Consider the following 284,953-nt stretch of genomic DNA (forward strand, 5'->3'; position numbering starts at 1 on the left):
AAGGGGAAGGGATGTCTTTCCTTTGTGATGCCCTCACACACCCCGAAGGATGTCCTGCTTCATCATTGGGCCAAGCTCATTGTCGGGCCGGCGCTGCAATGCCTGACTGGCTTCCGTAAACAGGGCTCTTCGGTGGAGATCTTTTGAAGAAGCCTTGCGGTGAGTGCGAGTGTGAGGGCAGGGCAGTGCACAGTGTAGTGGGTTAAAATAAGTGTAGAGCTGTCCTATTCTTGTAGTATGTAGAAGGGGCCCAGTGCGGGGTAGGATTGACGCAGTCCGGCTGCTATCCTCTTCTACAGAGCAACAACGTGCTTTGCCTCCCCTGTCCGCTGTAGACTAATTTACCTCAGCAGGTTTCCGACCCCGGTAATAGTCTACTAGGGTATCTTCTACCTTGTCTGGTTATCACCCTCAATTAGGGGTTCCAGACACTTTAGTTAATGCACCACTCCACTTTAATTTCTATGGTCCTTATGAAGTGCCACCTGACCCGTTAGGGGCAATACAGGCACTAAACATGTCGACCCACTACACCTTGACAGCCCTTAAGTTACATTAAACCCAGATAGGGCTTCAATACCTTTTAATTGAGCATGTGCTACCACATCAATAAAGACAAACAAGAATAGGACAGCTCTAGACTTATTTTAACCCACTACCCTGTGCACTGCCCTGCCCTCACACACTCACCCCACGGCTTCTTCAAAAGATCTCCGCCAAAGAGACCCATTTACAGGAGCTCGTCTGGCATTGCAGCCCGGCCCGACTAGGACCTTGGCCAAATGATGAAGCATGACATCCTTCGAGGTGTGTGAGGGCATCACAAAGAAAATACCTCCCTTTCCCCTTTAGGAACTGCACACCTTTTTGTTATACACTCTCACCCATGTGCCACTGCAAATATTATTGAGTCTCTGAATACGAGATGGTTAAGTGTCAAAAGCCTCAAGAAGCTAACATGAGAAATGTCAAGACCAACGTCAGGTCGTATTGTGGCATAACAAACTGGGAGGAAATACACAAGTGAACTTTGCACAAAACGTATGACAACTGGTGACTTAAACAAAGACTGTTAGTCATGAAAACACAGAAATACCAAAAGGGCAGACAGATAACTTTTCACTGTACCCCAAGAACAAATAAAAGGATATCCTAAAGTGTAGCTTATAAGTTGTTGGTGTTTCTGGTACCACATCAGGTGAAAAATGTGTCCCTGCGCCCAGCACAGATGGACTTCACTTAAGGATGCCATCAACCACCCTGTTCAGCAATTCATATGGTTTCAGCTGCCACTGCTTGAAAATCTCCATGCATGGAGGTGCTAGTTGTGGGGAGACTGATGCAGGATCCTGCCCTGTTGCCCCAGAAGGCTGATAGGAGAACAAATGCTCAGGAGCATGAATACTTATCCAGTATTAGGGGTTTCTTTCATAGATTCACATGCCTGAATCATTCCCCGTCGTCGAGACGGGAGCCTCCGGTACATAGAAAAGTAATGTCCTATAGACATACATAGAGAAAAATAGGCCTAAGGGCCTCACCTTAGTAGCCTATCCGTGTCCTTATGTAAAAAGGACCAAACTCTTAGAGCCAGCCAATCAGCTATCACCTCCCTCTAGAACCTTCCTGACAGGAGCCCCAGTCTCTCAGATTTTCTACCGCACGTTGTGCTAGGGAGTCTCCAGCCTGAGTTCTCCTCAGGATCTCTTCAAAACCAACTTGTTCACTTTAAAAAGTGAGTTCTTTCTTCAAATTCTCGTACAGGACTACTTCTAGACACTTATCACTGCAGTAAGTGATTTATTTCTTCAAACTTCTGGCATGTCTGAATCCCAGAAGAAAGCCCTTTTCAGGGCCTGCTCTTCATGTGGGAAGAAAAGGCTACATGTTGAAGACACGCATGCCCTATGCTTATATTGCCTTTATCCAGACCACGTCCCTAAAGACTGTAAGATCTGTAGGTCCTTCCCTAACAAGACCTTGAGGGACAGAGAAGGTCGCCTGCTCATCTGGCTGGACAGGCTTAAAGAGAGGGAAAATGTGGAATCTTCAGAGGGGAGCATTTCTATGACCTCAGAAGTCTCCCTGAAGAGACCAAGGGTGGCTTCCCCTGGACCCTCAGACACTCCTCCTATGAAGGCACAAAAGAAGTCTTCAGAGGCAAGATCAACAAAATCTTCAGTGTCTGTAAAGGATTCTCAGACTTTTAAGAAGCCTACACCGTCGTCCAGCAAACTTGCGACATCCTCCTCGGCGCAAAAAAGAGTTGTGGCGCCAGTTTACGTCTCCACAGCGACGACGACTGTGTCGACGACAACAGCGTCGTCGGTTTTCTCGTCGACGACGACCACTCCTTCATCGTCGTCAGCAGGTAAACCTATTCCATCTATAATACTGCTGAAACCGTCGTCGACATCCAAAACCTCGTCGACGACGAAGATTGTCCCGTCGACGACGACATCGTCGATGAAGAGCCCCCCGTCGACAGGAATGTTGAAGACGTCGACGACCAAACCACCGTCGACGAGGAATGAATCGTCGACGAGCGCATCGTCGACGAGCGCATCGTCGACGATGAAAATATCGTCTACGGAGGCACCGTCGACGAAGGTCATGCCGTCGACGAGGGTACCGTCGACGGGGGAATCGTCGTCGACAGTGGTCATTACTGAGCTGTGGAAGAAATCCAAGCTGGTAGAAACGTCGTCTCTGACCCTGCCACCGTCGACAACACCAGAAACAACGGCAGGGGCTCCTGCAAAAGGTTCTGCGTCTGGCAAACCGACCAAGAAGCAGATTACACCAGAAACAACGTCACCAAGTAAGGTGCAAACTCATTTGCCTACGGACATTCTCCAGAGTGAGGAATCTGAGGAAGAAGAACTCCTGGATCAGGCTACTTCCATTTCAGACCTTCACGTGAAATGTCAGAGCACGGACGAGGAACAGGATGAAATGAGCTACCAGGAACACTCTTTCCAAGCTCATGTTCGCACAGAGGTCACCCCGATGGTATGCCTTCCTGCTTCAATCGTAAATGACCTTAAATACCTTATCCAGGACTACAAACAACGTTTCCCTGAAACACCGGCAACTGAGACAGGGGGCCCAACGCCTGCTACAAATACATCAGCGGCAGCCCCAAAACAGACACGGCCAGCTACTCAGGTCCGCCATGAGAAAGTGCCACCTCAGGTGATAGAATCATCAGATGAGGAGGAAGAACTGGAAGAGGGGGAAGTCCAAGAAATCCAGTCGGACCACGAAGAGGAAGAAGAGTATGTGGCATCTTCCCCAGCTTCACCCCAACCACGCCAAGCAGATTCACCACCAGTGGACATTGGCGGTTTCCATAGAATAGTGGAAAGAGCAGCAAAGCGATTTCATATGGTGAATGAATCCACTGAGTCCGAGTGCTTCTTACATGACTTCAAGGAGCAAACAAAGAAGACAACGAAGTCTATCCCAATAATAGAATTTCTCTGGGACCAGTGAAAGAAACTGATGCTGACGCGGCCTCTATACCTGCGGTTGTTCCACGCCTGGATAAAAATACAAGGCTCCAACCACAGCGCCAGCTTGCCTCAATGGGCACCCGAAACCGGATTCGGTTGTGACCCAGGCGGCCCAAAAGAATTCTCGCAACCCTTCCTCTCCTCTGTCAGCCCCACCGGACAAGGAAGGCAGGAAGTTGGACACAATCGGTAAAAGGTTTACAACGACATCGGCCATGACCATCAAGGTGGCCAACTCCATAGCCCTGTTGGGGCGTTATAACCGCCAGCTCTGGGAAGATATAGTCCCATATTTAGCGGAACTGCCAGACACAGTTCAGGAGGAGGTCAAGGCACTGCTTACGGAGGGTCAAACCTCGGCAGCTGAAATCGTTGATTGTGCCATAGATGTAGCCATGACGGGCTTTCGACAACTAGCCGGGGCAGCAGTCCTGCACCGTCAGGGATGGCTTAAGGCAACATCATTCAGACAAGAGGTGCAGACGAAGGTGCTGGACATGCCCTTCGACGGCCAACACCTTTTTGGGGACAAGATTGACGAGGCACTCCAAGCGATCAAGAAAGACACTGATACTGCTAGAGCACTTGGTACTTTGCAGGCAAGGAACCAGTCCTTTCGAGGCAACAAATCCAGGGGCCAGTCCTCCTACAGGGGATCCTATCAAAATAGGTCCTCTTATTCCTACCAGAATAAATCCCAATACCAACAGAAGCAGCAACAAGGTCGTCAGACTTCTTATGGGAGGTCAAACTTCAGGGGCAAAAACCAGAGGAAGGGCACTGGCGGACGCCAGTGACCAATTACTCCAGCCAGTCCAGCAACTATATCCCTCATTAAAAATTGGAGGAAAATTGACCCATTTCCTAGACAATTGGCATCTCATCACCACAGATCGGTGGGTACTTCAATTAATAAAATTCGGACATTCCCTAGAATTCACCACCATCCCAGCTGCAACCCCTCCCCGCAGGCTTCCACACAAACATCTACGCCTCCTGCTCCAGGAAATATCTGCGATGTTGAAGAAAGGAGCGATCAAACGAGTTCCATAGTCTCTAAAAGGGAAAGGATTCTATTCCCGCTTCTTTCTTATACGCAAGAAGGAGAAAAAGTGGAGGCCCATTCTAGACCTAGGGGCACTCAACTCTTTCCTGAAGAGTCAGTCGTTCAGGATGGTGACGATCCAGGAAATACTAGGCATACTGGAAAAAGGAGATTTTATGACATCTTTGGATCTCCAAGATGCCTACTAGCACATCCCGATCCTCAAGGGTCACAGAAAATTCCTGAGATTCGAGGTAGCAGGACAGCACTACCAATTCAAAGTCCTACCGTTTGGCCTCAAATCCGCACCGCGGATTTTCACCAAGTGCCTTTCACCTGTGGCAGCTTTCCTGCGTCAAATGGGTCACCAAGTCTTCCCCTACCTCGACGACTGGCTGGTAAAGGCACCTTCAGCTGCAGGCGCAACCGAATCCTCCAACGCCTGCACCAATCTTTTTCAGCAGCTAGGATTGACTCTCAATCACGAGAAATCCTGCATGACCCCAACAAGAAACATCACCTTCCTCGGGGCGACCTTGAACACGGAATGCGCAAGGGCATTTCCTTCGAAGGAGAGGAAGAACAAAATAATATCTCTGGCCACGGCTGTGGCATCAAAGAAGTCCCTAAGAGTTCGAACCTACAAATCACTCCTAGGAATGATGTCTTCTTGTATACTCCTCATCCCTCACTGCAGACTCAGGATGCGCCCATTGCAAGAAGCCCTCACGAACCAATGGACACAGAGTACAGGTTCTTTCGAGGACATTGTGAAGATAACACCACAAATATCCAAAAGTCTGGAATGGTGGAGAAATCACAAGAATTTGTCTATAGGACTGCCATTCCTACTTCCAGCAGCACCTCTGGTGATCAGCACGGATGCATCCCTGGAAGGCTGGGGAGCTGTCCTCCAGGACCTCCGAATAAGCGGCAAATGGACAAATCAGGAGAAGCAACTCCATATCAATCTTCTGGAACTGAGGGCTGTGTATCTGGCACTACAAGCCTTTTTACCACGCATCCAGAACTCCCATGTGCTCGTCAGAACGGACAACACCACGACGATGCACTATCTCAACAAACAGGGAGGAACGCGTTCGCTCACTCTATCACGCGAATCGCAAAAGGTCTGGAACTGGCTTGTACTCCATGGGATCACGCTCAGGGCGGACTATGTCCCGGGCAAGGACAACACCTTTGCGGACGCCCTAAGCATACAGAAATCCCTCTCCCACGAATGGGAGCTCGACAAGAGTACGCTGGATCTCATATTCTCAGAATGGGGAGTCCCAGGAATCGACCTGTTTGCCACCAAGGAGAACGCCAAATGCCCAAACTACGCAAGCTGGCGTCCCCAACAAAGGTCACTCGGAAATGCTTTTTCCATCGGTTGGTTCAGCGTATTTGCGTACGCTTTTCCACCATTTCCGATGATTCCCAGGGTCCTCAGGAAGATGAAGGCGGAGCCTTTTACCCTGATCCTAATTGCTCCGTTCTGGCCGAGGCAGCACTGGTTCTCGGATCTTCATCGCCTCTCCATCAGGTCACCGATTCGTCTGAAGCAGCACCCGAACCTGCTGACAATGTCCAACGGGTAGGTGCAACACCCGAACCTGCAATCACTCAGGTTATCGGCCTGGCTCCTGAGCACAGAGAGCTCTATCATCTAAACATCCCGCAGGAATGCAGGGACGTGCTGGCAAAAGCAAGAGCTGACAGTACCAACAAAACATACTCTCTAAAATGGAAACGATTCTGCATATGGTGTTTAGAGAAAGGCCTGAAACCACTCCATATCACACCCGAACAGATATTGCCATATCTACTGCACTTGGCACAGTCAGGATTGGCGCATGCATCCATAAAGGTGCATTTTGCGGCCATTTCACGATTCACCAGGACTTACAGGGGACCGTCTCTTTGGTCCAATAGGCTTATCAAGCCGTTCCTAAAGGGACTATATAGATCCTTCCCAAGACCTAGAAGGGTCCCACCGACATGGCACCTCAATTTAGTCCTCAACCAACTCATGAAGCACCCTTTTGAGCCCATTCATCGAGCTTCCATCAAGTACATCTCATGGAAGACGGCTCTGCTGCTCGCTCTAACATCTGCCAGGAGAGTCAGCGAGCTACAGGCTCTATCCATTCAGGAACCCTTCATGCAGTTCAAACAGGACAGGGTGGTGCTGAGAACAAATCCCAAGTTCATACCGAAAGTGCCTTCAGACTTTCACCTTAATGAACCGATGGTTCTACGTTCCTTCTTTGCAAACCCTACAATCGCAGCAGAAAGGACGCTACACTCCTTGGACCTCAAAAGGTGTCTAAAGTTTTACATAGACAAAACAAAGAGCTTCAGGAAGTCATCACAGCTATTTGTGGCCTACAGTAGGCCAAGGATGGGTATGCCTCTAACGAAACAGAGCATCTCAAGGTGGATCTCCTCAGCTATAGCATTCTGCCATGACAGGGCCGGACGGCCTTTGAGTGCTAATGTTAAAGCGCATTCCACCAGAGCGATGTCCACATCAGCAGCGCTGTTCGCTGGAGTGCCGATTTTGGACATATGCAGAGCGGCGACGTGGAAGTCACCGCACACCTTCTCCAGACACTACTGCCTGGATGCTGAATTTATGAAGGATGCAGCAGTGGGCCAGGCGGTGCTTCGCCATCTATTCCAGTGAGGTGAGCCTTCCAACATCCCGCCATCCGGGTATGCACATCTCTTGCTGTTATGATATATTAATGTATGCTAATGTTTCAAAGTCGCATGGTAATATGTGTATTATCTGAAATGACTATATAGCATGATTACATCAGAAATGTGCATAATGTATTGCTGACTACTCTGATTCAATTCAGAAAAGGGGGTGGTGATGGACAGAGTATCTGAATTAAGCAGAACACTCCTACCCAGTCCAAAGATCAGGGCTTGATCCATCACCGTTTTTTAGCTCACTGCACCATCCCAGCTCAGAACCTGGCTACATGCAAATTAGTCTGTCCCTGGCCCAGTGCATCATGGGAACAGGGCAGACCAAACTACCAAGCCAATTCTTATACTGGGAAGGAAACAAGCTTCCGGGGACCGGTTTCTGGCATTTCAGCCGTCTTAGGCCCGTCTTGCTTGAATCCTGATGGTGCAGTGAGCAAGGGACTCACATCTGAGTATACCCTTCCCCGCTTATGGTGGACAAAACAATTCAGAAAAGGGGGTGGTGATGGACAGAGTATCTGAATTAAGCAGAACACTCCTACCCAGTCCAAAGATCAGGGCTTGATCCATCACCGTTTTTTAGCTCACTGCACCATCCCAGCTCAGCTCAGAACCTGTCTACATGCAAATTAGTCTGTCCCAGGCCCAGTGCATCATGGGAACAGGGCAGACCAAACTACCAAGCCAATTCTTATACTGGGAAGGAAACAAGCTTCCGGGGACCGGTTTCTGGCATTTCAACCGTCTTCGGCCCGTCTTGCTTGAATCCTGATGGTGCAGTGAGCAAGGGACTCACATCTGAGTATACCCTTCCACGCTTATGGTGGACAAAACAATTCAGAAAAGGGGGTGGTGATGGACAGAATATCTGAATTAAGCAGAGCACTCCTACCCAGTCCAAAGATCAGGGCTTGATCCATCACCGTTTTTTAGCTCACTGCACCATCCCAATGGTGGACAAAACAATTCAGAAAAGGGGGTGGTGATGGACAGAGTATCTGAATTAAGCAGAACACTCCTACCCAGTCCAAAGATCAGGGCTTGATCCATCACCGTTTTTTAGCTCACTGCACCATCAGGATTCAAGCAAGCCGGGCCGAAGACGGCTAAAATGCCAGAAACCGGTCCCCGGTAGCTTGTCTCCTTTCTGGTGAAGAATTGGCTTGGTAGTTTAGTCTGCCCTGTTCCCATGATGCACTGGGCCAGGGACAGACTGATTTGCATATAGCCAGGTTCTGAGCTGGGATGGTGCAGTGAGATAAATAACGGTGATGGATCAAGCCCTGATCTTTGGACTGGGTAAGAGTGGTCTGCTTAATTCAGACACTCTGTTCATCACCACCCCCTTTTCTGAATCGTTTTTGGCCACTATAGGTGTGGCAGGGTATACTCAGACATGAGTCCCTTTCTCACTGCACCATCAGGATTCAAGCAAGCCGGGCCGAAGACGGCTGAAATGCCAGAAACCGGTCCCCGGTAGCTTGTCTCCTTTCTGGTGAAGAATTGGCTTGGTAGTTTAGTCTGCCCTGTTCCCATGATGCACTGGGCCAGGGACAGACTGATTTGCATATAGCCAGGTTCTGAGCTGGGATGGTGCAGTGAGATAAATAACGGTGATGGATCAAGCCCTGATCTTTGGACTGGGTAAGAGTGGTCTGCTTAATTCAGACACTCTGTTCATCACCACCCCCTTTTCTGAATCGTTTTTGGCCACTATAGGTGTGGCAGGGTATACTCAGACATGAGTCCCTTTCTCACTGCTCCATCACGATTCAAGCAAGCCGGGCCGAAGACGGCTGAAATGCCAGAAACCGGTCCCCGGTAGCTTGTCTCCTTTCTGGTGAAGAATTGGCTTGGTAGTTTAGTCTGCCCTGTTCCCATGATGCACTGGGCCAGGGACAGACTGATTTGCATATAGCCAGGTTCTGAGCTGGGATGGTGCAGTGAGATAAATAACGGTGATGGATCAAGCCCTGATCTTTGGACTGGGTAAGAGTGGTCTGCTTAATTCAGACACTCTGTTCATCACCACCCCCTTTTCTGAATTGACTACTCTGATTCAGGCATGTGAATCTATGAAAGACACCCCTAATACTGGATAAGAAACGCGTTGCTTACCTGTAACAGCAGTTATCCAGTATTGGTGTCTTTCATAGATTCACATGCAACCCTCCCGCCTCCCCTGGAAGGACTCACGTTTCTCTCTAACTGTATTGCGCCTACCTAGCTTGGTGCGTACGAAAATCTGAGAGACTGGGGCTCCTGTCAGGAAGGTTCTAGAGGGAGGTGATAGCTGATTGGCTGGCTCTAAGAGTTTGGTCCTTTTTACATAAGGACAAGGATAGGCTACTAAGGTGAGGCCCTTAGGCCTATTTTTCTCTATGTATGTCTATAGGACATTACTTTTCTATGTACCGGAGGCTCCCGTCTCGACGATGGGGAATGATTCAGGCATGTGAATCTATGAAAGACACCAGTACTGGATAACTGCTGTTACAGGTAAGTAACGCGTTTCTACCCTCTCCTGGCACAATCCAGGGCAGTGAGAATGACTTGGGCTCAGTCCAGTTTGATTTTCTTTACAACCCAAGACAGGAAAGGTAGCATTGGAAATGTGTACAGGGGTTCTGCATGCCATTCCAGCTGCAATGTGACTTCAAACTAATACCTAGGAGGAAACTCCAATGATGAGAATTATTGAGACGACATATTCTCTACTGTGGACAGTAGGTCTAACCAGGAAATAACTGCATTGATTGAAAAAGCCCCACACCACTTTGGGTTGGACACCACTCATGCCAGCTCAGTTCGTCCACTTTGGCATTCAGGGAGTTGTCCTCCTGCTCTAGACACTCCCAGAGGCACAGGGTCTCCTGGCACTGGATCTACTCTGCACTGCTTGTTGCAGTACCACATAGTGCTTCTGTTGTCCATGAGGACCTGCACTAGTGTCCCTTTGAGCATGGCAAGAAGGCTTTCAGGGATGACCTTCCAGAAGGTTGATATGGAGAGGACTTCCCTGGCGAAGAATAGAGACCTCTGATCTCCATCTCCTCTAAATGCCCCTCCTAACCCAGCAGAGGTTTGGATGAGGAAGTGAGAGTGGCCTTCTGTGGGCCAGTTTGGCAGCCACCAGTGCAGATCCTCAGACGTCTCTTTTGAGATATGACTGGAGTCAGAGAGGCAGTGCTGATGCTGAACTGACTGAGACCTGAGGGCCTGCATATGCCATGTGGCATTTAGGAGAAGGAGGATGCACTAGGCCAGAAGACCAGGATGCCTTAGAACCTTCCTCATTGAGACCCAGGACTGATCATGAAACATCGGGGTCATAGCCTGAATGTCACAGACTCACTAGGTTGGAATGCCACAGTGCTCAGAAGTGTTTCAAAGGATATAATTCTGTGCATGGGGCTCAGGTTAGTCTTTGGGTCATTGATGTTGATATCCAACGATATCAGAATGTTGGGCTGTCATCCAAAAGTGATCTACGACTGAATGCAGCGAGCCCACCTATAACAGCAGACGTGGGAATGTGTACCAATGACCGCAGTTGATGTGCAGCAGCCCCTGACATCACTTATGTGAACACTTTAGGGGCAAGGGTGAAGTGCAGTACAGGAAATTGGAAGTGTTCCTGGCCTACCATGAGCCACCGGTATTGCCTGTGGCACCAAAGGACAGGTATATGGAAATATATGTTGTTCAATTCTAATGATGCCATCTAGTCTTCTGGGGCCTCAGTTGACATAATCTGTGCCAGAGAGAGCATTTTGAACCTGTCCTTCTTCAGAAGTTATTCAGTGGGTAGTGATCCAAAATAGGTCTGAGGACTTTCTTCTTTGGAAGTAACTTCTGCCGCTGCACACCCATTCTCTTATTCCGGTACCCATTGGATGTCACTTTGCACAGCAAAAGGTTGGCTTCCTGTATCATTGTGGAGAGATATTCCAAAAGTTACTGCACAAAATAAGGGACCCCCTCTATGGGAAATACTTTAGAGACTAGGGAGAAGAGGGAAGAGAACCAGCACACTGTAAATATACTCCCTCATAGTCTATATATTCTGTACAATCAGACGTAGTTCTTATTAATCATTAGCATATGGAATCACACAGCAGTAAGAATTATTTTACCCATTGTATGTATTTATTGCACACAGTCCAGGGATTATAATAGTGTTGATTGTGCTTTTTGTATAGGATTGTTTAAATAATATTGAATGGAAATGATTATATATATCTTTTGTATCTGTTACATTTTTGACTTTGAAAAAATAGAAAAAAGATAAAAACAAAGAATAAGAAATGAAATAAAAGGAAATAGAATAATGAAGTGACATGAAAAAAATAAAAAGACAATGGGTAAAAGAATTCTTACTATTGTGTGATTCCATATGCTAATGATTACACAGAGATATTCCAAAAGTCGCTTCGGTGTGGAAGGAAGGTAGAGTGGAGTGGAGTGGAGTGGAGAGGAGAGGAGAGGAGAGGAAATGGTGGGGCAGGGCATAGTCCCGCTTTACAACCTGTAATCTCCATCTGTCTGATGGTCCGATGTGATGGATCTCCAGATGGGAGGAAATGTAAAATCCTGTCTTGAACTAGCCAGGCATGAGCCTGAGGGCAACTGAAGTATCTTGAAAGCCCATGCTGCAAGGGAGGAAGAACTGGAGAAGTAATGTCCCGGCTGGTGCCACATCCTCAGCCTTAAAAGTACTGCCGGGCTGGTTGTAGTACAGGCAGGGAACACTGTCATTTCCAGAAGCTAGCACCCTGGAATAGAATCTGAATATTCTATATTGATGTTAAATTGCTTAGACATGACAAGAGCCCTAAAGAGCTGTGGCATGACTAGCCTTGAATTGTTCTAGTGCCGAATCAGCCTTTTCTCTAAACAGGCTGGAGCTATTGAAAGTAATGTCCATTAAGTACACTTGCACATCACTAAAAACCCTGTAGACTGTATACAAATGTGCCTTCTGAGCACAAAACTGGTACCAGTAGCTCTCACAATGCAGTCTGTAGTGTTCATTTGGCTGGATAACTACTGGTTGTGCTTTTGTGATTTCAAAGCGCAAAATAGGTCTGGATCAGGCTGATGTCAGCTCGAAATAGAGATCCACATTGAATTGATAGTCGACTGGTGCTGTTGAAGTCTGTGTCAGCATGGAAGGATTCAGTGTGAACAGTGATACTGGAGTAAATGTTAACTATGTAGTCCGCACAGGCCTAGTAACTGGTTCTGCGGGGGTAGAACCCTGGCAGAAGTGCAACTGGAGACCCCTTCACTCTATGTAGAAAGAAAAGTATATAACGTGTTGGATGGAATGCTTGAATTAATCTCAGGTATAGGTAAATACTCGGGCTGCATCCCCGCCCATCGTTCTTTTGCACTTAATACCAACTCAGTTTGGTCCCAGCCATATGCAATTCAGTCTTTACCCTGCTCCAGTTGGAACAGTCCAGCCCAAACTGCCAGGCCATGTCAACCCTGAACAAGAACACCCATTAGAGGAGTGTGATCCCCATCTCAGTGCTCTTGTCTTTAAGGATGGAGATCTAGTCGTGCTTGACCTTCATACGCTTATGTATAGACTTCGTATTGGACTAGAAGACTTCAATGGGCAAGTGGAGTTTTCATGTGAGCAGTATCTAGATTCGAACTACAAGTTGGAGTGGGACCTCAATCAATCAATCAGGGAGTTTTAAGCACACTACTCACCCATGAGGGTCTCAAGGCACTGGATAGCAGTTCCGTTAAGTCGAAAAGCCAGGTCTTGAGAGCCTTCCTGAAGGTGTTCAGGGAGGGGGCGCGTCTGATGTTGATAGGGAGCTCATTCCAGGACTTGGCCGCGATATAGGAGAAGGCTCTTCCCTCTGTTCTGGCTCTGTAGATGTGCGGGGTTTCGGTGAGCGGAGGTTTCTTTTGGGTATGTGGAAGGTGATTCTTTCGTAGAGGTATTGGGGTCCTGTGTTATGGAGGCATTTGTAGGCGTTGGTGAGTATCTTAAAAATGACTCTATTCTTGACGGAGAGCCAGTGGAGTTTTCAATAGGTGTTGGCTGATGTGCTCATGTCGGGGATGCCGAGGATGAGTCTGGCTGCAGTGTTCTGTATCATCTGGAGCTTGCAGAGTAGATACCTGTTGATGCCGGTGTAGAGAGCATTTCCATAGTCCACTCTGCTGGTTATGAGTGTGTGGGTGACTGTCTTGCTTGACTCAGGGGATCCATTTGTAGTTCTTTCAGAGTATGCCGAGGGTGTTTAAGCAGATTGATTTAACGGCGTTGACCTGCTTGTTCATGGAGAGGGAGGAGTCTAGTACGATGCCGAAGTTTCTGGTGTTGTCCATGGAAGATGGAGGGCTGCTGAGTGCGGTGGGCCACCAGGTGTTGTTCCATGTTGATGGGGTGGTTCTGAGTACGAGGACTTCTGTCTTCTCCGAATAGAGCTAGAGACAGCTGTTGCTCATCCAGGATGCAACGTCCTGCATTCCTTCTTGGAAGTCTGGTGGGTGTGGGGTCCTTGGTGAGGGAGAGGATGAGCTGGGTGTCTTAGGATACTCTGCTGAGGTTGTGCTGTCTGACGGTGGCGGCGAGGGGGGGCATGTAGATGTTGAAGAGGGTTGGGCTGAGTGATGATCCGTGGAGTACTCCTGGGTTCGGAAAGGAAGGGTGGAAGTCTGATTCTTTAGCTTCTGCCTGTGAGGAACGAGCAGATCCAGTCGAGGGCAGTTCCTTGTATGCCGGCATTGTGTAGTCTGGTGGCGAGTGTGCGGTGGGAGACGGTGTTGAATGCTGCTGACAAGTCAGGTAGTATAAGGGCTGTGACTTGGCCTTGGTTGAGGAGGGTACGGATGTCGTCTGTGATGGCTGGTAAGGCGGTCTCAGTGCTGTGGTTGCTGCAGAATCTGGATTGTAAGGGGTCGGGATGGAGTTGTCTTCAATGAACTTTGTTAGCTGTGCGTTAACGGTCTTCTCAGCGATCTTTATCATGAAGGAGAGGAGAGAGCTGGCCCGATAGTTCTTGAGAACGGTGGGACCTGCTGAGGGTTTCTTAAGCAGGGGTATGACTTCCGTGTGTTTCCAGTCGTCGGTGAAATTGCCCGTCATGAAGGTGGCAGGTGTTGTAATTCTGGTGCAACTGCGGTGGCGGCTTTGTGGTAGATGTGCGGTTGGCATGGTCTGTGGTGGCACCTGAGTGTATGACTTTCATGGTCGAGGTGGTCTCTTCGGTCTTGACCGGTGTCCAGGAGGCGATGGTGGGCTGGCTGGTGTTGGAGGGCGCGGTGGTTGCGCAGTCAGGTGTTTGGTCGTTGAAGTTGTCGTAGAGGTCCTTGATTTTCAGGTGGAAGTACATTCCAAGCTTGTTGCAGAGGTCCTGGGAGTGGGTGATGTCCTTGGTTTCACTGGCGGGTTAGGTGAATTCCTGGATGACACTGAAGAGCTCCTTGGAGTTGCTTGCGTTAGAGAGGATTTTGTTGTGGATTAAGGTTCTTTTTGTGTTTCTGATGTGTTGATGGTATTCTGTCATGGTGTTTTTGTAGGAGGGGTGTTTTTCGGGCATCTTGTTTTTTCGCCTATTCTTCATGAGGTGTCTGCAGGTGCATCTGGCTTCTTGGAGGTCGGTGGTGAACCAGGTGGCTTTCCTGTTAAGTGTGAAGGTTGGTGTCGGTTGTGGCAGTGGGGGTGTCACAGTTGAGAGAGGAGTTGAGCTGCTCCTCTATGACTCTGCCCCAATTTCTTCGCAGAGGGCACGGAACAGGTTTGGGTGGCCTGGGTTTGTTGACGAAGAAGTCTACGCAGTGGTGGTCAGTCCACTGGGATTGCATGGTGTGGCTGAAGTGGATTCTGTTTCCCCCTGCGAAGATGGGGTCGAGGTTGTGTCCTGCATTGTGGGTTGGCGTGGTGACGAGTTGTTTCAGTCTGATTTTGGCGAGGTTGTAAAGGAGGGTGGTGGAGTTGTGGTCGCTGGGGTTGTCTAGGTGGAAGTTCAGGTTTCCGATGAGTATGTAGTGCATGGAGGTGATGGCATGGGGTGTGATGAGGTCAGTGATGGTGAAGGCGAAGGGGGCGCGGGGACCGGGGGGGTCTGTGGTGAGGGTGCCGCGGAGTGTGGAGTTGGGGCTGGTCTGGACCTGGAAGTGCAGGTGTTCAGCAGCGGAGAAAGCATCACTGGAGGTGGAAAGGCAGAGGGAGTATTTTTGCACGATGGAGTGTCTTCCTCCCGGTGGTCCTTCCCCTGAATCTTGCATCCGTCCAGGATGGCGATGTCGGGGGTGGAGGAGGCATTAGTCCACATTTCTGTAAAGAAGGCAACGTCCGGTAAAATGGTTTCAGGGAGGTTCTAGATCTCAAAGGTGTGTCCGTGCATGGAGCGCACCTTGAGGTGGATGCACTTCAGGGCATCGGCGGTGTTTGCGGCAGGGGCGGTGGTGAAGGTCTGGCCGCAGTGGTGGCTGGAGAGTTGGCTGTGGGTAATTATCAGGGTGGACTGCTGGCAGTTGTTGTTTCTTCTGGGGTTGAGTGTGAGGAGTACGGCTGCGTCATAGCAGTAGACGGTGGGAGACCCAGGGGTTCTGGCACTGGTCTGGTAGCGGATGGGTGGAGACGGGCTTCAGTTTGGCGCACCAGCAGCGAGACCGCGCAGCAGCCGCCATTAAATAGGGGAGGGGAAAATTCAGACTACAAAAGGCACAAACAACAATGACTGGCACAATCGCAGCAAGTGGAGAAACTAGGCACGATCAGTAAAACTGGCCCAATTACATTTAAGCACCTATGCTTCAAACACATTCTATTCTTGTGCTTGGTGCATGAGGGCCAACTTTTCCCAAGACGAAGAGTTGTGCCTGGAGCTCAAGCACCATAGACACACCTTGTGTGGGTCTGTGACCCACATCTGCTTTTTGCAATCCGGCATGGTTTGAATCCTGTTGTCTTTGGTAAGGATGTTGTTCCAGAACACACTGGTTGCAAATTTGAGTCTTTGGATGGCCCCTGAAGTTGAGAGTGGAAGTCCGGATCTGTATCGAAGGATGGAGAAAGAAAGGAACTGATGTCAGCATGCACTGTGGTCGATATATACAGCTTCACTCCCTGACTTCCTTGGTAGTATAGAGTCCTTGGGGAGCCACACACCTATGAGTTCGCAAGACAATTTCTGTCACATTCTCTGGATTTAGTTTGGTGTGTGGGAGTATTCTAAAGGTGAGGAATCTAGGGTCTGAAGTATTTATCAGAAAAACTGGGTACAAAATACTCCATTCTTTACTATATTACTTATGCACAGTGAATTATATAGTATTTCTTTATTAATTATACTGTACAATTTCACGTACAAGTTATTAAAACACTGTGCAATAGAATATGGTGAAAGAGGAGAGGTAGGCAAACCTGAATAAACATTAAACAACATTTTAAGGTGATAGGAGCTGGAAGTTGGTTTTAAAATATGTTGAGAAAGAGATAAGTGCGACACAGCAGAGGTCTTCAGAATATTGAAACACAAAGGAATTGGGTAAAGTGTCTACTTCCTAGATTTGGATCTGTGCGATCACTTGAGCGTTTAATTTCAAATGGTGCAGACTTTGCATGAGAGGGAGCCCTGACAATGTGGCGGCTTATTATGTAGGGAGGCGATAAATAACGCAAAGCGAGCCTAGCGCTTTTTTATATATCGCCGTTTATCGCTGGAATTTATCGCCGTGGTAGCTCGTTATTAACAACGCGTTTCCCCAGGGTGATAAAAATACCAGCGATAGAGGGGAAATCACAGTTTTGCAGGGAACATCGCTGGTTTTCCAGCGATGTTCCCTGCAAAAGGGCAATAACCTTGCTGATACGACCCTGTGGTCGTATCAGCATAATCCACCCCCTATGTTAGGGATAGCTAAGTCCCTATTGTAGCAGACGTTAGATTTTGGCGAAAAACGCTGTTTTTGCCAAAATCTAACGTGTGCAAAAATCTTGTGGGCTGCCTTGTAAATTTTGCGATGTAAACATCAGCGATATTTTACAAGGTAGTCCATTGGGGTATACGCCCAGTGACGCCCACTTTGCATCTCATTAGAGATGCAAAGGGAGGCGTCAGGAAAAAAGATGCTAACATGCGATTATGCATGTTAGCACCCTCTTGTAAATAGGGCGATAGTTTTATCTCTGTTTTTTGGCTTTTTAAGCCGAAGAAGCAGAGATAAAGCCCTTGTTAATATGCTCCGTGGTTTTGAGGGGAACTCAGGCTAGTATGATGATAATGGGGTTACGTGGTGTTTGTTTTAATCCTTATGATGAGTTAGTGGCATTCCCTCCATCGCTGTGGTAGGCGACCAATAAATGGCCATTGGTGCAAAAGACAATGGGAAGTATTAACGATTTTACATTGAGAAAGTATTACAGATTTTTTCATTATAGATAGAGCACAATTGTTAGTAAGTGTTTTAGGTCACTTAAAAAAGATGTACTCGTATTAAAAGTTAGGAATTTTGCATTAGAGACAAGTATTGCAGTTATCCCAATCAGGGTAAATTGTGTTGGGCATCTGTAGATGGGTAAAGTGTTCTATTGGGTCCAGAGGGGGCTATCTGAGCAGCATGTTCTTCAGTTTTTTGTGTATTTAAGAGTGAGACAATGTTTTTTCCAGTGTCATTCTTGTGTACCATGATGCCCGGTCTTCTTTCCTACCAGTGGCCATACTTCGCATATCCATGTTGGTAGATAAATATGGTTATATCTCAGTAAGTCTAGAAAATACTTGAAATGTGTTGAAATATCCAAATAGTCAAACACGATTTGTTGAAACAATATATGCAATACATTTAAAATTAATTTTATTCATCCTACAGTACTATACATGAATAAGTACTGATGGTGGTCCATACAAATGCAACTGTTTACATAATTCGTATCTTTTGCATACGTTTGATCCTAAAATATTTATACTTAATGTCTTATAACATTCCTATATTGTAATACAATGGAATTCAGTTTTTATTACTACTGTGATAAATAAGAGTGTCTTTATAATATAATTTCACATACTGTAAGGTCAAAGACAAAGTATATACAAAATGGTAATATCTCAAGAGTGGTTACTAAATTACCAGTGATGAGTTCAGGAATTAGGTAGAAACAAAGTATTTATCAAGAGGTGATAACTTAAAATGTAAACAGTGGTTTTTTATGATCAATCTTTCTTGTACATTCCGTGAAAGGTGACGGGAATGTTTGTGTCGACCTCTGCTCTAGCAATTTCGCTCATGTCTTTTGCATTCAATATTAGGAGGAATGCAGGCTTCTGTCCTGGTCCAGGGTTGATGACTACACTCAGCACCACTCCTGTGAAATTAAAAGGGAACACGTTTAATTAATTACCGACATAATAAAATGGTATTCGATTAAACAGTGGTACAAATAACTCCCCAAAACATTAAATACTTTTCATTACCGCTTGTTAGCTTAATGTATATTTATTTATCCACATATTTTTATTCTTTGGTTAAGTGCTCAATATCAACTTTGGAAAGCATGAGTACTCCAGGAGGAGATGCAAGGAAGGGAGAAAGGAGAGTATCACTCCAAGAGTATAGTCAGTCAGTAGTAGTCGAGACCGCATCCTTGTAAAAAGATGACCTTTGTCAAAGATTTTGCTGGTGCAGAAGACAAGTTCACATAATTTGTATAGGATGATGAGGCCCTAATCGGTCTTTGGTGTCTCACCATTAGGTGAGGAAGTGTTCAGAATCCTGGAAGGCCCTAAAGCTGCCCGTTGGCCATTTTAAGGTATACACGAATAGTGGATACCAATGGCCCTCAATGAAGCAGTGAGTTTTAGGGAATTCCTGAATTTGAAGAAATCATTGTCCAGCTTCAGAGATGATGGTAAAGTATTCCATAGAGAGGAGCCTTGAGTATGTAGAGATTGTCTGCCAAATCTATGGTCTGTCCGATGGAGATCATTTATATTTGGCAGCCTTACCTTCTTATAGGTTGGTAACGAGTAAACATCTTGGCAAGTTAATGTGGGGAGAGCCCATGTACAGTTTTATGGACCATACAAAGGGTTCGGAATTGTGACCTCTGCTTTACAAAAAGTGATGGATGGAAAGCTTCAAGAAATCTCAGCCACTGGCAATTACTCAGAGTCCAATCCCAACCCCATTGTTATTTTGCACACCATGGCACCTCAGTTTGGATCCAGCTATACGCAAATCAGTCTTGACCCTGCGCCAATGGGAACAGTTCAGCCCAAACTGCCAAGCCAGGTTCTATCTGATCCGAAACACAAACAACACCTGACAGGTTTTGCCCTTGTTATGGGCTCATCAACGGGGTATAGCTTGGTTCCAGTGATACTGTGTGCACGGGACTCACAACTGGGCATACCTGTCGAACTTACGGCGGCATACAAAAGTATTCACAAAGTGATGGATGGAATGCTTAGATATCTCCTTTATCTGTAGCCAATGGAGAACATTTATTGGTGTAATATGTTCTCTCAGTTTTAAGCTGAATATTAGTGGAGCAGGATGATTCTGAACTTTTGTAATTTAGAGAAAAGTTACATGGGAGTCCTGTTTAGATGCCATTGCCGTAGTCCAAGAAGGACAGGATTACTTGCGAGACTGCATTTTGGTTTCTGGAAGTGCTTGCTGATAAACTTTATTTCAATTTTGTGCTACCAGGCCATGGGGAGCAGAAGGGGATGGGGAGCTTGTGCTCAGAGCAAGCTTATCTGTGTCCAGAGCTGAACCTGTAACAGGTTCATCATCAAGTCTGAGATGGAGCTGCATGTCGCAACCATTTGTTTGGTAACCAATGTTGCGGGTGTCAAAAATCAGTGAGTGGTGCCAAGTAATTATTCAATAGCGTAGGTGACAAAACTAATCCTTGAGTTATTCTAGTTTAGACACTGGCCTTCTAGAAAGGAAGGTCAAGTTTGACTTGATGCATGTGGTTCAGGAAGTAACTATTTTAACACCATTCTGACTGTTGCAACCCTTTTGAGGAGTGGTTCGTGATCAATGGTACAAAATGTAGTTCAGGTCTTACCAAATTAAGGCACTGATTTGCCTTTTCCGGGTGAAAAAGTAACATCTCCATATTGTTGAGGAGCATAGTCTCAGTTACTCATTAGGGTCTACAACCAGACTGAAAGTCATTTAGCAGGCCACTAGACTTGAGACGAAGTGAAGGTTGGTGGGTAATGACCATTTAAGGGCTTGTTGGCACAGGGAAGCCCTGAGATTGGGTCTGTAGTAGGAAAGGTTTTCTGGGTCAGCAAAGGATTCCATCAGGTGAAGACTAAAGAATGCATGCTTAATGGCAATGAGAAATGTCTCATGTGGTGATTAGGTTTCATTAGGCAAAAGCAACAAATAGATTTTTGATTGTCCCTGCACAACTCCCAAGAAGGAGTGTTACTTTTTTTTTTAATGATTTGGGGACTGGGATCAGGGATCTTCCTTCAGGGGAGTACTAACAATAAAGGAACATGACTAGTCAGTGAAAGCGATGTGGTTTATGTTCAGTTTAGTAGACAGCCAACTGGGCCACCTTCTGTAAGATGACTGTAGACCACATGTAGAAGTTCTGACAGCGTCAGCAGGGATAATTTTGCTAAAAAACTGCTTCCATCAACCCTAATGCCAATCGTGCCACCCACTCTGCATTATTTTTTCTTTTGCAGAAATTTCTTTCAAGAGAGCAGAACAAAATGTAAATGAACGTGATGCTCAGGGAGTTTTCAGGGCAGGGATATTTGTGTTGTGAGGCTCACCCTTCATAGGGTAACCACTCTTAGGTAATAAAGGAGGAGGCCTTGCGACTGATAGGTTATCATCAATGTGGAGTGCAACTGGAGGCTTCAGCCGTGGTCCATCAGAAGTTCCTCCACATTTGACTAGGTCAGGAAATAGTGGCTTTACTACATCAATATGCGTGTTTAGGCATCCGTTTTGCCCCTGCCAATGGCTGATTCCGCCAAGTTTTGTCTGTATTTCTTTCTGTGCCACCGCTTCTTAAATGTAATTTATAGAGATGCTGCTGTGAAGGAGCACTTGTTACATACCATTTTCCAGTACAATGTAGCTGCTTTAGTGTTAATGCAAGAACTTGCATGCTATTTATGTGTCTGGGCTGCAGCTGCCCAGATCCCATTGCTCAAGATACCTATGTGCCTGGGCTGATGCGGACCATGGTATTCCCCTTCCCTTGACTTACTACTCAGCAGTGCACCTCTCATCCCCCTTGTCATCAAGGAGCCACTATCCCAAACCCCAAAACCAAATCCTCACCATGCATAGTCTACAGTCCGTCCGTATGATTACTTGCCTAACAGTAATCAGACTGTGGTATCCCTATCTGATGATTCCCAAAGTAATGCTAGTATTGTTTATCTGCCCTTGATTTCGTTACTTCACATGAATTATTGGTATTGGGACCCACACGTCCAACCTGAATGAATGAAGGATTTAACCTGCATTTATAAAGAGCACCGCTACTCAGCAGAGCATGTGTTTTGTTGCCTCCTGAAAATGGAAAGTTCCACCGTGGCTCTGAGGGCCACTGAAAGTGGGTTCCAAGATTGGGCTCCCAGAAACATGAAGGATCTGCCTCCAGTTCTGACACAGCGGATCCTAGGTATGGTAGCCATATGGTTAAATGAAAACCTCAGAGTTCTAGAGGGGGTATAATGAAGTATTCTCTTCCTAATGTAACAATCCTTTTCTCATTGGCAACCAGTGCAAAGCTCTGAGATGTGGGAGAAATGGGCCTGGAGTTCAAAATAAGGACTAATCTTGCTGCTGCGTTCTGAACCACCTGCAAGCGGTTCAGAACATACTCAGGCAAACCCAAGTATAATACATTCCGTAGTCTAGCCTAGAGGAAATTAAGGCCTGGACTACTGTTTTCCTAGTGGCCATAGACAAAAGAGGCAACAATTTCCTCAAGAGTGCGTAATAGCCCGAAATAGGTGCCTATTACCACTTGGATTTGATCTTTCATAGATAAAGAGTTGTCAATATGGATGCTCAGGTTGTTTACTGTGTTTTGGGAAGAGGTAGGTGGAGATGTGTCTTGGGGCCACCAGGATCTTCAGTCCTCAGAAGGTGGAGTACCAAAATGTGTAATCTCCAATTTATCAGGATTGCATTTAAGTTGATTAATTGCCAGCCAATTAAACACCTTAGAGAGGAAGATTCTGATCTTCTTCCCCTCAAAGGCTGCACCCTTTTCGGAAGTGATGGGAAGCTGGGTGTCATCCGCATATGATATTATTTTGGCACTACAAGATTTAGCCAAAACTGCCAATAGGGTCAAATACACATTAAAGAGTGTAGGGCACAGAGCGGAGCCCTGAGGGATCCCCACCTTGAGTTTGGAAATGGCGGCAGTGTACGGAGGGGTCCAGACTTCATGACTTTTATTCTCCAGAAAAGAGGTAAGCCACTTTAGGGCAGTACCACTGATTCCAATATTCTGAAACCGTTTCAATAGCTTATCATCAGGGACCGTATCGAAGGCCGCCAAGAGATCAAACAAAAATAAGACTGCTCTTACCCCTGATCCAGTTTCTCTTTAATGTGCTCCGTAACCTCTAGCAGCACTGTTTCTGTGCTACAGCTTGTTCTAAAACCTGTTTGAGTGGCATGCAGCAGATTTTTATTTCCTAGGTAACCTGAGATGATTGAACTTACATGTTTTCCAACACTTTAGAGAAGTTGGCAGCTTTTTTTGTTCTATTTTTTCAGAAAAATTTGCTTGGGGAGCAAAAATGTGAAATAGTAAACCTAATACCCACCATAGCATTTTTCCCTGGGGATGTATATCAGCGTCATTTGGTATACCAAAACTTAGCTGCCTGAATTGTTATAAAGGAAAGTTTCATGCAAGTCAATTTATAGGGTCAAATGTTATAAGCAAATCAAAAAATGCCTTTTCAATGAAAAGTGTGTCTGAACCATAACTGCACAGTGGCAACTGCCCACTGTGTAACTGTGTGTATATATATATTTGAGATGTCATCAGTGATGTCACTGACCATGTCATGTATGAGGTAATATGTGACATCATCAGCAGTGGATTTCAGCCGCACGAGTTATAGTTAGCAGAACTAACTATAACGGAGGAATTTCAATGGTTTTGTATGAGTGAAATGTCCAGTTTACTATAACAGCCCTGAAACCTATGTTTTTTTCAGTGAATATCTAAGGTTTTTTAAATGCTAATTCCTAACTATAACATGTCTGCAACCTATGGGTTTTTTTCAATGAATTTCAAAGGTTTTTTTAAATGATCATTTTTAAATGTAATAATAGTTATATATATTTTTTGATCCTGATGTTCTACAGTTTTTTAACTGTTTATTTTTAAATATTTTATTTTTTAAATTACAATATATATTTTTTATATAAATGGAAATAAAAATGTTTTTTAAAATAGTGAAACTGATATATTGTTTTGGCGCAGTGAATGGATTAGTACATGGTACTGAATGGGTCACTAGAGGAGTGCAAGGGGAGTTACAGGGTGTTTGCTGGAGTGTATGGATACTGACTAGGGCGTTGAAGGTGTGAAAGACAAGTGTGTAGGTGGTTAGAGGACTGCTTGTATAGTGGATAGGGGTTTGAAGCAGTCCATGTGCTAAGGCCTGGCTCAGTGCAAGAGTACTTGGGTACTGACTGAATGATTAGAGTACTGCAAGGAGAGTGCCTGGGTGAATTTATAAGTGTTTGGGTTTTGGCGCAGTGAATGGATTAGTACATGGTGCTGAATGGGTCACTAGAGGAGTGCAAGAGGAGTGACAGGGTGTTTGCTGGAGGTGTATGGATACTGACTGGGGAATTGAAGGTGTGAAAGACAAGTGTGTAGTAACCCTGGGCGTAGTTTGCATAGTAGCACTACACGTAGTTGCACGTAGTATACTTTGAACTACATGTAGTACACATAGTACTGCGTAGCGTAGCTGATGGCACTGTGTACTTGTCTGCACTATGAAATAATTGCAAATGGCATCTTGCACTGTGCTAGTTATTATAAAATAAGTATCTCTATCTTTATATGCTAAAGAGCATATAGTACTTTCACAAAAGAAACTGAAATATTAGCAAGCAGTGAGAGAGGTGATGATTTTGGGATCCTCCCTAACCTAGGGAGAGAACCAAGCAGATACCTTGAAAACAAAAAGCACATCTTCTTGAAGGATTTGGTGGCGGTCCCATCCTTTTAGGACCACCCCAAGCACAGTTATTGGCAATAAAACAATCCCAACCAAAGGCCTTGCAAAGCATTATGGGATGATATTAGCAGTGGGCAGTAAATATTATAGTATCCAATATCAAAATAATTCTACAAAGAGATGCAATTCAACTAGTCGTTACTAGATGTCCCTCAGGCCCCATCCCCTCCCTTCACCACTGTATAAACGCTCCCTATAGCCATTTTAATGTGGGAGCTTGAATCCTGAGGGTCCCTGGGGTCCAAGTAACCCACTAGGTCCCTCCAGTAAGCACCACAGAGCTGCATTGCAGAGAGGTGTAAAAAAGGGCACGGCCTGGACCACCTCTGTGCAACTCAGTGCAGTGGTGCTTACTGGAAGCACCTGGTGGGCTAGTTGGCCCCCTGGGGCTCTCAGGATTGAAGGGGAATTCTTTCCCCAATTTAAAACGTGCCACAGGACGTGTTTTCACATGTCACCTCATGCCCCATGCCCTCCCTTCACCACTGTGTAAACGCGCTCTTTGTCCGTTTTAATTTGGGAGATTAAGTCCTCTTGATTTCTGATTGTCCCTAGGGTCCGAGTAGCCCACTAGGTACCTCCAGTAAGCGCCACAGAGCTGCGTTGTAGAGAGGTGTGAAAAGGGGCACGGCCTGGGCCACCTCTCTGAAAGACAAAGCAGAGTCGCTTACTGGAAGCACCTGGTGGGCTAGTAAGCCCCCATGGGCCCTCCGGATTGAAGGGGAATTATTTTCCTAACTTAAAACATGCCACAGGGTGTGTTTTCACACGTCACCTCAGGCCCCATCCCCTCCTTAAAACGTGCCACAGGGCGTGTTTTCACATGTCACCTCAGGCCCCCTCCCCTCCCTTCACCACTGTGTAAACGCGCCCTGTGGCCGTTTTAAGTTGGGAGATAAAGTCCCCTTGAATCCTAAGTGTCCCTTGGGTCCAACTAGTAAACTAGCCCACTAGGTACCTCCAGTAAGCACCGTTGCAGAGAGGTGTAAAAACGGGCATGGCCTGCACCACCTCTCTGCAACTCAGCGCAGTGTCCCTTACTGGAAGCACCTGGTGGACTAGTTAGCTCCCAAGGGCCCTCTGGATTGAAGGGGAATTCATTCCCCAACTTAAAACACGCCACAGGGCGTGTTTGCACATGTCACCTCAAGCCCCGTCCCCTCCCTTCACCACTGTAAACGCGCCCTGTGTCCATTATAAGTTGGGAAATTAAGTCCCCTTGAATCCTAAGGGTCCCTAGGGTCAAACTAGGCCACTAGGTACCTCCAGTAAGTGCCACAGAGCTGCATTGCAGAGAGGTGTAAAAAGTAGCACGGCCAGAACCACCTCTCTGCAACGCAGCGCAGTGGTGCTTACTGGAAGCACCTGGTGGGCTAGTTAGCCCCCAGGAGCCCTCCGGATTAAATGGGAATTATTTCCCCAACTTAAAACGCCCCACAGGGCGTGTTTGCACACATCACCTTAGGCCCCGCCGCGTCCCCTCCCTTCACCACTGTGTAAACGCACCCTGTGGCCGTTTTAAGTTGGGAGATTAAGTCCCCTTGAATTCTAAGGGTCCCTAGGGTTAAACTAGCTCACTAGGTACCTCCAGTAAGCGCCACAGAGCTGCGTTGCAGAGAGGTGTACAAAGGGGTGTGGTCTCTTAACACCTGTCTGCAACATAGCTCCCTGGCGTATACTAGAGATACCTGGTGGGCTAGTTGGACCTCTGGGACCCTCAGTATTGAAGGGGAATTGATTCCCCAACTTACAATTCGCCAGGGGGCGTGTTTGCACAATGGTGAAGGAAGGGGGGGGGGGCCTGAGGTGACATGTGCAAACACGCCCTGTGGCGCATTTTAAGTTGGGGAATTAATTCCTCATCAATCCTGAGGGTCCCTGGGAGCCAATTAACCCACCAGGTACCTTCAGCATGCGCCAGGGAGCTGGCGTCGTTTGACAAATCCTTGTGAAATTTTTTACACATGTATAGGCTCACTTCATCTGCTGTCTTGAAAGTTTTGTGGTGTTCCATCAATCGGGGGCTGAGAAAAAGGGGAAATACCAAAAAGCGTTTTCCCCATGTTAATTCCCATAGGAACTTTGGACACGGCTACAGTCCGAACTGCTGAACGAAATTACACAAAATTTGGCAGAAAGGTGGATATTGGTCCAGGGAAGTGCCTTTTTCTGATTTGGTGTAAATCCGTTCAGTCATTGAGTTCTTAAAAGAAATTCAAATTTGTATATATAAGGACGCAAAGGCTCAGCGAACCCTTGCGATCTTGTGCTGAGATCAGATCGGCTGCCAACACTTCAAACCAGAAAGTGTTGGCAGCCATCTTGGGTCTCGGCTTGAGCCAAGTCCCCACAAAAAAGTTTTTAAAAAAAGAGAAGGGGGCACGGTAGGAATGCCCTGGCCTCTTAGGCCTCTTGGGGGTAGAGAAAGTTCCCGGAGGGCAAAAAAAGCATTTATTTTTATTCTGGAGTTACGTTGGATCGGTGGTTCTTTACTAATAGCCACAGCTGCTTGGTTCCACCCCGGTAAAGCCGGCTCGTGCTCTCTAGTGCAGTGAGGTGGAGGCCTCATCTTATTCATGTTTTACCCCATAGAGAAGTTAAAAAAGGCGGCAATCAATTAAGCAAAAAACGGGCTGACTATGGGCCATTATGCGTGCCCGTTATCAATGCTTCTAATTTACGCCATTTCTTTGTTTGCTTCAAATTTAAGCCCATTAGAATCTATTTGATAAGCATTTCACAATGTAGGAATCCACAGCTCGAGAGTCATCCCTAAGTTTAGAGAGGCATATTACCAAGGGCCATTATCGCCGCTTTAGCGGGACTTTTTCCCGCTACAGCAGCGATAATTTGATCGCCCAATTACCAAGCTGTTGCTAACACCAGTTAGCGACAGCTAGTAGGAGATAGCGATCATCTTGGGGCCCGATTTGCATGTCAGCGATAATTATCGCAAATGACATGCAAAGTGGGCGTGCCAAGATGTTAGCGACTGGAAACAGTCGCTAATATCGCTATCTCCTATTACCAACAATGGCTTAGTTTTGGAAATATTCGCGCTAAGCGTGAATATCTCCAAATGCTAACGCCTGCCCTGACCAGTTCTTAGCCATGTTATCCAATGAGAGATGGATAACATGGCTAAGAGCATTGTCACGGTAATGCCTGAATATCGCTGTATTGACAGCGATATTCACGCATTTCGCCCGTTTTTTATCGTTTCTGAGATAATCCTTGATAATAGCAAGGTAGCTCAGCGATAAAAACAGGTGAAGGGCGGCGATAGGAATATTCCTGCTATGCCAACATAGCGATGATTATCGCTAGTTGTTGGTAATATGCTCCATAGTTTCTTATTGGGAAAGACTGACAGGTAACAAGAGAAAAAGCTTTTATTGGGAGAGGTTCAGTTTTCCCAGGCTTTGGTGGTGTGCAAGTGGCTATAAACAGTCAGCTTTATCAGACCCACGGCTGAGCTACGCACTCAATGTTACGCTTAGCTTCTACCTCATGTCACCTCACGTCCTCATCCTGGGTAAGAGGGGAGAATGCAGGGAAGGGAATTTCGCCACCTGGAAATTAAATCAATCCTTTTTTCCCAAAAGCACTATGTTAAATAATGTTAGAATAATTTTAGCTGGAAGTGAGCAATCTTTCTTTTGTGTCGATGTTGACTTATTTTTGTGTTTTGTCAGCAGACCTGAAAACCGTTTATGGAAAATGTATTTAAATTATGCTACATAAGAAGACATTTTACCATCATCCTCTTCTATCGCATCTGGTTGGGAAACGAAGATGGGTTCTGAAGGGTATGAATCTGGTTCCTGCCATACCCAGCTTTCCTTTGTTTTAACATTCAGCTTAGAAAGCTGCAAATGAACAGATGGGAAAGGCGTCAGAAGTCATGAAACCTTGTATTATTTTATTAGACAACAAATCGTCCCCAAATATTATATTATTCTGTAAACTTACCCTGTCTGGAACAAAGTGATTCAATCCGAGGCCATATGCAAAGGTGTAATCCTTGCCCCCGTACTTCTTGTAGTTAATCTGTGGAAACTCAAAGGCTGAAAAGTAAAATGGAAACAGAGGGATTTTTTCCACAGTTTTCACCATCTTGACTTGATTTTACATACATTTCACAATAGTTACCTAGGCGGGGTCCTGAAAAGAGAACTTCCGGTTCTAACCAGATTGTTTCATCACTGCGTAGAATTGCTGTGGCTGTTGTGTAAGGCAAGTTGACTAGATTTTTGCCTGTGTCAACCTAGAAAAAATATACAACTATAAGAACCATATTAAAACATTTTCAAGTAAATTCACCTGATTGGTTCACACTTTCAACTTGTATTGCTTGCCCAGTTTGATTTACGTTTTGTGGCCACCCGAAGGGCATTCCACCTGCAGTTGAGGTGAACATAAGATGGTTCCCACAAAGTGTGCAGTTATATTGCATAGCGGAGAAGTGGCTTCAATTGGTTATTTAATGGAAAGTGAAGTGAGCATGCTATAAACTCTTAAGCCCATTGGCATAACGCAAAATGATGGCGCCCCCTGCAGAATGTGGTGACGGGCCCTCGAGTCTTCTATAGCTTACAGAAATTCATTGCTTTGTTAAATAAGTGGGCCTTCTGTGCTGCAAGGATTGTGTTATGCCCTACCTGAGGAGAAGACAGACTCTAGACTCAAGAGCATAGATACTCACTGACATACCTCTTGCGCCAAATCCAGACGGACTTTCAAATGTACATGATTATTCACGAAGTACACATTTAGGTATAATGGATCTAAAGGGGAGGTAATTTGCATGTTTATTGGTTGTAGCAAATGCCTGAAATAATGTGCCCCTAGAGTATGATCTGCTAGTATCCGTCCTGCACATCACAATGTATGCATAGATCCAGAAAAATACATAGCCTGATTGGATCGTTAAATGTCTCTCTTAAAAGAACAAGCATTGGGATAGCCAATAGGTCTCGCTTTTGGGATTTTATAAGTGTTTAGCCATGCAACAGTTAATGTTGTTGCAGTAAGGATATTGTGCTGCATAACTACATACTTAAAAGGTCCCAAAGGTGAGGCCTATTGGCTATGCAAACTTATTAATAGCTGGCACCGATTAAAATCCTCTATCATGTCATACGCCGTAACACAAAATGCTCTCTATCCAAACCTGTTCAGGAATCTAGTAATTATTTTGAATAGTGGACTAGTGCTTGAAGCCCAGGTTTCTACTGTTACAAAAACTGTACTCTACTGTTTGTACTTATTATCCAAGAATATATATATCCCACACACATAGCGTTCTTGTCGCAGCTGGGTGCAAACTGAAACATTTAGAATAAAAAAAATACACATGAATGAATAGACTAGGGAAAGTTTGTCAAATTTTGCCGAACATTCTGTTTTTTAACTGAAGCCTAACCAAAGGCCAGGAATGCAAATGGCAGATATGAAATACTAGGGAGTTCCATACTTCAAGTACAAGGACAGCAGTCTGATATCCGTTCAACAGGAACAAATAGCAAGAGAGAGCACCAAAAGTAGATATGCAGCTGACTCACTTATCCACTCTGCCTCAGCTTTGACATCAGAGTATTTTTCTTACAAACCTTGGACTAAGAATGCATGAATAAATGAACACCGATCTGGCTTTAGGTAGAATATCAGCACGAGCGATTATTAAACCGTGACAGTCAAATCTAAAAAAAAGTACTATTAATTAAATAATTACAATGTAAAATGTAGTTTAAAAGGCCATGCTTTAAAACGATGAAACAATTGATTTGACATATCTATTTTGTATGTCAAGAGCTGAGCAAAACAGTTGAGAGGTGTAGATCTATGCTGTACGTAAGATTAGATCCTTAAACATTCGGTGGGACTCCCACGGGAACCCTGGGGACGGGAGGCACCCCACCCGCAGGAGAGACATCACCCAAACAACCCTACAGCAGACAGAACAGCACAGCACTAGGATGATTACCACCACTAACAAACAAATTGAACATGTGTCTGCTACTTACACGGACCGTCCATGAATTTAGCATCTGTCGTCTAAATCGATGTTGATCTTTTAACGGATATCATGTGCTCGTAATTTGGGCACTTCCGGGTTGCATAATAACCAATCATACAGTCGAGCATATTCCGAGAGCAGACTGGGAGATACTGGTATGAAACTTGACCTATGATTGGAGCATTCAGAATACCTCAACCAATCCTAAGTGCGACACGCAAGTCTGGTAGTGACAGTCAGGTCTGCCCAGGCGGAACTGGTTGGGTTATGGTGCTGTCTCAATGTCTATGTTACGTATAGAACATCGGCCGCCGATCTGAATGGTTGGGACAGGCACGGTAGCGCTGCTGTCTCCATTTGAAAAGTGCGTGCGAGACGCGCTCTGTGGTAGGGAAGCGGCGTGCGTTGAGGCATGGGAGAGCGAGAGATATGTCAGATGGCGGCTGCGCATGTGAGAGGGGTGAAAAGCATGCGCGAGATGCACTCTGGGGTGCGGGAGGGACGTGTGTTGAGGCATGGGAGAGCGAGAGGAATGCCAGATGGCTGTTGCGTGCGTGCACGCGCGCGCGCATAACCGTAGCCTTTGGTAGCACTTTAAAAACCTGCTTACTAAATGTCTCACAGAGCAGCGCATGCGCTGGCTCAGGCGAGACCTAAAAAAAGGGAGTATTTTTAAGTACTGGTCAAAGGGCAGTTGCTAATGTATCTTCCTTAAAAGGAGGAAGGAATGAGATCAGGTTGTGAGGGAGAAAGGTTGAAGAGATTCTTGCAGGATGCCTCTGGCTGCAAAGCACAGTGAAGAAAGGCACAGCACGCCAGAACCCTCCCCTGTTTCGAAGGATATAACTCCAGCAAATAAAATAAAACATGAGAAAGTGGCAGAGAATGCAACATTGGAGCAGTATGCAACTGCAAGAAACTGGCGAGAGCATCTAGTGATGCTGGAGGCTACATATGCACCCAACATTTTTTAGAATCTCTTTGGGAAAATATGCTCTCTGTTCAGGGGTCTGTAGCCAGAACAACAGATCGGTCTGAAGGAATGGTGACTGGTCATAATAGTATCACAAGCATCAAGCATCAAGCATCAAGCATGGGGCGAGTTGTGGCTAAAAATCTTTCGAAAGTCATGCAGTGCAAGGAAACCTAACCAAGTCAACTCAATAGGTAGTAGGCACCAGAAGACGAATAACCAGCAGGAAACAGTGGGGCTTGACCCTACTTCATGTGAATATCTGAGTAATAGAAATTAGGAGGCGCGATAGTAAAGAAGCGCAAAGTTTGCTCCATGGAAATACAAAATGACGCTTCAAGAAGTCTTTGGTTTTTCCTGGGTTTGTGCCTGCTTTTGTAAGCTCTTGTTTATTGATAATCCACATTTCAAATATATATCTCTGAAGCAGCCATGTTTTGTTACTCATTAATTGACGATAACCCCTTATTTGTTTCGTTAGGGCAAATTAAAACGTATACAAAGAATAGCAGTGAATTCAGCTCGCCTAATGGATGTTTTTGAGAAAAGCAACATTTCTGGTTTAATTCTTGAAAAGTTAAAGTCAGGTGGTGAGAAGAGTAGGCAGAAGTAAGAACAAGCCAGATTCACAGAGAAGTGCAAAGGTGGCTGAAAAGATTGAAACAGCCTTCCTGGATATGTCCACTCTGAGGTTGCTGAAATGTCGGCATCCAAGTCTATTGATCCTCTGCACGCCATGCCTCACTATCTTTGGAATCAAGCTATACCTGGCTGATGAGACCTAATTAGGAGAAAACCGGTCCTGGGCTGCTTGCATTCTGGTTCAGGGATTACCTCGCCTGGCAGTTTTGGCTAGATGGTTCCCATTGCAGCATGACGAAGGCATATTGGCATATGGCCACCCCCAAACTGAGGTGGTATGGTGCACAAAAGAACAATGGACTGGGATGCATCCAAGTAATTACCAGTGGCTGAGAATAATTTAAGCATTTCGTCCAGCACTTTTCTGTATACTGTAGAGTACCATCTTCTATACAGCCGTTGTTTTCTGGATACATTGCATGCAAGGAACGTGCATTGGTTTACGGTTTCTGCTGTGTTTTCTCCCAGATTAGACAGAATCATAGGAAATTTGCATTTTTTAGGTTCTTTTTAATAAGTATTGTTTACTTCAAGATGGAAGGCGTGGCCACGCCAGATGGCTGACAGGATTAGCTCCTAGGAGGCTCTTGACCGGCCCCAGATTATCCTACAGAATCCTGCTTCTTATAGTGAGCCTTTTGCCCATTGCTTTGTGGGGAGCACATCTGGAAGGTTCCGGCACCCTGGTACCGGTTCTGGTATGCAGGTAGTGGCACGTTGGGCTACATTGCCCAGGACCACACGTGGATGGCCTGGAGGACTCTGAGGGCCAGAGACGCAGCGGGGGCAGTGCTCTGGCGACCAGGTAGGGGAGAACACCCTCTGTGATCCAGAGCTGCTGGGGTAGGGGCACTTCTCCTGCGGAGTGGCGGGTCGCCTCCGGTGACAGAGGAGATGAAGCCTGGCAGTTGCCTGCAAGGGTCAATTGGACTGTGTGGGCAGTCAGAGCCTGTGCCTTGTGGGGGGGTGCTTCTCCTTTGGGCGGCCCGAGGTGCGGCGAGACCCGATGGGGCCTGGTGACTCACTGAGACTACGAGCTCCAGCCCAGACGAGGGCTCGGATCCTGTGGCAATATGTGCAACACCTTCATCGGCCAGCAGCGTACTGACTCATTACCCAGAGCCTGTCTTCAAAACCTCCAGTTCATCTTCTGTAGACTGCCCTCCAGCAACACAACAATCTACTACCATGCCTGTGTTCTCCCCTTGTTTCGAGCGGTTGCCTCAGTGATCCTGGAGTCAACAACAACTTGTGGGCAGCTCGCAGGGAGTCTCTCCCTTCAGCCCACATTTGGCAGATGGCAGTTTGGCCACTGTATAGAGGAGTTGTAAGGAGTCCCCTGCTGTTGCTGTACCTGCGAAGGATGAGCGAATGACCTGCTGGTCCCTAGAGGGGACCCAGAAGTAAGTAAGTGAGGCTGAGCTGGGTCTCCTTGAGCTGTGTGTTCTGGCTGCTGCGCGTCCTGAACTGATTAAGCCTATATTGGATGCTTGACACTTAGCTACCTCGCCAGCACATAGTTGTCTGGGCCTTCTGGACTGGTGCATGTTGGGGCTCACTTGGGAACGCTGATTAGTCTTGGCTTCATTCAGCGGCCCCCCTTGAAGCTCATAAGGGACCCCGGTGTTTGTTCGTGGTGGGACTCCAAGTACAGCGTGCATACAACGGCTGTCTTCCTGCTTGGACATGGGGAGACAAACCAGTGGGGGTAGCCCAGGGACACCACAATATATAATATACGACCCTGTTGCCTGCTTCACAGTGTAGCACATTGCACACCTTTGCCAGAGAAACCAGGATGCAGAGCCGTCTGCAGAGGCGGCTACGTTGCTGGCGGCCATTTAGGGCTCTCTGTTGGTCTAGAGGACAAAATCGTCCCTGAGGCCCTTGAAGTCAATCTTCTCCGCACTGACTTCTGCAAGGTTTTGGAAAAAGTCCGGCTGGTCGAGAGTTCCATTGAGGAGCTTCAAACCGAGGTGGACACTTTGTGGAAACCGGTCGCTGCGGTCACGTCTCGGTTGGGGGCCTTGGAGGCTAGGGTGGAGGATGCTAAGGGACAGTCGTGCTGCAATAATGTGCGCCTGTTGGGGTTTCCGGAACAAAGCAAACACAAGGAGATACCTCATGGGAACAGTCCAGCCCAGGTCTTCCCTGGACCAGAAACAAGCATCCTGGGGCTGGTATCAGGGTTTCCCCCCTCATCCACCAGGCTAGCTTGTATCCAGCAGCAAAGTGAGCAAGGGACCCACGTCTGGGCATAACCTGGGTTTCTGCAACAATCCGAGGGGACAGCACCTACACACTTTGTCGAGTCCTGGATTCAAGGCACCCTCAAGCTCTCTGGATTGTCTGCCATGTTCACCATTGAGAGGGCTCACTGTGCGTTTGTGGCTCTGCCACACCCTGAGGCTCCACCGCAGGCCATTATAGCCCACATCTTAAACTACAAGGATCGTGACTGTATTCTCAGGGCGGCCAGAGACACTGACACTGCCAGGTTCGAGAACCAGAGGATATCCATTTATCCGGATTACACCTACAATGCCCACGGAAGACGTTCTTGGAGGTCAAGGCCAAGCTGCGCTCAATTGGTCTTCGCTACATGCTTTTGTACCCGGTTAGGCTGCGGGTTCTAGCAGGCAAAAAGTCACACTTTTTGGCCATCCTGATGATCTGTGGTGCTGGCTGGTGTTTGGGATAAGTTCCCAGGGATTGTGCTGACTCCGGGAGGACTGGAACCCAGAGGTCACCCACTCTGGAGGGTTCCAACTACAAAGCAGGTGGGGGGCCTGGGATTGCGGGCTGACGATCCCCAGAAAGGAGTGATCCTGCCAGGGTGGAGATTCAGGACAATGGGCCTCTGGCCCTGCTGGACCGGCAAACGGAGTCGGGGGAGGGGGGTGAGGGACCTTGGTATTACAGGAGGAGGTTTCGATGAAGAATGATAGTCTGAAATGAAGTGGCATGTAATGATGTTCTAGTCTCCGCAGGTACAGACTAATGTCCTTTCTTTTTTTTATTCAGGGGGGACTTACTATGCACTTTTTCTTTCATTGCCCGCTGTATGTTCTTGGTGGGGGTCCGCATATATGTGTCTGTTGGATTGCATAATAACGTTTGCCGGAGTATGGTAAGCTCTGGCTTGCTCCTATAAAGGTATGTATTCTGTGTGTGGGCCAGGTTTTTGATGGGGAGCCTTTGCACACTTGTGGTAGGCAATAGTTGGGGGGGGGGTTAGACTGTGGCTCCTGGCAGCAAGAGCTCAATTGGATTCGCAGTGTGGCATCTTTGTTGATAAGCTGCATATCTGGGATGGGGGGATTGCTAATTGATCCCACTGTTTGTTATGGGGTGTTTGTTGGTTGTTAATGAGGTATGGGAATCTCGACAGAGCAAGTACTTTCTTGTTTGGCAGCTTTAGAGGTCGTGTTCCTGGGGCAGGTGTGAGGGGTTTATGCCCAGGTACTTGCTATGTCTATGGCTGATGAAACCAATATTATTATGTGCAATGTTCATGGGCTTCTAGGTTACTCCACGTGGTATAGGGTCCACTCGTTTCTTAAACACCATAAGAGTCAGATTGCTTGTCTCCAGGAGAATTCTCCTGATGGAGGAAATACAGAAGCTCAATAGGAAATTGAGGGGTCAACTGTTCTCTGCCTCTTACTCCTCCTATGCCAGGAGGTTGGTAATCTAGCTTGCTCCTGGAGTTCCCTATAAGTACATCTATAGCAAAGCGGACGTGGAAGGGTGTTATGTTCTGTTACAGGGCACTTTAGATGCAAAAGAGCTCACAAAATTCAACTTGTACTCCCCCAATGTTAACGACAAACTCTTCTTTGAAGGGATGCAGGACTTGTTAGGGGGTAGTGAGGGCACTTCAGTGATCCGGGCTGGACATTTTGTATTTTGCATGGGGTTGAGGACCGTTATCCCCCTAATACGGCACTAAGCCATTAATGATGGGCGCACTGAGGAGGGTGATGCATAATCTGGGTCTTCTGGATGGGTAGCAAATATTGCACCCAGGTGTTAGTGAATACACCTGTCATTTCTGGACTCACAACATCTTCAGTCACTTGGAAAGTTTCTTGGTGGGAGATCTGGATCATTCTCGGCTGGCTGAAGCGAAACATTTGTTCAGATTTGTCTCTGATCATATCCGACATTGCTGACTCTGGCTAGGGGAGAATGGCAGAGTGGGTTCAGGATGTTGCATATGCTTTTTGAGCTCCTCACGGACGTGACTTGCAGGGTGGACTTGCAGACTGCACTGTAGGATCACCTAACTATGAACTGGGAAACTGTGAATACTAATGCGATAGACTGGGAGGCACTGAAGGCAGTGGTTAGGGGAGAATGTATCAGGGGTGTCTGTCGTACACAACCTTTAGCAGACAAAGACACAGGAGGGCTGGCTGGCTGGCTGATCTCCAGAAGCAAGAGGTGCACTCAGCAGATGTGAGATGGCTTTAGCAGTACATAGACAAATGCATTTGCTATGGGAAATGCTGGATAACACTGTCCTTAAATCCTACCATCAGGTGTTGCATAGAGAGGGAGATACATCTGGTAAGCTCCGTGCTCAGGTCCTGAGGCATGAAACAGAGCTACCCCCTACCTTTCACATACGGAATGCCAGGATCAGTTATGCGCCCAGAGACAGGAAATACTATTGCCCCTGCTGGATCACTTTAAATTGGTGTACAGGGCTAGTCCGCCGGACACTGAGGGAGGGACGGATAGGTTCTTGGCTGGGGTGAGACTTCTCCAGTTACGGATTGAGGCATGCAGGGGCTGGAGAATAATCTCTCCTTGGATGAGGTGGGGGCCGCTGTGAAGGCACTTAATAGATCCAAAGTTCCTGGCAGGGTTCCAGGCGGAATCCTATCATACTTAAACCTCTGTCCTCAAGGAGAAATTACTGGAGGTTTATATGAAGGCACGGGAAAAGTAGCTCCTCCCACGACTATGTGAGAGGAGATGGTGTGTCTGATATTGAAGTCAGGGGAGACCCAGCAGACCCTCCGCCTACTAGCCCCTCACTATGCTTAATTCACATCTTAAAATATTGTAGAAAACACTGCCTCCTAGACTACGGGGAGTGATCCGAGAATTTGTTCACGAGAATCAATGCAGCTTTATGCTTTACGTTGAGTGGCCCACATGCTGCATGATTCCTTCGATGGAGACAGGGAGAAGGCTCTGGTTTACCTTGATCTGGAAAAGGTGTTTGGCACTGAGGAGTGGGCTTATTAAATGACTGAGCTGAAGGGCATAGGGTTTGTGCCTAGATACAATTCCTTTATACTGAGTCTTCCATGTGAATTAGTGTGGGGTGGTGAACTCTCTCAAGCCTGTTCGATGGGCAGGGGTACATGTCAGGGGTGTCCCCCTTCTAAACTTCTATTTACGCTAGCAGTCGAAACCTTCGCACTGCTGCTGCGTAGGGATCTAGGCTCTTGGGGATAAGGGTGGGAGACACCACTCACATTATATCCTTATATGCGGATGATGCACTGGTGTATGAGCGATCACCCGGAAATTCTGTTCCACTTTTGTTACAACTGTTGGGTTCCTTTGGTACAATTTCAGGCCTTCTGATTAATGCCCACAAGTCGCTCCTATTCCCTTTGGACAGAATGATTGGGAAGGAGTTGGGCTAGTTTCCAGTTGTGGGACTCCAGTGGCAATTGGAGGGGTTTCGGTACCTGGGGTGTCGTCATGCACACTTAGGCACAGAATCAGTGCAGGTATGTAGATAGAGTTCTGGTGGGCTTCGAGAACTCCATCCAATTTTAGATTAGATTCCCTTTCTTTGTGATGGGAAGGGCGGCCGTGGCCAAAATGGTTTTCCTTCCACGCTGTTTGTACCTTGTTCAAAACCTTTTTCCGCAGGCTTAATAGCCTGCTAGAGACTTCCATGTGAGCGGGTAAATGCAGCAGGGTGCGCTTGCTATACTCAAGAGGGTCTTGGAGGATGGAGGTTTAGCTGTCCCAGACATACAGTTTTACTAGTACGCTGCACGTTTGCAGCATGGTGCCAGATGGCTCACAGAGTCTGACAATTGGGAGAAACGGGTGCTGAGATCTGAGATAGGAGGAGATGATACCTTGCCACAGATATTGAGTCAGAGGGATAGGTCAGAACATCCAGTCCCGTATCTGATCAAAACCATGACGGAGCTCTGGGAAAGGGTAGTCCACAGGGTTATCCATAAAGATCACTTCAGCTGGGAGTTACGGTTGTGGGATCTGGCTGTCTTTAGGAACATAGACATGTCTATCTCTCAATGGAGAAAGGAGGGAGCATGGCAGCGGGTAATTTATACCATGGAGATACTTTTATCACGTTCCAGGATACTCAGGACTCTTTTGAGATTAGACAGGCTTATATTTTGTATTATGCTAAGCTGGAGAGTGTAGCAAGGGAGCTCTGGGCGGACTTCCCTGCGGCACTGCATTCCTCTGGGGTTTTTGATGGTCTTATTGGGTGGGGGGAAGGACACCACCTAATCACTCTTTTCTACAAGGCCCTTAAGAATGACATGCAACATCGACAATTCCTAGGATGGCGGCCCTGGAAGAAGGATTTGGGACTGATCCGGATTGGGTGAGGGCAACCAAGCTGGTGCGTAACATGTCCAGCAATAATAGATTCAAGCTACTTTACTTCCATTTTCTGCATCACTCCTATGTTACGCCATATAACCAGAATAAAATAGATCCTACTAAAGGAACGAAGTGTGTGCACTGCAGGGAGATAGGTGCCACATTCTACAGTCCTCCAATCCTACGCTTGGTCTGGGAATGTGGGCAGGTCCAGGAATAGTGCGGACAAGCGGCCACACACATAGGAACAGGCACTGGGATTAGGAACCCTTGGAGCTGCAACTTGCTTATTGGGTTTGGTGGCTCGACACAAGGGGCGTAAAATTCCTTACTAGGTTGCCCAATTGGCCCTGGTATTGGCGAAGTGGTGTTGGGTCACTGGGTGGAAGGGCACTAGAGCCCTGCTACTAGATCAATGGCTACAAGACCTCCTGGAATGGGGAGTGGCAGAAGAGCACCACTTGAGAGTGTCACGTACGGATGAAGGGGCAGCTGATGAAATACTTTTATGAGCTCAATTGCTGGGCATGTTCCAGAATGACTGTTTCAGAACTGCTCTCAGACCCTGAATCACTGAGGACTGACTGTATTGATGGTTGTCTTGCTAAGTTTATGATGACCAAGTGTGTAAAGGTGCTTTCTTGTTTATAACTGACTTGTGGTCTTGGTTATCTAACTGTATTGATTGTTATGACCTGGCAGGTACCCTCGCACTTGATTACTGCATAATGATTATGTGTGAGCCGCTTCTACTCTGTATCTGTCATGCACTATGTACGACGCTGCAATTCCCACACTTTCTGTTCTTGTGTTCTTTATTAATTTGATTTAACACCTTGGTTGCTGAAGATATTCCCCTGCTGTGCTGGGCCATAATGTTAATGGGTGTGGTCATGACGAGCTCATCTCGTCATGAGCACATGAGCGCTGTGCCTCATGATGAGCTGAGCTCGTCATGAGCACCGAATGGGTTAAATCAATAAAATACAGTTGAATTTTTTTTTAACTTCTAAACAAAGGGCAAGGAGCCTGTATTAAAAGGAAACCATATTGAATCAATTCCTTGCTAAAGAAAAGAAACCCCAATTCACAATTAAAGGATACAACTTATGGAGATGTATCCAGAAATGTAAATTATGTGTTAAATTTTGTTTTCGACTGAATATACCTTACCTATGCCTGCCAGGAATTCATAGTTTATTCATAGACCATAGACCATTTGTGTGTGCACCAATATCTGCAAATTCTCTACACCTGCAAATCCCACTAAGGAAATAGAACTTGGGCATTCCAACATATGGTTGCAAGTTTATGAACACCCAGAAACACAGCTGTTTGTTGAAAATCACATATTGCCCTCCTACCCCTTTTCTAACCTGAAAAGGATCACATATTTAGAGGTTTCTCCTCGGGGGAAAGTCTTTTCCCTGCAGAGAAGAAAAGCACATTTGCATAGAGCATCCTATTCAACTATGGAGAACTCTGCAGAGAAGTAACCATCTCTCTGTGAATGTGATGTTATCTTGAGGCAGCTTCAACTACATATTCCTGTGAGTGTTAGTGATTACCAGAAAGGTTTTGCCCACTGTTCAGAAATGTCAGATGTCAGTTACTTTTAATAAGGCCCCTTGCCTCCTCAATATCGGGTGTTGGGGGGGGGGGGGGGGGGCACAGGACAAGGGGGCCTGGGGGAGGGGGCCAGGTGCATCACCTCCTCTATATTAATATAAACAATACCCCCCCCAGGACCTCGACCCACGGGGGTGGGATTGGACAAAAAAAAAACAAGTGTGTAAGACCGCGCTTGGTGTGACTTTTTCACTGTGGATACTCTACAAATTTACACACAAAAACACTTTGGGCCCCTGGCGTGGTCTAGGGGGTGACAGTATTCCTATCCTGTGTTTCTTTTTTACTTGGAACTAGGGCTGACTCTCAAGATGTTTCCACCTCCTGGGTGAAGCAGTGGCAGCCAATTAGATCTCAGCATGAGATCTGTTGGATCTGTGGACCCTCCATGCCCCTAGATATACATAAATCTTTTTTTGATAACTTCCAAACTACTGAATGGACTTACACCAAAACAAGAAGAGATCTTTCTGGACCAAAGTCTAGCTTTCTGCCAAACTTGGTGTAATTAGGTTCAGCAGTTTGGACTGTATTCGTGTCTAAAATCCATATGGGAAATTGCATGGAGACTTCCCATTTTTTTGCAGCCCCCCACTTCCTGAATCACCCCAACACTTTCCAGACAGCAGCTGAACTGAGTGGCAAACTGGTTTGAACATTTCCTGATTATCTGTCAAACTGTGCCAAAGTTATTAGTAAAACAAATACACATACACCATACACACTTTGAGACAGGCTGATGGAAGCCAAAACGCGCTAGTGATCGGAGAGTTGCTGGCAATAAAGAGTTGGTAATAAGACAAGGCTGCCAACGGCACAGAGAATGTATTTTAAAGTTTTCTGTATTGTCTATAAAATATTTTTGGGCCTCCGTCCTGGGGTTCCGAGTGCTTTGTGCTCTCCCTATGTACCCACCTGCGTTCAGCGGATCTGTATATGGCCAAGTGCCTTGAGTACGCAGGGCTAGAGCAGGTGGCTGCTCGTTCAAGGCACTGGCATCTGCCCTTTGGAACTCTCTACCTCTTTCTATCCAAAGCATCTCTGACCACTGGGTTTTTAGAAGGACTGCGAAGACTTGGTTATTCTCCAATTACTAGCCACCTCTGCTTCCCACTATACTAGACAGTTAGCTCTGACACGGCCAGTTGCTGGGGCAACCATGCACTTTATAAATATCATAACATAACCTAACACATTGTTTGGAGGGCCCGCTTTTTCCTCGGTTTGTCTAGGGTGACTAGAAATATATATCTGTGCAATTTGTTATTGCTGTTGATTACAATTTTAATATATGACTTGGGGAGACACAGCTTGGGGATCAGGAATTCACTCTAGCAGAAGTGAGCAGGGCTCAGGCAGGTTCAGTGCAGCAGGTCTGCTAGGCAGTTGCAGGGAGACTATGGAGCTTGTTGCATCCCTGTAGCTCCGAAAAGGGTGTTAGTCAGCTTACCCTTGGAGTCACTCAGCCTGAGATGAAGGGAGTAGGTGTCTTCCTTCTCAGACAGAAAGTGAGGCCACATTTTTATACCAGGTGCTAGATTAGAAATTGGAGAAGCTTCTGGGGTTTTCCTCCAACAGAGGTGTCTGGAATGCCCTGCCTCCCTCTCCTGGGCCCAGTCCATCTGCAGACATGATAGGCTACTATGTAGTTCTTTGTGTGTGAGTACAGGCAGTGTCTCTGAAGTACAAGTGTGACAAGTGACAGCACTGCCCTTTTCATCAAGTTAGGATGACCCATCCTGCTAACACAGAGACCCTCTATTGTGTGGCCAAGGCCCAACTGGAAACTACATCTAGTAATGTAACACAGTAACAGGCTGCAGTCACCTAATGATTAGGACAAGAAAATGGCAATGTTCTAAAAGTGTCATTTTCAGAATTGTGACTAAAAAGCCAAACTTACCATTTAGGAGGGTTTTAGATAATTTCTCATACACCAAACCTGATATTCCTACTTACTCCCAAGCAAAAGTTATCACGTATTAAATGTAATAGGGTAAGCAAAGGTTATCCTATGGGAGAGGTATGCCTTGATGTAAGGAAAGATTCATGTAAGAGTTTTTCAATACCAGGACATGTAACCCATAAAAGTACATGTCCAATGTTTTAAATACGCTGCATACTGCTCTATGGGCTGTTTAGGGCCTACTATGGGCGGGGGGGGGGGGGCAATATGTATTAAAAAGGAAAGTTTAGGCATGGCAAAAAGTTTATTTTGCCAGGTCTGAAAAACAGTTTGAAACTGCACACACAGTCTGCAATGGCAGCCTTGGGACATGTTTGAAAGGGCTTCTTAAGTGGGTGGCACAATAAGTGCTGAAGGCCCACTAGTAGCATTTAATTTACCAGCCCTGGGTATTTGGTATAACACTTTACTAGGGACTTATAAGTAAATTAAATATGCCAATCAGGTGTAAACCAATCCTACAATGTTTAGAGGAGTGAGCACACATATTTTAGCACTGGTTAGCCATGGTAAAGAGAACAGAGTCTTATAAGCCAACAAAAACTGGCTCAGAAAACTGGAGGGTTGAAGATAAAAAGTTTGGGGGTGATCCCGAGAGAGGGCCAGGTCCAACAATAACTAAATCTAAAACTCTAAATCTGTATAGAAGAAAAAGATAGAAGTGTTGGTCTACTCATACATGTTTGACATTTGTTTTAATCTATCAACTTTAAGTTTCTACATAAAAGGAGAATTGTCAGTAGGCATGTGATGTTGACATTCACAAAGAGGTCACCCACCTGCCCCTACAGGAAAAATGGGTTCCTATATTTACTTCACTAAACAAGTAATATCCTTTTCTTTTCAAAAGCAATTCTCACTCATACAAAATGGTGCAGCATGCTTGATCATGAAGTCCAGACCAAGTAGGTTCAGTACCACCAATGGTGGGCTCAGCCTCTCTTTGGGAGGGAGCACTTTGATGTGAATTTTCAGGGACCCTGGTAGGGATTAAAATTGTCTAACCCTTGGCGGGTTTAAAAATAAGTACGTAAAGCCTATTAATGTATAGAAAACTGTCAAACACCATCTGTGACAAGCAGTGTGGGCCATGGATTTGGATGTCTACAATTTGCCTTATGACCAAAAGTCAGCTGAACATTCACTATAATTGTCCGGAAAGTTTGTGCCCTATGGTGGGCTGGAATTAAAGAGACCAATGAACACACTAATGCTCTGAGGAACTTACTTCTAGAATGCAACCTGTTGGATGTGGCTGTAGATTTTAGACACACAATCCAAATAAAGGGGGCGTGGCTACGGCGGCGAACATGGCGGACGCAGCCTAAGCGAGTTCCGTCCCACCGATCACTTATCCGGCGAAAATCCTGTGTCTCCCCGACCCTAAGACGCCCTAACCCGATGATTTGTCAATCTGAACCGGTAATGGTGTCCTGGCTGTAATCTGGAGACTGGAGTTGACTGCTGGTCGGAGATCCGAGCACCGACGAGGTGCGGCCTGCTGCATGTGGAGAGCCGGGGCCTTGGGTTTCGGGCCGCCGGCCGGAAGTGGGTCGCGGCCGGCGTGGCAGAGGAGAGGAGAGCGGTCTGGGCCCTTCGGTGCCTGACCCTGTGCTGTGTGATTCAAGACGCGGCGGGAGAGGGTCTCAGTGCCGGACAGCACGGCTGAACCACCCCGACTTCCCCTACAGGTGTGGAGTAGTGGAGACGGAGGTCGCACGGACCCCACTCGGCGGTCAGGTCGGATCGCGGGGATGCTGCTGGCCAGAGGGCGCGGCGGGGCACTCACTCTCCCCCTCAAATCCTACTGGACTTCTTTCCTTGGCGCCGCTTCCCCGAGAGGACTAGGCTGGGTCTGGCCACACAGCCTGGACGGCTCCGGGCTTGCTGCACGACGCGGTGGTCGGCGCTGCCTTGGCGTCCACCATCGAGCGCCTGGCGGCCGAACTCACAGGCCTAGGAACATATATCTACACGCCTGTCGGTGCTCCCGCGACGCCCTGGACTTGTGGTCTACACCTACGGACCACCATGACGAGGGGCAGCAACAGTGAGCACAATTCGAAGCAAGGCCCAATTGACAAATTCACTGGGCCGACCGGGGGTGCAGTAAGAGTGGGCGTAAAATCCGTTTCGCGGGCGAATTTGCGGATTTTCCGCGATTTCGCAATCCGCGAATCTCGCGAAATCGCGGTAAAATCCGCGAATCAGCGGGGACGAATTTTCAGCCAAGCAAGGGTTACAGCAGCAGGTGCAAAAGTTGAACCTAATTTCTTTGTAACCTTTTACAAAAGGGTTACAAACAAATTAACTTCAACTTGGACACCTGCTGCTAATTGCTTCCTGGCACCTCGTTGCCTACTTGCAAATATTCTCTGACCCTGCTCTGACCCTTGAAGCAGGGTCAGAGAATAGTTACAAGTAGGCAACGAGGCACCTGTCCAAGGAATTAAACCTCATCAGGAAGCACTTACAGATATAAAAAACAGGAAGAAGGGAGAGGATGGCAAATACACCCATTTTGCGTTGTCAGCAGGGGTTAAACTAAAAGAGACCTTTACAGCACAATTTTCATATGCATTTTGCTAAAAATAAAAAGCTGTATGTTCTGTAGGGGCAACTCAGGAATCTGGCTCTTCAGAGATCCGGCCTCTCTTTCTTTCTCTCGTTCTCTCTCTCCCTCTCTCTTTCTCTCTCTTTCTATCTATCTATCTATCTATCTATCTCTCACCCTCTCCCATAAACGACTGCATGGGTAACTTCGCTATGCAAGCGGCTCGCGAAGACGCAAAAATCCCCGCGAACACGCAAAAAACCCTGCGAACATGCAAAAAACCCTGCGAACACGCAAAAAAACAAAAATCCGCACAAATTCGCGAATTTTGCAGATCGCGAATTCCCAAATCGGCAAATTCGCGGATCGCAAATTCGCAAAATTCGCCCATGCTTAGGGTGCAGGAACGGCTGGGAACACCTCAACATTGGGCCCGGATAACGCTGCCCTCATGGCGGCGATCACTCAGTCCAGGGACATGTTGGACGCAAAAATTGGGGCGGTTGGAGCAGATGTCACGCTATTGCGCCAGGACTTGCGCAACGCGGTGGCTCGCATCACAGAGGCCGAGACGAGAATTACGGGAGTGGAGGACGACGTGGTGACCCTGAAAAGGAAGGTGGCCCATATGGAGGGGATACAGAAGGGCCTGGCGATAAGGGTCGAGGATGCTGAAGGACGGGCACGCAGAAATAACCTCCGCTTTGTTGGCTTTCCGGAGGGCTGTGAGAAGGGGGACATGGAGGCCTTCCTGACACACTGGCTAGAAGGGTGGCTCCCTCCGGACTCCCTTTTGCGTTGCTTTGTTATAGAACGCGCGCACAGAGTGCTGACTCAAAAACCTCCGCCGTGAGCTCGTCCCAGACCAGTGATCGCCAAACTGCTTAACTATCACGACCGTGACACGATCTTGACGCAAGCGCGCTTGAAGGAGCCCCTGCAGTATGAAAACCATAAGATCCTTATATTCCCTGATTACACCAGGTTGGTACAGCAGCAGCGCCAATCCTTCACTGAAGCTAAGGCTCGATTGCAGGGCCTAAACATCCAGTTTGCCCTGCTGTACCCGGCCCGCCTGCGGGTGGTCTTCCAATCCAAGACCCAATTCTTCAATACTCCGGAGGAAGTCTTTGCATGGACAGACAAAACTGTCCGGATCAGAGTGCACACTCCCCCGGGTCGGGACTCGGACTCATCCTCAGCAGCGGGGCCTCCCCGGACCCCTCGGCGGTCACGAAGTAGGAGCAATTGGAGGTCCCGCACAAAGAAGAATCCTCCCCTGAAAACGACGCTGCGGACGCTGCCGAGGCTGCGGACTCCCAAAATCCGGCATCATAGCCTCTAAGGGGTGTGCAGGACTTCGGACTCAGACGTGCTATGGGGTCTCCACTTCTCCTGAACAAGGGCAACTGCTATAGATCGCCATTTGGTTCTCCAGCTGAACAAGTAACATTGTGGGGTGGGGGCGAGGGTTGGGGTACGACTTAGAGAGGGCGGCCATGAGCCCTTTGTTCGTAAGGGTAGTTAGTGGGGGGGTAGTTCGTACTGAGTGGGTAGTGTTTTATTTTTTCCTTTTTGTGTTGGGGATCCATTGGGATAGTGGTTCTCGGACCTCCCATCGGGGGCCGGTGACGATCTAAACCGCGACAGGTACTTCAATGTTACTGAGGTATGGGGTGTGGGTGGGAGAGGGGGGGGTTTCGGGACTGTTGGGGGTGGGGGTTGTGAGGGGGGGGAGTGTTGCGGAGGCAGTTGGGTGGGGCTGGGGGAGGGAGGGGGGGCAGGGGGCAGTTGGGGGGGAGGTTTTTCTGATCACAGTGTCTGTACGAGCTCAATTGCTATTATGTGTATGTGTGGTGCTCCGGATGCCCGGGATCTTGCTTATCCCACCTATTGATCATGGCTGACGTCCGGGAAACGGGCAGCCAGCAGGCGTTGCTGAGAGTGGTGAGCTGGAACGTTCGGGCATGTTAGATAAACTTAAATGTGGTGCGGTTTTGCAACTGGGGCAAAAGGAAAGGGCGGACGTTCTCCTCTTGCAGGAGACGCACCTCCAGGGCACTAAAACCCTCAGACTACAGAGATATGGCTACCAACAGGTGTTCCACGCGGGCTTTGTGAGGGGATCTCGAGGTGTAGCAGTCCTCGTGCATCGTAGACTTTCCTATGTACACGAGACTCAATGGATTGATGCCCATGGTCGATATGTGTTTGTAAAGGGTATGGTTGGAGACAAACAGATTGTGTTTGGTAGTGTGTATGCCCCGCCCCCGTTACAAGAGGCACTCTTTGAAAAGTTGTTTGCGGTGTGGGCAGATATGCCGAACGTGCTGGCGATTGTGGGTGGTGACTGGAATGATGTGATGGATGGACAGATGGATCGATACAGGCCCGGTGGGGGGCCCCCAGCTGACACCCCCACGAAACTGAGTGGCATGGTGCAGGGAATGGGATGGATTGACTCGTGGAGATACCAACATGCTCTGGGTCGCGAATACTCCTACTTGTCCGCGGTGCACCGGTCCTTTTCTAGGTTGGACTACCTGTTCGTCCCCTCCCCCTGGATAGGGAGAGTGGATTCCACGTCTATTCTTCCGCGTGGTCTGTCCGATCATTCCCCTGTAACGTTGAACTTAAACCTTTACAGGTAGAGACAGCCCTTTCGCTGGCGCCTGTCTGCATGGCACTTACAACAAGAAGACTATCAGTCGCACATTCAGGAGGCCATCTCTCATTATTGGGAGGACAACGATGGGCCCGACATGGACGCCGCCACCCTGTGGGAGGCTCTAAAACCCATGATCCGGGAAGTCGATATTGCCTGGTGTGCGAGAGCCCGTAGGACCCGTAGACTGGCCATAGAGGAAGTGGCGGGCGGGTTCGAGAGTTGGAGAGAGAGGGCAACACTGGGGACATGACTGAGGCTGTGGGACAGCTGCTGTTAGCACAGCAATCCTATTCTTCCCTGTTGCTGGACGAGGCGCGCCAATTGTGGTTAGCCTTGCAGAGTTGAATCTATCAGTGGGGGGATAAGTCTTGTTCCATGCTTCACAGACTCTGCCAAAATACCTTCCATGCGCAGTCCTTGCCGGGGCTCCGCGATGAGCGAGGGGATCCATTGACGACCCCGGAGGATATAGCTGCCAGCTTCGTTCAGTATTACGCGACCCTTTATGCCCCTCAGGATGTTCTCCCGGTGGAGGATGACGACAAATTCTTGGCCGACCTCCCGCCTCGCGCGCTCTCAGATGAGGGTCGAGATCGGCTGGAGCTCCCGTTATCACTGGAGGAGCTGGGTGCGGCGCTGGGGGAGCTTAACACCGGAAAGGCCCCCGGACCTAACGGTTTCCCATGTGAGTTCATGAAAACCTTCCATCTCCAATTGGGGGTGCGGTATAGGAAGGCATTAGAGGCAGCCAGGGAGCGAGGACGTCTTCCGGCGGACTGGCGACACGCCGAAATTGTGGTTTTCTGTAAACCCGGGAGGCCCCCCGAACTTCCTTCCTCATATAGACCAATTTCGCTCCTAAATTTCAAGGCGAAACTCCTGGCAAAAGCCTTGGCCAATCGCCTTCTCCCCTACATAATGGATCTAGTTTATCCTGATTAGGCAGGATTTATGCCCCACAGGGCGACAAGACACAACATTCGTCGTGCCCAAGTAGTGATGGAGGCGGCCCGGGCCGCAGGAATCCCGGCGGCGCTTTTACTGGCCGACATCGACAGAGCCTTTGACTCTCTTAGCTGGGTCTATCTCCGAGCGCTTCTTTCCCGCCTCAATCTTGGGCCTCGGTTCCTCTCCTATCTGCATTTACTTTATTCAGATCTGACGGCGTCGGTGAGAGTGGCCGGGGTGGTGTCGGACCCTTTCTCCATCGGCAGGGGACCCAGGCAGGGCTGTCCCCTATCACCCTACTTATTTGCATTGGCCATGGAGCCGCTTGCGGCTTGGGTGCGGATGGACGCGCAGTTGCGAGGGCTCGAGTGGGAGTCCGGTCCATCGGATCGCATCGCACTCTACGCTGACGACGTCCTTTTCTTTCTTATGGACATAGACAGGTCAGGGCCTAGAGTTCTGGAGATAATGCGAATCTTTGGGGAAGTATCAGGCCTACACTTGAATGTGTGGAAATCTACGCTGTGGGTGTTGGGAGGGCTACGGGGAGGGGGCCTTGGGCGTCCGCGCTGCAGGAGGCGGCTGGCGGTATAAAATATCTTGGTGTTTTCCTAACTGATGTCCCGGGAGTGGCATGGGCGCGCAACGTAGTTCCTGTTTGGGACCGCGTCCGATCGGATTTTAAAACATGGTCCAGAATGCCCCTGAACATCTATGGCCGATCGGCAATTTTCAAGATGGTGGCCCTCTCGCGCCTCCTGTATCAGTTGCAAGACTTTCCATACCCTATTGCGCCGCAGTGGTTTCGTCAAGTGAACTCGGCGTTAAGCCAGTTTCTTTGGGCCGGTGGCGCTGCGAGGGTGGCCCTTCGTACTTGCTTCTTATCTACATATTGTGGGGGTCTAGCCACCTGAGATATTTTGTCTTATTATCAAGTGTCTCACCTTCTGGTCCTTAACGACTGGTGGTACGGAGACCGGGGCGACCCGGCTTATGCCCTCGAGCGCTATATAATGGACCCGAACTCGCTGCATACCATCCTATATTCCGCTCCCATTAGGAGGAAGCTTCCCGTGGTTACCCAAGTGGTCTTCCAGGTGTGGCGGGGAGCTCTGCGCCGTATGGGGTGGTGGAACAAACTGACAAGAGAGACTCCGCTGTGGCAGAATGGACAATTGCCAGCCCTGGCGTCCTTGGACGGGTTTCGGGGTTGGGATGCCATCGGCATCTCCACGTTGGGGCATGTGATGAAAGGCACGACACTTAAATCGTTCCAGGCGTTGAGTGAGGAATATGCCATGCCCCGAACCCAGTTTTTTAGGTATTTGCAGCTGCGACACGCCCTGTCCCCCTCCCTAGTGGGCCTGGACTCGCTGCCTGAATTTAGCCCTCTAGAGGCTAAGGTGTTCATGGGGGAATTAGAAGGTAAGAAAATATCCAACATATACCAAACGCTAGTCACTCATTGCTCCTCTCCATTAGACAAATTGCGTACAGTGTGGGAAAATGACATCGGGGAGTTTGAGGAAGAGGACTGGCGGGAGACCCTAGAAGCCCCGAGAGGAGCGGCAATAGCAGTGCGCTTACGCTTCATCCAATTCAAATATTTACACAGGGCTTACTACACCAGGGACCGGTTGTGGAGAGCTGGATTGATTGCCTCCCCTGAGTGTTTGAGGTGCGAGAGAGCGGTGGGCACATTTATCCATACTGTATGGTCTTGTGAAAAATTGTCGAGATTCTGGGTGGGAGTGTGGAATTGCCTGTCTGAGGTTCTGGACTGGGACCTTCCTCGCACGTCGCAGCTGGGCCTGTTGCATATCATGGAACGAGTTGGAGGATCATCTATAAGCGTCACTTACTGGTCCTAGGCCTCACTGTAGCCAAAAGAGACATTGCTCGAGCCTGGAAGGACCCCAGGCCCCCTTTGCTGGAAGTGTGGAAGCGGGGATTGGATTTTTGCATGGGGTTGGAGCGTCCAGTGTTTAAGGCCAGGGGCTGCCCCCGAAAACATTTTAAGATATGGAAGCGGTGGGCGGACTACAGGGGGCTGTGGTTGGACCCGCCTGTGCAACAGGACGTTGAAGCCGAACAATTCTCAGTTGAGCCCGGGTGAATGGGAGTACCCACTGGTAGTGACATGATCTTTTTTTCTTTGCTCTTGGACTCTGTAGACACTGTAAAGGGAGGGGGGTTGGACCTGGGGTGGGGGTTGGGAGGGCTGTTTCACTTCCAAAAAGTTGATGAACTGAAATGTATGCAATGTTTTGATATTTGCTCACTGGTCCTTCGGTGTTTTGAGGGACAGTGTCCTAGATGCCAGCTGTCAACGAAATAAAATTTGTTCTGAAAAGAAAATCCAAATAAAGAAAAACTAAGAATAAACTACTGCTCTCATTGTGTGAAACTACAATGCTTTGGACTTTTTGTATGAGTGTCTCCTGATTTACTTTGTGTGTTCTTTCTGTTTTTGCACAGGTGCTTATCAGGGTGTACACCAATTATCTATCAGGGATGGGCTTGGATCTGTTGTGATTTGTCCTTAGCTGCTTTGTAAAATATTTGAGATACTCCCAATGCATCACCAACTAAGGCCCTACTAGCTGTGTGTGTGGGGCAATATTTATTGGACCCGATAAATAATAATACAGTGCACCGTGTTATATATCGGTTGTGACTAATCGCACCTATTATAAGATTTTCCCCGACAAGGGGAATAATACTCAGCTTTTGGGGATTAACACCCACATATCCCTGTATTTACCAGGCTTTTTCCCTCTGATATATTGATATGTGTACTAACAGCAGTTACCAAAGATGAGAATTTTTTACAGCTCTTATAATTAGGGACAAACTAATTAGGGACAAACTATGAAGTCTGGTCTGATCAAAGAGAGCGCCACCAATCTTGCAACTACACACCCAAATGAGATCATATAATTAAAATGTTGATGTAAACTAGTAGGCATTGTGTTAAAATTTACCCACAGAGTAGCAGGTACTTCAATAGACATGAATGCCAAATATCAGTTATAAAGATAAACCCAACTACAATCAACTGTTATTTAGCCACAGGTGCTGACATTGCAAGTATGGCACTCCTGCTGTCAGAAAACATTGAATGTGACATAGTGGTCCTCCAAGGGCAGTTGTAAGGATCCTGTGTTATGTTTAACGTACATGATATGAAAAGATGGCATGTGAATTAGATGAATTTGTCTCACACATTAACATTTCATTTGTGTGTGTTTTTTTTTTTACAAAAGCCCAGAGGCAGGCCTAGTTGTTATTAATTATCAAAGCTACCTGGAAAGATTTACCTTGTGGATGTCCAGTGGAAGAACATATCTCCTAACTTCTGGTTGTGGTGCTTTCTCTGCATTTCTCTTCACTTCATCCCAGTTTTCACGCAGATTGGCTAAATATAGATAGTTGTAGATAAATTCAAATCTGAAAACAGAAACAAGAGTCTTCTAAGGCATTTCAGAAACCTTTACAAAAGTGATCCATCTCAGCTGAAAGACATTTGAGCGACTGATTATTCTACTTCAGGCTATAAAGTATCTAGAAGGATTATAATTATTCTCCAGATGAATTGATCTACGAATGCCACAACTAGAACACACATCTAAATAATGGTACAATCTAGGGCAAAATTAATTTTGAATATAAATTTGAATTTAACGCTCAAGACCGTCTTAAAGCATGTTAAAGAGATGCATTTTATCTATGTAGAGGCTGCATAATTACAAAAGGATTCTTGAAGCTATGAACTGATCCAAATCAAATCAGTAGCAACCTAAATAGCTGCAGCACAAGAAAATAAAAATCAAGGTTATGTTACATTTGTTGCATCATTTACAATGTTTTCACCCCTGAGTTTCATGTGGACATTTTCACTTAAAGGCACAAACATGCCTATTGCAATATAACTTGAAAAGCAAAGGAATGTCCATTGAGTAACATTCTCCACGATTTTTGAACTAAATAGCACATTTTATCAGCAGATGGCCTGTGAATCACTGCTATTTGCAATAAATGTTTCCCAAACAGATTGAGCTGTATGTCACAAGTCCATTTACAGTTGGAGACAACTAGCAAAACATGTACCTTTGCCTATACTCTGTTGAGGACTTTTTTGCTTAAGCAATATACATATAGTATATGAATTATGCAATACACTGCACCAAATTACAGCATGAACCGGGAGGTAAAATAGTGATATGTTCACAATGAGCAAACTATGGTTTGTAGATGCTCATACTACACAAATTTGGTGTACCAGCCTGCATAACTATCACATAAAGTAGTTGTACGGGTGCTTTAATTTACAACTTTGAATATTGCGCAAATTGAATGAATAAATGAGGTGATTTGTAGAGCTCGAAAGCTGCTGCAACTGAAGCGTCCCGGTGCTAGTTGCAGGAAAACCAGAAACTGAAAGTGAAAGCCTAATAAATACAGAAAGGACGACAGAGCAGCATCTGGGAAAGAGCAGGTTTCCTTGAAAAGATAGGTCTTCAGGTGAGTCCTCTGAGGATTACTTCGCAGCTGTTTGGGCAGGGAATTTCAGAGCTTTAAGATCAGAAAGTAAAAGGCCCAGTCTCCTGCTCTTGCTTCATATATCCTGGGGATGCATAACATATTTTGCAAAGATTTCTCAGAGGTAGGTATTTTTTTTGGGATATGGTAAGGAGCAGTTTGATGCCAAGCCCTTAACGTGAGTAAAAGGGTTTTAATTGTTATTTTTTGGTTTACAGGTAGCCAATGAAGAGTTCTCAGACCCTTACGAATTGAGGGACGGGGTGGGTTGTTAAACACTAGACGAGCAGTGGATTTGTGCTCCCTCTGTAGTCTGTTTCTCAGCTCCTGCAGAGAGCCAAGGAGCAGGACAGTTGCATAGTCTAATCTTGACAAGATTAAGGAGTGGATAATGCTCTTCTGAGTTCTTTCTGGAAGAAATGTAAGGGTCTTTCTCATGGATTTCAGTAGGGCAAAGCACACTCCGACAGAACTCTAACTTGAGGCTTGAAAGAAAGAGAGGAGTCAAGATTAACTCCTATGTTTTTTGCAACAGTTGAGGGGGCTTGAGGTTTGCCCAATGCAGATGGCCAAATTCTGTAAAAGTCCAGTGTGGATGAAGTGCCAAAAAACAAGATCTCAGATTTGTCCGAATTGAGGCAAAGACAGCTCTTATGCATCCAGCCGGTCATGGGCAAAAGGCAGGCCTGGAAGTTGGCAGTCACAGAACAGTCTGGGTGATTAAAGTCAAGCATCAGGTGCGTGTCATCAGCATACGACACCACATTGAATCCCCAGGCTTGTACAATGGAGTCAAGAGGGGCCATATAGATATTGAAAAAGGTGGAGCTAAGAGTCGATCCTTGTCGGCACCAAATTAATATAATATATCTGTATTTCGCAGCAGACTGAAACACTTGGCTGTTCTTTTCGTTAATCTGATGCCTAAATTCTTTTCTTTTTGGTTCTACTTACAGTTTTCAGCACTGGAACAGTCCTAGGAGAGGTAGTGCACCTTATAAAACCCCCACATTAGCTCATTTTTAATAGAGTTACTATTCCGCTGTTTTGAGTATATTAATAGTGAAGTATCCTGGAATATTAAAGGATTGGGTAATTATAACAAAATAAATTGTTTTTGTTTCACTTTTCTATATTGAAAGCATTTGTCAAAAGTGGATTATTGATGTTAGACAGGAGTACGCATATCAACAATCTCGTTATGCTAAAACACAGATTTTAGAGAACCTTTGCTCATCCCTGGTATGAATGAAACAAGCAGCAGGCAATCCCCTACTGAAATGTGAAGTTCATATTGTTAGAACAAATTTAAGGGGAAGAAAATAACACAATAACATTTGAAAACCAATTAACCCCTTAAGTGCGGGGAACGTTCAGCGGTCGTCGCGTGCACTACCTCGCTAGTGCTGCGCACGTCCGCTGAACGTTCCAATCTCATTCGCTCAATGAAACGTTCCGCACTAGCGCGGAATATTTTCAGCGCTGGCAACGGGTTAATAAAAGTAGTGAATGATTATAATTGGATAAGGGGAAACAGAGATAGGATTTTTTTAAAACTTTAAAGCAAAAATGCTCACAAAAAAGTAAAGCACCAATCAAAGTATCAGTTCACATTTGACCAGGACCCAGGTGCAATTTCAGGCTGACAGTGAGAGGCAGGAGGTCTGATTCAGAAAGAAAATTGCCCCAGTCAAAGGTTTAACTTTGGGACTCAGGCCTGATTTAGATCTTGGCAGACATGTTACTCCGTCACAATGGTGACGGATATCCAGTCCACTGAAATAAAAATCCCATTATATCCTATGAGATTTATATTTCGACGGACGGGCTATCCGTCACCGTTGTGACAGAGTAACCCATCCGCCAAGATCTAAATTAGGATCTAAGGCTTCTTTTTGGAGGAAAAGTCTTCCAGTGTAAGGGCCAGGATGGAAGCCAGTGAGGGTCTCTCAAAGTCAGATAGGTCATCTGAAGCCATTGGTTTAGGCACCCGAAGCTTAGAGTGGGACAAAATTGCACTTTGTATCTTCTGAGCTTGTTTCACTGGTAGGACACATTTGCTGCATCGCCCAGGCCCAAGGTTTTAACTTCACATTGAGTCATTTTTTCAAATCTAAAAACCCATCAGCAGGCCAAGGCTGGATATTTTTACAGTGAGGTCCTGCACAGGCCCGTTTTTAGAGTGGCAAATGTCAGTCAGAAGGATGAGTGTAGTTTTCTTACCTAGAGGGCATCATCCATGCCAAGAGGTCAACATCATTGCCCGGATCTCCAGAGGAGGAAAACATGACTTAACACACTTTTCTCCAGCTGCTTGAATTTTTATTGAAGTGTTTCACCAAAGTTGGTGCAGGTTAGTGCTGTGAATCTCTAGACACACGTGTTTCTGGATATTATCCTTCATCAGTAGAGATAAAAATCGAAATTCATCTGGGGTTGCTGAGAAAGCTGCCACAATCCTCTCAGGTCTCTGTACCTCTCCCTGGTGCACAGGTTCATCTCAATGAGCTCGCCAGCTCTCCCATAGGATTCCAAGGGGAGTCTGTTGATATTTTGGGATTTATGGATGCTAAATTTGAGTTTGAGGGACGATGTACTGAGAGTAAAGTGTATGTTGCTGAAAGTGGACCACCTATTCCCGGGTGACTTCATCACTATGATTTGCACATCATTGTTAATCCCATAGCACCGTCAGAGGTGATGGTTTCAATCCGGACTCTATTGATGACATTCTGCTTGCAAATGGGAGGGTATTCAAAGAAGACTTAGGTTTGTTGAAGGGCTATGCACACAAGATCATTTTAAAGGAAGGTGCTGTCCCTGTTCAACATAAACTAAGGAGGGTTCCTGTGATGGCACGTGAGGAAGTGAAGGGGTTAATTCAGGAGATGATGCAACGAGGTGTTATAGAACTGGTGGAGGCATCCAGTTGTGTCTCTCTGGTAGCCATCACATGCAAGTCTGATGGGCATCTTGGGTTCTATGTGGACTTGAGGTCACTCAAACAAAACATTGTGGCAGATACATATCCTTTACCAAACATTAATTAAATGATTTTGTTACTCAAGGGGGAGGGTACTTTTCCAAGCTGGACTTGAAGAGCGCCTATCACCAGATAAAGCTCCATGGAGACTCTAAAGCACGTACCACGTTTATCACCATGGAGGGAACTTCCCAATTTACTAGAATGTCCTTTGGTCTTTCATCCGCAGCAAGTGTATTTCAAAGGATGTTTTTAGAGGGTTGGAAAATGTCATTTACTTCCAGTAAGACATACATATTTTTGGAAAGTTGAATCAGAAACACAATGCGGTGTTAAAACTTGCCTTACAGAGAATTGCTGATGTGGGGCTCACCTTGAGGAAGGAGAAGGGTTGTTTTTTTAAAGGAACAAATTGAATATCTGGGTTACACTTTGTCAGCTGGTGGTGTCAGTCCGGAAAAAGACTTGTTGGAAGCTGTACACTTGGCTCCTTCCCCTCAAGACAAAGACCATCTTAGGTCTTTCAATGGACGTATTGAATATTATTCAAAATTTGAAAGCAACTTTTCAGACAAGATAGAGTTCTTGGGGGCCCTTTTAAAGAAATGGAAGAGTTTTGAATGGTCACTTGTGCAAGAGGAGAGTTTTTTGAACATTAGGAAAGAGATTTGTGAGGCTGGTATTTTGGTGCTTTTTGATATTAAACTTAAGTCCATTGTGATGGTGCATGTAAGTGCAAAAGGACTGGGCACCATACTTTCCCAAAGGCATAGGATGGTGAAAGAACAGTGGCCTTTGCATCTCGCACCCCAACCAATACTGAAAGGACCTATTCAGGAATCGAAAAGGAAGCTTTGGCCGCTGCATGGAGCATCGAGTACTTTCGTACGTATGTGTGGGGTACTCAATTTACCTTGAGATCTGACCACAAGCCTCCGATTAAAATCCTTATCCCTGGCGGTGCTGGTAAGGGTTCAGCCAGATTGGCGCAATTTACTGCCAGACTCCAAGAGTTTCACTATGTGTTAGAGCATATTCATGGTTGGAAGAATGTACAAGCGATTGCCTGTCTCGCTTACCTTTGAACTGGCAAATGGTACACGGTTAGGGTGTGCAGGTGCTTTCTCTAAAGAAGATTGGTGCCAAGCCATGGATGCGGATATCAACCTTAAAGAGGTCACGCACATGGTTGTTTCAGGCAAACAGAGAGAGAGTTGTGTTGCTAGTTTGGAGCATCTGTTTGTCAAGGTGTTGGAGGAGCTGTCAACTGGGGGTGGTCATATTTGGAAAAGGGGTGAAAGGTTTGTGCCACCAGTTGATCTTAGGCAAAAGCTTGTAGTGATGGCACATACTGGACATTTAAGTCAGAGTCTTACCCAGAAGAGCCTTAAAGCTCAGTTTTGGTGGTCAAGTATGGATGCTCAGGTGGTGGAGAGGGTGGTCATGTGTAGTGCTCGCAAAGAAAGTGGAAAGTATCTTCAGCTTGTTAGCCAGTCTGCCATTGGTCACATATCCAACCCGGGGTTCCCTTGGCACACTGTGTACTTGGATTTCATTGGTCCTATGTCTGAGGTTCGCAGTGGGCTCAGGTTCGCCATGGTTTGTATGGATTGTTACTCTAAGTGGTTCTGTGTAAAGTTCATGGGGGAAATTACCACTAATGCTACTATTCGAACTTTGAGGGAAGTATTTTTTGAAGAAGGTGTTCCCAACTGTCCTGGTGATGGATAATGGTACCCAACTCACTTCTAGGGACATGAAGGAATTCTTGAGCAGCAATGGTGTAAAACACCAGCCTACTTTTTGTATAATCCCCAAGGAAATAGCATAATGGAGAGAGTGAATATATTGATCAAGGGGGTCATTCAATTGACTTGTGTTTCTAATCTAGAGGTCAAGGAAGTGGTTGATGAGATGGTTTGGACATATTGTGCCATTATGCAGGGCTCATTAAGTAAAACCCCTTTTGAAGTGATGAGAGGACGGGTTCCTCTGGACAGGTTAGTTCCAGGCTGGTTGAAAGATGGAATCTTGGACCAAGGTGCGTCTGTAGTGGAAATTGTGAAGAAGAAGAGTATTAAGCCAGGAGATTTGGTGAACGTTAAGGCAGGTAGGGTCTCAAGAGGGTTAAGCAAGTTTAGAGGTCCTTTCATGGTTAAGCAGTCTTTTGACTTTCATGTTGTCTTGGATAATGGTGAGAATTGAGACAAAAGCAGGGTTGCTTTATATCAGAAGGGTTGAGTTTATTCTAGGAGTGATGGAGATGAGGTTATCCATGGTTCTATGTTCATGAGTAGGGCTCCCGGTATTACGGTATTTATTTTTTTGCCATTTCTGTCTGTATTTATCCATATTTATTTTTTGTCATCTTTATCTGTATTTATCCATATTTATTATGGGTTTTGTAAAAAAAAAAGCTGATACTGGTATATTTCCGCATTTATTTAACCAATAAATCTGCTCTCATACTTGAATGCCTGTCAGGTTTCACTGATATGAGTACCAGCAGAAGATAAATCAATGCAAGTAAATGAAAATATGCACATTTCTGTATCAGCCTTGTGCATATCTACTGTTGTTTAAGCCTTTTTACTAAAATTCCTTTCTTTTTTAACCCTCTTACCTATCAATCCACACAGTTATTGGCCTGGCAGTCATGGCAAAGTCGATTTAGAATCATTCAAAAAGCACCCAATTTCTGTTTTTATCCACATCTTAAAAAATACAGACAAGAAAATAAATGGTTTTTGGTCTGCATTTATCTGTAAAAATCAGTAAAACAGGGAGCCTTATTTATGAGGGATTGTGACATTAGTGGTGGTCCTTTATCCAGTCACGACCAGGGGGAAGGAGTAAATCCTCAAAGAGCCATTTTTGATTCTATGGTTCTTGAGAGTCAGAGCTCTTGCGCCTGTGGTTGTGGTGAAGGGAAACGTTCTAGAGAGCGCAAGGCTCCTAGGTATTTAAATGACTCTGTTTGGTAATTCTTTTATTTTTGCTTAGTGCTTTTCTTCCTGCTTTCTTTCCCTTCTTTCTCCCTCTCTTCTGCTTCACACGTCACATCTTGTTCTCATTCCTCATTTCAGTTATAACTTTTCTCCTTCTTTGAAGAAAAGGAGATGTGTTGTAATTTGCTTGTGCTTGTCGTGTGCCACATGGCTTTGTAATTGAATTGTGGGTTTGATTCTGGTCAATTGACTGCTAGCCAAGATGGGATTGGGTTGTTAACTGGCGGTGCACGATAAAGCACCTACCTTGAAGTTTCCTGCTGTGTCCCGGACGTTTTACTTCAGACACCCATGGAAAATCAGCTCTGGTGGGACTTCGTCAAAAGCGACACCTGATTGCAGTGTTCAAGGAAGTGCCACAGCTGGCAGAATGGGGAATAGATTTTTAACCCGCTTCCCCCAATTGGAGAAATACCCTTACATCCTCTACCCCTCCCTATGGCGAAAGGGGCTCCATTCTATCTTTCTCTGCAAAAACCTTACCCCGCGCAGCACCAGAAGAAAGATCCTCTGGACTTCTTAGTAAATACGATCGACTAGTTGCTGAACAAATATGAATCCCATCAGGCAATCATAATAAGGGATTTTAACATCAGGCCCTAAGGCAAGTCCTTAAACTCCCTCAGTTTGATAGGGGATGCCACACCTTTACACACTCTACAATCACAATCTCGTCTCAATCCTTAAAAGAGGCCTGCTCTCCCATCTAGCGCACCAACCCCACTTTCAGGAACAGATCCACAATCAATTACATCTTCGTCAGCGAAGGGCTGGCTCCCATGCTCCAAGACTTTGAAGTCGACGACCGGGATGAAAGCAACCACAGATCCCTCTGTGCAACCTTGCAATTAGTTTCTATTGATTCATTATACCTAACATCACATGGGGGTACCAACAGGGGAAGAGCACCTCAAGATCCTGCACAGAATCAAATGGTCAGCTAAACTGAAAGGCAAACCTCTAGCCTGACTTGAGGAAAGGCATTTAGGCAACAATCCCCCCAGCTCATTATCATCACCAGGGCACTGGGAGGAACTTGTAGCAGATCTCCAACCTGGGGTGGGGAATCGACAATGGAAACCACTGAGAAGATTCCCTCATTTTAATACGCGTGTCTTGTCGATCGAAGGAGCTAATCGCCTGCAAGCACACTCTGCACAGGGCCCTGGCCACTAGAAGAAGAGGCAGTAAAATAGAATCTGGCCAATCACTCATTGTTCTCAGAGCAGCTTACAAGCACAAAGTACGGCAGCAAAAAAGGAAGCACATCAAAGCAAAGTGGCTCAGGATTTTCCCTTTACTAAAAAACAAGAATAACTCTTGCTGGTGGAGGCACAAACTGCTTTGGCAATTTAGGACAGAACAAATTGCCAATCCAGTGTGGCGGAAAGGGTCTGGATCAGGAATGTTAAACAGCTATACACAACAGACTGTGACAGCAACACCTCCTATATCCCACTTTGCCCCATATTTCTGGGTCCAACATGGCATTCTAATCACAGAAGGTGCAGTAAAGGTATCCATTAAGAAAATGAGGACCGATGGGGCACCAGGGCTAAACAGGATTCTGCCTCCTTGTTCGAAACGGCTCAAGACTTCTGGGCTAGAACACTAATGACACTTTTTAACCATGCTTTTGCCACAGCAATGACACTGACCTATTGAAATGGGTCAATCCTCTTCCCTATTTGTAAAAAGGGAGACAATTCCAACCTGGTAAATTATCGGCTGGTCGCTCTCCTCTACCTTGAAGCCAAAGCCTATGCCTGTATCCCACTGGAGGAATTGGAAACATGGGTGTCGGAAAAAAGAATTCTCCCAATCTTCCAATTTGGAATTAGGCCTGACTGTTCAAGGATGGGGATCTTAGCATTGGCGCATTTATCCAATCAAGGAAGAAGCAACCCCCCCCCCCCCCATTCTACTGCTTTGTCGATTATAGTGCTTCCTTCGACAGGGTGGATCGGGGAAGCTAGCAACGTGGGGAATGCAGCCCTTGCTCCTCAAGGCGGCTACATCTTTATATCAGGAGACTTGGATCTGGTTAAAACAACCTTCCCCACAGCCACCGCCAGTGTCTCCAGCAACAAAAGGCTCAAACAGAGCTGTTTGTTGGTCCTCTTTCTCTTTAATCGCTATCCTGCATACCTTTGCACAGCCCTGGAAGGTGAAAGTTTAGTTACACCAAGGCTGGACAGAGTGCTCCTTCCCATTTTGCAGTAAGAGGATGACACTGCAACTATGGACCACACCAGAGCCGTCCTACAGAGAGCCATCAATGCCCTTCATCGCTGCAATTGGGAGAACAAACTGCAGGTGAATCGGAGTACAATCAAGGTCATCGTTTTTTGGCAAATATTCCTACAAAAATAAACCCATTTGCAGGTTGGAGATCTATAATCATGACATCCCTGCCTACAAGTACCTTCGTGTCTGGTCCACAGAAGGGGCCAAACCGGCTGGCCACCTAAGAACTAAATCCACCTGCGTCATCCATACTCTGAAGCACCTAAGCAATCGTCTACAAAGCTGAACTGCTAAGCCTATGCTGACAGCCTTTTTTTGTTTTTCCCATATCATGTAGACATTGTTTTACAGCAGAAAATTGAAGTAGATGTGTAGCCCCCCTCGCCCTCCCCTCGCAAACATTTTCAACCATGAATCATATCCTTTTCCAGCTCTCACATTTATCTCGCCTTACCCGGCAGATGATTCTTTTAAGGGGAGAGTAGGCTCCATACGCCCATTATCCCCGGCGGAAGAACATACATATCCAGTACTTGCATAATGTCTACAATGAGTTTTGCCAACGTTAACTTCCAACTTCACCCTCTACCCCCGCTACTGCTCCAAACATTTGAGTCATGGTTCCAGAACTATTATATGCATGGTTGCTATATATATCTCAAATCACTGTATACAAGAAGGTCCTTCTTGCTCCCTGGCAAGCCAGAAGAATAAGGCTGAGACTGGGGTTGGGCCTGAGGAGCCCAGACCTCGTGGGTCAGGGGGACTTTTGAAAATACTATCTCAGGGTCCTGTTGTACACAGAGTCCTCTCTCAAATATCACCTGAAACCAATCATGTAAAAAGAGGGCATTCCATGGCTAACCCAGTTAGTAATGGCAATAAACAGATTAAAAATCATGGCAGCCAGCCTGCATACCCAAGAAATCCCATTCTCAGCATGAAAAATGCTGTGAACAGGCAGGGGATACTAACTTCAATTTAACGGGACCCTGAAAGACTACGCACAAGCTCCACTACTGAGATGGTGGACACATCTTACACCCCAGGGAAGGCCCAGCCTTACTTTCAAAACACACTCTCAGCACAGGCATGTAGGAAAATCCTCTACATGAGGCTCATTTGCTAAGCATCCCGAGCCCCAACCTGCACCAGGCCCTGCTAGTCACTTTAAATGTTATCCCCACCTCCCAATCAATCAATCAATCAATCAGGGGTTGGTAAAGCTCAACAACTCAGCTGGGAGGGTCTTAAGGCGCTGGGGGGAAGGGGGCACCTCCGTTGAATGCTGGGGTCATCCGAAGAGCCAGGTCTTGAGGTCCTTCCTCGACTGGAGCAGTGTGGGAGCTTGGTGGAGGGGGAGGTCTTTCCAGGCCTTGGCTGGGAGGAAGGAGAAGAACTTTCCTCCCGTTCTAGTCTTGTTGATGTGTGGAACGGTGGCCAGAGAGAGGTCAGCTGATCTGAGGTGTCTTTTGGGTGCGTGGAAGGAAAGGAGGTTGTTCAGGTATGTTGGTCCGGTGTTGTGGAGGCCCTTGTATGCGTGAGTGAGGATTTTGAAGGTTAGTCTTCTTTCGACAGTGAGCCAGTGGAGATCGCGTAGGTGTTGGGTGATATGGCTGTGACAGGGGATGTCTAGGGGGATGAGTCTGGCTGCGGCAATCCTGAGGGTCTGGAGTTTGTGAAGCAGTTTTGTGTTGATTCCGGTTTGGAGAGTGTTACTGTAGTCCAGTCTGCTGTGACGAGAGCTTGTGTGACAGTTTTTCTGGATTCGGATGGGATCCATCTGAAAGTCTTTTGGAGTATGCGGTATGTATTGAAGCAGGCCAAAGATACGGCGTTGTTCTGGTGGTTCATTGTTGAGCGATAAGTCTAGTATAATGCTGAGGTTTTGTATGTGGTCCGTCAGGGAGGGGTGGGGTTCCTAGGGTGGGGGTCACCAGGAGTCGCCCCATGCGGAGGGGTGGGGCCAAGGTTGAGGACTTCTGTTTTCTCAGAGTTGAGTTTCATTCAACTGTTCTTCATACAGGTGGCAACAGCTTTCATCCCTTCTTGGAAGTTGTTTCTTGGTATGTTGGGTTCGTTGGTGAGGATAAGCTGGGTGTCATTGGCGTAGTAGGCAATGTTGAGCCTGTGGTTTCTAATGATGGTTGCGAGGGGGGGCCATGTAGATGTTGAAAAGGGTGGGGCTGAGGGAGTTGGTCTCTGTTGGTTGCGAGAAGTAGGGCAGGAGTCTGACTCGCTGAGTTCTGCTGGTAAGAAATGAGCATATCCAGTCAAGGGTCTTGACGGGGATGCCAGGGTCATGGAGCGTGGTGGCTAGTGTGAAGTGGGAGACAGTGTCGAAGCTGCTGAGAAATCCAGGAGGATGAGGGCTGCCATTTGGCTCTGGTCGATGAGGGAGCGATGTTGTATGTGATGGACAGTAGGGCGGTCTCAGTGCTGTGGTTCCTGCAGAATATGGATTGGGAGATGTCCAGGACATTGTTAGCTTCAATGAGGTTTGCTAGCTGGGTGTTGATGGCCTTTTCGATGACTTCAGCTGCGAATGGAAGCAGGGAGGTGGGCCTGAAGTTTTTGAGGTCCGTCCGGTCTGCGGAGGGTTTCTTCAGGAGCGGGTTGATTTCAGCATGGTTCCAGTCTTCGAGGAATGTGGCGTCTCGAGGAAGCAGTTGTTCCTCCGGCGTAGTTCGGGTTCGATTGCCATGGCGGCTCTGTGGAAGATGTGGGTTGGGCAGGGGTATGAAGGCTCTGGAATGGATGCTCTTCATGGTCTTTAAGGAGTCTTCTGTCAAGGGTGGGGTCCAATTGAGCACAGTCTGTTGGGTGGCGTCACTAGGTGGGAGCTGGAGCGGTGCGGAGGTCTTGGTTATTGAAGTTGTCGTGATCATCTTATTCTTGAGGTGAAAAAGGTGCTTTATCTGTTGCAGAGGTCTTGGGAGGGGGTCGTCTGTTGTTTCACTGCAGAGTTTGGCAAAATCCTTGATGATGGAGAAGAGTTCTTTGGTATTATGAGCGTCAGTGAGGATTCTGTCTTGGAGGGATTTCTTCTTTGTGGATTGGATGAGATGGTGGTGTGCTGTGGTGGCTGCTCTGTAAGCAGTGCGTGTTTCTGAGGTTTTGTTTTTCCTCCATGTCCTTTCGATTTGTCGGCAGGAGCGTTTGGACTCTAGGAGTGCAGGGGTGAACTAGCTTTCTTTCTTGATGTGTTGTCCTGTGGCTTTCTTGAGGAGGGCGAGTGTGTCGGCACAGTACATGATCCAGTGGTGGAGGTTGCGTGCTGTGGTGTCAGCGTCTGGCTTAGTCAGTGGTGGGGTTCTGATGAAGGAGGAGGTAAGCTGGTGTCCGATGACTTTGTTCCAGCTTCTACAGGGGAGGTGGTAGGGTGCTTGTATACAGTGGGATTTTTGAAGAGGAAGTGGATGCAGTGGTGGCCTGCCTAGAGGTGTTCCGTGGTGTGGCTGTAGGAGATGCTGTTCTCTCAAACGAAGACCGGGTCGAGTGTGTGTCCTGCTGTGTGCGTGGGGCGGTGCCTAGTTGCTTCAGTCCTATGTTGGTGAGGTTCTCTAGGAGGGAGGTGGTGTTAGGGTTGTTGTGGTTGTCCAGGTGAAAGTTTAGGTCTCTGAGTACGATGTAGTACGTGGAAGTGAAAGCGAGGGGTGCGATGAGGTCGGTGATGGTGTCGGTGAAAGGAACGCAGAGGCTGGGCAGCCTGTAGATGAGGGTTCCGTGGAGAGTCATTTGAGGGTTGGTCTGGATCTGGAAGCGGAGGTTTCCGGGCCGATGGCCGTCACGCAGTGGGTGCCTTTGCGGATGATGGGCAATGGGGCGGTCCTTCCACAGGATCTTGTATCTGTCAGGAATGGTGGTGCGATGTCGGGCCCGGAGTTGGCGTTGGTCCAGGTTTCTGTGAGGAAGGCGACGTTGGGTGCATAGGTGTTGGGAGGTCCCAGATTTCTATTGCTTGCTTGTGTATGGAGAGCACATTGTGGAGGATGCAGTTGTGTAGTTTGTAAGCGGAAGTCCAGAAGGCAGGCTGCTGGGGTACGGAGGTGGGTGAAGGTGCAGCAACAGTGTAGACAGGAGAGCGGGCCTTGGTTGTTGCTTGGCGTTGAAAGCTGGCAATTGTTGCGGCATCCGTAGTTGAGAGCATGGAGGGTGCTGGAGTTGTACTGGAGGCAGGTCGGAGTACCAGGGTCCCTGGCACTGGTTGCGAACGGGCACAGATGGGCTTGCCTTTGGCGTGCCAGGGGCACGCCAGCAGCGGGGCGGCTGTAAGTAGGGAACTCGGAGGGCGGGTCAGCTGGGAGGCGGGAAGGACACACTGGAGGGGGGGAAGGGCCGCGGCGGCAGCAGCGGCTGGCGAAAAAATGGCTCAGGAAAAAGAGGAAACAGAAAGAGAAGGAAGATTAAAATAGAAAGAGAAGAAAGAGAGGCAGAATATCAGAAGAGCAGAGTGCTCTTCCACTGGACCACCAGGGATGAGGCGCAGGCAGGAGCCCGTGGGTGGAGGAGGGCCTTGAACACCCTGGAAGAGTGAGCTCAGAGGGCAACCCTCAGTGGTGGAGCTGCATGGGGTGAGAGCAGTCACACCTTTATCTTTGTTATAATCAATTTGAACTTTTATAGAGCGTTGTGCCCCAACCAAGAAATATTATTTAAGGTATTCGTTCAAAAGTTTAAGTAAAATGTGTCTGTTGTGTATTTTGTTTTTATGTGTAATTGCACCTCATAGTTCCAGACATGTGATATTTTTGATTAATCGAACATGAACAAATACTTACATCAGGCATATAATACACACATTTTTCATAGCTGTTTTATGCTGAGGATACATCCAGCAATGGGAATGCTAACAGTGGTCAAATGTCAAAGGTCTGAATCCTCATCGTGATACAGTTTTGTTTACGTTGATGCTTTCAAAATACTTGTCTTTTGGGTTCCTTTAACTGACTTATTATCTAGTATTCAATTAAATAGTAACTAAGGGCTGTATGTATCAAACTCTGATTTTGCGATTCTCAAATTGCGAATCGCTATTTGAGTATTTCAAAACGCTATGTATGTAGGATTTGCAAATAATTTTGCGAATCTTACATATTCCTTACTTGCAAATTGCAAATTGCGATTCACAATTAAGGAATATCTCCCCATTCATTCCAATGGGCCTAGAGGCCCATAGGAATGAATGGGAAGACATTCTCAATTTGCGATTCTCAATTAGAGAATCGCAAATTGACAATGCAATTTCAAGGGTGCCAGGGGGTCAAAAGGGCACACATATATACCCTAAGGGCATGTATTTGCGCCACATGGCACTTTGAAAAATGCAAAAAAGTGCATTTGTTCGAGAAATCACAAATTACCACCAACTTGAAGTTGGTGGTAATTTGTGATTCCTTAAGGCCAAATTGCACTTTTTCTTTGCTTCTTACATTGCATTTAAGGAATAGCAATTTGCGATTCCTAAATGCAATCGCAAAATAAGGAATTGTAAATTTTGCGATTCCTTATTTTGCGAGGCAGTTTTTCTTTCATACATACCACTGAGCCCAATTGCGATCGCAAACGCCACAATTCTGCAATTTTCAGCATTTGCGATCCCAATTTGGAATGATACATATCGCCCTGCTCCGGGGGTATATTTCCTTAGTGACTGTGTTTCACTGTAATGATTTTGTGTACAGATCTCTGTCTCTTCTGCAATTTTGTTCAAATATATTTGGGGCTCATGACTAGGATTCTTGCCGCTGGTCTCCGCCTTGAGCACAGCCTTTAGTCAACCCCTCCTTAATCGCTCTTTCACCCTTCACTACTTGTTTTGGTCATGGTGAATCACCCTTGTGACCCGTTCGGATCCACACCATTTATTTTTCGACATGACGCAGCGAGGATGTATGACATTAGTTGTTGAATTTTACCGATTCGGTAATTAAAAATCGATAAATCTAAAGGGTGGATATGTAGGTATTTCCAGATGTGGAAATACCGAATCTGTAACAATCGGTATTTACCGATTCTGTAAATACAGAATCGGTATTTCCCATTGATTCCTATGGGCTTTGAAGCCCATAGGAATCAATGGGAAATACCGATTCTGTATTTACAGAATCGGTAATTACCGAATTTTGCAAGGGTGCAGGGGGTGTCACTTTGACACCCTCTGGCACCCTACAAATAGGCATGTGCGCCATGTGGCACACAGACATGCCCTAAGGGCATGTCTGTCTGTCACATGGCTAGGTGTGCATGCACACATGTGCATGCACACCTGAATTCGGTATTTTACCACACAATAGGATTGTGTGGTAAAATACCGATTTTGTAGGGCCTTTGGGACTCAGAAGAGTCCCACCTACATCTGAGATTTAGCGAATCGGTAAAAATACCGATTCGGTATTTTACAGAATCGGTAAATTTACCGAATCGGTAAATTTACCGATTCTGTAAAATTGTGCCCCTAGATGCCAATCCTTGAATACAGGTCGGTAACGGCCAAAAATAATTATTTTCGGCCGTTCCCGACCGACCTACATCGGGCCCTCTGGCTTTTTCTTTGATGCCCCCTGTAATAAGGATCTTCATGAAAAGCCCTTTACTATCCCCAACCCCCGTCCATGCTCTACAGGACTTGCTCTCTATTTTTTAATTATTGTCTCAGCTACAGATGTAATTTTATAACTTGGTTTTCTCTATGCTATGTTTTATTCTCTAATAACTGATGCAACTTTGTAACTGTTGAGCTGCGGAATTCGATATTAATTTAAAATGATGATTGCTTCTGCCCTATTCTCTCCCTCTTCTCTACTGCTACTTTTTCCTATTGTTTACACCTTGCTCCACCTCATTTCTGACGTTTTTCTTGTTCAATGCAATCTGCATCTACGCATGTTACTTGTGTAATATCTTATGTCAAGCGCTCAGTTTAATCCGGGTATAGCCAACTATCTACCTAAATATGTCCTTGTCCAAAGCACTCTTACACCCTTTGTTGGGGATGGATCCAGTATCTTTGCCCTAGAGTCTCAGAGACCCCTCTGAGAGAGTCCACAGTGATAAGGGTATCACACATAGTGGAGGACTGGGATTGATCCCTTTCCACTGGGAACCGTATCCTACCCTACTGGACGGCTGACACTTTATTCACGCCGGGTTTTCTACCCCCTCTTCCCTCCTTCAGTCTTCTGAGTGCGCCTGTGTCCAAAGCACTCCTCTCCCCTTGTTGGGGAGGGATCCAGCATCTATGCCCTGGAGTCTAAGCGAGCCTGCTGAGAGAGTCCACCACGTCAAGGGAATCACACGTCAAGGAGGACTGGAAATTATCCCTTTACATCAGGGTGCCGTCTCCCACCCAGGACTGTGCCTCACCTCAAGATGTCATCTGGAATTAATTTGGTCCGTGGTTTCTCCCCCCCCCAAATCTGACAATCTCTGAGTACTCCTGATCTCCATCCTTACAGCGGAGTCCGAGCACTATGTCCGATGCCCAGTGGAGCTGCTCTGTTCAGCTATTGAGGAGATTGGCCTTGGTTCATCCCCTGACCGTCACCTACCCAGCCGGACTTTGAGCACAGCTTTTCTCCCCATCTCCCTGTCTCGCCCACCCCCCATCATATTTCTGTAACTCTGTTTTTTTCTTGTCTCCTATCTAGTTATATGTTCCCATTTAGCATTCTTTCTTTCTTTGTCTTACTTCCTTTGCTCCTATCCCCTCTAACCTGAATCTTTACCCTTGCCCACTACGCCGCCTAGCCCCCTGTCCTTTTGTGCCCTTTGACTAAGCACTCCTTCTCCCCTTGTTGGGGAAAGATCCAATATTTATAACCGGCTGAGAGAGTCCACAGCGCCTAGGGAGCCACTCACAGTTGAGGTATGGTATGGCACCCCTTGCCAAAGCACTCCCTCTCCCCTTTTTGGGGAAGGATCCAGTATGTAGGCCTTGGACTCTCAGAGACCACTCTGACAGAGTCCACTGCATATAGGGAGCCTCTCGCAACAGAGATGGGGAAATGATACCACTTCCCCTGGGATCACAGCTTACTGGACTTTGGACGCAGCTCTGACTTGTCAACCAGTTTGTGTCCCCGTCACCCCCTCTCCTTTTTCCATGCTGTGTCTCTCACCCTCCCCTCCTCTTCCCTCCTCCATTCTCTGTCTTCTTTCCCTGCTCTTACCCCCTCCTCCCCTGAATCTCTCTCCTTGCCTGCTTTTTCCCTTACGTATATGTCCTTTTTATTTGTCTCGACCTTACTTGTAGCTATGTTGCCAGGCTCTTATAACTGTGTAACCTTTGTAATGTAACCTGCAATTATGGTCTGAATACTCATGTAGAGGGCTCTGATTTCTCCGGGTCTAGCCAGCGCTATATATAAACCTTTTAAAAATAAATAAATAAAAGAGACTATTAAACCACTACTATCTCCTTATATACATGGATTTTTCCTTTTCCCCTTCCTAATCATATTATTTATATGTTCTGAATTGAAAGAATAATATATTTTGGCATCTACACACATGAAAGGAGAATTTAGTCAGTCAGATTTTTACCCTCAACCCTCATTTACCCTTTTTCTTATTTCTTTTTTAAATGATTTCCTCCCCTTCTTTTCACTTTCCTGTATTATTTCATGCTGTATTTACATGTTATTCTTAATCAAACCAAAAGGCAATACCTGGATGGGTTATTTTTGCGATAGAATTTAAATAGGAATGTTTTAGTATGTTCTAAATAGCTAATGTAAAGAAGTATTGTTCATCATATTAAGAGGTTTTCAATATTAAAGATTGAGTACTGTGATAAGTTTCACATGCATTTATCTTAAAACGTATAACTATAATCAAGAAACACAACAAAAAAAAAAAACGGGAGAACATTTTCAGTTTCACTGTCAAACACAACCTTTTCTTTGGTTTAGTTGTGAGTTACCATTTTGATATTTTAATTCAAAAGACATCATGATACATAGCCAGCACCTGTCCTAATCACAATGGGCCAGTTGTTCTGGCTAAAAGTTGCATACTTGATTTCCCCTTCAGCACAAAAAAATGTAATTTTAATTTCAATGTGTTCTGATAAGAGAACTGCGTGAGTCTGCACTAAAATGACAGCGTTCTCACCAAGGGGCACATGCTTCAAAGTAGGCTTTTGCGAGTCCTTAATTGCGATTAATAAGGAATCGCAATTAGGGACTCTCAAAAGCCTATGCCTTTCGAAATCGCTCTTAAAATAGCGATTTCTAAACATTCCTTAATTGTGAGTCGCAAATTGCGAGTCGCAATTAAGGAATGGTTTCTCCTTCATTCCTGTAGGCCTACAGGCCCATAGGGATGAATGGGACATTGCATGCGCAATTAGCGAGTACCAATATGGACTCACAAATTGCGCATGCAATTTCAAGGGTGCAAAGGTTTCAAAATTACACCCTGTTGCACCCCATAAATTGTGATTTGCACCCATGTTGCGCACACACATGCCCCAAGGGCATGTGTGTGTAACCTGAAACCTTGAAAAATGCACTTTAGTGCATTTTCCAAGGTTTTTGCAAAATACAGACCAGAGTAATTTCTCCATATTTTGCGGCCCCAAATAGCGAATTCGCTATTTCTAAGGGGTACATGCATTGCATTTAAGGAATCGCACATTGAAATTCCTTAAATGCAATCGCAATTTAAGAAATCGCAATAAATTGCGATTTCTTAAATTGCGAGAGCCTAGTTTGATGCATCGCAAAAGGCCTTTTTGTGGGCGCAAACGGCCGATTTCTGCAAATCACACCGTTTGCGCTCTCAAAAAACGTTCATGCATGTGCCTGATATTTTTGCTTACATCGTGTGCCACTGGTCCTAAAAAATGTATCTTGGAATGAGTTTAAATGAAGCATAATATATTAGCTTAAACTTTGCTTAAGTTGTAAAACCAGATGTAGCATTTAGTAATTCATTTCCTATGGTATTACCCTTTCCAGCAGCAGAGATCCACAATGAGGAATCCATGGTCTTCATATGTATTGATGTGATGGAAGAGGTTAAAGGCTGATGTCCTGTATTTGTTGTTGAGGTATTCCCCCGTCAGTTTTTCAGCCACATGCATCCACACCTTAAACATAGGCCAAGTTCGACAGGCTTTAGAACATTATTCTAGGTCTAAAACATATATATAGTAAAAGGTAGTTTAGTGCAATATACCAGGAACATCTTCTCACCCCCATTGTTTCATGAGATTCGAAGCAGTCCATGTAGTTGGCTCCCCAAATACTCCAGGAGGAAAGAAACTTAAACAAGTTGATTTTCACGGGTTGCTCCACAAAGACAATGTAGTTCGGAGTTAGACCAAAACTGTTAAACAAAAAAAGCATAAGTGCTTTCCCCTCAATTGTTCATATATTGCTGTTTTGCTGTATCAACTAAACTGTTTAATGTAATAAGCCATGAATAATCTTAAAAAAGAACAAATACTGCTTTCTAACTTTGCTAATTCTGGCATACCTTAATGCATAGGTGATAAAGGCAGACAGACACAACACACTTCGACCATTAGGGACTTGAGTGCATCAGCAAATATGCTCTCAAAACACATATTATGCCCTGCTAGATAATTACTTTGAATAAGCAGCAAACAAACAGAAAGCTACATTGTTGTAGGTAGACGTGCAAGTGAGTTTGAGAAAACGCTGGGCCAGATTCCCAAAGAAAGTATGAAAAGCATGTGTGGAGATATCGACTCTGCCTGCATGTATTTTTCCCCACCAAAGGTAAAGATACCTTGGGGAAAACATTCTGAAATGCCAGGGCTACTTAAATCTACAAAGCAAAATAAGGCAATATACAAGGAGTAAATATTTACTCGGACCCATTAAAGGCAAAGGGCAATATGTAGGTAGCTTAATACCGGTCTGTAACTGCCGAAAGTCTGTAAATTTGCAGTTACTGATTGGTATTTAGCTTTTTATAATGAAGGTGGCTGGTTTCAAGGATTCTGTAATTTACCGATTCGGTAATTTAAGGAATCAGTAAATTACCGAATCCTTAAAATACTGAATCAGTAAATTACTGAATCCTTAATTCCTATGTAGGGAGTGCATTTTTGAATTAAAGATTTGTTATTTACCACCAATTACAAGTTGGTGGTAAATATCGAAAACCTTTAAAAAAGCAATTTTGTGCTTTTTTAAAAGTGCCATGTGGCAGACATATGTGTGCCACATGTGCAGACATGCACGATTCAGGGGTGCAATAGGGTGTCAATGTGACACCCTGCCACCCTTGAAAATGTTCCCCCTATTACCGATTCGGTAATAGTGAATGGCTATTAATATTAATATTCCAGGCCCATAGGAATGAATGGGAATTACCGAATCGGTAATACGGAATCCACTTTTCCTCAGCTCTTCTGTTACAGCTGAAGCACACCCTCAACCTCCATCCCAACCATAAAGAACCTGGAGGTTCTTTTTGATCACTCCTAATTTATGGAACTCCATGTGACCTCAGTGGTAGATGCTTATTTTGATGCTTATTTTTCCACCTCCGATGCCGTCAACGCATCTTACTGAGACTCCCTTTATCGCAAGAGTTTTGCTGCAGTTGTTGCATTTTCACACCATGGATTGATTACTCTAGTAACTCCTAGGTGTGCCTCCCCGATTCCCATTTATTGCCTGCAAAGCTTTCAGAATGCATCAGTTCACATTTTGTCAGACGTTGAACAGAGAACATTTAAGCCCAGCATTCTACAAACAAGGACCAAAGTTCGTACAAAATGCTATGCTGCACCACAATACTGTCAGAAATCTGCTCCTCACCATGCTTCTCCTAGTAAAAATAAAAGACCACTACAACCTGCACAGTACTACCAGATCTTTCCTTGCGTTATTATAGAACGTGCCCGCCGTGCGCTTGCTCGACGGTCCCCCCAACCGGCGCTCCGCCAAAGACAGTTATCGCCCGATTTCTCAATTACTGGGCCAGAAATCTAATCCTTATTAAGGCTAGAATCAAAGGTGACACCTTCTATGGGTCCTTGAAAATCCTCATCTTTCCGGATTACATCAGGAAAGTCCAAGAGCAACGAAAAATCTTCCAATAAGTAAAACGGAAACTACGGGCCATGGGCTTAAAATACCTGCTCCTCTTCCCGCCCAAATTGCAGGCTGTTTTCAAGGGGCAAACAATATTCTTCCATTACCGAGACTGAGCCTGGGGAATGGCCGGAAGAGCGCCCTCCTGTTGCAGGGTCAAGAGTTGCAAGCACTTGGATGGGAACCGGCCCCTTGGGAGGGATCCGGAATGACATCTACCGACCATGAATCCACACAGGCGCAGGAGACCAAGAAATTCCTCTTGGAGAGGGTGATCCAGGTCACTCAGTGGTCTCATTGCCAGCAGTGCAACACCCGATAGACTCCGAGAAGAGAGGGGGCCCTCACTGGCCCGGCGGGGCCATGGTGTGGAACCTGAGTCTCACTCAGCATCAAATCCAGGCAGAAATGATTGATCTTTAGGCACTGCCCCACTCCTACTAGATCTGTTCTAAAAAAAAGTTTGCTAGTGTTTACAAGGCGACAGATGCTTCCAAGAGGGAAGTGTAGGGAGGAAGGATGTTGGGGGGGCTGAGGGATTTCTTTTCAGATTACGGGTTTGGCTCATATTATATTGTGAATTTGTTTAAAAGCAAGGCAGTCACAAGTTTTCTTCCATAATCCACACAGGCCCACTACCCCATGCAATATTTAGGCCACCCTGATAGGCCCACAGCTGAAGATCCTAACATTGAACATGAATGGTTTCCTGGATAAAATCAAGAGAGGTGCGGTCCTCCGATACGTCAAATGACATGACCTCACCTACAACAGACCCACTGAGTGGACTCCAACAGGCCCATATTCACCATTCATGGTTACACTAGGGTAATTCACTCAGGGTAAGCAAGAGGCATTGCTATCTGGTGCCATTACACATGCCCATTACTCCTCACTAAATCCAACTTAGACCCACATGGCAGATATTGGAAAACGTCTCTCTCTGCAGGGTCACCCCAAAACTTTTAACCTTCCTCCATCAGTTTTTCTGACCTTGTTTCTGTTGGCTTTAAGACTCTGAGCACTTCACTGCTAAAGTGCATGTGTTTTTTTCTCTAAATATGGTAATATTGGCTCATACCCAATTGGTATATTTAATTTACTTATAATTCCCTAGTAGAGTGCACTACATATCCCAGAGCCTGTAAATTAAATGTTACTAGTGGACCTGCAGCACTGCTTGGGTCACCCCCTTAACCCTTTCGATGCTGATGACGAGCTCAGCTCGTCATCACCCACGGGTGTCGTGTGCTGATGACGAGCTGAGCTCGTCATGGTGCCACTAAAATGGCATTTTCCAGCACAGGGGGGGGGAAACGGCCAGCAGCCATGTGGTTAAGTAGCCCTCCACTGCAGAGCCTGAGTGTGCAGTTTAAACTGCCATGTCTACCCCGGCAAGTTAAACCTCTTGCCAGGCCCAGATCTTCGTTTTTAACACATATAAGTCACCCCTAGGGCGGCCCTCAATAGCTCAGGTGGCAGGCTGCAATGTAATTAAAAAAGAGGACATGTACCTTTTAGATTTACATGTCCTGGTAGAGAAAATCTCTTACATTCGTTTTTTTCTACTGCAAGGCTTATCTCTCCCAAAGGTCAACATTGGAGTTGCCTTATTACATTTTAGAAGGGTAGAAGTCAGACTTTTATTTACTATTCTGAAAATGCCACTTTACGTAGTCGGCATTTAGATCTTACTTTAGCCATTTGGTGCTTGCTACCTGTCTCTGATTGCTTGTCTGGGTTGGATGCCAGCTGGGCTTTGTGTATTCCTCTAGACAGCCACACACAGTAGAAGCTTAGGTTGTACTTGATGGGCCATTCTGGCAGAATGAGAGGGAGGAGCTAACAGCCTATGCACATGGCTCAGGAACCATAGCATTCGTAAGCAGCGCACATCCAGAAACAGAGTGGTTATCTTCAGAGTATAGGAGTAAGTTACATGCTCATTCAACTACTGCCCTCTCACTTCCCCTCTCCATTGTCTCAACATTGGATGAGGTAATGTGCTGCATGGCTAAACACTTATAAGGTCCGAAAGGCGAGACCTATCGGCTACTCCAATGCTTGTTTTTAAAGTATGTGGTGCAGCTTGCTCTTTGCTTCTCCAAGTGCTCCAATCACCGAAAACCACCTTAAATTCAAAAGAGCAAGAAAGACTTAGTTTCCGCTAAGTCCGATGCAGCTCACCTAAAGTTACGGTCTCTAAAGCTGTTTCTCGCTCTTCTTTCATATTCCATTTCATGCGTAAGACATTGTTTTGCCAAGTCTTAATACTTATTGACAGTGGCATAGCTAGACCTCTTGCCGCCTGTGGCGGTCAATGCTTTTGCCGCCCGGCACCTACTGGTAAGAGCAGAGGAGGGATGGGGTGCTGGCAATTCCTGCATTCTCTGTCCTGTGGTGGCCACAGGTAAGAGCAGGGTGGGGGGAAACTCACCCCCTCCCCAAGCTACGCCACTGCTTATTGATAACACTATAGATGGCACATTGTTCTTATTTGCGCCTGGAGCAATTGGAGTCCGGTATTACCTTTGTAAGAGGAAGTAAAGCAATATAAAAATGCAAAATACAATACAATACAATAAAACTATAACAATAGAATTTCCAAGATCCCTCTGTTTTTCTCTGTGACTGTGTTTGAAATGACTGAGTTCCCCGCCTAAAAGCTGTGTTACATTATATAAGCCAAGAAAAGAGCAGCAAAATAACGGCATGCCAGAGTGTAAACTATACAATGTATGCATTGAATAGCTGACGTATGGTTGAACTCAGGTGGCAAGCATTATCTTGGTAATAAGAAAATAAACCACCGGTGTCTTAAGGGTCTTTATTTACCTCAGTCCTGGCATTGTGTCCAGCTGAGCAAGTTAATCAGATTTAGAATCAGAGCACAACAGTACATTCGGTTGTTGCTCATATAATCTCCTTTAGGCTAATTGGCGCAACCGGAAAGGGGACCTTTCAACAGTTCATGGATGTACAGGGCCTTGTGAAATGGCATGCTTCACTGGAGTCTACATTCCAGCAGATGAAGCCTTATTTCTTTGTCCTGACTTTAAACCAGAAAACAAAACTGCCATGTAAGGTGAGGATCCTAGCTATTGAAATACAAAAAATTACAACCATTTTTCCTAAAGATGTTAAAAGTTAATCCATCCTTTTCTCAATACTACGTGGGAGCAGAGTAAAATGCATGCCACAACAAAATGATGAATTGCTGTAGCCCTTTGTTATTCTGTGGAATTTGTAAACTCTCTCAGTTTGGCAAGAAAGGAAGCTACTAGCCCGGCAACACTCTGCTAACTGTCAGGCCTTCGAAAAAGAAACATGTTAACTCGGGGATCAGGAGGACGAGCAGGGTGGCGAGCACCGGGGAGCGGCAGGTGACCAAAAAGAGTGTGAGGGAGAGAAAAGGTAAGGGAGTGAGTGGCCTGGCAACACTTTGCAGCACCTAGGCCTCATAACAAAACAAATGAACGCAGGAAGAGGAATGAGAAGCGGATGGTAAGCGTTGGGGAGAGGGGAGCAAAGCAAAACAAGAGCGCGGGGGAGGGGTCATAAAGCAACATTTCGAGCACGGAAACACATTTACCATGGAGTTGTTCAGTACTAAATTCAAGAGTTCCTTCGGTTATGCAGTGAGAGGATAAAATTCATCTAATAAGGACACTGTGAGATCCATGTGAAACCAGAGAAGGCAACTGAGAAAAGCAAAGTCGTGCAGCCAAGGATTGGCCCAAATCCCACTCTAAACAATGGTGTGAATTGGAAACAATAGTTTGTATTGCTGAGACCTAAGGGTGTGCTGTAAGGGTCTTTATCAGAGGCCTATTTCCCCATGCAAATCTTACAATAGCTGCTGAGAGAGATAGAAGTTCGACCCTGATAAATTGGTGTGGTACCTCAGATACTAGGAGATTTTGGTGCTTTCACAGGTAAAATATTGTATTCCACTAAAAAGTCATCATTCTTTAATTATTTGGATGCTGATTATACAATTTGTGTTACCAGAAAATAATTAAGACCAGACGGATACATTTAAGGGGAATGCTAATCAGTGGACAGTCCAATTGAAATATTGTTAGATTCTACTATGTAAGGTGCCTGTTGGTTGTTGTATGTTTTATGTACATAAGTGCATATACTAGGGGGTGCTAATAGATATGGTATGGTGCTCTTGCAATGTGTACGTGTAAAGGGACTATATTGATTTTACAGATCTTACTAAAATGCCCATTTTGAAAAAAACACATTTCACTTGAAAAAAGATCATTAAAATGTATTTGCTGACATAGTGTGAAAAAGCATGATTAATAAGCCATACCTGTGGACATAGGATGGCTTAAACCTTTCACTGCACGGGAACTGCACAACGACTTTCGCTTTGTTAATAGGATCTTCTTTGTCTGTGAAGCATAATAACAGGGAGACATCAGCATAAACTATCCCACCAGACATGCAAGGTGTTCGAACAGAGACCAAATGCAACATTTGCACTAACTAGGCCTGCGTTGGATTTTCATTACGCACGTAAAATACTGCAACGTGTGTGTATTTTGCATCAAATTCATTTCACATTATTTCATTTCTTGGTCACCTTATTTCGCCCACAGCAGAGGGGTCTCTTGCAAGGATTGTAAAACTCACCCAACTCCTGCCTGTATCTCATTAGACTTTTTAGTAGGCAAGGTACGTTATCACGGTCAAATTTCATGTCAAACTGCCAAACACAATCTGCGTAACAGGCGTAATTTCTGCCAACCCCACTGTGGATCACGCGGTGGTAGCCATCTTAATATCATGACTGGTGACTTGAAAAAGAATGATTGCATTCGGTGTTTCATTCATGTCTTTACGTTTTTTTCTCTTTTCCTTTTTAATTTTTTCTACACAAAGTTCAACCACCGACCCCAATACAAATACAAATAAATTCAATTTTGGCTTTGAAACTATACACTCAAAACGCCTGGTCTTCAGCATATGTCTTATTACATGCAAGCACATATTTGTTGTAGCATGGCACCAAGTATCCGCCCTCATAGAAAAGGCAGTTTTGGAGAACATAAAGGGTACGCACTTATTCTGCTGGTTACACAATGAAGGATTATGTGGGGGGATCGGATTACATAAAAGAAGCTTTCCTGAGAACAGACCTCTCTCCAACAAAGTGAGTTGCCAACATTCCCAAGAATGCTATTCATGAGGGCAATTAACGAGAGAGCATTAGTCCCCAATCTAAAGAAAGCTTTTGTTTCCAAGTATAATAATTACCACGGGGCAAAACCCAAGGAAAACAATTTCGCATTAGCACACAAAGGAGAGATACAGGGCGGCTTAATGTCAACAGGGAAAGGATGTAGCCTTACGGCTAGAGCGGTTGAACTCGAAGCTGGGGAACCGGTTCGAGTCTCGGCAACGACGCTCAAAAGCCTGTAATCCTGGGCAAATCACTTAATCTCCCCGTGTCTATCAAAAATGACTGTGTCCTTGTGTAATGAAACTGGTGCTCATGACATGATCGCTCTTATACCCGATATCTTCGGGTCTAAGTGAGTCCGGAGGGTTGCCCTCCCTGTACTTTGCAGGGGCCCCCCTCAAGTTTTGTTACACCACTGTGTCAGCTCTGAAACAACTGGCATTTCAGGTATTCGGCGTTCATGTACAACTGAGTGCAACAGTCGTCATAACATTGGGTGTTTTCAATGGTGGTGCGTGCTACTGTCCCACTCGAGCAACACCTGCAGATCACGTGGCGTGCCAAGCTAGAGGGGGGGCTAAAGTATTCCCAAGTTGGGAAAGGTGTCCTTCCAAGAGACATCGTAGCACTTTTAAGCAAAGGCACATTAAATAAATGATAGATATGCTGCAACACCCGACAAAGGATTTTCGCTCAAATCCCTATATGATTTCGATTGAAATAAAAATAAAATGACTGCAAAAAAAATGTCAATCTCGGTAGACATATCTGGAAACGTTCAAGGCACATACTATCTTTGTTAGAAAATGACAACTTCAACAGACTAGAACTAAACAAGGGTGAAAACTCTCCCAGAGTATAGGAGCATGCGCCTCAGGTGTGAAAACCCAAAAGAAGTGAAGGGAGATGAAACGAGGGAGAGGAAGAGCACGATCCAAGTAAGTGCTGCTCGGATGCCGGTAGAGGAAAATCAATACTTTAAGAGTGCCCTCAGTGCTGTTTGAATAATGTGTGCTGTTGTCTCTCCTACAGAGCTGCATACATCTGGGGGCGGTGGTGTGCTGCTGCTCACTGTACCTCTGAACAATAATAATGGTGCAGTCGGGGACAACAATCTGTTTGAAACACTGTACTTAATACATTTCAATGAACATATCCCTTGAGAGGATATAAAAAGACAAACACAGCAATATACAGTTCAGAAGGTCAATATTTAGTAGAAACCTTTGTAAAGAATGAATCAACAAATGATACGTTGCTGTTCAAAATACGGGGACATAAAAATTCTATGTACATTTAGTGAATGGTCGTGACTGGTGACAAAGTGCTGTACAGTGATAAAACGCAAGACATGTATTCATACACATAAACAAAACAAAACAATACAATAGGTAAGGGATGTCCACTGAAAAATACAATAGTCACAACTTGATGTAGTATTTCCTTGTTTATGTTGCAACTTTGTGTAGAGGGATCTACGTAAAGAACGTCAACGTTTCGACCCTATATCTTAGTGCAGATTCATGTGCATCAATGTCGGGTCTTCATCAGGACTCAAGGGAGGGGTAGGACAGCCTGAATCAACACAATAGGAAGCATATGTGCTTTCTTCGGTAGTTCCTTATGGGTGGGAGAATGTCAGCCGACAAACTCTGAACGTATTCATTGACTAGTAGAATCTAGTATGCTTGTTAATTGATCTTCTGCACCAGCCGGTGGAAGAATCTGTGAAGGTGCCGCTGGAGCGATCACTTGAAATAAGGGCAGCAAGACGTCCGCATCTGTCTCAGCGCGGCTAAAAATGGCCAAGAACGTCGACGTTCTTTACGTAGATCTGTCTACACAAAGTTGCAACATAAACAAGGAAATGCTACATCAAGTTGTGACTATTGTATTCTCAAGTGGACATCCCTTACCTATTGTATTGTTTTGTTTATGCATATGAATACAAGTCTTGCGTTTTATCACTGTACAGCACTTTGTCACCAGTCACGACCTTTCACTAAATGTACATACAGTTTTTATGTCCCCGTATTTTGGACAGCAACGTATCATTTGTTGATTAGTTCTTTACAAAGGTTTCTACTAAATATTGACCTTCTGAACTATATATTGCTGTGTGTGTCTTTTTATATCCTCTCAAGGGATATGTTGATTGAAATGTATTAAGAACAGTGTTTCAAATAGATTGATGTCCCCGACAAAACCACTATTATTGTTCATACTTTCACACTCAGGTTCTGAGGGTTACTGAGTTACCCCATTACTACTAATGGCTCACTGTACCTCAGCACGGGTCCTGGCATTGTCATTTGGTTTTGGGCATTGCAAACATTGATCCTTCTTTATTTGTTTCTTATGCCCTGGCCCTGTCAATGTTTGTGGTCCTTGAAGTGAAGATGGGGGCATCGGGAGAATAAGGCAACACCACCTTCTTTCCTCCTCCTTCAGTTAGTCGCTTGTCTCCCCACATTGCTACCCTGCGTATTACTCTGTGCTCCTTCTGATGCACCCAGCCCAGCTGGCACCTCTTCACTTGACTTTTACTCTTGGCTATTGGCCAAACAGTTAATACAAGGAGCGTCACATATTAGATCTAAGGGGTGGATACTTTGCTCAGTGTCATGCATGCACATGAATGCAGGCAGTAAAGCAGTATTCTGACTAGTCTGCGTGCTGCACCTATAAACACCCTGCCCTAATGATCAATTACTAGACCCCAGGAAACAGTCCGAATTGAGCCCCCTCATGCCAAGCCCTGGCTTGAGATGCAGACAGCATGCCAGGGCCTGCCAGAGGGGTTGGTCTGGTTCAGCAGTCTAGTAACTTCAAGTAACAGGCAGCAATAGCAGACATTGATGGTTCGCAACACGAGCAAAAGCAGGGTTGCTCACTTAAATTAGAGAGCTGTGAAGGCTATTCCTGTCTCCTGCAAGGAAATTCCAAATTTCTTATTTGGTTTCTCTCCCAGCTGCCCAGTTAGGTTCACTCGTTCTACTGTCAGCTTTGACTCCTTTCCACCTGCTGACTCTGCCAAGCTCCACCCAAATTTCATCTAGTTCAGCACAAAAGGAAGAGTCATTCACCTCGATCCTGGCACAATGCTATACTTTTTACTTCCACTATCTATAAGTAGTGCTTATGGTGACTAAAACTATGAGATAGAGCCCTCTTGTTAATGGAGTCCTGGATTTAGGAGTTTGGGTTGAGGAGCACTGGGACTGCTGTAAAATGGCAGTGTTGGACTTGGCTCGTTTTGAAGGGGCATCCCCAAACCTTTACCCTTCAGCCTCCTGTTTTCTGAACCCATTTGTATAGGCTTTTGGGACTCTATGCACGTTACCTGGCCTTTTAGGGCTTTGCACACTTTACCACTGCTCACCAGTGCTCAAGTGCTTGTGCTCTCTCCTTTGAACGTGGCAAAATTGGCATATACCCAACTGGCACATTTAATTTACTTGTAAGTCCCTAGTAAAGTGGGCCTTCAAACTAAATGCTACTAGTGTACCAACTGTACCTAGTGTGCCACCCACCTAAGTAGCCCTTGAAAATGTCTCAGGCCTGTCATGACAGCCTGCGCATGCAGTTTTAAACTCTCATTCAGCCTGGCAAAATAAACCGTTTGCCAGGCCTAAACCTTCCTTTTTAATACATAGAAGGCACCCATAGGGTAGTCTATAAACAGTTGCGAGTACAGGGAGCAGTCTGTTTAAAAGGTGGATATGTACTTTTAAGTTTGACATGTCCTGGTAAATTTGTTATGTACCCTCTTAAATTCATTTTTCACTCCTTCAACGCCTACCTCTCCCATTGGATAACATTGAGTGACCTGATTATATTTAATAAGAGATAATGTTGCGTGTTTATCTAGGTTCCTGATCGATACTGTGACCTTATGCCCCTATTCGGCTATAAATCCATTTGTTCCCTATATTGGCATAACCGTTCAAGTGCGATTTTCTGAAAAGTCATCTCTGGCCTCACACGAACAGAGCCACATTCCAGCATAGTTCCCTCTGCCACTTCCTTTGCGACCAATTAGTGCAATGACAGAGCAGTAGTCACTATCTGATATTCCTAGATAACACTCCGAGTTCTTCAACAAGATAAAAACTCAGCAAACCTGGAAATCCCCGCTTGCTATGTTTTGATTAGTAATAGAACTCTAATGAGCAACTGATAACTATCACTTCCTAGTGACATCTTTAATAGACGTCTTATGTCCAGCAAACTTGCGTCAAACCCGGCACCTGTCAGGTATAAATATTACCAACGTTGCCTTAAGCAATGCCTGTTGTACGAGCTACTGAAGCCAGCTGCCTGCACGACCCCGTGTTGGTAAATCTAGCACTCTGTCGCTGCAGCCTGCTATCCTGTGGTGGTGAAGCTGCTGATACCATTATCGCCGCTAAAGCGCGACCTATGGTGCAGTACGCTTAAGGAGCTGAACAGCCGTCCCTCTGCGAAGACATCCAGCAGATTCCAGCTGCCCGCGGACGCTGTCCCCCCTCCTTCCTCGACGCGCTGAAGAGAAGCCGCTGCCTTTCTCGTGCAGAGAAATCCAGCCACGGCGTTTCCGGTTTACCCTCGCGGGTGACTGGGATATCGAGAGAGACCCCTGAAGGAGATACCAATCCTCCATCATTCTATTCAGAGGTATGGTGTTGACTAAACCCTTAGACGAGAATTCTTGAAACAAACCTTGGAAAAACCAACTTAACTTAAAGCTACTTACTTACTCCCCTTTTCACGTGTTAGGCTTAGGTCAGGCACACTGGGGTAGGCTTAGTTGGAAGCACCAGTTGAGTATGTTAGCCTAATGTATATATGACTGTATATATGTTTTATTACTTTTAAACCATTGTATGGCTAAGAAACCATATCAATGCTTTTACAGTTCTATCTCGCAATCCTTATCTTACTGTACGTACTTTTTATAATAACAATTATTGCAATTGTGGCAATACATTTCTCTTGTACGAGAAGAAAGACTGTTCAATAAATGTTAACCCTTTATTGACAAACGCCCGTCTCTCTATTCTCTACATCTCGTGAAAGTAAACTGCACTAGACTGACTGAGTGAAATACATGTCTATTGTTTCACACGACCCTAGAGATTGACTCTTGATCTGAGGAGCAAAGTTGTCATGTTGCACGGTTGTTGGAAAACTGAATCCCTTCTTGTCTGTGCCAAGGAAGCTGATCACTTCCTATGCAGAGAAGAAAGTTTCCAGTGACCTCTGAGCTAGTTGGTAACACAACCCAATTAAGTTTAGCATAGTCAGTGGAGGCCTGGAATATCCGCAGTTCCACGTCGATACTACTGTTTATGTTATTCCAATGCGCAGGGCCTAGTGGGAAACTAGGAACTACACTACATGGCGCCCAACGTTTGGTATGGCGATAAACTAACGCAAGACTTGTAGAGTAACTCAGTCGTGCATATTTCACACCCCTTTCTCCCGTAAATACTCCAATAGACGTCTGGAGTGGGTGAAAGGTTAAAATCCGCCCGACCTTAGTAGGAAGAGATTCCTATGTAAAGCTCTGGTTTATTCAACGTTGAAGGATACAGTGTTCCAAAATATTGTGCATCTAATCTTTGTCTCCTTGGAGACCTACTCTGCAAACCTCGCATTTTTTACAATGCCAGGAGAAAACGGAACCACTGGGGCCGCAGTAGATGCGACTCAGCAAGGTCCCGAATACACAGATCCGGATGCTATAATCATCCCGGCACATTTAAGAAAATCTATAATGTTAAAACTTATAGATAACGGACTGACACTTCAAGGTGGTACAGTAATTTTCGTGATAGAGGCTCACGAGTATCGGCAGACAGAGGTATTCTATTCATGGATAAACTTTCCAGCGGTAAACGCTATAACAAAAGAGTTTCACTATTACAAAATAGAGAAACCTCCGGAAGAGTACGCTCCTTTCGAGGAGATTGAAATTCCACTTAAATTTCAAGAGCACCTGCTCTGGTTTAATGGCGCCCTAAAACATAATGATCACATAACTAGGCTCGGTCCACTAGGTAGACCTGGAGCCACGTGGCCGGTTCTAGCCAGCTACACACCACATCCTGACATTGTAAAAATGTCTAAGGAAGAGCTGTTAGTACAGCTAAACACATTAATAAAAATACATAGCCAATTAGTCCAATATGTAATGCGGACTGCAACAGTCCAGCCAGCTGTTAATACACCACAGCTGACCCCTCATCAGGGGAACACAAATAAAATTACACCACAGAACATACAGTCATGTCTTGGTAAAACACCCGTAAAACGGGAACAAATTCCTTTCTGGTTAGCCCAGAAAATCACTCAAATAGAGGCAGTATTTCCTGATACTACCCCTATTGAGAAACACAGAATCTTGACCATCTGCCTTCCTATGGGAATCGCACCACACGTGGAGGACTGTGACACTTGGGGTACAGTCTTTGCTTCCATTTACACAAAAACACACGGTGTTCCGTCTATGGCGGTAATACCAGAAGTGCTAAAACAGATTCAAAATGAATTCGGTCCAGAGCCCGCTTTAAATCTAGGTATGAAATTACTGAAAGACTTCAAGCAGGTCACGGCTATATTATTAGCCAACATTAGAGGAGAAGCAGCATCTGTGGCGATCCGCCAGAAGTTGAAGGAAACAGATATAAAAGATCCTGTTGAGCTTGCAAAAATCATAGAAAAATGCTATGAAGAATTAGGTAGAGACAGCTTGGGTGGAAAACCAGTTAAGCCCCAACTGCTCGAAAATCCTGAAAAATTATTTATTAAAAATAATTTAAATACTCCTAAAAAGAGCTGGGATGGAAATAAACAATCCACTCCCAAGGAAAAAGTTTTCCAGTCCAGAGGAAGGTCTCCTCGACGGAGGGAAAGAACTCCGACTCGAGAACGCCAGTCTCCCCAGAGGGAGCCCTCTGAGAAAAGATATAACCTTAGAAATAGGGATAATCTGAAAAAACCTGATAGATATCAAAGTATTGATACACGTCCCTCTCGATCTCTTCCACAGAATTCGGAAAGAAGAGGACGGTCAGACCCAGGAGAGCACACCAAGTCCAAAGACAAGGAACATGCTCAAAATAAGAAATCTCAATTTCAGAAAAAGAAGGTAGCCAGTATTAGAGTAATCAACCATGCCGAGAATACTGAGGACACAGTTGAAAAACGGGGAGTGGGCATTGACAATGTTGGACAGTGCAGCAGAAATCAGTATAGCGCGCAAGATCTTGATGAGTCATCTGGAGACAGTGGGCACGAATGAATACATTCAGGTTGAAACTGCCGACGCCAGACTTAGCGAGCCCCATAAAATATACGAAATAACATTGCGTATAGAGGGTGATAAGACTAGGAAAATTAAGGGTCTATTTTGGGATAAGCTCTCAAAAGGCTATGATATTCTGTTAGCTGAAAAAGATTGGCCCCCAGAGTTTGTCAGGGAGTGCCCTTGTGGCGAAGAAGTGATTATGCCTGCCTTCTCGAATCACATTCCGATTCACAAAAAATATACATATGCAAGGAAATGGGCAGTAGCCCAGGCACCTGCATTATAAAAAAATCATGTAGGATGGGATGAGGATTCACCTCCTCACAAAATCCAATTTAAAAGTGAACCAACTGCCCAACGGCAGTATCCCATAAAGCAAGAAGCTAAAAAACAAGTCAGGGAGATCTTAGATCAACTTGAGTACCAGGGGGTGATTGAAACATGCACCTCTCAAATGAACAATCCTTTGTTTCCTGTCTCCAAGCCAGACAATTCATATCGTCTAGTTTTGGACTACAGACACCTTAATACATGTTGCAAAACTTTTGCAGTACAAAACTCGCATAGTGCAGCCCTAATGAATAACATAGTTAGGAAAACATATAAAACGACATTAGACATTTCTAATGGCTTCTTTTGTCAAAACATTGCACCAGAAAGCAGATATTTGACCGCTTTCTCTGCATTTGGGTCGCAGAAAAATTCTGTCGACTCCCACAGGGGTTCAAGAACAGCCCAGGACTATTCTCAGCTAGGGTAACAGAGTTACTACAAATCTATGATGATGAAGCATTATCTTACGTAGATGATATTTATCTCACAGACGACGACTTGGATACTCACTTGAAAAGAGTGAACACCATTATACTTGGGTTCGCAGCAGAGGGTTACAAATTCAACTTTAAAAAGTCTCGAATTGCCCATCTGACGGTACTATTTTTAGGGTACGAATTATCAAGTGAAGGGAAAAGCCTAGCGGACAACTTCTTAGAGAAGTGCGCTGTACTCCAAGCTCCAAAAACGCTGAAGAATTTACAATCCATTCTAGGTTTTCTGAATTTCGGAAGAACTTACATACTAAATTACGCAGAGAGGGTTAAACCTCTCTACGAACTAATTAAACCTGATTTTAAACAAATCAATTGGACTCAAAAACACACAGAAATTTTGAGATCACTGCAAACAGACATGTTAGCAAAAACTAAATTAGATACACGTGACAACACGATCGATCTTGTAATCCGAGTCATCCCAGGAAGATGCGGATTCACGTACCTAACCTCTAATGAGGGAGAAAAGGTACAAAGGTACCTATTTCAATTAAATCTCACTTGTACACACAAGCAGAAAAAACATTCAGTCCCACAGAAAGAACTGTGAACGCAGTGCAAATCGCATTGGCAAATGAACGAGAACTAGCACACGGCAAACGGTTTAATATCCTTACAGCGGAATCCGCCTTCGAGGCGCTATTCAGCCCAGTAAATCTGCCTACAGTGTCACTGGATCCGAAATGGATACAGTGCATAGATTCTCTAGGAGCGGAAGATGTGAAATTCTATTTCACCCCGCAATTTGAAGAACTGAAGGATTTAGAATATGAAGAAGAATATCCTCTGCCAATCGAAATTCTGCCTCTCCCACAATACGCCTGTATAATCTATACAGATAGCTTTGTACAGCATTTCAACGTAGAGAGAAAATCCTACGATGCAGCATGTGCGATTATTAAAGGTCGTTGGCTGTGCGGTAAATTCAGACCGAAAGTAACAAAAACTGAATCTGTAAGAAACTGTTCGGTTCAAAGAACTGAAATCAGATCTTTAAAGATGGCGCTCGAAAATGCAGAACGTGAATTCCCGACACTTATAGTGTGCGATTCTCATTTTTGCGTCAATTCTTACAACAATAAACTGCAGAGTTGGATCGAAAACGACTACAAAGATGACACAGGTGCCACAATAAAGCATAAATTGCTCTGGAACGAGGTAGCTCTTTTACACAAAGAACTACAAAAGACTCACGTGATTCACGCACAGAGTCTTCGACGTGATGGCGTTCACGTTGCAGGGAATTCATTGGCTAATACAGCCACAGCGGAAGCAACTAACCCGGCTTCCGTAGCCACAAAAAAGCGTACAGATAAATACATAGACGGGGAAACCATGCTGGCAGTAAAAACGACCGTAAAAGGCGACTGTGCAGCACTACCCGTAAACTATCCACTCAATTATGCATACATAATCGATGCAAACTCCGTTCCTTTTGCTCGAATCCCTGGAGTGGGGGACAGAGTAATTCCAAACATGAACAGGAGAATATTTTTAATAGCAGACGCACACATGGGTTTGGGTCTAAGGCACAGAGAGATCAAGGAATCACTGACCGAATTACAATCAGTATTCTGGTGGCCGGGAATGAGTGTAGAACACCAAATATATGCAAACAACTGTGAAAACTGTAATAGGGATCGCAGTAGCGAACCTTGCTACCGGCTACCAGTCAGAAAGAGCGTAACGCTGCCTACACCCCATCCTGCGTCCTATTAACAGTTAAGACGAAAAGCACTTAAAAAATGAGGCCTCCAGCGCTCGGCTGACGCTAGAACGGTTATAAAAGATTTGCGAGTCTTTATCGGCACATACGCAATTACCACGTTCCATTCTGACCAGGGTCCTGCTTTCAGCTCTCGAGCCTATAAGGAGGCCATGGCCAGCATGGGAATTGGGTTGCGGTATTCTTGTCCGTCGCACCCCGAAGGGAATAGTGTGGTAGAAAGAAAAAACCGTGACATAAAGCAATCTATAACAGCGAAGGTATTAGGTTCAGGCGCTGGGTGGGTCAAACATTTAATAAGTGTCCAGACTAGTCTTAACAACATGCCAAGAAATTCTCTAAAAGGTTTCAGCCCATACGAACTATTGTTCGGAATTAGAATGCGAGTTCAGGACCTCGATAGTCAGATGTCAGTGGTACAAGAAGAAACAACGCACTTTGATGTAAAGGATCGTTTGGCTGTTTTACAGGAACTGAATGAAACAAGAAAATCATTAAGCAACATAAAGTTAAAGCAACAGCCAAGTACCACTGACGAGGCACCACCCGCAACAGCCCCAGCAAGGCCTGTCTGGATTCCAAAGATTGGGGATCTAGTCAGAGAAAAGATCGCGGTTAAGAAGGAATTTGGGCCTTCTTACAGAAAAGCAGTACCTGTCTTAGCAGTCACCGGAACAAGATCAGTTGTGCTACCGCCCCTTGCTGGTAAAAAGGAGAACAGAGTTGTGTCTATCGATCTGGTAAAACCACAAGCATGTGGCCTATAATCAACAGTAGGCCCAGTGGACTCCCAAGAAACAACAGAATACCCAAACTTGCAACAATCCAAGAGGTTCAAACTGAAAGACTAATCACATTCGATCAGCCTGCAGTGCACAATGAAGGACTATGCAATAATGCCATGGAACTCGTGCCTCTTGAAAAACATATTGAAACAGTTCGTCAAGAAACAACACCAGTCTACAATGATGTGGCATCAGAAAGTGCTACCGAGAGACAGATTGAAAGAACAATCCCATCAATTGACAGAACTGCCTCTGGTTATTTCATCAACTTCGACAACTTCTCTGAAGATTTAAATGACCCCGAAGTGATGCCAGAAACAAAAAAGTCTTTTAAAGAAAAAGCAACGGAACTCTTTCATCAACTGAAGGAAATCTACCTAATTTCCCCTTGGCTAGAGTTCTGGTTCGGTCTAGGTGTATTTTTCCTCCTGCTTTGGCTCATCATGGTACTGTGTTTGGGAAAATTCATTGAAGGAAAATATATTACAATGGACACAGCAAGTCAGAACATCAACCTAGTCCTGAAACCACACGGATCATCCCACGTGAAGAAAAGAGAACTGTCAACAGTAAATGTCACAGCAATTCCAATACCTGGTGGGGTAGTATGGGAGAAAACAGACTATGAGATCTATGGTCTGGTCGAAATCCTGAAGTATCCTCATCAACTAAAGGTTTCCTTAAGTGACTTTGTGACACCTAGTACATTCTCTGATGATTGGGACTTTAACAGTATTAATGACATGATGTCTGATTTAGTAATGTCAGCTAGATTCACAGATCATGATTATTTACAAGGTTCATCTAGTTATGAGCAGTTATTCTGTTACACCCACTATGGGGATCATTACTTGCATAAATCTGCACAGCCTAGAAATGTTTTTATGTATAATCTATGGGAACATTGTTCTACACCACCTAAAAGCAGTTCTAAAGCATTTTTTGAGAAATTCAAATACTTCTCAGGGTTTAACACCAGTGATGCAGAAACGTTTTATTATAAACTGTTAGATAAAACAGGCATGAAAACAATGCTGACAAATTCTAAATTGATATATTCAGAAGCATTTTATGACAAAATGATGACATTTGGTTTTGATTATTGGAAAAATAATATTGAAAGGAAAACAATTTGGGGTACAAAAGATTGGCAGGTGCAAGGCATAGAAGCACTATTTAGAACCTGCATGATACCAGAACAAATGTTGTTTTTAAATGACACAATACACCAAACATCTTGTCTTGGCCTAGCTAAGAACAAAGACCTTAAAACACCGTCTATTCCGAAGCCAATACCTGAGAATACAACCACAGATATTGAGTTAGACGTGTCAAAAATTTTACATTTCAACAGAACACATCCTGATTGGAAAAAGTGGTTAATCTGGCCTACAGACACAAATAGCTGTCAAGATAGGTTCCTGAATAAAACACAGGGGTTAAAAATGACCAGATTAGACCCTAGATACTCCCAGAGACAACATCCAGGGATTATAACAACATACAGTGTAGGGAAACTCTGCCTAGAATGGCTAACTTCGTCCACACTGGCTGAAATTAAGCAACACTTGTCTTTATTAAAAGATGGTGCTGATTTGCGCGATTTCATTCTTGGACCACGCAAACAGCGTCAAAAGCGTTTCATAGCGACCAGTATCTATGCTGCTTACAACGAGGCTTGGAAAGTAAAGCAAATTGAAACTGCTGAAAAAATACGAGAAATTGATCGTATTAATTTGGAGAAATCACTTTCTGTAGTAGACAATGGGTTAACGACTCTGTCTTCCAGAATATATTCGTTGGACAATATTGTATCCTCTGCCTTTGATGTGATAGACAGAGATTTGCTAATGTTACAACATGGCCAGTCTCAATTACGCTCTATTATAGAATTAGGCTGGACGCTGCAAAATCTTCGTTCAGGCTATGTGCCTTGGCGTTTAATCAATACAACGTCATTATTTTCCAGTTTTAACCTTACTGATAAACAGATCAGTTTGGCACAGAAAGGAGCAGACTATACAATCCTGAGCATCGAAAAACTCGAGAGATTACCATTGACAATGTCAGAGAGCCCTGTCATTGAATGGATAATACACGGAATTATCACAATTCCGATAACAACTTTCCGATTTAAAAAGTGCCTTGAGTACATACCTGCTGGCCAATATGAACAATTGGGTAAAGGATATGTAAAATCTATATGGAAATTACCATACACTCATTCTTGCTATAGTGACAGTGACAAAAATGTATTTCTTAGTGGTGAAAATTGTAAACATTCACTAAGCGGTATACTTTTGTGTCAGGGTATTAATTTACACGGAGCATGTGATGGAAATTCAAACAACCTTTCATGCCACCAGCTAGTCACACCTGCAACTCAGATAGAGCCCTTCTTTATGCAACTTTCGAACTGGAGTTACATTCTTAGAACGGATCACAGATGTTGTGGCCTCACGCCAGGGAAAAGTTATCTAATAGAAGTCACGTCCATGGTCAAATGTTGTATGCAAGCATTGTTTCCGAGTGGGCCTCCAGACATAGTGACTCCCATCTGGCCTCGTCTGAATCTCTATTCTATACGAATTGATACATTAAGCAAAATGAAATCTGTACTCTTACAGACAACAGTGCCTATAACGTCATCTAAAGAGACGTATGATCTTCTAGTTGCAAGGACAGCTACTGAAATTCATGACCTTTTATCAACAAATTGCCCCGTGCATTTCGTAGAAATGTTCAGCCAACTCCTTAACATGTCAAGTGCAACAAGCATCCCAGGCATATTTAAGACAGTCTTTACGGGACTGCTAACACCCTTCCAGGCAATTTTGGGAATCTTTCCTAATTTTGTGCACTCCATTTTTGGCGGCATACCATTATTTTTGGGACTCGTCGCAGGGATTCTATTTTTGACCCTCCTGCTACGTTATGGCAAGCCTCGGCTCAGACATAGCTCCCATGGGAATGGAAGAGACAATCCTAGCAATGCGCTACCGGGACAGGATAACTAACGTCCTTGGATTGGCCAGGCTGAGAGATCTAAACATGACCTGGTTCCTTTCATTCAGACCGATATGGCAAAATTGCATTTTACCTGTGCTACGGTGTATGCTTTGCGGCGATGAATGCGTGTTGGACATCTGTCTTTCACTTCCATCAGCAGTACCAATGGACGTCGATACTTTGCTCAGTCCAATAACGGCTCACGCATTGTGTTGTCCCCAGTGGCTACCAATCCTGATGACGGCATTCGTGGAGACTCCTGTACTACAGCCAAGTGGTAACAGTGGAGCGAGTGACAAAAGCAACATCATCCAGGTACAACGTTCTGTGAGCATTGCTGGTCCTGCCTTCGATGACAGCAATCATTCTCACACCTGCCAAGTTTCAGCGCTATCTAATTTGGTTGAACTATCACCTGAATTTGTAGACCAATTCTTTGAGAGCCTGTCTGATACGATGTTCTCACCCGTACAGAAACAATAACTTTTTGAGAAGCTTTCCGACACACAGCGTTCCCATGAACTCTGAATTCGGCCTTCAGTTTTGATCAACAAAAACTGCCAAGAGCTTTGGTAATCTATTTTCTTTGAATTGGACAATTTTTTTAATATTGACCCTTTTTTTGGCACGAACAATTCTTTGCTTAACGTAAAAACTATTCTTAGAGAACAGAAGCTTCACACTTCTATTTCTAAACACATCTAGAGACATAACAACATTACACCAGCCTCTAGCACACATGTTATTACAATGCATTTTTATGTGATGATTTATCTCGCCTTTTCTTCTGTCAGAGATACTTCATGTGTAATTCCTTTTGCATAATCGTTCATTGATTTCATATGCAATAATTTTTTGAATGATTACTATGCTTTAAAAAACGTACAGTACCTAAATTCATGTATTACAAGTACGCCTATTTCGAATGCATTTATGTATTTTGGGGTGGGCAATGTTACACATGCATCTAATTGCTTTAGTTTTAGTAATTTTGATGGACATTAACCCGTGGAGTGGGTGTTGCGTGTTTATCTAGGTTCCTGATCGATACTGTGACCTTATGCCCCTATTCGGCTATAAATCCATTTGTTCCCTATATTGGCATAACCGTTCAAGTGCGATTTTCTGAAAAGTCATCTCTGGCCTCACACGAACAGAGCCACATTCCAGCATAGTTCCCTCTGCCACTTCCTTTGCGACCAATTAGTGCAATGACAGAGCAGTAGTCACTATCTCATATATTCCTAGATAACACTCCGAGTTCTTCAACAAGATAAAAACTCAGCAAACCTGGAAATCCCCGCTTGCTATGTTTTGATTAGTAATAGAACTCTAATGAGCAACTGATAACTATCACTTCCTAGTGACATCTTTAATTGACGTCTTATGTCCAGCAAACTTGCGTCAAACCCGGCACCTGTCAGGTATAAATATTACCAACGTTGCCTTAAGCAATGCCTGTTGTACGAGCTACTGAAGCCAGCTGCCTGCACGACCCCGTGTTGGTAAATCTAGCACTCTGTCGCTGCAGCCTGCTATCCTGTGGTGGTGAAGCTGCTGATACCATTATCGCCGCTAAAGCGCGACCTATGGTGCAGTACGCTTAAGGAGCTGAACAGCCGTCCCTCTGCGAAGACATCCAGCAGATTCCAGCTGCCCGCGGACGCTGTCCCCCCTCCTTCCTCGACGCGCTGAAGAGAAGCCGCTGCCTTTCTCGTGCAGAGAAATCCAGCCACGGCGTTTCCGGTTTACCCTCGCGGGTGACTGGGATATCGAGAGAGACCCCTGAAGGAGATACCAATCCTCCATCATTCTATTCAGAGGTATGGTGTTGACTAAACCCTTAGACGAGAATTCTTGAAACAAACCTTGGCAAAACCAACTTAACTTAAAGCTACTTACTTACTCCCCTTTTCACGTGTTAGGCTTAGGTCAGGCACACTGGGGTAGGCTTAGTTGGAAGCACCAGTTGAGTATGTTAGCCTAATGTATATATGACTGTATATATGTTTTATTACTTTTAAACCATTGTATGGCTAAGAAACCATATCAATGCTTTTACAGTTCTATCTCGCAATCCTTATCTTACTGTACGTACTTTTTATAATAACAATTATTGCAATTGTGGCAATACATTTCTCTTGTACGAGAAGAAAGACTGTTCAATAAATGTTAACCCTTTATTGACAAACGCCCGTCTCTCTATTCTCTACATCTCGTGAAAGTAAACTGCACTAGACTGACTGAGTGAAATACATGTCTATTGTTTCACACGACCCTAGAGATTGACTCTTGATCTGAGGAGCAAAGTTGTCATGTTGCACGGTTGTTGGAAAACTGAATCCCTTCTTGTCTGTGCCAAGGAAGCTGATCACTTCCTATGCAGAGAAGAAAGTTTCCAGTGACCTCTGAGCTAGTTGGTAACACAACCCAATTAAGTTTAGCATAGTCAGTGGAGGCCTGGAATATCCGCAGTTCCACGTCGATACTACTGTTTATGTTATTCCAATGCGCAGGGCCTAGTGGGAAACTAGGAACTACACTACAATAACTTTCACGTGGAAGCAGGTAGGAAGGTCTAGTTTGGTGTCTAAAGAATTGCAACGTAAAACCCTAATTAATAGTAAAGTTGGTTTAAAATCACAATTTAGAAAATGCCACTTTTAGAAAGTTGGCAGTTTATTGTACCAACCATTTGATGCCAATAGCCTGTATCCTGGGTCACATGACTAGGTGTAGCTGGTATTTGTGTATTGCTTCCAGGCAGTGAGACAAAGAAGTAATAGGTGTTGGCAGGATGGGTCATCTCTTACTTGATGGGGAAGGAGCTGTCACCTACCACACTTGCATATCACAAAGACTCTGCATTAGCACACTCACAAGTATTACACAACAGTCTATTCTGCTTCCAGTCAAGTTGGTGTCAGGCAGGCAGAACATTCCACGCACCTGTGGAGTGGATCCGTCTAGAAGTTTCTCCTACTTCAAAGCTGGCACTGGACCCTCAGACCCAGCTCACTGGGACACTCCTGGACCTGTGGATACTACAGAAGAAGAATGCCCTGCTTGCTGGGAAGGATGACTGGGCCTGCTTCCTTTGTCCCTGGCAGAAGTGTCTCAAAGGATCAGCTGACTGACCTCCTGTTCTGAACTACACAACATAAGCCCCAGACACCTCCCTGCATCTGCCCAGCTCATCTGCTGCCTGGACCGGCAACTGGACCTGCCTGAGCCTTGCTTGCCTTTGCTCGAGTGACTTTCTGATCCGCAAGAGATGCCCCTCAGCTCTTGGACCCTTGGTGTGGTATCAGTTGAGTTCGCTCTCCAAGAAAAGGAGAAATCCTAATGTTTCGAGCTCTTCACAAATGGGCCAGTTCGTGCCAAGATCTTGCCACCTACTGCCAAAGAGAAGCGCTATTAAACCCGACTCTTCGCACAACAGCAACATCCCCAAGTAACAACTGGCAACGTGAAATCTGCACTCCGTGCTACAGCATCAGCAGCTTATGTAAATGTAAATGTGTTTGTATTTATATAGAGCCTTCTACCCAGAGGTCTCGTAGCGCTGTAGTCATACCGCTGTGGAACCCTTCCTAGCTTTCCTGTGAGATGTCCACTCCTGGGCACCCCCAAGGTGAAGCCAGGCATCCAAGTGCTGCTGGGGCCGTTGTGGAGATTGGGCAATAGCTTGCTTAGAGTCACAGAGTGGGACCCATGATTAGACTAGGCACCGAGGCGAGAATGATCAGGTCCGGGGAGATTGAGTCCAAGAGCCGGGAATTGAACCCTGGTCCCGGGCCAGACCTCTGCATCAGGGTCTGCCGCTCTAACCATTCAGCCACGCTTCTCCATGATGACCACTACCACGAATCTCCAGCAACGAGTGTCAGCAATACCTAACACGATCTTTGTGCTACAGTGGCAACCATCCATGACGCCTTGCCTGCTCTTTGCGCTACAGCGCTGACCATCCACGACCCTCTTCCTGCTCACTGCGGGATCCTCCATTGCAAATGGAACTTTTTGCACCAGACACTGGAAGGTAACTTTTTCGGGAGGGACTAACCTGATCCCTGTATCAGGCCCCAACCCATCATGGCAGGCCTGCACTTGTGACTTTCACCCGGTCTCGCGCGATTAGGTAACCATGATTGTCGCTCGGTACTTTTAGGCACTATACTGTCCTCACATCTTTGAATTTGCCCATCTCTGGTCCTACTGATTGGATTAGAGCTGTTTTGGTCCAAATAATTTATTAAATGTTACTCTATTTTTCTAAATTGATATGGGCTTTCACTTTATTATTGTTTTTGTGCTGCATAAACACTTCACACATTGCCTTGAAGTTAAACCTGACTACTTTTGTGCCAATCAACGAGAGGGTTAAGCACAGGATAATTTGAGGTTTGCATGTGTTTCACCCGGACAAGGATTGTGGGTGCTGCTTGAGTAGGGTTTCATACCCCTTAACCAGTAACCCAGTCTCCTACAAGAAGCCTCTTGTCTGGGTAAAAAACAGTGAAGCCGTCACCGTAGGGGATATGATACAGGAGTCCTGGAGGGGGAGGTGAAAAAGATCCATGAGACTGGAGGAACCCAGAGGTTGAGACTGAGGAGCTCTGTAGCTGGGGCAGAGATGACTTGTAGTTGGGCAGAGGAGGAGCACTGGGATGATAGGAAGCAGCCCTGCAGGTGGAGGGAGATGGCGGAGTCTTCAACCTTTGTTCCCCGAAAGTGAAAAGGAGCCTTACAGTTTGGGGATTCATGGAAAAACTCTGGGGCTCTAGGTGAGGTGGACGTTTGAGGCTTGGACGAAATGGGGAAGCCCCAGGGTGAGATAGATGTGTCCTCGAAATGTAATGTTTGTTCTGGTGAGGATGTCAGCATCCCCTTGTCCCCTTTGTCACACATCACTGGGATCTGCAATGGAAGGATTACTAACATATTATGGTACTTGTAAGTGTACTTCTTTCACTACAACTAAATCATATATAATACATATAATATTTGTTTAGGTCAAGGCTCCTTAAATTACACTGATGAGATTTAAGAAGTTTGTATAGCAAGTGAGATATTTTCCACCATTTTAGGATTATTGTGGGTCTGTATAACATGTATTAATGTTATTAACGGCTGCAATTCTCCATGTACATAAGTATGTTGCATTTTTATAGCAAACACCTAGACAAAAGGCAGCAAAGCACAGTACTGGGTCAAAGACAAGCATAAAGTCAATCAGTGACAGAAGAGGAAGGTAGCTACTTTGTGGACTGGACTGTTAACACTATGATGTAGTATTCTTTAAATAAGGTGTGTTTAAAGTCTTTCCTAAATTGAAGCTGTGTTGGGGTGGGACTGATAGATACAGGGATGTTTTTTCAGATTTTGTGTGCTTAGATGGAAAAAGGCCTGTCTTGTGTTTTTTTCTCCTTTCTTACACTTTTTAACATGCAGGCTGATTGTGTGGTGGCTGCAGGTATACTGAGCACCACCAGAGATGGTGACCTTGTCTGCAAAATAGGCGGAGTCGCTGGTCGTGATGGCTTTGTAAATGATGGAGCTGGTTACCAAAATAGTGTGGGGTGGAAACAGGAGCCAATTGAATTTCAACAGGACGGGGGTGATGCAATACTTAATCTGAGCCATGGTTGGTAGCAATACCCTCCAGCCCTCGTTTTTGCGGACTGTCACCTATTTTCTCTCAACAGATTTTGATACAAAGCAAGAGAGATGAGATGAAAGAAGGAAAAACAGTGACAAACGGGAAAATCAGGGATGAACAAGACCCTGAAAGAGATAAACAGGTAGAGTGAGTCAGATGGTGAATTAATGTGGTGACAATGCAGTCTTAGTGTTTTGCACCCTGAATTTCGCTACCTCCGGCAGGGGCCTTATGCACAAATCCCTAGACTCTGCACTAATTCTTGTGCAAATTTGATCACTGGGCTGATGTTAATAAATTTCCTCAGACCTCACCTATGCTTCCTGCTCCTGTATCCCATCCTTTAGTGCACCCCTCCTCCTGTCTACTCTCCACTTTTGCACTAGTCTTCTCTGCCTTTGTCTGGTGAGAATGCCTCTCAAATATGGTGGCGGCTGTCTTCTGTCACACTCTCCTATCCTACCTCGATGACCCATGCAGCTCCAGCATCTGTCTGGTAAGAATGCCTCTCCGCTGTGGCAGGAGGGAGGGGTGGCTGTCCTCAGTCGCACTCTGTCAGAGGTCTCCGCTGCAGGGAGACCTTTTTGCGGCCTAATTAGGACCCAAAATGAAACAAGTAAATCTTCCCCGGACTGCTTTCTGGGTGGGGAAGAGTGTTAGCCGCTCGGGTCCGTCAGCAGCACAAACACAGGCTCCACTGGCACAGCGCTCACCATGTGCTGGGGCAGCGAGACCTGGAGTGCTTACCACGTGCTAGTCTTTGATCCCAAAAGGACAGGAGAATAAAGTGCTCACCATGTGCTAGAATTCCAACAGGGGTAGTAGTGCGGCGCTCATCACTTGTTGGTTACCATATTGATGGGGCGAGAAGAAAAGCGCTCCAGCACAGCTCCTACACTAATCCACACTGCTGACGGACTCACAGACCACAAAAGTCCCAAGGCAGTGGTGTGCTGATGCAACTTTTGATGACCCTGGAGTTGCAGCCAACCAGGGGGCATCAGGCCAGCACACAAAACTAGGGTGGAGAGTGCAGAGTGGCAGTCCCTTCTGCAACTGAGCACACAGCAAGCTGCTGGCCAATACAGCAAATCAGTTAGTAAAGTTGCAGTTTTTCCTGATAGCACAGCAGTTCCACCTGGCAAGGTGCAGCATGTAGAGCCAACAGCGTCAGGTTACACGTCCCATTCAGTGTCTACAATCATGGGGTCAGAGTCCCTGCACACATACTAAAAAATGTCTTTGATGTGGAGGTAATTTCAAAAGCAATCTTAGAAGTGCACAACACCCCCATTCAATCCCAGCCCTGGCTCCAGACATCAGTAGGGGTCAAACAAGCCCTTTGTGTGCAGGCAGGGCCCAGCCTATTCAAATATAAGTGTGCCTCACATCCCTCTCTACCAACCCAGGAAGTATGCAGATGAAAGCAGATGCAACCCTGTTACACTCAACACTTCCTGTGTGATGGCTGTCTGGAAAGTGTGCACAAAGCATTGCTCTCACTATGCCCTAGACGTGGATTGGAGTCATAGGCATGTAGAAATGACCACATTCTAAAAAAGTAATGAAAGGTCCACCTACACCAATAAGCAAGATTTATCACCACTTTCCCAAACATACCAAACATGGCAACACTCCTTGTTTCAGATAAAAAATTACCACATAAATTCATATAAGTGAATTCCCAATGCTAACATATGAGAGAAGCATCACTCACTGTAGTGAAAAAAGAAATAGGGTGTTTGTTACTACCAGGACATGCCACACAATATATGCACATATCCTATCTTTTACCTACACAGCACTCTTCCCAGAGGGGTACCTAGGGCTTCCTTAGGGGTGCCCTATATGTAGTAAAAGGTGGGTTCAAGGCTTTGCAAGTAAATTCAAAGGCCAAGTCAACTTGGCAGTAAGCTGCGTATGCGGGCACTGCAGTGGGAGGCCTGAGACAGAGTTTGAAGCCTACTTCTATGGGTGGCACAAACAGCGCTGCAGGCCCACTAGTAGCATTCACTCAATTTACAGGCCCTGGGTATATGGGATACCACTGTACAAGGGACTTACAGGTAAATTAAATATGCGAAACGGGTGTTAGCCAGTCCTACCAAGATTGAAGGCAAGAGCACATGCACTTTAGCACGGAATAGCAGTGGCAAAGCGCTCAGAGTCCTAACGCCATCAAAAACAGTCAGAAAAAAACACAGGAGGAAAGCAGGACGTTTGAGGATAACCCTACAAAAAGGGCAAGGTGTAACAGTGAGAATGGAAAACTCCCCTATAAATGCTGTCAGAACTGTGCACACATAACAAAACCCTTTATGACACCATGCCACAAGTGTAAAAAGTTAGAGACAACCGATGTTTCACTGTATTTTTCCTAATGTCCTATTAACACCACACTCGTTACAATTATTAATGCTAAATATGTACTAGACAGTGGCCTTTACTTCTAAGGGGCATAGGGTAGTATTTTGTCCATATCTATTGTTCAAGAACCGAGTGGAACTTTTGAATTGTTGGTTGAGGCCATTAGGAAAATTACAGCCCAAAACGCTTAGCATTGCCAATGCTTGTTTCCAATGCTGCAGTAAGCAATCGTTTACGTGAGACTTAAACTTCATTCGTAAATTAAACTTATTTTCATATTTGTGTTTAAACACAACAATAAACAGTTTCCAAAAGTATATTTTTGTTAACAGACCTTCTTGGAGCGGTGGAATTTTCACAATGTTGTATGCAAATGACAAATGTTTTCCGAAGCAGTTGCCGATGTTGTAAACAGTGCCATCACTTTCGATGTGAGGATGGGCTGTTACTCCATTGATTGAAACATAGTTGCAAAGATCCACCTAGAAAATAAAAGAAGTGGATTTATGAGTGATACATTGTGCAAAAGCCCATACAAGGTAGACATTTATTTGGGTTTTGTTATTCTTCGCTTGTGAATTGTACTCCTTCTAATTTCTGGGCTGTACCAATAACATGTCGCAAAATTGTAAATGTCGTAGGCACAAATATTGCAAGCTTAAAAAGTATGCCAACACTGAGAACAGGTCCAAAGGCAAGAGTTTTAGCACATTTTGAGTGGCACACCTTTAAAAAATACTTCTACAGCAATTGTTAACAATGAGTAAAGTGAAAAAAATGTTTAACTGAAACAATATAATATATTGGATATGATTTATTAAACGCAGAAGATGATTCTGACTTACAAGAAAAATATTATTGCCAATGCAAGGAAATAAGGGGCATATTACCAAGCTATAGCGATAATTATCGCTGAGCTTGGTTAGCGGGTATTAAAATATCGCCGCGCTCGGATGATTTTTACCGCTGAGATACCTTGATATTATCAAGGTTTATCTCAAAAGCGGTAAAAATCGTGGGAAATGCATGAATATCGCTGTAAAATCAGCGATATTCATGCATTATCGTGACAATGCTCTTAGCCATGTTATCCACCTTCCGTTGGATGACATGGCTAAGAACTGCTCTGGGCAGGCGTTAGCTTTTGGAGATAATCGCGCTAAGCGTGATTATTTCCAAAAGTTGGTAATAGGTGATAGCGATGTTAGCGACTGTTTCCAGTCGCTAACATCTTGGCACGCCCACTTTGCATGTCATTAGCGATAATTATCGCTGACATGCATAGTGGGCCCCTGAATGCCCGCTATCGCCTATTAGCTGTCGCTAACTGGTGTTAGCGACAGCTAGGTAATAGGGCGATAAAATTATCACCGCTTTAGCGGGAAAAAATCCCGCTAAAGCGGCGATAAGGCCCTTGGTAATATGCCCCTAAATCTTTTTCATATGTTTCTTACATATAGCCAATAGATATTTTTACCACTGCAGAGATACAGTCTGCTGGAAAGACCCAACCAAGAATGTTCTGGTAACGGACAGGTGCTTTTATTTCCAAAAGTACCATAACATCACAGTGGCAAGGCAATTATATGTGTGTGGATCACATGCACAACTGTACATATACGGGCAGCGGATGTTAAGGGTATACTTGTTCACTGTGTTTGAAACATAGAAAATGTGATTTTAGATTTCAACTTTCCCCAGCAACCCCACACCAGAAGCCAAGACATTACCAGACTGGAAATAAAAAAACTTCAAAAAGACAAGAAACCCAGAAAAGTAATCTCATCCATGGTCCCAGTGTATGGAACAATATTCCCATCAATAGTAGGATTGTCCCAGTAATATCATTTGTTGTATGAGATGCAGTGAGACATTCAAATTGTACATTTCTGCTGGAAAATCCTATGAAAAGCAAATCTGCAGGTAAAGGCAATCTGTGCTGATAAGGGTGGTGCTGATTTTGGAGTCCTCCTGCAATAGTCATGAGTCTTATAAAGGAAGCAATGGAAAATCAGCCCAGACTCCAAATTCCAGCATTCTAAACATACCCATGTTTGAATTGACAATAATACAGAACCTAGACCGAAAATCACTATTGGAAACTAGCATCAACAATCTGATCACATAACAAACCATATCCAATCTCTCGACTAGTGCTAAAGATTTCTCTGCAATTACCTCCATCACGATGTAAGATAGTTCAACTTTTTGATAGAACAGAAATAAAGGGAATTCCTGCAGTCGCATGCAGGTTCCCCTCACCCAAAACACCTATAACTAAAATTGAGCACTCCTAGTTCAGATGCAGGCTGCAAAATTGCAGATATGCCGCCAAACACAGGATTGCAATAGCAGATATGATGCATCCTAATACCGTAGACAGCATTCCAAACAGGAACATGGCTTGCAGATACGTCCCATATTGTTCTCAACCTCCTGGTGCCCTCAGGGTATGCAGTCAGCTGCCTACACAGTTAGGAAAGTTAGGTGGAGGCATCACAATCATTCATAGATCCTATATGAAATGCAAAAGCTTGAAAATAAACAATATTCATCCTCCCCACGTCTGTCAGTCAAAGAACAAACATTAAATGCCAATCCGACAATTGTCCACATTATCTATCTGCCCCCAATAGAAATTAATTGTTCCCTCCGTAGGACAGGTGATGTGAAAGAATCAATTCAACTAGAAAAATAATCTTCGTAGGGGACTTTAAAATGCATTGGGGTGGGGAAAGGGGTGTCAAGCGTCAAGGCATTACACAAGCATCTTTCTTTCTACAAAACAATGATGTAAATCAATTTTTCATGTCACTCTCCCGTGAATAGAAAGCTGTTATAGAACTCATAATATTGAGACAGGCTGTGTAGAGAGTCAGACCTCTATACCAGTAAACTTGTCGGACCTCTACATTATATCATTTATAGTATGTTGTACCAAGGTTTCAACTTTCCGGCAAATTAAAAAATAAATATCTGTGTAAGTGACTTTAAAGAGAGCAACCTGGCTGTCCTTGGAACCCAGATTTCATTCACACACAGGACCCCACTGGCCTTATGCAAATTCCATCCTAGAAAACGAAACTACAAGTCAACCATGGTAGAGGTTGCTGATGGCCTGGCTCTACTGAATCCTAGTGGTTTTCTGAAGAGCCACTGAAGGAGAGGATATTGGTGAGAGCGTCAGTCAGAATCTGGCATCCTAAACCCTCTAAATAGAAGCTGGAATGTATTTAATTGAGATGGAAGCCCTAAAAAAAGTATCCTGAAATGCAAAGAAACCTTTCTCAGGAGAAAGAGCAACAAAGCTAAAAATCACACCTGGAAACTGGCAGTGTAAACTAAAAAAAATCCACAATCTCAGTTGACTCCTGCTATATCCGATTCACAAGAAAAACGTGAGAAACGCTCACTTTCCTTCAATGCGAAAACAGAGAACATGGAGCTATCACTGTTCATCAATAATATGGGCTCACTCAGAATACCTAATCTGTAAGTCCATTACAAGGTGGTCTTCCTTCAAACAGACCACAACCTGATAAACACAGTCTAAAAGATGAAGCCCTCCTCTTATTTTACAGACTCTACACCATTGAAAGTTGTAAAAGGCATAAGTACATGTTTCGCTCTATAACTAATTAATGCAATCTATACTTTGTTGTTGCATGGGATAGTGGCCAGCACCCCGTTAGGTATCTATGCTGCTAAAAATAAAACAGGGGCAGACACTGAGGATCTTAAATTCCTTCTAGTATCAAATCTCCCCCTCATATTAAACTTTATGGGATGATGATTAGCCCAGAAACTAAAGACCCGAATGGAAGCAAACATGCTTCTCGATAATCTAAAGGCAGGATTCAGATCCGTGTGTAGCAATGAAATGGCAATGATGCACATAGTGATTGATGCACTCTGCATATGAGACAAACTAGATCATGTCAGTTTATTTTCTTGAACTTTAGGCAACATTTGACAGTTCCTGAATATTCTGAAGGATCGTATGGGTATCTTGGAACAGTTTTGAACTAGCTGCTAAACTCTCTTTCCATTCCCTCATCCCCTTGACAAAGAGTTCCACAGGGTTCCATTTGCTAGCCAGTGCTCTTCAGTCTTTTCCTGGAACCCCGCAACTCGCTATGGAAACAATTGAAGGGAAAATGCTACTAACCACAGTATGCATCTGTTCTTCGCATGTGGAGCTGTAGATTCACATGCTGTATACAGCTCGCCGTCTAGTGTTTGGTCCGAATTTTTGCACTTTGTTTTGTTTGAAGAAGTCTTTCCAGTCACAAGGTAGGTGACTCGCCCTTTCGGTGATAATGCGCATGGGCATCAGCTCCATCATTAGATTGTTTTGCCGTAGAGGGTGATGATGGAGTTAGTAAGAGTAGTAAAGAGAGATGTCTATGTAGATTGTATCTAAGTAAGATAGCACTGCAACAAGTACAGGTATCCGGATAGGCGGATGGGCGCATGTGAATCTACAGCTCTAAATGCCAAGAATAGATGCATACTGTGGTAAGTAGCATTTTCCATTCGAGGCATGTGAGCTGTAGATCACATGCTCTGCATAGACTATATAGCAATAACTCCCAGAGCGGTGGCTAACCTGTAGCTGTTGCAGCTGTCTGAAATAGTGTACGTAAAACTGCTTGGCCCACACTAGCTTCCTGTCTGTCTAACACATCTACACAATAGTGCTTTGTAAATGTGTGTGGTGTAGATCATGTTGCAGCTTTGCAGATGTCATCTACGGGTATATTTCCTAAAAATGCTATAGACGCTGCAAGTTTGCGAGTGGAGTGCACGCTAGGGGGAATTGTCAATGTGCGTTTTGCTTTAATGTAACATGTTTCAATGCATTTGACTATCCACCGTGCAATACCTGATTTTGATATAGGATTGCCTTTATGTGGAGGAGCAAAAGCAACAGAGAGTTTCTTGGTCTTACGGAAAGGTTTTGTCCTTTCAATGTTTTATAGTATTGCTCTTTTCACATGTAGGGTGTGAAGAGCACATTTCTGCCACAGAATCTGGTTGAGGGGAGAACACAGCAACTCAACAGATTGGTTGAAATGAAAGGCAGAAATGACTTTAGGTAGGAATTTGGGGTTAGTCCTAAGAACCACTTTGTTTTGGTGTGTTTGTAAAAAAGGTTCTTCTATGGTTAGTGCCTGAAGCTCACCCACTCTCCTCAGAGATGTGATGGCTATGAGGAAAGCTACCTTCCAAGTAAGAAATTGTAGTTCACACCTGTGCAATGGCTCAAAAGGTGGACCCATGAGTCTGATAAGGACGATGTTGAGGCTCCATACTGGAGCAAGTGGAAGTTTTGGGGGAATGACTCTTTTAAGACCTTCTATAAATGCTTTATTAGCAGGTACTCTAAAAAGAGACAGATGATATCTGTTCTGCAGATATGCAGCTATTGCAGCAAGATGTAAGCGTATGGATGTGGACGCTAAATTACAACGCTGTAGATCTAACAGATAGCAAATGATGTTTTGGACTGCATTGAACAGCGGATTGGTTTGATTGTTATTACAGTATATCACACACCGCTTCCATTTTGCTGCAAAGCATGCTCTTGCAGTAGGGTGTCTAGCCTCTTTGATGACATTCATGCAGTCTGGAGGTAGAATGAGATAGCCAAAATCTAAGATTTCAGATGCCAGATCACAAGGTTGAGATGACTGGGATCTGGATGCTTTATCCCTCCACAACTCTAAGTGAGGAGATTGGGAGTAAGGTGTAATTTTTGATTGTGAACCAGGATTGATGGGCCCATGTGGGAGTAACTGGGATTAGTGTCAGGGACTACTGTCTGAGCTTCTGAACCACTAATGGAATGAGTGGGAGAGGCGGAAAAACGTAAGCAAATATCCCTGACCAGTTCATCCATAGTGCATTGCCCTTGGACAATGGGTGTGGATACCTGGATGCACAGTTTTGGCATTTTGCTTTTAGATGTGTGGAGAACAGATCTATCTCGGGAGCCCCACATTTGAAAGAATGAGAACATAACCTGAGGGTGGAGTTCCCATTAGTAGATCTGTTATCGTTGACAACTGATCAGATCTGAAATCTAGTTGTTTACTCCTAGAAGTTGTTCTGCAACGAGATATATTTTGTGGGTTATGGCCCACTTCCAGATGTTCTGAGCTAATTGTGACAGCTGGAGAGAGTGTCTCCCCCCTTGTTTTTGTATGTAGTACATTGCTGTCATGTTGTCTGTGCGAATTAGGACAGCTTTGTCTACTAGATGCAAGACAGAATTCTAGTAACCAGGCAAGACAAGGGCGCTCTACACAAGTCCAAGGGATAAAATGAGGATTCACTAATACTTACGACTGTGGATAATTTAGAGGAAATATGTTTTTGGTGATTGGAGGACTATTGAGGTGAGATGGCTGTTAAGGCGGTATCTAGTACCAGTCTATATCTAGTGACTTGGATATTATAGAGTCTGATACAAAGATGTTTTTCTCTCATTATAGATTTACATGTTATAATATTTCTTGCGTGCAGTCAGAATTATTCTATGAGTTACACCTTCTAGTTTTGGTGATTGGAGGACTATTGAGGTGAGATGGCTGTCTAGCCGATATCTAGTACCAGTCTATATTTAATGACTTAGATATTATAGAGTCTTACACAATATTTTTCTCTCATTATAGATTTACATGACGTATTAATTTTCGCGTGCAACCAGAATTATTCTATGAGTTATACCTTTCAATCTTGGGTTACTACCTAATAGTGGTGAGTGTACACTAAGTTTGGGCTAATGTAACCATATAGCGAGTGGCTAATGATGAACTCGGGCGAGGATAGCCTTTAATTAGTTAACATAATCCATAGGTTTTGATACTGGCAGAGTTAATAAGAGGTTGACTGAATATATAGCGACAACAAGTAATTCTTGAATTGCAATTGTTTAATTTTGGGCACATCTCTTCATTTTTATAGAAGGAAGGATAATACCTGCTATAGAGGAAGAATTCATTTACTATTGAATTTTGAGGTGAAGCGTCACATTCCCTCAAGGAATCTCCGGTCCTCCACACATAACCTCCTAACCATCCCCAGGTTCAAACGCAAAAAGCACGGAGGCTCCTGCTTCTCCTTCCTCGCCCCCTCAATCTGGAACTCCCTCCCGACTACAATCCGTCTCTGTCCCAGTTACACCTGTTTCCGTAAACTATTTAAAACACATCTCTTCCAGCTAGCCTACGAATAATCCTCGCTGCTTGCCTCCTCTGCTTTTGTCTATGAGCGCCATGAAACCGACTGGTGACTGTGCGCGGTAGAAATAATTTTAACATAACATAGTTTATGATTTAATCTATATTTTGGCAAAGTGGATGGGCACAATGGTGACCTCGCGATCTTGGTGGCGTTTTACTGTCACTTTGTTCCTTTCTCTTGTTAAATGAACTATAGCACACTATGGAATCTATTACTTTTCACTCGATACTTGCTATTTTTTCTCTTTATTTTTTTGGACAATGGACTATTACTTTTTCTAATTTTGAGCTTACTAATTTCTGATATGTACAATTTTTGATGTTTGAACTGCAGCCCTGATGAATTCTGTGGCACATGTGGATGCCTGACGAAACACGTGTTGGCTGCTTTTGGATGTAATGAAGTATTAGAAACATCACGCAAAGAAATAAAGAAGATCTTGATTCTGGATTGGACATCGTTTGGATTGTATTTAACCATTTGTTAAGCTATTGGGGCACTAAATGAACTATATCGCTTTCTGATTTGAGAAATGGACTTTGAATGTTAGTGACCATTACTAGTGGTCAAGTGACTGAGATTTTTCCTTTTTTGTAATTAATTGGATACTAAAAAATGTTGCTCTCACTCTGATTGTTATATTGTATCTGAAATACCTAGTATTTTGATATATTTGGGCTCAGGGAGGGTACTCCATTTTGTCTACTAGATGAAGATGAAACGCTTTGAGCACTAGAAAAATTGCTAGCAGCTCGAGATGGTTTATGTGGAGTTTCTTTTGTTGCAGAGTCCACATGCCCTGAATGGTATGCTTTTAGAGATGAGCTCCCCAACCAGTGAGCGATGCGTCTGCTGTTAGCACTATCTGTGGAAGTGGCTTGATGAAGGGCTGCCCGACTGAAAGGTTTCATGTATTCCACCATTACACAGAGTGATGGGTGCGGCCGTCCACCAACACTAGATCTGATCTGAACACCATGAGCTTGTTTCCACTGACGTGCTAAGCACTCCTGGAGGAGGCGCATTTGGAGTCTTACGTAAGAAACGATTACAATGCAAGAAGCCATCATTCCTAGCCATTGAACGAACATTTGAGCTGGTAATGAGTGTTGGGGCTGAAACTGAGGGATTATAGTCAGCATGTTGTGGATTCTGACTGGGTTGGGACACGCTAGAGCTTTCTGAGTGTCTGTTGTGGCTCCTAGATACACTTGTATGTTGGACGATTGGAGATTAGACTTGGTGAGATTTACAGTGAACCCAAGGTCATGAAGCAATTGCACTGTTTTTCCAGTATGGCGTAGGCAGCTTTGCTGCGAGCTGGCTTTTATGAGCCAGTCATCTAGGTAAGGGAAGATCTAGGTAAGGGAAGTGCTGTCTCCTTAGATGAGCAGTGACTACTGCCAGGCATTTTGTGAAAACCCTGGGAGCGGTAGTTACTCCGAATTGGAGAACCTTGAATTGATAATGTTGGCAGTCTACCACAAACCGGAGGTATTTGCAGTGAGTAGGATGAATGGGAATATGGAAATAGGCGTCCTTGCAGTCCAGAGTGGACAGAAAGTGGCCTGCTGAAGGAGTGGGAGCACTTGTTGGAGTGTGACCATGTATAGATTTAGTTCTCCGAGGTCTAGTATAGGCCTGAGAGAGCCATCCTTTTTGGGAATTAAGAAGTAATTAGGGAAATAAGTATTGTATGGTATTGTAATGGGGCTGGCTCTACAGCGTGTTTTCCAAACAGAGAGAGAACCTCTTGCCTTAGAAGGGCAAGATGCTCTTGTGACATTGTATGTTATCTTGGAAGAATATTTGGGGGAGTGTCTGTAAGCTCCAGGAGGTAACCATATTGGATAATTTGTAGTACCCATTTGCCTGAGGTGATTAAATTCCAGACAGGTAGGAATTGAGAGAGACGTCCCCCGACAGGAGTGGAATGATCGGGGGTTACGGAAGGAAGTCATGTTTGTGGGGGAAGTGCCTGTGGAGTTGCCTCTACCTATTCCATTGTCGTTGTTTCCCCTAAAACCTCCTCTGAAATAACCTCTTGATGAGAGGGATTGGTTATTTCCCTTGTAAGAGGAGGAGGGATTTTCGGTGGATACATTTTTGGAAACACCCCTGTAAAAGGAGCGGCGAAAGGACCCCCTATCGGTAGGTAACTGCAAAGCCCCCATGGACTTTGCGTCTTCCTGTTCTTTCTTCATTTTCTCCAGCGAGGTATCAACCGCTGGGCCAAAGAGATGTTCCTTATCAAATGGTTGGTTGAGAATGGAGGTTTGCACCTCAGGCTTGATTCCCGAGATTCTCAACCAAGCATGCCTGCATAGGAGTACACTAGTATTTACTGCGCGGGCTGTGGTGTCTGCTGTTTCTAGGGCAAACCTGATAGAGTTATTGGAGATGAGTTTACCTTCTTGGATAAGGTCATTAGCCTTAGTCTTGTTTTCATCAGGCAGAAATTGCATGAGTTTTTCCAACTCACCGTAATGAGCCTTATCGTAGCGAGCCAGCAAAGCTTGAGCGTTGGCAATGCGCCAATGATTGGCTGCTTGTGAAGCCAATCTTTTGCCAGAGGCATCAATGAGCTTAGACTCCTTATTGGGAGGAGGAGCCTCACCTGTGGTCTGCGAGGTAGCTCTCTTGCAAGTGTTGGAAACCAAAAGAGAGTCTAAGGGCAACTGACTTCTAATATAAGCGGGGTCAGTAGAGGCAGGCCTATATTTTTCCCCACACTAGGTGTAATAATTCTTGCCCTCACTGTATCTTTAAATATCTCCTAGGTGTGTTTGAACATGCCTTTAAGCATTAGCAGTGTATGTGTGGCTCTTTGAGAGGAACTAAGGGTCTAAAAGAGGAAATCCTCTTTTAACATCTCTTTATGGAGTTCCACCCCTTGATACTGAGCAGCCCTGTTAAGAAGCTCAATATATCCAATGTAATAAGCAGGTGGGGAGGATCTGGAGGGATCATGGTCATTATCTGTATGTGGGTCAGTGTGATAATCCTCCCAAGGGTCAATATCCTGTGGCCTATCCTGATCCGCATCCCCATCATCCTGTGGGTCAGGTATTAGTGGTTGTGGTGGTGAATTTGAGGGTGTGATAAGTAAATTGGGATCAGTGGGAGAAGGAGGTGGAATGTTAGAGGGAGAAGGTTTGTACCCACACTTTTCCCCTCTTGAGAGGAATGTGGTAATCCTCTGGCTAGTCTATTTTATGTTTCTTTGGAAAGGTGGCATGGATATGTTCTGTATCAAGGTTTATAACCAGTTTTTTCTGCTTTGAATCTGAAGGCCAAGCATCGGGCCGAGGCTCTTTAGATGGAGTGTCTTTCTCCGTACTCGCCGGTTTCTGCGTCGAAGGTTTCGGCTCCGAGCCCTTCAGTGCGGAAGGAGGATTCTTCTGTAACGGTGGAATTGTTACGAGGACATGTTTCAATTTCAGTGCCAAATGTGTCGGTTTGGCACTGATATGCGGCCGGCTCAAGCCGGAAGGCTTGTCCTTGTGCTTCGGAGCCGGGCCCGAAGGCGGGGCGTTGGAAACTTTTTGTCAGTGCCGACTTTGGCCCGAAGGCAGAGGAAGGACCAGATCCTTTTTCTTTTCTTTTTGAGGCGGGAAGGGGATTTGTTTGGTCACGGTATGCTGACCCGGAGTGACTTGCTCCTCCTCTTCTATGTCAGAGTTGGCTTCAGACACAGAGATATGTTCTTCCTCTTCCTCAGCTCCTCGAGCGTGATGTACTGTGTCGGAATCTTCGCCGAAGTTGACTGGTGCGGAGACGCTTTGGTGTTGCATCTCGTGACTGTCACAAAGCGTCTTCTTCAATCGAAACGATCGGGACGCGTCACAGTCTTTCTCGTCGTGTTACGGGGATAGCCAGGCGGTTGCATACTTTGTGCAAGTCGGTGCGTGGAAACTTAGCACGACACACGGGGATGAACTTGAATGGAGTCCGTTTCATCAACTGCTAGCGCCCGACAGCCCACCACAAGTTTTCCGATCGTAGTTAATGGAATTGAGACGATATGCGAAGAATGGGGAACCACAATCGATAACTATCCCTTCAAGGGTAGTGGATTGCACATCGAAGGGGGTCCGAGAAACAGTGTCAAACCGGAGCGCAGCAATACACAACCGAACCCGAAGGTGGAAAAAAAACTTTCACATGCGCCCATCCGCCTATCCGGATACCTGTACCTGTTGCAGTGCTATCTTACTTAGATACAATCTACATAGACATCTCTCTTTACTACTCTTACTAACTCCATCATCACCCTCTATGGCAAAACAATCTAACGATGGAGCCGATGCCCATGCGCACTATCATCGTAAGGAGGAGTCACCTACCTCGTGACTGGAAAGACTTCTTCGAACAAAAACAAAGAGCAAACATCCGGACCCAACATTAGATGGCGAGCTATGCGCAGCATGTGATCTACAGCTTACATGCCTCGAACATAATGTTTCACCCATATGCTGATGACATTCGGCTGTACTTGAAAGTCCCCTTCCAGAAGACATTTAGAGGCTAGCCTGAACTCTCAACACCATCTCAAACTAAACATCACAGCGATCACAAGATTCAGTAAAGCCAAGAATACAAAAGCAATTATCATTTAGAATCGGTACTGCAGTCCATATTCTGCTGTTAATAGAAAAAGAAATCAAGGAAGAGGGAACAAGGAACATTAGAACGCGGTCACTCAGTAGATGCATATTAAAGTATACGCAGGTGAGGCGGGATATCACACAGTCAAGTATCATGCAGTGGTGTAGGGGATTCCTTGGCCAGAGGACAGTTTAGGGCATAGTAAGGATTAGGTATTATCTGCAGATGACAAAGGTGCAGCATCTGCAATTTCAGGTCACTGTTCTGCTGTGACCATTCGAGACCATAGGTATAATTCAAGGGGTCCCCAAATATCTTTAGGGCGAGAGGGCCAGGGCATTAGTTCCCAAAAGGCAGCAAGTTGTTCTGATAGTATGCTGCATCTTTGAGCCAGTCAGACACAAGTGGCATAGCAAGGCATCCCCATCTCATCGTAACCTGGCACTTGGCATGTAGTAAAATCAGCGCAGGTAATTTGTGCACCTACGGAGGCATCTCCCTAACATAAATAAACAGCGCAACTAGGGAAGTGTGTTCAAGAAAGTGTCCAGTAATATCCATGATTGTCACAAATACCTTTGCCAAGTACCCGACACGCCTGGGCAATCCCAGGCAAGATGCAGGAATCCGGTGTGGTGTACAGTGCAGTGCACACAGAGTGCATCAGCGTGCATCTGCACTCAAGCCCATCCTGAAAAGCCTCTATGGAGTGCGATAGAGATTGTGGATGTATATGAAATGGACAAGGCAAAGTCTAAAGTTGGAGAGAGCGCTCAGGCTTGGGCAGAGCATTAGCACCATTGTCCATCTGTAAGGGGGGCCAGATATGTTAGTGTCCCATGCGTGCCTGCTAGATGGAGTTCTGATTGGCACAGAGTTCTGCATTCCCACATAGTTGTTTTATTAACTTGCGGGGAGATGGAGTATTGAGTCGCCTCAAGCATTTGAACCATAGGCGGAAAATAAAAAATGTGGGGTGTATAGCGTGGGTTGCAGTTGATAGCATATGAACATGTCCAGCAAGTCAGCACCATCACCCTGCATTACCTGTAGTAGTGAAATGAAAACGCTGTCAGGTTAAATGGAGCGCATGGTTGTAAGGTGCAGTTTGTGCACTCTAGAGCGGTTGCCAGGATCCTGGGTGATGGGGAAGGAGAGTTGCTCAATAAGCAGCACAGCGGGAGTGAAGAGATGCTCACCGTGGGCACTGTACTTGAGCTCGTTCCATGCCGTATATGCCACAGTGTCGATCTGCGCCCACGGATTTTTGGGATTAGAAACATCGGCATCGATAGAGGACAGGGTGCCGCATGATCAGATTCTGGGGACGTGAGAGCAAGGAAGTGCATAGGAAAAAGCCAGTGGTGGGCAAACTGTGTCTGAGCGCTGAAGTAGAATAGGTCCATGTCAGGGGCACACAGCCCACCTTGTTCAAATGGGAGTGCCAGAACCTCCCAGGAAATGCACAGCTGTCCTCCTGTCCTAAGCTGCTGATAGAAATATAGAGGCAGGCGAATTTAGAGGTTGATAAAAAAGGTAAAACAAATTGGGAAGAATGATCATTTTTGAAATTGTCCGATGACCAGTTAGTGATAATGGGAGCCAACCATCTATCTGCTCGTCAAGCCAAGTGATCAAGCCCCCATAGTTGGATCTCCACAAATCATCCACATTTCTGCTGAGCCAGACGCGATATATATTTATGGGGCCATCCACCCAGACATGCGGGAACTCCAAGGGGAAGGGTGTCATCCCATCTTTCAATGGGAAGATGATTGGCTTGGCCTAATTAACCTCAATGCCAGACAGTCCCACAAATCTAGTAAATTCCCTGATGAGGATTTAGATTTATGTGTGGGTCTATAGCAAATAGGGTGACGTCATCTGCCTAAATCAATACCAATATTGTGGAGTGAATGCAGGACCACGATGGGCATGGTGTTGGCGGAGCCAAGCCACTAGTGGCACCATTTCCATTGCAAATAAGATGGGAGACAGGGTGCAGCCATGAAGGGTACCCGTTGTTACATAAAATGGGGCTGAGACTCATCCGCATCAAGCCACTGGTTGAGCATACAGCAGACCGATTTGTTTAATAAAGGGAGTGCTCAGTCCAAGGCGCGTCAGTAGGGCAAAGAGGTAAGACCATTTGAGAGAGTCGAATGCTTCTGTGGCATCTAAGAATACTGCCTCTGCGTGTAAGAATGGATCAATGCTGTGGAGGAGAGCACAAAAGGTGTGCAGGTTGTAAGAAGGTAATCTGCCTGGGATGAAGGCAGCCTAAGCAGGCTGTACAATGGTCGGTAGAAGCGGGAGGAGATGTGTGGCGATAATTTTGGCAAGGATCTTGGTATCAGTATGGACAGTGGGTGTTATGAATCGCAGGGGTTTGAGGATTGCTACTATGAGGGTTTCATGCAGAGAGGGGGCAGAGCCCCTGTGGAAAGGGATTCATTATACATAGAAAGCAGATTGTGGGGCCAGCAAAGGGGTGTACTCCTTATGGAATGAGACCTCGAGGCCATGCAGGCAAGGTACCTTTTCTACAGGCATAGCACTAATAACTCTAATGATCTCCTTTGTTGAGACATCGTCTGTGGCCATCTTCTAGCCACAAAAGCTGGATGGAGTCCAGATAGGTATTGAAGTCCATGGGAGCAGATCGTTGATGGTTCTAGTTTCGGGATGTGAAGCATTTTATCATGGACTCCTGTACAGCCTCCATTCACATGTGTACCTGAGAGTGGTCATCATGAATCTCAGTGATGTAGTCACTCGCCCATGGCTAATGGAGCAGTTGGGCAAGAGACCTGCCTGGTCTGTCACCTTCCCCGTAGCGTTGAGCTCCTGCCTCTTTACTGAGGAAGTACGTTTCCCGTTGTGCAGCTCATCATATTCTGTCAGCTTGCTATGGATGGACACAAGCCTGGATACATAGCGATCTGTAAAAAAAACAGGAGTTCCAGCTCCTTGATATCCCTCTCCAGGCACGCACAGTTACTGCGCAATGTGCAGAGTACGGCCGCCTGCTTTATGATGCACGCTCCTCTAATAACAGCCTTGAGGGCCTCCCACAGACAACACTTCAAGGCTGTCATTATGGCCAAAGTATTCCACTGCTGCTGTCCTGATATCTTCCTGAAATGCCTGATCCCGCAGGGCACCAGTGGGAGCCTTCAAGTGAATGCACGTGGGGGTCTATCCAGGAGCAGAAATTCCAATAAGACTGGAGCAGAGTTGAATAATGTCCTCAGTAAATGAGAGACCCGCCCTGTCCAGGATAGTATGTCTCAGGATGCCAGCCAGTAATTTATACGAGACCATGCGGCATGGGCTGTCGTTATACACGTGCCTTCCTTGTTGCCAGCATGATGGAAGCACCAGATATCTGTCAGATCAAAGTCTTCTATTACCAGATGAAGCTCGGCAGCTGCACGGGTATGAAGGCATCGGGAATGGGAAAATGCAGTCCTTTTTAGGGTTAAGTACCGCGTTAAAGTCCCCTCCCAGAGAGCTGCACCAAGCCCCAATGTATCACCCAATCACCATATCTGGGCAAAAAACAGGGGGGGTCATTGTTATTAGGGCTGTAAACGGAGAGTTGTTTAACTGGGTGATCATATAGAATACCAGAAAGGAGAAAAAATCTGCCTTGCATGTCACACACGACCCGGAGCATTAGCCAAGACTGCTCCTTCCTGATGAGGATTGCAACTCCACAAGCGTAGCTGGAATCATAGGCTACGTGTCTCTCCTTAACCCATCCCATACGGAGTAGTGCCTGTATTCCCTCTGTAAGATGCAGCTGTTTCAGAAAGCAAATGTCAATAGAATGTCTTTACAAATATGCAAAGACTTGGAGCACCTTATGTCTGTCATTTAAGCCTCGGATGTTCCACGTTACAGCTTTAATTGCCTGCATGAGTGGTTAGGGTGTGAACACTGGAGCATCTATCTCCTCCACATCACCGCACGCGATATCAGGAAAAGGTTCTCGCTCAGTGACAGTAGAAAAGGAAAACACAAAATCATTTAGCAGCCAAAATGTGGCAATTAACAACATTGGTAAACGTAACCTCCCAACACCCACTTTAGTTCCCTAAATTAACCAAATATCCTAATCCCCCCCTTCCACAAATCCCCAGTCGCATAGCGAAAATACATTACTAGGAATCATCCTGTGAGATGAACCTAGGTGCCCAGCTCACTCCCCAACCAGAAAGGTTGGATGGCTAGAGATATAGTGTGGGACTCCCCCAGACAGTTTAAGCCATATCCACATGTTGCCTAGGGTATCCGCAAACAGTAGACATCGGCAGCAGCAACGTTAGCAGGAGGAGTGCGGTCCACATCAGGCAACCACCCTCCAGCTGGTTTATTTTCACACAAGGCCCCCCCCCCCCAATCGTCACTACCTACATTACCTGGAGTGTGTAGGGGCAGGCGAGTGCCGAGAGAATGTTGGGCCTAAATGTTACAAAGTGACAGTCTGTTTCACTGAGATGTTCAGCTTCAGTCTCTCGATCTCTTGAATGCAGCCCTCCTACACTAATCAGGATGGTTCTGACAAATTTAACAGCCTTTTTTATGACCAGTGAACCGGAGAGTTTGCCCTAGGTATGTAACCTGCAGCTTGGCAGGATACAGGAGTGATTGCTTGGCTTCAGTGTGTTAGAGGGTTCCCTTGATCAGTAGTACATCTCTGTGAAGTTTGCACCAAAAGTCCGATAACATGGAAATATTGATCCTCTTGTAGTGAATTGGTCGTCGTTCCATCGCCAGCCATAGAGCTGTGTCATGATCACAATAGTTCCATAATCTAGCGATGATGGGGAGAGGTGATGTTCCAAGCGTGCCGGCCTGGGACCAAGCGATCTATATGCCCTCTCAACCGTGAGCATGGCAGAGAGGTCAGCTTCAAACAGCGTGCATAGCATATCTTCCACATAGTCTTCCATTTTGCCAATTTCTGTTGATTCCAGCACTCCAATAATGCACAGAGTGTTGCACCTGGATCGGGCTTTTAAATCCTTGCTTTTATTCAAAATTGCTTCAAGTACTTTCTCCATGCTCAGGAGCTTCTTTTTTGCCACAGAGTGCTCAACTTCGACGTCAGATGTGCGATGTTCTAGTTGATCAATGCAGTTGTGGTGCTTGTCGGCCTTTTCTTTGATCCGATCAAATCTGTCCACCAGCAGGTCAATTTTTGTGTCAATAGAAGTCAGACTTTGCTTCAGGTCTAAAAACATAGTGTGGATATATTGGTCGGGAGGCGGTGCCCACGCTTAGCCAAACGTGTTTAATCAGAGAGCTGGTTTGAAGCGCATGTTTGCCTACAGCCGTCAAATTAAAGTTTTGACAGCTTGGTGTCACTTTTTCCATCCTCTGATGTGGGGCACATCGGTGCCGAGTCGCCCACTGAGCTGCTGTGACAATTATCAGTCAATCAACGTATCAGTGCAAGTAGGGCCTTATTTTTAGTTTTAGTATTTAAACAAGAGGTTAGATTGTTCCTCACCTGCACCAGAACACATAACAGTGTTCAGGTGCTAGCACTCCTACAAGTGTTCAGCCACAGTAGGAAAGTCAAGGACAGAGTCCAGACCCCGCCACTCCCTCAGGAGGTACAGGGGGCACAGGCAGGTCAGAATGTCTAAAGCGACAGCGTTTGCAGGAACAGTGCGGTTCGGTTACCTGATGTAGTGTGAATGGTAACAAGTTAAAGGTAAGTTCAAGCTTGTGGTCCTGCAGAGTGCTTAGACTAGTCTGGCTCAGGCCCCGTCACACCCCAGGTCCCAGGGGGCACGAGTAGGCCACTGGTGTTGCACAGTATCGCCTACCTAGCCCCAGTACTCAACAGGTACCATGCACTAAGCTGCATGCAATCCATTTGGTGGACAGCCTATCAAATCAGATCATTGTCTCATGGAAGAAACTCCTATCCGCAGGTGGGGCCGGGACAGCCCAGTCACTGTATTGCATGGCACTCTGCAGTGCACACGGGGTCAGTGCGCTTTATGACAAGCCATTGCCGCTAAAATTAAGTACCATGTTCTACACACATAATCTAGGCCTGCTCTTCAGCTCTGATGTTTCCCTTAAGCAAAATTCTCGATCTCCAGTAATGATCTCACCCCCTGGCAGCCGGTTCTCCCAGTCAGCCATATGGGGCAATGCTTCTCGGCAGCCACCTATGCAGCGAGCCCCCTAAATCACAGCGCAGCCCCCGCACACTCACGGGGCAGATCTGAGGAGTCTATTGCTGTGTAGATCTTAGCAGAGCATTTCAGGGGAGGGCCGCCTCTCACAACCACTGCAGGCTGTGGCACTCGGGCCCACCAGCACAGGAGACAGCAGCCGTCGAGCCCACGCAAAATTGCGATCACCGCCGCCCCTCCACAGGTGTCAGCAGACCAGCTGCTCCGAAGAGCGAGCACAGGTGAGGCACCTCCCAAAAGAAATATCGGGGCAGCTGGTCACTCCTCAGTCCGCAACCCGGGCAGCCCAGACTACAGCTCGGCGAAGCCGCACTCAGCCACAGTCCTGGGCCCAGGCTTCAGCTTGGGCAATGGCGAGCAAAGATGCCAATGATGACCGACTGGCAGATGACAAAATGGAGATTGAATATTGCAGCCCACATTGGAGATTATAGGATGAGTTTAGGAGTGTTAATGTCCCCAAAAGTCAAGGAAAACTGTTGGATAATTAACTCCAGCCAGCAGAGCCTCAGACATGAGTGGTCATCTTGCAACCAGGCTCTCTAGTGCACCCAAAACTCTAAATTGTTAGGGTACAGCCTCAACAAAAACCTGAATTTGAACCCTGGCATTAAAGTTTTAAAAAAAGAAGCCTTGTACCTGATCAAGCTACTACAGAGCATCAAAGCACTCATCCATCTGAAAGCTTTCACAACTGTGGTCTAATTTTATTTATTTATTTATTTTTTGCATTTGTAATGCGCACAGATACCCCCAAAGGGTTTCCCGGCGCCAGGACTACGAAACCAGCAACACAGAAAGCGAAACGTCTAGAGGCCACAATTAATTATTTGTTGAAAAGCCAGGTTTTAATGCTTTTCTTAAAGCTGGCGAAGTTTTCCTCCTTACGTAGAGCTGGGGGAAGGGAGTTCCAGAGGACAGGTCCCAGATAAGAGAAGGATCTCCCTCCTATTCTGGCCAGTTTAAATCTGGGCACCACAAAGTTTGCTGCATTTGAGGAACGAAGGTTACGTGCAGGAGAGTAGGGCCTAACTAGTTTTTGCAAATACCTTGGTGCGGTTCCTGCCTTTATTTTAAACATATAGCTCAGGGCTTTGAACCGAACCCGGTTCTCTACCCTGAGCCAGTGCAGGTCCTTGAGGTGCTTAGAAATCCTTGCTGTCCTGGGGATTTTACACAGCAACCTGGCTGCGGCGTTCTGGACTAGTTGAAGCCGTCTGATCACGGCTAGGTTGGAACCCAGGTAAAGGATGTTACCGTAGTCAAGCCGAGATGTAATGAGGGCATTGACTACGGTCTTCTGGGTGTCGACAGGCAACATCCAGATGATCTTCCGCAGCCATTTAAGGATAGTAAAGCAAGTACCAGCCACTTTGTTGACCTGCTGTTTCATCGAAAGTGTATCATCGATGTGCACCCCTAAGTTCCTAAAATGGGTAGCTGGAATAGGAAACGCGCCCAGGGATGGCGGCCAGTGAATATCCTGCCAGAGGTCTCTGTTTTTACCTAAGAGAAGAATCTCCGTCTTCTCCCCATTTAGCTTTAGCATTAGCATTTAGCTAATCACTATTACTTTCTTACTGACTAGCATTCTCAAAATCCACTTGGCCACACTAAGAGATTACCTCAATAGGGAGGCCAACATTTTTAAGCATATCTCTAGGATCTCTCTTAACCTCGTAAATAACAGGCTATATAGGGGCTAGATGCCTCTTCAAACAAGCCTCCATACATTCATAAAGCCATGCATTGAAAGGCAAATTAATCGAATATAATCTTGTCCAGAAATTAGCATTGGGAGGTAGTCCTACCTGCTCCAAATTGTAGATTCTCTCCATCTAGAAACACCTCTGTCCTTTACAGTGCTAAACAACAGCCAACATTAGAAGTCAAAACACATCTCAATTTATAAAACCCTGTCAAGAAAAATCAGGTGAGCCTCTTCAAGTTCATAAAACACTTCAGCTTCCTCCCAGAATCAACACTTGGTGAAATCAATCACTTGTTCACTGGGATAATAAACTCACAGTGGAAACATAAAGCAAGCAACCATTTTGTCAAAGACTGGTCAATGAGGCAATGCAGATGCAGTGGCACTCTTCTTCACATGGCAATAATGTATTGCACCTTTCTGCAGAGTGGAAATGGGAGTAAAAAATGATATGAGAAGCAGAGTGGAATATTCAGATGAAAGCGGGGCCAGAGAGGCCATGCATCTCATGAGGCATTCTGACAGGTGGTGGGGAAAGGTGCTTGCGTCATTTGAGGTTGTATTTTGAAGACCACGTCTGCTCATGGTGCCTCGCTCACTTTCTCCAGTTCCCTAGGGTTAATTGCAGCAGGCACAGCATGGGCTTCATGAGACAGTAGAGGAATCATAGACTGATTACAAAATGAGCACCGGAGAGAGAATATTGGTAATGAAATAGAGAGAAATGAGGGATGAACTGAAAGTGAATATTTGTTCCAGCGCTACATTTGGTTCCCACTCCAGCTCCGATAACAACTGGGGGAAAATGAACTCTGGAAAAAAAACTCAACAGTTTCAAAATAAGAATAGAAAGTCCAGAAGAGGAAGAGACGCAAATCGTGGAGTCGGAAAAAGCATGGAAATGGAATCTTTAAGAATGAGCAACCACCTACAGCAACACAGTTAGGAAACCTCAGAGGACTCAGATGACATCACTTTATAGTCCAGATGGATGGTTTAGACTTGAAATAAAAATAGAAGAATGGGGATAAACCACCATCTTGGAGAGGCGAAGATCATAAGAAATAACTTATCTAGGGTAAGTTCTCCAATAAGGAATGCAAGTGAGCGGCTTCAAGGCAGGTACCAAGGTAGGATCAGGAGCAGTCCTCTGACCTGGAGCTCTTCCACGTGTCTTTAGCTATAGCCCTCAGTGACCCGACACATGCCCCAATGCTTCACCCTAAGTGAATTTCCTTCAAATTCTCACAATCATAACTCAACAACATCAGTTGTCTGAAGGCCAACATGCATAAAGACTACATACTACTTTCATACATCATGAAATCCCCTAAAGGGCTATCTTTAACACACTCCTCAATTGCAGCAAGTTTTGCTTCAGTCGAACGTTCCCACATGCTCTTAAAACAGAGCAAGTTCTTCCCTGGTTGAAAAGCCTACCCTGGAACTGGATGATGTAGCCAACTAACTTAATTACTCACCTACCTTTTCAAAGCAAAATCTTCAGGCAAGCAGTTCCCATTAAACTATAAGACCACATCAGGCGTGGTTTCTCCGGTGGCAAGATGGCTGCACCATAAGTGAGCTCTGCTGACCGTGCGAGTGTCATCTGCCAAAATCCTGCAGAGAGCTCTCCATTGTAGCTCACAGACGCTGGCCCGTGCTTCTGGGCACCATGTGGCACGGCTGGGACCACTTGTGAGTCCCCAGGCTGCCCAGTGAACCTACTTTGAGAAGTGGCCTACATCGGCTGGGTGCGGCTGGCGAGTCACGTAACTGCGAGGACAAAGGAAAGGCCGTACTGCTGCAACGCGGCCTCACTCACCGAATCCTGTGTCCGCACAACTTGCTGCCGAATCCAGTGCCCTACTGCTGGACTACAAGGAGCAGCAGACCCTCCTGGCTGGGGGGACATGACCCCTCTACAAACGCACAAAATGGCAGTCCCAGCACACACCGATCCTGTTGGCCTTCCCCCCCTCCCTCTTGGATCTCGGATGGAGAGCTAATTACCCACCTGCAGACACTGCTGCCCCAGCCACTGGGCCTGTGAGGCATGCGAGCAACATTGCGGTTTTCAACTGGATTGCTGCGTGCGGACTGCCTACGCCCCGGGGTATTGAGTTTGCATATGGAGCTACCGCACGTCGGGGGGCCTGATGCTGGAAAGCTGCGGATTGCGCTGCCAGCCGCAGTGTGCTCCTGTTCTGGGCTACCATGCTACGCAAGTGTCACACTATCAGACAGGAACCATCATTGGAAACGCCAGGCCCCCGTGATTTGGCACTGGTGAGTTTGCGCTCATTCCTGGCACATTACTCAAATTGTACTTGCCCCCCCTGCCTCACCTGGACCTTGCGATCTGCTAGCCTCGCTACTGGGGAAGTTGCAGCCGGCTGGCCATTCCTGGTGCTTCTGCCTGCTGAAGAAGACGACTGTCCCCATCCTGCAACTGGATCTGCGCAGTCCCAATGTGGTGCCATAGCCTATCTAAACACAGGTGGCCCCCTGAACTGAATGGGAACTTCATATTGGGAGATCTAGTGACTTTGGGGTTGCAGTGTGTTGTCTCCCCCGTCTCCTGCCAATACATCCCTTAAAAGACTGCTCTTGCTACATCAGAGCGTAACGCTGGCCTTCTTGCACACACACCTAATGGCCTTGGGTGACTTCAGAATTACGTAGATGGCTGGAGATTGAGCGCTCTGTGCCCCTGTCTGGACTCCCTCCCCCCCAGCATTCAGCGACTAAATACTGGGCTGTGTGCTTCACCTGTTGTGCTTACACCTGCCCTCCTTGCCCTCTGCTCGCCATGAGGAAAAGAGACCAAAAAACAACCCAAATTGAATTTTGCATTGTAGGATGCGGGTGATCAGGCCATGCACACAGAGGCCCCTGCCACCCAGGTTGACAATATCAAATTGATACTCCTAGATGTTAAGAACCTAAAGACCATTGACTCTAAAATTGACCACTTGGCGATACGTCTGGACCAGGTAAAGCAACGCGTTGATGCCCATGATAATCGTATTACACATTTGGAGGCCTGGGTCTGCGATGCTGACAACTCCATAGCTGAAACACAACACAAACTTCTTAAAATGGATAAAATACTGAACCTCATACAAGCTAAAAACGAAGATCTCAAGGCAAGATCCTGGAGAAACATCCTTCGCATTACTGGTATCCCGGAAACCATGGCAATGGGAAGAGCTGAAGGTTATCTGGAGTCCTTGCTCCGTGAGCTTTTTGGTCTGGCACTGTCGGAGTGCTTAATCGTGGAACAGGCTCGCCAATCACTGGCCCCAGACCTCTGCCTGTGGCCATGGCGAGACCAATAATTGCCCGTATCCTAAACTATTGTGACCAGGATACTATCCTTCGGAAGGCTAGAGAGATGAAGGAGGTGCGACATCAGGGTAACAGGCTGGCTTTTTACCCAGACTTCACATTGAACGTTCAAAATGCCAGAAGAGATTTCCTACCGGCCAAGAGACAGTTGCAACAGCTCACCCTCAATTATGCCCTCCTCTATCCTGCTAAAGTAAGAATAGATGTGGATGGCAAGTCCCAATACTTCACAGATCCAAAGGCAGCAGCTTTGTTTGCCAAGCAACTGAACAAGGAACGCTTGCAGCCCCAGCATTGAAAAGGAGAGACTGGTCAGCTAAGTAATAATGATAATGATTAACCCCTCGTCCGACCTTTGTTTGCACTGAGCGCACTGAGGTCATGTACTCTTATTTGCCCCTTTTGAGGTGATACCGCTTATCTCCTATTCCTCTGCTAGTATTGCTCTTCCCAATGGGTAATTGAATTTGCTAACTGAGTTGACTGTAATTTTTGTAATCCTCGCACGGTTACTCCGTCTCTGATGGTGGGATGGTCCGGCTGAGCCCTCGCTCCCACTTGGGATGATTCCCACCTGTTGCCTGTGCCTCCATTTTTTTTTTGATGCTGGGGGTGGTTGGGGGACTGTTTCTCAACCTGAATGGGGGGTTGGGGTGGGCAGTGGGGGGGTTGGAGTGGGTGGTGGGTGGGATTGGGTTGTTGTTCTTGGGGATACACTTCTCGACCCTTCAGTGTGGATCTATGTTCTTTCCAACTGTACACCATGTTCAGCACCTGTTATTTTCTGTCACAATCAATGACGATGCGGAATGGCACCATGTCTGGAGGCAGGCAGACATAGTCTCTATAGGGCTCACACACCAGGCGTAGTACACTTGTATGGCTATGGTGACCTTCTTTACCTGGAATATTAGGGGAATAAATGATCACCGGAAGTCTAGGCTCATCCATGCTTACTTAGCTCATCACAATGCCGACATATGCTTCTTGCAGGAGATGAAACTTGCCTCGATCAATACTGCAAGGTTTAGGGCTCGCCACTGGGGAAAGTCACATTCGGCGGCATACTCTAATTATGCTAGAGGGGTCGCTATTCTAATCAGGCGGGGTCTACCATGGTGCACTGACCACATACACATAGATTCTACAGGCAGATATGTAATTTTGATGGGCACACTCTATTCCCAGCCTTTAATACTGGCGGCCATCTATGGCCCCAATCTCAGTGATCCGGATTTTCTTTTAAACGTATGGAGACTGATCTCCACATGTGGATCACATCCTGTTATTTGGGGTGGCAACTTTAATATAGCGCCTAACAGCACTTTGGATAGATCTGGTGTGCGCACGCAACACCCACAGACCACGGCTACACTCCACATGCTGATACAGGATAATGCCCTGGTAGATTTGTGGCACCACACCCATCCCAAGAATGTCAAGGGCACATGCGTATCCACAACACATGGCTCCTGGCCATGCATAGACTTATGGCAACCAGAGATGTTGCCAACTGGACATTATCGGCTGAGCACATGCCCGTACTCTAGCCAACCATACTCCAGTCCTCCTTACGCTAGGGATCCCGCAGACCCACCAGCGCATGTTCTCCTGGCGCCTGCCACCCTATCCCTCCCGGGACACTGTTTTTAAGGAAGAAGTGCGCAGTGCCATTTTGGAGATCTTTGAGCTGAACACCGGTTTGGTCGATTCTCTGGGAATCTTTTAAGGTGGTGATAAGCGTGTTATGCATCGCAAAACAGGCCAGGGTCCTGTGGGATATTAGCGGGCTCCCTTAAGCGCTTGGAATCAGAACTCTCAGTCCTAGACAATACCTACTGCTCCAACTCAAGCCCAGATACTCTCGCTAGCATTCGGGCTAAAACCTCCGAGTATCACTCAGAAGCTGACCGTGAAGTCAGCTATCTGGGTTGTGAGGCTGCGGCCTGCAGGTATGACAAGGGTGAGCGCCCGGGCAGAACTTTGGCTAACCTGCTACGTAAACCCCACGCATCTACCTATATGACGGAGTTTCGATCCGACTTGGGAGACAGAATCACAGCACCGGATGATATTATTAAAACAATCACCAGTGTTTATACCCAACTCTATACCGCGGGATCTGTGGAAGACCCTGACTCCCTTCAATAATATTTTGACTCTAATGCACACAACAGCTGACCAAGGTCAAGCACTTAAATTCCACCAGTTTCATATATCCCACATGAGTACAAATACTTCCGGCATCCGCTGCTGAAGTATGTCAATTAATAGAGAAAGTCCACAAGAAAGGAAGATGCACTCTGATTGAAGTCAGTCAGGAAACACACATGTAGTCCAAAAAATCTTCTTTTTTTTTTTAAAGTTGTTTGTTTTTTAAAACCAGCACACAGCCAACGCGTTATATATTAATATATACTTCCTATTCTACTCTATTTTTTCCCCACTCCTTTTACTTATTTTTTGATTAAACTGCATGGTCATATGTGTTCTTTTCACATGTTTATGTACTTTGTTTTATCTTGGCATTGTATTGTTCTCGTGTTGTTCCTTTGAAAACTTTTGTGTTTTAATCATTGTATTGATCTTGGGTCATGATTGGTATTGTCTAAAATCTATTGTCTAATGTGTAGTGTGTATTTGTATGTATTATATGTATATTTAAGTCATTTTTGTTATGATTATTACAGCCCTGACGAAGTTCCCGTGGCACTAGGGAATGAAACGCGTTGGCTGTATGCCAGTTTTAAAAAACACACATCTTCAATAAAAAGAAGAATTTTTGGACTACGTGTGTGTTTCCTGACAGACTTCAATCGGAGTGCACCTTCCTTTCTTGCGGACTTTCAATATTTTGACTCTATCAAACTCCTGTGGCTCAGCCCGGTGCACCGTTAAACCTTTCGCATTCACCAACAAGGATATCACCCAGGTTATTTTGGGACTCCCCATCGACAAGAACCCTGGCACAGATGTACTCACGCCCGCTTTTTATAAAGAATATGCACCACTCTTGATACCCCATCTGGGGAAGATGTATAATGAGTCCATTGAGGTTGGCTGCCTTCCTCCCTCACTCCGCGAGGTGCTCATTACACTTCTATTGAAACACGACAAATCTCCCACGTTCTGTGACTCCTACCGTCCACTTTCCCTCATTACCACGGACAATAAAATACTGGCCAAGGTGTTGGCAAACCGGCTGCTTCCCCTCATGTTGCTGATAGTGCCCTCGGACCATTCTGGCTTTATCCCTGGCTGTGCCACCTCGCATACCATCCGAACCATCTTCTCCATCATACCCCAAATTATTTCCACTCTCCCCGAGGTCGCTGCGCTTCTCGACGCTACTGAAGCGTTTGATTGTCTCGAATGGCCCTTACTGTTTCCTCTGCTGGCTCACCTGGGCCTCAGCGCAGGCCTTTTTCAGAATATTAAACTGCTATACACTCTCCCTACAGCGTGTATCAAACTTAACGGCCAGATCGCCAACCCCATCAAAATCCCCAGGGGCACACAGAAGGGTTGCCCAGTCGCCGTTGCTGTTTGCCATTGCCATGGAACCCCTGGTGGCTCGGCTCTGCCAACACCACACCCACCGGGTCATTGGGTTCTCCACTCACGCATTGGTCACGTCTATGTATGCAGATGATATTGCATTATTTATTCGAGAGCCCCACAAGAATTTAGATTCTATGGCAGGACCGGAGGCTTCGGATTATGCCATTCTTTCTATCGCTTTATTTTCCACAGCAGCAAGAAAAAATATACAAACTACTTTTCCCATGAACATTCGGGAAAAAACCAAAATCAAACATAAGTCCTATCACAGTGTCCATGCACTGGCAGCTCCCATCATGCTCTGATGTCCTTTCCTCTTCCTCTTACTTCGCTGCCCGCAGCAAGTTAAGTTGGTTTTTTCTTCTCTCCTGGGTTTGTGGGTTCTGTGGCTTGAGCGTTTTGGCCCTGGGTCAGGCGCTTGTTTTGTTTTTACCTCACAGATTCCCTTCTTCGATCCCGGGACGCTTCCGCGCTCCTCACGCGATTCTGGTGCCCAGTAGTGTGCGGTGCGGTTATCTCGCCGCTAGTGTTCGGTGTCTCGGCTGCTGCGGGACCGCTGTCAGATGCTTTCTGGAGCGTTCTGGCGCGGTTCTTTCACCAGCGTGTAGCCTGTACCCGGCCACCCGGCTCTGACACCATTCGGGGTCGCAATTTAGGTTTCCCCTTGCTTCTTTGACGCCCTCTTTGGGTTGTACTGAGACTTTGAACACCCTTCGGGGTCGTAATTGTGCCGGTGTTCGGCGTGGGAACGCTTCGCCGGGTGGCGCCCCTGAAATCTGAGAGCTGCAGCGTTTCCAAGGGCTAGTCCCGTTAATTGTGTGCCTTTGGCCACCCATATCGCTGGGACCTCCCCAGACCATAGAGTGCCCTTTGGGGGTCAATTCCGGTCTCCTTGCGGACCTCTCTGCCCTTTCGAGCCTAATTTACCTCAATATGCAGAGGGAGTCGGACCAGTATACAGAGGAGGATCCTCTGAATTACGTCCCCTTGGACAATGACTTTTATCAAGCGGTCGACGACTCGATCTATCGGGCGGTAGACCAGGCAATGGTACCCCTTGAGCAACGGCTCTCGGCGCATTTGGATGAGGCGTACACTAAGCTCGCCGCTCTTATCCCTGCGCCTGCTCCGGCCTCTGGCCTGGACACGTCCCCTCCACCCCCTCCCCCTAAGAAGCCTTGTACTGAGGGGGTTGACCCTGCGGCTTTCGCGAGGGTGAAGAGTGCCTTTATGGCCTTGGAGGGCTCCCAATCCCCTCAGACTCTCCCCGTGGAGGTTCCACCTCCTACACCCTGTAAAATGTCCCCGGAGCCACAGCAGGACGATGACTCTCCGGACTCGGAGGAGGAGGCATGTTCCTCCAGGTCATGGCTGCCATCTCAACCATCCACCTCCGCGGGTCCGTCGGACATGTTGGATCCAGACGACATCGTCCACTCCAGATCGTCCGAATGGGTCCCATGTGACAAGGTGGCCCAATATGTTGCGAATCGCCTCAGGAGGCCGGTGGATAAGGATGCCCGTAGCCGCCTTCGGGCGGAGTGCCCTCGGCCCTCTCTTGAGGGCAAGGTAGCCATGACTCCTGACATCGACCCAAAGATGGCTACCTTCCTGGCAAAATTCGTCAAGGATCCCCGAAAGGGGATAGACAGGTCCTGGCGTACATGCCAGGACAAGCTCCTGGGTGCGGTCGGCCCCATGACAAAAATTTTGGACATGGCGGAGGAAGCGAAGGTGTCGGGGGACATGATTTCCCCGGAGGTGCTATCAAACTGGGCTCAGCGCGCCTCATATTTCTGGGCAATGCAAATGTGCCCTCTCTACAGAGAGGAGGCGATCGCTCTTAATAAAAGTGGACCCCAAGCTGGGTGACCTCGCCTTGTCCGAGGCTGGCGCTGTGGCCCAGGGTGGTTTGTTTGGAGATCCATTTATTTAAGAGCTCGGGAAGTTCGTGGCGACCTTCACTTCCTTAGACCGGGTTCAGTCCAACATCAAAAAGGTCTTCGCCCCTCGTGTTTTTGATGAGGCCGGACGAGGCAGGGGCCGCTCGTTCGGTCGAGGCGCCAGCTCTGACAGAGGACAAGGCTCCGGATGCGGGCAGTTTCAAGACAATGCCCGATTCAACAATTTCTACCCCACCAGAGGGCAGAAGCTCAGAGGACGTGGTGGTCAAAGAGGCCAACATCAGTGCGGTGGACGAGGTGAGTGTGCTACCTTCCGCGAGCTTGCAAGTAGGGGGGCGACTAGCGCAGTTCTTCCCAGCGTGGGCCTCCCTTACCAGCGATGCCTGGGTGCTGCAGACGGTGCAGGGCTTCCAGTTGGAGTTCCATGGCCATCCGTGTCAGCTTCAGCGTCCTCGCCCCATTACCTTTTCCCAGCGCGATGCGGCTTTGGTGAGCGAAGAGGTCGCTGCCCTCCTCCAAAAAGGGGCGATTTGTTGCGCTTGCGAACACCCATCAGGTTTCCTAAGCAATCTCTTCTTAGTCGACAAAGTCGACGAGGGCCGGCGCCCGGTGATCAATTTGAAAGACTTCAACGAATGGCTGGTATACCGCCATTTCAAGATGGAGGGGATTCACCTCTTACAAGATGTTTTACGCCCGTCCGATTGGATGGTCAGGCTCGACTTAAAGAACGCTTACTTAGCGGTCCCGATCTTCCCTCCACACCGTCGTTTCCTCCAGTTCAGGTGGGGCGATCAGGTTTACGAGTTCACCACACTACCTTTCGGGCTATCCTCAGTGCCATGGTGCTTCACAAAGGTGTTGCGTCCGGCGGTGGAGGCCTTACGGGCTCGAGGTGTCAGAATGATCGTGTATTTGGACGACATGCTGTTCATGGACCAGTGCCCGAGACGACTGCAGTCTCAGTTGCAGTCCGCGATCAACCTTCTTCAGGGTTTGGGTTTTGTAATCAACGAGAAGAATTCCCTTCTAGTTCCCGTCCAGTGTGCGACCTTTCTCGGTTTCAGCATAGATTCGGTTTCTTCCACCTTGAGTCTGCCCGCCAGGAAGATGACGAAGATCAGACACGAATTGCGCCAAACTCTGGCGAAACCATTGATATCTTTACGTCACCTGGCGCGGTTGGTGGGCCTGTTGTCGTCTTTGATTCAGGCTATCTTTCCAAGTCCCCTCCACTATCGGGCCATGCAATGCTTGAAGGCGTACCACCTCAGGAAAGGGCTAAAGTACTCTCAGCTAGTTCCTTTATCAGACGATGTGAGAGATGAGATGAAATGGTGGCTCACGAACATGGAGGCCTGGAATGGCCGTGCGATTTTTGGCTCAGCTCCCGACATCGTGATAGAGTCGGACGCCAGTCGTTCAGGCTGGGGAGCCAGGTGCAGGGATTTCTCCATGGGTGGCGCCTGGTTCGCTTTCGAGCAATCTTTACATATCAACTGCTTGGAGTTACTGGCGGGCTCCTTCGCGGTGCAATGTGGACCAAAGACAGAGTGCAATCTTGCGTCCTTCTCAGGATGGACAATGTGTCGGCAGTCCGTTATATCAACCATCTGGGTGGCACCAGATCCAAAATGCTGGCGGACCTCGCCAGAGATTTTTGGCACTTTTGCCTGGACCATCAGGTGTCGGTCACGGCGGAGTATTTGCCGGGACGTCAGAACGAGGTGGCCGATTGTCACTCCAGGAACATCCTAGATGCCAGCGTTTGGAAGCTGGATCCTCTTCTGTTCTCCAGGCTCTCGGACCGGTGGGGTCCATTCTCAGTGGACTTTTTGCATCCCGCCTGGATCATCAACTCCCGAGGTACTTCAGTTGGCGCCCCTATCCACAGGCGGAGGCGACAGATGCGTTCCTCCAGGACTGGTCGGTCGAGCAGGGGTATGCGTTTCCCCCATTCTCGATGACAACGCGCGTGTCAGCGTTGCTACGCCATCAGTTGGCGCAGGTGGTGATGATCACTCCGTGGTGGAGGTCTCAAGTTTGGTTTCCAGTTCAACTGGAACTTTCCTGGGATTCTCCAATCCTACTCCCCCAGTCTCCTCACATTCTCCTCAATCCAGAAGGAGCTCCCCTCTGGTTGGTCCAAAAGGGCTCTCTGCAAATGATGGCATGGAGGCTCTCAGGCGTCTTTGGACGCTCCCGGGCCTTTCGGGAAAGGCAGAGGACTTGCTTTCCAAAGCCTGGGCTGACAGCACGACCAAGCGATACAGATCTGCATGGCATGGATGGAGTCGTTGGTGTGTGCAACGGAATTTTGATCCCGTGGGGGCAGCTGTAGTCCATGTCCTGAATTTCTTGGCCGAACTGGCTCAAGAGGGACTGGCCTATTGGTCGATCAATACCTTCCGATCTGCGATGTCAGCAGGGCACGACTTGGTGCAGGGTTCCCCAGTTGGGGAACATCCTTTGGTTTGTAGACTCCTGAGAGGTATCCGCCTTTCATTGCCGCCAAAGCCTCGGTACTCCGTCCTGTGGGACGTGAACAGAGTGTTGAATTTGTTCCTTTCTTGGCAACCGAACAGGTTCTTGTCTCGTAAAGAGTTGACTGCTAAGTTAGCTATGTTGTTGTGCCTGATATCTTGCAGACGGGTCCCGGATGTGCGAGCGCTAGTTATCACGGCCAGAGTTTTTTCTCCAGATGGAGTTTCTTTCACTGTCAGTAGGCGGACTAAGACCCTTACTAGGGTTATTTCCTACCCTGCATTTCAGGACTCCCCCAAACTGTGTGTTTTGCAGTGCCTCTGTGCTTATGAAGATATGACTGATGATACTCGCCCTCTGGGTGAGAGACAAGTTCTTATTGCCCTACGGAAACCGTACAAGGCTGTTACTTCGACAACGATCGCCCGTTGGGTGCGTTGGGTAATGCAGGAGGCGGGGATTGATACCAAGCAATTAGGCGCCCACTCGGCGAGAGCAGCTATGGCCTGAAAAGCTTTTGCCCTCGGGGCTCGACTGGAGGATGTGATGAGAGTGGCCGATTGGTCCTCGGACTCCACATTCAAGAGGTTCTATTTCAAGCCAGTTATAGAAGTAGCTCGGCTGGTTGTCGATAAGCTTTGAACTGGCATAATCCGAAGCCTCCGGTCCTGCCATAGAATGAGAATTTGCCTAGCCTTAGTGCTGGTAAGTTCCAATTCTATTAAGGACTCGGAGACGAGGATTATCCCCCCCCCCAGTGACTTCCTGGAAGTGGACCCTCCCCGTATGCAATGTAAGTAAATCTTTTATGATACTCTAATGGATGAATTGCTGTTGCTCTGCGTTGTACTGCTCTTCAGTTTGAATGATGTCGTTCTGTTGGAACGGGCTAGATATGATAATGTGTTCTTTTGCAGGGACTGAGAGTTCCAAACAGGATGCGTGATTGGACCAGTGTATGGGCTTCGCGCGAAGAAAGAGGAAGAGGAAAGGACAGCAGAGCATGATGGGAGCTGCCCGTGCATGGACACTGTGATAGGACTCATGTTCGATTTTGGTTTTTTCCCGAATGTTCATGGGAAAAGTAGTTTGTTTGTACATTTTTTCTTGCTGCTGTGGAAAAAAAAGCGATAGAAAGAATGGCATAATCCTCACCTCGGAGTCCTTAATAGAATTGGAACTTACCAGCACTAAGGCTAGGCAAATTCTCATTCCATGACCAGAGAGGTCATACGATTTGGGGTACTCTCGGGCATACAAGTCAACTGGAGTAAATCCATTGTATTCCCCTTGATGGATGCCGCACAACCCTGCACAACTGAGTTCCTGCTCAAATGGGCAACTGAACCAACACAATATCTGGGTGTTTGGCTCAGCAGGAATACTGACAAAATCTGGTCCTCTAACTATGGCAGAGCCACTGAATGGCTGGAAGCCAAATTCTCAATTTGGAACAAACTGCCGCTCCTCTCCTTATCTAGCCGCATCGCAATTGCAAAAAATATTGTCTTGCCTTAGTTCCTATATTTGTTCCTATATTTGTTCCTAAATATACAGCTCCAGCTCATGCATTTTTTTAATAGACTTTGATCCAACCTAATCATTCGAGATTGGGCAGGGCGCCAACAGTGCATCGCCTAGATATCCTAACGCAGCCCTTTGCACACGTAGGCCTGGGGGCTCCTGACCTGATGGCTTCTTGCACTTCTGGCTCCACCCAACTCCATTCCAACCGCACACTGCTGTGGAGGCAACTTGGCCTCCCCCTGGCTGCTTAGCACCGCACTGTTTCAGCCCTACAAAAACCCCCAGAAAGAAAAAAATTCTATTGAAGGCTTGCGCTGGGCATGGGAGGGACGCCGTAAATACAGTGGTACTACACCTTATATGTTCCATCCATGCAATTTACTGCAAACCCCGCCTTTCCCCTGCTGCAAAATCCTGGCATGGAGCTCCATGAAAAAGCGCTCGGTACAAACATTTATGCTAATCTATGCTCAGACGGCCGTTTCCTTCTTCCCCCTGAACGCACTACTACAGGGACGCCCACACTACTAGACAGCGTACTATATTACCAGATGCGGGTGACATGTAAAAGCACTAATAATTCATTCCCAGCGACACCTCCAATTAACACAGCATTAGAATATATCCACACAGCCACAACACACCATAAACTCATCACTAGACTTTACTCACTATCCATGGCGGCTACATCTACCAGTGCCAAACCGAAAACCTCTCCCCTAATTACCGACTCAGACAAATACACTTCAAGTTCCTCCATAGGTTATACCGCACTCCAATCGCGCAGCACAGAATAGGCCTCATTACGGATGCACACTGCCTGTGCTGCGCTTCACCTGATGTCTCATTTATACATTTAGCATGTTCCTGCCCAAAAGCGCCTGCACTCTGGCTCGAGGTGTGCGCGTCTATTGGTGCTGTCACATCGATCACCCTCACACCTAATCCCCTTCTTTGCCTACTGGGCTACATTAAGGAGGTGCCCGATGCCCACAGATGCCTTGTGTCAATGCTGCTGGTCCTGGCCAAACGTTGAGTGGCAATACACTGGGAGCAGAGACTGGCACTGGCGCTCCAACTTTGGCTTGCTGATACGGCATATTCCCGACACAACTAACAGAATTTTTAAATCTTATGCCGAGCACTTGCAGGCCGCATGATATATGGGGTCCTCTGGTCACATACCTACATAGCCTAGCAGACGACACCTCGGAGCATGACGCCCCTGTAAATGACCCAGAGCGCACTATCGTGCGGGCGACTGTTGCCTGGAGAAGGGACACGAGGGACTCTACTTGTATGATTACCGTTATTTCTCTATCCGCCTTCCCAGGACGATTGCCTCCACTATGTGGGATCGGTTTTATTCTGTTACGTACCTCAGAGACAATTACAATTCTGCAAAATTGCTACTATTGAATGTGCCTTAATCCTCTGTAACTGACTGATGACATTGCTGAACTGTATGCACCATGATGCTTATGGTGAAGCCTCAATAAAAACTTTTTAAAAAACTTTTAAAAAACAAAAAAACTATAACACCACATCAGCAAGAGTAACCTCTGTCAGGACTGCCCCTTTTGGTTTAGAAGGTGCTGGTGCATAGACTGACATCCTTCAGATATTTAATTGGGCTCTCTTAATAGCCAACAAGAATTAACCTGCCTCTTGATTCAAAGTGTCCTATATGCAGCCTCCAACACAACGAAGCACCAATACATACGCTGCAAACATGAAGGGGGATTTTTGACACAGATCTGAATTCATTAATTTCCTACTTCATCAACCACCACAAATTTTCTAAATGGGAACATTAAGTTCTCAGAAAGTACTGGTCTCTTGAGGAGTGTTCCAAATCCCACACTGTCGTCAAGCTCTACATGGAACCATTTGGAATGGCATTTAACACGAAAATCATCAAGTTCCATCAGTAAGCCAATAGCAAACAACTCTCTGAAAATCTTCATCACACGACATTCATCGACTAAAACCTGCCTCAATCTCATCCAGAACTGGATGAATAGTGCCTAACTAAAACTCACAAGGACCAAGTCAGAATTCCTACCATTGACCAACAGTAACACATTAAAGCCTAGCTTTCCAAAATGTGCTTGAACGGGTTCCTCCCCGAGATGACACTGACTGCAAATTCACTAAGTCTCACCATAGACACTGACATTTCCTTCAAATAACAAATTGGTAAGAAAACCTGGTTTCAGCTCTTCATCCTGGAGAAAGGCAAAGTCTGCTTCGTAGACATTAACTTTAAAACAATTATCCAAATCATAGTCCTCTTACCTAGTGCCAAGATGGAGGCAATGCTTTGCTGTGGGGAACTCCTTACACCACACTGCCCGTCCGAAAGGCATCTGACATATGGGAGTGAGTCTCATCAAAGGCCTAAAAAGTTTAATCCTATCAGTCAAACCCAGATGGATCTATGCTGGCTGTATCTCCAAGCATGTATCATCTTCGGGATACAAGGCCACCAAAGCTGGCACTCCTCAATGCCTGGCAGAGAAATTAACTATTTAAGGTGTACATCACCAAACTTGAAATAAACAACACTGAAAAACACAGAAGACTAGCGGACAAGCCATCTCTAGCTATGGTCACAGGACCTGGCACAATATCCCCATTACCTCAGAACTGTTCCAACCCTTCTGCATGTCAGAAATGATTATAAACTACATCTTCATATGATAGCATCTACCACCCATGAACATTTGGTTTACCGTAAACTATCAAGAATCAGAACTCAGGTCTCCTCTCCTTGTTTAGTGATATGCTGCTCTCTAGCTAACTTTGCTCTTTAAATATATATATACATACAAACATACCTGGCAAAGTTATGGTGGAGTGGTGTGGCTCACTGGTTAGAGGCGGCAGACCCGGAAGCAGAGAACGGCCCGGGACCAGGGTTCAATTCCGGACGCGGCAGGGTCGTGGACCAGGGTCAGCGGACTCGATAATTCTCACCTCGGTGCCTACTGTAACCAGGGACGATTCAGAAAAGGGGGTGGTGATGAACAGAGTGTCTGAATTAAGCAGACCACTCTTACCCAGTCCAAAGATCAGGGCTTGATCCATCACCGTTATTTATCTCACTGCCCCATCCCAGCTCAGAACCTGGCTATATGCAAATCAGTCTGTCCCTGGCCCAGTGCATCATGGGAACAGGGCAGACTAAACTACCAAGCCAATTCTTCACCAGAAAGGAGACAAGCTACCGGGGACCGGTTTCAGGCATTTCAGCCGTCTTCGGCTTGGCTTGCTTGAATCCTGATGGAGCAGTGAGAAAGGGACTCATGTCTGAGTATACCCTGCCACACCTATAGTGGCCAAAAACGATTCAGAAAAGGGGGTGCTGATGAACAGAGTGTCTGAATTAAGCAGACCACTCTTACCCAGTCCAAAGATCAGGGCTTGATCCATCACCGTTATTTATCTCACTGCCCCATCCCAGCTCAGAACCTGGCTATATGCAAATCAGTCTGTCCCCGGTAGCTTGTTTCCTTCCCAGTATAAGAATTGGCTTGGTAGTTTGGTCTGCCCTGTTCCCATGATGCACTGGGCCAGGGTCAGACTAATTTGCATATAGCCAAGTTCTGAGCTGGGATGGTGCAGTGAGCTGAAAAACGGTGATGGATCAAGCCCTGATCTTTGGACTGGGTAAGAGTGGTCTGCTTAATTCAGACACTCTGTTCATCACCAACCCCTTTTCTGAATCATTTTTGTCCACCATAAGCGTGGAAGGGTATACTCAGATGTGAGTCCCTAGCTCATTGCACCATCAGGATTCAAGCAAGCCGGGCCGAAGACGGCTGAAATGCCAGAAACCGGTCCCCGGTAGCTTGTTTCCTTCCCAGTATAAGAATTGGCTTGGTAGTTTGGTCTGCCCTGTTCCCATGATGCACTGGGCCAGGGTCAGACTAATTTGCATATAGCCAAGTTCTGAGCTGGGATGGTGCAGTGAGCTGAAAAACGGCGATGGATCAAGCCCTGATCTTTGGACTGGGTAAGAGTGGTCTGCTTAATTCAGACACTCTGTTCATCACCACCCCCTTTTCTGAATCATTTTTGTCCACCATAAGCGTGGAAGGGTATACTCAGATGTGAGTCCCTAGCTCATTGCACCATCAGGATTCAAGCAAGCCGGGCCGAAGACGGCTGAAATGCCAGAAACCGGTCCCCGGTAGCTTGTTTCCTTCCCAGTATAAGAATTGGCTTGGTAGTTTGGTCTGCCCTGTTCCCATGATGCACTGGGCCAGGGTCAGACTAATTTGCATATAGCCAAGTTCTGAGCGGGGATGGTGCAGTGAGCTGAAAAACGGTGATGGATCAAGCCCTGATCTTTGGACTGGGTAAGAGTGGTCTGCTTAATTCAGACACTCTGTTCATCACCACCCCCTTTTCTGAATCACTGTAACCAGGGATCACACTCGGTAACTCTGGGCATTAGCTTGCCTCATCTCTACAACGGCCCCCCACATTCGCCGGGGATGCCTGGTTTCACCTTGGAGATACCCAGTAGGGACCATCTCACAGGGATAGCCAGGATGGGTTCCCCAGCGGTCTACAGCGCCACGACGCCTCAGGGCAGCAGTGCGCTTTACAAGACACATACATTTACATGGTCACACATAGTGCTTATTTTGAGATATTGGTCTAAGGTGGGTCCCATTGGCATTCATTTCTAGGGACCAGGACTTATTTTACATCATCAGCCTTTGATCCAGAACAAAAGAGAGAATGGCAGAAAAGTGAAATGAGGGAGGAAGGGAAAGATATGAAAAAAACTGACAAGGCGAAAACAGGACGGAAAAGGAATCTGCATGAGTGAGATAAAGGGAAAGGAAGTGTATGCCATCAGAAAAAGAGATAGGGGGTGGAATCAAGACTTGGCAGTTTTGCTATTTGGCAACCCAGGCGTTTGACTGTGCAAGCAGCGGGCTTCTGGGAAAAAGCATTGGCTACACAATGTCCAGGATGAAAATGAGGAATCCACTGTCATCTACCCAGTTGGACCTCTGTGAATGAATATAATTTGTAGCACTTTTTTCGTTTCTAGAAGGAAAAAGTCATTGGAGCCATGTCGTTCAATCAACATAACCAACATGAGGATATTGTTTCTCCGGTTTAAAGGAAAAGCTTTCTGTGGGAACAACCTTCAAGTTGCATCCTCCCATATTAAGTTGCGAGTCAGATACAGAGGGTGCTTATGTACTGATCAACAGGCTGGAGGATACGTTTTCACATTTGCAGTAAATCCACTTCTGTTCCCAGACCCGTGCAGCTTCTTCGATAATTTGCTGAATGTATCTTTGCCTTCGACCATGCTGATAGCTTTCAACTAGTTTTGTGCTAATGAAATAGCGCATACATTCATACATGCATAATTTGTTCTCATTAGCTACAATTTGTCATTTAAATGTCTTGCTTCAATGGTTTCCTAAGAGGTGGTTTTGTTTTCTTTATAAAATGTTTGTGGTTAAGATTCTTTCAGTCTTATTCGGGCTCATTCACAGCTCACATCAAGAATGTAGACTATTTCCCTCTTAGCCTAATTCTCTTATTTACTATAGCCCATATACATTATTATAAATGCATAAGAATGTCACTATTATGCCTTAAAGGTTAGATTCACACTCAAATCAGACCGCGAGGGGTCTCAGATCATTCCCCGCTGACACTGACTCTTTCCAGTCAGGAACGAACCCATAGACGCATCTACCCTATCTACCCGGGATACCTCAGAGAACCTGTTATAGCCAAGGCTTTGAAAAGAGGCACGAGAACTTGCCTCACCGAAAATGCAGGGTCGGTGGCATCACATACAACCCTATGGGAAGCATACAAGACGGTTCTTCGCGGGCAGGCAATCTCTGTTATCACACAGCATAAGCACACACGGCGTCAGGAATTGTTAGATCTAGAGGAGCAACTTGCCAGGGCAACACAGGACCACGAGAGGAACCCGACTGGGGTTACACAACACGCGCTCCGACTGTGTCAGCAGCGTCATACCGACCATGTGCGCCGCAAGGTAGTGGACAGTATGGCAGCAACAACGAGTAGGATATATGACGTAGGCGATAAGGCAGGTAAACTCCTAGCCTGGTTGGAAAAAAAACGGGGAGGACAGAGGGCCATACTGCAACTGAAAGACTCAGAAGGTGTGATACATACCAGTCCGGCACGAATAGTGGAACTCCTGGCAGACCATTTCCATTCTGTATATTCCCCTGAATTCGAGGTCACGCGGGAGATGGCAGAAGGATCTCTCATGGGGGTGCCTACCCGTACTCCCCCCCAGGACAAACGGGACGAGCTTGACTCGGACCTGATGGCCGAAGAAATACAAGTAGCTATAGCAGCGTTACACCCAGGGAAAGCGCTGGGCCCCAACGGAGTGCCGATCGAATGGTACAAGATCATGTCCGAAACGCTGTCCACACCCTTACTCCATATGTACGCGGAATGCCAAGAGCGGGGACAATTACCTCCTGATCAGCGCACGGCCACTATAATCGCAATACCGAAGCCCGGCAAACCCCCTGAAGAATGCGGATCTTACCGCCCAATCTCCCTCCTTAACGCCGAAAGTAAAATTTTGGCAAAAATACTGGCCACTAGACTGATGCCCCATCTGGCGCACCTGATTCATCCGGACCAGTCGGGCTTTATGCCACACCGGAGTACGGCGCTGAATCTGCGACGGCTGCACGGGGTACTAGCACGCGCCCCACAGTTGGCGGAGCCGGCAGCGGTGCTGTTATTGGATGCCAAAATGGCATTTGACATGTTAGAATGGCGCTATCTCTTTGCGGTCCTGGAACACATGGGTATTGGCTCGAAATTCATATCATGGATCAGACTATTGTACACCGACCCCGTGACAAGGGTGACGGCCAATGGGCATATCTTGAGGGAGCTACCGCTGGCGAGGGGCACGAGACAAGGATGCCCGCTCTCGCCGCTGTTATTCGCCTTAGTGCTGGAACCCCTGGCCACGGTTATCAGAACCACCCAGCTGCTGAGGGCATACAGTGGGGAGGTGGCTGGGAGGATAGGGTTTCCCTGTATGCTGACGACATGCTCATTTACCTCACGGACCTCACGAATGGTATTCCCGTCCTACTGGCACTGTGTGAGAGACACGGCGCAGCTTCAGGGTATAAACTTAATTGGTCCAAGTCCATACTCTATATGGTACAGGGCGATCCTCCGGTCCTACCTACGGATTGCCAGTTGCTCATAGATCCCCTTTCCTTCAAATACCTGGGGATTCAAATTACAAGGGAACATGCGACCTTTCTGGACTTGAACCTTAAGCCCCTGCTGGACAGGCTGAAGGCAGACGTGCGCCACTGGAAGACCCTCCCCTTGACACTGCTAGGTAGAGCGGCGCTCTTCAAAATGATGGCGCTGCCTCGCTTCCTGTATGTCCTGGAAAACACGCCGGCGATGGTCCCAATATCGTTCTTCCGCCAAGTGTCGGCACAATTGTCAGGCCTACTGTGGGGAGGCAAGCCGGCCAGGGTAGCACATTTGAAATTGATTAGAGACTGGTACAGCGGGGGGATAGCACTCCCGAACCTTGAATTGTACTATTGGGCAGCTCACCTTAAGGTGATCAACCAGTGGATCCATGGTGCACAGGATGACCCGGCCTACCTGGCGGATAGACGCCAACTGGGCACGAACACCCTCCTGGCCCCGCTCTACAACAAGGGAATGGTGAGGAAGCTGGAAGGACCTACCAAACACACGGTGTCTATATGGCATAAAGCTCAGAGGCGGCTTGCTTGGGAGGGAGTGATTACCAAACTCACACCACTATGGGATGCCAAGGCCCTCGGTAATCTGCGCAGCTGTAAAGGGTTTGACCAATGGGATAACATCGGAATCTCCACGGTGGGCGATCTATGGACGAGAGATGGCGTGCTCTCCTTTGCGACCCTGAGGGAGCAGTACGATCTTGGGGTGACTGAAACATACAGATATGTACAAGTTAGGCACGCGCTCATGTCTGTGTTAGAGCCAGGTGTGACGGTTCCGGAGTCTGCTCCGTTAGAGGACCGACTGCTTACGGACTATATGGAGGCAATTGCTACCTCCCTCACCTACCGTAAACTGCTGAACAACTTACCGGATCCACTGGAGAAGCTGAAAGAAAATTGGGAGGATGAGATAGGGGACCTGGATGAGGCGGACTGGAACGCAGCATTAGCGTCGCCCAGGGAGGCGGGTATATCCACCCGATTTAGACTAGTCCAATTTAAAGTATTACATAGGGTTTACTACACCCGCACGAAACTATACAAAATCCACAGGGCGGAACACCCATACTGCCTAAGAAATTGTGGGGAGGAGGGTACGCTGTTCCATACTTTGTGGGCCTGTCCTAATATACAAGAGTACTGGAGGCGTGTAACGCGCACGGTCAGTCAGACCCTACAGAACTCGTTCACACCTGACCCTAGGGTTTGCCTACTGAATGTGTGGGGCCCAACCGACCAGACACTGCATGGGAAACGATGGGTGATCATTGGTATGATGCTGGCAAAACGGGATATCGCAAAGAATTGGGGGGCGCTGGAGACCCCGACCCTGGCTCAGTGGTGCAGGAACATGGACATGCTTATGCTGACAGAGAGGGCGATTTACCAACAGAGGCTTAATCCACGCAAATGGAACAAAATATGGTCACCTTGGAACACGTACAGGGGGGATATTTGTGAGCCTCTGCCTGAAGATGAAGATGGGGACAGCTCAGGGGAGGACGAGGATATGGAGTAGTAGGGGGGAGCAAGGGAGAAGACATTAGAAGCAGCGAAATGCACAGGGCCCTATGAACTGAAAATGCAGGCAGGCTTGTTTTGCTAGTGAATATGTAAAATGCCTTTTGATGCTTCTATTCACGCCAATGTTGTATTTGATTTATGACACGGATCGTATATCTTGACCCTTTTAGTAGTAAGTTAAGAGTTTGGGAGAAAAACAAAAATTTGAAAAGTTGCTCTACTGCTTGACTGCAGCTGAATGTTGACGCTGCATTTAAGAATGACTAACCGTTGATGTATAACATGAGACGGCAACAATAAAAACAAATTTAAAAAAAAAAAAAAAAGGTTAGATTCAGTAACACCTCCCTCTCTTACCTTTTTCCCATCCAATCAGTGATCACCCCAGCACTCTACCACAGAGCATTGAGTGTATGTCGCCATGATGTCCCCTGTGACAGCAATATATGTATAAAGTGTAATTTGCCTTTTAAGGCTTTGGCCTATCTGCTGTAGCGTATTAACGCTATAGGAAAAGGGTGTCCAACCTAGGATCTAGATGGTTGGATCGAATCAATGTTTCATTATATCCACATAGGATAAATTTGCATACAAAAATTCTCAGTGTAACAAATTTTCATAGTCAGTGCTAATTATGAAAATCTTTAATTCCTACAACATGCTGGGCACCCATTTCTTGGTGTATAAAGAGCATTACAGATAGAAGTGTAGGTTTTCAATTGGAATCTTTTTACTAGTATATATAACATTTGGACCCTAACCATTTTCAACACAAACGGGCAGTTTGTGTGTTCTCCATGGAGATGTATTCGCCACATAGAATAGCATGAAATATAACAATCGGAAACAAAAAAGAGAAAACATCAATACATAACTATTCCCCAAGAAAATCTTGCTTTCAGAAATTATGGAGTTATAAGCAGAATCACTGACCAGTAGTTACCATTCACAGTTTGTTACTTTTAGATAAGCATACAAGCAATCCAGACCATGGCAGTAGTAAACATCTTATGCACTGAAGCAAAACCAATACGTTGTGCAAACTTACTTGCCTTAAACAGTATTCATCTGGGTAAACATATGAAAATATTCTCTTTTATAAAACACATATGTATCGCAAGTAGACGTGTTAATTACGTGTTAATTACCACACTAGCAAATTAGATATTTTTGATTCTCTTTCTAATTTTTACACATGTGTTGTGTATAAAATATTCTCATAGATGTGGTAAGGAAGAAATTAAATTCAACTTTCAAGCAGAGGTTCTTTATTGGAAATATTCTTTCAAAACATTGCAGAAACAAATGTTTAAATGCATTCATGGACACTAAGGTTTACCTTCTTAACGGTTTCCAGTGTCTCCGGGTTGACCTTTGTTATGTAATTGGTTTCAGTGCATGCATAATAATCTTCTCCGATAGGGTAAACATTAACCAGAGCATTATCTGTAATCTCCAATCCTTGGAAATAGGAAAGAAATCTGTGTAAAAGTATTTAAGACATAATTAATATGTTTTGCTTCCAGAACGTGCCAACCAGTCATGTATAAATTGTACATCCTGTGTATGAAATGAAGCAAGACGATTTACCTGGAAAATATATTCTTGCATGGATCAGGAAAAGCAAAAGTGCCAAATTCTGTTATGACAATCCGTTTTTCAGTCATTGCCCTTACATAACAATCAGTTCGAACAAACCTAAAATGATTCATGAAAAATTATGATTAATCACTCAGCATCTTCCACTCAATTAACATTGTAGCAAGTTTTGTTCAAATCTGGAGATTGCTTAGAGAATAGAATTAATAGGCCTATTGTGTTTGACCTTCAATTTGACCAGAAATACACTACCTTTTTTATTAAATCTACTTTTCAATCAATATTAATATTTTATGGCCCTCAATAGCTTTCCATTCGGCTTGTTTAGCATTCCATCATCTGTGCTGCTAATTCTTTTGTACAAATTCAATATCCACTTAATCTCTTGGTCTTCCTTTAAAACAATCACTAAAGCATTGAGTCTCTCTGGCCTGCCTTCTGTTGCTACAAATACTTTAGGAAACATTCTTGACCTCACCATAGATTTTGTCATCTATTTAGTCACTTCTTCCGGTTCAACTTACTCAAACCCATACTTCAGATGATTATCCCTTATTTCGTTTCATACTTCTACTTCCTCATCACAACCTCGTCTTCTAGTTAAACACCAGCAGTGTACCATTGGCCCTCCACTGTTCGCTTTCCAGATTCACATATCTCTTGAGCGTCTGTAACACTGCCTGAAGTGCTTTATCCTTGGAAGGTTGTGAAGCCATCAGTTAAAACTACTCAAACATGTCTCATTCTTGAACCATCCCTATTTTTAAAGACAAATGCATGAAATACGTGTTTCCTTTCTTAATCTACATACCATGTACTTTTCAAAACTGGCAGTCACAAAGGAAGTCTTCCATCCATCACTCTTTTTTTTTATTTAGTATAACAATTTTCTCTTCTCTTGATCATCTACTTCCACCTGAACAATTCTTATCATGAGTGCTGTGATCGCTTCCTAGTTTACATGGTAAAATTGATTTAATCAGTGTTTTTTTCTATGCTCATATCATATTCATCTTTTGTCACTCCTTGTTCGCAATCACCAGAATTTGACTCTTTTTTGTTGCTTTGTCTCTTGTTGTGACTTTTCTGTGCATTTCCATGCTATTCTTAATACCTTTCCAGTGGACGCTCTTACTGGTGCCATGGTCCAATCGTTTAATACTTTCATGACAAACCACTCTCCAGTTCTTCTCTTACAATGACATTTTTTTCAGCTTTATTAAAATCAGCTACTGATCTCTATCTGTTTAAAATATAACTACTTGATCCTCAATACTTCTAAATGCTACTCTCTTTCACATCTACTATAATTCTTTTAAATATTAGCAGTGGTTTGACTTATTATTTCACTCTTCCATCGTAAAATGTCCAACACAATCTAGCTTTTGGCTAGGACATTATACTGAAACCTGGCAGCTCTGTAATTTTCTCCCCAAATCTTGATGGCAAGCTTTCTTAGATTCTCCTTTACTAGACCTTTCGTCACCCTTTGAAACATTGAATCATCCTGATCTTCATACTTCACACTTGCCTTCAGCATTTTAACCATTTTTTGGGAAACCACCCACTCCCATCTTTTGAACTGTGCCTTCTCTATCACTGGGAAATGTGATACTCTGCAGTTTGTTTATTCTTCTTTGGTGGTCGTCAATTATCTAATAATGATACCTCATTCTTCCCATTTTACACTACTCTTCTCCATCAACTTGTCATTTAATTTTAATACTTACCATTATGTCAATGATTAACTATTGAATCTCAAATCTGAATTTCTTTTCTGTCATTTTCAACTTCTCTTCATGATAACATATTTGCCTATTGTTATGCATTTGATACAGGGATTGCTTCAAATTTTCTCTAACCCACTCCTGAAAAGCACAGTATTCTAATTTTTCCTGCCTCTGTTGTCATTCTTTCTGCTACCACATAATTTATTTTTCTTGGAAGTGCAAAGTAAAAAACAAAAAAGTCAAAATGGTTGCTGACATGGAACGGTTTAAGTTTCTTTCGCATTAGCTTACATGCAAAAACGTACAGGTGACCATTTTGGCTATTTTTAAACTTTACTATTCCACCATGGCAAAAGGGCTTCTCAGAATGGTAAAATAAAAAGATATGAATAAGCAAGGGAGAGATAAAACAGAACCAAGTGACCCATTAGCAATTAGCAGCAGTCAGGCAATTGATAAACAAAATAATGAAAAGCACTGGTGCAGTTCATACTTTAATACTGTGAAAGGCTTGACATATTGACTCTCCCAATACTTATTTGAATTGTTTTGAGAGATGACAGGCAAAACCATTGCTTTTTATATTCAAGACACCATCTTGAATTATACAGAGCGTATTAAAAATCTCTAGAATAATGCCGTTCCAAAAACACATTATTTTTTGTCATGTAATCCAAATCTAGACAACTGGTGTGTCCTGCGTTGATAATTGCACTGCACAGATCTCAGAGGTTCTTTTGTACACCACTGATGGAGCAGCTCATCCAGATTACGACTGCAGCCTTAAGATATTTTAAATTCTATATGCTTTCAAATTCAACATGTTTTAGTTGGTAATTTCAATAAATGCTACTCACTCCTCAGACGTTCATATCCTTTTAAATTAAATTTATTCTGAAATCATTTTTTTTGTTAACTTGTTGTGTCCCAACAAACACATCTGCTGCTAGCTAAAACCATAAGGTTTATATTCACAGTTTAAGAAACAGTTTAAATCGTTTCAACTTACTTTCTGTGATATGTAACATGGCCCTCTTTAAAATCAAATTTGTGCAATAGGGCCTGCCCATCAAACAAATGATAGAACTGCTCTGATCCAACTTCAAATAACCCGGGGCCACATCTCAGGAGACTTCCAGTTAGCCAAACAGGAATTCTGCCTAACAGGTGAAAAAGACAAGTAAGTAAAGCACAATTTTTTTATGTTAAATAATGCATAGTATAAAATAATAATTATTAAAGCAGACATCAAATACAGTCACATATCTGTGCATTAAAAACAATACAATAAAAGGAAAGCATAATCAAATATACGAACCCCACAACATAAAATATTCTGTGGTCCACATCTTATCACTTCACCTTTCGAGTCGAATAATGTATCTAAACAATTCTACTTATGGTTTTTATGTTTAATAAACAGATATTTCTAACCATACTTTTGAACATTTAGGACAAGGTCTTGGGGATCTGTCCCTAGACAGGACATTGGTAAGCAATACTAATTCATCACAATTTATTTTATAACAAAATAGTTTCCCCCATATCACATTTAAAGAGATTCTGAGCTGCTTGCGATGTAGCTTACACATGGATCACAACATGTACAAAGGGACATTTTCTTCTCTCTGTTTTCCTAAATTAGCCAGTTCCAAAGAAGTATTCACATTTGTTATATTTTCATGCCAACTCCATTGGTGAATAGACCTTTGTGCTGATCTGCATGGTTATTGTGCCAAAATATGTTGAAAAATATTTTTGTGCATGCCCCTGCCATTTTAGAATAATGTAAGAGAACAAGTACCTGCGAAACATTTCAGATTCATTTACATAAAGAAGAAATAAGGTAACACTTCAATTGTGTTAAATATAATTTGACTGTTATCCTTATTTGGATCTTAACGTTTCTGACTCCAGTGGCATATCTAGTATATTCCCTCATGATGACATCACATGTTCACTTGTGTGTGAGAATTGGGACAAGACATTGGTTTCTGAATTAGGTTTCCTATTTCGTTTACTGCCAAACTAGATTTGTATAGTTAGTGATAGTAGGAAAGGAAACACGTTTTGTCCCTGTAGTCTCTTAATTCACTAAGTGGAATATTACATGCAAACCCACCAATGAGACTAATTTAAAACGTTTTGAACACCTAACGGAAATGGCAACGAGCACTGCAGAAAATTATTCACTGGCTGGAATTTTACAGTGACAAGCATGGGTTTGGGAGCAGGAAAATGGCTTCTGTTGAGAGGTGGCTTTATCAGTCTGGTGAACACTTTTAAAAATGGTGATTTGTTATTGACAAGCATTCAGTTGCACTGCTGAACCTGTGCCTACTTAAGTACTGCAGGGATTTTGGGAAAGTGTCCTCTACAGCCCAGACTTTACAGGTAGTGCAAGGGCTAGGATGTGTTCACATAAAATAACATGATTAAAAGAAAGAATCATGCACGAGTGTGCATTTACACTACCTCTATAACTATGTATCCTTCGTTCTGTACAGAATCTCCCGTCATAGGCTTAGGTTAAAAGACGTAAATTAGGTAAACTACACAAATTTTGGTTTGCAATCAAGTACACCTGTCACGTATGAGAAACACAAAAGATTAATGAACCTATACACAACTGAATTAAGCCAAGTTCTGCTATTTGGGCCCTAAGAAGGATCAGGGTTTTCTTTCATTCGACCACATACCACAGAAATCTATAGGTATGAGTTGCTGGTGGTGTTCTCAAGGACATTTTGTGAAATAGGGATCCTATGCCCAAACATGGTAATTTGAGATTTGGAAATTGAGACTAGTAACACGGCACATTTAAAGAATTGCAAAATAACAATGTAAAAAGAAGCAGCAAGTGAAAATAGCACGTTTTAAGAAATTGCAATCTGGCATTAGCAATTCCTAATTAGTTATTCGATAACAATCACAAATAGAGATTTCTTAGTTTACAGAATAGAACATTTTGAATCAGTAAATTGTGAAAGTCCTGCTGGGAGCTACTGATGACTTCACAAGCAGAAGTGAGCTAAACCTTCCCCTTCTGAGGCCAGATAGGTGCATAGGAGAGAAGCGGAGTACAAGTGAGGTTTGAAGAGTACTGGAAATAGCAACCCAAGAGTCAGAATGTGAGAAGTGGGCCAGAACACACAAGTACAAGTTCCATGAGCAGGATCTTCCTTTATTAGAGGAAAAGCGCGTGGGACACAAATTGCAGCTTTTTAGGAAGTCCTCAATCACTGAACCAAAAGTCACCCAGAGAATATTCAGGATTAGATTTCTTGAATGCATCTATGCTGTGTGTATAACTTCAAGAACAAAGGAAGAAGTTAGACCAAGGTGGCATGACTTATGCTCCTGAACCAAAGAAAAGAAGGCTAGCACGAGAAAGGCAATATGTGGGACCAGAGAAGAACAATTGAACGAGATGGAGGAGGTAAAAAAGAAGCACCTCATACGGTCACAGGATAGAGCATCACATATATGGCTATGACTACAGAGCCACCAACAGGTGTAAAGTAAATATATACTGTTTCAGATATGTTAACAAGAACCTTCAGAGGTGGCAGTATATCATACAGGCATGTATGAAGATTCATCAACACTTCAGTATACACATCTATTTTAATTTCACTTGTACCAGTGCAATGTTCTGGAACGTGTGGTACATCAAGCAGGGGCACAATTGTTAACAATATTGGGTGTCCATAGCAAACGTCTCAAGAATCATACTTATTGTTAGAAATGGGATTTCTGGTTGGCTAGGGCTTGCGACAAAGCCAGGCAGAAACCACCACTCTAGTCAGGGTAAAGGAGTTACACGCCAAAGATAACCCCTGCTCACCCCCTTGGTAGTTTGGCACGAGCAGTCAGGCTTATCCCGTAGGTCATGTGTAAAGCATTTGCGCACGAACACAGCAACAACATCCCAGGCACAGTACAAAAGGAACTCCACACAAGGTTATATAAAAATAGCCTTTGTATTCTCATAACACATTAGGATAGTAGACACATATTATGCATGCTACCACCTGGCACTCGGTCATATCTACAAGGGTTATTTACACCTGACAGGGCTCACTGGACCACTGTCAGAATCATCACAAAGTGCACATAGTAGAAGTAATACATCCCATAACTGTACAACCAGTAACCACTGGTAATCACTGTACTTAGCATCAGCCTGTAACATAAACTACATTATGCACAGTATCACATTAGGAGCGAATTACATTCTGCACCAACCTAACAAGCATAAACACAATATGCAATCCTCTCATAAGTGTAAACACATTAGACCCTAACCTCCTAAGTATAACTCACATTAGGAAATAATCTCAGGGGAACATGATCTCCCTAGCATAAACCATAATGTGCAAAACAACCTCATAATAAAAAAAAAACATTTAGAGGTATAACACAGGGTGCGTAAATCATACTACATACATTACATTTCCTAGCACCCTGTAATCACATTAGGGCCTGGCCCCCTACAAACCTAATAGTCCCCCAGGCCAACTGGCCAACTCTCAGGGGCTCAAACGCCCTATGTTCAAAAGGCAGGACGCGCTGCCAATGCAGCGCAAGTCAAGGGTGCGCACTCTGCGCAGGCCTAAACGTTGCCGCTGCCCACTTCTTGCTGGGCAGCTGGGAGAGTATGGAGCAAACAAGTGTATGTCACTCCTAGCTCAACAACATACCCCCAAAGAATTGCGGCCTAAACGGTGCAGCTGCCCACTACTTGCTGGGCAGCTGGGAATTCACAGGCGCCTCTGGTCCCGCTCTAATGTTGATACAAACAATGCCAAGCAGTCTGCCACGTATTTTAAAAGCGGAATACCCGTCTTCTATAACAAGCAACTATCACCAGCATGGAGTCACAGTGCTGTGACTGCTTGGCATTTTTTGTATCAACATTAGAGCAATGGGGCTATGATATGGTGTGAAAGTGGCAGCATGTTTAATACGAATAAACGTGCCGTGTTGACACCAGTTATAGCAATATTGCCTGCCTCAATAGTAGAGTGAAACCAGCAGCATTTGTGACATGGATGAATGAGCCACGATGATGCTAGATGTATTAACAATCACTGAACAAACAATACATTCTCCTCTTTTTAAAATAACGTGTGATGTGGAGGAAGAGTGCACTGCTCCTGTGGGGGCTATGTGGGCCAACATTGAAATTACATAGTTACTCTGTCTCTTTAATCCCTATAGGTCACAAGACCCTTTGGTGGTCACTAAGCGGGTACGCGGTCAGCTGACGCGTGTTCTCCGCTTTTAAAAGGTGGCAGGTATGCAGTTCTGATGCAACCTAATGGTACGGGCATTTTTAATTCCTTCTGTGAAGAATCATGGCACTTTTGGGTGATTATGTGTTATGTGATTTACAGATGGCGCTTTCTGTCTTTCTTGTCTTTTACTACCATCATAGGTTTGATGTGAACCTCTCACGAAAGTCTAATTTGGAGCCCCACTAGCCCTGAAGAAGTTGCTTGAAATTTGTTACAGCAATGAAACATGTTGGCTAATAATGATTGATTATGGCTCTACATAAGCCATTTTTAATTTGGAAGAGCTTACGGCACTGAATAAAAGTTATCACAAGCAAGTAAGCTTTACCAATTTTTAGCGGTGTTGATTTTTTGTGTATAGTCTCACGGGGTCCATAAAATCGTGCATTTTTATAGCATATATAGGAAGTGCATTCACATTCAGGTTCTTTCTATTGTTTGGTTTCATTTGATTGAGGTTTTTCTTTCAAGTGCACACACATTTCTTTTTTGGAAAGAAAGCAACCAATGATGAGAAGTGGGTTTGCTGGCGAGTACCAGTCAGCATCCCCCTTGGTGTTGCAACCGTGAGGTGCTTTCTCTCCTTTCCACACTTTCTTCAGTTTATGGGTGGGTCTTTGATGGTAGTCTATTCTAGAATCAGGATACACTTCAGCATAGTGACCAATTGGTCATAGAGGGAGTCGTGGACGAGGTTATAATACCCCTCTCGGGCTGGAATAAGATTTTTTTGTTGTATCTATTCAGGGACAGCTGTTGAGTGATTTTGAATGCGTTGAGTGCGGGGCTGGCTGTCCTTTTGTTCCCCTTTTAGCTCCTATTGTATTGATGATCCATACTACCACCGCCAGCCAGCCTCGATCGGCCCCAACATTGAGCTCCCCTGGAGCTCCCACTCACCGGACTGGTCTGGGGTGAGCTCCTCTGTACTCCAGACATCACAACAGCAGACGGGGCTCTCTCGCTCATGAGAGCCTCACTAGTGATCCGGCTACACCTACCTCTCTTCGCCCGGGCCCCCTCCTGGGACCCGGGACTTTTTCATGGAGCCCACGAGGCTCCTCACACCCAACGCAGCACGCTGGTCACCTCCCATCAACACGGGAGCAGGTGGGGTGGACTCCTGCCTGCCTACTGCTGCTCACTCCCTTCTCAGTTAGGAGGCATGCAGGGCTCTCTCCAGGAATGGGAGCCCCGCCGACGATACCTTCGCTCCTCTTTGCCCGGCACAGTCCAGAACGGAGTGGGCTCCCGCCTGGAGTCTCCCCTCATTTCTCCTCCACCAGCACACCCTGGCAGGAACAGAACTGCAGAACTGAACAAATTCATGGGGTCACAGCCTCTATATTTATACTACTTAATCCTTTGTGTCAAAGTGTAGGGCATGGGATAACCAGATGCAACTGGTTCAGGGGAGCCTTGGAGCACTTTGTTTTGCTCAGCTCCTTTCTCCTTTGTCAGGTGGGAGCTCAGTGCTCAGACGCACCACAGGGGGCAGCACCAGCATTGTGGAGGAAAGGCACAGTCCTATTTAGGTCCCAGGTGCAACTCCTCCCTCTCATCTGCATGCAGATGTCCCTATTCACCACTGGGCAGACTTCCCCCTGTCACCTGGAGCCACCCACGCCTCTCAGCTCCTGTCAATCACAAGCCAGACATGCAATTCACATCAGGCAGGCAGATACACAGTACACAGAAATGCCAACGTCTAAAAGTGGCATTTCTCTGCTAGTCACCATAAATCTGCGCACACCATTGCGCAGCATTTATCCTCACGAGTTCATACATACCAAACTCACCCCTGCACTCCTCTCATACCAAGAATTACCACGCACACACATAATTCCCATGCATTCCTATGGGAGGGCAGGCCAGTCTCACCACACATACACAGAGAGCGCTCGCACTTTACACTGGACCACCGTGCTAAAGTGCTCAGAGGCCTAAATAACCAGGTTACAGAAAAAGGCTAGGAGAACGCAAAAAGTTTCGGGGTGAACCTGCCAAAAGGGCCAAGTATATCACTTATGCATACATCTACATGAACCAATGTACACCTTCAACCTTAATTGTGATGCTACACAATGTACGTCATCACCTTCAACATACCACATACACAAAACAATTTTACATTTACCCTTTGGATACTGTTAAAGTCACTGGACACCAGGTGAGTAAAATTAATCTTTATCACTCATCTCCACTCTCCGCCTCTCCAAGCACCCTCCACGAAAAGCCTCGAAGGATTATTCACCTGTCAACATTTTAAAGCCAGCTTCAGCCCAAACGGCTGGAATGCACCATTTAAAGGGGAGATGAGGGGGGGGGGGGGGGAAATACCATAAAAGCTCATAGCAGTAACAGAGCTATGACTACTTTATACAATGATAAAGATATTAATATCAGATAAGAGAATGAATTACAACAGATACATACATTGAGAGAAGACACAAAAGAGCCAGGAGATGAGGAGGCAGAGGACCAGGTTGGAGATACTGAAGGACTTAATGACATAGTCCCTACCAGCACTTCCACTACAGAGCCAACTGTCTCATGTTACAAAGTGCCTAACAAACTTCAACACAAGGTCTCAACTGATGCAACAGAAACTAATAAAGGGCTGCAGACTAGGTGTGACCTCCTATGTCACTTATTGCTGTGAGGTTGGAGGGGAATTTATCTCCAGCAAGGGCATAGAAGGAGCAATGCTTTCCGTGCAGTGGCAGCAAACTGCAGCCATTCGGGCACTGGAGAATAAGGGAGATATGTTGGGCACATGCATTCAGCAGGGCTTGAAATCACTGCCCTAAAGTGCTGAAAATCAAACAGAATCTGTCATTGCATTGTGTGCCTCTATCTATGATACGTTCAGCTTAAAATCAGCACAATATCCACAAACTGGATAAGACAGACTGCCATGTGAGGTCAGGAGATAAATTGGTCAATGCCACCAGTGTCCTATCTCAAAGGGCAGTAAACATACAAAATGACAAAGCCCAATGTACCTAGAATGTTGCCAAAAGTCTAGTGTAAGTAATGACAGCCCGTAAAATCCCTGCAGACTTTGCAAGAACATACTGCAGAGCAAATTATCACATCAAAGTGAGGAGGACTCTAGCCTCAGTAGTGTTTCGGTGCCATGCGTTCATACAGAACATGGCACTAGGAGTCCCAATGGGGAGGGTGAAGAAGTCGCAGAAGCGGGGACCCCGAATAACAACCCCACATTCAAAACATTTTAAACATTTTTTGTATTTTTGCATACATTTAGACTGTGTAACATTGAGTGCCAGCGACTCATGGCAGTTATTTTTTGTTTGAATAACCCTACCTATGAATAAACAGGAAAATAAAGCAGCAAACAAGCATCTTGCATTATTGTACATTTTGCATTATGTGTCAAGGCCCTTCTGCAGCTTGCTTATGGACTTGAATCTACCATTCAAATGTCCAATTGCATTCTCGACCGCAACCCTTCCACGTCTGTGCTCTATGTTGCATCTCATCTCACTGGGTATAATGGCATTCCGATACAACTTGAAGAGGCAGGTTTGCAAGGAATATGCACTTTCACAAATCAGAGACTATTCATTGTGAGAAATGTGATGGTTTGTATTGAATCATGGGACATGAAACATGACTTGCCCAATATGATGTTGCCTCTAATGTCTCCCATAGTCAGGCAATTGCATAGGCCACAGAATATAAACTAGGAGTGACATATACTTCTAGGTTAACATGCCCCAAGATCCTTTATAATGCACTCTACCTTGCATACAACCTCAATGTTTAGCAAGTTTTGGGTTTTGCTATTTCGTACCTGAGGGTGGACAGATCAAGAGTTGAGTCTCATCTATGTTACCAACCACCTGAAGAAACTGTGCCATCCTATACAATTGTATCTACATATTGCTCAATTCCTGAGCTGTGCTGGGGATGGCAATGTAGGAGCTGATATTTGACAACATGGCCAAAAGGAACTTGAACAAAACTTGAAAAATGTATTCTGTGGCATCCCACCCGCTGTTGTTGCTAATCCCTAGAAATTGCTTGAAGTTAATAGATGCAGGTCTAATAGAACCTGCATATATATTGAAATGCTCTCCTCCTCTGTATCCCCAGTGCAGGGTTTAAATCATCTGTACACCTGCCTGCTCAACCTATATTTGAATTATGCATTCCCTTAGCTTTCATCAAAGTTTGTGACTGAAACTTCTCTCCTGTCTCCCCCTTCTTCTATGCTGTGCTGCCAGAATACTAATTCACCTTGCCATTGCATAAAGCACAGACATTTTGGAGAAACAGATTTGCTATCTTGCTCACCTTTTATGGTTTGTAACATGTTACCATCTGCTTCCACATGCGGTAATTTGAAAGTATTTGCTAATGAAAATGATCTTCTTTCAGACATATGTGAAGGGCTGAACGGACTGTGACGTAACGATGATGATTTTGAATCTGAGAGCACATGGAGAGTGTTTTGTCTATCACAATTCCTACGTTTTTGGCTTTCTTCTTTTCTACGGGCGGGTGCACCTGGGGTTGGACTCAAAACATTTCAGAAAAGGGGGGTGGTGATGAACAGAGTATCTGAATTAAGCAGAACACTCGTACCCAGTCAACAGATCAGGGCTTGATCCATCACCGTTTTTAGCTCACTGCACCATCCCAGCTCAGAACCTGGCTACATGCAAATTAGTCTGTCCCTGGCCCAGTGCATCATGGGAACAGGGCAGACCAAACCACCAAGCCAATTCTTTTACTGGAAAGGAAACAAGCTTCCGGGGACCGGTTTCTGGCATTACAGCCGTCTTCGGCCCGGCTTGCTTGAATCCTGATGGTGCAGTGAGCAAGGGACTCACATCTGAGTATACCCTTCCACGCTTGTGGTGGACAAAACGATTCAGAAAAGGGGGTGGTGATGGACAGAGTATCTGAATTAAGCAGAACACTCGTACCCAGTCAACAGATCAGGGCTTGATCCATCACCGTTTTTTAGCTCACTGCACCATCCCAGCTCAGAACCTGGCTACATGCAAATTAGTCTGTCCCTGGTCCAGTGCATCATGGGAACAGGGCAGACCAAACCACCAAGCCAATTCTTTTACTGGAAAGGAAACAAGCTTCCGGGGACCGGTTTCTGGCATTACAGCCGTCTTCGGCCCGGCTTGCTTGAATCCTGATGGTGCAGTGAGCAAGGGACTCACATCTGAGTATACCCTTCCACGCTTGTGGTGGACAAAACGATTCAGAAAAGGGGGTGGTGATGGACAGAGTATCTGAATTAAGCAGAACACTCGTACCCAGTCAACAGATCAGGGCACGATCCATCACCGTTTTTTAGCTCATGTAGCCAGGTTCTGAGCTGGGATTGTGCAGTGAGCTAAAAAACGGTGATGGATCAAGCCCTGATCTTTGGACTGGGTAAGAGTGGTCTGCTTAATTCAGACACTCTGTTCATCACCACCCCCTTTTCTGAATCGTTTTTGGCCACTATAGGTGTGGCAGGGTATACTCAGACATGAGTCCCTTGCTCACTGCACCATCAGGATTCAAGCAAGCCGGGACGACGACGGCTGAAATGCCAGAAACCGGTCCCCGGAAGCTTGTTTCCTTCCCAGTATAAGAATTGGCTTGGTAGTTTGGTTTGCCCTGTTCCCGTCATGCACTGGGACAGGAACAGACTAATTTGCATGTAGCCAGGTTCTGAGCTGGGATGGTACATTGAGCTAAAAAACGGTGATGGATCAAGCCCTGATATTTGGACTGGGTAAGAGTGGTCTGCTTAACTCAGACACTCTGTTCATCACCACCCCCTTTTCTAAATCGTTTTTGGCCACTATAGGTGTGGCAGGGTATACTCAGACATGAGTCCCTTGCTCACTGCACCATCAGGATTCAAGCAAGCCGGGCCGACAACGGCTGAAATGCCAGAAACCGGTCCCCGGAAGCTTGTTTCCTTCCCAGTATAAGAATTGGCTTGGTAGTTTGGTTTGCCCTGTTCCCATCATGCACTGGGACAGGAACAGACTAATTTGCATGTAGCCAGGTTCTGAGCTGGGATTGTGCAGTGAGCTAAAAAACGGTGATGGATCAAGCCCTGATCTTTGGACTGGGTAAGAGTGGTCTGCTTAATTCAGACACTCTGTTCATCACCACCCCCTTTTCTGAATCGGACTCAAAACATGGCATTCGGCCACGCTCCAAGCCCTACTATTCACTATCAGCCAGCCCACACTGTTCAATTGTGGGAGTTGGTTTGGGCTTTGGCCTGGTCCTTCGCCCAGCTCTCTGCTATGAGTCAACCCCCGCCGTGCAAGCTTGCTATCAGCAAATCTCTGCAGGACATAGCCTTTGACTATTCACTACCGGTCTTTGGCACAGGGTCAGGTTTTACCCTGGCCCTACACCCAACCACTGTCATCAGCCAACCCTTGCAATGCACAGTATGTGGCCAGGCCCTGCACTCAGACCTCTGGTACCAGCTCTCCCTCCAGTGTGGTACCATGGGCGATGAATGCTGAGGGGTGGCTCCTGAGGCCCCAATTTCTTTTTTTTGTTTTAGCTCGGAGGGGGTGAGGCGAACAAGTGCCTGAGGTCAGTGTGTTCCTACAATGCCACCCCCCGTTAGACCCTATTTTTAAACATTTTCAGGACACAGTCCCTGAGTTCTATTACGATGGCAGCAACATGATATTCAAGATTGCGGCCAGCAAATCAGTTTGCTTGATATAGTGGGACCGGGAGAAAAAGCTCCCTTTGCCAATCAAAGGGCCATATTGCTTAAAAGTTTGGTATTGCGGGAGTCCCACAGGGCAGACCACCCAGATGTACATAACTTTTTAACCCATTCAAGCCCAACCGGAGCACCTTTGAACAAGAAAATAGATTTAAACCAAACCACAAAAAAACAACATTCTGAGTAAAGCAAGCTTTCCGAGTAAAGCTGTAACTTTCTGCTAAATTTGGTTTAATTCTGTTTAGCCTTTTTTTCTTGATCAGAAAGCAAAGTTTCCCATGGGAATTCATACAAGAAATTAGTGTTTTCAGGCCCCCACCTTTTCTTGGCCGCTACTTGACAGATCAGTGTGAAACTTTCCAGGAAGGAGTTGAGGGGGATGAACCTTTGTTTTTGAACGTTTTGTGCATCTTCATCAAACATCAGCAAAGTTATTATCAAAAACAAAAAATGTTCTTCCTGTGGAAACTATGACTAAATACATACTGGCGACTGCCACTGTGTTTTGGGCCATGTAATTTCTTTTTTTGTTATGTATATATTCTTTATTACTATTGCTGTTTGTTTTTATTGTTTGGGGGATTCGTGAACCATAATCTGGTTTATAAACCCTTAAGGACCTATGGGCCCTGGGTGGGTCTCTTGCTTCTCTGCAGGGTTTGAAAAACAGTTCTTACTTGAGGCCTATAGACCGAGTGTCCAAGAGCTCTCACTTGGGTCCTCAGGCCTAGGAAAAGGGATTATGAACCTCTGGGTCCAGTTCAGATGCTCACTAACCCTAGCTCGGGGACAAAAACCCTGCAAAAAAAATCCTTTTATTAAGCTTTTTTTTTTCTAAAGAAAAAAACATATGGGGTTACCCCCTATGTGTGCAATTGAGCCAAGGGATGCTCTGCTTATCCTCTTTGGCGTGATTGTAGTAGGTTCTGATTTGTTACCTTTGCCTCAAATTGTAAAGCGCTCTGATATCCTTCGGGATCAAGTTCGCGCTATATAAAACTTTATAAATAAATAAATAAATAAATATGTTTAGTTGTGAAAAGCTCATCAGTCTGAAAGTACAACTTGTGGACCACTGACTTGAACTGGATGACTGAAGAAAAAAGGTCCCTTGTTTAATTGGGGATGAGGCTTTTATTTTTTTAACTATAGATCTGTAGACTGTCCACGAAATTGAGTTTGAGTACTGTCCATGGACTAATCTGTCCAAATAGCTCCATCTTTAACCCATTCAAGCCCATCAAACACATTTTTGTACCACAAATTTCTCTAAAAGTACTGAACGGATTACACCAATCCAAGGGACGGCAGATCCTTGAGTAAAGTTCTAGCCTCCTGCCAAGACTGAAGTAAGTCCATTCAGCTTTAATGTCTGTAGTTGAGTTAAAATTAGAAACGCTGCTATTTTGACCCCTCCCTTCAAGCACTCTCACCTTCAGCACTCACCCCTTTATGCATTTGCATTAAACTCAAAATATCAAGTGTAAGCTAAACATGGTGTCTGTAAAGTGTTGTGAAGATCCAAAAAACTATACCAAAGTTGTTAGTGGGCAGAGTTTAAAGACCCACAAAACCAGTATACAAATAAATGGGCTTGTCCACACAAAAGAGGCACTTTCTCACAGTTGGGTAAATTGTTACAGATGGGCAGGGTCCATCTCTGGAATCAATTTCTTCTAGAGGTTAAGGATGCACAAAAGTGAAAACCCCTTCTATTTAGAAAATTGTGAGGTTTTGAAGGTAGTCTTTTAGGGCTTCCGAACATCGATTGGTATGGGCTTTTTATTAATACTAGGATTAGCCATATCGTTTTGCCAATCAAGTTTAAAGATTTTTGTTATGAAATATTGAACTAGGCATGGCTATTTAATGCCTCTGTCCATTGCCCACTATTCTCTTTAGTTTTTCCTCCTATGCACAGGCTTCTCAAACATATGGAAATCATTGACATGCACAGTACATTTCACACCCCCAGTCTGATCCTCCAAGCTCTTCAGTGTCTGAAAAAACTGTGTATCTCATTCCCAGAAGAAACCCATGCAATACAGTTTTTTTTTACCATTAGTTTATCATTTCCAAGCGTCCTGTAATCTATTACAATCCTTAGCACGCTGTCTAAATACAATCTGCATTACACTAAATAGCTTTTGAAGGCAGCTGTGCAAAATCGTAGGATAACTGTAGTAAGTATAGCAAAAGGTAAACACTGATTGAACACTATAGCTAACAAAGATAAAAGTGAAATGTCATATTTGTATTAACTCAATGCCTGGGTAATGTATGCAATACATGGAGTATGCACAAACAGGGTTAGGAAATAGGTGCAAGAAAGCAACCTGGGTGCACTTGTGAATTAGCGAAATTTGTAAATAGAGACCATGCGTAGATCTAGTAGTCTTATGTCCTATTCCCCGATTCACAACCTTAATTGAATCGTGACCTCAGTGCATGTTCCATATTTATCACCAAAGAGGGGGTTGCAGAAATCCTGTTAATACTGTTGGGTGATTGGAATTATGCCAGTGACAGACATTTCTAAGAGTAGATTACATACCCGTCACGTGGGCTGTAACTGGAGATGCCAATTCCTCCACAGTTTCAAAAAGTTTCTTATATCCACCTGCAGGATGCTCCACTCTAAAAAAAGTAAACATTGACAAAAATCAAATTTAGCAATTTTTCAAGCCTTGATCATTTTATATATGTGCAACTGAAGAAAGTCAATAACTGCTGTGCAATGTTAAGACATACTTAAATAAAAAAATACGATTACAGTTCAAGCCTAGTGTACACTGCACTGCAGTCTATCAAATGAGAAAGATAATGCTTCTGTAATGTTATATTTAAAATACGTATCCTTATCTCTAAGTCATATAAGTGGCAGCTATCCTTTAAAGACAATACAATCTAAGATAACAATTGACTGAACATTTATCACTGCAGAAGGACAAATGCCAAAATCTCATTAGCATATATTTTCATTGCTACAACAATACACTTCAGACTGCATCTGTTTAGTCATGAGTGGCATGTTTGAGAGGTACAAATGGAGCTTTCAACAAAAATACTACACTAATTAGCATCGAATTGTACTAGTTCCACCAGGTCGAATAAATGCAAATTGGGGTTTGCAAATCCCATCCCATTAAATTACACTGATATTTAGTCTTTCACTCTAGCGCCTCCCTCCCGCCCACCCACCCACCAACCAATTATAATATTGGTCCCCTTAGACGGGCAGAAAACAATTTTATAATACTGGGCAGAATCTATAGAAAAGGCATAGGAGCTGAGACACTCTTTATAACCTGAAGAGCTTTTGAGACAAAGAAACAGTCATACAAATCCATCTTTCAAAATGATTAAGGGGCAGATGTATCAATGGGATTTTTAGTCGCAAACGCTGCGATTCGCAAAAAAGCAGCGTTTGCGACTAAAAAACAGGAAACAGGATGTATGAAGCAAATGGCATCGCAAAATTAACTTTGCCCAAGCATTTAAGGAATCGCAAAAAGCGATTTCTAAAATGCTATGTAGGAAACACTTAAGTTTAGCGAATTCACCTTAAGAAATCGCAAATTACCACCAACTTCAAGTTGGTGTTAATGTGCGATTTCTGTCACAAATGCACTTTTTGGCATTTGTGAAGGTGCCATGTGGCGCTCATACATGCCCTTAGGGCATGTATGTGCACCATATTCGCACACATGTAAAATTCAGGGGTTCAGCAGGGTGTCCTCAAGACACCCTTGAAATTATTCTCAATTTGCAATTCTCAAATTGCGAATCGCAAATTGAGAATAACTTCCCAATCATTCCTTTTGGCCTCCTGGCCCATAGAAATGAATGGGAAACTATTCCTTAGTTGCGATTTCGCAATTTGCAAATCGCAATTTAGGAATATTTAGAAATCACTAAAAAATTGCGATTTTCTACATAGATCCTAAATTGCAATTCTCAAATAGCTATTTCTAAAAAATTGCTATTTGAGAATCGCAAATGATGGTGATGATACATCTGCCCCCAAGTAATGTGTAGAACTTTTTCAAATGCAAGACATTACCGTTACTGCTATTCATTTTTGCAATGGAACGGTAAAGCCAACCTTCCATTTATTGCAGTGAATGGAATCAAAACAACTTACTGCTATTATAGTGTTCCAGCTAGGATCCCTATACCTTCCCCTTTTTAGAACAGAAGGCCTTCACCCACCCTTAAATGGCTTTGTCCATCATAAACACCCCCTCACATTAGATTAGAATGGTAAAGGGATGTGGTCTACAACCCTTCTTAGGGGACCTCTTTTTACATTAATAAGGATCGTAGCCCACATAAGTTGAGCGCTCCTGATTAATAACTTGATGGATTTTGACTGATTAGTTACATCTTCCATAAGCACCAGAGATAGGATAAAAGTTGGATTATGTAACAGAAGGGCTCCCACTCTTATTGTTTTCGCTGGAGTACCTTTTTGTTTATTTGCAGTGGAATGGTATGCTCTCAGGATTGTGTACCTTCCATCTCCCTAATGGTACTTTGCGTTGCTGAAAAACAAACATACCCTACTTAGTACATCTAAGAACCACTGACATCTTGATTGATCCCCACCAGTGTGTAAAACCATACCACAGAGTTCCCTCTTTGCACTCCCCTTCCAGGATACTTTGGCATGCTGATTGTTCAGCTGCTCGCCAGTGATACCTATTTCCAGATCAAGAAGTAGTTATGAGCAAACCAGACTTCTGAAATAGTTTAACTTCTGCACTCTACCAATTTGCGTTCTCTCCCCTAGGCAATATTATCAACATTGCCACACACACAGTTAAAAAATATCTTTCTCCTACCCTCACCAAACAATATGAATATTCACTCGGATTAGGGAAATGTATTCACCTATGTTTTCAGAACATCCATATACACATCTTTTTCTCTCACATTTAGTGACATCCCAATTTCTTTTCTAGCCTCAATCAACCTACTCCTCCTAAATGAACAAAAAGCCCTTTGCACCTCAACAAGGTTCAGATACTTCCAATTGCTTGTATGGCTGCTCTGGGGTGTCCTTCTCAGTCATCTCCTTTCATGTGGAGTTTAAAAGACCTCTCAAACCCCACATCTTCAAAACTAATACCAAAGCATCTGACTCTCCATCCTCTGCCCATTATGTTCCTAATCCTTTCAGAGATTAACTATGAACCAGCTCTCAAGGCTGGAATCCAATAATCGCAGAAATACTCATTCTATCATTGGAAGAAAATTTCAAAACACGGTGATAACATACACCCCAGACAGCTCACATCATTAGGAAACCATACTAATGTGAGTTGTGCACTATATAAATTTGCAGAAAATAATATATGATGTAAACTCTTTTTTAACCAGACAATCTGCATCTTTTCTGGAGTAGCATCTTTGAGTTATTCAAATACCTAACATAGGGCCATATGTATCATCACGACCATTTGCGATTTCTAAATAGCGATTTTTAAGGAATCGCTATTTAGAAATCGCAAAATGGTATGTATGTAGGAAATCGCTTCTTTTTAGCGATTCCTTAACATTCCTAAATTGCGATTAGCAAATTGCTAATCGCAAATTTCCCATTCATTTCTATGGGCCAGGAGGCCCATAAAATGAAGGGGAAATTTGCGATTAGCAATTTGCTAATCGCAATTTAGGAATATTTTCAAAGGTGCAGGGGTGTCACAAGAACACCTTCCTGCACCCCTGAAAATGACATGTGTGGCCATATGGATACATGCCCTAAGGGCATGTATGAGCGTCATATTGCACCTTGGGATTTTAAATAAATTGCTTTTGTAAAAGAATTCGCAACTTACCACCAACTAGAAGTTGGTGGTAATTTGCGAATCCTTATGGGCATTTCAAAATTAATTTTCCTTTGATACATTACATTTAAGGAATCGCAAAATTTGTGATTCCTTAAATGCAATCGCAAAATAAGGAATGGCAAATTTTGCGATTCCTTATTTTGCTGCCAAAATGTTTCATACATACCAAAGGCCTTTGCGAATGCTAATTTGCTTGATACATATGGCCCATAGACAAAACATATCCATGAAATAAGAACATCGACATAAGAGAGGGCAGCTTTAAAATCAATTGCAACTTGAAAAGGATGGTTATAATCCACAAACTATTTTGCTGAATTCGCCTACCAAATCTCTTTTGATCACTCCAGTCAGTGCTTGGGCAGATAATGCAAGATCTAGTACATTCAACTAAAGTTATTAAGTGTTTAGTAAGCGCCACACTTGACTGGTAAAGAAACTCTGAAATGCATGGTGACTGAAGGCTCTATAAAAATGAATACTCATTGCTCAGCACTGCATGGAGAACATTGAATAAACAAAAAATTTGCTGCGCATGCATTTTAAGTGGTAAAGGAAAAGACGCTTTTGTAACAAAAGCTTAAAAAAGACAACATTTTAAATGAAATATTCTCCTGGGGTGCACACGGAGTAATCTCTATGAAATGCGTGTTCTTGCTGTAATATCTTGTGGTGAAGCTTCCTTGATCAAGTATCATGTAATTCACATACCCTTCCTAAAAAAAGTCCATAGATAGTTGCAGGTTATTTAGCATTCTTCCAAGTACGCATCAGCATCTTCATGACATTCGATCATACATTCGATCATACATATATCATTGATTCCCAAAAGACCTTTATAACCTACTCCTCACTGACCTCTTTTAAGCTGGTCCTCCGGGTTTTTTGTGGAGGTGGCAGAAATTGAAATTGAGAGCTCTATTTTAAATAGACCAGTAGAGATGATGGGATTGGTTGTGAAGTAATTGTTCTTAGGTTTCTTACGAGCAATTCCACTACTGTATGGGTCTTAAATAATCTTGAGGACATTCCACTACTAGGCTGAGGTCACCACTTCTGTCAGAGGTTGGAAATCAATTACACCACCATCATAGTGTACAAGTGTCTCTACTTTCAAAGGAAAGTTGCCACATCATAGGACAGGGTGGTGGATTCTGGTTAGTTAGCGGTGCAGGCCTAATTTCAATAGCAATGCCCAGACAAAAAGCACATAAATAAAGAGAACAGACTAGAACATCACACTGAACAGTCTTCTCATATTCCTAGGACAGCATATCAACCTGATTAATCAAGGATTTTCCATGATCAATGTCTAAAATTCATCTACTGGTGATTCTGACACAACAGCAAGAACTGTATTACCACTGACCCCAAATACAAGTAGTGCTTGTTAATGCCTTGCTTCACTCCGACACGGCAATGTACTTCGTAAAACAGCCTATACAATGAGGCAATTCCAACGCAATGCCTTTACAATGCAATGCATTTACAACACAATGCTTTTACCTGGCATTGACTTTACTACGTAGGTCTTTACCACGCATGCCTTTACAACGAAATGGTAAGCATATATCAGGTAAGTGTATAAGTGTGTGTATATGTATATACAATATTTTTCACTGGAAAATCAAAGGTTAAAGTAATATTATAACTAGGTGAATTTGCAAATGACAACATTAACGTTTTGAACTAAACAAACAGAAATTCACCAGATATAGTTAGCAGCGATAACTATAACTCTTGCCCCCTCCATGCACTGCTTATGACCTCACATGGCATCACTCATGACATGTTCTATGACATCATTTAAGATATCACTGATGACTTTATCCAATGAGTGTGTTAGTTTGTTTTATAGTTTACATAATGGCAGGTAACTACCATGTTACTTTTCTACCTAAATTTGTACAGTCTGTTTCCAGCTAATCTGTATAAGTGTTTACAAAATGCATGTGCTCGTAATGCACCATAGTTGTGTAGAGGTATTGAACACGTTATAAATCTTTGTTTTGAAGGCTAACTCTGGGGCAGGTGACTGTTGACTTCTATTCATTTTATTCCACGCAGGCTTTTTGGTATTGCAGAAAGTTACCAGCAGGGCAAAGATTCTATGTTCTACATACTAAGTATTGTAAGCAGCCTTGAGTTATTAAACATCATGGCAATTTCTACTTAACATAGAAAATTATGTGCACCAGGTACTGGCCTTTTTAACATATGCCTGTTTTGCTTCAGAAGATGGGCTATCTGCATTGTTTGTTACACAGTATGAAGGCTGCAGCTAGTATAACCATTAGCACCTTCAGACGTTGCTTATTTGAAGTGAGTAGTGTCTTTTTTGCCACTGTTGCATAGAGTGTACACAGTTATTAGTAGATACTTTTTAATACTCTATAGTTTATTTTTGAGAGTTTCACTGTCTACAAACAGTCTGGTACAGGGTATGCTCTCTCCACACAGTCAATACGATTTACAGTACTCACTTCTCTACTCATATCATCTTCATTTCTCAATGTAGGTTCGCTGACTGTCAGTGGTTTAAGACAGATAAAAGCTGTACATAGTAGAGCATGGCTTTTCAAACAGACATTCAGTACTTTTAAGAACTTAGCTTTCTCTGAAAAGTTGTGTACAGATTTAACACCATATGTAATGAGGGTTTCCCATATATCCGTGGTTGATTGTTAATGTGAACTATGCTAACTGTGACGTGTATGGTATTGGGTCCGTGTGGCGCATGACCTATTCTTTCTACCCCTAATGGGGCTGTTTGTGTGATGGCAATAACCTTGCCTTATATTCTTCTGAGCTATTTTGTATTACTTTCAGAGCCGAAATGCTATACCTGTTTATACAGCAATGTGTACAAAAGAAGCTTGGATGATGTAAATTGAGATGTCATGAGTGATGTCATGACTGAGGTCATAAGCAGGGTGCATGATATAGTTAGTTTTGCAACTATACCTGGTAAATTTCTGTGTTTTGTTTCAGTTCAAAACATTAATGTTGTCGCTGACAAAAACTAACGCTATTTTAAACTTTATTTTTTTCAGTGAATTTCTAAGTTTTTTAATTTAAAATAAAATATTAACATCTCTTTTTATCACATTTACTTTAAGCTCTGATTTTCTCAGTGAATTTCTAGTTTTTTTTTTACCGTAAAGTAGAATATTCAATTATGCTATGTAAATAAAACCCCTGCTGCGCATGACCTTCTGCTTTCTGTCTTGTGCAACAGCGGTTAGCGGCATGGCTTGGCTATGGAGCCCCTATTACCCGGTGTATTAATTTTTTCTTTAAAGGGAAGGGGGGCTGTGTAGCCTTCCCTGAGCTTCATTTGGGCCTAAGTATCCCATTCCCAGGGCCTTTTTTTTTTTAAAAAGGGGTTTGAGGCTTTGTGGTCCCCCCATCCTCTGCCTTGTTTGGCCCTGAGGACCCATCCCCTAGGGCCAATCCTTTAAATATAGACGGAGGTGTATGCGTTGCCCCCTACTCAGGCCAATTTCGGACCGGGTACCCCATCCCCCTGGCTCCCCATTATTTTGAGGGAAGGGGGCACACGGACCCCACACTGGGCTGATTTCAGTATGGGGACCCTACTCACTGCTGCTCAGCTTTATTATCAGGGAGAGAGGGGCAAATGACCCAACCTCTCCCCATGCAGATATCAGCTCTGGTACCCCATCCCCAGGCCCAGTGTACTTGTTTGAGGCGGGGGCACATGGACCAGCCCCTGGGCCAATTTCGGCCTGGGTATCCCAAACCCTAGGGCCTAGCATGCATGTTTGGGGTAGTGGGGCACGTGGCTCCCTTTCCCAAGTCAATTTCCATCCCAGGAACCCAATTCTCCAGGAACTGATGTTATAATCAGGGGGAGGAGGTTACATTTCATCCCTGGGGTGGAATCTTTGGGGTCTTTTAAGGCTCGGGAGGGCAGTCCGCACAGCCCCCTCCCATATAAAGTGTATTTGGCCCCAGGGTGGGCTCCTCAGGACCTCTGATGGCTTAGGGATGGGCTCCCTGGGCACTCTAATGGCTTGGGGTGGGGGCTGTGGGTCCCCCCTACCCATTCAATCCATGTTCGGCCCAGGGGGTGGGCTCCCTGGGGCCTCTACTGGCTCAGGGGTGTTCGTCCACCCTCCCGATATGATCAACTTTTGGCCCGGGGTGGGGTCACCAGGGCCTCAGGAGAAACCGGGAGAGAGGTCTCCCTTCATAAATACAGCTCCAAGAGTAGGCTCCTCTAGGCTTATATTTATTGAATGTAGCTCGGCCGCCATTTAGTTTTCTTTTTATCCCGCAAGAGTCTTGCAGGATTGCAGCATTCCTTGCCGATTTCTTTTCTTTTGTGGTCATGGGGGATCCCTCTGGGTCCCCCTAATGGGACACCTTTACCACACATACTCTTACCCACCCCTAAACCCTAAAAACACTTTTACCATCCAACACCCTAACCCACCCCTAAACCCTAAAACGTCCTTACCACCCAATAGCCTTACCCACCCCTAAACCCTAAAACACCTATTTCCCCTAATTTGCAATATATATATATATTTGCAATAAAACTAGGCAGTTATAGGTAGGTCTGTTTTTCCATAGAAAGAGTGTTTTTGGTTTGCTAGTAACTTTGGCCCGTTTGACAAATCTTCCCACAACTTCCCCCCAAAAATTTTCATCTACCTCAGCTCCGTTCTAGAAAGTTTCTAAGAGATCCATTACGTGGGGGCTGAGAAAAAATGGAGGGGGCCCAAAATTGAAAATACCCATGCATTTTCCGTAGACTTCTTTAGACAAGGCTACAGCAAAATATGCTGAATGGAACTACACCCAATTTGGCAGGAAACTTAGTCCACAGGTGGTGGCTTTTGTGATGTGGAGTAAATCTGTTCCGTTGGTTTTGAAAACCAGTACGGTAAAAAATATTTGTATATCTTGGCAGTTGGGTCTATGAGAGTCTCAGACTTTTGCAGGAGCACCAATTTAAAAATACTGTTTTCTGATTGGCCCAGGGAGTTTTATTTCCTTTGAGTCATCTCGCTTCCTCTGATTGGCTACCAGCACCATGAGAAAAGTGTTGCTGGCAGCCAATACAGGACTCTGGCACTAGACTTATATAGTATACGGGGACATCCTCTAGACCCCATTAGGATTTTAGGGTGGGTAGGGGAATAGGAGGGTAAAGGCGTTTTTAGGGGTTAGAGGTGGGTAAGGAGTCCATCGTTCCCCCTGGATGGAAGCATGCAATGGTCATCCCACTGCTGAAAAAGGCCAACTCTGACCCTACTTTGCCCTCAAATTATCGGCCAATTTCTCTACTTTCTGTATTCTCTAAGATTTTGGAGAGGCATATTAATGGTCAACTGTCCCAGTTTATTGAAACTCATAAGTTTCTTCATCCGTCGCAATCTGGTTTTAGAACTGGCTATTCCACCGAAACCGCTCTTCTTGGCATTACAGAAATGTTACACCTGCATTTGGATGCAGGCGATACGGTAGCTCTTGTCTTACTGGATCTAAGTGCGGCCTTCGACACGGTGTCTCACGCCGTGTTGCTAAAGACCTTACAATCTATAGGGGTCATTTGTCTTGCACTTAGCTGGCTAACACCCTTCCTCACCGATCGCACATTCCAGGTTTTCTCTTCTGTAGCCAACTCCAAGATCCACTCTTCTCCTTATGGAGTTCCCCAGGGGTCTATCCTTAGTCCTCTGTAATGTAATATTTATGTTAGACCTCTGGCAGGGATCGTTGAAGAGGCTGGGCTGTCATTATTTTCATATGCCGATGACACCCAGATCATTTTCTCTCTTTCTGCGGGAAAGGCTTCAGAGCAATCTGCTCTCCGGACTGGGCGTAGCAAAGTTGCATCATAGATCCACACCAATTTTCTCAAGCTTAATGGTGAAAGAACAGAGGTCCTGATTTTGGGGAAAGATAAAGATCTCTGGGGTCCGCAACAATGGGGTCCTACAGAAAAGGGTGCGCTGCCGCAACCTTCCCATCATGTTTGCAACCTCGGCTTTAATATTGACGATTTACTATCTATGCGTGAACAAGCCAAGAAGGTGGCTGCAACATGTTTCACCATTTTGAAATGGCTGAGGAAAATTGTTTGGATGCTACCTAGCCCTACCCAGAGAACCGTAGTCCAGGCTCTTGTAACTTCTAGACTCGACTACGGTAACATCCTCTACCTTGGAGCCAACAAAGATGCGACACGCAAGCTACAGCGGGTACACAACTCCGCTGCCAGATTGCTCTGCCGGGTTCCCAGAGCAGCCTCTATTTCTGGCTCAGGGTTGAAAACCGGATCAAGTTTAAAGCTCTGAGCTATATATTCAGAATTAAGCTTGGCACAGCTCGCCTTTATTTGCAAAATGTAGCTCACCCCCATCTGCTTTCATGCACTCTTCGGTCTACTACCCAGGCTAAATTCCAGGTGACTAGGATTAGATTATCCCGTATGGACGGCCGCTCCTTCATCTACTTGGGCCCTGTTTTGTGGAATGCCCTTCCTATGTCTCTCCGTACCCAAACTAACTATATACTCTTCCGTAAGTCACTTAAAACATGGCTTTTCAATCAGTAAGTTATTTTCTCTTTTCTTCTGCTGTTCTGACGGGTGCCGGGAAACCCTTTTTTGGTAGCTGTTGCGCCGATATATAAATTTAAATAATAATAATAATAAGGAAATAGGCTGGTAAGTGTGTTTTCGGGTGGTAAGGGTGATTTTAGGGATGGATAAGGGAAAGGGTGGTAAGGGTGTTTTAAGGGTTAGAGGGCTGTTAATGGTATAGGGTAGCAAGGGCATTTTTAGGGTTTTGGGGTGGGCAAGGGTATTGGGTGTATGTATTATTATTTTTTATGAAGGGGTTCAGGGGTCACTCCAATTTAAAAAAAATATTACTAAATAGGGGTTTTACGTACCTGACATTTCGTTGTAAAGGCATGTGTGTTAAGGCATTTGTTGTAATGTTATACAATCTGTACTTCAGGAGTAACTGTGACACACCCATACCACCAGAAGACAAGTTAGAAATTCCATAAGGCTCCAAAGTTAAAAGTATTGCAGCAGTCATCTGCAACACTCCATCTAACTAGTAGTCTCCCTAGCATGGCTGAGCCTCTCTAGTCCTAGATAAGCGGAGGAAGCACTGGAGTTTTCCAACATTTTGTACGGAGGAAGTCTAATGGACATGGCAGTAACGAAACATCAATTAACAGTCAGTTTTTCTTGGCTATCATAGACTTTAAGGCTCAGCTTCTTGTCAGCACCCATGGGCAGTTGCAGAACATAGCACCTTCTGGAGAGCAGAAGCGGTCTGGTAACCTTGACCGGAGAGCTTGTAGAATCCCAGCACACACAGTTTAGGAGCCTCTTCACAGGCCAAACACTGCTGGTCACCAATCCATTGATATTATGGACAGAGGGCCATGGGTATCACATTTATACAAAAATAAGTTCCTCAGAAAGTGTGTGAAATCAAGCAATGCAAAAGAGATCAGGTAGCATTTGCTTAAAGAGTCTACTGGCTTTAAGCTCACATAGTAGATTTAGATTGCCTGTTTTTTTGTGGAGATATACTATGATGGGTGACTCTAAAACATGTATAAAGCAGACTCCAGCTACCATGTGCCATGAATGAAGGTAACTGACTGGTAATGAGGTAAGCCCTTGACATATTATTTGGCTATTGATGCGATGTGATAATCTCCCTCTTACTCTCTTAATGACAAGAGTGTTGAACTGAGGTGGTATCACAGTCACCTTCTCAATCAAAATGAGATGCAATGGCTTGAGGGGAGCAAATTAGCTAGCCTCCATTTTGTTTACCCCCCCTTTGCATGTGATTGTAGCAGAAAGAAAACATATGCTTTTCATATGATTTAGGAAGCATGTATTTTCAAGAATCTAGAGATGAGTACAGAGTTTCCAGTTCTTCCTCCTTGGATATTTGGTTTGCACTATATTCTACTAAATACAAGTTACTGAAATTATGCGCAATTTATAACTTTTTTGTGAGTTAAGAACATCCCAGACAGAAGCTTAAAATACAATATTTGAAGTTTACCCTGGATTTTTAACACACTGGAACTTGTTTTCCCTTCTAATCATCAGAACGTGGTGGTGCTGTAGGGCAGCTAGAAGTACTGAATATTTTTACTCTATGATCCATCTATTCCTATAGGGCCAGATGTAGGTAAATATCATTTACCGATTCTAAAATACCGATGTTAATAAGCATTTTTGCTACCCAAAGTTCCCACCGACTGTTCTGAGTTAAAGATTCAAGGAATGGAAGTATGAACAGCGTGCAAATTTTACTAGATTTCAATTCTTCACAAAATGGGCATGGGCATGATCAAACCAAAGATGGAAGTTTACATTGAAATCTTAGGGGGAAAGAACAACAATTAAAATCTTATGGTCATATGGCCGCATTGTGTGACAAAAGTAAGGCTCCTTCTCTTTATGACAGATGCTGAAAAGGTCGTAAGTCCACACGTGATGAATGCATACTGTCGGAGGCAGTGCTTTGACAAATCTAGCTTGTTCACAGGCCTGGTAATATCTTCCAGTGGCACTGTGGAAAATCAACAGCATTTAACTGCGTAATTGGCATTAGCCTTCCTTTAATCCCTATTGATTGAGAAAAAGGTGGCCGCTGGGTGAGTCCAGGGTAACTGCTAGGCACAAATTTACCAGGGTTTTTGCACTGGCTCCAGAGTGATAGCAGTGATTTAGTTTAGAGCACAAAGTGCCTTTTACATCGAAAGAATGCCCTTTAAATTTCACCAAATCCACTTTGTGCCTCTGCGGCAAGGGAGCAATACTCTGAGTAGATTAATACAAACACCGAATAAATGTTAATGCGAAGCCCGATTAACTAAGATTGTCTGACCGGAGGTTGTGTCACAAATCAGTATTGGAAGCAGCCCAAACAAGGGGAAATGTGTTGATTTCCCCTAGAAACTGACACACACAAAGTATGTGTGTTGCAATGTAGAGCACACATCAAATATGTAAGACTGTTCTACTGTTGCCTACACATAGACCTTTTTACTGGAAGGCATGCTTATAGTACACATTTTACAACTGTATGCAGTTTCCTAAGCGCTATGGTGAAGGAGAGAGCATAAAGTAAAGCAGCCTGTTTGTGCTCCAGCACAGAGGATCTCAGCAGCAGGCCGCTCTTTGCAGATAAACTGCTCTTACACTGTTCCTCTCCCCATGAAGCACAGCAAATGTAGATAGTGTGCTGCGTAATGTGAAATATTATAATATAAGTACCCTAATTACTTAATAGGAAATGGTAATATGTAGTCAAATTACATACAACACAGATATAAACTGTGCCTGTGACGTACATGCTTGTTATAGATTGTTTTCACAGGAAGCCATTATCTAGACTTTGGATTTCTAAACCTGGGTAATTATTCTGACGTCAGAGCAATGAAATATAACAGGTTAGCTGTTTTCAGTGCTATGCTGTTACAGCAGCAGACAGTCCGGTGGTAAAGCCCCTGCTCCAATCGATACTAAACCACTGCCTCGCCTGGAGCTCTAGAGAGTTTAGAGAGGCGGGGGAATAAATCTCCAGAGACTGGGAGGAGGAGTGGGAATAAGAGTGGTGCTGGGTGTCTCCAAATGCAAACATCTCTCTCTTTGCAGAGCTGCATTGAGACTAAAGCAGGCTGTGCTGAGGTGCGGCTCTCACAAAGCCACTGTCAATGTGGCACCAACTCTCAATGTAAGAGTTATAATAATTATTATAGAGTGCTGAGCATAGCTTCAGGCAGGAAGGGGAAGGAAACGAGCATAAGGTGATGTGGGTGGGACACAGGATGCCAGGGACTTTTTTGGTATTGTGGGGTAAAACTTGAGGGAATGTAGCTAGGGAAGGGTAGAAGAAAGCTTGATATTTTGGGGGCCTTGAGGAGCTAGAAGGTATTTACAAGGGTGTTCTGGGAGGCTGTCAGGAAACCAGATTTTCTTTTTGGAGAGAGAGAGTAGCAGGAAGACATCTGTTTGACAGTGGCTATGATAAGTGAGGAAATGCAATTGCTGGCTTTCCCAGGACTCCTTTTTCCCTCCATTGCTGATCTGAGCGTGGGGTGAAGAATGGGGATGGCTCAGCACACATAATAGATTGCAGATCCTTAGTTGTCAAGTTAAGATACAAAGTAGGTCAATTTCTGAGTTCTAAAAGTAGTTCACGTAAAAGCCTGTCACATGCTCTTTTTTACGCCCTCATTGATAGACTATGCTTAATCTATTGACTCAGAGAGGCTCCTTTTGAACAGCTGTAACACATGGAACATCGGGATCAATACAAAATAGTTTCAGGTTTTTTGTATCGCCAGCCGAAAAGTTGTGATGAGACACCCTCTGCCCTTCACCTTCCAAAATATCCCACTAATGCACTACCTCCGGTCCTACATGTGCTGCCTTTGTACCCCAGCACAAAGTGTCAGTAGTAGTAAGTGCTATTGAAATGGCGAAGTGGATTATGCCACTATCTATCTTTTTTCAAGGCATTGGGAACAGCAACAACACAAATTACGCAATTTGCTAGCAAAGTTAATGCTTGATGTACCTCTCCTTTTGGAAAGATTTTTGCACTGAGTTTTGGAGGACTCCTTCTTCCTCGTCCTATCAAATCTCAGAGCCAGGAGTTTAACATGATCCTGTAGCAACTGCAGTACAGGAGGATTATGTGTTCTATTATTTTTTGTTATTTTCCCTTATGTAATCTGTATGAAGTTTTATTGATGCCATGCTCACAAGCTTGACATTTAGTGCAATTTCCAAAAGACGGGCACTGGTAGGGAATTATTTATAGGCTTTTTAACAGTTGGCAGATGTCTTCGCACAAGTATATAACATAGGGATGATACTTTCCAATACTTTATTCTCTGGAAGTTAGATAAAATGTCTTTCAAATTTTCATCACATAATAGGATTTTCCAATTTCTTTGAAAAATTCTTCTCAATTCTTGATGTTCAATATTATAATCCATGATTAATTGTAATTAATTATCTCCAATTTCTTTTCTCTGATTTGGAATCAATAATTCCTCTCTCTTTCTCATTATCACTCGGTTCTTTTCACTCATTAACACCTGTGTGGGGTATCCTCTTGCTTCAGATATTTTGAACATTTAATCAATTTGTGTTTCAAAATCTGAATTCTCGGAGCAGTTTGTTCTTGCTCATAACATATCCCCCAGCGGGGATGCTTTAATTTAAAGTTTTAGGATGCTCACTATTCATGTGCAATATGCTATTACTTGCTGTAGCTTTTCAATGAATGTTACTGCATAGTCTGGATTATTTTATATAGATTTTATATCCAGGAAGTTTATCTTTGATGGGCGGACTGTAAATGTGAACTTCAGATTGTAGGAAATGTTGTTTAATGATGTGATAAACTCTGCCAGACTCCTGATGTCTCCTTCACAGATAAGGAAGAGATCATCTACGAAACGTATTCAGAGTTTAATATGTTCCAATACCTCCTTATTTTCCTTAGTTCAAACAGCCTCAGCTTCTGACCCCATAATAGATTTGCATATGTAGCAGCAAATGATGTCCCCATAACTGGTTCCCTTGGGTTTGTAAAAAATAATTTCCATTATATATATGCTCCATATAAGTTAGCAAACCAGCTCTTAAGAAATATTTACACGCTTTGATTCCATCACAATTGACGAATTGACGTGTATAGAGATGTTACATCGATGATTACTAATAAATAATTTTTATTCCACTGAATATCTTGGATCTTGTTGAGGAAGTCCTTTGAGTCTCTCATTTATGATGGTAAGGCTATGACACATTGTACTAAAAAGGTGTCTATTAATCTAAAAGAGTTCTTCAATAATGATCAAATCTCACTTACAATCGGTCGTCCTGGGAGATTCTGTAGATCTTCATTCACTTTTGAAAGAAAGTAAATTGTTGGTACAATTGGATTATCGGTTTTCAAATATCTGTATTCTTCATCAATCAAGGAAAGGTTATGCCACTTCTGCAGCTTTTCATGATACTCTATTATCATTCTCCTAGTTGGATTTTCTTTTAGGTTTTTATAATGCTGTTTAGTAGGTAGTTGTTTTTCAGTCTCAGCCACGTATTAGCTCTTATCCAGATTGATGATATTTCCTCCCTTATCAGAAGGTTTTATTAATATTTCTGTATCCTGTTTCAATTAATTTATAGCTTTATTCTCCCAAAACGTCATGTTATAAGGTATTTTCTTATTATTTCTCTTCATGGCAAGCTAATTAGTTTATTTGATTGTAATCTCTTGAAACAAATCTATTATGTTCCCCGACGGCATTTATAAACAAAAGTGAGTATGTGGTTAATGTCCACTGTTGTCAGATTTCAATGTAATTAGACTTTGATCTTGACAAAATTATACATCTGACTTGAATGCACTTTCCTCAGTTATTGATTCTCCTCCCTCATGTTCCAATTTTGATAAAACTCTCAAAATAGGTATATGTGCTATTATGAGTGGAGAATCAGTAATTGCTTCTTCTTTTTTATCGCTTTGGAGTAAGTCATTAAGAACTTGTTCAATTTTATTCCTTGTAAATGTGCACAGATCTATGCATAGGTTGGCTTGGTCTAAATCAGCATCAGGACAAAATGTGAGACCCGTATTAATTATTTTTATCCTATGTTGGGTGAGTGAGATTTCATGAGGAGAGGATTTTCACTTATCAATCTCTTAACTTGAATTTCTCTCTTTCATATTTATTTTTTCTTTTTGCCTCATGCTTTTGATCCCTCATCTTTTTTTTCCTTTTCCCTAGTTTCCTCAGAAAATTCCTCCTCTTCCCCTTTGCCAAGAACACATTTGTATCAGTCTCATTTCCCTAGAAAAACCCAGATTGCTAGTTCCAGCTTCTTTATCTGTAGAACTCACTTCAGAACTCTCTGCTAGGGTTTCTTTATGTTCTGATGCTTCTTCCATTGTCAACCGATTCCTCGTATCATACTTCCTTGCAAAGGTGTGTAATCTCACATTGGCATGGTCAATACGATCACAATTGAATTTCCTTGCTTTTTTTAACTCCACTTCTGACTCATGCATCTTAATCCTTTTTTCCATCTGTTACAACATCTCCTTAATTTCTGGATCATCTTAATTTTTTCCTAATTCTTGTTCCAGTTCCTGTAATCTCATGATTGCCTTCTCCATTCTTCTTTCGGCAGGCGTGATAAGGGTATTAATGAACTTGAATGAACTATCCGTATTGTCCTCTTGCTAATTTTGTATTAAATCCTCATCAAGATCATTCAAGATGGGCATTTTTAAAATCCTGAGCCCTGGTGGTATTCTAATGTTCTACATATTTGTTTAATGTAGTAATTTCCCACCATTTGTTAACTTTTAATACACATGCACTTTCCAATTGTTTGATAATTTTAAGAGTGGTTTGTGATTTGCATCCCACTTGTTTCTTTCGCTTTTCTTTTCATTTTCAGTTCTATTGTCGTCATTTACTAATTTGCTAACTCTTTGAGCTTGTGCAGATCTCCTGCCTGCCATGTTTTTCACAAAAAGACTTTGTCTTTCTTTTAGTACTATTCGTTCGGTGATTCTGTGGCTTTTTATCTGAAGTTCAATTCTCATCTCTGCTGCTGTAACTTCAAAGATTTTACTTTTCGGATTAAAGTAATTGTTTCCTATATGTGAGGCCTAACTAGGAATATGCGGATCATTGAGGCTAAAGATGGCGGTCTACTAGTGGGAACAAAGTTTACCAGGTGTGGGGATAATCCCCACTTCACGTCTCCTCCGTGGTATTAGGTGTCGTACCCACTCCACCTCCCTACAAACTCTGCCCCAATTATGTGTACTGCTCACTGCTTCCAATGTCCAACCATGTGGTTTCCTCTTGTCAGAGGTATCAGCCTTCTCCTTGTCCTCGCTACAACAAATTGCTGCAAGACACTGATCTACCTCACTGCTGGGTGAAAGCTGTGTGCGGCACAGCTGCCGCATTCGAAACCGATAACTTTCCCCCACTTCCAATCCAAAAAAGTGACACAAAAGAGGAGTCGTCGATTTGTTTTATTCCACCATACAAATCACCGTCTGTGTACAAGTTGGAAATATGGTCGACGTGTTTTGCCATTTCTGCCTTCTGCTGAAAAAATATATATATATATATATATATATATATAAATATATATATATATATATATATATATATATATACACATATACACACAGAGACCCACACATATATATATATTCACCAGTTTGATGAATCTCCTCAAAAAAAGTGCAGCCCTCTGACCTCTTCAACATTGTCTACATTGGCGGATGATGCAAAGTTTCGTGGTGATTCGTCAAGAGGGTTCAAAGAAAAAAAGAAGTTCCCTTAACGCATTTTTCTCCCAATGCATTTTCCATAGACTTTTGTATTCGCCATAGCTCAAAAATGGACAGTCAGATTTCCATGACATTTGGCAGGATTATAGATTATGGTGTGCAGATGGTTCTTTTGGGGGCTACAGTAATTAGGGCAAGTATTGTTTAAGTTATAAGGCCTTTTAGCTTAGTGATATCTGTGACCAAGAAAGTTTCGTGAAATTTCATCAAAGTACATGGCGATGACAAGGCAATATGTAATTGGCTAATGAATGCCCATACAAATGTTGAAGGCAGCCATGTTGTATCTTTAGGTGTGTTCTGAGTTAAGGCCTTAGATACAGGTCAATATTAGATTTTATATTTTCCCCTACCTATTACCATTTTAATAAAATGGTAATAGGTAGGGAAAGGTATTTATAAGTTTATATATATATATATATTTTTTTTTTTACAGACTACTGCTTGTTAGACCTGGCACCATTGGCGTGGGTCTCCCTTCCATTTTTTTGCTGTTGCCTTATGTATGTTTGCCGATGTTAGATGCTTTGGGCACTGTGCCGCTGCTATCCAGTGCCACAGTGCAAGTGCTCCCTATTGTAAATTGATGTATTAATTAGTGGTTCCATGTTTGGCTATTTGGTTTACTTGTCAGACCCTAGTCTAGTGCACTGAGTGTGCCCAGGGCGTGTAAATCCTAATGCTGCTGGTGGGCTTGCAGCACTGGTTGTGCCATCCACAGAAGCAGCCTTGTAAAATGTGTCAAAGGCCTGCCATTGTGGAGCCTGTGTGTAGTCTGGTACTGCCATGCTGACTGCTGACTGGGAAAGTGCACCCACTTGCCAGTCCCTAAACCTTCCCTTTTCTTCATATCAGTCACCCCTACAGTGGGCCCAAGGGCAGGGTGCGTTGTAAGTATAGGGTAGGACAAGCCCTCGTGTGTGTGTAGCATGTCCTGATAGTGAATTACAGCCATTTTCCTTTTTCACTATTGCAAGGCTACCTGTTCTCCATAGGCCAGAATGGGCTGTTAGAGTTATCACATTTTATAATCCTAACTGTCTCAGAGAACATGGTAGAAATTTGAGTGTAGTATGCCTGGACTCAGAATAATAAAATACATCTTTTAGTGACGTTTATTTTAATATTCTATGTTTGCAAATACCACTTTTAGAAAGTAGGTATTTGCTTGTCTAACCATTCAAACCTGCCTCTGCTAGGTTGTGTATTCCTATGTCTGGTTTGGTGAGTGACTGGGCTGGGGAATTCCAGGAAACAGGCTGAGTCACCCAGTGGTGAACAGAGAGATCTGCATCTAGATGGGAGGAGTTGCACCTGAACCTTGAATAGGGATGTGCCTGCCTTCCACAATGCTGGCTCCACCCCCTGGGGAGCGGCTGCCGTCACAACACCGAAGAAGGGTGTCACCACTGGAACTGTCGCACTGCACCGCATTGGACAGAAGCGTGCCGCAACGAAGAGGAAGCGTGTCGCCGTCGCTGCTGCTGCCGTCGCAACTACCAAGGAGGGTGTCGCCGCTGTAGTTGTTGCACTGCACCACATCAGGAGAAGAATCTCGCAACGAGGTCGGAGCGTGTCGCCGTCGATGTGCCTGCCGTCGCAACTCCGAACGAGGGTGTCGCCGCTGGAACTGTCGCAATGCACCGCATTGATCAAGAGCACCTCGCATCCCCGAGAAGCGCACTGCCGTCGGAGCTGCTACTGTCGCATATTGGATGTCACCGCTGTAGTTGTCGCATCGTGCGGAAGCTTCCCGCATCTTGGGAGAAGAGTGTCGCCGCTGGAGCTGCTGCCGTCGCATCGCGGAACAAGGGTGTCGCCGCTGCAGTCCACGCATCGAACCGAGAACGTCTCGCATCCCCGAGAAGCATGCCGCATCTGGAAGATCTTCACATCTTTATTTCTTTGTATCTTAACTTTTCCGCATTTCCCGTCGCTGCAACATTGCTTGTCATGGAAGCGCAACACAACTGAAGGTACATTGACGCAGAGTGTTGCATCTAAGAACTGAAATGAATTAATCTTAAATCTACCACCTTAAAGTAATCATAGTGTGTATTTTTGTTGTTTATGGTCTTGTGGTATCTCTATATAAAGCCTACTTATTTTTTATATAAAACCTGTGTGGTGTCCATTTGTAGTGTTGTCACTGGGTTACTGTATGTGGTCACAACTGCTTAACTTACAACGCCTCTGAAGTAAAGCCCTTCTGCTCGTGCCAAGATACCAAGGGGGTGAGCAGGGGTTATTTTGGGAGTGTAATCCCCTTATCCTGACTAGAGGAGAGGGTCCCTATTTGTCACAAGTACCTACCTGTGCCAACTAGAGACCCCGAAATCTAACACTGCTGTACTACCAAGGAAATACAGAGTTGCTTAAAAATGTGAAACAAAATAAAGATACACTATATTACATAAATATAGTGTACTACAGAGTATTTTTTAAAAACATATTCAATTCTTTACCAAACAGTCTACGTTGTACCACAGTAATACCTACAAATTTCCACCCTACCTAATTTTTTTCTGTTCTCCATATATAAAAATATAAGTACATTTCTCTACCTATTACCACTTTAGCAAAGTGGTAATAGGTAGGGAACAGCAGTAAAACCTAATACCTATATCTAAGATCCTAACCCAGAATGCCGCCAAAGTGTGCTGAAAACTACATGGATGCCTTTTACAATTTGTATGCCTTGTCATCTGCATTTACAGCAGCACAATTTATAACTAAGTATTATGATACTTAGAACTTTTACACTACTTAAACTATTTACACCTAGTATCAAAAAGTACCATTCATACCCCATAATCTATATTCCCACCACATTACATCTACATCCATTCACCTACTTTCATGCTAAAATGTTTTCAGTACCACATTCCACTCTACGGCACTCCACTCTATTCCACTACATGGCTGTCCAATGCACGTCACATGGCTGTATGCCACTCCACTCAATGCTGTTCCACTGTGATATGTAGGGAAAGCTACTAGCAACCCTACAGAAGGTGTAACTGTCCTGGGAGTGCCAGAACCATCAAGACCCTGGCGCTGAGGGTCAACCAGGAGAAAGGAGGCTGCAAAGAGCGACTGGCAAACCTGAAATTATGGGCTCATTCTCTTCAAAATTGTGTTGCCAAGTGGTAATCCTGGAACTGCAGCTAACGTCAATGCAATAAAAAGGAAAAATTGTGGCTGACCTTGCAGCAAAGTGATAAACTGTGCTCCTGATGGTCCTTGCTATCGAACCCAAGACCTGTGCCTTTCAGCACTGCTGCATTTACAAAGTGCACCCCATGGCTGTCAGCATTCCTCTGTGTCCCTGACTATGTGGCAGCCCATCTTCTACTCAACACCATGAGGCCCATAAGTGAGTCAGATGCCTGCTGTGACCCCCAGAAAAGTAGGTGTCTGCATTTGCAGAAGAATTCCCGGCTGCTGCTCTGGCTGCGCCCCATGCAGCAGAGTAACTAGACTATAAGCTGCTCCTGCAACCACCACGTCTCATCCCACAAATGGAGCAAGTTAGAGACGTGTGCTATCGAAGGACATATAGACTTGCGTTGTAGTGAGACTGTGTCAAGAGGGCTGCATTGAACTGATTGCTAGCATTAATGAACTGGGGTATCTATTGAGACTTGATTCATGTTGCACAACACTCTTCAACCTAACGGAGACCTGCTTAAACTGACAAGAAGAGGGAATCCTGAAAAATTGGAAAAAGGTTGTTATCTCAAGGTGCAATAGCTCAAGTGCCAGTGTCTATTTTGGACCTGCTACCATTACCTATGGTGGTATTCAATTTTAAGTTTGTGTTTGAAATCCACTGTGCTGGGCAGACTTGTGTTTGCTGGATGAGTTCTGAGTTTGTACACCCCCCACTACCTTCCTGAGAAGCCTGTGGCTACTTGCCATTGCTACCACTGAGACTCAAGAGCTGAAGGGGTAGTATTTGCCCCTGTTTGCAGAGCCATAGTTGGATGGATTATGGAACATCTCATAGAAAACAACCTTAGCACGCAAGGCTGAAGGTCAGTAACCCATGCTTCCCTCATGGCCCCTGAATGCATAGTGTGCCTCCTAACTCTATAAACACACTGTCATTCACCTAATATTAATTGTTAATGGGAGTCAATGGCGTTTCGTGATGCTGCCAAGAAAGCATGCTTGATGGACTCCTATAGGCTCCAGAAGGGTGTTTTCTAACCTAACCTGGCTGCTCCATTAAAATGTAACGACCTGGCAATGTGCAAGAGGAAGGCCCCTCAATCATACCCTGATGGTAGTGGCTAAAACTATTGCTCTGTTAGCCAGCAGCAGTATGCCTGGTAGAAGAATTGGTGAATAGAGCTTAACTGTAAAAGTTGTTCCCTCGTTCAAAATGGCTGTTGGGTCCAAAAGCCCCAACCAATTCCTCCTCCCTCACAGCCTCACTCTACGCTCCCCAATTGCACCGGCTTCTCCACTACCAACTCCCCTCTCCCACACCAGCCTGAACAACCTCAGCTCGTTCTCCCTTCCAGCAGCAGCTCCTGCAGTGCACTTCCGCTATGAAATCCAAGGGGGTATAGATGCTGATCTACAGTGTGGCTACAGAAGCAGCAAAAGAAGGCCTTGCCACAGGTGACCCTGCAACCAATTCCTTCACAGCAGCCGTTCTGATTAGCAACAGGGATCAGGTACAGCAAGTACATCTTAGGCAGCAGTCCCCACTCAATTCTCCCACCAGCTCACAGCATCAGAAGCTGTGCTTCACCCGTAGCCTGTTTGTGCTCCCTTCTTTCCCCTCCTGTACCACATCAACACCCCCTACCAGCTCATCCCCACAGCCTGAGACTAATCTAAACTCCCACACCGCACCAGCCCATACAGATTCAGAACAAACACACCAACTATACTATCCCACAGCTTCAGTTCACTCTTCCCACTTACACCAGCCTAGTTGCAGATGAAACTGACATCTAGTGCCCCAAGAGCAGAAATCTTGCGAGTGCATTTGTGGACATATGTGCATGTTCTGAGTTTGGGGTAGTTTAAAGTATACTGTGTGAGAGGTGTGCTCATGTAAGTGCTGTGTGACTGAGTGGTGTGAGTGCAGGGTTGGCTGTGTCAGTGCTGAGTGAAAGGGGTGCCAGTGTTAGTGCAGTGTGAGTGGTGTGCCCATGTGATAGCTGGGTGACCAGTGTGTCCATGTGAGTGAAGGGTGAGCTGTGTAACAGATGAGTGGATTCCCGTGAGTGGAGGGTGATTGGTGAACCTGTAAGTGCAGGGTGACAAGTGTGATCTGTGTGAATGGAAGATGATGGATCCCTAGACATTCTCTAGGTAGCTCACCGTGTCATTGACATTTGGTAAGTGGGGCCTTTGGTGTAATTTAAACTAGCCTTATTGTGACGTCAATCAGAGGTGTAGGGTAGAGAATAAATATTATCAACTAATCTTGCATCAAAACATCAGCTTTTGAACATGCCTAAACTTACTTTTCTAGAGATGGGATAGCCAATGAAGTCCAGAGTCACATACTGAGCTCTGACTTAGAATGATGTATTCTTACAACCTTGAGCCAAAACGAGGCAAGTCTACATATGGCTTCTGTCACCCATGCCTTTTGTCAATCACTAAGCCCTCTATCCCTTCATCCAGTGGCTAAACTGCGTAACACGAAACCAGAATACATAAGATCAGTTTACCTTCTTTTCAAAATTGGCTGACCCAAGACCTTATTTCACTGTGCCTCCTTTTCTTTTATCATCGCACTTGTGAGTACCGTAAAACACTTCAGTATAGGATGTATGCTCTACAAAAACTGCGCATGTTGGTCTATATGATATGTCAATAAAATCCGAGCAGTATTCACATGATAACTTACTTGTATCTTGGTTATTAATGGCATCGTCATAAGAGGCATGAGCGTTTCTAGGTTTATGTTTAGAAACTAAGGGATAGATTTACTAAAAACTCATGCAAAGCCACATAGCAACTGATGTTGCTGTGCTGTATTGCTTGAGAGGGAGAGAACAGGACAGTGCCATTACTATTAAGATATAGCACTTCCCTGCTCTTTCCCTAGTGCTGGTTCACATTAAGGCTGCGTAGCGTCACACAGGCACAATTTTGTGGCATGTCTAACATAGCGTGTATTTTGTACTGGAATGGTACCTTTCCAATACAAAACCTAAGACAAAACGTTCCCACTTTGGGTGTGTGCTGTACAGTGCAAGCCTCATGCAAAATCGGAAAAGTTTGAAGGAATACAAATATTTCTCCTTTTCAACACCTGCCTCTAAGAGGCATTTTTTTCCATTGCAAATCACTCCCTATTGTTAGTAGAAAGGCCTTGGCATCAAAAACCATGGGGAACTCATGCACTGCCCGTGGAAGGCCCCCGCTATGCACAGTAAAACAAAGCTCTGCTTTGTGTTACTTTCAGGCAACTTTGGAAACCTTCAAATTGAATTACAAAAACCAATTGCCAGTTTGCATCACTTTTCTGACCAAACCTGGCACACAATGTTAGCAAATCTGCCCCTAAGATTTCTGATAATGTCATTTAATGCAACAAATAATTCTAGTGTTCTGAGTTGAAACACTTTAATTACAGAAATATACTTTTTGAATTTTGACGTGTCTTTTGCACATTTTTACATGAAGATGTCCTACCAAGCAGGGGGGGGGGGGGGGGACTTGGTTTGTGTTATGGTGCTTAGAGACAAGCCATATCATTTGCTCAGCTCTCCGATGGCCCACTTGAGTATGTTCCCTGCATTACATCCTCCCATTGTGGGCAGCCACAGCCCTTTAAAAGAGTTGAAGGCAGGGGGCATAGGAAAAAGTGAAAACACAAAGGCTTGTTAATTGATGGTCCTTTGAAGATCTGTGAAATACTTTGAATGTGTGCGAGGCGTCAGTCTCAGCTTAGCCCAGCCCAGCCCATGACAGCCCAAGAAGTGCGTCTGGGCTGGAATCTGATGCTGCACTGCCCAGGCTTCGCAGACGAGGGGGGGGGGGGGGGGGCTAAAGCCTGTTCAGCCCATAGGATGCTGCCCATCTGTCTTGATGGATACAGTGCATTCCTTGCCACCCTCCAGTCCCTTATGATAGCCCTAATCATCGCGGTCCCTAGTTCAATTCATCTCGTGGTAGCAAGGATCACAGTGGCGTAACACAGGCCCCCGCAGCCCACATGGTGCTGGGATCCCTCTAGGGGCCCCCCTCAACACAATACTCTGGCTGGAGAGCTCCTGATTGAGTCCGGAAGCGGGGGGCCCTCCACGTACCTTGCAGGGGGGCCCAAGTTTCATTACACCAGTGACAGATCTTCGATGTCCCTGGTACAATGAGTCCCTGCAGCACCTCCCTCATGGTAGCACCGGCCACCGCTGTCTCTGGTACAATCAGTCCCTGCAGCACCTCCCTCATGGTAGCACCGGCCACCGCTGTCTCTGGTGCAATCAGTCCCTGCAGCACCTCCCTCATGGTAGCACCGGCCACCGCTGTCTCTGGTACAATCAGTCCCTGCAGCACGTCCCTCATGGTAGCACCGGCCACCGCTGTCTCTGGTACAATCAGTTCCCCCTGCACCTCCCTCATGGTAGCACCGGCCACCGCTGTCTCTGGTGCAATCAGTCCCTGCAGCACCTCCCTCATGGTAGCACCGGCCACCGCTGTCTCTGGTACAATCAGTCCCTGCAGCACCTCCCTCATGGTAGCACCGGCCACCGCTGTCTCTGGTACAATCAGTTCCCCCTGCACCTCCCTCATGGTAGCACCGGCCACCGCTGTCTCTGGTGCAATCAGTCCCTGCAGCACCTCCCTCATGGTAGCTCCGGCCACCGCTGTCTCTGGTACAATCAGTCCCTGCAGCACCTCCCTCATGGTAGCTCCGGCCACCGCTGTCTCTGGTACAATCAGTCCATGCAGCACCTCCCTCATGGTAGCACCGGCCACCCCTGTCTCTGGTACAATCAGTCCCTGCAGCACCTCCCTCATGGTAGCACCGGTCACCGCTGTCTCTGGTACAATCAGTCCATGCAGCACCCCCCCTCATGGTAGCACCGGCCACCGCTGTCTCTGGTACAATCAGTTCCCCCTGCACCTCCCTCATGGTAGCTCCGGCCACCGCTGTCTCTGGTACAATCAGTCCATGCAGCACCTCCCTCATGGTAGCACCGGCCACCCCTGTCTCTGGTACAATCAGTCCCTGCAGCACCTCCCTCATGGTAGCACCGGCCACCGCTGTCTCTGGTAAAATCAGTTCCCCCTGCACCTCCCTCATGGTAGCACCGGCCACCGCTGTCATTGGTACAATCAGTTCCCCCTGCACCTCCCTCATGGTAGCACCGGTCACCGCTGTCATTGGTACAATCAGTTTCCCCTGCACCTCCCTCATGGTAGCACCGGCCACCGCTGTCTCTGGTACAATCAGTTCCTCCTGCACCTCCCTCATGGTAGCACCGGCCACCGCTGTCTCGGGTACAATCAGTTCCTCCTGCACCTCCCTCATGGTAGCACCGGCCACCGCTGTCTCTGGTACAATCAGTTCCTCCTGCACCGCCCTCATGGTAGCACTGGTCACCGCTGAGGGCATCAGCCTTACAAAAGAATGTTTGTTCCTGAAGAACTATATCCATCATATTTTGGATATTGAAATAATTTGGAAACTAAAATTATTTACGTCATAAAAGCCAAACTAGCCTTGAGAAAGCCCCGGCGTAAATCGCCAAGAGGGGGCGAAACACGTGTCGGCTGTCCTTGTTCTATGAAAAATAATAAAGACACTTCACTGCAATCAAAAATAGTTCTGTCCTTTATACTACAATTTTGAAAGAACGGATACTAATCCTGAAAAACTGATGTGAATTTCTATGGAGTACACACTTACCATTCCTCAAACCTGTCTTTTTACTTGAAGCCCAAGAGGTCCAGAGCTTCGAGTGTGTCTCCATTCACCTACCAACACAGCTTATTTAAGCGTTGTTCAAGCCTTGAAATCCTTGGACCTTTTGCTACCTTACTTACATACTGGTCACCGCTGACTCTGGTACAATCAGTTGCTACAGCACCCCCCCTCATGGTAGCACGGGCCACCGCTGTCTCTGGTACAATCAGTTTCCCCTGCAGCACCTCCCTCATGGTATCACCGGCCACCGCTGTCTCTGGTACAATCAGTTTCCCCTGCAGCACCTCCCTCATGGTATCACCGGCCACCGCTGTCTCTGGTACAATCAGTCCATGCAGCACCTCCCTCATGGTAGCACCGGCCACCGCTGTCTATGGTACAATCAGTTCCCCCTGCACCTCCCTCATGGTAGCACCGGCCACCGCTGTCTCTGGTACAATCAGTTCCCCCTGCACCTCCCTCATGGTAGCACCGGCCACCGCTGTCTCTGGTACAATCAGTTCCCCCTGCACCTCCCTCATGGTAGCACCGGCCACCGCTGTCTATGGTACAATCAGTTCCCCCTGCACCTCCCTCATGGTAGCACCGGCCACCGCTGTCTATGGTACAATCAGTTCCCCCTGCACCTCCCTCATGGTAGCACCGGCCACCGCTGTCTCTGGTACAATCAGTTCCCCCTGCACCTCCCTCATGGTAGCACCGGTCACCGCTGTCTCTGGTACAATCAGTCCCTGCAGCACCTCCCTCATGGTATCACCGGCCACCGCTGTCTCTGGTACAATCAGTCCCTGCAGCACCTCCCTCATGGTAGCACCGGTCACCGCTGTCTCTGGTACAATCAGTCCATGCAGCACCCCCCCTCATGGTAGCACCGGCCACCGCTGTCTCTGGTACAATCAGTTCCCCCTGCACCTCTCTCATGGTAGCTCCGGCCACCGCTGTCTCTGGTACAATCAGTCCATGCAGCACCTCCCTCATGGTAGCACTGGCCACCCCTGTCTCTGGTACAATCAGTCCCTGCAGCACCTCCCTCATGGTAGCACCGGCCACCGCTGTCTCTGATAAAATCAGTTCCCCCTGCACCTCCCTCATGGTAGCACCGGCCACCGCTGTCATTGGTACAATCAGTCCCTGCAGCACCTCCCTCATGGTAGCACCGGTCATCGCTGTCTCTGGTGCAATCAGTCCCTGCAGCACCTCCCTCATGGTAGCACTGGCCACCGCTGTCTCTGGTGGAATCAGTTCCTGCAGCACCTCCCTCATGGTAGCACCAGTCTTTCGCTGTCTCTGGTACAATCAGTCGCTACAGCACCTCCCTCATGGTAGCACCGGTCACCGCTGTCTCTGGTGCAATCAGTCCCTGCAGCACCCCCCCTCATGGTAGCACCGGTCACCGCTGTCTCTGGTACAATCAGTCCCTGCAGCACCTCGCTCATGGTAGCCCCGGTCATCGCTGTCTCTGGTGCAATCAGTCCCTGCAGCACCTCCCTCATGGTAGCACCGGTCACCGCTGTCTCTGGTACAATCAGTCCCTGCAGCACCTTGCTCATGGTAGCCCCGGCCACCGCTGTCTCTGGTACAATCAGTTGCTGCAGCACCTCCCTCATGGTAGCACGATCATCGCTGTCTCTGGTACAATCAGTTCCCCCTGCACCTCCCTCATGGTAGCACCGGTCACCGCTGTCTCTGGTACAATCAGTCCCTATAGCAGCTCCCTCATGGTAGCACCAGTCTTTCGCTGTCTCTGGTACAATCAGTTCCTGCAGCACCCCCCCTCATGGTAGCACCGGTCACCGCTGTCTCTGGTACAATCAGTCCCTGCAGCACCTTGCTCATGGTAGCCCCGGTCATCGCTGTCTCTGGTGCAATCAGTCCCTGCAGCACCTCCCTCATGGTAGCACTGGTCACCGCTGTCTCTGGTACAATCAGTCCCTGCAGCACCTCCCTCATGGTAGCACCTGTCATCGCTGTCTCTGGTACAATCAGTTCCTGCAGCACCCCCCTCATGGTAGCACCGGCCACCACTGTCTCTGGTGCAATCAGTCCCTGCAGCACCTTGCTCGTGGTAGCAGGTGGCTCATCACTGCCTCCATGACCTAACTCCACCTGTCTGTTCATCTGGCTATAATATTTCGTCCTTCCCCTCAAGAATTGGCCTTCAATAGGGTGGTTGGCCACCAAGAACAGGAAGCAACAATGTATGTCCTTTTTAACAAGTTCACAAACTTCTCCCTCCACCCCCAATTTTGAAAGCAAACATTTGAAGCTAACCTGACGATCATGGATGCCGTACCTTGCACATAGTTTTATACCACTACATTGTCTCTAATAAACGTTGATTTACAATAACTGGCGCATCCCCAGGGATGCGCCAGTTATTGTGCGCCGCAGCTCCGACACCCATGGTGCGCCGCATTTACAATGCGGTGCACCATGGGGCAAAAACGGCACAGATGCGTGACGCATTTGTGCTGTAAAGGTGGCGCATTGCTGGAGTTGCGTCGCAAGCGCAACGCAGCTCCAGCAAGGCTCGGGGGTGCCCTATCTGTCCAATGCTGCGTCAAGCCTTACACCTGCTTCAAGCAGGGTTTTGAAGCAGCATTGGCCCAAAAGCCACTTTTGTGAGGCGCACCTGCCCCGGAACGCCCACCCTGCGCCAGAACCCCCACATGTGGCGCAGGGCTTTACAACGTGACGCATCTGCCTAGATGCGTCACGTTGTAAATGTGTCGCAGGGATGCGCCACGTTTACGCCGCCGTTGCGTGACGCAAACATGGCGCAAGTCCAACATAAATCTGCCCCGTTGTGCGCAACAGATATGTTAGACCAGCAAGTGTGCGGATTAGCATGAGACCGAGTCTTCTACGTAGGTGATTAATCATAACACGGCAGTGTCAGTGAGCCTGTGCTGCAGAGAGCTGGGGTACTTACTTGTTCGACATTCTGGCGTGCTTGGAGAGTGCGCCTCTGGTATGGTCCAGCTTCAGCATGCGAGTCCCGGCGCAGCATCCAGCTCAGTATTTATCCGGATTCAGATTCCAGTGGGATGAATAACAGTCTTAACAACCCCAGCTGTCCAATGAGGGACGCGGACGCGAACAGAAGTTGTATTCAGGGCTGGAATCCTCTTGGCGCTCCGCTTTTATTGCCTCGTTTCTTTATGCGCAAGGACGGCTTTGGAAAGTTCGAGATCTCTAAATCCGATGCACCCACAAAGGGATTACAAAAAAAGAAACTGCAGATTTTAGTCATGCATTGTGTAACGTGCTCCCAAGAGGGGCACTTCAGTGTAGCAGAGCGAAATTTAGCCTCGACGAGGCGTCCTCTGCTCTGTGCAGGTACAAAAAAGGCACGAATTAAAACGCTGCAGCATCTTGTCCGCACCCGATGACTACGAATCGAAACTGTTCTTCAAACAAGTAGTATTTCACCCAGAGTTAAGTTTCATATTATTCAGCAATATATTGCTGTTTTCAAAGGCGTGGTTACCTAAATTCCTTTTGCAATATAAGATGTAACATCAGGTGCCTGAAAAAAAGAATGCGACCTGTTTTTGGTGCTTAATCCAAAATTCATTGGTGATTTTGCATTATTTTTGTTTTCTTTTAACTTCAACGCTTGGAAGTAGTTAGGAATTGCAGTGCGCGATAAATATGTAAACAAATGTGGTTTAGTGTTATATTGTCACTCCCCCACTAGAATAAAGGTAAACAGTAATGTAACAGGGGCCTCTCCTCTGGCTCTCATACACATAATTGTATATAGATTAACTTACAAATGCACATTTGCCTCTGGAGAATACAGTGCACGAATCTGAGGTAAGAGGGCATTGGTGTAAGGATACCTGACCTCCGCTCGGGCACGGCACAAATGGAATGACGTCACTGCGTGTACCAGGAAGAACGGGCCTAACCACGCACTGCGTCTGCTTCACCCACTTGGCTTTAGAACTCTGGGCAGAGAGTTGCGGTGGGGTTTGTGAGGTGCTCCAAGGCTTGAAGTGGGTTGGAGAAACTAGAAGTGTCACAACCGTGCGTGGCAAACCTGCCAAGGAATCATGTGACCAATAATCATATGTCTGACAAATTCATGAGGTTGAAGCATAGCAGAATAGCAGAAACATTTATCATAAGCAATGAACACTCAAGATTTAAAAAAAAATCAGAGGACTCCACTGGGATTCCAACATCCGACAACGGAACCAAATGCAGCTTCATGGTGTAGGTGCACTAGACGTCAGACCCTGCTTATGTAATAGTTTACTGGAGAGGCCAGTCTGCGCGCGCTAGTAAGGTGGTGTGAACAGGCCTAGGCTTATCCTTCTAGTCTGGTAAACTGTTTGGGGCATTTTGCTCGCCCTACAGCTACAAGGATGGGACACGTTTACCCAGAACTTTCTATGAATATCAGCTATTGTCCTAAGAATAGATCGACATTGTAGTACTACACTGATCCACACCATGGCATTTAGCTGCTGCAAAAGCAAACAAGCATTGGCAAAGCCAAAAAGGGCTTGGCAATCCCAGACTATTTGGCGTTTTCCATGTCAATATATTTTAGCCAAGTATTATGGAGAGGAGTGGATATATATTATGTGTAATGTGATTATGTTGCAAGGTGTGGATTTACGTAGAGTGGCATTGTGTGGCATGGAGTGTCATGTACTGGAGTCGAATTACATTCAACAATTTTCATAATCTCATATTCCACACAACTCAATTCAACTCCACATCATTCCATGCCATTCCACGTAATTGCAATGAAACACATTCAACTCCACATATTTCCACTCTGTTCCATGCTACATAATTCGACTTCACATACCACTCCACACAGCTTAATTCTATTCTACACCACATAATTACACTTCACATATATCCACTCTGCTCCAAAACATAATTACACTGCTCAAATTCAACCCTGCACATGCCACATAATTATTCTTCACATAATTCCACACGATGTTACATAATTCCACACCACTCCATACAATTCTATACCACGATGCATAATTACACTCCACATACCACTAAACTCCACTTAATTACACTCCATAAATCCAATCCACGTCACATAGCAACACCACACACCATGCTACATAATTCCATGCAACATAACTTAATTTGCCAAACAATTCCACACCACAATTCTCTTCACACCACGTACATCCAGTCTACACCACAGAATTCAACATCATGCCACATAATTCAACACCACACCACAGAATCCCACTCCACTACATGCCACTCCATGACACAAAATACCGCACCACATAATTACACTCCATGACACACAATCCCACTCCACCTAATTCCATTCCACTCACCACATAATTACTATCCACATAATTTCACAGCACACCGTGCCACAAATTTCCACTATACATAATTCCACTTAACTCCACACAATTTCACACCATACAATTCAACTACAACCCACATCATTTCACACCACATAGTTGCAATGCAGACAATATAATTCAACATCATGGCACATAATTGTAATTATATAGCGCTTACTACTCCAGACAAGGTCTTAAAAGGGCTTTTTGGCAAGTAGCATGCTATTCTGGAACCCCAAGGATTAGTGGTGTAGTGGAATTATGTGATGTTGATTTGTGTGTTGTGGAATTGGATGTCACCGTGTTGAATTATGTGTAGTTAAATGAATGTTGTGTTCACAGGCTAGTTGAGTGTGGGGCACAGTCTACTTCGGTTGCCTACATTGTTTAGTGATCTCTGCGGGGATCAGATTGCTACATGCAGCATATCTACAGCAGTGCTGAGAGTGCCACCTTCATGAGAGGTGAGACTATGTTTCTCTTTCCTGTCCTCTCACCCCTGAAATTGGCTAAACAGTGTAAATGGCATCCAGCCGTTGCTTTGGCATTTGGATTTATCACCACTTTGAAGTTTCAATGCAGGCTCTGTTAGGGGGCGGGGCATGGTGATTAAAGGCAGCTCGTTGAGCGGTTCCTCTCTATGTTAGCCTGTTTATTTTAAACGTGCATCGGATTGAGGGGCAGAAATAAAGTTCTTAGCCTCCTACTGGACCATGGCAGGAGCAGCTTGTCTGCAGTGATGTCATTTAAATGATGAGCATCTGCAGCCATTAAAACAAGAAATTAACTGTCTTAAATTTCCTGCCCAGGAACCGCACTAGGGCGAGTGGGGGGAATAAGGAAACATGAGTAAAGATGGCGGGGAGGAGGGGGATACAGAAAGACATGCATTACAGCACGATCTGCAGAGAGAAAGAAACAACAGGGATGGAGTGGGCGGGAGTAGACGGAGCGAGTGAAAACACAAGCACTTGTGTGGAGTGCTTAATGACAGAGAAAAAAGTAGCTCCTAAACCGGGAGCGGTGGAAGGCTAAACACTAGAAGATGCATGATGAGAGCGAAGTTGGAGCGAACAAATGGTAATCCCATAGGGGGATGATGCCCACTTACTGGCCCAGGGGCCCACGACTATATTTATGGGTGGAGGGAATTCAGCCCCCCTCCCTGGGCCGAAATTGGCCGAAAGGACCCCATTCCCCGGGACCTGGCCAATTACTAAAGGGGGAGGGCTGCCACGTGGCCCCGTTCTCAGGCCTGGCCAATGACTAAAGGGCGAGGAGGACTGCACTGCCCCTATCCCAGGACTGGTTTTGGCCATGGGGACACCAAACCCCAGGGCCCGGCCAATAAAGGTAGGTGCCCTGGTGCCCACCAAGGGCACGCACCATATCCTTGTTGAGGTAGCCTGGGGAGCACGGAGGTCACCGTGGCCCCAGCCAGCTCCCCGCATCTAGCGAGAGACGGCAATGCTCCTGCCCGCATGAAGCAGGTAATAATGATGCTCCCTGTGGGCAGGAGCCATATTCAGATCTGGTTCCCTGCCCGCATTATTGCAAGCAAGGTAACAGATCTACAGTCCACTACCAGGTGGCAGGAGCATTTTTTTTTTTAAACCTTTATTGTGCAAGCAGAAGCGTACAAATACGGGCCTACAACCAAGCAGGCCGGCCACGACACAGTATGAGCGCACAAAATCAGCATCAAAATTCTCCAGCAGTTTCTCAGCAGTATATAAACAATCAGTCAACATGAAAAGGTCCGGTATAACCGCTAGGAGCAGGATAAAAGAAGGTTAATTTTATGATATAATAAGAAGTATAGCAGGATCAGTTGCGACTGTTGACATTTGAATCCCTATGGCGGGCAGTTGGTAAAGCATCAGTACAAAGGAGCAGTGAGAAGCGGAAGTAATAGCAACAATTGGCAAAGTCAACGCATAGCCACCCCGTTTCAAATCAGTTCCCACCGCTGCCCACCATCCACCATCACCACCTGAATGTGCGCTGATACAAACCAAAGGAGTCAGAACAGCAACGTAAAGATAGCCATCCACTATACTAACCCAGAGAAAGGGAAAAAAGAGGGAAAGGGTAGAAAAGGGAACATTAAAAACAGGAAAGAAAGAACGCAGCACCGCAGTATGCGCCCCATGGCGAGTAAAGCACACAATACCAGAGATACACAATCAGGGTCGAGGCAAGTAAGACATGTAAATGTGCTATCATTATCATTAGCGCGAGGAAGTCGTATCCTATACTGCCTGCTAACAACCCATGGAGTACGCGCGCGGACACAGCGTCCCGATAAAGGGATACAAAAGAGCCATAGAACTAAGAAAAAAAAAAAAACAACATACAGATCCCATCCCACCCACACCCCCCTGCACCCCTGCAGAAGGCTACGGCCTACCCCCCCAGCAGCGTGCCTGTCGCCCTAAGTAGAACCCGAAATACAGAAGGGTCAGAAAGTAAGAAAAGAACACTACAGACAAAAAGAAGAAGGAGGGGGGGAAGAGAAAAAAACCGGTGGGAGAGGAGATATGCAATCGAACATTCAGCTCCCAACCCCCGCTTTAACACAGCTAAAACCCACCTCGAAACGAGATCAACACAAACTCAAACATCAGGAACATGAAGAGGAATCGGTCATATTGTTACAGCTGCTAGCAGTCCTCATCCTCATACATTAATTAGCAGTCCACCGAGGCAAGTCTGTTTCACCCCTGTCCTCTCCTGATCGTAACTTTAGTACACAATAAAGAAGAATACAGCAAGCAATTAGGCATGGAGTGTACACAGGATCGGAACAAGGCAGGCCAAGGGTGCAAAACAGGGGATCCCATTCTCGAGCAGCAATGCAAACAATGGCGGCAGCGGACCAAACTGTCAAAGAGCAACATCAGGAGCAGCAAACAGGGTGGGTGCGGGCCCGCCGACCAAAGGGGCGAGGTGTCCCCCACGGAACAGCCGTGGGACCCCACCAAAGCAGTTTGAGTCAAATAGCCGCCGAGCACCCCAGCCAGACTGACCTGGACGGGCCCCGGCACTGGGCCCTCACCCACGTCCGCCACAATCAAAACCTCCTCGAGGCAGCAGACATATGATCTCCTAGATGAACGGCGGCAGCACTCCCTGCAACAGCCGGGAGAGGCAAAGCAGCACACTCCCTCAGTCGGGCCGCATTCAGGGGGGACGGCCCAACAAGCCCGGCGGCAGAACCGCTATCTTGTACAGCCGCGTCAAAGGCCATGGTCTCGCGCCAAGAACATAGGGCAGCGAAGACATCGCCAATCGTGGGCTCACTCCCACAATCTTCAGCCATCGTGCATTTCGACAGACCAGATTCGCCGCCCCCAACAGGTCCGAGACCCAGGGCGCCGGCCACCATTTTGTCAATGCAACAAGGACGCACCGTTCCTCAACCCCGGACCGGGCCGTCGAACAAGGCCCAGTGGAGTCTCGTCAGGTCCCGCTAATGGCAATCTTGGTGCAGAAGGATGGGCCGCCAAGAAACAAGGGGTAGCCGGCGCCACCGTCTCACGGGCGCCGCCCGCCGATTCCGGGCGCCGCCCGCCGATTCCGGGCAAAGGGCTTCAAGATGGCCAGACAGGACAACAAAGGGGGGACAAGCCTCCTGTTCGGTCCACCCCCGTCCGAGGCAGGCCGCGCCCCGCAACAAAGCCCCCGGGCCGCCAGACCGGGCCCGGTCAGTCGCCACCGGCACAACCGCACAATGGCCTCTTCAGCCGACCCCTTTCCTCCACCGGGGGCCGGCGTCGACACCCCGCTCCGGCCAACCGTCGCAGGCGAGTCCCCGGCCTGCACCCCACGGAGGCTCCGGAGCAAACAAGGGCACAGCTCAAGATCCGCGGCACCCAGGAGCCCCCGGGACAAACGGTGAGTGCGAGCAGCCTTTCACCTTCCCATATTTTGTCGAATGTGTCTTCTCGGGGCAGGATGAGGTACAGGATTTGCGTTTCAGGCAGGAAGGTTGACGGAGCCGAGCTACAGTGCGGCCATCACGGTCGCGAGCTTGGCTCCTCCCCGGCGGGAGCATTTTTAAAGCTTCAGCTAGCTGGGAATGGACTTCGTGTTTGCCCTCTCTTGGCGGGAGCTTTGAAATTGCTCCCACCAAACGAGAGCAAACACAGGCTTCCCTGCCCACACCAGTGCAGGCAGAGAAACAGCTATGTCCCGGGCGTGGGCTCCCCAGGACATAGCAGGAGCAGGCTCTGGGGGACAGGGTCTCCAGGGCAATTAATGGCTCCAGGAGGAGGGGCCGCGTGGCACCCTCCCTTTTGAAATTGCAGCTGAGCACCTGGGGGTATGGCATTCCCGGGCCAAAATTGGACTGGGGAGGAGGGGAAATGGGGGGTAAAAGTCACGCGGCTCACCCTTCACATTACTAATCCAGCCTGGCGTCCTATGACAGAAATCAGCCAAGGGAGGCAGGCTGTGTGCACTCCCCTCCCCCATATTATAAAATATACCACCTCATGGACCTGGCCCTCCATGAGTTGGCAGAAAAATTAAAACAAAAAATCTAAAACAATTTGGTCCCTGGGGTCTGGGCATTCCTACCCTGCCCCCTTGTAGCGTTAAAAAAAAAAAATCTTGGAACTCGAGCCAAGTCTAGAGTCCCAAGATGTGTGTCATCATTTCCTGCTTGAAGTGGTGGTGGCCAATCTGATCTCAGCATGAGATCTGTCGGATCTGTAGACCCTCCGTGTCCCTAGATATACATGCATTTGTTTTTTAAATTACTTAAAAACTTTACGGATTTACACCAAATTAGAAAAGAGATTTTTCTGGACCAAGAGCTAGCATTCGTCAAATTTTGGTGTAATTCCGTTCAGCGTCTCAGCCTGTAGTTGTGTCTAAAATCCTTTTGAGAAATTACATAGAGAAAACACATTTTGGGACCCCCCCCTTTTCTCGTTCCGCTTGACTAAACACCCCAAAACTTTCCAGACTGCAGCTGAAGTGAATGGGAAACTAGTGTTGAAAGTTTTGTGGAGATTCATTAAACACCACCAAAGTTATTAGCAAAACAAAAAACTATTTTCCTATGGAAATAGTCATGGTTCCTTGATATACTTCAGATAAAAAATTTGTTGGCCAGAGATTTTTATTTTTGATTTGTGTTTTAGCATCATTAGAGAAGTAATTTAGCTTGGGTAGACATTGCTAATCCGGATCGAATTTTTCTACACAACATTTTAAAAAAGGAAGATGTGTTGCAGTGTTGATGTTATATTGCAGGAACCTTGAGACATATATACTTTATTTTGATGTAAAAAAATTGGGTTTGCGGGTCACACAGTCTTATTAAAACAAAGGTGGTAGCAGAGGATTTTACCTCTTGAGAGTGTTGCTAACTACAAAATCTGAGGACTCCATCAACAAAGAAAAATATGTTATATGCCAAACTAATTTGAAAGAAAAGCTAACATCAACTGCGGCTGGACAGAAGACAGTTCAAGATGCTGCAGAAATACAGTAAGACGAAGTTCACAAAAGATTGAAACTGATGGGTGAAGAGGATCAAATATTTTATCATTGTAAGAGCAAGTGGTACAAGTGGTACACAATGGGAAAAAGTCTGGAAAAAAATCAAAAAATAGCAGCAACCAGTAAATTACAACAAGAATCGGAGTCTTCTGAAAAAGCGACGAAAACCAAATCCAATACTCATCCACTTAGAAGATTGATAGCTACCCCTCGTCCACCTCCAACAACTGATTAGAAAGCAGAGGATCTTTAATGTGTTCTCTGTGGTTTAGCCAGAACAAGGGCCAAAGGGTTTGACGAAAGAACAAAGCCTAGCTGTCTCAAAGGGCAAACATTTTTATCTGCAACTAGTTTCTTCCAAGATGAAGTTTTCAGCTGGGTAGCTGATCTAACCAGAAAGGTGAATGTATTTGCAGCGGAGTTGTATGCCCACCCCAACTGCATGCATGCATACATTAGAAAATATGAATGCACTATGAGCTCCCAGCAGCAACATAAGAGCCAGCCTTCAGTTAAGTTTGGACTCTTTGAAAAAGCAAATTAAATTTTAAAACAACTCGAGTGCTGGCTACAGGTTCAAATTAAGTGAGATCAGAAAAAACTGGTCAACATTGATGAAAAAGCATTGATCCATAATAATGAAACTAAGATTTTTCTGGTGAGAATGTACAATGACAGAATTCGTTTTTGTCAGCCTAACAAAAAGAATGAGCCACTTATGGTATTCTCCGCTGATTTGACTCCTGAAGTTCTCACTATCAAAATAAGATTACAGGATGTAGTAAATCAGCAGGAATCATATTAAGAAACATCCTGAAAGATTTAGATTTTGGACTGAATGACACACTTTGTGATGCCCCAAAGCTCCACAAATATTGGGCGTCTACAAGAGTGCCTGATGTTGTCTTAAGATTTTTTACATCATTGTTTAATATCAGAAAAGCAAAACTGTTACAAACTAAAGTTCTGGAATTTGGAACAGAAGCCGACAACATTGATAATGGCTTTGGAGATAGAAGCAAAGAAGTGGAAGATAATCCCATGAACCAACAAACCTATGCTGTGCAAATTTACTGTCTTTTCCAAATCATGTTTAACCCCTCCCACGCTCATGACGAGCTCAGCTCGTCATGAGCCACGGTGCTCATGTGCTTATGACGAGCTGAGATCATCATAACGGTCCAAACACTCGCAAGCAGGGCTAATTCCCCCACTGTGCTGAACAGTCTTAAAAATGGGTGTGGCTGTGACGAGCTCAGCTCATCATGAGCACACGAGCACCGTGTCTCATGACGAGCTGAGCGCCCCCACAGCGGGGGAATTAGCCCCGCAGGCAAGGGGTTAATGAATTACATTACAGCAAAAATAAATCTCCGCTACACATGGTCACTGCCCACGCAATCTACGACAAGTGCAAAAGTAGAGAGCTAATCACTTCAAAGAATAGGATTTATGTATCAACAAGTTATAATGATAAAGTACAGAGCAGGAACTTGTTAGCAGCTCATGCAATACAGTCTTGTGAATCAAACAGTACAGCACTTCCAAGTCACATTACCAGGAGACGATGTACAATTTATGCTCTCGATAATTTTGATTTTGAAGACAGCTCTTCTTTGTCTGGAACATCCAGCACATATGATACTTCCATGGTGCTTTTTCAAGACTGTACCAATGACGTATCTGCTGGAAAACGAGCCGTGTCAGCTGTAAGCATAAACAAATGAAGCTGCAAACTTAGACCCAAACTGCCTTCCCAACATGTGCAAATTCACAACAAGCCATCAACATGTTCCAGTCTACCAGAAAGTTTAAAAGTAGCTGAGGACAAGGATCTTCTTCTACCTGATGCTGCGGTCTGCAAAGCTGACTTAACTGCATTTATCATATCGCTTATTCAGCGCAGACTGAAGGATGAAGAAAATCCAGTTCTTCTGTGGGCTGGAATTCATGCTCTGGTCTCCCAGAATACCATCCCACTGAAGAAGGTTGGGTTTTCACCAGTAATACCATCTCCAGTCACGAACTACACAGCTCTAACAATGCCCAAAATGTGCATGCTCAGCTTGAAACCAGCCTATCCTACCAATTTTCTGCAAAGACAGTGTTTTCCGTATTGCCGTTGTCATTTATATTTATATGAGTAATCCAGTAGAATTTGATTATCTTTATCCAATGATGGGCATTTTGCACATGACAAAAGTTGCATAGCGGTGTGCAGGAAGCTATCTCAGTGGATGTCACCTTGACAATGCAATCCAAACCCTTGGGAGCAAAACTGTCCAGTCGGTATTGAGCGGAACTCATTATGTTTGTTCGTTAAAAGGTATGCTCATTATATCCGAGTCTATAGAAACACTGTGTTGGAATTCTTTCAGGAACAAGAATGACAAATTAGAAAGTTAACAAGGCACAGGGTGCATTTCATTCAAAAGACAATGTAAAGCCAGGCAATGTTCAAATACACTCAGTTCAAAATCAGGAAACCAAGTTAGTAGAGATTGTCAAAGAATGTGAAGATAAATCAGGACTTTGCAAGTACTGGAGAAATGTTTTACATATGATATCTCTAGTGAAAAACATGGTACATGCTGACTGGATAGGTGATTAGGGACTGCACATGACAACTGTGGAGTCACTGATTACTATGTTTCTGGAACACAATTGCATAAACTACCTGAGATATGGGTCCTGGTATTTGGAAAGAGTGAACAAGGTAGATCTGGAAACATCATAAACCTAAAGAAAAATCATTCAAGACATTTTGTGGTAAAAGACAGAGAGGGAAGGTTCAATGCAGTGGCTCCAGATATGAAACTGGAACAGAAGTTCCAGAGATCACAGAAAAGCTTCAAGGGAATTGTTGGTCAGACATGTAAAATGTAATAAGTTGCTCAATGGCAGCTACTGTACCATGAAGTCATTTCTATTTGCAATGTTTTCAGAGAGCTGACAAATTCACATTTAATGGACCGTTGTGAAACTGTTCCACACTACGAACATTTGGGAAAGAGAGGAAAGTGTTTTAATAAGCATGTTGAAATTCTCCATTTCATGGAGCAGCAAGGAAACCCCTTTGAAATGACTGCACCTAAGCAACTACACATATTTTTGACCAAACAATGTGGATAACGACATAAAGACACGTCTACTAGTTGTCCTAGAACATGGATCGAAATGATACGCAAATCTGAAACAGGAGACAATTGTATTGAAAGAGAAAAAGCAGTTTCACAATCACTAAAGCTAAACTTCCACACTTTAATTACCATTGTAAGAGTTCCGTCTAACCAGCCATTATGAAACAGGTAACATAAAAGCAACTTTCGCAAGCACATAGGGAGATGGATGTAGCATAAGAAAGGGGTGAATTTATCGAGGACATTCTGTTGCATGATCTTCTTCAAAAAACGTATTATTTGATGGAGATGCTGCAACCAAACCAGTGAAGCACAAATTTGTACAAGAGCTCAGAAAAAGTTTCACCTGAAGAATTTCAATTCGAAAAGGTGTACTCATTGAAAACTGTTGTTTTGTGAACTATTTGTTACAGTTGCGAATGGCCAAGATTTCATCCATGTAAAACATTGGAGAGGTCGTTCAGACTGTTCTACAAATATCAATGTCAGTGTGCACCTAATAAGAACTGGACATAGCTATCTTGAACTATATGTCGAAGAATGGGAGAGTAATGGACGAATGTCTACAAGTGGAACAATTTACCTTGCCTGCATCATAAATTCAACACCTATACCTGTGCAACTTGATAAATTCTGGCCATCAACATCGAACAAGATGAACTTGGAGATGTTAACTCATCAAAATATTGCTGGTGCTTCAGTGACCACTGAAATCAATTATTGATTTGCGAATTTGTAAAGCGCACGAATGCCCATGGGCGTTGGCGTTTTGGCGCTGAGTCAATGTAAAAGTCTAGATATGCCGGTGATATGGTGTCCTAACTAGGAAGTAAAGAGCCAGGTTTTAACCTCTTTCCTGAATGAGAGTAGTGAGGGGCTATTTTTTATAGTAATAGGAAGAAGGTTCCAGGTCTTAGCTGCCTGCAGCAGGAAACTTCTCCGCCCGCAACCCCCCCACACCTAACTTGCTTGAATTTAGGTACCTTAATCAACTTTGCCTGGCCAGGTCTCAGGCTCCTTGATGGCTCATACTGTTTCAAATGAGTTTTTAAAACGTGAGATCCTACCTGGTGAAGGGCCTTTTAGGCTAGGCAAACTGACATAAACTTTATCCTCTTCTCCATTGGTAGCCAGTGGAGGGCTCCTAGTCTACGGGCGACTGGCTCAGATATGGGAATGTCCAGCACCAACCTTGTTGCAGCTTTCTGTAGGCACTGTAGTTTTGTTAGATGTTGAATTTGTATCCCAGCATAAGAAGGCGTTCTCGTAATCCAACCTAGATAAGGCCAGTGCTGTTACTAATGTTTTACCAGGATCTTGGTAAATAAACGGCAATAAATGTTTTTTATCATTTTGAGGATATACCACACAGTGGAAGACATTTTATTTATCTGAGCGTTAAAGAACAATTTTTTATCCAATACCACTCCCAGGTTTCTAACTTTGTCCACAGGAGAGGGGCAGTCACCTAAGCTATCCGGCCACCATTTTGGGGGCCAAAGATTTATATCTGTCCCAAGCAGCATAACTTTGGTTTTATCACAGTTTAATTTTAGGCAGTTAATCTGCATCCAGTGATTAATCTGTCTCATGCTGTTGCTAAGTATGCCTGCTGTCTCCTCTAGATTGTTTGAGACAGACACCACTACTTGGGTGTCGTTTGCATAGGAGACTGGTAGGAAACCACAATTCCTTATTATATCTGCTAATGGTGCAACATATATATTAAAAAGGGTGGGGCTTAAGGAAGACCCCTGAAGTACCCGGCAAGGTGAATTAAAGGATTTGGATGTGGCATCTCCTAAATTAACTGTGAAAGTTCTATTGGTCAAATATGAGGATAGCAACTTGAGTGCCATCTCATGAACTCCTACTTCTCCTAATCGGGTCAGGAGTGTATTGTGGTTTACAGTATCGAAGGCCGCCGGGAGATCTAATGGGATCAAGGCGGCCTTGCCCCCGGATCCAGTACATTCCAGTGTTCCTCCACTGCCATGATCACAACTGTCTCAGTTCCTTGTTCCTCCCGGAACCCGTACTGTGAATGGTCCAGGGCATTTACAGAGGTTACAAATTTTGACAGTTGCTTATTCAGTAGTTTTCCAGTACTTTCGCTGGAAAAGGTATTCTTGAAATTGGTCAGTAGTCCCCGGGATCCTGCAGATCCAGATTCTTTAGTAACGAGAGGACTGAGGTAGTTTTCCAGGCATCTGGGAAGCAGCTAGATTTAATTATCTTTGTGAAAACCAGAGTTAGTTGTTCGCTCAGCAGATCTGGGAACAGGTGCATCACCTTAGGTGGGCAAGGGTCCATTAGGCCCCTGTTAGAACCGGGGTCTCTAGTTGGCAGGGGTATGCACCCTAGTCCAAGTTGGGACCACCGCTTCCGACCTGGTAGCTTGGCGCAGAGCAGGAAAGGCTTAACTTCAGAGGCAATGTGTAAAGTATTTGTGCAACCCACCAACAGTTCCCAGTAAAACACGCACCAAAGAAAATGACACTACACCCATGAAGTATAAAAATATAGATGTCTTTATCTATGTTTCAGGCAAGATCAATCATCAAATAAATGCAGTTGCAGGCAAGATCAATAATAAAGGTGAAGCCAGTCGCATACAGGGGAGGTAACATTATCCCTATCTAGAAATTGCACAAGATAACAAGGAAGTAATAAGGCTCCACAGGTATATATATGATCAAAAAGGGGTCAGGGGAAATGTCTTTGGGGATTTAAAACAGTATTCCTTATTCAGGGGGGGAGAAAAAAAACACAATCCCTCTAATGCAGTAGCTTGTGTCACTGTGGTGGAACAGTTCTTTGCATTGAAGACTCACAGAGCTGAAATCCGCCTGGGTCCCACTAGGGACAATACGGTAATGTTATCCTTCGGTGTGGGGGGTATCAGACACAGGCCGTAATGAGCACTTAAAGCGGGCCCGCAACTGCCTCCGTGCCCCACCCGCCTTCAGCCCGCAGTCTTGTAGTCGCAGTCCCCAGCAGTCCACTATTAATGAGGCTCCCCCCGTCAGTCAGCAACCGACTGCCCGACCGCCAACTTGGACTATAGACCAGATGGTCCCCGGAAGGCCAGCTATGCAATCACAGGGCTCTTGCTTGCCTGTGGCGATCCCTGGCCCCGGGCTTCACACACGGCCCACGCAGACTCCGCTCCCGGGACACAATTGCCGCTGGCCCACAGCCCACCCTGAGGCAGCGCTCCATACGGCAGCGGGGTGCTGGCTCTTACCTGGGGGTGAGGGCAAGGCTGGCATCCGTCGGGGGCTTCTCTTGGCTCCAGGGCACCCTCCGGCCGTCGGTGCAACTCTCCCCTTTCTGGCCGGCGCTGGGGAATACGTCGAGGCAACCACCAATCCCAGCGTGGCTCTTCAATGACGAGCAGGGAGTCCTGGAGGCTCAGGGCCAATCACAGCGCGGCCTGGGGGTGACGTCCGTGAGGCAGGCAACGGCCTCCCGAGGCTCCCGGGCCGCTGGCGGTGCTTTCAACGGCGGTCCTTGTGCCCTCTGACTCGGGCCCCTGGCGGTGATGGTCACAAGATGCCTGATGTTCTCCAGAAGGGCAGACACTCGCGCCCAGCACCCCAGGGTGATTTCAATGAGGCACACAGTCTCCCTTTTGAGCAGCACTTCGGTCCTGGCACAGCGCTTCAGTTACCCCACAGAGCTACATAGTCCAGTGAGTTCCTAGGCAGTGATGGTTAAGGGGCGATAGTCTTGCAATCCCCAGCAGAGGCAGCTCAAGTAACAAGGATCATGGGGCAAGCGGTGCTCGGGGCAGGCACAGCCGTGCAGGGCAAATCTTGAGAGTGTTGTTGTGGTGGTTCCAAAAGGCAGTCTTTAAAATGCTGGAGGTGATGTTGCAGTCTCCCATGCAGGGCTGGATCAGCAGACAGTAGGGCAGCTCAGCAGGTTGTGGGGCAGCAGTTCCTTGGAGCAGTCAGCCTCCTTCTCAGTGGCAATCCTCTTGCGCAGCAGTCCACACTCCAGCAGGGATTCTTCCAGGTCCAGCAGTGTAACAAGAATATAAGGCCAGGACCCTCCCTTATATATTTTACCGCCCAGGGGCTAGAAAGTGGTGGAAGTCTCTGGAAGGGTCTGGGGGCAGGGGCTTCTGGAAGAGTCCAGGGAGTTCTGGTAGGTTCCCTGGCTTCCCTGACCTAGCTGTCACAGTGACGAGAGACAGGCCGTTAAGGCTACAGTGGGCAGCCCATCACAGCTCATCCCAGGGAAGATAGTGTGAATCACCACTCCCACCTCCCAACCCAGGCAGGCTATCAGTATGCAGAGGGGAGGGGGGAGTGTGCAGAGCCTAATCTAAGTGTAGGCAGGAAAAGGTCCACTTTATAAAAGTGGGATCCCTAGTGTAGTAATGCCCAAACCCTATATACCATTGGAAAGGGTTCCTCGCCCCGAGTCCGACAAGACCAAACATGACAGACTTATTAGGTCCCTGTCAGAAGTTATCCCATAAGGGGAGGTTCCCCATGTTAGCCTATGGAGGATTAAGCCTTACTGAGGTAGCAGTGCCTTGTGGCAGATATGCCAGCCTTACAAGGTTTTAGGGGAGAGCACCTGCACCTCAGCACTGCTTAGCAGTGGTGAGGCGCCCAGAGTCCTAAGTCCAACAAAAGGTGAGGTAAAAATGAGAAGCTAAAGGGCAAAAAGGTAGGGGAAGACCACCCTAAGGCCGACAGGTCCTACAGCCCCCAAACCCAGTTGTCATTACCACCTGTTTAACGTGTTCCACAGATGGGGGCTGAAAGTGGAACCACGGATTAAAGTTTCCAGTGGGCAGGCCCTGCTTGGCTTCTATGTGTAACTTTGGGGTAACAGATTTTTTGGTCATTTTGAAAGACTCATATACAATAGTGACTTCATCAACGAAGAACTGACCCAGAGTGTTACATAGTTCAGCTTCATTCTGTTTATTAGTAGTGAGGTTTGTTAATTATTTTACCATGGCAAATAGCTCCTTACTGGAATTCTTGGCTTCATTTATTTTTCGTGTAAAGTAGTTACTTTTTTCCTCTAGAATTGGCTTTTTGGGAGTTGCCAAAGAGCTCCTGTATTCGTCTTTCATCCGTTGTTCACAGTCGGCCCTCCATTTTCTCTCAGCCCTTCTGCATGTTTGTTTTTGCGCCTTCAATTTTTCGGTGAATCACAGTTCTGTGGGATTTTTCCTCCTAGAGGTAATCCTTTTCAGAGGGGCTACTGATTCGACCACTGAGTTCACCCAGCTGGAAACCTGATCGGCGGCTAGGTTGCTGTCTAACCCAAGTTCGGAAATGGTCCTAGAAAGCTTCTCCTGCAATTTAGGAGTATCAATCTTGGACCAGTCCTGATAGGTGACACACCTATTCTGGGGAGCAATGGCTGCTGTGACCTGCTCTACCTTTAAGGTGAATTTTATTACTTTATGGTCTGACCAGTGAATGGGCAATATTTCCACGATCTCGAGGTTTGTATTTGAAGTATAAATCCCATTGAGCGTGTGCCCGGCCACGTGGGTCTCATGCTTAACAATCTGCTCCATAGACATGCTGAACATTGTATCGGCCAGTGATATCGTGTTTTTGTCTGAAATCTTTTCAAGGTGTATATTGAAATCGCCAAGGATGGTGAAATCTGAGCCTTTTACGCTTGATTCTAAGAATGGGCTTAGTACCTGTAGAAGAAGAGGTTTTGCCCTTGGTGGTCTGTAAATCAGAAGATCTTTTAACGTATAATTGTTAGTGATGGTGATCTGAAAGGATATGGTTAAGGATAAGGATAAGGTTAAGGATAAGGATAAGGCCCGAGCCCCTAGCCTGCAACTCATCTCTAAAGATGATAGCCAGACCCCCCTCCTCCCCTCATTTCCCTTTTCTGTCAGCCCGGATGATCGAGTAGCCTCCTGGTAGAGCTAGTGCTATATCGACATCCGAGGCGTCGTCCGCCCACGTGTCTGTAATGAAAACTAGGTCGAGATTGTGTGCTTCCGTTAATTTGGTCATTTCTGTGTGGTGTTTCATTAATGACCGTGCATTAATTAGCCCGGCCTTAATGACTTTATTAGTTTTCCTGATGGGGTGGGTGCATTGTTGTGTTTGCCCACAGATTTTTGTAGAATTAAAAGGCAGCTGGCAGTTCATGCACTGCCTAGTTTCTATCTGCATGTTCAAAGTAAGGTAACAGGGGTTGGCCCTATGTCTAAGCAGTTCTTTGCTGGTATAAGTTAGCCCCCCATAATTTACCTTAATTTGTGCAGGGGTCGTGGGCCCTGGGCCCGGTCCAGTCGTGGACGGGTGCAGGCACGGCTTGCCTTTGGCGCGCCCACTGCGTGCATCCGCTGCGCGTCCTCTCTGTGATAGATTAAAGAAGGGTGTGCAGCGTGAGCGACTAGCCTGCTCACCGCCCGGAAATGCCTCAGAGACCGGAAGTGTGGAAAATCTTAAGCTCCCTCAGCACCCTCTGTACAAACGGCACTTGCCGTGACGGACTGGGGTGGAATGGGGTAAAGCTGCGTGCAAAATACAGCAGGTTAGAATTCTTTTTGAACCAATTTAAAAATTATATAAGAGTGTCACCCTTCTTAATATTAAAACAGTCAATAGCAGCATACTTAACAACGGCAGAGCCGCGGTAGTCTTTAACATCTGCAAGTGGAATGATTGTCAATGAGGAGGTGATGCCTGCAGAGATGTTTTCAAAAAGCACGGGCCATATTTGTTCAAGAACTTAACAGCAAATTGGAAGAAGCTGACCTTCATGTTATGCCACATGTTGAATGACACAGATGTTATTATTGTGCTAACATTTGTTGCAATGTTCATAAGCCAACAATTGTTAGAGTAATGAATATATTATGGAACAAGCTAGAAAAGAAACGTACTCCAGCTTCATATTCTATGCAAGAAACCTAACCCAGAGATGCCCAATGTTCTTATCAAGGCACATATTCTTACAGGGGATGACACTATGAGCAAGATTGGAACAAAGCTTAGAGCTTTAACTGCTGAATCTGGGAAGTATATAAAAGGATTTACTGAGACAAAAGCAGAATGTGACTTTAAAGACATAGAAAAATACCTTGTGCATGTGTGGAAAACGAGTTCTGACTGTCATACATTTGACGATCTTCGGGACAGTGAGTTCACAAGATCAGTCCCACTAAGTGACCTTCCACCAGCCTCATATTCTGTGCATTGACACATTAAAAGAGTGTTCTACTTGATCAGAAGATGTGTAAATGTTTGAGATCAATCATATGGAAATATCCATTTGAATTTGGTGTGGAAGATATTGATGGGGTGCTAAAACCTACAAAATTTCCAATGCCTCTACTTGCAAAACTTGTGCTACAAAAAGATGTCCCTGTTAATATGCTCTTCTCAAATGTTCAACATTCTGCAAATGTACCATGAGCGATTGCTGAAACAAAGTGAACTATGAAAATGTGTCTAAAATAGGAGTGACAACATTTTTTTTTATTTCAGATCATAAACGTTGTTTGGTGTATACCTAAAAGGATCAAAAAACATTATTTGTTTCATTTCTATATATGTCTCTTCTTCCTCTATTCCTCTATTATAGCCGCCATTTGAAAAATGGCGGAAGGTTTGCTCTGAGGAGGTATTTTCTGTCTCTATAAGATTACTTGACCCGCAAAACCTACGACACCAAAATAAAGTATATAGGTCTCATGGTTCCTGAAATATTACATCATCACCGCAACACATCTGCCAGTAAAATGTCATCCTGAAAAATTTAGCCCAATCAGCAATGTCTACCCAAGCTAAATTACTTCTCTATTCATCAGAAAACGCAAATCAAAACTGAAAATCTGTGGAAAACAAGTTCTTACAGAAGTATATCAGGGGACGGGATTTAAACTTGGTCCTAACTATAACAATGGCGCCAGTGGGTTAAAAAAAATAAACAATATGCACAAGTTTCTACTTGTGTAACAATATATCTGTAAGAGACATTAGTTAGTGATAGATTCCTTACCTCAGAATATCCCCAGGTGTCAGAGTGGATCCGAAAAGTTTTTCGTCACCAGTACCCCTGCGCATCGGTAGGTGGCAGTGTGCGGCTCCGCGTCCGTCGCTGGTGTAATAAGCGCTGAAAGGATGTCACGAAGACTACTTAGGCGCCACCCATGCATGCTGATGTCAGTTCTGTACATGACTTTCCACGCCAGGAACGCAGAGCCATGCAAGAAACTGACCACTGGTGCCATGAAACTAGGGCCCTGAAAGGGATGACCTTAACCCTTGAAATTAGTTCGCAGAATGAAGAGGATGGGTGGGGCGGTAAGGAATCTATCACTAACTAATGTCGCTTACAGCTATATTGTTACAGTAGTAACTTGTGCATTTGAAAGAGACACTTTAGTGATAGATTCCTTACCTTAGAATAGAAACCCCAGCAATACCAACCCTGGAGGTGGGTCTGCGAACAGAATTACACCAGAAAGTCACGCAGAACAGAAAGGCCAAAGAAGCCGTCTCTCCGGACTTGACTGTGAAGGCAATAGTGCTTGGTAAACGTGTGCAGCGAGGCCCACGTACCCGCCTGGCAAACGTCCTGCAAGGGAACACTGCGTCCCAGAGCAGTAGTGGCTGCTGTTGCCCTGGTAGAATGGGCATGCAGCCCAACAGGAGGCTCCTTCTTGGCCAACGAGTAACATGCTTTGATGCACAGAACGACCCACCGAGAGATGGTTCATTTGTGCACTGCCCGACCTTTTTTGGCGCCCACATAGCCAACAGAGAGCTGGTCATCCACCCGTAACTCTTGTGTGTGCTTCAGATAGAACGAGAGCGCACGTTTTGGGTCCAGGCGGTGGAACATCTCTTCCTCTTTTGAAGAATGCGGAGGGTAAAAGAAGGTGGGCATGGTGATGGTCTGCCCGATGTGGAAGGGCGTGATAACCTTTGGCAAGAAAGAAGGACGGGTCCGTAAAACCACCTTGTCCGGATGAACAGAAAGGCAAGGAGGTTTAGAAGAAAGAGCCTGGAGCTCACTCACTTGTCTGGCAGAGGTGATAGCTACCAGGAAAGCCGTCTTTAGCGTGAGAAGACGTAATGGACAGTTATGAAGGGGCTCGAAGGGAGCACACTTCAGATAGGTCAAGACAAGATTTAAGTACCATTGAGGCCTTATGAAAGGCACAGGAGGAAACGTGTGTGTAATGCCCTTGAGGAAGCGGTTAACAACCGGAGACTTAAAAAGAGAAGGCTGATCTGGAAGCCGTAGATGGCCGAAGGATAACCTTTGATAGTGCCCAGAGCAGAGCCCTACTGGGCCAAAGAAAGAAGGAACAGAAGGACCTTGTTGTGTGTCGATTTAGATACCGTATATAGGTTTCCCGATGTATTCCCTTAAAAAGACACAATTTGCATTGCCCATATTTAGGCATACAAATCCTACCCTTATTTAGGCCTTATCCATGCTAACCAAATACAGGCATGGCCACCTACATCCGCCCATCCACGTCACACCAGGTTCTTGGAAAACCAGACTCTTAAGCCTTTGGGACTTCCCCTTGCTTGGGTTATTGATTTCTCCAAGAACTCATTTATTAAGCATGAACATCTTAGGGGTTCATTCATGACGTTCCTCTGCCCGACTTTTACGTTAATACTGGCATTCCTAAACACCTTCAAGGTATAAATATACATTCACTTGCTATGGCAAAAGACTATTTGGCTGCATACTTGCACGACACGGCTCGCCACAGCAAGTTCGGAAGGAAGTCGAGTCCCCGCCTGACGCACTGACCAGACGCTGTCATCCTCCTTGCAGAGAATCCAGCTCCAGTGTTTCTGACTCCCCTTTCAGAGTGTTAGAGATCGAGACCCGGAAAGAGATTCCAACCTCTCTCATTCTAAGGTATGGAGTGGACTAGAACCTAGAAGGACTTTTGGCAAATCTTGGCAACACCAATTTTAAACTATAGCTAAACTAGACTATAGACAAACAGCACCTACTTCTTACCTCGTACTACACTTAGGTTAAGTACACTGGGGTAGAACTAGCTAGAAGTACCAGATGAGTATTCACATTTTAGCCTGTGTTATTTATTTATGTATTTTTATGAATATATGTCATAGCTACAAACCATTCTAATATTTTATCTTACTACTAACTCTGTACGTATTAGACTTCGCATTCTGTCTTATGATTGTAGCAGTTCATATCTCATGCACAAGAAATAAGACTGTTCAATAAACCCTTTTTATTGAAACACCCATCTATCTATTTCTGTGTAACTCTGTAGAAACAAAGCATGCACAATTGACTGAGTGAAACGGTTATCTATTGTTTCCACGATTCTGAGACTGTTCCAATTCAAAGTTGTCATGTAAGGAATTGCGTCCGTAGATCTTGGACGGGGAATACGCCTGATCCCCTGGTCAAGAATTTTAAAGAACAATAGAAGGAGTATTACCCGATGAGATAGGTGAAGGCTTTCCAAACGTGGAATCAGTGTTCCTTGTTAATAAACCCCTCACTCACCACCTAGTGGTGACTTGCTTCATCATCGGGGCCCACCCAAGTGGCCTAGCGTCACTTGGGTGTGCTTCGACACCTGAGTTACAGTGGAGCAGGTTGTGAAGTGGGAGGAAGAAGAAATGGTGAGCAGCAACACCCGGAACAAAACCGCAGCCAACAGAGCAGGCCCCAGCAACATGAGGACCTAGTGACAAACTTGTCGTCACGCATCCTAACAGCCACAGAGAAGAAAGTCCTAAACAAAGGACTGGGATTTGTCCCCACAGCTAACCTGGACAAGTTCAAATTGCACTGCGAGTTAGCAGCCTTTTTCAGAAAACTAAAACTCAAAGCATTTTTTGAAAAAACTAACACTGATAACAATGAAGAAGTCACCAACGAAACAGGACTGAGAATAAAATCTACCTTTGTCCCACCACCACACACCATTCCAGTGGAAATAAACACATTTGAACAGGCAGTATTCAATGACATCGAATCTACCACCACTCCCTCTCGATATCAAAACACCAGCAGATCCGAGAAAAAGGCCATATCGGACCTTAAAAGTGATGATACTATTATCATCAAACCTGCTGACAAAGGCGGAGGCTTAGTAGTCATGAACAAAACAGATTACCAACAAGAATGCAAACGTTTACTTGAGGATCGAAATAATTATTTACCTCTCGCCAACGACCTCACAGATGACCTACAGAGAGAGATTGTCGATCTAGTAGAAGAAGCAGAACATGCAGGTGACATTTCGAAACAAGAAGCGGATTATTTATCAAAAACTGAGGCCAAAATACCATACTTTTACGTGGTCCCTAAAATGCACAAAAACAGACTACCACCACCTGGAAGACCAATAGTATCTGGTATAGGCTCACTTCTGGAACCTCTCTCCAGGTTTTGTGACTTTTTCTTAAAACCCATTGTGCAAGGAACTACCACCTATCTCAAAGACACTAAAAGCTTACTAACACTCCTGGAGACCATCAAAATGGAGGAAGACATGATCTTAGTAAGCTTTGATATTGAAAGCCTCTACACCAACATCCCTCAGGATGCCACCATTAATGTTCTAAAAGACACTCTGGAACAAACCACATGGGAACACCGAACACCAAAAGAATTCATCATCAGATGCGCGACACTAGCCCTCAAAAGAAATTTCTTTGAGTTCGAAGGGTCCCTATACCTACAAATAGGGGGCACATCAATGGGCAGTGTTTTTGCGCCAAGCGTATCGGGTCTGTATGTGTATGATTTTGAGAAAAGGTACATCCTCTCACCTAACAATCCATACCGAGAAAACATCAAATTCTGGCGCATATATATTGATGACTTGCTAGCAATCTGGAAGGGCCCACAAGAAACTTTAACAACATTTATAACTTGGCTCAACACTTGTGACCAACACCTCCACTTCACCCACAATATGGATAAGAATGAAATGGTCTTCTTAGACATACAGATCAAAAGAGAACAAGAAGTCCTGACCACCAAAACGCACTTCAAGCCTACAGCAAAAAACAACCTCTTAAGATTCGAGAGTTTTCACCCACGACCGCTGAGGGAAAATCTTCCCTATGGCCAATACTTACGACTACGTAGGAATTGCAGCAAACTCACGGATTACAAAGAACAGGCTGAAGACCTTACAGTGAAATTAGCACAACGTGGTTACCCAAAAAAGATCACAAACAAATGCCAAAAACGAGCTAGAAATCAACCGCGCCAAGCTCTTTTGGAAGAAACCACAAAAAACAATGACAACACACCCCTAACATGTGTGACTACCTACAATGCGATTTCCAACCAAGTCAGCAAAAGCATCAGGAAACACTGGTCCATAATCAACTCTGGAAGCTTTAACTGGGAAAAACCTCTTTTCTCATACAAAAAGCCCAAAGTCTGAAAAATACTTTGGTCAACACAAGACCTAAAAGCAGCACAAACACCAACGATCCGACCTTGACACAGATATGGGGTCTCCCCCCAATAACTGGACATTCCAGGTATGGAGACTGTAGTGTCTGCCACCTGACAGAAAACACCAAGACACTCAGCTTGGAACCCGGCAAAGTGTGGGAGCAGAGGTCCCACACTAACTGCAACAGCAGCAATGTAATCTATCTTATCACCTGCACCTGTGGTAAACCGTACGTGGGTATGACGACTCGCAAAATCAAACAGCGCATTTGCGAACACAGAAGTACAATAAGATGCAAAAAGAATATAACAAAACTCACGGATCACTTCCTAACGGTCCACCATACCACCAATGACATGAGGTGGACAGTCATTGAACAGGTGCAACCAGGTCCCAACATCCAAGCCCGTTTGTTTGAGAAAGAACAGAGATGGATATACAGACTTTCCACACATAAAAGGGGTCTCAATGATAATATCCCGTGGGGCTCTGTACTCAAATAGGACAACTGTTTGTAACTTCCTGTGTATAATCCTACCTAACATGCATGCGCAGTATACTTATCTGAAACCTTTGATAAATCCAACACCACGCATGCGCAGCATCTCACTGTCTCCATGACAACCCATTTCCCCACGGGCCTCCGTAGTAGTCACATGACCACACCCGGAAGTCAGCCAGTAGTCAAATAATCACCACGCTCACCCATTCCTCATAACCGAGCGGTGGACGGTAGACGTAGGTGATTAGCCTCTCTCCACGACAGCCAACTGTAAGTAACCTTTCCTTCCATACAGGATCTACCACTGCCTAAAATCACGAGCTACCACCCAGGCCTGCTTCCGTATACCTATCCATGTGATATACATCTTTTCACTTAGAATATGTTGTAACCCGTGAAGCACCTACCCCCTGCTCGTTGAAGCCAAACAAGAGAATGCCTCTAGTAAGCCTGCTCTCTGACATGTCACGTTCTGTGACAACCTTCGTGTTATATGTTTTTGTGAGTCTGGTATGTCTCTTTTTCTTAAGCACCACAAGTCCCAAATAGGACATCTTTTAGCTCACCTGCTACAAATAGCAGCCATCTGGCATAGTTCACAACTCTTCGTATAGCCTTAAATATCCTCCAATGAAGCGTACACTCCCACGATAAGAGCACGCTTCTACCAGCTAAGAAGGCACATCCTCAACTCCAGAAGGCACTTTTTCCAAACACCACCGTGGAATGCAAGTACGATTGCACGTATAATGCACTAAGAATCTGCACTACGTTACAGGATAGTAATCACTTCCTTTTCCTTTCTCCTTTTTCTCCACAGGTTTTTTATTGGCACCCTATATTTTTAGGAGTGTCTTCCCAGTGGAACACTTTTTCCTCTGGATGACTAAGGATTTAGGACAGGGTGCGTCTTTTAGGGGACCCACACCTCCCACTTCCTTCATTGGTCCTGATGAATACCGGGGATCACCCCAAATGGTTGAAACATGTTGACCAACACATAATTGAGATACGTAGGTCGTAACTCCCCTTCCAGTATCTCACCTATATTTTAATATTGTCCAGTTGCTTTTTTATTAAAATTGTAATACAAAGTTATAAACCAGGACAATTTTTAACACTCACACCTTTTTTTGTTTGCACTTCACAACCTGCTCCACTGTAACTCAGGTGTCGAAGCACACCCAAGTGACGCTAGGCCACTTGGGTGGGCCCCGATGATGAAGCAAGTCACCACTAGGTGGTGAGTGAGGGGTTTATTAACAAGGAACACTGATTCCACGTTTGGAAAGCCTTCACCTCTCTCATCGGGTAATACTCCTTCTATTGTTCTTTAAAATGTTTATGCAGTTGTCAGAAACTAATCCCTTCTGGTTTATTCGAGAAGTTTCTAATGACCTCTGAGTTAGCTGGCACAAACAATGAATTAAGTTTAATATACTCGATAGAGACATACTGACCTCAGTCCTATGTCAAAACTATATTTTAGATTATTCCAATGCGCAGAGCCTATCAGGGATATAGGAACTACACTACATGGCACCCAACGGTTTGGTAAGGACAGGGGTCTGGAATTTAATGAAATATGTACTTGTCCATGGGACAAGTAGCTTCATAAATCTACTTGTCCTGTAACAAAATCCACTTGTCCCTTTGGTGCCATGTAGTGCGCCGTAAAATAATGGCTGCAATCTCTTTATAGAAGAGCTCTGATAATAGCGTCTCTGGTTATGTCAGTCTAATACTATAGAAGGATTTGAATTTTGGAGGTTTTCACCAGCTCTTTAATCTTTTCCCATACTGAGAAAGGTCGGAAATTTATCCCTGACAACGTCAGAAGTAAAGTTTCTTCCAGGGCTGGGAAAAATGTGGTTGAAGAAAAAGTGAACTTGTAAACACTCAGCAGATTTCCACTGGGGCATATTCATATTTGCTCATGCTAAGATGCAATTCACAAATATTTTCTAGGACTACGGTTTCCTGGCCTACTTAAGGAAATTCATGTGAATTAATGAAAAACGTAAATCTGCATTAATACAAGGACATATATCATGGGTGCACTTTCGTGACTTTAACATTTGAGCCCTGAATTAAATTTGAGTTAACCAAGACCTTTTGTTCTTATTACAATGCTATCTCTTACAATCTGTGAGCTGGCTTCATTGTGTGTGACAGTATTCTGCTCTTTTACAAAGTAGGTTTGTTCAGTGCCAGGAATGTCTATGGCAATGTGGCCTTTATGAGACAAAATACTAGCTGTCTAGTAGGAACGTGCTGGCAAACAGCACCACGCCTACCTGATAATCCCAAGGTAGAGAAAGGAGCATAGTGTAGGCCAAGTGAGTAACCGGAAAATTTAAATACCCCCCACGTTGATTCAAAGTTCTTATGACACCAAGCAAGCGAAAAAAGTCATTGGAATCCTCTCCAGAATAGACCTCTTGTCTCTTCCATCAAAGCATCTATCCATTCATCCTTTCACCCACTGATATCTAGCATTTCACCTTTACATTGGCACCCATTCATTCTTTTATCCATTAGCCTTTCACCAATCTGTTCGTCCATCTGTTCATCGTTCAGTCCATCCACTCATCCATCTACAAACCTATCCATTTCAACCACCCATCCATCCTTTTGCTCATCCATACACCCTCCCTTTCACTCCATCTATACACCCTTCCATTCACTCCATCTATCCACCCTCCCTTTTACTCATCCTTCCACCCACCGCTCGACCCATCCATCAATCCATCCTTCCACTCATCCATCCATTTAACCTTTACACTCATCCATCCTTTTGCTCTCTAATCCTTACACCCTGTAACCCACCCACTCTTTTACCCTTTCCTTCATTATAACATCCTTTGTCCATCCACCATCCCCGTCACTCAACCATCCCGGTCACTCATCCATCCATCCATCTAGCCAGCCACACTGCTACTCACTCATCCTTTCACCCACACGTCCATTCATCCTTTCAAATTAATTACGAGTCTTTGTCTGCCGAGCTGCAGACAGAAGAGGCCCATCAAGAGCTCCACCTCTACTGTAGCTGCTAATGTCTATCCTGCCATCTCCAAACCTATCGATCGAAACGGATCCATCTTGCCTTCCTTTCACTCATCCATCCTTTTGCTCATCCATTCATCCTTTCACCCCACACATCCTCCTTTTCACTCCTATTCATCCACCCTTTCACTCGTCCCTCCATCCATCCTTTCACTCATCCATCCATCCACCCCATCCATCCTCCTTTTCACTCATCTATCCACCAACCCTTTCACTTCATCCATTTATGCTTTCGCTCATACATCCACCCTTCCACCCATCCATTTTCTGTTTTACTCATATATCCATCCACCCTTTCACTAATCCTTCATCCACCTTTACACTCAACTGTCCACCCACCCATCCATCCATCCATCCATCCATCAACCCTTCCAGCCAGCCCCCCACCCATCCATCCATCCATCCATCGCCCACCCAGTCAGCCATCTATTCATCTACTCTCTCACCCATTAATCCACCCTTTCAATAAGCCGTCCATCCTTTCACTCATCAATCCACTTTCAACCTATCCATTCACTCACCCATCCCTTCATTCACCCTTGCACTTATCCTCCCATTCTTTCACACATCCATCCTTACATCCATCCACTCATTCATCTATTCATCTATGCATCTATCCATTCACCCTTTCACTCCACTCATTCATCCATTTATCCATCCAGCCTTTCACTCATTCATCCATGCATCGATTCACCCTTTCACTCATTAATGTATGCATCTATCATCCACTCTTGCACATATTCATCCATGCATCTACACACCCACCCTTTCACTTATTCATACATGCACCTATCCATCCACTCATTCATCCATGTACCTATCCATCCACCCTTTCACTCATTCATTCATGGATCTAAACATCCATCCTTACACTCCACTCATTCATCCATCCAACTATCTATCCATCCAGCCTTTCACTCATTCATCCATGCATCTATCCATTCACCCTTTCAGTCATTAATTTATGCATCTATCATCCACTCTTGTAAGTATTCATCCATGCATCTGTACATCCACCCTTTCACTTATTCATACATGCAGCTATCCATCCACCCTTTCACTCATTCATTCATGCATCTATTCATCCACCCTTTCACTCACTCAAGCCCTTTCAAGTCCATTATGGGCCTTTGTCTGTGGACCTGCAGACTGAAGAGGCCCATCAAAAACTCCACAGGTGCTGTAGTTTCTACAGCAGTGTGTTCACAATGCCCCTGGTGCAGGTACAAAGTGAGATGAGAGGCCTAGTGCAAGGGCAGAATTGGGGGTGGCCTTAGGCCTGCATGAAAGACCATGGGGAAACTAAGTAGCTTTAATGTAAGCTGGGTCAGGGATGTCAGAGAGGGCGGAAGAGGGTGGTGGGGTGGGGTTAGCAGGTTCAGGCACCGGGTGTGAATTGAGGTGTACAGGAAAGGCAAAGTGCAAAGGAGGGGTGCATGAGAAGGGAAGGCAAAGTGAATTGAAGATGAGGCCCAGGAGTGGAGCAGAGAATACAAGGCAGGGGTCATACAATTCAAGTCAGAGCAAGGGTTCAAGAGGCAGATAAGGCACTCCCTTACATGCCAGTGCTGCTGAGTGTACTGGAGCTGCAGAAGCTCAATGTTTGTCTCATGCTTGAAGAAAATAAAAGGAACAGGGGAGGGCCTGGAAGCCACACAAGCTTATTGAGCTGGATCCAACTTTGAGCTCTGCTTTATCATTTTGCTGTTCTGTTCTGGAGAAATTAAAGTGCAGGCCCCAGCTTTTGCATTCACCCTTTCACTGCCAATAAACGGCTCAGAGCACCTTATTAACTGGCTGAAGTAACTCAGTCGTGCTTTTCTCAGAGACCCCTACTCATAATACTCCGTAAGACGTCTTGAGTGGGTAGGGATAGTATCCGCAATAGTTGAGTAGGATGAAAATCCTATGTATTAGCTTTTTGGTTTGTTCAATGTTGAAGAATACAGTGTTCCAAAAATATTGTGCACCTTATCTTTGTTCCCTCAGGACCTCCAGACAGTTGTGGTTTAGTTGTGTAATTCTATTAAATGTTGTATCTCATTAAGTAATTCTACATCTGACATTGCTTCAATGTCAGGATGAGGTGTATAGCAGACTAAAATCGGCCATGTTGCTCCTGGTCTACCTAGTGGTCCGAGCCTAGTAATGTGATTTGAATGTTTTAGGGCGCCTTTAAACCAGAGATCATGTTCCTGGTATGTGAGTTGAATTTCAATATCCTCGAAAGGAATATATTCCTCAGGTGGTTCATCATCTTTGTAGAAGTGAAAAGTTTTAGTTACTGGATTTGATTCAGGGAATAATATCCATGAGTAGAATACCTCTGTCTGTTGAGATTCATGTGCCTCTATCACAAAAACTGCTCTACCACCTCTTGGTGTTAGGCCATATTTTATAAGTTTTAGAGTGATGGTTCTCCTTAAATTTGGAGTGATGATTATTGCATTTTCATCGGTTTCAGTAAAACCTGTATAATCAAAAGCTACTGAGACATGGTCGGGTACAGCTCCACCAGTTCCGGTGTTTGTGTCTTTTTGTCAGACATTGTTTAATGAAAATTGTAGAGCAAGTTTCAGCAGCCTCAGGGTCAGTCCCAACAAAATCCAGGATAGAGGCTGAAACATCAGAATCATAGCCAAAATATTCCAGGCTTGCTTATCTGGAAGATAAGCCCAAAACTTCACAGTGTCCAGTAAAGCTATAATGAAAGGGAGTGGCTGAGAGGGAGTCAGGCATGACTTTGGCCCAATGATGGTGAACTTCAGACAATGCAAGAGGTGCACCGTAGTCTGGAGGTGGGAAACAATTGCCTGGGGCAAGCTCACTTTCAACAACCAATCTTCGAGGTAGTGAAGGACTGGAACCCCTAACCTCTGCAGATGCGCAACAACTGTAGCCATCACCTAGGTGATCACCTGAGGGGCATTGATAAGTCTGAAAAGGGAGCACAATGTACTACGGATGCTCCTGGCCCACTGCGAAACATGGTTAGCGTCTGTTGGCAGGCAGGATGGGAATGTGAAATTAAGTGTCCTGCAAGTACAATGCTACCATCCAGTCTTCAGGGTCGATGGCAGATAAGACCTGAGCCAGGGTAAGCATCTTGAATTTTTCCTTCTTTAAGAAGAATTTCTGAGGGCATATACCTAGAATAGGATGGAGGCCTTCATCCTTTGACACTAGAAAGCAGTTGGAATAGCAACCACAACCTACTTGTGATGCTCGAACCCTCTCATGGCTCCTTTGTACAGAAGGGTCAGTACTTCCCGTGACAAGAATGCAAGGTGATCCTCCGTCAGCTGATCTGGGGACAGAGGGAGTGGTGGCAGGGTTTGTGTAGGAGAGTGTAATCCCGTTGAACGATATGCAGCATTCATTTGTATATAATGTCCCTCCATTGGTGCAGATGGTATTGTATTCTTCCACAAACAGGATGCCTACGCTGGGCTGAGGGCAAACTAAAGAGGCTTTGACTGTGTGGCTGCCGTGGGGGAAGCAGATTGGACCTTTGGCCTTGGGCCCCATAAGGCCTGTAAGAGCCATGTCAATGGCCAGGAAAGGACAGCCTGCTGGCCATGACGACTAGGTGTGAAAGGATATGGCTGATGGTCCCTACAAGGCGAAAGGCAGAATGCTGAAGCTGGGGGCTAAGAATAGCTCAAACAACCTAGCAGTGGCCCTACTATCCTTGAAGCTCTCAGTCGCCGAAGAGATGGGTTCCATTTAATGTCATGTCCACGAGCGAGGCTTTGACATTCCCTGAAAAGCCAGTATTCCTCAACCAGGCATGATGCCTCAGAAGAAGCAATGACTCTACCATGTGAGTTAACTGTATCCAACCCACATCAAATTGTGAACTTTGCCACATCTCGTCCATTAGCAATGGCTTGGGAGAGTATCGCCAGGACTGCTGGGACCTTAGGTAGCACTTATGCAAGCATATCCCACACAATATGGGAAGAACAGTCCAATAAGCATGCATTTTTGACAGACTGCAGTGCCAGGTGGGGCTGCGGGGGATCCTCTTTCTGAAGTTATCTAGATTCTTGAATTGCCTATCTGTTGGTGTGGTAAGGAGCACACCGGGACTGATTTGGGTTGTTGCATCCTGGACAATCAGCTTCTCAGGGGTGGGATTCTGGGCGAGTAAGGCCAGACCTCCGGGAGTTGGACAGTGAGAAATGGTCCTCATTGCCGTTGTCATTGGCCATGTGCTCAGGCCAAAGTACATTTAAGGATGCCAAACAATACTCACAAAGGACGGTGCAGTCGTCAGCTACTAGCAGCAACAAACACTTGTTGTCAGATGCCACAATCCAAACGATTAGAATAATTCTCATAGTGTGACCAACATGCACCTCAACATTTTCAGCGTCTGGATTGTGGGATCTGACAACAAGCTTTTGTTGCCGCTAGAAGGTGATGACTGCAGCATCCATTGTATTGTTTTGGCCTCTTTGAATGTACTTTTGCCTGCACATAGCCTTTATTATAGTTACTGAATAGGACTCTTGATGTTTTTTATAGATACTTCAATTGGCGATCCTTGCAGTGTTGTCAGGTAAGAAAAGGGGATATGAGTACTAGTTTTATTGGTCAATCATGGCTTGTGTGGTTTTTAATACTTTGTCCCCGTTTCTTGGTTATAGAGGTGTTGTTGATGACACATTCCCTTCTCTATAAGGTTGCCTGTTTGATTAGCTTTACATTTGGTTTGTTTTGGTCTGGGCATTTGGAGATGGTCATGAGCACTGCATTTTGGGTTTAGGTATTACACTTCGGAGCCCCTACCTGGTGCAGGGGTTTGGGGGTGACATTACACTTGGTGTCTTTAGTTGTTAGCAAGCGATACACATTGTAAGATTGCATGTTTTCAAGGTGTACTTGTTGAGACTTATTTATATTTTGATTTAAGTTTGCTTTATGTTTTCAGCACTGAGTCCTGATGATGGTTTTGCTGACATTTTGACACTCGGAGACGAAACGTCAACAGTTCCTCCTCCTTAACCATATTGTTGTCAATAATTGTGGCTGTGACCATGAAATTGTAATACAAAGACACTTAATTGGGATTGTGAACCTATGCAAGTTAACAGGAGACTACACCTCTTGAAGATCCTTAGATTGACACAATATGAACTCTGCCTATGTTGGATATTATATCATCTTGCAAATACCTATGCTTAAACATCGCCAACAACAACAAACAAATATGCTCTTTACACACCTTCTACCATCCTCCTGGAGGTAACCTCACATTCATAGAACACTTCATGGACATTCTAGCATCAAATGACAACCAGCAAAATAAGCAAATTTTCTTGGGGGACTTCAACCTTCACTGGGATGACCAGAACGACCTAGGGGTAAACAGCCTCAAAGCTTACCTCACTGACCTTAATCTTAACCAAATATGTAATAGCCCTACCCACGACAAAGGTGCAACTCTCGACCTAATAATCTCCAAAGCGGACTCCACACAGCGCAACTCGATTCACCCATGCAACTGGTCTGACCATCATGTCATTACATTCCAAGTCTTGGAAACTTTTAAACGACTCCCTACACAACCCCTAAGAACTAAGATCTGGAAGAGAAACCTGAAAAACGTGGGCTCTGACCTTATAGCTTCAGCGAAATCAAACCCTCTCTGTCCCCAGGAAGACCTGGCCGATGTACAGGGGCTTACCAATCATTACTTTCACTCCATGAACAACCTGCTAGACAAAATTGCCCTGCTTCAACTGAAAAGAACTTCCTCAACAGACTCAAAACCGTGATACGATGGGAGGCTAAATGAAGACAGACGCTCTCTTAGAGTAATTGAACAGGGCTGGAGAGCCGCCCCCTCAGCTGACCACCTCAAATTTCTAAGAATCTCCAGAAACGCCTATTTTAGAAAGATCAAAAAGTCTAAAACCGATTTCTTCAGGTCTCAACTAGACCTAGCCAAGAACCGCCCCAAAAAGCTATTTGATCTTATCAAAGCCCAAACCAAGAGCCTTCCAAGTCTCCTCAACGCTAGCCCACTCTCTCTACCCAACTGTGATGAATGTGCCTCCTTCTTCGCCTCTAAGACAGAATCCATTAAATCAGATCTAGTCAAGGACCTACTATCCATCTCAGACTTGGAAAAGAACTCATCACTCCCCTTGACTGGTGCCCAAGCTAATGGCCTCCCAATATTTAAACTAAAAAACAATGCAACCTGGTCCCACTTCAACACCTACAGTGAAGACACCATATTAAAGAAGCTAACCTCGCTGAAACCCTCCAATCATTTCACAGACCCGCTCCTGGCGAATTACCTAAAAGACTGTACCCCTCTCTTACTACTCCTCTGGACCAAGATGTCTAACACATCCCTCCTTCAAGGATCCATTCAAGACATCCTGAAAACAGGTCAGGTTTCGCCTATCCGAAAGAAAACAACAGCGGACCCCTTGGACCCTAATAACTATCGTCCAATTTCTAACATTCCTATGTTTGCCAAACGGTATACACCCGTTACAACGCAACTTTTACTCCGCACTACCATTACAACGCGGGCATTACAACGCATGACATTACAACGCATTGCGCTGGGGGGCGCTCTAGGATAAGAGGTAAGTTTAATTTACTATCCAACACCTTCCCTAGGGTCCACGGGGACTGGAGTTAGAATAGTAAATTATACTTACCACTATCCAGCACCTCAAAGCGCTATGCGTTGTAATGGTATGCGTTGTAAAAACCGCGTTGTAATGGTATGCGGAGTAAAAGTATGCGTTGTAACGACATACATCCTTGCCAAACTCCTGGAAAAATGCATTAACATACAGCTGAACAGTCACATTGATCAATTCAATCTGCTGAACCAATTTCAATTAGGCTTCAGAGCAGGTCACAGCACCGAATCAGCCATGACACATGTATTAAACAACGCTCTAAAAATCCTAGACCAAAATGAAGCCTGTCTACTAATCCTACTCAACCTGTCATAAGCTTTTGACACCGTCAAACACAACAACCTGCTCGATCTCCTCAAACACATAATGGGAATGTCTGGAAATGTTTTTAACTGGTTCGGCTCTTTCCTCCAAAATAGATCCCAAAAATTCAAGGTCAACCAATCCCTGTGCAACCCCATGCCAGTCACATTAGGAGTTCCGCAAGGCTCCTCCCTCTCACCCACCCTTTTTAACCTTTTTATGGAACCTCTTACTGATCTTCTCAGCCTCGCCAAGATGCACTTCCAGATGTATGCAGACAACACCCAAATATACAACAAGATCCACTCACTTGATGACATCAAATCGCTCAACACCACACTACAAAAAACCCAAACATGGCTGGCCGAAAACCATTTGAAACTTAACTCCCAGAAAACGGAATTCCTCTTAATCGCTCCCCCTAACAAAACTTCCACCATCCCGGATTGGATGAAGCACTAAACAGCTCTCAATGGACAACCTCTCATCGTCGACTCAGCGAAATCACTAAGGGTAACGCTTGACAGTAACCTAAAGATGCAGAAACACATCAGCGCCTCAACAAAAGGAGCTAACTTCCACCTAAAGACCCTGCGAAAACTCAAACCCTTTCTGCCCGCCTACAATTCCAAACAAGCAGTTCAAGCACTAGTAATCCCCCGCATAGAATATGGGGCAGTAACCTTATGCGGCCTCCCAAGGTCATCGACAGCCCCACTAAGAGCCACGATCAACTCAGCTACGAGACTCATCACAGGTTCAAAGAGAAACTCACATATCCCCAGACCTGAGAGCCCTCAACTGGCTACCTTTTGAAGCCAGAATTCATCTAAAAATCGCTTGTATGACGCACAATGCCCTCTACCACAATGCCCCACACTACCTCGCTCAGAAACTGGTGCTCTCTGTGGGCAGCAGTGCCTCAAGGAGTGCCAAGACTTCTTCTACAACCACAACGATTTGCCAATAAAAAAAATTATAATCGGTCCTTCTCTGGTATGGCTCCGAGGATCTGGAACGCTTTGCCCATCGAAACAATAATGAACCCTTCCACTGCACCCTTCAAAAAAGAAGTGAAAGCGATCCTCATGGCTAAATTCATGTGAACTCTATTACTATTTACTGTATTTTATTATTTGTTGTGTTTTTGAGCTCCATATTTGTCCTTCTGTTTTTTAGCTAGCTCAGCATTATTTTTGCTTTTGATTAAGAGCTTTGTATAACATCTTCACATAGATCTCTGTATGCTATATCTTGCCTTATACTTATGACTTGTAAAGCGCTCTGATACTCGCAAGAGTCTTGTTCGTGCTATATAAAACCTTCAAAATAAATAAATGAAATAAATACTCATGAGGGGCGTCAGTGTTGTTTTGATCGATACCTGTTTATTGATATATGTGGTTATATGCCGAACAATTTGTATATATGAAAGTACTCTTTTTGTTGTGAGTTCCTTGTGTTCTTCTGATAACATTGTTGGATCCTTTGACTAACTAAAAAGACATTTATGAATAAATCCTCCAGGAACATAGTTGTTACTGTAAACAGAACTGGTCATTACCATATCATTAGTTAAATGTGCTCCACCTCCCAAATGTGGGAAACACTTACTCTCCCCTTGTGCCCAGGAGGGCTACTTTGTGCTGAAGATTTAGAAGCTTAGCGACATAAATATCAACAGCATAGCTTGTTGGAAAGCCTGGAGTTTTCCATTGGAGCCCAGCCTACAAAACAACTAACTTTTAAGGCTTTAGTTGCTTGTGAGAGGCTGGCTTAGTATATGGTGCTTACTTGTGTAAGTGTAGCACTCTGCACTAATCCAGACTACCCTAATGGTTACTTTAGTGGTCTTAGAAAACCTTAGAAATCTCTTTAAGTAGTAGCCGTGGGGGAGGGGGGGTCAGGCTTAGCCCAGAAGGAGTGTAACGCAGCTTGTTTACGAGTACTCAATCTTATGGTATAGGTTAAGTGAAAAAGAATCACACAGTGTAGATATAGAAACATGTATTTTATAACACTCACTAAAACACTGTAGTATCTCCCACCCGGAGACACAAACACAATATTTAGGAAACAGAACACGTAAGTAGCAAAAATACACAGTGGTCCGCAGGGGGAGACCAAACCATACACTAAAATAGTGGAATACAAACCACGACTCAAATCAAGAATGGACCTAGAAGACGTAGAAGAGCTGTTGCCCCAAGAAACCACCTTAGGTGAGTATCTAGGAACCTCACGGAGGTTGTGTGCAGAGTGAAAACACAACTGTGTGCTCAATGTTAGTCAATAGGTAAGTTGTGGGTTAAATGTTTAAGAAGATGGACCCTTCCACGGGACCCTGAAGAAACCTAGTGGAAGATGAAAGGTTGAAGTCACCCCATCCGTGGATACCCCAGGAAACCTACACCAGGGAAGCCGGGTGCATCAGTGTTTAGTGACGTCAGAAACTGCTGTGGAACACAATGGAGGACTTCAAGAAAGATGTCGTTGGAGAAGACGACAAAGGAATCCGGTGAACCCAGAGGTGGAGTCAGGATGGGAGGTACCTGCAAGCAGAGGGGACAGTGTCTATGCCATTTAGGAGTGACCAGGAGGCACGGAAGACTAATGCCCACCATATCAGAGATGCAGGAGAGGTTGATGGTGCCCTTGTTGGTGCAGCTGTGTGGAACATGCGATGCTGTAGAAGTCTAGGAGCGGTACAAAAGGGGGTGGTGATGGACGGAGCATCTGAGTCAATCAAACACTCACACCCAGTCAAAGGATCTGGGTTAAATCCATCACCGTTCTTTAGCCCACTCTGCCACCCCAGTTCAGACATGGCTATATGCAAATCAGTCTGACCCTGTGCCTCATGGGAACAGTCCAACCCGAACTGCCAAGTCATGTCTTCCCTGGAATGGAAACAAGCTTCCGAGGACTGGTTTCTGGCATTCCAGCCGTCTTCAGCCCGGCTTGCTTGAATCCAGTGGCAACGTGAGCAAGGGACTCACGTCTGAGCATACCCTGCCACACTTATGGCGGCCAAAAGCGGTACAAAAGGGGGTGGTGATGGACGGAGCAGCTGAATCAATCAAACACTCACACCCAGTCAAAGGATCTGGGTTAAATCCATCACTGTTCTTTAGCCCACTCTGCCACCCAGTTCAGACAAGGCTATATGCAAATCAGTCTGACCCTGTGCCTCATGGGAACAGTCCAGCCCGAACTGCCAAGCCATGTCTTCCCTGGAATGGAAACAAGCTTCCGAGGCCCGTTTTCTGGCATTCCAGCCGTCTTCAGCCCGGCTTGCTTGAATCCAGTGGCAAAGTGAGCAAAGGACTCACGTCTGAGCATACCCTGCCACACTTATGGCGGCCAAAAGCGGTACAAAAGGGGGTGGTGATGGACGGAGCATCTGAATCAATCAGACACTCACACCCAGTCAAAGGATCTGAGTTAAATCCATCACCGTTCTTTAGCCCACTCTGCCACCCCAGTTCAGACAAGGCTATATGCAAATCAGTCTGACCCTGTGCCTCATAGGAACAGTCCAGTCCGAACTGCCAAGCCATGTCTTCCCTGGAACGGAAACAAGCTTCCGAGGACCGGTTTCTGGCATTCCAGCTGTCTTCAGCCCGGCTTGCTTGAATCCAGTGGCAAAGTGAGCAAGGGACTTACGTCTGAGCATACCCTGCCACACTTATGGCGGCCAAAAGCGGTGCAAAAGGGGTAGAATTCCAGGAGCCATTCATGAGCTGTCCCACGTTGGATGTTGAGAGCCAAGGGTCAGTGTCTGGCAAGGGAATCAACAAGTCTTGGTAGCGGCAAGCGACGTAGTAGACGAAAAAGGTGCATTGTCAAAACCAGCAAGGTCTAAGTTAATCACCCTGAGCAGGTAGTCAGAGCAGGCTTCGAGCAAGCAGGGGAGCCCACTGAAGCCCAAGAAGACCCACAGGCTGAAGACGTAGGAGTCGCAAGAGGACCTCGAGCAGCTCACCAATGAAGAAGGCCCACAGTGCAGAGGAAGCGGTGAGGGAGAAGATCTTGGCTGTAGGAGTTGCTTGAGGTTGGAGTTTCTGGGACCTCGTAGATCTCTGGAAGATAGAGAGTCAACAAGCCTTGGCACATGGTGCACAGGGGTTCTGTTCCAGTGGTTCAGACGAGGGATGAAATGAAATGAATTTGTACTTGTATAGCGCACTTATACCCTGAGGCGTCTTGGCGCTGTACGCATATCGCTGTGGAACCCTTCCTGGCTTTTCCCTGTGAAATGCCCACTCCTGGGCACCCCCAAGGTGAAGCCAGGCATCCCAGCGCTGTTGGGGCCATTGTGGAGATTAAGCAAGCTATTGCCCAGAGTTGCAGAGTGGGACCAATGATTAGAATAGGCACTGAGGCGAGAATTATCAGGTCTGAGGAAATTGACCCCAAGACCCGCCGAGGCGGGAATTGAACCCTGGTCCCGGGCCAGACCTCTGCATCAGGGTCTGCCGCTCTAACCATTGAGCCACACTTCTCCACTAGTGGCCTCAAACTTGGTATGAAGATAGTGCAGGCCTCGAGGGAGCTGCAGAACCATCATGTGGGTTGCTGAGCCTTTCAGAGTCTGTGGGAGCCCAGGATAAGCAGACCGGTCAGCTGCGTTGCGGTGTCTGCAGATGCAGGGTAGTGACTCCTTCACTCCAAGGGTGATTTCTTCAGGTGTCTTGGATGTACACAAGCCTGGTGAAGAACCTGTATTGAGCACGGGTACAATGGAAAATAAAATTCCCAGGTAATCTTAAACATACGTAATTTTGGAAATGAGTTCAAGGAGTAACAAAAGTTAAAAAACATTGAATTTTAATTATTTAAGCGAATACATTTATAATTTAAATCATCAATGACTTTTTGGGTACATATCATTAATCCATTGGTTAAAAAATACAAGATAAACAATTATAAGTGGTAGAGATGGCGTCTTTGACGCGCGTTTCAGCACTGGGGGGTGCTTCCGTCAGGAAATTACCACCAACTAATCTAAACTTGAGTTAAAACAATATTTAGAACTCATTCCAAAAAACATTGCGAAATGTTTTACATAATATTTTAAACTGCTCTATAATTTCTACTTGGTTTTATACATACAAAGGATAAAGGGTATATAACAAGACATATAACATGACTGACTAATGCGTCCCCCTTTCCTGCAAGGGAGAGAGAAAGCCTACACTTTTTTCCTAAAAAACTATGAATAAATATCATAATACATTATTATAGAAATTGGATACGTAGAAGGAAAGTTAGATAAGAAAAGAGCAAAAGGGATAGATTGCTGTCATGGTATCTCTGTATATGTCGCTTGGCTTGGGGGGAGGAAAAAGTGAAAAAAAGGGGAGGGGAGCGGGGGGGGAGAATGAAAAGAGGGGAGAGCTGAGGGGGGAGGAAAAAGGGGGCGGGGGCAAAGAAATGGAGAGGTTTGGAGGGAAAAATAGAGTAAGGGTCGGGGGAAGAGGTAAGAGAGGGATAGGGAAAGTGTTAGTATGAAAGGGAAGGGAAACATTGAGGAAGGTGTGGGGTCAGATTGGGTTGGTGGGTTGGTGGGTAGAGGGTTGAAAAATAGGAGGGTAGACAGAGCTAGAACGAGAAAAGGAAAAGAGAAAGATCTGAAGCAGAAAAATGAGAAGGGGCAGCAAAGAAAAGAGAGGAAAAAGGCAGTCAGAGAGGTGAGGAACGGGGAAGGGAATTAAATATATTTAAAACAGCAGGAATGGCGCTTACTTGTATTTAAAACTGTGAGGGTAGAGATGAACCACCACACTCGAGTAGTAAAAAGCATAAACTGCACAATGATGTTCTGTGGTAAAGATATTAGACATATGTTATGTCAATAGACAAATAATTTGGTTAAATAAGAGTTTTAAAGTTAAAGATATCAACCTACTTAATGGTGTAATGATACAGCGATCTACTAAGCATGAAGGGGTTTCTTTCAGCTTGTGTTAAAAACTAGGTCAGCTATTTAAAAAAAACGAGGTCACCTCACATATACAGCTAAAACAAAAGTGATGACATAACTTGTTATGTTACTATCGCTACCAAGATATGGTTCATTGAGATATAGATCGATCTCGATTTCACTGATAACTGTGATAATGAGTTCTCTTACATAGCATTTGGAAAACATCTAAATTTTAGTGAGGCTCCAGAATTCAAATAGTAAACTGCGCTTGCATATATGGAGTGTATGTCCATATGTATCTAATGGCAGTTTGAACGTCTCTTGGGTTGTCTATAGTGGAAATCATAAAGAAATATATTATATGTGTCTAGTTACCTTTGGGGCGTTGTCTCCTCCAATAACTAGGTGAGCTCGATGCGTACCACTCTCACGATTTTTCGTATAGGTCTCTGTCAAAGTAGAAATGATGGACTGTTCTTATAAAATGAAGATGTCTGGCTGGTATTTGAATGCGAAAAGAAAACAAGCATTTGCAATGCAATAGGTCTCGCATTAGGAAAGTTTGAGCTATTGGTCTTGTAAATGACATTTTTTTATTTATGTGTTGTTTTTGAAAATAGCTAAATTAATACCTTTGTCATTTACAATGCAAATAGTTATAACTTTCGCAAATGTGACACCTCTAGCATTTGTAATGCAACATGTTTTGTATTTACGTGACTTAGATGTATTGATATTACAAATAATAATGGCTTTTAATTTTTTTAAATAATTAATACTTAAATAAAAGTGATTGTAATTTATAATGGCAATAGCTTAAACTTTTGTAAATAACTTTTGTGAAGATTATGTTCAGTGTATTTTATTGTGAGGTAAATCCAAGAACAGAATAAAATATTAACATCTTTTTTGTAACATTTGTAATAAAGCTTGAAACATTGAGAGAACATATTTGAACCAGTGATGCAGTGGTGGTGCTGAGTGATGCTGTGGTTGCGCTGAGTGATGCTGTGGTTGCGCTGAGTGGTGCTGTGGTTGTGCTGAGTGGTGTTGTGGTTGCGCTGAGTGGTGCTGTGGTTGCGCTGAGTAGTGCTGTGGTTGCACTGAGGGGTGCTGTGGTTGCGCTGAGTGGTGCTGTGGTTGCGCTGAGTGGTGTGGTGGTGCTAAGTGGTGCTGTGGTGGTGCTGAGTGATAATGTGGTGGTGCTGAGTGGTGCTGTGGTGGTGAGGAATGATGCTGTGGTGGTGCAGAGTGGTGCTGTGGTGATGGTACTGAGTGATAATGTGGTGGTGCTGAGTGATAATGTGGTGGTGCTGAGTGGTGCTGTGGTGGTGCTGAGTGGTGCTGCTAAGTGATGTTGTGGTGGTGCTGAGTGGTGCTGTGGTGGTGGTGCTGTGGTGCTGAGTGGTGCTGTGGTGGTGCCGAGTGATAATGTGGTGGTGCTGAGAGATAATGTGGTGGTGCTGAGTGATAATGTGGTGGTGCTGAGTGATGCTGGGTAGCGCTGAGGGATGAAGGCACAAAAAACTAGTCTAACAGAGGGCAGAAGGGCACAAAAAACGAGTCTAACAGGGGGCAGAAAGGCACAAGAAACGAGTCTAACAGAGGGCAGAAAGGCACAAACACTAGTCTAACAGAGGGCACAAAGTCACAAATAAACAGTCTAACAGAGGGCAAAAGGGCAGAAAGAAAGGGAAAAACTAGTCTAACAGAGGGCAGAAAGGCACAAAAAACGAGTCTAACAGAGGGCAGAAAAGCACCAAAAACGAGTCTTAAAATGCATCGACCCAGGGAAGACACATCCATAAAATAAGCTACTTGACCTCCCAACAGCAACCTGACACTCCATCACTGAACTGCTGTATCTTGAACTACTTTTTTATAAAAAAGACAGTATAGGCCCGGGGATGACTAAAAACAGCACAAACCCCTCACTCGTCTATCCCTCCACTATCCTTTTCAAACCAAATACCACGGCTCAAATTAATATCATATTTCCCTATTTTAACTCTCCACTAATCCTTTTTGGGTCCCCGAGTAGCATGATACTTGCCTAAAAGCACTTCAACGCCTTATCAGGGGTAGTAAGCACTATATAAATGAAATGCCAAGAAAGTCTGGGGCCTATGACGGGCGCACTTCCAGGGGGTCGTCTCAAACTGTATGACAATATATATTTCGGGTGAAACGCAATTCAGCAGTCAATTTTACCTACTGAAATGATGTAATCTTGCTGTGCTAAGCACTGTATGTATGCTGTTAAAAAAATAAAAAAAAGAGCTGACAAAAAAGAAGCCCTTACCAACTATGTGGCCGGTTACTTCTGACATGCTGTGAGGGTATCGATCTTCCTTTCTATAAAATTCGTAATCGATGTGTGTAACTCGGGATTCAGAGAGCTGCGTTCCCACCACCGCGTGCCTGAAACCATGAACCCCGATTCGCAGAGGCTACTACTTGGGGACAGGCTGATCCCCTCGCTCCACGTCATTGGGGACACAGCTTCCACTCGTTTGTTGCCATAGGAGACCCTAATACAGCGTAGTATTGGTGTTTTTACTGAACTGATAGGACTAATTAATGCACCTGATACGAGTGATTTTAGGGGGAAGTTCAGGACCCTTAACAGTGTCCGTGAACCGTGATGACATGGAGGGAAGTGCCCAGGCTCAGACATCACTTCTCAAATTGCTGCAAGTTCTACAGCGCACCCACCCTCCGGGGAGGGAGTGTATGGGGGGGGGCCACAGATGCAACTTTTGGGCACAGACACCGCCCTCTTAGCGGTGACTGAAGAGGTAAGATGCATCTTGGATTCAGGGGGATCGGTAGCCCTGATCCTCCTGGATCTAAGCGCTGCAATCGATACCGTAGACCATGTAGTTCTGGCTCAACGCCTGGCCAAGCTGGGCATTACTGGGTCAGCCCTTAGATGGCTGCAGTCCTTCCTGGACAATCGATCCTTCAGGATATGGGAAAATGGCTCTATGTCCAATTCCACCCCCCTCCAGTGTGGGGTGCCGCAGGGCTTCTCCCTCAGCCCCACACTGTTTAATGTCTATATGGCCCCGTTAGAGAAGGTAGTAGCCCCATTTGGGATCAAATCTATCAGCTACGCAGACAACACTCAGCTTGTCGTCTCGCTGTCACAGCAAGGGGGCTGCCCGGATGACCTCCTGAAATGCCTTACGGCCATTTCCTCCTGGATGTCTAGCTCAAAACTTAAACTGAATGGAGCTAAGACCGAGATCATGTTTCTGGGCAATCAATTCACCTCCCTGCCCCCTGAGCTGTGGCCCCCCTGCATGGGGGACCTTCCTCCCCCCAAGGAGAAAATTAAAAGCCTGGGGATCTGGTTTGAACCCCAATTAACCTTTAAGACCCACGCGCAGAAGGTTGCAGGAGGTTGCTTCGGTCTGTTACGAGCAGCCCGGGAAGGTTCTCCCCCTCCTTCCTTTTCAATCTAGAAAGCTACTAATCCAGGGCCTGATTCTGTCCAAACTGGATTATGGCAATGCCCTCTTCCTGGCTGCTCCTCTTGCCACTATCAATACTCTCCAGCGAGCCCAGAACGCTGCAGCCAGGTTGCTTATGGGGGCGCCTAGACGGGCATCAGCCAAACCATTGTTAAAGGCCCTTCACTGGCTCCCAATCCAAGAGCGAATCACTTTTAAGTCACTCTGTATTGCCCATAAAACGCTGCAGGGTAAAGGCCCTACGGCCTTGAGAGGACTGATTCGCCCCTATAAGGCGGCCAGGGCCCTCCGCTCAGACAAGGAAAATCTGGCCATCATACCAAGAGTGAGGAAGGCACGCACTGGAGGCCGCCGGTTCTCGCTGAATGCATCAAATAAATGGAACGCCCTTCCTAGAGATCTCCGGGTGGAACCTGTTCACCTTAAATTCAGAAAAGCTCTCAAAACCTTTCTCTTCCCTACCACCTCCTAAATCCGTCCCCTCTTGAGTTCACTGTGTTCAGGTCAGTTTCAGCGCTGGGACGCTCCAGGGCAGCCATGCGCTCTATAAATCTAAATCTAATCTAATCTAATCTAATCTTTTAGCAATTTAATTTCAGTTATACTCTTTAAATAAACATTCATTTAATCACCAAACCAAAAGCAACATCCATGTGCAAAGGACCGATTCATGTTTAATTACACAGTTCATCCCTTCTATGAACACCACAAGTCAAATGTTCAACAAAACGCCTTTTCACATATTGTAGTACATTCACGAAAAGAAACTGGTGTGTAATGGTAAAAATATTACCATTAGGAGCAAAATCGTTTACGCAGCAGAACGTAACTGTAAACAATGCTGAAGTTTCAAGAAGAAAGCAGTGAAAGTTTTTACGGCGCGCCATGGCAGCTCCAGCTTATCTCTACAACTAGCGGCTAAAAAAAGTCGAGATAAAATAAAGAACACCTTACCAAAACAACAAGGAAGATACTACCGCAACACTGCGTAGTGGGTAACCAGGCGCTTTCCAAGAGTCACCAAAGCATTGAGGCGAGACACAAGGTAGTTAGCATTACCCCTTCCTCCAGCGCTTCCGCCTCTTTCTCAATAACCAGCGTTGAGGGGCGCTCAGCCAATGGCACGCTAGCAGGGCGGAGTTCCGGAGGCGGCCGAAGGGCAGGGGCTACGAATCCTGCGCAGCCGCCGTCTTGCCCAGCTCGTTCACCGCAGGGACCGCCGGAGCAGCAGAAAGTTAGCAGGCTGGAAGTTGTCAGCCTGTCCCTGCTCTGGAGCCCCTGGCCGCGTCGCCCCCGCCCGCCCATCCATTGGGAGGCGGGCAGATGGAGCCCACAAGAAAACAGGGATTCCAGCAAGAAAAGAGCCCGGTGAGGTAAGGGGGGTGGGGGGGTGAGCGTGTGTGTATGCAGTGTGTGTGTGTGTGTGTGTGTGTGTGCCTGCGTATGTGTGTGTGTGAGTGTGGCTGTGTGTATGTGTGCGAGCGCGACAGAGAGGCATGACGGCATGGTTAACTTCCTGGGAATCTGAGATAGGATATGTGCACGGCGCCGTGCTGGCCGTGCACGCCCATGAGGTGCAATCCACGCGCGTGGCCGACCCCTGTCTCAGATTCCCAGGAGACTGGCAACAATAGTGGTCGAGCTAGATGCATGCTTTGCATGCGTACTCTAGCTCGACCTAAAAAAGGGAAATATGTGGGGATCGCATTAGTATCCATTATTAAATAGCTAAACTATATTGCAGTGATAAATGCTAAGCGCGGTTACCTGTGGGGCATGGTTGCCTCCAATGGCAGAGAGCGCGCGGTACAAATATGTTGTTTTTCCCGACCTCGTGTGTGGCACTCTGTATATGTGAGTAACCCAATGCAGGAAGGAGTATTGCAGCATGCTTGATTACGCATGTAATCTAAGAAGAAGTAAAAATAAAAAAGAAACAAATGCTATGTTTAAGCTGTGCATTTAAGATAGACACAGTCAATCTAAAACGGAATTCTACACTGAGCGCATACCTCTGGGGCGAAGGGAGCCTCCTGAGTATGGGTGATGCGGAGCTGATTGTGGACTCGATAACGCAAAAACAGTTTGCGGTGTGTGAAAGCGCTGTTTAAATACAGATATTTAACTGGGTGTTTAAAGTCACATGTTTTCTTCCTTAAAGGGGCCAGCTAGTATGTTTCCAATTCAGTGGATTCTCAATAAAGCACAGGTACAGACACTGCAGAAGAACCGCAGGACGAAGATACCAGGAGCAGTGTGAATCTTCCCTGTGGTAGTCTTAGTTAACAAAGCGAGGTCCAGAGTGTCAAGACGGTCAAAGTTGAAATGGTGTCTGATCTGATCTTGTCCCACAACGGATCTATGGACCCACCCACAGGTAAGGCCTTAAGTACCCTTAGGAAAGGGTTGAGCCGATTTAGGGGTCCCTCCCAGAGGAGGGCTGGACAGAGGGGAGGATACTCCCATGTCCTTTGTCCAGTTTCTTGCCAGAGCGGGAGCCAACGGCTCCTGAACCGGTTTGAACCGGAGTATGCAAGGAGGGTATCAAATGTGCCCTTCAAGCAGTCTCAGGGGCGCTGACAAGCGCCCCCATCCTGCCGCAATGCACTTAACCCTGTCTGGGAGATGGTGACACCTCCCTGTGACAGGATATCTATTGTTCTGCCTTTCACTGCTCGAGCTTGGCTCAGCAGCAGGAGGTCAGAAACTTGTCTCTGGTCCACAGCAGTCCTAACTTGCTGTCTGGTTCTGGAAGACTGATAATGGGAGTACTGAGGGCCTCCTTGAGGAGATTTACAGTGCATGTGATCATACTTGGCTGTGGGGGTATGATTCCAACATGTCTGATACAAACATGACAGGGTTCGTTCAGGGCCGTAACACAGGGCCCCGCATCCCCGTGGTCCCCCAGCTGCAGGAGTGCCCCTTTAGCACAGTACTTGGGTCTGACCGCTCCGGATAAAATCAGGAGTGGGGGCCCCTCAGTGTACATTGCAGGGGGCCCCTTACACTTTAATTACGCCACTGGGTTTGTTACAGCCTGTTTAGACATGGTCATTGAGTAATGACGCATAGCCACTCTATATGTTATAATGGATGATGCACTTAGAACCCGGGAGAATGGACTACAAAGGTTTTAGGGGTGTCCTGCTCATGCAGAGGCACCCTCACACTTAGGACCCAGGACCATGCCTTCAGGATTGAATGCCTGCCTTAGGGGTGACTTATAGGTTTTAAGTGTAGTGATCTCAGCTATAGGGAAACCAATATCTATTGTAAGTGGTGCTAACACCAGCATACACAGACTGCAATGGCAGGCCTGGAGTTACAATTTGAGTGGCGAAATGCGTGCTTCAGGTCATGGGAGACCTCTGGTGTACCTATGCCCTGGGTACCTTAGTACGATATACTAGGGACTTATCAGGGTACACCAGTAGTCAATCTGGAGTGTACCCAAGTATTCACCATGTCCAATTTAGGGAAGAAGCACAGAAACTGGGGTTCTAATTAGCAGGATCCCAATCAGAATAGTCAGAAAAACGTAATGACACCAGCAAACAATGGGGGGACCATGAACACAGATCCTACTTTCCTACATAACCCCCCTAAGTGTAAAGAGATGAGAATGACCATGCCCAGTTGAGACTTCTTTTTCTACGTGGAAATATCTGGAGAGTCCATCTGCATTGGCAGGATTACTCCCAGGCCTATGTTCCACTGAATAGTCCATTCCCTGTAGGGAAATGGACCACCTCTAAAGTTTGTAATTTTCACCCTTCATTTGTTTAAGCCATAAGAGGGGCCTAAGGTCTGTCTGAAGAATGAAGTGAGTACCAAACAGGTATGGTCTCAACTTCTTGAAGGCCCAAACTACAGCAAAGGCCTCCCTCTCTATAGCTGACCAACCTTTCTCCCTGGGGGCCAACCTTCTGCTTATGAAAGCTACTGGTTGGTCCTGGCTCTCTGCATTCAGTTGTGACGAAACAGCTCCTATCCCTATCTCAGATGCATCTGTCTGGAAAATGAAGGTTTTGGAATAGTGAGAACTTTTCAGAATGGGAGCAGTACACTTGGCCTACTTCAGGTCATCAACTGCATTTTGACAGCTAACTGTCGACCGAACTTTCTTTGGCATTCTCTTGAAAGCGAGTTTATTAACCATTTCACTGCAGCGCGAATTCTGCTGCGGCACGGGGAGGGGCTGGGGGCAGGCGCGGCGCTTCGGTGCTCATGACGGCACCACGCCTTCATGAGTCACGGGCGGCGTGTGCTCATGAAGGCGTGGTGCCGTCATGACTCCTCTCATCACGAGCACAGACCGCCCTTGACTCATGACGGCATGGTGCCGTCATGAGCACTCAACGGGTTAAGGGGAGTCACTGTGGACCCATATCCCTCAACAAACCTCCTATAGTGCCCAGCCAGGCACAAGAAATCTCTGACCCGAGTCTGGGTAGTGGGCGCAACCCAGTCCATGAAGGTCTGGATTTTGCTCTCCAATGCCTAAAGTTGGCCTCCACCTACTAAGTGACCCACGTATACAACCTTACTCTGCCCTATCTGGCACTTGGTGACCTTGATTGCGAGGACTGCCTATTGGAAGGCCTCCAGGACATTCCTGAGGTGGACCAGGTGATCCTCCTAGGTGGAGCTAAATACAGCAATATCATCTAGGTATGCTGTACTATAGGCTTCCAGACCTGTGAAAACTTTGTTCACCAACCTCTGAAATGTGGCAGGTGCATTTTTTAGACCACAGGGCATTACAATAAATGGATAATGCCCACTGGGGGCTGAAAATGCTGTATTTGGCTTGACATCCCCAACTAGTGTGATTTGTCAGTAGCCAGCAGTCAGGTCAAATATACTCAGAAACTTGGCTGAGGCCAAAGTTATCTATGAGCTCATCTGCCCTTGAAATAGGATGGCATCAGTCCTAATGATTGCAGTGAGGCCTCAGTAGTCCGCACAAAACCTCATCTCTCTTTTTTGCACCCTTGGTGTGAGGTTTTGGTACTAGGATTTCTGGACTAGCCCAGGGGCTATCTGAAGGCTTAATGACCCCCAATTGCAGTATCTTTTGGACCTGTGTCCTAATGCCGTCTCTGACATGGTCAGGCTGTCTGTAAATTGTGTTCAATACTGGCAGACTGTCACCTGTATCCACTTCCTGGGTACACCAGGTGGTTTAACTGGGTGTCAGAGAAAACATCTGCTTGTACTGATTGAGGACCTTTCTGCAATCAGCTTGCTGCTGGTCAGTGAGGCTGCCTCCCAAGGCTACTTCATCAACTGACCCAACAGGGTTCTGAGAGAGGAGATCAAGGAGAGGGTCAATAGCCTCCTCCTGTCCCTCATCAGTTGCCATGAGCAAGCTTATATCAGCCCTGTCCACAAAATATTTTTGGCGGTTCACATGAAGCACCGTGTGGAGACTTCTTGGAGTGCCAAGGTCCACAAAGTAGGTGGACTCACCTGTTTTTCAAGGATAAAGTGGGGGCCACTCCATTTGTCTTAGAGGGCTGCTGGGCCACAGGCTCCAACACCCACACTTTCTGGCCCGTCCTTGTAAACAGTCAGGACAGCCTTTTGGTCATGCTAGGCTTTCTGAAGCTCTTGGCTGGCCTCAAGGTTTTTACTTATCTTGTTCATGTACTCAGCCATATGTGAACACAGGCCAAGGACATAGTCTATCATATCCTGTTTAGGAGGTTTGAGAGGTTGCTCCAATCCCTCCTTAACTACACACAAATACCCCTAACTGGATGTCCAAACAGAAGTGATGTAGCCAAACCCCTTCAGAGGAAACTCTCTGTAGAAAAAGGGAAGACAGGGTAGTAATACATCGCATTTTCACCTGAGCTTTTCTGGGAGATCCATGGTCATATCCTTTAGGGTCTTGTTGAACATTTCAACAAGTCCATTGCACTGTGGATGGAAGGTTGTGGTAAACTTAAAGTTTACTCCACACTCTTTCCACATTGCAGTTAAGCAACTAGACATGAAGTTGGTACCTCTGTCTGTTTAGACCTCCTTAGGGAATCCCACCCTAGAAAAGATTCCCAAGAGGGCCCTGGACACTACAGGAGCTGTAGTGGTTCTAAGGGGAATTTCTTCTGGATACCTAATGGCATGCTCCACCACCACTAGGTTGTAACTGTGTTCAGATGCAGTTGTACAGTTCAGGGGTCCAACAATGTCCATCCCTACTCTCTCAATAGGAGCCCCAACCACTTGATGTGGAATTAAGGGGACCTTTGTAGTTCTACCTGACTTACCACTGGTTTGCAAAGTGACACATGAGCGCTAAAACTCCTTGGTGTCTTCTGACATATGGGGCCAGGGAAAATGAGGGAAAATCCTATCCCAAGTCTCACTTTGCGCAAGGTGTCCTGCAGGAGGAATGTCATGTGCCCGGCAGAGAAGAAAACCCCTGAACTTCTGAGGTATTGCCAACCTCCTGGGGGCACCAGGCTTGGGGTCTCTAACTTCAGAATACAGAAGCCCATCTTCCCAATAGACCCACTGACATTCCCTGCTTCCTCAGCAGCAGCTTGCTGTCTGAGGGGTTCAAGATAGGGGCAGAATTGCTTCACCAAACTCAAGTCTGCACTAGACAGACCCCCTCCTGCCCCTGAGAACTCTGCCTGGTCAGGCCCAAGTTTCTCTTGTGTTTAGCACAAAAGAGCTGCTCCCAGTCTAGTAACCTAAGTGCCACAGTGTTATTTTTGTGAGTGCAGGCATTTCACAAAAAGTGAAACACTGGTCTCACACACCACCTGGTGGCATGCCTCATCATTGACCAGTCTTCTCCCTCTAAAAACCTGGTTTGATAGAGGGCGGGCATACACCTGAAGACAGGGATGCACTTCTTAAGCTAAGTGTGGGCCCTTGCAAAAAAATGTGAGATTTAAAAGGCCATTTCAGATGTCAAACTTATTTTAATGTAACTGGCATCTGTATGGTAATTAAAATAAATGGTCGGTGTATTGAGAATTCTATTGTCCGCCCACCGTGATGTGAGTGGTTGACATGTTTCCGCCAGTTGCCCCAGTTGGGTCCGTGGCATTCATCAGAACCTAAAATAAACAGAAAACGGGCTCCACCCTTACCAGACTATGGTGAGAGGGTTCCACTGGGTGGGGTGATCAATATCACGCTCCACTATTAAGCGGCTAATATATTCAAGCCTGTAAAAGTGAAATGCAAACTAGCACCATGGTCACAGTTTTGATGAAGAATGTCCAGGCAGCCACATACATGTGCACATTTTTTTGTGGGTGGCTATAAGTGCAGCAAATGTGTCATTCATCTGTGCACTTATTTGTTTTTGGGAAATGTAATCCGCATTGCTTACCCTTTAAAATGGAACCTACTAGCCCCATAGGAGGGTGAGAAAGGAAGACCCTTCGGTCAAGTTCTCAAGGAAGTAGAGAAGATCAACTTCAGACAAGACAAGGGCTTCCAGATCGTACCAGGCTAGAGTGAACAGCACTTGAAGGACTTAAGAATAACACAGACCTTACAATCAAACCAGCTGACAAGGGAGGCACGATTGTCTTGATGAATAAAACCATGCACGGGAAGAGGTTTTTTTGCCTTTCTTGGAATTTTGAGACTCCCCTCCCCCCATATGCAGATTTTTGTGGAGCATGAGAAGACTCCTTTCCATCTGTGCCCTTGTCCCCACCTCTACCCTGGAATTTAGAAGAATCTCGCTTTTCCCGGTCACCTTCATTAGCATGGTTTTTCTGCTTCACCATGGTGCGAACCCATTTGTCTAAATTCTTCCCCAATTTTTGGGAACAGAGTTCAGATCGGAATCCACCAGGTACTGGTGCAAAAGTTGTTCAGAATGTGCTCCCTCATTCTCAAATTGAATATCCTTCATAGTCCTGGACCTTGCTTCTATGAAGCCAGCCTTCCAAAGCCTTAATAGCACTATCAATGAAATCTACCCAGTCCTGGGTGAGCCCCTTCTGGGTGTCTCGGAACTTAATTCTGTAGTGCTCAGTGGTTAAGCCAAACCCATCAATGAGTGTACTCTTCAGAACTAAATAATTGTCAGCATCCTCTTCTCTAACAGTGATGAGCTAATCTCTACCTTTGTTAGTAAAGGAGAGCCACACAATAGCTTCTCACTGCCCTTGAGGGACTTTACAGCCCCTCTCTAAAGCAGTGATCCATTTCTAGATGTCATCCCCCCTCCTGGTAAGGAGGGAATACCCTGCTCAGGTTCCTAGTATCAAAATAGTTTTTCCTGAATCTAGGGCTGCCACCATGGGACTCTATTCCCATATCTTTCTTAGCTTTTTGGACTTCCAGGGCCTGCTTGTCAAGGGCCAACTGATCTTGCCTGAGCTTGAGTCACACTCTCTCAAGTTTGATCAGGTGGTATTCTCTCTCCAAGGAGATCTTTCTCTGGCTAGAGATTGAGTTCCCTATGGACTGTCCTGAAGCATTGGACTCAGCAGAGGGAGACCTGGATATCCGCTATCTGCTATGAACCCCCTCAGGAGGAATAATGGGGGACCTACTTCTAGGGACACCCTCTGTGCCATCTGCACTCTTCCCATGATCAGTTTTCACCAAGGTGGAGTCCTCAGACTCCTCTTGGTATTGCTTAGAAGTAGGGTCACTAGGGGCAATCCCTCCTGACCCATCTCCTGGAGCATCCTGACCCCACTGACCTGTCAGGGTTCTGGAGATCATCTAGAATTAGCAGCTCTAAGAGATGCTTAGTGGTTGGATTGCTACCTGTCTTTAAATTTCTAGAAGTACACAGGGTCCTTAGTTCCTGTAACTTAAGACCACTGTATCTAGTGACTGGAGTACACTAATATCCCCAACTAAAGACATGTTCACTAGGTGTAGTGTGTTGTTTCACCTAACTAACCTAATGTAAACTAAACTTCCTAAGATTGGAGAAAGGGTTGTGCTAGACTCTCAACAATCAATGTACAAGTTCAGTAAAACCTACTTAGTCTATCTAAATATTATATGTGCTTAATGCTAGTGATGATTAGCTGGTAAAACAATGCAGGATTGAATCACAACCGCTGCATACCAATGTGGGAGGCTGGCTTAGTATATGGTGCTCACTTATGCAAGTGTAGCACCCTGCACTAATCCAGACAACCCATATGATGATTTTAGTGGTCTTAGACAACCTTCGGTAGCTCTCTAAGTGGTAGCTGTGGAGCTCAACCTTCAGACTTTTGTCCAGAAGGAATATAAAGCAGTTTGTTTTACCAGTACTTAATCTTATGGTATAGGTTACGTGAAAAAGAATCACAGTGTTGATATAAAAATATGTATTTTATTACAAACATTCACTAACACACTGTATTATCTCCTACCCAGAGATACAAACACAGTACAGACAATACATAGGAAATAGAACACATAAGTAGCACAAATACACAGTGATCCCCAGGTGGAGACCAAACATACACTAAAATAGTGGAATGCGAACGACGACCTAAGTCAAGAATGGATTCCAAAGACTCCGAAGAGCTGGGGACCTAAGAAACCACCCTAGGTGAGTATCTAGGAACCCCACGGATGCTGTGTTCAGAGTGGGAACACAACCACGTGCTCAATGTTAGTCAATATGTGTGTAGTGGTTGCAATTTTTAAGAAGAACCCTCCCCAGTGGACCCTGAAGAAACCCCATGGAAGATGGAAGATTGGAGAGTCACCCCACCTGTGGATACCCCAGGAACCAGGATACCTACACCAGGGAAGCAGGGTGCATAGGTGTCAAGAGAAGTCGGAAACTGCTGTAGACCACAATGGAGGATTTCAAGAAAGATGCTGCTGTAGAAGAAGATGAAGGAGTCTGCTGGAACCCAAAGGTAGATTCAGGATGAGAGGTACCTGCGAGCAGAGCAGACAGGGTCCATGCCACTCAGGAATGACCAGGAGCCAATGATGTCAGAGAGGCAAGAGAGGTTGAAGGGGCCCTTGTAGTTGCAGCTGTGAGTGCCAGGCGATAAATAAAAGACCAGGTGTTGTTCATGAGCTGTCCTACGTAAGATGTCGCGAGCCAAGGGGTCAGTATCCGGCAGGGGCACCAACAAGTTTTGGCAGCAGCAAGCAACGTAGTCTACGAAAAAGGTGCATCGTCGAGACCAGCAAGTTCCAAGCTAATCACCCCGAGCAGGTAGTCAGAGCAGGCCTCGAGCAAGCAGGGGAGAACACTAAAGCCCAAGAAGACTCTCAAGAGGACCCACGGGCCGAAGGCACAGGAGTCGCAAGAGGACCTCAAGCAGCACACCAATGAAGAAGGCCCACATGCAAAGGAAGCGGTAAAGGCAAAGATCTTGGCTGCAAGAGTTGCTTGAGGTTGGAGGTTCTTGGAACCCAAAGATCTCTGGAGGAGCCTTGGCGACGGAAAGTTGACGTGGTGCACAGGGGTTCTGTTCAAGCGCTTCTGACAAGACTCGGTATAAAGAGTGCAGGCCTCGAAGGAGTTGCAGAACCACCACCTGTGTCGCTGAGCATTTCGGAGTCCATAGAGCTCAGGATCAGCAGACCGGTCAGCTGCGTTGCAGTGCCTGCAGATGCAAGGGAGTGACTCCTTCACTCCAAGGGAGATCCCTTCAGGTATATTGGATGTCTACAGGCCTGGTGAAGAACCTGTATGGAGCACGGGCACAGATATTGCAGAAGACCCATAGGATGGCAAGACCAGGAGTAGCAGGAGTCTTCCCCGTTGCAGTCTTAGTTCCCAAAGCGAAGTCCAGAGTGTCCAGATGGTCGAAGTAGAAGTGGTGTATAATCTGAATCTTGTCCGACAACCAATCTACAGACTCACCCACAGCTAAGCCCTTAAGTACCCTTAGGAAAGGGTTGGGACAATTTAGGGTGCCTCCTAGAGGAGAGTCCCGGCAGTGAGGAGGATACTCCCATATCCTTTGTCCAGTTTCCCACCAGAGTGGGAGCCAACGGCTCACTGAACTGGTTGAAACTGGGGTATGCAAGAAGGGTACCAAATGTGCTCCTTGAGGAGACTCAGTGGCACTAGCAAGCGCCCCAACCCTGCCCAGTGCCCCCACCATGTACAAATACACTAAACCCTGTCTGGGAGGGGGTTCAACTCCCTGTGACAGGATATCTATTGTTCTGCCTTCCCCTGTTCGACCTTAGCTTAGCAGCAGGAGGGCAGAAATGTGTCTCTGGTTGGCAGCAGCCCTAGCTTGCTGTCCGGTTCTGGAAGACTGGTACTGAGAGCACTGAGGGCCTCCCAGAGAATATTTACAGTTCACGGAATCATACCTCCCACACCGTTTATGGTATGGTGTGGGGGTATGATGCCAACATGTTTGATAACAAGCATGACAGGGTTTGTTACATCAAGTTTAGAGATGTTTTTCAAGCACTGGGGCACAGCCACTTTAGATGTTATAATGGCTGATGCTCTTACAACCAGGGAGAATGGACTCTGAATGTTGTTGGGGTAACCTGTGCATGCATGGGGCATCCTCACACTTAGCACCCAACCTTTAGGATTGAAAGGCCTGCCTTAGGGGTGACTTATAGGTTGCTTCAGCATGCTTCCGCCCATGGGAGACACCTGGTGTACCTATGCTATGGTTACCTTAGTACCATATACCAGGGATTTATCAGGGTACACCAGTAGCAATTCTGGACTGTACCTAAGTACTCCCCATGTTCACTTTAGGACAGAAGCACAGAGACTGTGGTCCTGATTAGCAGGATCCCAATCAGACTGGCCAGAAAAACATGACACCAGCAAAAAGTGTGGGTGACCATGAAAGCAGATCCTACTTTCCTGCATCGTGCTCCATTAGTGAAATTGGCTAAAACAACAAAAAACACTATTCTCTAGTTTTGTATCCAGATTTCTCCCTATGCTCATTACATTAAGATGATATTTTATGTGTGTTCTCTTTTCTCTGAAAAATGACCCCTAGATCAGGTTTTTGAGTAAGGTTTAGAGCCCAGCTCCTTCAAAGAGGCTATAAATGGCTTTGTTCTCTCTCTACAGACCGAATAGAGAAGGTGCATAATATGCAAAGCTAGAAATTAGCATGAAAACATGGTCTAGTTTTTTTTAAAGAGTATATTTGTTAATGTTCATCCATGTAGTCTGAAGGGCAGGTATTTAAAAGACTCCAAAATTAGTTTATGGCTAGGGACTAATAATGTCTAACAGATGGGAGCTATAGCCTTTGAAATAGAAATAAATAAAACGAAGTGTGACCCGGGAGGAGGATGCAAGACATGGGGAGAATAGAGAAGGCCTGCAGTTGCACTCGTAAGGAGTGCTTGTTAGGAAATGCAAACAAGCAACACAAGTGAAAAGGCTAAGTGCTAGGAAAGCTTCTGGAGGAAATTCTGTGCTCTTGGCTCTGTCTTGGAAATCACACACTAAAAACAGAAGAAGATGGTGTGGTGTGGCAGTCAGAGCGGCCAACTTCGGCCCTGGGGACCATGGTTCAAGTTTCAGCATCGGCTCAACTTCCTGCGATTCTGGGAAAACCATTTAATCTTCCTGTGACTACAAAAAAGTGTAATGTAATTGGTGCTCACCCAAAGCGCAAAGTACATTTTACTAGACTGCAAACATGAGAATTTAACTCATTATCAACAATTACCCCTCCCTCACATGACAAACCACAGAAAACATGGCAAAATCAACTACTTGCATCAAGATCCTGCCGCTGCTGAAAGCAAATTGGCCAAAAGGGCGGAGTTCAATCTTGGAGGGAAGGGGAGCATAAAACATGGAGGGGTCAGGGAGAGAGGAGTGCAGGCAGCAACAACGAGGAACCAAAGATGAGGGAGGGAAGCAAGAAGAAAAAGCTCTTACTTACTGTAAAGATGTACTTTCCTCCCCCAATAACTCACGGAGTCGGGTAGTGGTGTCAACCTCTTTATTAAGGTATGTACGTACAAGGAGCGCAAAGCATGTCCTTCGCCCAGCCTGCTCGCGCTCTGAATGCCGCGCTGCGCCTGCCGCGCCTCTACGTCAACGTACGTCACGTGGCCACGTGACGTACCGTGCTCGCGCTCACTACATATCTCCCCTTTTTCCAACGAACTATATGAACAAGTCCTGACTCATATCATAGTCTCTGAACCTCACTGGTGGGACCACCACCCTGCCCCTTCTCGTCAGTCTTACCGGGGACCTGGCAGTTGTTGCTTCTTCTCTTTGTCCACTCTCTAGCGCAGCCGCGCTAGGCACACTCCGGCTGCTGTCTTCATCACCCTGACGCTCTGCACTCGCCTCTTGATCCTCATTCCTACTTTCACCAATGTCCGGGCCCTCACCTCCATATTCACTGGAGTGGTCACTGTTGCTCTCACTCTCTTCCATATTGCCACTGCTTCTCCAGTTGAGTATTTTGTTGCACCTGGCCATGCGATCCTGCGACCACACGTTTCCATCGCTCAGCAAGGCTGCCCGGCCCTTGACTTCCACTACTCTCAGGGGCTTGCTGTACTTACTTTCACCCTTTTTCTGTAATGTGGGCAGTCTTACTCTCACCCATTCCCCCTTTTCGAGGGCAGTGTCCTTTACATTCCTCCTTGCATCGTAGTGTTTGGTATACACCGCTTGTGCCTTTTTTAGATTGGCTTGCACCACTGCCGGTGACCACTCGCTCTTAATGACTCTGTCCTTCCATATCCTGTTGTCTTGGGTGAACGGCTCCCGGCCCCTCAATATCTGGAAAGGGCTGTAGCCGGTATTCGTGGGTGTTATCCGATACGCCCACACCATGTGCCAGATCTCTGCTTCCCAGTCTTTGTTGTCTGAAATAGCCGCTTGTATCGAGCCCATCACCACTCTATTGAAACGCTCCACCAAACCATTCCCCGCCGGGTGGTATATGGATGTGTGTTTCAACACTATTCCGTTTCTTCGCATGAACTGGGACCATCTGTCAGAGCGGAATTGGGGTCCATTGTCACTGAGGACACACTTAGGGATGCCCTCTCTCACGAAGGTCTCCGCCATGAAGCTCACTATCCTCTCAGTGTCCATTGTTTCTTCGATCTTTAATTCCGGCCATTTTGAGTAGCGATCCACCATTACACATATGTACTTCTGTATTCCTTGTGCATTCAGCACTGGCCCTAAGATATCTATGGACAGTTCCTCCCACGGATTTTGTGGAGGATCAATTTTTCCAAGGGCAGGGTGCAATGGTTTTAGTGTTTTGTCCGCGCCCTGGCACCTCGGGCACTCTCTCACGTGTCTTTCAGCTCTTATGTCCATCCCTGGCCACCAATAATTCTGCTTGGCCCTTAGTTTCAACTTTCCCGCTCCCAGGTGGCCTTCATGTAACATGTCCATCAATCGGGATATCATCGTTGCCGGGGGTATGACTCTCTCCCCTCTATATACAAATGTGCCCTGGTCATCCATAGACAGTTCCTCTCTCACTTCGAAGTAGGGGACAAGGCCACGCTCCAATTTGCATTTGTCTGGCCAACCTCTTACGATATGGTCCTTCACTTTTTCCAGGGCCGGATCTCCTTCATATGCTGTTTTCCATTCCTGTTTACTTATGGACATTTCTAGGTCCTCGGTGAGTGCGACCCACTCTTCCACCGCCTCAGGGCATTCTGTACTGGGCTCCATCGCTGCCGCCCTACTCAGGTAGTCCGCCACTTTGTTCCTGTTCCCTGGAATGTGTTCAACATCATATCGGAACTCCATTAATTTGAGCGACATTTTCGAGATCCTCGGTGTCGCTTCTGCGTGTCCACTCGATGTGAGCACCTTGAGCAGGGGCTTGTGATCGGTCCTCAACCGGAACCTGGTGCCCCACAGGAACTGCCGGAACCGGGACATGGCCCACACCACCGCCAACATTTCCTTTTCGATCACACTATATCTTTTTTCAGTGTCATTTAGGGTGCGGGACGCAAAGCATATAGTTTCGACTCTCCCTTGGCCTCGGTCTTGCATGAGGACTGCCCCCAGTCCTTTATCGCTCGCATCTGTCGTGAGTATTGTGCTTCCTTGAGGGTCGAACCCTTGCAGTGGAATTGCCCCTGCCACTTCTCTCTTTATCATTTCAAATTCTTGTTGAGCTTCCTCTGACCAACGGAACTCGCTGTTCTCTCGGGTTAACAGCCTCATGTGGTGAGTTTTCGAGGCGAAATGTTCAATGAATTTTCCATAATATTCCGCCATCCCCAGGAATGATCTGACCTCCTCCTTGTTAGCTGGTGATGGTGCGTCGCAGATCGCCTTCACATTTTCGCTCTTGGGAGTCACTCCTTGTGCACTGATCTCGTGGCCCAAGTACGTCACCTTCTCCAGCCCTATGCGGCATTTGGCCCACTCTGCTGTGAGGCCTTTCCCTTCCAGGATGCCCAACACCGCCTCCAGCTTCTTGTCATGGTCCATCCTGTCATGGCCCATCACCAATATATCGTCCTGGAAGTATTGCACACCCTTGATGTCCTGAAACAGCTGATGCATAAGTTTTTGGAACACCGCAACCGCCGAGGCTAGTCCGAACGGCATGCGGCGGAATCGATAGCATCCGAAGGGAGTTATGAAGGATGTCAAGCTGCGGCTCTCCGGGTGTAATGCTATCTGGTGATACGCTGAAGTTAAGTCTATGGTGGAGTACCACTGAACACCCCTTGTGCTGGCCAGCATCTCCTCAATCCGGGGAAGGGGAAACTTCTCTACCACTATGTTTTTGTTCAACTCACGTAGGTCCACGCATAGACGGACCTTCCCATTTGGTTTCCTCACTACCACCAACGGCGATAGCCATTCGGCACAGGCTATCGGCTCAATGATCCCTCTTTTCTCCAGCTGTTGTAGTTCCTCCTTCACGTCGTCCCTTACTGCTAACGGGATGTTTCTCACCTTGTGCGCCACCGGTACTGCTCCTTTTCTGAGTATGATCTTGTGCGCGAATTTGTCGAGCCTGCCCACTGAACCTCCAAAGACCGTTGGGAACTCCTTCCTCCATTTGTTCGTGTCCAGCTCTTCCTCCGGCTCCGTCAGTAATACCTGTTCCTTGCCACCCGGATCCAGCTTGATCCCCAGGTCCCCTTGGTCGAGCCACCCTAGGACGGAAGGGCCTTTCTCGGAGACATACAGTTTGCACCTGGCCTCTCTGCCCCTGAACTCGAAGTCCAGTTTCCTGCATCCGGCCATGGGGATTCGGTCTCCGTTGTAGGTGACGGGACGTATGTCCAGCTTATCCAGCTCGGGGCCCAGTCGTGGAGCAAACTTCTCCTCCCACACGCTCCGTGGGATTATGGTGTAAGGCGACCCGGTGTCTGCCACCACTTGGATTTCTACACCTCCTATCTTCATTTCCAAGATTGGCTTCATCGTTCTTCTTCCGCCGGTGCCGCGGCCTCGGTCGTTTATGCTCAAGATTTCGTCGTAGATGCAGAGGACTGTGATCACCTCTTCCTCTGCTGCCTCTTCTGGCTCCTCCACTTCTTGGGCCACGTACTTCACTGCGTTCTTGGCTGCCTTCTTCCTGCACACCTTTTCATAATGGCCGACAATTCCACAGAACATGCATTTGGCGCGAAGCGCGGGGCACTTCCGGTCGTGCGCCTCGTGCGTCCAACTGCCGCATCTGTAGCAAGGCCGTTTGCTACTTCCGGCCTGTTTGCCGGGGTTGCCTGGGCTGTTTCGCCATTTGTCGGGGCCCTTTTCTGGCTGTTTCCGCGCCGGGTTATCCCTGTGGTGTTCCTCATCGTCTACTTTGTTCACCATTCCACTGGGCACGATCTCTTTCTTCGTAGCCGCTGCACACCTTCGTGCCAGTTCGGCCCTTTTGACTATCACCAGCACGTCCTTGAGCGAGGTGTCCCCTGCGGCCCATAGCTTGTCCTGCACACTCGAGCACGTGGTGTGCATCACCACTTGGTCTTTTATGAATTCACTTTCCCAGTTGGCATATTTGCATGAGACCGCCAGTTTCTTCAACGCCGCCACATATTCTTCCACCGTTTCCCCGGGTAGTTGCTTCCTTTGTTGGAAGTTAAACCTGTCCACTGAGACGCACACTGAGGGTTTGAAATGTTCTTCCAGGTCTTCCAGTGCGTGGGCATACACATCATCATCCTCGGTCTCTCTCTTCTTCGGTACCAAGCTTTTGTAGATCCTTAGGCCTTCTGGGCCCAGATTTAGCAGCAGGATGCGTTTCTTTCTCGGCGGTTTGAATTTCTCCTCACTTTCGTATTCCATCACTTCTATGAAATTGTCTATGTATTCCTTCCAGTCCTCCCATTTCATGAGCGGTTCCCCGGGTCTGGGAAGGAACTGGACTGGCGCTATCGCGTAGCCCGCTTGTGCGTTCATCTTCTCACCCCGGGATGCGGGCAGCGTACTTTCCAGGCTTCTCGGGCTCCCTGGTGCACCGTTTCGTTCTTCCTTCTTGAGCAAGGGTGGAGGGCTGCTCCTTTCAGCCCTTTCCTGTTCGGGTGGAGTAGCCAGTGCGTTTACCGGTGGGCCTTGACCGTGACTGGCTTCCTACCTTGGGTGTTTCAAGGTTCTTCGACCGGTCACTAGTTGTGCGCCCCGGTGCTCTGTTCTCCTTGCTGATGGCTGCGTTGCGCTCCTTGTTGTGCCCTATGAGGGTGGGGTCGCTGTGCGTTCCCTCGGGCCTTCCTTGTTCACTCCTGCGACACCACTCCGTTCCGCTGTGCTTCTCGTCGTCTGCGTGGTGGGGGTCGTGGGTCGGTATCCCACCCTCGTCGCCACTGTAAAGATGTACTTTCTTCCCCCAATAACTCACGGAGTCGGGTAGTGGTGTCAACCTCTTTATTAAGGTATGTACGTACAAGGAGCGCAAAGCATGTCCTTCGCCCAGCCTGCTCGCGCTCTGAATGCCGCGCTGCGCCTGCCGCGCCTCTACGTCAACGTACGTCACGTGGCCACGTGACGTACCGTGCTCGCGCTCACTACACTTACGGATGCTGCTCACGTAAAGTGCATTTCAAAAGGGGCCAAAACTGTAAAACTAATTTTCCCAAATTCACATGACTTCAAAACTCCAAGTTGTTTTCAAGTTCTAAAAGTTCCAGTTGTAGCCATTGTAGAAGTCTTGCCTTGGGGATGGATGTTATAATCTCCTTAGAATAATTGAAAATAAAATAATGTTTACTTGTTAGGCAGTTGGTTTGGTAATTTGAAAAATCCACTGGAATGACTGGGTGTACTATGATGCCGTCGAATGGAGTGTATTTAGGGCATATGACATCCTTGCCACTACTCTTCTTGATTTGCTTAAAGCGCTCTCCATTCAGACAGCTGAAGAAAGCAAGACTCGAAGAGGATGTGGCGTTGCAGCCACAGCAGCTAACATTAGAGCTGGGAAACCAGGGTCGAGTCTCGGCATCGGTTTAACATCCTGTAAGCAAATCCTGTAATCTTCCATTGCCTACAACAAATATGAACAGAACTTGCACAACATAAAATACATTTTTAAAATCCGTACGAAGCACAGCAGCACAGTCACCAAGAAGTAGGTCAGAAAAAGTGGCGTGCTCGATCGTAATTAAAATAACAAAGAAGTTCAAGTGGATGGAGAGGAGTACTTCAGCCTCGGAGCACTGATAAGAAGTCCCGAGGAACAACAGGAAATAGTATGCTACAACCAATAGAAACGGGAAAAAAGTAAGTGGCAAGCACTCAAACGAATGAAAAGGAAGGGAGAGATGTAAGTGTCTTAAGATTTATAATCAATACAATAGATTTCACAAGCACAGCGCAAGCAATGTGCAGACAAAAACTACACTAGAGTAAAATATAATAAGTTGACACCAAAACAACTAAAAGACAATCAGTAGTACCGGCGATATGCAATTAAAATGTTTCAGGTCAGTATAGCACTCACAAGCACAAAGTTCTACTCACTGTTTTCTGGTTGTACGAGACCAGGTGAAATTCACAAGTTTAGGAAGATTGAAATGGAGCACAGACCGGATACAGGGACCAGGTTAGTCCACTGAAAAAGTTACCTTCTAAAGCCCAGTGCAAAGAGATCTATTCAAGGTGGAGGAGGCTATTAGGAGAATGAACAGCATCATAGATGGTTGGTGACATAGCGCAAAGAGCAGGACGGGCGTTGGAAGCGATCGTTGCTGTAGTGTGAAGATTTTGCAAATGGTCACTGCAGGCTATCAATGCTGTAGTGTGAAGTGCTGATCTTGCATTGCTCTTCATTGCTAGTGGTCACTGTAGCATGAAGGGCAGTGTTCAATGGAGATTCGCATTAGTGGTCTGTACATACTGCAAGATCTTGGCACGAATCGGCCCGTTTAAGGTCGCAAGGAGCCCAAAACTTCTAGATTTCTCATTTTTTGAGTCTATGGAGTGCCCTCCGATGCCAGCCAACGATCCTGGACCTCAGGAGGTACTTGTTAGGGATCAGAGACTCACTCTTGTAGAGGCCAGCAGAGCTCAGGCAGGTCCAATTGCAGGCCCAGGCAGCAGGTAGTTGGGTTGATGTAGGGAGGCCTCTAGAGCCTGCTATGTCCCAGTAGCTCAGAAAAGGTCAGTCAGGTGACCCTTGGAGTCACTCTGCCTGGGATGAAGAGAGCAGGTCATGTCTTCCTTCTCAGCAAGCAGGGCAGTCAAATACAAATTCAAAATAGTCTTTATTTCGACTTTTAGTCATAAAAGACATACATATACATATTAAAACAACAATTCATCATTATTACATTCGTAAAATGTTTACAAGGTAATTCATCACATAATCATCCAATTATTATTATCCAGACATTAGGTGTTTCGACACTACAAGTTAAAAAAATAAATAAGTAATGTGTTTAATAAAATCATTAGATTTAATAGCAATTAATTTCTTGCGTAAATGTCAAATTGTCTATATCGGGCTGCAGTTCTTTCAACTTATCCCCTCTTATTAGCCACTTTAAAAATTTTGCAAGCGCAACCACCACACTTTCAGAGCAGTCGGTTTTGAGAATTCTAAGTGCCTTTTGTATACAGATCGGCCTGATCCATTTATGGCGAGGAGCTTTGTATATTGGGCACACAAACAACAAATGGGCTATATTTTCCGAATGTAATAAACAAAAATGGCACATTTGATCATTTGTATTTCCAGACCATTTGCTAGTGAATGTTTTGATAGGAAGGTTTCCTACCCTGAACTGATGGAACAGTTTTCTATCATATGGTATTGTAATAAGGTCCCAATAGCTCTCATACATAGGAATATGTTTTTGCTCCAAAAAGACTCCTGTGAGCGATGGAGCTGTATGCTTCTGGAACTCCTCAAGGGTTACGTGTGCCCAGTAAGCCTCTTTCAAAGTTTTTTTAGATGGGAAGATGTTCTCCTCAGGTTTTTCCCATAAATGCCCATTCCTATGGCCTTGAATAAGGATTTAACCTTCCTGAACCACAGTATTTTCCCTCCAGAGTCCATATTTCGTGTTTCCAGAAGTGCTAGAGCATAGTGGGACAGTTCAGGTGTAACCCATAGTCTCCTCCAGTAAGCGATGGGTCTGAAACTGCATAAGTCCGCTATTTTACGACAGCCCAGGTCCATGTACAGAGGTATAGTTGGTGTTGATTGTGGGAGCCCTGTTATACATCTCAAAAATTTATTTTGTGCATTTTTTAAGACCGTAACGTCGGAAACCCCCTACAATTCTGCCCCATATAACATAGAAGATCTCACTTTTGTGTCATATATTTTGAGTACTGGGGCTATTGGTTTTGTAACTGAGGACTTAAACTCTCTCAGTAAAACACCTGCCAATTGTGCATGCTCAGTTGTTAGGTAAGACATGTGAGGCTTCCACTCTAGCCGTGATCCCAGTGTAATGCCCAGATAACTAAAACTGTCTGTCTGTTCTAGCAATTCTCCATTCATGAAAACTCTGCCCCTTATCCTCCTGTGCATCACCATACATTTTGTCTTGGACACGTTTATTACTAGGCCATAGTCATTACAAAAAAATTCAAAACACCCAATAGCTTTCTGTAGCCCTTCCTGTGTTTTGGAAATTAAAAGGGTGTCGTCTGCAAACATTAGCGGGGGTACTGGAATGCCATTTTGTTTCGGTACATCTGTATGTGCATCCCTGTAATAGTCTGTGACCCGGTTAATGTATAGCTTAAATAGTGTTGGGGCCAATACGCACCCTTGTCTGACACCCCTTTCTGTTGGGAATCTGTCTGTATTTTGGCTCTGATTTCCCCATCTGACCTGCGCGTAATTATTTTCATGAAATGTAATCAGAACAGTGAGGAGTTCATGTGGCATGCCTTGTTCATGAAGCGCTCGCCATAGCTTGTCTGGTGGCACGAGGTCAAATGCCGCTTTTAAATCAACGAAGGCTTCATATAATGTGCCACCCCCAAGAATCACCCATTTCCAGTATATAGTCGAGAACCTAAAAACTTGGTCCACTGTACTGGTAAAGGTGTGGAAGCCAGCCTGAAGCATAGACATGACCCCCGAATCCTCTATCCAGTTCTGAATTCTGAAGAGAACCATCCTACCAATTACCTTTTGAATACAGGCTATTAAGCTAATTGGCCTGTAGTTGGCAGGATCTGCCCGATCACCTTTTTTAAAAATAGGTATAATTTCAGCTCCCCTCCATAATTCCGGCAAGGTCGAGCCCCTGGCAATAGCATTTGCCAACAGTTCAATGTATGGAACCCAGACCTCTTTGCTGTGTATAAAAAGATCTGCTGGGATTTTGTCCGGGCCGGGTGCTCTTCCTCCTGGAATTGAATTGAGAGCACATTCAACATCTCTCCGACTAAACACTAGAACTGTTGTGGGTAAACAATTACTGATAGATTCCGGGGCATCTATAAGTGCACCATTAGTATTGGTAAACTGGGCCTTAAAATACGCTATCCAGCATTCCGGAGGGACAGAGTTAGCGGGCTGCGATTTTTGATTCCCCTTACCCCATCTCACTAAATTCCAGAAACCAGTCATATCTCTGGACTTACTGGCCTCATGTAATTCTTCCCAATAATTGTTGTCCCAAGCATTTTTTGCCTCTTGTTGTATTTTTTTATAGTGGCGTCTAGCGCCCTGAATCTTCTCTCTGTCAGTGGTTCGCACCGCTAGTGCTAAAGACTTGTATGCTACCCTGCAATTTTTATCATACCAGGAATCAGGTTTCTGTCTACTTTTACGCATAAGTTTTTTACTTGACTTGATAAAAAATGTGCCGAGTTTTAAAAAAAGGGTCGTATGGATATCAGTCACCCTAGTCTCATAATCGTCCTGGGATGAATAGCCATGTAAATCAGCAGTGGCAGCCTTTACCAGGGTATCCATTTCTACAATAGAGTCGGGATTACCCAAACACTCAGCCCATCTCAGCCGCCGTGAGTCATTTGCCAGGACAATGTCACCCGGTATTTCTATTTAATCTTTTCCCTGGCCCTTAAGGAGCTGTATCTCTAGGCTGAATGGGTTATGATCGCTCTCTATTCTTTGGATTACGGTCATGTCACAAATAGACTACCAGAATTCCAAATTCACTAGGATGTAGTCTATTCTACTTGTGCTCAAAGTATTGTTGAATGTGGGATTGCCCTGCCTGTCGCCTTGTGTTCTCCCATTTGCAGCTCTAAGCCCGCACTCAAGACTAAAATTCTTGAGTTGGAGAGCCGCTTGGGTCCACCTCTTTATTGGGGGTATGTTGAGTCAGGGGATGTGCCAGCAGATATCTTCTGCCTCAGTGAGTTCTAGATCGCTATGATCCAAGGGTTCAAAAGAACAGTTGAAATCACCACATATTAAAACATTTGCATTTCCCCTCCATGTTCTCACATAATGACCCAAAGCCTCAACTATCTCTGACGGTTTCCCTCCTGGTTTTCCCCTAGCATAAACATAAAAAATTAATAATTCACCAAACACAGGGGACTTTAACTTTACCACCAATATATCTTTAGAATTGGTTACCAGCTGAGTTGTCGTATATCTGTCATCCTGTTTAACCCAGGTTGTCAAACCACCCATAGGCCTTCCCTTATTGGAATGGTTTGCGGCTATCGCAAATTGTAAATAGCCTAATCTATTTTCGGGTTCAACAGCCCAGGTTTCCTGCAAGGTGACTATCATATAATTATCAATGAAATCGGTCCAGTCCCTAGAAGCCATCTTGTTCCTGAGACCTGCCACGTTCCAGGACACTAGGAACTGCCCACCCGGGATGTTAGATGTTTCTTTTTGGGCTTGATTGCGCTGTGGACGTGATTCACCAAAAAGAGTAGTTGACCAAGTAGGATCAATAGACTCCGTGGTTCTTTGTGGATTAATATGTAAACCCCTGGCGACTACTTCTAATTGTCCCATAAGACAATTTGTTTGGTTTGTGTTGCCTACTCTGTGTTTGGATAAGACAGTGTCATTTCCTCCCTTTCTAGTTAGATCAGTGTTTGGGTCAGACATTACTTCAGTGTCACACAGGTTGGCCCCTGGGACCGTAACTCTCTCTATATTTTTGAGGTCAGCTTGACATAAGTTAACATCTTTGTCTTGTGATGCTAAAGTGTCACGTGCTGGCCGAAAATAACCGGCAATTTTGGTCGCCCCCATAAAAGGGCCTGTTGCACAGCTTATACTATTAGCCCTGTAGTTTCCCTCTGCCTCATCTTCCTCATTGGCACTCTCCATATTAAATACATGTGTTCCTCTGCCCCCATCCCAACTGTTCTGTGGACTTCAATCACAGTCATCCAATCCGTTTAGTAGACTAAACCTATTTGTTGCCTACAAGGGCGTGAAGGGCTTTAGATGATCCATTCTCCTGTGGGCAGTTGTGTTGAATCTGGGGGGTACAATATTCCACCCATATGGATCAGGGGCAGGTGGTGGATAATGCACAAATGCAGGGTTCCTAATGCTGCGTGATGGGAAAATAGTTACTAGAATAAGATTGTCTATGTGGGTGCTGAGGCGGGAACACTATGGACCTTGGATAGAAGTATGTTAGGGGACGGAGGGTAATGCAGTTGTTGGCATTACCTGTAGGCCAATTAAGTATGTAGTGGACAGCATTTTGGTCTCTGAAATTGACTACCACCACATCTCCCTCGATGTCCTTAGGTCTACCACCCAACCACTGGAGACGGCGAACATGTACTATTTCGCCGTTGATGTTACTTGCAATTGGCCTGTATATACTCAGCCATTGCATGATCTTGTTTTTAAGCTGGGCGTATCCTTCCCGCTTATTCGCTTCCAGCTCTGGCACACCCGTAAGAACCACCACGAAAGGCACTGCTTCCGGTGGCAGTTCTGTTAATGGACTCCTCTTTTGTGCCCCCCGTGTGTGCCTAATGCTTCCCCCTGCTATTCTAGCTGTCTCTAAGGATGGTATTCCCAAACCCTTTGATGGTTTACTAAGTGGAATGACAGGAGTGGGATTGGGTTTATTTGTCAAGTTCGTAGAAGGTGGTTTGGGTTGTTTTGTATTTATATCTTAAGAGGGCTTTGAAGCTGCTATTGTCAGATTGGTTGGAGGAATATGGGCACAAATGTTGGTTTCAATAGGCAATGGAATCGCTTGTGCAGTATTACTCGAAATTGCCCTTGTATGGATCTCCTTGCTTCCCAGTTCCAACTCTATTTTTCCAAGTCTTTCCTCCACCCTCTTTAGTCTCTCAACGATTGCTAAAGTGTAGCTTCTGATTATATACTCAATGCTGTCTAATGTGACGCTTGTATGCGCTGGTTGTGGCGCAGTGTCAGCAGAAGTTGTGTCAACTCTCTCCTCCCTGTCTTTGTGTATAATTACTAGGGGTGGCGAGGGTGCCGTAACTATTCCCTCGTTATCATCTATGGATATAGTACAATGTTCGTTGGTAACAATAGGCTTGGTTTTTTCCCCAAAATCAGAATGGCTCAACTTTTGTCTGTTTGGTTCCACCCCTTTACGTCTTTTTTTGGTTGGGGGTGGACCATAAGTTTTAGGCAGCATTCTTTTCTTAATCATGTTTCGTGTAGTTTGCTTGGAATAGGTTTCGGTGTTATCAGCACCTCGGTTGTGTTAGATAAGCTAGTAGAATTGTGTGGTATAGTGCAACTCGCAGCTTGTATGTAACAAGTACTCAGTGTTGATATGCTATCTGGAAATAGAAGAGGCACACTATCCTGGGATACAATGTCATCGTTGCCATTCTGGCTCGCCTCAGTGGTAATATTAACTACTGAAGTAGGGTCAATCAAAGTCCTATTCTTAATGCTTTCAATCGAGCGGCGACGCTGTAAACGCCGCTCAGCTAGAGTTAGTTCTTTTTCTTTAGGGGTTTCAGGACCAGTTCCGAGAAAGTAATTGTCCAGAGTTCCATTTGTCAGACTCCCAGGTTCTTCAGCAATAACAATCTCAGGACTAAGGGCCATTGTAGACAATGTATTATTGTTGAGGTAGTAGAATGAAGGACTTACTCAGGAGTGCAGTATGGGCAATCAAATAGGCAGGAATTCCGGCCCAGTCCAGTCTCCTCGGGCCTCAGAGGGCCCGCCCTTTGCTCGGGCTTCGCCCGGCGTCCCGCGTTGCGGGGAAGGCAGCCCTTTATCGCGCCTCCAGGCGCTGATAGTGACGTGCGAGATGTGCGCCGCCGCAAGGTGTCCTGGGAAACCGAGTCCTCCGCTCCGCGGCCGCTTGTATTGTTTGATGCGGCAGCGGGAGGACTCGGTCGGCGCAGAGGAAGTGGGTCCAACGACGATCCTGCCCAGCAAAGTGTCCGCCTAGAGTGTTCTGCCCCAGGTCAGTGCTGCCAAAAAGATGCAGGGCAGTCTCCAAGCAGCAGGGCATCCTTCAGTAGTATCCACAGGTCCAGGCGTGAACTGAAGAGTGGGTCTGAGGGTCTCTTTTTTGGTGTCACCTAGGCAGCGCATGTCTTTAAGACATGTATGGTATCAAGCTCAGCCCATCCCATCTTTTAAATTGGTTCCTCTTTCTGTCCTTTGTAAATGCTGGCTTTTGTTTGGTGAAATAGCTCACTACTCCCTCCTTTCGGACTTTTGTAACCTCCCATAGGAATTGCCATGTTACGCGTGCTCCTACTCTTAAAGTTATTTATGTTACTCTGTGAGCACTATTTCTTTTTTTGTGGCTTGCCAGCTGCTCAACCAACAACGCGCTTCTTTTATCTAGTATTTCAGATTTTTTAGGTTGAGCGCAAACAACGCTTCTGCTGTAAGCGATCTGTTGTATCTACTTTGTGGGGTCTGACTCCTCCTTTGCTTAGGATTGGCTTTGATCAGCTTTTATGTATGTCATTTAAAAATTAAAATGTGCTAATTGGCTGATGCTTGGTGCATGTCCCACCTTTCCCTGCAAGTTAATTCCAATGCAGTATTGCATGGGAGCGAGCAGCTCTGCCGGCGCCGCTGTTTCTCTCATAATCCAGACTTGTTCCAGGCACTTAACCCGTGACCTCACCCCAGAGCAGGAGAAAGCAGGGGAAGAACCGAGAGTGTTGCCAGAGATGGAGCGGACATTAACACTATCCTTCCGTCTTTGGAAATCTACAGCAATTCGTGCCGCTTCCCCCCAGATCTCTCTGTTTTTTATTTACAATTGTTGCAGCCCAGCATGGTGAGTTGCATCTTCTATTATGGGGGCGTGCATTTCTTTTTTCTGTAAACGCCTTCTGCTCTCACCCTCACCCTCACCCCTCCCCTCACTCCTGTTTTCTTGTTCCTCACTGTGTCCCCTGCCTGCCTCTATCACTATGTAGCGTCGTGCTACCAAATAAGGACACTGCACAATGTATACTGTTAATGAGCTCTTTATTCTAGCTCTGTCCTGTTCCCCGTCCCTACTCTAACTGACCCTTTCCTGTCGCCGCTCCTCCTCTTCCTGTGTCCCCCTAGCTCCACCCACCAACAACTAGACTGCACACAGTATTACATCTCCCCCTTTGTTAACAAAAGTTATGAAATAAAAGTCTGACTTGAATATAGTTCTTCCATCAGCCGCACAGGTCGTCCAATATCTCGTCTGGGTCGCAGGACCACACCTCCCTCTTCAGCTTCAGCTTCTGCCGGAATCTCAAGTCTCTGTACGGCAGCTGCACTGCCAGATCTCTCTGCGCCTATTCGTTCATTCGTTTTGCTGAGGGCATCCTGAACAGCCGGAGTGCACTGTTGAAAATGCGAGACATTCCTAGTAATTCTCCTGTTCTCCGACTCAGCTGTTATCATTGTTCCCTTCTGTTGTGTGATCATTAGAGGTTCGGCTCTGAACTTGCAATCTGTCTTTTTCTGTTGTTCCTGCTTGACCAATACGCACAATACACAGTCCCCTTCATGAAGGGACGGAGATCTGGCTCTCCTCCTGGTATCAGCATAGGCCATCATTTTGTTCTTGTGCTTGTGGTCAGCTACCACTAGCTCCTTATGTACACGTGTTGGCGACACCGGTCGCAGGGCCCCTTCCCACGTAAGTATCCGTGTTCTGATCGGTCGTCCTAAAATGAGTGTGGCAGGACATTTCCCCGTAGTGGCATGGGTTGTTGTTCGATAGGCTCTCAGAACTTCATTGAGAGCCACTTGAAAATCCTTCTTATCAATGGTGGCCTGTTGGAATGTTTTCTTTAGTGTTGCCATGAATCTCTCTACCATTCCATTGGCCTGAGGCCATAGGGGAGTGATCTTGCGATGCTTGAAATTGAGGTGCTTCGCAAATTCTCCAAACTCATGTCCATTAAAAGGGGGGCCATTATCTGTCTTGAGTTCTTTAGGGACACCCCAGGCAGCAAACACTTCATCCAACACAGCAATGGTGCTCGTGGCACTGGTGGATGATACAAACTGTGCAATTGGAAATCTCGAGTATTCATCCATTATTACTAGGACATATTTGCCCGACTGAAAGGGTCCATAAAAATTCATGGCGATCTCTTGCCAGACACTAGTAGGTAGCTTCGACATCTGTAGAGGAGCTGGAGGATCTCCATGATTGACCAGTTGGCACTGGGGGAAATCCTTTAAAGTGAGCTCCACCATCTGGTCAAGTAGCGGGAACCATACTCGCTCTCTGAGCGCTCTTTTTGTAGCGATCACTCCACGGTGACCCTCATGGGCTAGATTGATGACGCCCTGGCGGAGTTGAATGGGAATGACGATTCGTTGATCCCTCAGTAGGAGCCCCTCTGCGGTGGCAGACAGTTCTTCACTCACATGTCTGAAGGCCTGCATCTCTTGACGGACATGTGGGTCGCACCCTTCCTCCTCATTGTCATGGCACAATTGATTGGTCCGCAATCGGCGCAGCACCCTTTGAAGGACATCATCTTGAGCTGTGGCCTCACGTATCGCCTCCAAGGGAACCGCCGGTGGTCTGGCTTGGTCCACTACGAAGTGGATGTACTCTTCTGCCACGGATGGACCTGAAGCCTGTGATGCTTGAGGGTGTATCGACATGTAATCATCTGGATTCGCTGATTTTCCTGGTTTGTGCACTATTGTATAAGTGTACTCTTGTAGGCGCAAACCCCAGCGCTCAATTTGAGGTGGCACTTTGGCTCTGGGGTTTCCGAAAATGGTAACTAGCGATTAATGGTCGGTCACTAGCGTAAAATACTTGCCGTATATGGAAATGTGAAAGTGCTCACAGGCCCACACGACAGCAAGGCTTTCTTTTTTGGGTTGGGAATAGGCCTTCTCAGTGTCCGATAAACTCCGGCTGGCATATGCCACCACGTGCCTCTGGTCTGTTTCGTTGTCAAATTGAGCCAGTATTGCACCCAGTCCCAACCGGCTGGCATCAACTGTGATTTCGGTGTTTCTCTTGGGGCTGAAATATGCAAGGTTGTCCGCTGACTCAACAGCTCGTTTGATTTTCTGGAACGCCTGCTCACATTGGTGAGTCCAGATTAAGGTTTGCCCTTGTTTGGTAAGGGCACGTAACGGGTGACTGATGGTAGCGTAATCCTTTATGTATCTGGCACAATAACTTGCCATGCCTAGGAACGATCGAATGTCGCTCACATCTTGTGGACTTTTGGTATCGTTCAGTGCTATCACCTTCTCAGGATCAGGTTTCATCCCTGCTCCAGAAAACACATGTCCAAAGAATTTAAGAGTCGATTGATGGAACTCACACCTGTCTTTGTTGAGTGTGAGGTTAGCCTCCAGGAGAGCATGGCACACCCGGTCTAGTGCCTTGTCGTGCTCTTAAACATTCGAACCGTAAACTAGAATGTCATCACTGTAATTTAGTGTATTTGGTATGTGCTGTATGGTCTGGCGAATGGCTTCCTGAAAGATCTCTGCAGCAGATGAAATTCCAAAACTGAGTCGTTTGTAGCGGAACAACCCTAGATGAGTGGCAAATGTTATATAGCGCGACTTTTCATGTAGTTCCAGCTGGTGGTATCCTTTATTCAAATCTAGTTTGGAAAAGACTCTCGCGCCATTTAGGGGTGAAATCATGTCACTTAAATGAGGTACTGGATGACGCTCCCTTTCAATGGCAGTGTTGGGAAGCCTCATATCTACACACAGGCGCACCTTTTCAGGTATGCCCTTCTTTGGCACGATGACCACTGGTGAAACCCACGGTGTTGGCCCTTCTGTCCGCTCGATAATGTCTGTTCTCAATAACTCCTGAATTTCATCCTCCACAGCTTAATGAAGGGAGAAGGGCACTCGCCTGTGATGTTGTGTAACAGGACGTATTCGTTCATTAATGTGCAACCGGATCTGGCATTTGTTCATTTTTCCAAGTCCGGTGAATAGTTTAGGGAACTTGTGTATGATATCCGGATCATCGCTTACCCTATAAAAAATTTCGACCAGCCGAAGACGCTCTGCAGTGGGCAGACTGAGGAGACAGTCGCTTCCGGGCCTTCAATTACATGTACATAGGCCGGCACAGAGGTGGTTTTGTTCTTAAGTGTAGTTGCAAATTTTCCCAGGCATGGGAGAGGTTTCTTCGACATCCACGTGAACACTCTGACATGGGCCGGGCTCAAAGTGGGTTGCGATTTCATTTTGTTGTACTCAGTTACAGGGATATAGTTCAGTGATGCCCCACTGTCCAGTACAAACTTGGTTTCAAGGGTTCCCACACTGATGTCCAATCTTGGGTATTTGTTTGGTTGGTCTGGATCAGCTACCATGCTGGCATACTCATCAGTGTACACCGATTCCAGAGACGCTGACCTGGATTCTCTGGATGGAGACCTTCTCACCCATTGGGACCTGCGAGACTCTCTGCTGGAGTGTGAGGAAACAGAGGCTGACTCCGGCCGATCCTGTCCCGCCTTTGCATGATGCCGCCTTGTGTCTAGTCGAGACGATCTCGTTGGCTCTTTCATCCTTTCTTTGCGATCTTCTCCACACATAGCCTCAAAGTGATTTTCCCTTCCGCATTTACGACACTGCTGACCAAGTGCTGGACAGACATCTGTGTGCGGAAAGTCGTATCCACATCGATAACACATTGGTGGGCGATCTTGTTTCTTGTCTCCACGTCCAGACTCATGGCGTCTGTGCCCTGTGTAATGTTGGCGGGAAGACGGCCTGGATGTCCGCAGTCGATCTCGAGAGTGTCTGCAAGTGCTCTAGGCTTGTACATGATATGCTTGTTCCCGTCTCTCACCATGTCCCGTCTCCATTCTTCTAGCATGTTCCTCTGCTTGGTCATGTACCCGGGTCATCTCTTCACTCTCATCAAGGTTATGACTCTTCCTTAGTAGCCGCCTTCTGAGCGTTTCCGATTGGCAACCTTCAATTATTTGCAATCTTATGGCATCTTCCGCGGAAAACGTGTCAAACTCACAGTACCAAGACAATCGTCTTAGTCTCATTATAAACGTGCTCATCAATTCCTCCTTTTCTTGACGGGCTTGGTGAAACGTTTATCTTTCATAATCCACATTTCTTTTATGTAAAAACCTTTTATTTAAAGCATCTCGCACCTTGACATATGATCCTGTTTCGGCAGTCGGCAATTCCTTGATTAACTTACTGACTTCTTTCCCTACCAGTTTACGTAATGCAATTAACTTCTCCTCGTCATCCGTGACTTTCGATCCTTTCATATAGTCCTCAAAGTCTTCGAACCACTCCTGCCATCTTGGGCCCATGGCTCCTCCAACTATCAGGGCCAGTGGTTCTGGGGCACACAAATATGAGACGCCCGCTGTACTTGGTGTGGTCGCCGCTGTACCTGCGACATTTCGGTGTGGTGACGTCGACATTTTGGTTTATTACTTTATCACTCTATCTTTGCTCGTGTTTCCTTGTCTTTCTTTTGTCACTGTCTTTGCCTTGGCTTATGCTTGTTTTCTTGTTTCACCTCTTGCCTTTGTATGTGCTTGTTTGCTTATTTCACCCTTTGTATTGGCTTGTGCTTGTTTACTAGTTTGTCTCATGCAGTGGCTTGTGCTTGTTTCCTGACTTTCTTTGCACTTGCTTGTGCTTGCTGTCAAAACTGGAGTTTGCCTGACTTCAAAATGGCCGCTTCTTGGCCTCGAAAGGGGATTGGTGGGAACAGACTGACCTCAAGATGGCCGCCGTACTCGAAATCTCGTTTCACATGAGACTTTGGCTCCCTCCAATGCAATTTAGTTACCGGCAGGCTTCAGACACTCACCGGGCATGTGAGGTCCACACCGGATGCTGGGGCCTCCGCTCTCCGCCACCTCCTCTCGCGCAGGATCTCCTCGCAGCAGGTAGGACCGGGATGAGCTCCCAACATCGCTACCGCGCCTGCAATTCCTCACGCATCTGGGGTGGGCACCCGATGCCAGCGCTCGGCAGCGCTTTCTCAGCTGGGCAGCTTCAGCGCTCGACCGTGCTTTTCTTGGTGGGGCTTCACGCGACCGGCTGGTCGCAGGGCAGCATGTATTCACCGCTGGCCGCTTACCTCTCGGCGGCGGTTCCTGCCAGGCACACGTGTCGCGATGGCGACCTCCTTAGTGTGCTGCATGGGACGGGCGCTAATCTCCAGGGGTCCAGGGGTGGCAGACTGCACCATCCCACCCTCGTCGCCAGCTGTAGCGTCGTGCTACCAAATAAGGACACTGCACAATGTATACTGTTAACAAGCTCTTTATTCTAGCTCTGTCCTGTTCCCCGTCCCTACTCTAACTGACCCTTTCCTTTCGCCGCTCCTCCTCTTCCTGTGTCCCCCTAGCTCCACCCACCAACAACTAGACTGCACACAGTATTACATCTTATTGACTTGCTTTGTGCCCATCTCCTATTTCACAGGCTCTATCTGCCTGGCTTTCTTCCTGTTGCCACTCCCTCTGCTCCTGTTTGGCTCGGATTGTTCCTGTACCCTTCCCTCCCTCTGCCACAGCTTCAGCTCCCCACATAATGACTTTTTCCCAAACCCAATGCCTTTTACAGTTCAATTTCATCCTGTGACGTTTCATTTTTTTTAATTCGAATTGAAAATAAAATAGTAAGGTTCTGCCCATGGCTTTCACGAACCTTTGATTAATACAGTGCCAGCAGCTTGCACCCTATATCACTGGGGTTATTGGAAGAAGAGTTTAACAGGCACAGGGGAGTTTTGGCCTCATAATCTGGCTGGGGGTGTGGTGTTTCTCGGTCTGCATGAGCCCCTTCTGAAGTGTCGCTGAGACAGAGCGCCCTCCTTCAGTGGTGAAGTGTCCTCCGGGTTCATGAGCAGGCTGGGGAGAAGACTAGTGCAGTCAGCAGCTCACAAGACCCAACCCAGCTGTGCTGCTTCAATCGAGCGCACGTGTGACACACATTCGCTCACTCTTTTTGAAGTTTTATCTAGCGCAAACTCGACCTGAAGGTATTGAAGCGCTTTACATGAGCACCAGTTACATTACACAAGGACATGTTCATTTTTAGTAGGCACTGGAATTTTAATTGATTTGCCCAGAATGACAGGATCTTGAGCCGACGCCGATGCTCCAACCTGGTTCCCCAGCTCCAAATTCAGCAGCTCTGGACTTAGGCCGCATCCACTCTTGTATATGTTCTGCTACTTTATGTGCATTTATATAGCGTTATCAACCTTTCCTTTAATATCATCATGCTTTTTTCTCAGAGTTATTTTGTCACTTCATTCTGAGAGTATGGTAATTTGATACAGCATGTAAAAAAAATCTAAGTATTACAATCTAGTTGGGTATCTGATGCAGAGCTGTGTGTGTGGTATTTTTTTCTGATTTTGTGTGTAAGGTTCCAAGATGTGTTTTGGTGTTTCCAGGCCATTGCTTGTCATAAAGCAAGAGTGGTCGGAGGAATAACTTCATTATAAGATAGTGCCCTGCCTGGGACCAGTTAACAACCAAAATCTTAAACACTACACATGCAGTGAAAGGGAGTAAGGTGCTTCTTTGTTTCCCAGCCAAAGAAGGAAAAAGTCCTTCTAAAAGAATATTTTGGGGGCACTGCATACTATTCATAGCCCCGTCCATCCCCCATGCATTGCTTGTGTAAGAGTGGTGGGTGGCGCGTTCCTTGGTTACTGGTTACCTTTCAGAAGCAGACCTTGCTTTTCCTTTCTTCAGCACAGTAACCCTAACACTGTTTTTACCTAAAACCCTCTTTCAGTTTTTAAGTATTTTGTTGTCTCCTGTAGGTTTTTGCTTCTTTCCTTCCATCTGTCATTTCTGGCACCTCGCTCCCCCACCCACTCGCACAAATGGTGCTTCTTTGTTTGAGTGTCTCTGCTTTGTGGTCTCAAGTGTTTTCCTGATTTCTGCTCCTTGAACTGAAGGTTCTAGGAGAGTCATGGCTATCAGGAACGTCATTTTCCAGTGCCGTGGCTCTGATCTTGTCCAGGCTTGATTATTGTAATGGTCTCCTGGCAGGTATAAAGAAGTCCACCCTCAAGAAGCTACAGAGCGTCCAGCACGCGGCGGCCAGGCTCGTTCTTGGACTCCCAAGAAGGTCCTCGGCCTCTGCAGCCCTCAACACCCTCCATTGGCTGCCCCTCCACAAAAGAATCCTTTTTAAACTCCTTGTCACTGTCTTCAAAGCCACCAAGAACACAGGCCCCTCCTACCTGATTAAACGCTTCCCTCAGTACATTCCATCGCGCTGCCTGAGGTCATCAGGAGCCAATCTGGTCACTATACCCAGGTTTAAGCTCAAAACGAAAGGTGGGAAAACCTTTTCATTTCTGGCGGCTAAGGCATGGAACGGCCTCCCCTTTAACCTCAGGCACGCCCCCTCAGAAAGCCTTTTCAGGAAACTCCTGAAGACATGGATTTTCCCTCAGCCCGACTCTTTGGTCCTCGCAGCCATCTGATTCCTGTTCCCACCAAGTTGGTCTCTTCTGTTTGCTCAGCGCCAAGATGCTCCTTCCGGAGCGATAGTCGCGCTATACAAAAATCAATAAATATCAAATATCAGTGTACCATTTCCTACTTTTAACAATTGAAGTCCAGAACTGTAATGTGACTGATTTAGACAGGATTAGAACTCCCAGAATGCACTGGATTGGCTTTGTCCTCTCTCCTTGGACGGGGCTACTTTGTGTCCTCATGGGAAGTATACCTTTGTTTCTGCAAGGCATCCTTTGTCCTCTCCCCTTGTGTGAGGCTGCTTTTTCATGTAATGGATGGTATGCCTTTGTCTTTGTTAGGTATGCATTTGTTCTTTCCCCTTGTATGGGGCTCATTTTTTTCCTCACAGGAGGTAGCTGTTTGTTGTTGTGAGGTATTTCCTTTGTCTCTGTGAGGTAGGCTTTTGTCCTCTCCCCTTGTTCGGCTCCTTTGTCTCCTCATGCGAGGTATGCCTTTCTCTCTTGTAGTTACGTAGTTTGAGGGTTTGCTTTGGTGGTTCCAAACCCGTTCAATAAAGGTTGTCGGAAATAGACGATTTTGGTATCAGCGGACCGCAAATCACGAGTGCGGTATGTACGAGTGTTTTCGCATTAATCGATCAATGAGAACACTATGTATTTAGGGATTTTGTTTGAACCTTCGGGTTCCATTTTGTGTGCGGCAGCCATTTTGTGCGATTGCCCTCACATAGGCCGATGACTACGGCCGAACGAGTCCTTGAGACATGTACACCTTAGCTGACTTCTGAATGACCTGGCCGAACTGACTCCTTGCTCAAGGCTGACCTCGCTGAGCCAGTTCCTTGTTAAGCAGCTGGTCAGATAAAGATCAAAGAGCAGGACGTGCCGGAGTTTACAGTACACTGCACCCACCTTTCTATCTTGCTTCCAATCTGTTTCTGCTCCTTTCTTTACGACATGATTACTGATTTGGGTTGAGGTTTTATGATGGGTTTGTCCGGCCTGACCGAACAAGAAATTGGAATTTGCTTGGTCATTTCTGGTGGGCTGGACAACGGAAAGTGGGATTGTTGTCATGTGCTACTTTTGAAATGTCACAAACTGATTGGTCTGTTTGTATGTAATTGATGCTACTTTGGAATGTGATTTTTGGCATAAAAGACCATGCTCCGCTCATTGAATTTGTGCAGTCTCTATGGAACCACCAGTGTTGTGCTTCGTAGACCTCTGTTCCTGGTTGCAGCCAATAAACTTTGGTTTTTGACGTCATCAAGAAGCGTCCCGTGTCTCTGTTTGCCGAGGCAGGGGAACTCGAAGGCATCGGGCGTTTTCCCTGGCGCCGCTAGGTTCTAAAACCTGGTCCTTCAGTTGGCGCCCAACATGGGGCGACTTCAGCGGTACTGGTCCAAGCCCGAAGATTGTGGAGAGCTTCGTGTGGAAATTCTGGAGGAAGGCCAGCCACTTCATCGACCCCTGTATGTCGTCGTGGTCCGAAAGTCTTTGCTGCAAGGTTCCCCGCTTTCCGACGGCTACGAAGGACTGCTGCCCTGACTGTCGCCATGTCTTGGAGCCTTAGACGATTTGTAGAGCGAGACGATAGACGGGTCTTATGGTGACGCCATCGACATTTCAGTTAAGTATGAGTGGAGCGTCTCCCAGTCCTTAGTTTGTTTTGGTATCCTTTAGTGGATCGCTTTGATTTGGTACCTGCAGGCCCCAAAGCCAAGGGACTCGTGTATTCACGAGACTATCGTTATGAGATTTCCCTTGTAGTTTGAAGCTAGACTAGTGAGCACGATGCCTGGTTTTAGCAGACTTGGAAAGATATTTAGTTGTGGTTGTTCTAAGGATTCCCGGTTAGAGCAATCGTGTCCGGTTCCTCCGATTGGAACTCCTACATATGATCTCTATGTGAAGCATGGTGTGGGCCCCATTAGTTATAATGACATCTGGGTAAAATATACGAGAAAAGACGGTGTCCTACAGTGGCCCCGTTATGATAGTTTTGAAACTGAGATTCTAGATAATCTTGCAGTTAAACTGTTCAAGAAGAAAGCCCGGCCGGCAATGTTTGACTCTTTTCGCATATGGCGCAAAGAGGCCAAACAGAAAGAAATTAAATTAGCGAAGAAGAATAAACGAGAACGAGGTTTGTCAATGGTGCAAGCTGCTATAGCGTATAGGGATAATGAGTAAGATCAAGAGAGCGAGCAGATGCTTAGGGTTAGGAAGTTAGTGGTAGACAAATGCTACCCAGTTTTGCCGCGTACAGAGCAGGAAGAAAAGAAAGATCTTGCGAAAGATCCTTTAATGTCGCATCTATTGAGTTCGCCACCTCCTTATGCACAGGATGCTACGGCACCACCGCCACCAGTTGTAGTTGTGCAACCTCCGGTTGCTTTGCCACCTGCAATTCCTCCACAGCCAGCTCCTCTTCCGTTGGCTACAGTTCCTTTGGCGCAGCTTCCTCAGGGGCCACCAACTTTGCCTCCTTTTTCGTCTGCTACTTCTACGCCTATCCAAAGTACTCCTTCTGTTCTGACTTTGGATTCTTCTACTATTGTTCCGTCTTCTCTTATTCTTTCATCTTCTCCTTCTGCTAGACAGAGAATGACTGCTGCTTTTTCTGGTTTCCTTTCTCTTTTGTTGGGACAATTGGGTATGTCTCCGGTTAGTGAGTGTAGACAATCACGTAGTCAGTTGCCTGATACAAATGAACGTACAGTTTTGGATCATTTGGCGCGTAAGTGAATTACGTACGCTTCTCAGTATGATCTTGAGGGTGTTATGGATGTCTTCCTTCAATGGGAAGCACCAAAGCAGCGGTACGTCTTTGAGATGATGTGTGTGTTCCTCCATGAACAATGGGTTGAAGAAGTAGGTAAAGCTCCTGATGAGTTGTATCGAATACGTTCTGAATTTGCGAAAGGGACCATTGTGGGTCCGAGTGATGTTGGAAGAGCAGTTGCGACTATCTTGTCGTTTCGTAGCGACACTCCTTCTGAGCGATTGTTTGAGCCTGATTCGTCAGTTAGGAGAAAAGCGCGTCAATATCCGATGCGTGAGGTTCCTCCAGTTTGGAAACCTGCTGATCCCAATGCTGCTCCACCTGTTGTTGCGCACTTTCAGCGAGTATGGGTACATGTTCCTTGGAAGCGTGTTGAAGTTTTGGCAACTAAGCAGTCTTTGCCTGATCCGCGCAAAAATCCAGCAGGATATTACAAAGAGCTCACTCAAACTGTGGGTTCGTGCATCATGAATTTAGCAGACATAGATATGTTGTTTGGAAATGTTGTCCCACAGCCCATTTGGAGCACGATTCGACATACAGATCATGACCAAGAATTAGGTGATACATGGGTTAATATTAGTTCTGCGAATGATAGACAGGTTGGAGGTGCTAAGCCTGAAGATCTCATTACTCAACTCCCTGGTAGGATAATTAATTATATGAAGACTTTGATGCCTGAAGTGCGTGTTAATTGGGACAAGTTGTCTGCTTGTAAGCAGAAGAAAGATGAGACGGTGTCCGACTTTTTCACGCGATTTGAAGAGACCTTTGTGGATCAGAGTGGTTAGGATATGGCTACTGAGGGTGGCCAGAGATAGTTCGTCGACAAATTTGTACATAATCTGCTCCCCGAATTGTGTACTAAGCTGAAAGATTCTGAGAGTGCTTGGGCTGTTTCCACGTCAGCACAGATTTTAGGTACAGCCCAGTACAATGAAAATAGCCGCAAAGATGAGTTAGAGAAAGCGGATAAGAAGACTAAGGAATTGAAGACTAAAGTTCTTCTACAACAAGCTTATCCACCTCGTACTAATAATCAACGCGATTATCAGCAGAATCAGCAATATTCGAGAAACTCGCAAAGGAACGAGTCTTCTCAACAGCGTTTTCCGTATGTGCCTAATCAGTGTGCGTATTGTAAAGAAGAGGGCCATTTTAAGAATAGTTGTCCGGTTTTGTTACAGCGCACGAATGGTGCCTCTGGTGTAAGAGGTCGAGGTGCTCAACAAGCGCCTAGAGGTAGAGGTCGAGGACAGAATGGGCGTTCTTTGCCTCAACAGAATTCAATGAATAGTTGTGATCAGCAGCAAGGTTCGTCTGGTAGGACAGCACAGTACTATACGGACGACTACTATGTCGAAGGTGAGGAAGTGGATGGTAATGATTGCTAGGACAGCCATGGACAAAGAGAGGGAGTTGTTTCAGTTCCAGTAGATCAGAGTGGACCTTATGTTGAAGTGATTGCATCAGGTGTGCCAGAGCCTTTTCTGTTAGACACTGGTGCTACGAAGAGTTCTATAATACACTCTTAACTCCCTGGCAGACCTTTGTCTGGCTTTGAGAACGTTTCTGTAGGTTTTTCTGGCGCCCCGCTTACAAATCCGATTTCTGCTCAGTTTTCTCTTTCTGTTGCACCTTGTAAATTTGAAGCACCCCTCATTTTGACTACAGGTTGTAGTGAGAACTTGTTGGGATTGGATTTATTGAAGAGATTGTATGCCACGTTGTATTGTTCTCCGTCAGGAGTACTTCTTACGTTGGGTGAGAGAGTGATCTCCCCGATGTACATATCGAAAGACAGACTTCCACCTGAATTGTCTTCTATACCAGATTCATTGTGGGCTGTTGGTCCGAATGATGTAGGTCTTTTAGAGATTCCTTCATATGTTGTGACGCTGAAGGTGAATGCTAGGTTACCGCGCATTCCACAGTACCATATCTCGAGTGATGGTGAGCGAGCACTTTTGGCGATTATCTATGATCTGATCAAAAAGGGTGTGATTGAGGAAACGAGAGGTAATGTGTGCAATAGTCCAGTTTTGCCTGTTCTGAAGAGAACAGATTCTTCACAGCCTCCTGTATATAGGTTTGTGATCGATCTTCGCGAAGTAAACAAGATTGTTGTTCCACAGTTTCCTGTTGTACCTTATATTACTGCTTTGTTGACTCTTATTCCGGCTACAGTCACATGGTTTTCGGTGATTGACTTGAAGAATGCTTTCTTCAGCATCCCGATTGCCGTGGAAAGTAGAGATATCTTTGGATTCTCTTTAGGAGGATGAATTTTCCACTTTAAGCGCGCTCCTCAAGGCTATTGAGAGAGTCCATCAATCTATAGCCAAGCTTTGAAAACACAACTTGATCTGTTGGTTGTACCTGATGGTGCTGCCCTTATTCAATATGTTGACGATTTGCTAGTCGCCTCTGACAATGAAGAGATTTGTAGGGAAGCCACCTTGTCGTTGTTACGCCACTTGTCTGATTTTCATCACAAAGTTTCTCTCTCCAAGTTGCAATATTGTCGATAAGAAGTAGCCTATTTAGGCCACCTCTTATAGAAGGAGGGAAGGAAACTGACCACAGAAATAATTCAAGCTATTGCAAAAATGAGTGTTCCTACAACACAGAGAGAAGTACGTGCGCTTTTGGGTATTACATCGTACTGTAGACAGTGGATCCCTAATTTTTCTTTGTTAGCAAAGCCTTTGATAGCTCTTACTGTTAAGGATACTCCAAATCCTATTCCTTGGACTGACGAATGTCAGAAGAGCTTTTCCGAATTACGTAATGCGTTGTGTTCGGCTCCTGTGTTGGGTACTCCCGACTACAGTAAGCCTTTCACATTGTATGTCCACGAGAGAGAGGGATGTGCATTATCAGTGTTGACTCAGCAGTTTGGTGATAAGCAACGTCCATGTGCGTACTTTTCGTCGACTTTAGATCCGGTAACTATAGCGTTGCCTAGTTGCTTGAGAGCTACAGCGGCAGCGGCTGTTTCTATTCGACAGTCTTCTGGTTTGGTTATGGACAACATGTTAGTAGTAATGGTTCCACATGCAGTGGATACCTTGTTGAACCGTACCAAGACACAGCACTTAACTAGTGCTCGGTTGTCGGGTTACGAGTTGACCTTGTTAGCGAGTCATGTGCACATTAAACGATGCAACACGTTGAATCCAGCCACGTTGTTGCCAATTTCAGTTGAGACAGATGATAGTGAAGAACAACATGATTGCTTTCTGAGAACTGAGGAAGAAACGAAAGGAAGAATAGACCTTAGGGATACTCCTCTTCCAGAGTGTGATGGTACTTTGAGGGTTGATGGTTCGTGTTTTAAGTTGCCGAATGGTGATACGACTGCGGCATATGCTGTTAGGAATTTGCATACGATTGTTGAAGCTGCACGTATACCACATAATTCAGCGCAAGCAGCAGAATTGATTGCATTAACGAGAGCATGTGTGTTGGTGAAAAATAAACGAGTGACTGTGTATACTGACAGCCAGTATGCGTTTGGTGTGGCTCATAGCTTTGGACGTTTGTGGCGTGAACGTGGGTTCTTGACTTCGCATGGAACGAAGATCCAACATGGGCAGTTGGTGAATGAACTTCTTGAATCACTTACTTTGCCATTGCAAGTAGCGATTGTGAAATGCAGTGCCCATAAGAAAGTTACGGATGATGTTGGTCGAGGAAATGCGTTTGCGGATGAAGTTGCGAAAGAAACTGCTAGAAATGTGATGAGTCGAATGTATGTTGCAGGTCCGGCGAGATGGGTTTCAGAGAAAAGTATGTGTGAAGATACGATTGAGAGTGTGAAATCCATCCAAGCTGAAGCTACAGAGAAAGAGTTGAATGACTGGAGAGAAAGTAAGGGTAGATTGGACTTGAATGGTTGTTGGACTGATTTGTCCGAGCATCAAAGATGGTTGTTGCCTGACGCGTATGTGCTTCCAGTTGTTACAATGGCTCATGGAATGGCACATATCAGCGTGAAAGGGATTTGTAAGTTGTTGGCTATGGTTTGGCAGAATGTGGGAATCCCCAAATGTGCCAAGAATTTGGTTAAGAACTGTATGGTGTGTTTGATGTACAATCCTGGTAAGGGAACTCCAACACCAGCTGGTCATTTTGCTCCTCCTACCTATCCGTTCAAGACTTTGCAGCTAGATTTCATCCACAGGGAGAGGTGCAACAACCTGCAATATGTCTTGGTGGTTGTTTGCTCCTTCTCTAGATGGGTGGAAGCTTACCCTTTGAAGGACAATACTGCCTTGTCCACAGCGAAAGCCCTAATCAAGGAATTTTCCCCTAGATTTGGCTTGCCGAGAATTATCTGGAGTGACAATGGGAGTGAATTTGTGGGTCAAGTAATGAAGAGAGTATGTGCGGGATTAGGAATTCGGCAGAAGTTCCACGCTGCAAATCACCCCCAATCAGCTGGTTTAGTGGAGTGCTATAATGGCACCTTGAAGTTAAAATTAGCCAAAATCCAAGCGAGCACAGGTTTACAGTGGCCAGATGCTTTGCCTTTAGCGCTCCTGTCCACAAGAATGACTGTGCATTCGCGAATGGGTTTGAGTCCGTATGAGGTTGTGTTTGGTCGCCCGGCGAATATTTGGGGTGTACCAAGACCAACAAAGTTTAGTGACCTCGAGTATCCTGTGTTGCTTGATTACTTGCACGAACTGACGGCTAAACTGCGTGTTTTACACCAACAGGTTTACGATAGCCTGCCACAGGCTTCCGAAGATCCAGGCCATGCCATTGAACCCGGTGCCTGGGTTTTTGTGAAGAACTTTCAGCGGAGCAAGAACGAGCAGCCCCGCTGGACAGGACCGTATCTAGTGCTCCGGTCTACACGTTCTGCAGTTCGAGTGCAAGGCAAGAAGCACTGGATCCACGGCGTACATGGCAAGCGGGCACCATTGCCCTTACCGTACGACCGGTGGGTCCAGGAAGGACACCCAGACTCTGAAACAGAAACTGTGCCACGATTTTTGCCATTCAGCGATGCTCGTCTGATTGGAACAAACTCTGAGAAAGAAAGTGACGATCTCTTGCAAGAAGCTGTGCCTCCTTTGAATCGATTGAACACTACTGAGCCTGAACTCTTGTTCAAAGATCAAGAATTGCCTGGAAAAGACCGTTATAATTTGCGACCAAGAGTTGCAGGACTAATAAAGAAATAAAGTTTTTATGATTTTTCTGTTTGCATGTTAACTCTCCACTGAGGATCTACTAATTTTTGTTTTTCGAACCGCCATCTGGGTTCAGCTGTAGGGTCGCGGTGCCAAGTCTTTGGAGTGCAAGCCTGAGACACTAGGTCGAAGGTTCTGGTTGGCCTAAGGGAGTTGCCCTGGGTTGACAGAGGCATTCCTTAGCATAGAACACCCTACCATCGCGAGCAGCATATTTAGTTAGGATGGATTTCTTCGAGTTGGAGAGACCTGTAAGGACATTAAATTTTAAGAATAAGGTATGCAAGCTAATCACACAGAAAAGATTTTTAATACCATGTTTGCTTTTGCTATTAAGTTTAATGATATTTTTAATTGGTTATGTGACATTCTCTTTTATAGTGACGTTTATTCCCACTGTACAACCTACACCCCAACCTACTATTTCTTCTCATTCCTTTCATCCTTTGCCTGAACATGAGGTAGTTAGACGACTGGAATTTGCCAATAATTCCTTTATTCAACTTTTGCACCAACACCAGTTAGTGATGAATACAACGAATTGTTGGATTTGTGGTCTAATGCCCCATACGACCGATAAAGGTATTCCGTACTTGGTTTTGCCTTTTAGCTTAAATGGTTCTATTTGGGCTTATATAACGATGTTTATCTATGCCCATAGTGTCTATCCCCAACATTCAGTGAAAGACAACCCAAAGAATAGTGCTCTGGTCAAGGGTATAGTCGATATGATTAGAGGGATTTGTTCGTATGAGACTATTCCGAGAGATGAGACACAAGCATACATTGGTTGGAACGTTACTGGATATGGAGTTAGTCTGAGTGTTAACAAGCGAGCGAAAAGTTCTTCACCAATTTGGATAGTACCTCATCAGGGTCGCTATTGTCTGCAGGGTAATGGCAAGAATCCGAGAGCTCAGCTAGGGAAGAGCGTTTGAACTGACACCTATGTATTTACGTCTCAGTCTTCCCCAGCATTCCTAGCCGCTAAGGGTACTTATTTTGTCTGGTACGATAAAGCATATACATGGCAGCCCCCCAACTTTTCGGGCGCATGTTTTGTTTCCTTCCTGTTGCCTCCCACTTTTACAGCTGCGGCAGATTACCATAAGATGAGAGTTGCTAGAGGCGTCTTCAGCCAGGAGGACACTGCAGGGCAAGAGTTGGGAGATTTCTTTAAGGGTTTTCTGCCGTTCTGGGGACCGATGGCTAACAGTAGGAATATTCGCCAGTTGACGAGAGTGGTTGAGTCCACCATAGTCGAAACTGCCGGTGCCCTTAGTAACTTGACTGCTGAGCTACAGTCGGATAGACTTATGACACTTCAGAATAGGGTAGCCCTTGATGTCATACTAGCAGAAAGGGGTGGAGTATGTAAACTGATTCAATCGAGCTGCTGCGTTTTCATTCCAGACAACGCTCCGTCAGTCTTCCAGGCCATTTCCAAGCTACATAAGATCTCCGATTCTGTCCATTTGGATAAAGGAGATTGGTCGTTGATGGGATGGTTATGGGGATTGATATCCACTTGGGGATGGAAGATTCTGATGGTCATTGGGATGGTATCCTTTTCCTGTTCTGTCTCTGTGTACAGTGTGCTCCTGCTATTTGTGGCCTTTGTGCTACTTTGTGTACAAGGAGACCTGTCCGGAGTGAGGTACTAAGTACTAGGATGATGCTACAGCAACATATCGATGATTTGATGAATATAGATCCAGATTCAGACTGACATGAGTTTGGGTTTGTTGCCTATGTAAGGGCAAAAGGAGGGTCTGTAGTTCCGTAGCCCCCTCCATCCCCCATGCATTGCTTGTGTAAGAGTGGTGGATGGCGCGTTCTTTGGTTACTGGTTACCTTTCAGAAGCAGACCTTGCTTTTCCTTTCTTCAGCACAGTAACCCTAACACTGTTTTTACCTAAAACCCTCTTTCAGTTTTTAAGTATTTTGTTGTCTCCTGTAAGTTTTTGCTTCTTTCCTTCCATCTGTCATTTCTGGCACCTCACTCCCCCACCCACTCGCGCGAATGGTGCTTCTTTGTTTGAGTGGCTCTGCTTTGTGGTCTCAAGTGTTTTCCTGATTTCTGCTCCTTGAACTGAAGGTTCTAGGAGAGTCATGGTTATCAGGAACGTCATTTTCCAGTGTACCGTTTCCTACTTTTAACAATTGAAGCTCAGAACTGTAATGTGACTGATTTAGACAGGGTTAGAACTCCCAGAATGCACTGGATTGGCTTTGTCCTCTCTCCTTGGACGGGGCTCCTTTGTGTCCTCATGGGAAGTATACCTTTGTTTCTGCAAGGCATCCTTTGTCTTCCCCCCTTGTGTGAGGCTGCTTTTTCATATAATGGATGGTATGCCTTTGTCTTTGTTTGTCCGGCCTGACCGAACAAGAAATTGGAATTTGCTTGGTCATTTCTGGTGGACTGGACAACGGAAAGTGGGATTGCCGTCATGTGCTACTTTTGAAATGTCACAAACTGATTGGTCCGTTTATATGTAATTAATGCTACTTTGGAATGTGATTTTTGGCATAAAAGACCATGCTCCGCTCATTGAATTTGTGCAGTCTCTAGCGAACCACCCGTGTTGTGCTTCGTAGACCTCTGTTCCTGGTTGCAGCCAATAAACTTTGGTCTTTGACGTCATCAAGAAGCGTCCCGTGTCTCTGTTTGCCGAGGCAGGGGAACTCGAAGGCATCGGGCGTTTTCCCTGGCGCCGCTAGGTTCTAAAACATGGTCCTTCACTCTGCGTGGTATCCTTTGTCCTCTCTTCTTATTTGGTCCGATTTCATCTCCTAATGGTAGCTTTGCCTATGTCTCTGCAAGGTGTGCCTTTGTCCTTTCATCTTCCTTGTATGGTTGGCTCTTAAGTTTTTACTTTTCTCCCCTCGAGTGTGGGGCTTCTTTGGGTCCTCATGGGAGGAATGCCTTTGTCTCTGCGAGGTATGTCTCTGTCCTTTCCCCTTATATGGGGCACCTTTATCTCCACCTGAGAGGTATGCTGTGTGTTGTTGCGAGGTATGGCTTTGTCCTTTCCCCTTGTATAGGGCTCCTTCATCTCCTCATGGGTGGTATGCTATTTCTCTTTGCAAGGTGTGCCATTTGTCTCTGCATTGTCTTTTCCCTTCCTGATTTAGCGGAGCAGGTAGGTGAACAGGACTGCTCTTAGTGGGAGCAGGTGAGTATGGCTTACAGCGTTGAGACTCTGCCCTGACACAAGCTAGTATGAGAGGTAAGAGGTGCTAGGAATTACTGACAAGTGACCGCTGGTCTTGGGGAAGGGTACACTGATCCCTTGTTCTGCAGAGCTTTGCACCTGGACACGATTCACGTTCTGTTGGCGCTTTTGACATGCCACAAGATTTCCATACTGTCTGAGCGCATGGTGAAGGCGACAGCAGCGACCCAGGCAGGTCTGGGGCACCTTTGTTTCTGTGGAACAACCTTGTCCTTGGTGCCTGTTTCACGACTATGGGCCGCTTCAAATCTGAGCCATGCCCACTTTCTACTATGAAGCTCTTAAGCCAGGGCCTCAGCAACCTAACGATGTACCTATAAGCCGACTCCCAACATACTTTTGCTTTGTTTATTCTTCCCTTTATGTAACAGCGACATCACATTGAGTGTCCATATACTCTGCTGCAGTCTGATGAAGCAGCATTTGAATCCATAAGAGGTGTGCTGGTTTACACTCACCATGAGGTTTTACTACTCTACCTGTTTTCACAGAGGTTTTAAAATTGTAAATATAAATGAAGGCACATATAGAAGTGGATATACATGATAGCATTATGTTTTTAACACTCACATAGATTTGAAGAGGTTGTGTACGGCACGACACATCCACTGGAATTAATAGGATCATGTACCATCATCCTCATTTGGTTGTTTTTCATCCTTTTTGTTTGTAGTCTAGGTTGGCTGCTATTTTGTGAGGGTCCTAGTTCCGAAAGGAGGTATTCCACACCTCCCCACAACTCTGAGTACTCACTGAGTGGTCAATTCGCCACCCAGGAATACCGTACCTTTCTAGTCTTCTTTCTCTGCAAGGTGAGCCATTTGTCTCTGCAAGGTATGCCCTTCGTATCTATGAGGTGTTACTTTGTCTATATGAGGTAAGCCCTTGGCATCCACAAGGTGTTCCTTTGTCTCTGCGAGGAATGACCTTCCTATCTGCGAGTTGTGCTCCTCGTATTGACAAGGTGTGCCATTCGTCTCGACAAGGTGTGCCATTCGTCTCTACGAGGTGCACCCTCCGTCCCTACGAGGTGTGCCCTTCGCCTCTGCAAGGTGTGCCCTTTGTTTCTGTGAGGTATGCCCTTTGTAGCTAAGAGGTGTGCCCTTCGTGTCTATCTCTGGTGATGCTCCTTTGAACCCCATCAGGTGGTACTGCTGCTTCTTTCCCTCATCTTCCCAGTTCTTTTTTAGGTTGAGCCCGGGGAATGCATGTTCTGCTCTTCGAGGCGTGCTATATTAGAGTATGGCCTTGAAGTTCTGCCCATATTTTTCATTCGCTTGTGTCACTTTCCTTTGTGAATGCTGTCTTTTGATTTGTTAATAGGCTTGTTAGTCCCTCCTTAGTACCGCCTTGTCTTCATTTGTAACTTCCTGTGAGGACTGGTCCTTTTACTTATGTTGTTACATGGTATGTCTTATTTAGCCTGTCAGGATTATTTTCTTTAATGAGTTTCTCCTACTACAGGTTTGACATGCTTTTCCTGCAACATTCAGCACGCCATGCTCGCTTTCACTTTCCAAGCAGCCTGGTGGCCGCTTCTTTGAAATGAAATAGGTCTCGCATTTGCAAGAGTTTGATCTATTGATACTGTAAATGACAATGCCTTGTTTTTATGTGTGAATTATCAAAACAGATAAAAAAAGGCATTGTAATTCACAATGCCAATATCTTAAACTCTTGCAAATGCGAGACCTAATGCATTGCAAATGCTCGTTTATTATGACGTTTCCATCTTTTGTGGCATTTTTACTTTAGAAACAGATAGAATGTTTTGTATGCTGCGAGCTCATGGTTTACAAGATGATTTCTTATTTTAATTGACTTTCTATTTACACATCAATGCCCTGCACAAACTTCTCCCAATTGGCAGCTTCACCCGTCCTCCACCACCCTAGGGCTGCTTGTTTTAACTTCACAATGGACCCAACGTTATTGGAGACTTTACAGGAGCACCATTAACATTACACAAGGACATATTTATTTTTTGTGGGGACTGGGAGATCATGTGACTTGCCCAGAATTACAGAAGGGGGAGCTGGCACCTAGACTCAAACCGGGTTCCCCAGTTCCAAAGTGGTTGTTACGCCATACATTCTTCCTGTTATGTTAAGTTTCTGTGGAGCTCGAGGCATTCCAGTGCCTCAGATGGAGAAAAGACTGCATGGCAAGAATTGCCTTAGCTTTACATGACCAACTGTTGCTCAGCTACCATATTAAATGGGGAAACTTTAGCACTGAATACAAGAGAACCGGCACAGGAAACAATATATGGTACTATTGTTGCGGGGATTCTGCTCATGCACAGAGATATGCACAGGAAACCAGGACCTCAGTGAATTGTACCTAAAAACTCACCTCAGTACCCGGAACCCGGAACTAACTAGCATCAGTGTCACATTAGCTCTCCATCCTATAGAGAAGCTACCAATGATTAAACAACCCAGAACATGCAACTAAGGGTACTCTCAGGAATGGTGGGAATCAAGAACACTCTTTCATTTTTATTCTCATACCAGTCCACAACGTGAGTAATCAGAGATACGGGAAAGTTTAACATTTTTATTTTAATGACGTGCTCTAAGATCCAGTATTTTGGCTAACATAAGCAGTCATATGATTAGAAATAATACGATCAGCATTGTTACAATTCCATAAAACACAAAGGGAGAAATCATGTTATAATGATAGTGGAAACAGGTCATAAAGTGCCTTGTGAACCAGCCTCCCCTGCTATGAACTAGGTTTTATAATAATAGAAGGTCTCTTAGGCTTGAATGGGGAACCCCGTACCTCCAAGATCAGCAGTAGTGGATCACATCACAGGATCAGCAAAAGCTCTCTCACTGGAAAAGATTTTCTGCCGAGTGTCCAAATCATGCATGCAGTGCAATATTAAAGGCACTAGAATTTCAGTTGGTTGCAACTGTGTGCTTGTTGTGTCTAGAGCAGGGGCCGATCAAACTGAATAACAGCATACATTCTTATGGTGACCTTGAAGGCTTCTGCATGCAGTGTACAGACTAAGGGTGCGATATAAGTCTAGGGATATGAAAACCAGACCGTTCTCATGTGAGGAAACCAAGCAGTCTAATTTACAACAACAGTTACATGTAGTGTCATGTGCAAAAGCTCCAAAGTGGCGTTTAAACTTCTAATAAGCCTCTGCTGATATAACAATGTGTGCATGCAGGGCCCGGTCTTCACTACACTATAAAAGACGTTGCTTTAAATTGTTGTGCATCAAATGTGTGGTTGGAGTTTTACTGCGATGTAAAGGTCAGCAGATTATTTTTAACAATACATTGTATGTTTGTTTTGAAATGATAATGTAGCATATCTAATATTATGGTTACAAGTGTTACAGTTTTTTGAGCACTTGCTGTGCATCAACAGATATGGAAATTAAATATACTGGTGCAGTGCGAGCCCAGAGAGAACTGGCTTGTGCAAGATCCGCCCTAACTTCTCCGGCAGGGTAGAAGTGAGCCTGAGGGCAGTGCACACACACTGCTGTCTGCCTCGGTGGCTTTCAGTACAGCATAAAAGTGCTAGTTGTACCTTTGCCACTCCTTTTGAATGCAAAAGAGGGAGTACGGTTCGCCAGGTAATTCATGCAAGGAACCCAGACTATTTTCCACCCCAGCGGTTGCAAAGCAACAAGTGGGTCACTACTGACGAAAGAAGGCAGCAGTAGCAATGGCAGACAGCAGGCAAAAGAGCTGATGCATGCACGCTCTTCGATGTCCCTTCAGACTGCGCCACATTGGGTGGCATTGCGACCCTCTCCCTTGGGGCTGGTACACTGTGATAGTGAATGCAGAGGTGGAATACTGTGGTCCTTTGCAGGCCAAAGCCACAGCGTTTGCTGTGTGCACTAAGGCACACAGACCCTTCTTGGTATCATTATTAATTAAGCATTCATCCCATACCTCAATGGGTGAAGTAGGCACTCTGCGCCGCAAACAGTTAGCATATTCACAGCAGTGCAGAGGGCATATCCACTTCCAGCTTAAAACAAGCATTTGCAATGCAGTTGGTCTCGCCTTTGGGACCCTATATGCATTTAGCTATGCAGCACATTAGCCTGGGAGCTGAAACATCTACTGTACTTTAACCTGGAGGGAAAGTAAGCACCAAACTGCATGAGATAGCAGGTATGTGAACACGTGGAGCAAAATATTGCCTTTCAGCTGGAAATGCATAGTTCAAAGCTCTGTTTTAAATATAAAATCAGGGCCTTCGGTGGTCATATCACTGACAATACAAGATTTGAAAAAAATATTATTGGCTACAGGTGCTCGTGGAAGACAATTTCTATGGACTGGAATTGAGAGAATACTAAAGTGATTCTGGTGCTTAACTGACCTCTGGTGGTTATTTTCGATCAACAAAATTAAATAGAGTCAGTTGCCAGAAAGAAAGTCCCTCAGCAGACCTCTACTGGTCAATTTCTATCAAGAAAGTTAAATAGAGGCAGTTGAACAGAAAAAAAAGTCCCTAAGCAGAAGCAGACAAGTCCTAGGGCTGATCTCCAGAGCCCACAAAGTACACACACACATAAGTATATACTAAAGTATATACAAAAGGTCTTGAATGCTGGACCTAAAAACAAAGCGCTGGGTGCACAGCCTCCCCGTGCTCCAGGCCTAGGACTGCATAAAAATGGCACTGGCTCAACAGGAAGTGGTGGTATGCTGTGACTTTTACCTCTAGGCAATGTACATAGGCTCTTTCTCCACCGTCTCCGGTGTAAATATGGGAAGGAGCCCCATGGAAGAAGAGCCGTCCACTGTCTTCGTACACTGCTGGACACAAGAAACACCTCCCCAGCCTGGCACACTGATGCTGCTATTGGCCATGTGCCTCTTACAGAGGTCTGGCACGGGAAGGTATGCAGTCACTAGTCCTCTCTCTTCTGTCTCCAGTGTGGATAGTAAATAAAATGAGAAAGTTACTTACCTTCGGTAACAATATATCTGTAAGAAACTTTAGTTAGTGATAGATTCCTTTCCTCAGAATAACCCCCAGGCGTAAGACTGGATCCGGAAAGCTTTTCGTCAGCAGTATCCCTGCCAGGAACGCAGAGCCATGCAAGATACTAACCACTGGTGCATTGAAACTTGGGCCATGAAAGGGATGGCCTTACCCTAGATATCAGTTCCCATAACAGGGAGGATGGCCGGGGTGGTAAGGAATCTATCACTAACCAATGTTTCTTACAGATATATCGGGACCGAAGGTAAGTAACTTATTAATCTGAAAGAAACACGTTAGTAGTAGATTCCTTACCTTAGAATAGATACCCCAGCAATATGAACCCCGAGATCACACCAGAACGTCACAGAGAACAGAACGGCCAAAGAACCCGTCTCTCTGGACTTGACTGTCAAGGCAATAATGCTTAGTAAACGTGTGCAGCGAGGCCAACATTGGCTGCCTGACAGATGTCCTGTACGGGGACACCACGTCCCAACGCAGTAGTAGCTGCCATCACCCTGGTAGAATGGGCGCGGACCCCACCAGAGGTTCCTTTTTAGCCAGAGAATAACAGGCCTTGATACACAAGACGACCCAGCGGATATAGTCCTCTTGTGTACAGCCCGGCCTTTCTTAGTGCCTAAGTAGCCAACAAAGAGCTGGTCATCCACCCGGAACTGTTGTGTGTGATTTAGGTAGAATGAGAGCTCATTTTTCGTGTCCAGACGGTGGAACCTCTCTTCCTTTCAGGAAGAGTGCGGGCGGAAAGAAAGTGGGCAAGGTGATAATTTGCCCGATGTGGAAGGCAGTGACAACCTTTGGCAAGAAGGAAGGAGGAGTCGAAGCACAACCTTATCTGGATGGACCGACAGAAAAGGAGTCTTACAGGAAAGAGGCTGGAGCTCACTCACGTGCCTAGAGGAGGTGATGGCACCCAGGAAAGCAGTTTTCAAAGTTAATAAATGAAGAGGACAGTTGTGAAGCGGCTCAAATGGAGCGCACATCAAATAGGTAAGAACCAGATTTAAGTCACACTGTGGCATTACAAACGGAATAGGAGGGAAAAGGGGAGTAACGCCCTTGAGAAATCTATCTATAACAGGGGACTTGAAAAGAGAGGGCTGATCATGGAGCCTGAGAAAGGCCGACATTGCAGAAAGGTAGCCCTTAATAGTACCCAGAGCAGAGCCCTGCTGGGCCAGAGAAAGAAGGAACAAAAGGACTTCTGAAAGACGGGCAGAAAGGGGATCCACAGCCTTTGCTGTGCACCATGCCACTATTTTATTCCACCTGCAGGCATATACCGATTTAGTGGAGGGACGCCTGGCTACCAGAATGATATTACAGGCGCCTGTATTGATATAACATAGAGCGTATATAGGACTGCTTTTCCGGTTGTGTTATTCGACAACAAACACGCCTAACGGTTAAGCTGTCAGATTCCAAGCTTGAACTCTCTGCTACATTGATAAGGATATTTGGTAAGCGCGGAGAATGCATAGCGCATATGAGACTGTTCGCTAAGTGATCCGCGTTGGCGAACAGTTTTTGTGAGCTATGGGTTTCGCACTGATTTTGTCCTGAGAACGATCTAAGGGCATATTGGAGCCTGGTGTAATAGGCAGGGTAAGAAGTCACGAGAGTGTTTCGCCAATGAGACAGCCTAATTAATGTGGCATCACAAATGGAGCAGGATATGCTTCTTTAGAGGACTACTATACTTTTTTAGATGACTACTATGTTTTTTGTATAAATTCAGCACATCTTAGTCATATTTTAGTCACATGTACTTTGGTCAGAAAACCTGAGAGTATTGCTAAATAGTATCTTAGGCACATAATAACAGAATGTGCGCATTGAGTTATGCTACTGAGGCCGGATAGCTAGGGAGTTGATTTTTTGGAGGCGTTGGTAACAAGAGAAAAGATTGTTTT

At 45.6% G+C, this 284,953-nt stretch overlaps 1 protein-coding gene across 1 annotated transcript; it reads right to left on the bottom strand.

Annotated features, from left to right (window-relative positions):
* Positions 1–18,101: 18,101 nt before the first annotated feature.
* Positions 18,102–189,268, bottom strand: RPE65 (retinoid isomerohydrolase RPE65). The gene is made up of 14 exons (XM_086936250.1): positions 189,144–189,268; positions 159,595–159,677; positions 146,011–146,161; positions 143,263–143,370; positions 143,012–143,153; positions 100,588–100,735; positions 77,711–77,792; positions 71,512–71,644; positions 71,266–71,405; positions 51,853–51,982; positions 28,674–28,788; positions 28,494–28,588; positions 28,279–28,390; positions 18,102–18,619 (listed from the first exon to the last, which is right to left on the bottom strand). Exons 1-14 carry the CDS (start codon positions 189,200–189,202, stop codon positions 18,468–18,470), a joined length of 1,650 nt encoding a protein of 549 aa, XP_086792376.1. The 5' UTR covers positions 189,203–189,268; the 3' UTR covers positions 18,102–18,467.
* Between the last annotated feature and the right edge of the window lie 95,685 nt (positions 189,269–284,953).

The sequence above is a fragment of the Lissotriton vulgaris genome, chromosome 1_1 (genome assembly GCF_964263255.1).
Source record: "Lissotriton vulgaris chromosome 1_1, aLisVul1.2, whole genome shotgun sequence".
Classification (NCBI taxonomy): Eukaryota; Metazoa; Chordata; class Amphibia; order Caudata; family Salamandridae; genus Lissotriton; species Lissotriton vulgaris.

What these genes read in the sequence shown, in the direction of transcription:
- RPE65 (XM_086936250.1), bottom strand. Translation starts at nt 189,202, where the DNA reads ATGCTGAAGCTGGACCATACCAGAGGCGCACTCTCCAAGCACGCCAGA. An exon ending in AATCTCATGAAACAATGGGG is followed by an intron (nt 71,406 to 71,511) that starts GTGAGAAGATGT and finishes CCTATGTTTAAG; the next exon opens with GTGTGGATGCATGTGGCTGA. An exon ending in CTTTTCAGGACCCCGCCTAG is followed by an intron (nt 28,589 to 28,673) that starts GTAACTATTGTG and finishes TTTACTTTTCAG; the next exon opens with CCTTTGAGTTTCCACAGATT.